The sequence below is a fragment of the Seriola aureovittata genome, chromosome 24 (assembly GCF_021018895.1).
Source record: "Seriola aureovittata isolate HTS-2021-v1 ecotype China chromosome 24, ASM2101889v1, whole genome shotgun sequence".
Taxonomy (NCBI): domain Eukaryota; kingdom Metazoa; phylum Chordata; class Actinopteri; order Carangiformes; family Carangidae; genus Seriola; species Seriola aureovittata.
Window position 1 is genome coordinate 8,147,424 of NC_079387.1, and position 288,358 is coordinate 8,435,781.

The 288,358-nt window shown below is 41.1% G+C and overlaps 7 protein-coding genes and 2 long non-coding RNA genes across 15 annotated transcripts in view; 5 read left to right on the forward strand and 4 right to left on the reverse strand.

The window, feature by feature from the left end:
* Positions 1 to 15,435: 15,435 nt before the first annotated feature.
* LOC130165662 (uncharacterized) lies at positions 15,436 to 148,888 on the forward strand. Its single transcript, XR_008826880.1, has 4 exons — positions 15,436 to 15,545; positions 15,699 to 15,944; positions 145,048 to 145,168; positions 147,210 to 148,888. It is a non-coding gene; the product is annotated as an uncharacterized LOC130165662 (long non-coding RNA).
* spry2 (sprouty RTK signaling antagonist 2) lies at positions 96,792 to 102,576 on the forward strand. The gene is made up of 2 exons (XM_056371109.1): positions 96,792 to 97,756; positions 100,518 to 102,576. Exon 2 carries the CDS (start codon positions 100,566 to 100,568, stop codon positions 101,625 to 101,627), a length of 1,062 nt encoding a protein of 353 aa, XP_056227084.1. The 5' UTR covers positions 96,792 to 97,756; positions 100,518 to 100,565; the 3' UTR covers positions 101,628 to 102,576.
* On the reverse strand, positions 126,257 to 135,916 carry ndfip2 (Nedd4 family interacting protein 2). The gene is made up of 8 exons (XM_056371111.1): positions 135,673 to 135,916; positions 131,740 to 131,968; positions 131,322 to 131,452; positions 130,732 to 130,819; positions 130,410 to 130,534; positions 129,446 to 129,512; positions 129,241 to 129,347; positions 126,257 to 129,157 (listed from the first exon to the last, which is right to left on the reverse strand). The coding sequence occupies exons 1-7, from the start codon at positions 135,697 to 135,699 to the stop codon at positions 129,244 to 129,246; spliced, it is 771 nt and encodes a 256-aa protein (XP_056227086.1). The 5' UTR covers positions 135,700 to 135,916; the 3' UTR covers positions 126,257 to 129,157; positions 129,241 to 129,243.
* An 8,950-nt stretch (positions 148,889 to 157,838) lies between the features above and the next one.
* Positions 157,839 to 174,115, reverse strand: LOC130165660 (ATP-binding cassette sub-family C member 4-like). Of its 2 annotated transcripts, none has more exons than XM_056371112.1 (10): positions 173,897 to 174,114; positions 172,531 to 172,661; positions 168,129 to 168,192; positions 166,564 to 166,833; positions 166,266 to 166,355; positions 165,982 to 166,154; positions 165,775 to 165,862; positions 165,207 to 165,240; positions 164,353 to 164,407; positions 157,839 to 157,919 (listed from the first exon to the last, which is right to left on the reverse strand). In XM_056371112.1, the coding sequence occupies exons 5-9, from the start codon at positions 166,329 to 166,331 to the stop codon at positions 164,367 to 164,369; spliced, it is 402 nt and encodes a 133-aa protein (XP_056227087.1). In that variant the 5' UTR covers positions 166,332 to 166,355; positions 166,564 to 166,833; positions 168,129 to 168,192; positions 172,531 to 172,661; positions 173,897 to 174,114; the 3' UTR covers positions 157,839 to 157,919; positions 164,353 to 164,366. The 2 variants fall into 2 exon arrangements, with proteins under 2 accessions (XP_056227087.1, XP_056227088.1); XM_056371113.1 differs by lacking the exon at positions 157,839 to 157,919 and adding an exon at positions 163,969 to 164,256 and having other exon boundaries at positions 173,897 to 174,115.
* On the forward strand, positions 161,007 to 163,741 carry LOC130165661 (uncharacterized). Its single transcript, XR_008826879.1, has 10 exons — positions 161,007 to 161,135; positions 161,382 to 161,456; positions 161,636 to 161,733; positions 162,316 to 162,555; positions 162,653 to 162,706; positions 162,806 to 162,846; positions 162,944 to 163,006; positions 163,143 to 163,183; positions 163,280 to 163,381; positions 163,493 to 163,741. It is a non-coding gene; the product is annotated as an uncharacterized LOC130165661 (long non-coding RNA).
* A 5,160-nt stretch (positions 174,116 to 179,275) lies between the features above and the next one.
* On the reverse strand, positions 179,276 to 236,251 carry LOC130165654 (gamma-aminobutyric acid receptor subunit beta-3-like). 3 transcript variants are annotated; one of them, XM_056371106.1, is made up of 11 exons: positions 235,653 to 236,251; positions 213,718 to 213,765; positions 211,967 to 212,058; positions 211,759 to 211,826; positions 200,075 to 200,295; positions 197,430 to 197,512; positions 196,130 to 196,267; positions 191,340 to 191,492; positions 185,460 to 185,707; positions 184,857 to 184,925; positions 179,276 to 182,923 (listed from the first exon to the last, which is right to left on the reverse strand). In XM_056371106.1, the coding sequence occupies exons 1-11, from the start codon at positions 235,802 to 235,804 to the stop codon at positions 182,558 to 182,560; spliced, it is 1,638 nt and encodes a 545-aa protein (XP_056227081.1). In that variant the 5' UTR covers positions 235,805 to 236,251; the 3' UTR covers positions 179,276 to 182,557. The 3 variants fall into 3 exon arrangements, with proteins under 3 accessions (XP_056227081.1, XP_056227079.1, XP_056227080.1); XM_056371104.1 differs by lacking the exons at positions 213,718 to 213,765; positions 235,653 to 236,251 and adding an exon at positions 212,153 to 212,706; XM_056371105.1 differs by lacking the exons at positions 184,857 to 184,925; positions 213,718 to 213,765; positions 235,653 to 236,251 and adding an exon at positions 212,153 to 212,709.
* LOC130165655 (gamma-aminobutyric acid receptor subunit alpha-5-like) lies at positions 214,011 to 243,010 on the forward strand. The gene is made up of 10 exons (XM_056371107.1): positions 214,011 to 215,251; positions 215,776 to 215,857; positions 216,696 to 216,820; positions 218,513 to 218,580; positions 219,784 to 220,004; positions 225,710 to 225,792; positions 230,952 to 231,095; positions 237,432 to 237,584; positions 237,819 to 238,030; positions 238,398 to 243,010. Exons 1-10 carry the CDS (start codon positions 215,236 to 215,238, stop codon positions 238,695 to 238,697), a joined length of 1,404 nt encoding a protein of 467 aa, XP_056227082.1. The 5' UTR covers positions 214,011 to 215,235; the 3' UTR covers positions 238,698 to 243,010.
* Positions 243,011 to 244,463: 1,453 nt separating this feature from the next.
* The window catches only part of LOC130165656 (gamma-aminobutyric acid receptor subunit gamma-3-like), a 77,539-nt gene continuing 33,644 nt past the window's right edge, over positions 244,464 to 288,358 (forward strand). The window contains exons 1-4 of the mRNA XM_056371108.1: positions 244,464 to 245,116; positions 245,496 to 245,650; positions 269,034 to 269,101; positions 288,028 to 288,119. Of these exons, the coding sequence (XP_056227083.1) occupies positions 245,061 to 245,116; positions 245,496 to 245,650; positions 269,034 to 269,101; positions 288,028 to 288,119 (371 nt within the window). The 5' untranslated portion in view covers positions 244,464 to 245,060. The remainder of the gene's footprint in view (positions 245,117 to 245,495; positions 245,651 to 269,033; positions 269,102 to 288,027; positions 288,120 to 288,358) is intronic.
* The window catches only part of cfap221 (cilia and flagella associated protein 221), a 130,185-nt gene continuing 90,172 nt past the window's right edge, over positions 248,346 to 288,358 (reverse strand). For 2 of the 4 annotated variants that reach the window (XR_008826878.1, XR_008826877.1), the window contains exons 26-27: positions 255,176 to 255,273; positions 248,346 to 248,655 (exon numbers count right to left, since the gene is read on the reverse strand). The gene's annotated coding sequence lies outside the window, so the exon portion shown is untranslated. Of the gene's footprint in view, positions 248,656 to 255,175; positions 255,274 to 276,364; positions 276,842 to 288,358 lie in introns of those variants that run through there. The other 2 variants (XM_056371101.1, XM_056371103.1) reach the window with 2 other exon arrangements.

A 288,358-nucleotide genomic window follows, 5' to 3' on the forward strand; every position in this document is an offset into this window, starting at 1 on the left:
TCCAGTTGCTTGTTTCCCCTTATGTTAACCCAATAAATCTGCTTCCTTGTCATGCAGAGCTAAGTTAGATTTAATTCTCATCATCTAATCAGGAACTGATGTACACCTGAGATTCAAGGTAAATGCATTGAACTGTAATTAATAAGGTGGCAGGTAGAAACAGCAACACGTTGGCTCCCGGGGATCAAATTGAAGGTCACTTCACTAAAAACGTCTCAAATCCACTCATTAAAATCTATTCAAGACTGCATCAAGTACAGGTTTTACCTGTATTCACCTTCTGTCTTTCATGAAAAAAGTAAGGACAGCTCCATTGCACTGTGTCCCTCCTGTTCCTTTCTGCATGCTGTGCTGTATGCCAGAATGATTCAAAAACCATAAGTGGAATGTCCTTGATTCCAAGGTTCTTGTGTACAGCTTTCCTTTTTGTATGCTACTACACTCCCACTCCTTATCTTGACTCTCAAACCACCAACTGCAGTCATGGGGTGCAGTCAGTTCCACATTAGCACATTGTCCTCCTTTGATGTCTTCCCTCCAGTGAGCCCCCTAGTCATGAAATTTGTTACGTCGAAGAAGTGAATCCTTCTGTTCCTCAGTGAGGGATCGGCTCAAGTTCACAATGAATGACCCTCACAAAAAAAAGGGTTGTTTAGGCCTCTCTGTCTCTGCAACCTCTTCATACTGCAGCGATGTAAGTAAAGAGATGATGGAAACATATCAACTTGAACTTCAGAGTTAAAGCTGCCCTTTGGTATACAAAGTTAAGTTTACGTTGAATATTACTCATCACAAAGTTGTGTGTGTATCCTTGAGGCCTGTAAAATGTGTTGATATTTTTAAAATGCTTTTGTTTACATCCATCGCTTGAAGTCTTCTTCATGGCCTTAATGGGTGCATTGCTGCATTTCTTTGTGCTTTTTCTGTCACCAACTGTTGATCAGTGTCACCTCTTAGCATGCACACAAAACATTGCTCCACAGCACTACTAGTGGCCTAAAACAGAACAAGGTACCTTTAAATTTAAATAGAAGCATCTTCTGATGCAATGACTGTCTCAGCAGGATGCCATAATTTGGCTTTGCTTTGAGAAGCCATTATATGTAACTGTTGACTATTAAATCCCTTTCATGATGTAACAATGCTACCGCTACCGAGAGAGGTCGCATCTTAGAAGAAAAGTTAGATATTCTTTGTTGTTATGGTAAATTTGAAAATAAACTTACATGAATTTGGTCATACTTTAAGAAAAATGTTTACTTTCAATATGAACAGCAGTCTCCAATGTTAAAATCCAATGTTTTGTGAAAGTGAAAGAGCCTCTCTACAGGATGGAACTTCACAAATATGTACCATTGCAGGTTTCCCCTTTTAACGCCCCTACCAACTCAATTTATATTGTCCTGAAGTGGTGCCTGCATTATTACCAAACAAAGGGAAGTTATCCACTTTACCCACGTGGAAATTTTGAAAGTGAAACCAAATGCAGGAATTCTCAGGATGTCACGAAACCAAAAGGATGGACTGATGACACACATATGAAAATACATATCCTTGACATTTGCTGTCAGTGCGTACAAAATCTCTACACTGTTTCTAAAGCATTATTATATGAACAGGATCTGTTGGCTGCCATGGTAATCTTCAGTGAGGATACTCCATGATGAAGTGCCGCATGTTAGTTTATTTGAGGAAAATAACCGCGTGACTCTGCTAATGAGCCACACGAGACCAGTTTAACAACACCAATGTTAAAGCAGAAGCCTGTCACAAGAGAGAGAGATTGCTGTGGCGTGCCTTTAACACGTGCCCTATCCAAACTGTCAGTCATGATCCACGTACGCCTGAAATCATCTCGTTATCTCAAGGAGTAACTGCAATATTCTCACTCTTCACACTTTTTTTCAGTTAGTTGTTTAGTTTAGCAGGTATTAGTCATGAACCTGGAAAACTTCATGACAATCCATTTAGTGGCTGTCGAGACATTTCACTCTAAGTCAATAATGTCAACCTGTTGGTGGCACTGGATGAAAAGTCAGATAATCAAAGTCATTAGGAAACATCTTCTTTGGGACTATGAATGTTTGTAAAAGAAAAAAAAAAGAAAGAAATAATGGCATTCTGTTGAATATTTATTTATTTATTTGTCCAACTATTTCACTCTGAACCAAAATGGTGGACTGACTAAAAAACTTACTAACCCCTTCAACCGCCATTACCATTCCCCCATTAGAGCCGTGCTGGTAGTGTGGCTAAGAACAGTAAACACCGGAGAGCAGGGTTCACATCCAGAATCTTGTCTGTGGTTTAGGCAGCAAAAGTTCTTTGGTTAAGGTTAGGGAAAGGTTTAAAAAAATACACATTTCCGTGTTGGAAATCTTATTGCACAGTGATCATCACAGAAGAAGAAGTATGATGGAATCTATCATGTTAACCCTAACCAACCCTCCTATCTGGTGGCATTCCTTTACCAAGAATCTCTAGAAGAGAACACAATGCCATGACAACAAGGTCAAGTCCAGACTGAGCTTGAGACTGTTGGGAGCATCAAGAATCTGACCCCAGAGGAGAGAAGGAAATGGAGACAGAACAAGAGAGGTTCAAGTGATAAAAATAGGAAAGAGATAAAGAAACTGGGAGATTGAAAAGGCTGAGAGAAAGAGCTAAGGAGGAGGCTGGAGGCCAAACAGAAGTGGAAGGAAACTAATCAAAAAGTCCTGGAGGAAGAAACAACCAAGGAGAAGAAGAAAGAGAGACTTAAGTGGGAAAAAGGTGGTGGTGGTAGCAGTCAAAGCCCAGATTTCACTCTGGCTGAGCTCTGCCGTGTGCGAAGAGTGGAAGACAGAGCCAGCTTAAAGTGCCAGGAGCGGAGGAAAAGAAAAACTCTGTTGAACAATTGGGATGGAGAGCAGAAAGAAAGACTGTGAGACTGTCGGAGAGCAGCGCCACCCAACAGACTCCACCCAGTGCATCTCTGCTGGAAAAACAAGCCTTGAGTCTGAAGGTGTGTACGTCCACTCTCTACTCTTTCTCTGGACACCCAGCCGAGGCAGAGCTCCGCCCAGGAGTTTTTGCTTTGCTAAGTGCCTGCTCACGGTGGGACTCACTGGGTCTCTGTGGAGAATATCACAAAGAGTACAGCTTGACTATAGGAAAAGTGCCCTGAGATACAACGAAGGCCAGAAGTATATGGACAGGCAGACATTTTTTCTCATCAGGCTTTGAGCTTCAGCGCATTCAATCTGACTTTAATTTGAGTAGGTTTCAATATAAATCTAATAACTGTCCACAACATCAAATGTTCTGACTTTATGAATAGCTTAATAATGTTTAGACTATTAGTCCAAACATCTAGCTAGTAGTATCAGATGATACCATGGGTACGATGAAGCCCCATTGGGAACATCCACTCTGAGGACAAGTTGCAGTGCAGACAGAGGTCAAGCTCATCTGATAGGCCAGGCTATGGAAACATAGCTAAGCAGGCTTTCATTTCCAGCAGGCACTGTGGAAGAAGCACAAGCTGTCCAAGTCTAATGGTCTAGTTTTGTAATGTTGCTCTGCTAAATAATGCATCCCAAACAAAGAAACCGTCAGAAGAGTGAAGGATGAATGAGAGGATGTTCGCTTGGGAGACAAAAATTGAATGTTACTCAATACATGAGTTAATGAAAACTTTGACTATTCCATTTTTATTGTCTCCTCCGCTTTAGTGATGATCAGATCTTCAAGCAGTTAAAAAGATATATATACTATGAATTTGAACCAGATTATGCAAACTGAAAATATTCTGTTTCCTCACTTGGAGAAAAAAATGTGACAGAGCACAACACCTACCTACAACTCCTTCTGCAATCTGCTGGACTCACACCTGATAGCAAGTCTTGAAGCCCGACCTTGATCTGTGCCTCCTGAAATAACTTGATCGCTCACAGTTACTGCTAGCTATCAAGCACCTCCATAAAAACACGGGAAGTGGAGACACAAATGAGATTCCGAGGGTGAATTCTCTGCAGCTTCATATTCTTCTCTCTCGCTTTTGAAATTGCGTTAACATGACATCCCAGTCTCAACAGTGCAGCACAATCAAAAGAGAGCAAAAGTGAGAAAAAGGAAGGAAAAAAATAAGTCAGGGAGAAAGAGAGAGAAAGAAAATGGAAAATAGATAAAGTGGAAAAGGAAAAGAGAGAGAGAGAGAGAGAGAGAAGGGGGGTAAGAGATGGTAGAGTGGCAAGAAAACTGCAGTCCCACTCCAGGGACTGTTTGGAGTCTGAAGTAGTTGAGTCTCTTTGAACACCAGCCAACAGGAATCTGTGCCGCAGAAGTGACTCCATTTTAAAGTGAAGGGGAGATTCCTTCTCACCTTTCTGGTCTCAGCCTTGTGTGGTTGTGGTTTATCTTATCCTTAAAAGCCTTCTTCTTTTTCTTTTTTTTTTTTTTTTCTCGTTTTAACAGAGGCGTGATCTCTCAGAGCGCCATTTAAGTTGGATTAATTGTAACAGTGTTTCAGGGGTGTCACAGGGGACTGCTGAGACACTCTGAATCGTTTAAAACCACTGTAATGATAAACACATGTACGCCATCGAGGTATCTTTTTTTTTTTTTTAAAGCTTTTATTAATCTAATAACTGCCTCTTTTATATTGACAGTACAGACAGCCACCTACAGATGCAAGGAAACTATGGGAGGGAATAAAACTTTTTATTTATGCAATGATACGACAACTGGGATCACACCAGAATGACTTCAACTACAATGACCCTCCTTTGAAAGACATATAAATCAGATTTAGCAGTGCTGTCGTCAAAACCTTCAAAAAAGAAAAAAAAGAAAAGTGCATTCACTAACACATCTCTGCCCTTAATGCCAGAAAAATCTCTGCAGGCATCCAGATATATTAGAAAACAGGGCAGTGGATGCAGCCTATAAATAGAGCAGTATGGGGCTTTGTGTTATAGCATCTTCTTTTGATTTGACACTAGCTGTGGTAGCTGTTTGATGTGAGCAGAGACGCTGTCTGTATCCTCACAAATTAGGACACATATACTGTATTTGCAGGAATGAATGTGTCATTACGCCACAGTGGCTCCGTTTGATTCGATCGGATTTAATTAGATGTGACGTGTGTTTGCCATATTCTGTGTCTTGGCCCTGTGAGTGAACATGCTGCAGTTAACTGCTTTTAAATATGCAAACAGGTCCTTTTCTGACATTTAGTGGTGTGGAAACCAATGGAAGAATGATTACTTTGTGGGTTTGCGATAAAGCAAGATGAATGAATTAATCTCTGAATTAATTGCATGACCAATTGAGTACTTCAGTCACAGAATTGATTGCTATTGAATCTGAATGGGAAAACAGAATAGGTGATGCTTTTTCCTCATGGAGGTGACAACTCCCTGCAGGAGTCTGGACGGTGGAGTCAATGGTTGTCAGAGAGGATCAGCCACAGACTGGTCAGCCTCGTTGCATTTGGTTTGCCATAAGTTCATTTGCTGCTTATATATCATCAAAGACGTACACGTGAGTTAAACTGAGTTTTAAGGTGATCGCAGGTAAGCTCTCCTCTGTCAGCAGATGAATATGAAATTACAGCATCCACTAGTTTTGTTTACAGTACAGCTAAGTACAGTCAAGTGCAGCTGTGGCTGATGGGAATGTCATTCATTTTGCATTTTTACTGTTGACGACAGCTCACAGTTACCAGCTGTCATAGCAAGGCAGCATGCTTCACAAGTTTTCCAGGTGCACAGCAGTCAGAAATAGTGACTGTCAGAGCAAACGCTGGAAACAGAAGAAATGCTGATACGCCTCAGCCCTGAGCGCAGTCTGAGAGGACTGAACCTGACTCGACCAAAAGTATCATGCTAAGCAGTGACTTAGGGCTTCGACTTTTGCCTCATCCGCAGCAAAATCTGAAATTGCAGTTGTAATTTCATTTTTTTTTCGGGGCAGAATTTAAAATCTAAAAGCATATTATGTCTTTTTCCAGTTCTATTTAGACTAGAGGTACTGTTGCACTTCAGCCTCTTGTGGCCAAAACGATTACTACAAAAACAAATACATTTTTTTAACCTGCCTCTCAGGGCTTCCATAGGTCTGTTATTTCACAGGAAATCATAGATTGTGCAGGATTTCTGTTGCACTAATCCAGTTAATCTTGTCACCCCCTATGATGTGGTGATATTTTAGTTCCACTTTGGTCCTTGTTGACTCACAGAGATAATTCTGAGACTATAATGTGTGTTCAAAAGACATGACACATGCTTCTAGTTTGAGTTTTTCTATTTATGTAAGAAATTTGACTTTTTGGGCAGACAATATCATGACAACAACCCTGGTGAGTCGGTGAGGGTAGAGGAAGATAGAGGTGAAGAGACACAGAATGGACATTGATTAGAGACTGATTATCTATTGTGCTTTCATGCAAATGTGTCTCGTCAACTCCAGTGGCTTTGCATTGGACTGGATTTCCTTTTAGTAATGACTGCCATTGCTCAGCAGTCATTGTACTTTCCCCATTAGCCCTCTTTCTTTCTCTTATTACTTTGTTGCTGTAGCTTTGATTCAGTATCACAAGTCAACATGACTACAAGCAAGTCATTCTGCCCAAGGATTACCAATGTAAGCTGTCATGCTCAGCTGCACCGCAGATGTGCTTTTGCTTTGCTAAACCTTTTATAATTGCATTTTTTATTTACAGAATTTCTGACTTGTGCTGAAGAGTAAATGGATCATGGTAGAAGCTCGGTATATACCCTGTGTGTGCACGCAATGAAATTATATGTTGTGATTACTCTGAATCAGTTTTGCTTGTTTGATTTATTGTGGGGAAGAAATGAGGCATACCTTGGCTAAGTATCTCCTATACTATTAGAATTGTAAAAACCTTAGCTCGGCTTTCTTTACTGCACAGACCTGATCATTGAATCAAACTGGACCTAATGTTGATAATGCTTCTGATTTGACAGTAGCCTGTAAACAGCACTGTACAAATATTACTGTTTGGAAAACTACAGAACCTTAAAATTACTCACTTTAATCACTTTTCATCCATTTGAAGTAGCAAAAAAACACTTTGGTAACACTGAATTAAGATTTTAGAATAATTTGACTCTGTCCTAATTCAATCCACTGTTGCACACCCAGGCAGCAGTTGTCTGCAGAACTAATGTAATAAATGTAAGAAGTGAGATGAACGTCTGTCCCACTGCCTCCTTTTCAATGATGTATGTGACACGTATTGATTTTGCAGTGATGTACATCTGATCTTTCCTAGTTTGTAAAGTAGTGTGGAAAAGCGAGGCATAACTGGCCACTGCATGTCCTGCATGTTCTCAAAACGTTCAGGTCATTAGGTTCCTATAGTGGAAAAATAGCTATATGTAGCCTGAGAGGCGATCATCAGGGTAAAGCTCACACAGCAATTGGCGCACCACTTGTTTGTTGTTTTGAGTGCACTTTAATAGCTGAGGGCAACTCAGAGGAGGGTATCAGCGTTTTTATCAACCTGTGTTTTTCAAGTGTCAGAGAAAGGTTTGATTGGTGAGACACTCTTATTTTGTGTGGGCAAAACTCTGCCAGCTGTTACCCTAGTTACCATTCTCCTTTTGTGCTTGATGATATGTTATTTCAGTTGCGATGACAAACCCCCTTCTATCCACTAATCTTGCGTGATTACTCCTTTTTGGATCCACCCCTCGCTGATTCTCAAAGCCAAGAGGTTCAAGTTCTCTAATAACAGTTTTCTGTGAGTGTCACCCCCACCCCCCCTTTTTTTCCTTCTTGTGCAAGAATTCTCAACAACCAGCTTTACTTAGTAGTTGTTTGTGCCTCTCTATGCAGATTGAGTCTACCATAAAAGCTTCACTATTTCACAGGAAGTGACAGGTTTCTAGGAGGTTGAAGTGCCAATTATTGGTATTTTAAGAAGGACGAAATCACTTAGCATCTCAGTCTGCTTTTAGCCAATTTCAGCTTATTGATCACTCCCCACCGATTTGCCATTATATCGACCAAGAAAAGCTGTCGCTGGTCCAACCTTACACAAGCTAATTGTACATTACCTGTTAAGCACAAAAGGGTTTAACATTCCATGCAAACAACTATTGAGTAGTTCTCTGTGCAAGTGGTGCAACAAACCCAGGCTGACCTGTCTGAATATTGGAATACATGTTCCAGTGGTAACCTCCAACAGTGTAGTCTGGAAGTACACAATTGTCAGCCTCACCATTAGCTTCAAAAAGTCCAAAACCGGTAAATGAACATAAAGGTTCAATAGCTTCAAGTTTGTGTTGGATTCTTTCTTTCCCCAGTGGTTACAAATAGAAGCACAATAAATATAAATGTGTATATATTCACCATCCTTCTGTGAATCTTTGGTGTGTTTTCAGTGTTGCATACTACAGGTGTAGCCCCAGCATAGCTTACCACACTTACAAACAAAAGCACCAATGGAGACTGCCATTTCTACTGCAGAGTCTCCCGCTGTGGATCTAAGCTTCTTAACAGCAGCCTGCCCTGCAGGTCAGCTTGATGAGCAAACATTAGTGAGCTATTCAAGAGTGCACCATGTCGTAGTCAGATATAATGAGCTACATTGCCCGCAGAGCTTTGTCTCTCCGTCATGGCATGCGGATATATTTAGCATATTAATAAGTTACGGATAACAGACACATTTAGCATGTTAATAGGATGCTGATAACATTTGTCTGTGAGCTTAAAGGACTAGCTTAACATACAGGCAGGTTTTTTTCTTTCTTTTTTTTTAGTTATGAAGCACCTAATGAAATTAGCCAAATTGACATATGTTGTTCAGCAGGCTGCAGGTGGTCCACAAGAGGGTGCAGGTTGACCATTGCCGGACAAGGTGCTCACATGCCAACCTGCATATAAGCAGTGGAGGGTAAAAGAGAACCGAAGTGAAACCAGAACTTACAGGTTCTATTCCAGAAGCAATAAATCCTCCTTTAAACTCACACTGACATGTGTAACTAAGCAGATAACAAAAAATCCAGTCTTGGAACAAAGCCTTCCTTCAGTGTTGAGTGGTTTGCTTTTTATGTCCAGAAGGACGACAGCTTTAAAAAATAAAATAAAATAAAACACTCAAAAATACAAGCACTGATTTGACTGTAACTACAGGTCTCTTGGCTTGTTTCCAGTGTTTCACATTAATTAAGTGCTTCACTATTTATTCTAAGATCAAGTGTCATGGTGGCCATGGAGCGCCTTCTTTATCAGTTGAATGGAAACAAATCAAAAGCACGGTGAATGTTTATAGTACGGCATGAAGAATTACACACATATCTTTCAAAGAGTTTATTATCTTCATTTTTTCTTTAACTCAAACACATTTTATAATGATTATACATGCAATAGACTCTCAAATAACAAAAAAAAAAAGACCTCGAAATAATAAGAAAATATAATTCATTACTTACAATCGTGGCTTTAGCGAGAGGTGCAAGAAAGGTTGGCATGTATCTGCTCCTAAGCTGCTCAGCGAAGCCACAGTCTGGCACTTCTGAGCAGCTGAGTCCTCACCTGCTGCGTTCTGATGGTGGTTAAAGTGATGTTTCACTTGAGCAGAGCATTGCGGTTTTTCAGCAGGTGCGTCGTGTTCTTAGCAGTTACATGATCGAGCCTTGGAATTCACTGTCACCACCCACATTCATGATTTCTTTTTTTTTTTTTTTTTTTTACTTCCCTCCTGCCAATACTGAAAAGAGAAAATTGGTACTACTTCTTCCCGAGTCTTTGCACAGGATATATTGTTTCATCTGCCATGACTAAGAGCTCTGAATATGTTAGGTGAACATGGCGGCTTTCATAATGTGGGCCCAAGCTGTTCAATAAAAAAGCACATTCTCAGCCATTTTCTACAGTAACCGTACAACATATAAAAACGAGGCAAAGCTAATTTATTTGTATACTACAACATCACGCATAGTGGTCATTCAGTGTGCTTATAGGAAATAAGAGAAGCATATAAATAGAAGTAAAAAAGCATAATAAGAAAACAGTGTAAAAACACAGATTATAGAATAGGCAGTAACTAATTAAAGTGCAAAACTAAAAGATTAAATGAAAGCAGTGGAGAATAGAGCAGTTTTTAGCTTCTTTTTAAAGCCAGTTACAGTTAGGGAAGATTTGATCTCCACTGGTTCCAGCCATTTCACCCTGCTTAGTTTCAACTCACTAACGGACCAACTCCTGCAGATCTTACAGACCCATTAGGCTCATATACATTAAACATTTCAAAAATGTCTAGGGCCAAGACCATTTAGTGCCTTGTAGACAATAAGTAAAACTTTGAATTCAGCTCTGTATCTGACTGGAAGCTGGTGCCAAGACTTGAGAACTGGAGTAATATACTAAGCCAGCGAGGAGAGCGTTGCAATAATTGACTCTGGAGGATATAAAGGCATGGATACGTTTCTTTAAGTCTTGATTAGACACACGGCCTCTGACCCTAGCTATGTAATAATTAAAGTCGCCCTCTGCTCAAAAATGTGATTTTCATACTGTTACTTTTGTTGGATATGTGAGCAGTGATGTGTGTGTTGGAGAAATGTTCCTGTGTGCTCACCTTAAATCTGAGTTTAAGACGTGTATGTGCGAGCAGGATTTTGTGACATCACAAATCGTGGTCTGCGGCGCTCATACACTGAAGCTGGGGAGACATCTTGTGCCCATGCAATCCCCTTAAGTAACTGGCCGAGTTACAAGAAACCAATAAAATATCAATTTATTTAAAAGTGGATGTTCAAATATTTTCTAGCTTCTGTGTTACATTAAGGTAGACATTAGGTTCTACAGTATTGTACTTCAGAATCTATAGTGGCAGGGTGATAATATAGCTAAAAGGAAAAAAGAGAGAAAAGCATAATGTATGGAAAGGGAGAAGCACAGTGTGAGAGAGCATGACGACACCGGCATTTCGACAGTTCCTTCACTCTGGAAATTAACTTGACATTTCTCATACAGCACAAATTGAAACATCAGCGGCGTGTGGCCTCCTGCAGCACAAAGAACAGGCTGCAGCATCGCCGGAGCAATGTCATTTGTTTATACAGAGACTCTCAGCAAGCTAAAGGTCATGTGTTTTTGAATCAACAGATTTACGGGCTTGGGTGTAGTTATCCACACCGGGCCATGGTCTTTCACATCAGTAGAACACTGGAGTCAGGTCTTAGTGACAATAAAAGCCTGGAGAAGTCACTTAAGGGGCAAGCAAACACACAAACACCATCAATTCCTATTTATATGTGTTTGTTTGTTTGTTTTTCCTGCTACCATGACATTTATATTTCTGCTGCACGCAGCGCCACATCTTTTCAAGATGTGTGCCGCATGTCAAAGATTTTCCTGCTGCGTTCTCACACTGATTGATATTCATATATTGCATGTTGTGTTTTGAGGTTAAACGCACACACACGTGCACACACACGCACACAAGCACACACACTTTGGCACTTTGGATGAGTCTCCTTTGGCTGTTTATGAGAGAAGATACTGTATAACCATGACCTGAACACTGCCATGATTTGTCATATTTTTTGTGTCCATATTTATGTATTTATTTATTTCTTTATCTGTGTGATTGGTTGTTTGCTTGATGACTGATTTTTTTTTTTTTTCTCCCCGACGTCACTGGTGATAAAAATGTAGCGGACCATGTGGCTGCTGCTGCTGTTGTCAGAGTCTTTTTTTTTCTTCTTAGACGCATTCATACAGAGCATTTTTTATTTATAGTTACATAAATGTATTTATACGTATCATGTTGCGACAAAGTGAGAAAACCAGGTGACAAAACAAGATATTAATGAGAAACAAGACCTGAGCAACGTCCTGTAATTGATGGTAGAATCGTCATATATGGTGCGATCAATGCGTCCGTATTAATTAATTAATTTGTTTACTTTTCTGTTTGGTTGCTTGGTGACAGATCATTTTTCCCTCGTTACACCGGTGACAAAAGTGTTGGGGACCCTGTGAGGTCTTTCTCTATTCATACACTCATGTTTTATTTACAGTGACATAACTTCTTTATTTATATCATGAAGCAACAATGCAATAAATCCAGTTGGAAGTGATGATGCGGGGCATTCACACATCATCTCACATATGTCTACAGACCATAAAAAATGTTCATGCAGCTCATGAAAACATGAATTATTAATATTTTAAATGATTTACATGCATTCAAAGACATACAATGAAAAAATATGAGTTGGGATACAGTCAGTACAAACAGGCAGGTTAGACCTACAGCTGAGTTTGTGCTTTAAAAAGAGAGGAAAAGAAAATTAACTATATTCAACTTGTACTTTCTCTTTTTCATTTGTCTCTGAAGAAAAGAAGAGACTGCATCGAGCCCAGCACACTGAGTCACGTGAAACTGCAAGCTTTTTTCTTGTTTTTTGACAGTTTCAGTTTGTACACACTTGCAGTTTACTACTCTAAAGACAGGATAAGCAGACCTGCGGCCACAAGGTCAACAGTTCAAATCCAGAGAGCAGCTGTAAAAAAAAAAAAAAAAAATCTGCAGAGAGAAAGTGAGTTAGTGAGTGAGTAATTCTCACCTCCCCACCGGTCTCACTAAGTGCTTTCTGTCAGGGCTTAAGCCCCGAATGTTTTGAGATTAGCCCCAGAAACAGCTTTTGATCAGGGAGTTTAAATAAGTTTTACATAATTCTCACAATTTCACCTCTCACTGTCCCTGTCCCTTTATGCCTGCAAGGGGTTCCACTGCACAGAATTGCAGGTGAAGTTACAATCAGCAGCCTCGTTATGGCGGCTCTATAATCAGCTTTGAGTGCGTCAGACGGTCCATGTGTCAGTGTGTGTATGTTGTAGAGTCATATTTCTCTATATCTGGAGGAAGATGATCTATATGATTTTAATTAGACAGCGATATATCCAGGTTAGAGGAAGCAAGATAAAGTCAGTTTCCAGGCTACGGTAGCTTTGCAGAAACACTGGAAGCAGTGGGAAACACCAGGCTTCATCCATCTGAAGTGATTTAACACACCAAAAGTAGTCAACAACAGCAATGCTAATTGGAGTATTCTTTTATAATAATAACCACTACCCCAGTCATGTGTAAATATGACTAAAAGCTTTCATATCTTTTAATTTCTCAACGTACTCTAAGCAACAAGGTCCGTACTGTAGGTGAGACAGTCCATGTAATAAGCAGGTCACAGCAGATGTTTGGACTTTCATGCAGCAGATTCACAGCAGGGGTTCTTATGTGAAATAGGTTCCTATTGATAGTCACATACCAATGGGCAAAACAATGTTATACAGCACTATTTTGATAGTGTTGTTTGTGTTTTGTCCACAGTCTAAGAACCTCAAGCCCTGTGGAGAAATCATTAGCCTATAATATACCAGCGGTTTTCACATTATTGGCTATGCCTGTCACACAGCCTCAAAATCTCTTTGGACCAGTTAGGAATTCATTTGATTCTGGTCAATAACCATCTTTATAATTGAATTTACAACATTAAAACCCTGCAGTAGTCTGTTTTGAACTCACTGGCAGCTATGTAGTCCTAAAACCCTGCGGCCTCACACGCTGCACAATGAAACAGTGGAACAAATATGAACAGAAATCATGCCATACAGCCTGAAGCTCTCTAGTTACAGTATTACAGAGTATATCTAAAGTTATCTACATGTCTGACATGTAAAATCAAATTGGGTTGGGCATGTAAAAAACATGTGTTGATGTGAAACTAGAAATTAGACAACGCTGTACTGTACTAATGCTAAGCCAGTGACTTTTGGATCGGAAGCCATCTTGGCATTAAAATGAAGCTCTTAAGAAAAGACGAGAGTGGTGTTTGTGTGTGTGTGTGTGTGTGTGTGTGTGTGTGTGTGTGTGTGTGTGTGTGTGTGGTTAAATCTCTTTCTGAGAACGCTCAGTGGGAAGCATTAACCCAGATAAGGACCAAGTAAAGGTAATTTCAAGGTTAAAAATGTTTATCTTGATAATAAGATCACATCACTCACCCACATGTACATCGCTCCATGAGATGCTACCAGGACCCGTGCAGTTTAACGTGAACCCTATCTCATATGTATTCATTAGTTCACTCAATCTCACGGACACCCCGAGATATTATCTTGATTCTGCACATTAAGCATATGTCAGAGCTGGGTAAAGTGTAATTTCAGACATGACATATCGATTCTTATCCCTTTCAGACGTTTGATGATTTATTGCATGCCATTTCTGTCAGTCGAGCGGGAGAACATTCATCAATATTTTGTGCTTACATTTTTTAAGACAGAGGGCAGGGCAGGACCAAGATTATTCAAAGTCATGAAACATTCATGTCATATGCTTATTTTTTAATAAGATTCATTACTGTGTGGAGTACATGATATTCGCTCATGTGCTTTTCGACTTCATTTAGACGGGAAAACTTTCAGGACAGATGTCATGTATAATTTTTCTACTAGAATATGCCTTGAAGCTCATGTATGTGTGATGGTGTTATATTTGATTAGTCAAACATATATGAATGTAGAAGTTAGACTTTGCTTTAGAGGACGAATCAAGGTTGAAGATGACGCAGGACTATCTTCATATTAGTATTTCCTTACCAGCCCTGGAATACAACTTCAAAGACGAGATTATTATTTGGGGTTTATTTGGTTTTATTTAAACCCACAGATATTATGACACAGCGCGCTCGCAGGCATATTCTGTTTGTAACATCCCCAAAAAGACGTTCCTGTCACTGAATTATATAACAAATCTTTGTTGTCATCATCTTCATCATCATGGCAGGCCGCCGCTGCCCCAGAGAAAACTTTGAAACCTCTGAAATTTACTCAGACATATTCTGGGTTAGAGCTCCACAAATAGAGCTTTTTTTGCATAGGCTGGAGGAGAGGGCTATGGGCAAATTGCTTAGGTTAATGACTTTGTGAATTATTCATGTTCAGGTCTAAGTGAAATGGGGGAGTCTGAGTAATCTGGCCGACAGTGGTAGTCATGGTACATTTTTTGCACTTGCGACTAAAAAACGGATTTCCTACCTGATGTGAAGCGGGAACAGGTCTTCTTTTGATCCTACATAGTATTCCAGTTTTCTCCTTTTCCTCTTTAGAAGTCTTCAGGTTTTAATTGTTTCACAGTGTTGAATCAAAGGGGATTGAATTTGGCTTTTGACACCAATCAACAGAAAAAGTGAAAGCAGACTTCTACAAAATGATCCAAATTATAGTTAATAGTTTAATACACATGTAGGGACTTACAAAATACAGCTAAATAAAAGAGTGTTTTATTTCATATATCTAAAGATAACTACATTTACCATAATCTTTTGTTTGTTGTTACTTGCAGTGTTCTGTTTATTCAGCCAATATGCTTTCGGTTTGTTTTGAGTCATGTGATGTAAACCAATCTGTTTTCAGGAAGCGTTTAACTCTTAGCCAATCAGAGATCAGCTTGGAGGAAAATAGGGAAGGAGAAGGAGGAGCAAGTGAAGAAGAAGGGGTGTGTGCAACACATGGAGCAGTGACAGGTAAGTTTATTATGACTAATATTTATATATATAAAATAAATATAAAATACTAAAGTATCGGCGCAAGTATTCTCTTGCATTTAAAAGTCAGTTACTCAGTTTTCCGGAAGTTGAAAGTGGAAATCCGGTCTGATAAACTGCATGTGTTTTCAGTCCCTGTGTGAAAAGTGTAACTCGGACTGTAAAACGTGGACGTTGAAGCCAGCACCGTCTGGAGTGACAGTCAGCTGTGATCGCCAGCCACACGTTTCACAGAGGACTGGAAGGAAAGGAGGACGTCGCTGGAGCGCCGTTATCTGGCATCTGTTGCTTCTGCCTGTGAGGACAGACTCAGCCACTGGACCTGCTACATCATCTACCTGCTCCTGGACTCTTCTGACCTGCATGCGTCCTGGTCGCGTGAGTACCTGACTGTGTCAGTAGCCTTAAGTATCTAAGGATTGGTTTGTTTTTTTCATATGTGCACCAGCTCATGGGCCCCAACAGTTAGAAATCCAGGCGCTTGATAATAATTCAAACTGTTCCAAAGGTTGAACTGAATAACCACTCATTCTTGGATTGAGAGTTTTCTATTGTGTTTGATAAATAAGCTCATTCAGTTTCTCTATCTGATCTCTTATTTGTCCTGCGCTATTCCCTCTCACTGCATTTTCCACACAAACACACACACACACACACATAGACACCGATAAACACACACATAGGTTTTTGGTTTGTCGTATGTTCTTTTGGTTAATTGCACTGGTATTGAATTTGTGTTTATTTAATATTGTGAAGCAACAGAAAAGCGGTTTGTTTTGAGCATAATTAAGACTTGAGAGAATACCAGTGAAAGAAGAATATTTCTGAAAGGTTTATTTACATTAAAGACACTCACCATTGTTTCTGGGGGAATACAGACATTACTGGCAGTGTATGAGTGACGTAGTCCCACAGTGGATGCACCGCGCTATTATTTATTGAGAATTATTTTGTGGTTACACATGTTTATTTGTTACATTGTAGCCTGTAATAATAACAACTACTGGTACAGGGAGGTTTAGCAAATTCAGCAACAAACGCTGAGTATTCTGAACCTGTGCATAAAAACTTTGAAATAGTAGCTCAGCTTAATATTTTACATCCAGTGGGAAGGAGGGGTTACACACCCCTAAATCATATTGGTTAGACATCACATAATTAGTTAAATGGAGATTACCTGTGTGGGGTCGATGGATTTAAATTTACTGTAATATAGATGCACCTGCATCTCGTGAGCTGCCAAAGCTGCATATAATGAATATTGACTTGGCCGGGTGGATATTTATGCAGATAACAGTTTGTATTTTATATTTGTATGTTGGTCCTATAAAAATATGCTTACCATATCCATTTTTATTTAATTAGTGTTGAATATTATCCAGTTTATTTTCCACTCAGAACATATTTGAGTGGTGCCGATGAAGGGATACTTGAGCTCAGCTGACAGGGCTGTGAGCGTCCATCAGACATCAAAGCTCGGGAGCCACGGCTACAAAGCACCGTTACACTGTGTAACTTCAAAAATGAGCCAGACAATATTGGTTCTCAGTGAAAGTTTTGGTTTTATCTGACTGACTGTGAAGTGGTTTTAATAGCTAATTTCCGTCGGAGTTCCCCATTTCTTAGAATGCCTGATTCCGCGAGAACAAGAGGAGTCAATTTCTTGAAATATGAATAGAATTAGTTTTGCGGAGGTCTTCGGTTTCAGTTGAATGTAGAGCAGGATTCATACTGTATTTATTCATCACACACAGCGCTTCAACGCTGGAAAAAAGAACGTTTCACTTAGAACAGTTCTAATACTGATTTCCATCCAAAATAAAACAGGCTAGTGTGGCATAGAAGTTGCATCATTTTATGATTTTTTTTTTTCCTTTGAACCTTCCAAAGATCAAACATATACATCCCATTATTTGTGGATTTACCTCAACGGGAGTCTTTTGCGTCATTTTTGAGTGTGCCCCCCCCCAACCCTCACAAAACCAACCACCCACGCCATACACACACACACACACACACACACACACACACACTTGATCATCCGCTCTGGCACAAATCACCTTTTCCGAAGAGATTGCCTCCTCCCTTGTGCAGTTTTAACTTCAATGGGGTTAGAAACACAATAACCTCATCTTCCCTTGAAATATAATCTGGGACTGTAAAGAAAAATGGAAAGAGAGAGAGAGAGGGAGAGAGAGATGGTGGTGGTGGTGGTGGTGATGGTGGAGGGGAGCAAGCAGAAATGAGGGCAGGTGTAAGGGAGATAAGGAACGTTAGCTGTGCTCATAAGATGATGATTCAGAAAAGGAAGGGTAGGGAACAGAGTTCAAATGGGCTGAGCTTTCAAACGGCGCCTTAATCATTCCCACCGTGTACAGCCTCTTAAGGTTTGCCAAAACCTCTGCAGGAGGAAAGGATGATTCCTGCATATAAAACTGGGGAATAGAGATCAGAATGGAGTTATATCACTGCAGGAGGACCTCATGCAGACATGACCATACGACACATGGAAACATTTCACTGTAGAAGACGTAGCAGATATGTCTGTGTGCAGGTTCAGTCGACAAAGGAATCATTTGGCGTCACAGATGCAAAGCTGTGCCTGAATAAAAACACAATATCAGCTATTACACAGAATTAATAAAACCTGTCGAAAAACCACCGATGCCTTTCTCAAATTAGATTGGATTCAAAACTGCAGAGCTTTCTTTTAAAGCTTTAATTGCGTAGGACGATGCTTTAAAACGTTCAACTTATCAAATATCTGTCAGTTTCCTATTTAAATGTAAAAAAGAAAAAAGGAAGAAAGAGAGAAAGAAAAAGAGAAAACAGCTTGTACAAGACCACACACTGTATTCACTGTACTGTGTGATTTATGTCACAGATCAAACACACATAATACTGAAGAGTAACCATATCCTAGTTATTAAAATGTGCTTATTTTAACATCAATTCATCTGTCCTATTACTGGCTGCTCACCTGCGACTGAGTCATCCTTCCGAGTTCACCTGACTCTTTCTTCCCAGCTCACATTAGCTTCCCTGTACTGAGTCCAATTTGGCTTTTTGTCAAGGACGCTCCTCCATTTACAAAGAGCAGAGAGGAGAAATGTTTTGGAGAAAGAAAATGCTTTCATTCAAAGGTTTCAATTTTGCATGTGATTGAGGTAAAGACCTGATTTGAACGCTTTGAAACATTAGCTACACACATCCAAGCTCTGTAACCAATACAGACTATTGGCGCTTTTTGTTTCATATAATGATCCGTATATGGAGAATAAGTGTTTGGATTTGATTATTTTTCCTGCAATCATGCAAAGTGACATCACCTCCTCCTTCAGTTGGGAGTGGGGCTTGTTCATTGGTAGCGATATGGGGATATGGGGATGGGGGGAGAGGGCTGCTGAGCCTGAAGCTGCTTCTGTTGGGTCTGATTTAGTATGAATAACTTACTAAAAGTTTGCCTGTATTGATTAAGCGTCAGCTAAAAGAGGAGCGACATGCTCTGAATTGTCTGTGAAGACATTAAGTAACTGATGTGAGTGGAGCAATAGTAGCCTGTTTCACTGTGGACTGAGCTGACAGTTTAACTAACACCACTCAGAGACTACACCCACCTTCATCTGAGAAATATTGGTGCCATGCTGTCGCTTTTTCCCTTTCTCTCTCCTGTCTTTCTTTCCTTTTCTTCCAATTTCGGAAGAACAATTCTGTTTAGGAGGGTGAGACATGATGCTCTCATCAACTTCAATGCAGTGCTAGCTTTGTACCGTTTCAGTTGGTTTGGGACCGGACCAAACCATTTCATGTACCAAAGGGGGTGGGGGATGGATAAGGATATACAAGCATTACTCACCTTGTTGTTTTTGTGTGATAGTATGGGCAGAGATTGTTTCTGACACTCTGAGATATTTCCACCAGCTTTTAACAAGTGGATGTACTGTACTTTCTCTCTCCCTGTCGAGAGCGTAGACGGGTGGTTGAAGCATATCTTCCTTTATTAATTGACCAGAACTCTGTTGCTGTTTTCTTTTGAGAGATGATGTTTACAAGAGTTGCAGAAACAGAAAAAAAAGTTATCTCCCTCAGCATGTAGTAGTAGAAAGTTGAACCTAATATCATTCTGACCTACAAGCTAAAAAAAAAAAAAAGCAGAAGATACGTTTATGTCTAAAGTTAAGCAGTGAAAATGTTCTCTGCCTCATATTTGTATCTCCACTGCAGTTCACACTCTCCTGACAGCATCTTCTCCCAAGCTGCAAAGCTTTGCTGCTCTGAGCTTTCTGCCCAAGCACAGTTCTTATCTGCCAAGAGACATTCACCCAGTTTAGTGAAGGACTTACAGACGTACAGACGGCTCAGCCCAGTTGACTTTACATGTTTAACTAGCCGCCCTGATTTCATACAACCTGAAGATATTAAATTGCAGCTTAGTGCCTAAGGATGGACTTGAAAACAACACTAGTGTTTGCAGAGAGCTAAGTGGATTAAAACCAACATATAGACTTTCTTTACATCTCTCACGTGCATCAGATAGTTGGCTGAGAGCGAAATAAATGAACCGCAGTGATGGGAAAAGCTGTAAAGCGTGTCCCGCTCGACATACTTTAGAACACGAGATCAAGGCTCGCTCAATTAAGAATAATTTTCCATGGAGCTTTATGCTAATCCAGTGCAGCATTGCGAGCTACACTGATGTACATATATAATACATGTTTGTCTATAGGAGAGAACATCTTCACGGCCTCATGGGTGTCACCGGCGACGTGTTGCAATCCCATCTCCTCTACTGTCTACCAGTGGTCTTCTCGACTCTGTTTCAGAATGACTCACACAGCTGGGGACTAAAAATAGCTCATAAGTCTCCCTCCTTGGCTCACAATCTCTCCCTCTTATCTCTTTACCCCCTCTCTGCTTCTGTTTCTCTATCTGTTCTCCTCCTCTTATTTGTCTCGCACTATTCCCTCTCTCTGCATTTTCCACACATATACCCCAAACTGGTGAATTAGAGAATGAATCATCAGTGTCCTCTGGAAAAGCAAAAAATAACACAGGAGAGGGGAGAAAAAAAAAAGGAGGGGAAAGATGATGTAGCACAGCTGGGAAACGATGAACTCGGAATATAGGTCATGGCGAGATGATATTATCAAAGCTTTAGACAAAGGCAAATGATATGGCTTCGTTCCACGTTTATTATTATGCAAACGTAACCTACTTTGCCACCCGAATGTGCCCTGATATGATGCTGTATTTTTATTATCTATTAAAAAAAATAGCTAAGTCAAATTAATCCAAATGAAAATTGTTCAGCAAATTTGCTCTCCATACTGAAAAACTCAGTCTACTCGCACTCACTTGCACAGACTTTCACTTGGAAGCTGCAGAGTACAACTCTGGGCTTGTGCTGATGGTCACTGAGCTGGTCCACTGGAGCAGTTTGGGGGGGGGTTAAGTGACAAACTCAAAGGCACCTTGGAAGTAGTTGCTGATGGAGGACAGAGTTTCCACTGCACAAGACTTTATGTCATCCCACCAGGCTGATCTCAGCTTGAGATATGTGCAAGTCAATTGTCTTTTCTTTCATTCTTCATTTAAAGGTCCATGGTGTCCTGGAGTTTAGTTACACACCTGTCGATTATCAAACTTTATATGTATTTTTAAAAGTAGCAGTGGGAACAAAGAAGGGTTTAATCATGTCTTATTAAACTTCATAACATGATTAGTGACAGAATTTGTAATTAGTTTAAATAGCAAACCATTTTTCTGCATGTATTAGTCCTGTTTTGTGTGGCCTGGGAGCAGTGTTGGTAGGGGTGCAGTGATGTAGCCCTTTGTGTGACCATGTCAATAATGTATTACTGGAAACTGACCTTAACGCTTCCATTAATGATCCAATCATTTGACTGCTGACTCACAATCTCTGTATTTCACAAGTTTGTGGTCAAATCACCATTTGGTATGGATATCCTCAAATTTAATGTGGCACGGTTTATGGTACAATCCTGTTACCTGTTAACTTACCTGCCACGATGCATATTGCACCCTGTAGCCCATCTGATTAATGCTGCTCCAGACTCAGAGCTCATTGCAGTCAATTTGTTCACCTGTGGATGTACTTTGAACCATAGCACTGACCTTCAGGCGACCCTCTCCCAACCATTCACATGTTTAAAAAACATTTTCAGCACTCCACAGTTTGCATTTTCAATGTTTGATAGTTCCATGAAATGCAGTAAATCTGTTTTTACAATTATTTGTTTTTTTTGCCATCCGGCAATGTTGGTATGGAGTGGAGACGGTCAGTGAGCCACAAGACGATTTTATGAGTTTGTATTAAAAAATATTGAAGTGGGTCCTTTTCCAAAATGACGTTTGTGGTCAGTTGCCTTGAGCTATTTTCCCTTGTTATTATCTGATATTTTTGAGGGAAATTTGAAAGTGATGTACAGATACTGATAAATAGTTATGTGTAGCTGATAGTATAAATAAACCTTTAGTGCAGGGATCCTTAAATGTGGTTTGCAAAATCTCATTAACTCTCTGTCATGTTAGCATTAATGTTCATTAAGGATGTGTAGTTGTATTTTGGATTCAGGAGTTTGGCTTACTACAACTCTATTAGGTTGTTTCTTTCATACTTATTGTTTATTGATTTGAAAATGTTTGCTTCAATTATATAATGAACAGTACAGAAATATAAACCTTAATTCATGTACATGAATTACCTGATTTTATGTACATTTTATACCTGATATTTCAGTATTGCCTGCAGGTGGTTTGAGATCTGCCATGTATTCCATTATTCAACAACATATCAGCTGTATAATGGTCAGAATCTCACCTGCAGTCCTCTTCCTCGCCAACTAACTTTCCCTTTACCCACTGCTAGTAAGGAGCATTCATTCATCACTAAAACTAACAGACTTTCATCTGTGCATTTTCAAAAGCATCACCGAGTGGGCGCTTGGCAAGAAGAGCGAGTGGGAATTCCGTCCAGTGAACCTTGTGTACTTTCACTGGTTGCATACTAGCGGTGTTGATTTTGAGAGCTTTAGCTGCTAATAACAGGCACAGCTCCATATGACTCAATGCTGGCACCTGTACCACTTATGTGTTAACACAGAAACTGCACCGTGATATTAAACCCACCCACTCGGCTGTATAGAGGAGCAGTTTGTCCCTCAATTTAGGCAGATTGTAATCACTAATTAGATAAAGAGCAACTGAACCCCCCGTTTTAGCTTGAACCCGCCTTCATGAATTCAGAAAATGCACTTGATCTCCTTTCCTCTGCCTCTCCTGCCATCTATCAGACACATTTCAGAGATATAACATCTGACAGTCAAGAATTCAACTGTAGCTACATATGCAACTCTCGTTTTAATGTCCATACTGTCCGGGAACGACTCATTTTTCATTTCATTTCATTAAATTGAAAGCAGGGACTTCAGTCCCCAGTATTTACATGTCGGGGTGGGGGTGGCAGTTGAACATGAGGTTGCCTTAAGCGCACAGCGTCTGATGTTACCTTGTAGATGTTTCGCACATTGGATGCAGTTTAGATGAAAGATTTGCTCAGTTTTCTCTGGAAAAGGAAAAAAATAATGGTGCAATAAACATTACAGAATAAAAATAAATGTCACTTTATTAAACTAACACTGGAAAGTGAATTTAAAGCTATGTTACTCTTTTAGAATAAATAATTGTAGCAAAGGTGGTCGATTCTGCTTTGGATTCCTTAATATTCATGCTATTTGCTAGGGTCAGGACTTCCTCTGACAGACAATCATCCATGTAAGCGTCAGGGACAAAAAGCAAAAGAAGAGTTATTTCACAGACCAAAAAAAGCAGCTTATTGGAAACCAAAACCGAAATGAACATTATATGATATTTCACGTATTTGTTATTTGATGCCAGTGACATAGAAAGTTTGCTTTGTCTGACTCATCTCTCTTCTCCTGCAGTTTCACCTGTTGCAGTTGCTCATTTTCTTTTCACTATAGCCAAGCTTTTCTTCAGCGTCTCCCAGTATATTGTGTTATAGATTTATCTTTTTTCCTCAGGCAGAGTTGAATTGCAGCCATGTGAAATGTTTTACAATCTACTTACTTACTGTATTTCAGCATCACTGAATTTTCTTTTCTTTCCTGAGCTTGTTAATAGCTAAACCCTTGAGAAATTTCTACCACAGTGTGCATTAGGCGCTCCTTCACTCACAAAATACGATTAGTAGGCAGTCCCAGTCGCTGACTGCGTAATTACAGTAGCTGCTGCCTTAGTAAATCAGACATTAATTTCACACAGATTGCAAGTGCACGTTGCATGAAAGACACTGCAAAATATCCACGGCAACCTTCATTTACTGTATGCAAACCTGGTCCTGAATGATGTTGTTATCACAGTATGATGATTGTTTCTTTATGAAGTTTGACTGGTAGCTGTGTTTGGCTTCTGTAAATGTGCGGCTTCATTGTGAAACTCACAATGATAAAGGTTACGGTGGTAACTTTCTTTTGTGTCGTGTTTTATGAGCGAAAGGTTGACGCACTTCTTTGCTAATGAGACCAATTTAAGTTTTTGCTTTGTACACCACTTACACAGCCAAACAGCGCTCCCTTCAAAGTAATACACGGGAATTGGAGAGAGTCAGAAAGCTCACTAACTAGCTCCCTTGTTGCTGCAACAGTTGGTGTAGCAATCAATAAAGCATGGACAGCTCTGCTCGGTGAATTATCAGCAGGGCTGAGGTGCATCTTTGACCAATCAGATGGCTTGGATGACAGTTCCTGTTGCGGAAATTATCAAAAGGACGGCTGAGTCCAGCTCCATATGTTAGATGGGTAGATGTGGATGGTGGATTTGTGTGGGAATTGTTACCGCCTCCACCTCATATCTAAACCCATGACTGCCTCACAGGGTACAGCGCCTGTTCTTCATTGAGGTACAGACTCCGAGCCACTTCCTATCCATTTTTGATTGCTGCTGCGCCTGTCAGTCATAAGGTTTGGAGTGAAACCGTCACAGGCGTGTTATCCATCCTGGAGACAGTTTGACTTGACAGATTCACTTTGAGAGCCTGCAGGAGCAGCTCAGCACATCGAAGCAGTGAAATCATCAGGGTTTGTCAGGTGAAGGTAAAGACTAAGAGTTTTACACCACCTCAATGGTCTCGAGCGAAATTTTATTACACTTCTTTTGTGAAATTAACTTGTACCAGTTTTTTGCCATGTTAGCACAATGGCTCTAGAGTCAGCCAGCGTGGTGATCCACAACTTTGGTCCAGGCAGACGTTGATGTGGTCCCCATCGTTGGCTCTCAGAAACTATTAGCCTTATTGGTTTTAAATATGGCACACACATTCATGCTCCCCAGATGATGAATCCCAATGACCTTGGTGATCCAACGACTTGTATTCCATGTAGTTTCATGCATCATTTATAAATATCTTAACAGAGCAGATGGATAGGTACCAAAAACAGTCTGTTAGTAAGTCGGTCGGTCAGCTGACTGACTGAAATATGAAATATAAAATGTATGACATCATGTTTTCCAGTTGTTGAATCGCAGCGGCTTTTGTAATCCAGCTGCCGGTGTGTCCACAGACACTTAAACCAAGTCTTTCACAAAAGAATTCATTCATGCTTTTCATTTGAAGCAGCAGCCAGTGACGTGTGCATCTGTCAAAGCAAGAGCGTGGTTTTCCTCTCTTTTCACCAGACAGGAGCGGGTTCATTTTAAATGGACGTGTATCAGTGTCTTATGGGTAATAGGGCTTTGGGAAAGCACAGGATGAAGCCCACACCAACCAGACAGCGTGCACGGTACACTTAAAGTCTGTCTATCACCGCCCACCTACACACAAACACACACACACACATACACACACAGACACACACAGTGTTGCTGTGTTACCATTTCTCATTCCTTTTATATCTCTCTGTTCTCTCTTTTCAGCTTCCAAGAGCAGGGTGCGGGGAGTCATTTGCTAATTGGTTTTGCAGAGGAAACATATTCGCTCGCCTCTTTCTCCTCAATACCCCAGGGCTCTCTTCCTCTTAGATGATTCCCATGTCTCTTGCTCCTGCCAACTCAGCTGAGCGTTCACCAGGGCTTGTTATTCTTCTGTGCAGCGTAAAGCTGTGGTGCTGCAGGGGCTTCGAAAACACTTCTCCCAGACCAGGTTTCCATAAAGTGTTTCAGGGAGGGTCTGTTGCCTTGCACTTGTCTTACACCAGGAGTAAATTACGTGACTTTGACCAACTTTTGCCACTAAAATGTACTGTCACAATCACTTAAGAAGAGCGGGGCGTTAAAACTCCACATCGCTGTTTTTCCACAGAGGATTACTGCAAGTTTCCTGCAATCCTCCCCATGTCGTCAAGCTCGTGTTTGGTTTTCTAATTAATTAGTTCAGGAGTTCTTGTAGCAGGCATGAGCATGTGCAGTCGGAACACAAGAGTAGCAAACTCTCAAATCCAACAGTTTATATTTGTGCACGGCATATATGTTCCAGTTTTTAGATTTTTATTAGATTCTAATTTAAAGAAGAAGAATACAAGAAAGGCAGACTTTTGTTCTGCACTTTCAAGAAAACCAATTATATGGTGCAGATCAGGGGTTGTACTTTGAGGGTGTTGTCACAAGGACCAGCTAAAAGTGCTCTTTCTTGCCTTATAGTGAAATTACAAAATCTCCAGTTTGATTGTTGTGTGTTGTTCCCTGTATTTCTCACCGCTCTTTACAGTTGTCTATCAAAGAAAAGGCAGAAATGCCAGAAAGAAATTGCCAGGTCATGCGTTGTCATGGTGAATCCAAGCACACCTGGTGTTTTTGTTCATAGAGGTGCAGTGCACCAGACTGTAAGGGATGTTTAAAAATGGAATATAAATCAGGCGTTGTCATCTCAACCTGTCATAACATTCATATAGTAGATGTTAAAGGATTAGTGGCACATGCTGTGTAATAAATCAGCAGCCAGAGGACACTGTTTAAACTTGGGTGGCTTGGATAACGATGTAAAGCGTAAATGCAACTGTTGTTTGGGTTGTAGCCTATAAATACAATTCATTCATGGCTGGTTGTTAGCTAGCTGCTAAATTGTTATTGTTGTAACTAAATTGCCAGAGCTTATATGTTATTGTTCCTCTGGGGCTTCCGTCAGACACCAAAAGGCGTATAGCCAACCTGGATTTCCATGTAACCTGGGAAAACCCAGATTTATGATCTGTCAAACGGACACATGCTGCTAGGTGTGAATGAAGTGTCTAAAATCTCGTCGGGATTTATCCTGATATTTGACACTCGAAAGTGTAAATGAGGACAAAGGTAGATGTGATGCCTTTTTAAAGGTGGATCCACATTTGTATGTTCCATGTATAAAACACAACAATAAGACCTGACTCTTGAGATTTAGAAACGCAAAGGGACAGCGGATGTGTAAATGCTTCTACTTCATCAAGTAAAGATAGATATTTATCTTACTCTTGCTATAGTTTAAAAGTATGACATTCTCACAGCTTACACAACCTTTCAATTTAACTGTGTTAACATGCTGTCTGTGCTGAGGATATGACTTGAGCCTCAGCAAGCTGTTTTCCCCTCTTTCATCATGTAAGAAATGAAACAAACCACAGATGGGCACATCTGCTCAGGGGTATTTAGGAGTTTGTAAAAAAAAAAAAAAAAAAAAACAGTGCGAAAGTCGTGAAAACTTCAAAAACATCCCTCCTTTGCATGAGGGGATTGAGGTGCATTAAGGATGTGAAAATGCCTGAAAAGTGTTTGTTCTTACTTCTCTCTTCCCTTTGGTTAAGCCTCAAGCATTTCTTAGAGTCAGAGGTTGCGAGTCTAGATACAAGCCCTCGGGTGTTAATGAGAGGATTGTGGGTCAATTAGCGAACCTAGTGACCAGTCATGCCTTGAAATAAATCAGATAATTAGCCTGCCTGAAAGTCATTCAATCAATCAGTGAGCCAATTATTTCTTCATTCTGCGTTTCTAAACTTAGCTGTACTTTTTAGTGTCTTTATACCCCAAAAACGTGAGCGATTTAAATTATGAGCTTCACAAAGAGAGTAGAGGATAACATGCAGCAAATGTTCTGGCTGGCCGAGAATCGAACTGGGGACTCGCTGCTCGGGGCATTTGAGTCCATGTGGTAACGATTCGGCCGTCAGGTCAAGCCTGTATTCAATTTCACTGTTTGATATCAGTAAATACTGAGCTTCAGTGCTGATGGGACAAGCAAAACATGCATTTTTTCTTCGATAATTAGTCCAAGTATAGATTTAAACCAACCCACCAAAAATATTGCCTCTGTCAGAAATGAAAAAAAAGCAGACTTGACACACTGACTGTCACTGCCTTGACAAGTTCACAGATAAACTCTCAAGTTTCACCCATGTGACTGCCACTGTCTAGTTGGTCCCAGGGTGACAGAGAAGAAGTCGTGTCCTCAGGGCTGTGTGTGCATCTTAGAGCAGAGATGAAACTCCATCGGCAATGTTTTGTCTGCTGTCATGCTGAGCTTTATTTACACCCTAAGCTCCTTTGACTTTTGGGACTTTGCTGCTGTCTCACTACTCATCACATCTCTCTTATACTGAGAGAAGCTATGCAAGGGAAATTCTGACTTCATTGTGAAATATGTAGAAAAATGGTACCAAAAATTGACTATATCTGTAGAATAAATGCAGCACGAGTTGTGCATTTAATGTAAATACTGAATAAAACATACCGTTATGGATTTAAAGACAGTAGGTGATATAAAAGAAATTAAACAACCCTAAAACACAAAATTGATTGTCTATAATACAAGAGGAGGATTATATGTTATGTTATTATTATTATTATTATTATAGCTCTATAGGAGGAGCTCCTTAACAGGGCTCTGTAGGTTTAACCTATGATCCCAAAGTGAGATGAGCCCACAAAAAAACACTTTTAATGAAGTATATTTGCACCTTAAAGCAGCTATTTGTAATTTTCTCTGCCGCTGAACATGGTTTCTTGCCAGAAGTGGGTGGTGGTGATTGTTGTTTGACAAGCGCTTCAGCCATTGTTGTGTTTACAAGACAAGGGGTTATAATACGCCCTCTGAGCAGCGCTATGTCATCAGGGCAGATAGTAATTCGCTGTAGGAAAGTGCTGAGATGGGCCAGGGATAGCTGGTTAGTGTGCTAACATCAGAGGAAGAAAAAAACATTATACAGACACAGTTAGCACTGCCATTCTCCCAATGTTTCTTGTAGCCTGGTACCTAAACAGCTCTTAATGCTGACACTGGCTATGTGGCAATAGCAAAACTTACAAATAACTCCTTTAAGCCATCAAAGCCAGCACACGCGTTCACAGGGCATCCAGTTTTTCCTCCTTGTCACTGCTACGAGGTGGAGGACAGAAGCGTCCTTTGTGGCCCCGAAATAATCCTCAGTTCTCATAGATATTAAAGTCAGGTGTTGCCTGATTATAACAGCACTTCAGTCTCCTCTGGTGACCATGCACCTGGATCAGACAGAGCATAGTGCACGTTAACACACGGCGACTTGAGAGGGACTGGTGGTTGATGGGTTTTATATCTTCAGATGTTCTTTCATTTCCTCGTCTCTGGTCTGTAGAAGGTTTCGTTTTCTGAATCCCACTGAGGACAAAGATTCATGGTCTACCCTCTCAGCTAATCAGAACCCCTGACATGGAGGCCTTATTCACTTGATGCAGTGTGGCAACTTGCAGACCATGTGCATCAATAAACTTCCAGACCATGATTGGAACGATGTACATTGGTTTTGCTGTCATACCACCTTTGCAAGCCCCTCGGAGCTGCCAGCATGGTGAAGCAGAATGTCTCTGCAGCAACCATCATGAAGTCAGCTTACAACGACGATGGGGATATCACCGCTGTCAGATGAAGACAAGATCCTGTTACCTCCCTCATCCATCACTGTATTCTCTCCCTTTTCTTCAGATGGGGTTGGGCAAAGACAGACATGAACAGATGGTCCAGCCTCACCAGAACGGTAGGCCAGTCCTTGGCTAACTGTCTCTCAGGCAGACCTCACACAGAATGAATGAGTTCTGACCAGCACTAGCAATGACGTACACCGCCTTGTTGCAGAAGGCACAATAACCAAAGCGCAGCAAGTTTAAACCACCAAGGTTTAAAGATGCTGTTTGAATTTGTAGAATAGAAATGGATGCAATGGTTAGAGCACGCCTCATTTCTTCAGAGAACCATACCCGTGGATTCATCCGGGGTCGGCTGGCTGAGGGTGTGTTATGCAAATTTTCTGTGTATCCAAAGGAATGAGAGGTTAAGCTCAAAGCGCTTTAGACGGCACATGAAACTGTAGCTTCAAAGAGATCAAACATTTGCTGATAGTTGAGTTGAATATGAATGTATTTGATATGCAACTTCGATATTGAGGTCTATTTTATATTTTCATAATTTCGGATTTGCTCTCAAGCTATTTTATCAGGTATGCTGAACAGAAACATTTTGGATTTAAGTGCCAAAAGATGTACATTGAAAATGCTTTTTTCCCCGTTTTATAAATACTTGATGACAGCCCATAAATGTTACAGAGCAGTAGTTACTTAAACAGTAGTGTCACTCGGCACACATTTGTGTTAGCAGTATTTTAGTGTTTTAGAAGCTGAGGATGTGAGTCCAGAGTCGGGTCTAGTCCTCATGATTTAATGGTAATTATGACAGACACATCATAGTAGATACGTGTCATCTGGATGATAATATGCATCTGCACCTAAGTTAGTAACTCTCAATAGCATCAGCCTTGAAATAGGCGCATTGTTTTTCGTAGTGACAGCTTTGCTCCGGAGGCTGAAATGATTAAAACATTATGTAGTAATCATATAAATACAACATAGTTAGCTCACTTAAAAGTTCTGTACAGCGTTTCACTTTAGTAGAGCCGGATAACACCTTTGATTACGTTCGGCTTTGTCAAAATGGACGTGCCGGTTACCAGACACGGCAGCCCAGATGTCACACAGTCTATACAATGAAAACAACAAGATACACTGCTGTGTGCACGATGGAAGCAGCTGCGCATTTAATTCACTGCATTGTCTCAGGATCAAAATTTTATTCCCTCGCTATCTCAATGTACCAAATGTATTTTCTTTTTCTATCCATGCCTAGTGAGACTGACAATATGTATATAAAGAAAAGTATAGATAAATATAAAGTGGAGATATGTGCATTTAATCAGGGTATTAAAGGAAGAAATTGTCGCTACTTATTCTAAAAATGAACAATTCTACTTATCTAGTATGAAGAGGATGAATGATCACAAGTAAACAAAGTTGACGACGTGACTTTGTCAGATCATGCGAGTATACAATATGAGCAGCCACTGTTCATTTGTTATGAATTAATTAATAAATAATCAATTAATCTGATTTAGAACTATGCACATGTTGTAAGTAAAGTGTTCCCTTGAGACAAATTCTACCCATGAATGAAATATTTATATATGTATTTATATTATAATACGTTCTACTTAATAATCCCATCCAGGCTTGTTTAAGACTAGTTAACTAATAATAATAATTGTAGCTAATAATGATAAAATAATAATATTTGGTATTTCTTTTTTCACAATAAAGGTTAAATCAACTTGTTAAAGAAATCTTAAAATTGCAGCCTTCTTCCTCATTGAAAAATCATTCAAAAGTTTACCAGACACATAATGTTTACTAAGAAGTAAATTCTGTGTGTTTGTGCGCTGGAGGCTACGAGTTTTCACATCACACTTTTATATTTTACACACTGGACCATGACTGGCTTCAAATAGACTCTCGTTAAAATGTAAATGACTCTATATGATTGGCAACAAATGTCAGCCTGCTGGATAATCATATGTGTAGTCTGAATCTAGAGGGTTCAGACTTACTATAGCATATTTACATCCTACACCCTATCAGGGAGGATTACACATTGTGTATGTCTACGTGTATTAGTCACTAATAAAGCCTTTAAGGCTATATGATTTTTTTCTCTCATTGTAAATTTTTGTAATAACAGTGGAATTGGTTTCGGTTCACTTCTGAATCAAACCACTTAACATGAACTGACTCATTCTTAATGACTTCTGACTTCTTTTCAAATGATTATGAAAGCTCATACTTCAGGGGGCTGAGACTGCAACAGAAATGAGTCATTAAATCCATTAGTATGTCCACTGTTTTTATTTTGTTACTCAGTTCTCTTTTGAGATTTCAGTCTGACTCTTTCAGAGTGTTGTAGTGGCCAAACAGTCTGATCGTTTCCTGTTAGAGGAAAGAATAAGTTCCCTGTCTCTAAGACAGTCCCAGTGTTAGTGTTACTGGGTTAGCATTGTGGATAAACAGATTGATTTGAGTAACCCAAGCTGTCTCTCCCTCCTTATGTGTGTCCCGGGGCCCCGACCAACTGCTGCCTGACTCATTATTTAATAAAAAAGACTCTGTGTTTTCAGCACACTTACCGTCTCAGTCTGTGCCTCTGCCACAAAGCAAGAAGAGAGCATAGCAGGCAGCATGCCAAAACAACTCCTTTTCCTGGATTAAACTGATGATCAGCAGTTACCTTAAAGCAGCTGATGTGAAGCTGTGCCACGATTCTCTCATTTGTAATTTATTCATGAACGAAAAGGCTACGCTGGAAACACTTTGCTATTAGTGTCATGTTTTGTGTTGTTTCTTTTGGCATTTAGAAATGAAAAAGCGTATTGGAAACCAGTCATAGTATTGATTAAAGGTAAACATTCATGTGGCACTTGTATCTTCAACAAACTGTTTGCAGCAGAACAGTTTGCCTTAGTTTGCATTGTCCACGACCTTCCATTACTTGTTGTTGCTGTTACGTTTTAGTAATCATGTTATTCTTTATTTTTAAATAAACATGTTTACAACCTGGTACAAAAAAACAGTTTTGGCCTCTATAGCTAATTTCTACCTTCATGGATTAGCTGGGAGTTAGGGGCGGAGTCAGGCACTGCCAAGACGTCAACGGCGGAGCAGCTCACTCTGAGCTACAAAACCACTGTTCAGAAACCGATGGGTGATGTCATGAAGGCTATCTCCATCTTTTGGCTGGGAGGCATGTGACTTCTTGCTGCAAGATTAGTCGATCACCCCCCAGGCCTTCATGTTAGGGTCACATTAATCTGTGGGGGAGTGGTCTCAAGACTGCACCGAGTGGCTGATAAAACCATCCGTTTTCTCTGATGGTTTAAAAGAGGAGTAAAAGAAGCCATCTATGTCAAACTGCAACCACCATCACAAAACAGAGGAGGTGGTCTACGACGCCACTTATCTGCCATGTACAATGGAGTCTTGAGCGTAACACCCTCAACAACTCTTAAGATCTTAACGACCCCACAAGAAGTTAAATGCCTGGAACTTCCCATTAACGTCTTCAAGAACCTCCAGCAAGGCTAGCTGCCTTTGTATAGCTTTTAGAAATTCTCTGTTTTCCCCAGTCCAGCTTTAACTGTTGACCCCAGTCAGACATTGAGAGTATTAAGGCAGTAAAAAACTCAAGCTTATGGAGTGAATAAATATGGCTTTTACTGTTCATTCTCTTTGTGCAGTAGAGGCATTGCAGCGTGAACATGTCAGGACTTTTGACCCTTCGCTTGGCCTCAAACTGAGAATTTGTCTGCACTCGTATGCTCATGCGCCCAAACCTGTATGCACTATGCATGTAATCGCAGCCAGTCTCTTCCAGCCAATTTAACTCACACAAAGCTGAATTAACTAGTAATCCTTGTTTTCTCCCTGGGGCTGTCTTCACTTTACACTTGTCTCAGTGAATCATTGGAAGTGCTGGCCTTCTCTTTCCAGTCCTCCATTTACATCAGAGTGCAGGGTGCCCATTCAGCTGCTGCTGACACATTTGTATTTTTTATTATTTGAAGCCTCAATTGCAGTAAATGTACGTCACCCTCATTTCCCCAAACCATTTCATGAAACTGTTTGATGCAACATGTAACGCATTCCCTAAACCTAGACAGCAATTTTGCAACCATGGCAACAGACATAAGTGGCTATGCTTGAAGATAAGCTCAAGGGAACTATGGCTAATTTCTGCTTGTAAAGAGGTTCATAAATTGTCAACTTACATGAGTGTGAATAAGAGAGAGGGCTTTTCCCCTGTCCAGTAATTGTAACCTGACAAATACAGAATATGTATATAATAGAATCAAAGTAGAATGAGCAATTTCACGTGGAACTCAAGTGTCCATATTGCATGAAGGATGAGAGGACAGACAGGCAGGCTTATTATCAATCTGAGTCATCTTCTCATACATTATGTCAAGTTTTCTTTCAGTTCAATGACTCTCCAGTCAATCAGTGGGCGAGGGAGCGTGAGCCGTGCCCGGAGGCTGTGCTGTGTCTGTGCATCCACACACTTCAAAACTGCACAGGCCACAGCTCGCATGCTGTCGCACTGGGGGACTGTTTACAGCCTTATCTCCATCTTGTGTTTGGATTTTTTGCTGCCATCCTGCTATTAATCACAACCTCATCCTGAATATGCTGAAGCAATGTAAGCAATTTGTAGATTGAGTTGAAAATTAATGCAGCCATCTGCATTAACTTTGCATGTAAAAGCCCTGGAATACATTGTGCTTAGTCAGAGCTTTTGTGTTATAGGGACCTCCAGGGAACTTTTAGGTTTCAGGGCAGTGCTAATTATGGAATTTCAATTTTTGTCTTAGTTATTTACAGAATCACTGAAATTAAGTAAAAGAATAGATTTATCCTTTAGTAAACATTCATTTTAAGAGTTTTTCTGTCCTTTCTAATTAAGTTGGATGGCATGACTGAAACGTGTGGGCCTAAAGCTTCTGACATATAACTGAAGTCTGGCAACAGGAAGTCGACCTGTCTAAAAGCTATTTATTGAGACTTGTGTTGAAGAAGGTGCAGAAAATCACTCAAACGTCGCTTGGCATAATTAAATTAATTCTACCACACCTATACCATTCAAACTGGCAAATTAATATCTAAAAAGCTTTGTGCCTCTGTTATAGCAATGTTTCTTTAGCGGCGTCCAATTCGATGAGGATGGATCTCAAACATTGGTGACAAATTCAAAGGAAAACCAACATAAAGTGACTCAGATAGCTGGTGGCTTGAAAAAAGATTCTCCAAGTTTCTGAATTCTGTCGGAGGGATGAACACACTATTCCTCTAAAGTACACTCCCTCATGTGGTGTATTGATGATGATGGTGGGGAGCGCTAATTAACACATTGCTCCCATAGGTTTTTAATTAGGTTTAGATCTTGTGCCTTTAAAAGATACATATACACATCAGGAATTCTTCTTTTTTTCTCTTTTGAAATAATCTAAAAATGAAAAAAGTAAATGTCATTGTCACACACCGTATGAAAGCTGGGAGCCAACAGTGAAGCAGTGGCTTTCAGAAATGCCCAATCGCTTACCCCTGTGAAAACATGTGAAGACATGATTTGACAAAGAAACTTGGAAGTAATGGATTCAATATAGTATAATTTCTTGTCTTATCTGGAAAGAAAATATTTTTTTTTCTTTCCCTTCTTGTAGTTGGTATATATCTTGTGAAACATGTTACAGTACACGTAACAACTCAACATCTCTGTACACCAATGCTGAGCTGAGCTCAGTGAGCTCTCAATGTGCAGTCGCCTTTGTAATTAGTCAATTACCTCTTTTTTTCCTCTCTCTTCATCCAAAATGAGGGTCAGCCAGCCTTGCTAAGCATTTTAAAGGTCCAATATTGTAAGTGAGATGTGAGATATTAATACCGTGAAAGTATCAAAGAGCTCAGTCTACAGAGTGCACTCAGCCTGTATTCAGAAACTGAGACTTAAAATGAGCCGTCAGTACTTCTGTAATCTTGTGATGTCACAACAAAGGACTCACAGCCCTCGGACATGCCCCAAGCCCCGCCCACCTGGACCCGCCGTCCAACCTTGCAGGATTTGGTTTCTCTGAGTGTTTACCTGAAATCTGCTATATTTGTAATCGATCACTCAGAAAACAGTCAGCCGATGGTTTGTGGTTCTTAAAACCACAAATATATCTTCTTATGAATCAACACTTCAAGTAAAACACAGATAAAGTGTAAAATATGTGACCCTTAATACATCTCACAGAGCAGGACCACAGTATCATGCAGTAAAGCTATGGAAGCATCTGGAGTTGTCTTTTATCAGGTTTTTCTTTTAATTTTTCACCCATTTGTATTTCAGATGTCTGTTAGATGAGTGCTCAGATAAGTGCAGATAGTGCAGATAATGAAAAGGTGGAGGGTAAATGTAGTACACTTTATAGCATAGAGGGAGTGATTTCAGCTTGTTTATAACCCTACCCCACACACCGGCTGCCTGCACTATGACATTAGCATGACACCATGATGTTACATGATGAGTTCCACCTCTCTGGGGTCATATTTGAAAACATATTGAACGGTTGCCACTTCAGTGCTGTTCTATACTATTTATTGTGTTTTAATATGGTTGAAAAAACAATGGACGATATTGGGGGGGGGGCAACAAAACTCAAGATTGAAACAAAAACACACAGACAATCACATTATTTGTTCCCTGGGCAGATTTTAATTTGACTACATTTCAGCCAACAAATTGTATAAACAATTAATTCACTATTTCTGAATGTGGATTTTTAAGACTTTGAATCAGGCTTGAAAATAATACAATTTACAGAAAATATAGCAGAATAAATAAAATATGACATATTCAAATAAATAAAACATTTCAGATACTTAAAGAAGTGCTGGAGGGGGTTGGACCTATGACCTCAGTATTTCATTTGGTTGGAGCTGTAAACACATCTCATTTATTTATTTATTATCCAGCAGTAAGACTGTTGTAATTGTGATGTTATCGTCATGGTAACAGACCCACAGTTTAGTGATAAATAATGTATTGTCATTAACACACAAGAATATAACCCTACTGATTAAAAAGTCAGAATGTGAATATGATTCGCACTTATATATTTACCTTACATTTAAGAATAACAATACTAATTCACATTATTGTAGGAACTGATGTCAGTGCAGTCTAACGTGTGGGAGGATCCCTGACTTCGGGAGTGATCTAAGAGCATCAGACTCTTAACAGTTGTGTCTCCATGTCTGCGAGGACGGACACAGCCGCAGCTCCGTCGATGAAGCCTGCCTGCAAAACGTAATTAGACTGAACGAGATCTCATTCGCGGTGGCAAGGGTCGACCCCTTTGCACGACTGATCAGATTTTCTGGCCTGCTGGGAATTCTCACCACACACGCACACAAATCGTATCGGGTTGTTTGCAGTCTGGTTGTCTGCGTTGACAGTGCTGTCACATCAGAAGAAATCCTTCCACATTTAAACAGAAAACAGTAGTTGGAACCATTTTTTGTTGTTTTTGTTTATGGAGCATTTGTGTTCACATTGAAAATGTTTTGACACATAAAAATAAAAGCTTGCAATATAAATTCAAAACAACAACAATAAAAGTGGCTTTTCGTGTTAGGATATTGTCTGTAAACGACAACGTTTTTTTTTCTTCTTCCTCTATTCAATGGAAAATATTTGCGACTGCTGACAAGTCTCAGTGTGTGGGCTCTGCTTCTCATAGTGTTCACCATGGAAACCACAGATGGAGGAATTAGAATGACAATGGCTGATATTATAATCCAAATGGTGCTTGTTGTTGCATGATGATGATGTGCATTACTGCATGATGATGTTGCTTGCGCCGACGAAACCCATATGAACCACTTGACTCCGTGGCCTGCTTGAATTTCCACCTTAATTTGCCTTTTTTTTTCTTCTTTTTTTTTTTTTTTTACCAAGCAGTCTATTCCTGCCTCAGGAGGAGCTGCAGCTGAGGCAGTTAACATTTCAAGAAGTGGGTTTGTGATTAAAATGTCACCCGGTCAAACCTGGTTTGGAAAATCCAGCTGAGGGTTAGTAAAGGAGACACACTCTGCCCCTCTGCTCAACAGTTACTGTCAGGGTCTGACCCATAGAACAAGACTGTGGCAGTACTACAGTAGGTACATCCCAAATATGAATCTGTCTATGTGTTAACACTCTCTGCCCACACAATTGCTCCCACCAGGTTATTGCTGTCACTATAAATACTGGAAAATCCTAAGAGAATCAGAGATGTGTGTGATTCAGTTAGGATCACACACAGTCTGTGTTTTTGTTTCTTTTCTTTCTTTTTTTTTTGTCTAATTCAGTGTTCTTGTAAAACATCATTAGAGAGAGCAGGGAAAATAACAGTCATCACCAAATTGTAGAATAAAATATAGTTTTATCATTTTTATTTATTATTCTGTAATATAATGTAGTTCTGGGCCCCTGTCTTTCTTGATTAAGACACTAAGTATTTATACTGCAACTTGTATCTTATATCGCTCTGACCTCACCTGTCTGTAAACTCAAAATTTCATTGGCTATTGGCTGTCTGCGCCTTATCTATAGCAGTATCAGGTCACAAATACAGTGCTCTCCAGACTTCTTGGAACCCTTTGCAAAAATGTGCAAAAACTTTGCTTTGAAAATATCAGTGTACTGTATGTTTGATCTCACTAATAAAATATTAAATAAATTTCAACTTTGAGGTGAATTTGCAGAAGTCAAGTCAAGCCTCTCTTTCCCGAGTACATCCGTTTGCCATGAAAAAAAACCTTTTCTTACTTTTGAAAACTTCTGAGTCTTCTGCAACTGGTCATAACCGGTCATCCATGACTTCTGAGTGACACGTGGGCCAAACCGGTTAAGAATCTGTTACCACTGGGATGTAAAGATGTGTGATGAACCCGACAGGAGAAGATGTGTTGTGGTTCCTTTGATAAGGCAGACAGTTATAGAAACTTCCACGCCTATGCACAGGAAGTTGCAGTGGTTTATTGTATTTTGGGGTCACCAAGTCCTGAAATGTGGCTAGACGCAGTAAAGCCTGGGCTTTTGTCAAACCACATATGTGAGCAAGTTTGTTAAACCGAGTTCAAATGTCAGATAGAAATTGTTGCCACAAACACAAGGGGTTGGTTTGGTGATGCTGGTGACTCTGGGATCATTGTTAAGATGCGTAGCAGTATACAGTAGAATCCAAAAACATAGAGGCTTTAGACCAAAATCTGGCTGCTTCTGACAGGTGGCTTTTTGCAATGGACATCCCAGTTCCCTGATCTAAACCTCATGTGAGCGCCGCGAGCTCTGACGGATCTGTGAAGATCCTCTACAAAGCAATGATCTCTCGCCTTGCCAAAGAAGCCTCAGTGCTGTTGTTTTTGGTGTTTATCCCCCCAGACTAATGGCATCACATACAAAACCTACATTTGTGCTGCCACTTGAGCCAGAAGCTTTACATCCACCAAAGAGCATTCGGTCGCTGTTTGTAGTTTATAAAGCAAGTATAACGAACAGAGCATGTCAACAAGGCAAGATCCTCAAAGCGGATTATAGGACGACCAGACGATTAAGATCATCAAAAAGCTTTTCCTCATATTTTCTGTCCACGCTCTAAAGGGAAAGCGGCGCCTTCGTATCGCATCCCTTTGGAAATAATTTCTTTACAGAGGTGGGAGGTTTCGATCCAAAACATAAGGCCAGGGTGCATTTTCAAATGCATCTACGTCAGTCTTGCTTTCACACTGTAGCTGTGTTGACCGAAAACCTCTGACCAGCATGACTTTTTCTTCCTGTAGCCCTTTGCCATTGTCATGACCTGCCATGCTGTGCCGTGCCATGCCGGGAAATGTACTGACAGTAAAGTGCGGGTTGTAATTATTGCAAATAGTGAGTTGAAAGAGAGTTCCAATAATTTCCTTTATTTCTTTAGCTACATACTGGATCACTTCGGCTCTCGGGGTTCACGCTGTGCACTATCGGACTTTTTCATTTTCATTTATTTTCTTGCACAGCATGTTCATATTCATTTTTAATTCTTCTTTTATTCTCTTTCAACTGTGGACACCATTTAGGACTAGTGGACAAAACTCTAGAATATTATCAGATTTATCATACTGACAACATCTTGTAACCAGGAAACTTTGTATTCCATGGCAGTATTCAGTTTTGAACAAGTTGAAGTTAGTAACTTTTAGGAACTTTCGCAGAGTGGTGATTTACATATCCACAGCAGGGCCACAGAAGATCAAGCAAGTTGGTCTGCCGACATAACAACGCAAGACAGTTGCCTTTTCATACCAGTTGTTGCTGCAGGTAAAGGAAACGTATCAGCCGTAAAATCTTGTGATCTGCTCCATCCTGTTTACTGTCGTCCGCTATGTACGGCTGTGTGTTTTTAAAAATGGCGAGTGTAAAACAATCATGCAGAAAACGTTAGCGAATCAGTGACTGTCAAAGCGGCCAGTACCACGTGGACTATTCCGGTCCTCCCCTTTTTGGAGTGGTACGTTCCGTCTCCCCAGCAGAGTGCATGAAGATCCCTTCAGGAGAGTTTTTGTGAATTCCAGCAGAAATGAATTAAGTTCCAAAATAGGTGTCCTGCCTTTGTTTCGTCTGTTGTGTCCGCTGAATTTTAAGTACTTTCAGTCACATATTCATATAGTTTCATGAACATTCATTCTCTTTTAAGATAATTCTTGCTGCTGCTGCTGCTGCTGCTGCTGGCCATGCTAATTAAGCTAATGCTAATTGTGTAGTGACATTAAAGCCTGTGCTTTCATCTGCCATGTTCCATTTGAAAGCCTGTTGTTGTTTATCTGTAAGTGTATTAGATGGTACAAGCCGTCACTGCCTGCATATCAATATTAGTAGTATTCACAGTCATTTCTGATCATACACACAGTAGCACTGTATCGGTTTTTCATTATAAGGGTGGATTTGTTTTGCTCTAAATGGGATTTGACCAGACGCTTCAGTGCTGGGCTTTGATTTTCCAGAAGCCAAGTGTATGAGAGAAGCCACTGTCAGCCTTTCTCTTTCTTTTGGGGTTTTTTTGTTGTTGTAAAGTTCAGTGCTGCAAGCCCCATCCCATAATATCCTGAACCTTCAAAAGGAAAAAACTTTCTCCCCGGAACTTAATATAGACCCCAGTTTCCTCCGGAGGAAACGCAGGTAGGGGAACTGGGACCCTCCAAAGGTTCCTGTTCCCCCGGCAACGTTCCTGCAGTAAACACTGTACTTTCTGGCTACCTTTGTAAATCACACCATAAATACGCCACATGCTAAGACCGAATCCACATCAGAGGGTCTGGATCTGAAAACCACAGTACACCCTCAGGATTTTCTTTTTTTTCTTTTGGACCTAAAGTAGTTTGCAACCTTAGTCTGTACTGACATCAGATTACAGGCTCTATTTCACACAGTTTAACCTGTAATAATGTAATAATGCAAGTTTAATATCATTTTAATGGATGACAAAGAATTATATGAGGCAATAATTAGCAGTAATTGTTATGTGTTTGTAATAAAAGGTGCTCCTCACGGCTGTTTCAAATATCTGATATGCACAGCTGTAGACATCATTTTGAAAAATAATCCTATATGTCTAAAAACAATATTTTGTCCCTTGAGGCTGTGAAGACGTTCAGTGTTATAACAGGTCGCTGAGCAAAAGAGCACACCTCACAGTCGAGCACCCACTCCAGCTTGAATAGATTTGGGACAAAGGATTTAAGCAGCCGCTGCTATCTTCAAACCTCCTCAAGGTTGTGCCACATACCCTGTCAGGGCCACATACTGGTTCTTTACACAACATGACCCACTGCGCCACTGCTGCATAATACATCACCTCCTTGACACCAAACGGGAGAGACACCATTGCGGCTTACATCTTCCGACTCGTGAAAGACACGTCTTTGAAGCTCCACTGCGTGTTAACTCCACAGAGTGTCAGGAGCATCGCGACCTGACATTGCCTCTGAAATAAGAAAGAAAGGATATAGGACTTTGAATGCACAGCAGCACTTGGAGAGCCAGACTGTCTGTCTACAGATAAGATTTGCTGCTGGGACGGAGCGAGAAAGAAAGAAAAAAAAAAAGAGTTTATCTAAAACGGAGTGTTGTACGCTATGACAGGTAAATAATGATGCCTCGTTATCAGGACGAGGCCAAAAAGGGCCCCTGTTTTCTCTCAACTTGACAATTTAGTGTCCTTGTCATGTGCTACACAGAGTGGAGTTACAAAATCAGGCTGCTCTCATTTCTGTGGCTGCTGTCACTGAGGAGCAAGCAGGATGCCTCTCCTACAGGGGGGGACATGATGCTGCATGATGAAGTGTGTTATAGTATTGTTAAACCCTTTTCGTGCAACAGACTAATTTGCTAAAATAATCTTGAAAGGTACGACAAGTAATGATTTCAGTGTGCCTGATTAAGATTAAATATTTGTATTTAAATGTCTCACTCTCAATCAGCCACTGCTTGCTAAGCTAACTGCTTCTGTCGTCTCCGTCTCAGTGAAATGCTTGAGTAAACGTGACAGCAATTATGTGCTCATTAGACAAAAACTTTTAATCAAATATGCTATTGATTTGAGGTCAGCCCTAAATTAGGGGCAGGATTAAACAAACAAAGTTTGTTTCCAGAGCCATAGGCTTCAAATTGCAATTAGGCCAGATTTACACACGCACACACACGCACACACAAGACATTTGCAGCATTTCAGCAGCATATGCACCTTTACGATCAATAATGAAGTAGTTATTTTTGTGTGAAGCAATCTAGGTTGAATTGTGGGAGAACATGTAATTAAACTACTGCCTAAATCTTGTCCGATATTCGGCAGCAAAAGCTCTCACTAAATGACAGTATAAAAGAAAATAGAGGTTGTGTTGCACAGAACGTTGCTATTAAGGCTTCTAAGTGTCTGCTCCCTTTAGTGACAGATTAATACCCTTCTCAAAAAAAAGTGGCAGCAAATTAAATGTTCAGGCAAAAAGAATAGAATAGAATCAGTGACTTAACATCAATACCTTCCCAGCAGCCGTTTGGCATACTAAAGTCTGTGATTTCTATAAATGGGTGCTCACGGCTAAGTGTGCCCTGTGCTTCTGTATTTACAATGTCAAAGAATGTTTGAACTGTGATAAATAAGGCCACTTAGTGCTCTGCTGTTTTTCAGCAGTCTGCACTTTGACACAATAAACTGAGTGATTTTTTTTTTTTTTTTTTAAGAGAAAGTTATTAGTTTTGGGGAAAACAAATTAAATGTAGACTTTTAATTAAAAGTTAAAACAATAACATGACATACAAAACATTTACTTTAATCCATCTTTAATGTCCAAATTAATTCACAAAGAAATGCTAGAAATGGCCCTTTAATGGGCGATCACATCCAATACACCTTTGTGTTAAAACTCCAGGTTACAAGGGAGAACTAGTCCTTTTTTATTTTTTAATGATTGAGGCTTTAGGCTACATTTGCTGCGTAATAATTGAACTATTCGTGGTGGAGTTGCATTGTGGGTACAGTAGGGGCACCAGATTTTGACATGGATTCTGACAGTATTAAAGGATTGCAGTGCTAATTTGTGGTCAAGTCAACGATCAGTTCATCTCAGTGGGATCACTCTCAGCACTGAATAAACCTGCTCCAGTCATTTGCGACGAGTTTGACTTTGGTGAATTTTGAACGACGACAAATCTTTTTGACAGTTCTCTCCTTTGAGGGAATAAAGAGTCCAATATGGAGGAAGCTATCATGAACTTCTCCACTGCTCTTTTTAAGTAACTATGAGAGTATTTGTCCCATTAGAGACCTAGTTAATGAGCTAACGGTTAGCAACCTAGCTATTTGGGAAACCTATTTCAGACATGATTGTGGCTGACTAGTGTTAGCCTGTTCCTGGCTGTCTAGTGTGTTTTCTGTTGTTTAATGTCGTTCACCAACTCGACCTGTGAGCAGTCAGTTCGTCGCAAAGCTTCAACTTTGCTGTGTCCGTCGCTGGTGTGACCTCAGACACTCGTGAGTGGGTGGGTCACTGTATGCATTTTACTGTCGGAAGATGTTTGTTGGTAGCTCAGTTAGCAGCCCATGATTTATTTTGTGGAATGGCTGACCTTTATTGTACCAGGATGGTACATCTCTTTGAGTCCTGACTACGTTAAGTTGTTGTATGTCTTATTTTGAAGCTTATTTTGCCCGTAAAACACAGACTGCTCGGGACAGGTTGTGCATAGTTTGCTCACTGGATGTGACTTGAAGTCAAGTTTCAAGTAATATCAGACTTGATGCTCGCCTTACGCACTTCTCCACCGCCACAACAGTGTTGGCAGCTCGCCTTGCGCCTCCTTCAGTGCTGTTTTTCCTGCAGTCAAAACTTGACTCACCAAAACTATGAGTTGGACAAGGAAGAACAACAGCACTAATCTGAACAGATTTCCTGTCGAGTGCTGCTTGGCATGTGTGCTTCAAGTGCAGGGGATTTCAAGAGCAGTCAGGCAACAAAGCGACCAGCCGACAGGCCCGCCATTAGCTCGCTCTCTCACACACACACACACACACACACACACACACACACACTCACACAAAGAAATCAATTACCTGCTGTTCCCTAAAACAGAGCTTGAGTAAGCAGAAGTGTAAAAATGTAAAGGGTAATTAGCAAAAGGTGTTGAGTCGATTTTGGGCCTGGTGGGAGTGTTTTGTGCGTATTTGTGTGTGAGTGTCTGCACATTAGCTCTTGCAAACCACAACCAAGGGTAACATTGTCTCATTCTCTGCCCCCATCAAATGTTATTGCCTGCCCCCCCACCCACCCACCCAATGCACCTATACAGCAGTGAAGACCTAGAGAATAGCCGATGAGGGAGCAGAAACGCTTTCTATGTTCATAACATGGCCAAAAGTATGTGGACATGGAACATTCATTCCTACCTGATTGTTGGATATTTTATTCCTTAAGGCTGCTGGCACTCGGCCCCAGGAGCATCATGACGTGACGGATGCTGATGTTTTTTTTTAAATGGTGGTGTTTCAAAAGTGCTTTTATTTTGTTGTTCCCGAACATGGCATTAGGATGTTATTAACATTACACTGAAATGCAGAAAACACAAAATGATTCACCATTATTGAATATCTATCTATCTGTCTATCTATCTATCTGTCTATCTATCTATCTATCTATCTATCTATCTATCTATCTATCTATCTATCTATCTATCTATCTATCTGTCTATCTATCTATCTGTCTATCTATGTATCTATCTATATCTATCTATATATCTATATATAGGTAGCTTGTTATATGTTTGTCTGCTTGTCTGTCTCTCTCAGTCTTTCCCTCTCGCTCTCGATGCTCAAGGTGAGTTCAGCCCTTCACAGCCCAGTGGGCTGGTAACATTTCCTTCCCATTAGGATGGCTAGCTATGCACACACCTTCTCACAAACACAGACACACACACACACACATATATATATATATATATATATGCACACAATCACAATCCATGGAGAAGAAAAAGGGAATGGGAGGCAAGCGCCAGGCGAAATGCAGGCAGGCCAACCAAGGTTTTCCGGTACACAGGTCTCATCCCGCCACATGTCACCCTCAATTGTAGTTAACGCCGAGGTGATCAGAGGCTCCCCGACACTCCTCTGTTGCTTCGGCACCTAAATGCGAACGAGAGGCAAGTAGATGGCACAAAAACCCAAGTAGGAGGAGGAAGGAGAGGAAAAAGGACAGAGGAGAATGCGGGGTCAGGGGCTAGCTACATCAAAGGAGAGGAGGCAACAGGAGAGAGAGAGGTTGAGGGAGGAAATGAGGAGAAGAACAAAAAGTGGCATCAGCTGAGGAGGAGGAGGAGGAGTGACGGAGGCAACAAGAAGGCTGTGGGTGAATAAGGAAGGAGGCGGGAATGTGTGTGTTGTGTGGGGATTGAGAAAATGAGGGAACGGGGAAGGTGAAAAGAAATTGGTGGAAGAGCGCGTGTGTGTGTGTGTGTGTGTGTGTGTGTGTGTGTGTGTGTGTGTAACAGGGGAGAGGTGTGTTTGACAGAGCGGAGATACGTTGAAGGGAACATCAGCTCTGGTGCCCAATCCACTGTTATTTCTGCTCCACTCTCCTGTCATTAGCCAGCATCACTGCTGCAGCAATTATCCTCACAAAAGTGTGTGTGTGTGTGTGTGTGTGTGTGTGTGTGTGTGTGTGTGTGTGTGCGTGTGTGTGTGTGTGTGTACACATGTGTGTGTAAATTAATTAGAAGTGAGAGGGGGGGGGGGCAGGGAAGAGTGATCATGCTCCTCATCAAGCGCTGACAAAATACAGGCGACACACACACACACACAACCCCTGTGGAGATGGTGTGTGTGTGTGTTTGTATATGTTATGTTCAGTTCAGTCAAGCTGCTAATTATTTGTGTCCATTTCCATGTTTCTCTATTTTGTGTGTGTGAGATTCTCTGCAGCTCCATGCCTCATGCTGGAATCAGTCACGCAATCATATGTGTGAGTAGGTGTGTTTCTCACTTCGTATGTGACTTTTTGTGACTCATTCTGAATGTGTGTGTGTGTGTGTGTGTGTGTGTGTGGTGTGTGTGTGTGTGTGTGTGTGTGTGTGCGTGTGTGTGTGTGTGTGTACACATGTGTGTGTAAATTAATTAGAAGTGAGATGGGGGGGGGGCAGGGAAGAGTGATCATGCTCCTCATCAAGCGCTGACAAAATACAGGCGACACACACACACACACAACCCCTGTGGAGATGGTGTGTGTGTGTGTTTGTATATGTTATGTTCAGTTCAGTCAAGCTGCTAATTATTTGTGTCCATTTCCATGTTTCTCTATTTTGTGTGTGTGAGATTCTCTGCAGCTCCATGCCTCATGCTGGAATCAGTCACGCAATCATATGTGTGAGTAGGTGTGTTTCTCACTTCGTATGTGACTTTTTGTGACTCATTCTGAATGTGTGTGTGTGTGTGTGTGTGTGTGTGTGTGTGTGTGTGTGTGTGTGTTGCCAGACCCAGTCATGTCACCTCCCTCAGTCTGTACTCATTCCCTTTACTCTCCCTTCAAGTATGTGCGTGGTTACTCCTCTCCTTCCCCCTTTCTTTTTTTTCTTCTTCTATGCATTAACAGTGTGTGTGTCTGCGAGTGTGTTCCCATCAGTGTATGTATGTGTTTAGGTAATGCTAGACTAAGCCGAGCAGTTTTGTTGCCCCAGTGTAGCCTGGTGATTCACCTTTTCTCCTCCAGGTTTCCACCTGGTCACTGGAGCGATGCACTGATACGACCTGACACCTGTCTGCTTGGATGGCCAGCAACAGGCCTCACAAACACACACACACACACACACACACACACACACACACACTCATACACATACACATACACCTACACATGCGCACAATGCATCCATGCATAAACACACATTCACGCTAGAGCCCTCAATCGCACACATACAGATGAAGGTGCATTCATGCTTTTGCACAAGTTTGAAGATAGAGGAAGATAGATATACACACACAAGGACATATTCACACACACATTCCTTTTCTTCCTTTCTCATCCCTAACTTCACAACACTGCACAAAATCCTGACGTTATCGTGCTAACAGTGCCTCGAAAGCTGACAAAACCCTCATGTGTTCTGTAAAAGAGTCGCACCATGATGTGTGTAAATATGTCAGAGTTCATCTAGTGCTGTTTTCATAAGGCAACAAGGCACAGTGATTCACAGCCAGCCGGCTGCATCCATGCTACGCCGCACTGCGTGCATTAAAAAAGTGTTTGCATTGTGTATATGCAGATATCTCTGCCAAGCCAAACTATGGATTTTTCTTGCTGAACTTTATGGTGTTTTAAATACTTTGGGGTTCTGAGTCATAAATACTCATAACTACTACTACCAAATTTTCCGGACTAAATATTGCTATGAAATACACTGATGAGGAGGAGCTTTGATTGCATATGATTTCATTTCAGCAGTTAAAGTGGGAGAAGGGTGAAGACGACTTTAAAGTATTCAAAGTGTGTTTAAAGGGTGTATTTGTAGGTTGTCTCTGCTGCCGAACCTGGTTTCTTACCCAGAGCAGTTGGTGGTGATTGTATCTTGACAATCGCTTCAGCCGTTGTTGTCTTGGCAATAGAAAAGGTTTTAATACTGCTTTGTCTTCAGGACAGATTGGAGCACTAAGAATGTCATTGATCTTGCAGGTATAGGTTGTTGTGACATTTCACTAACAGACAGAAAGTCCTACCTCATGGTGGCGCTACAGGAGAAGCCCTCCTCCGGTTACTACAAACCTCCATAGCAATCCCTCAATAAATGTTGAGATTTTTCAGTCTGGGCCAAAGTGGACCAACAAACCAACATTGCTACCCCTAGAGCCATGCCGCTAGCATGGCTAAAAAAAAAAAAAGCTATTGCAATTAAAACATCTCCTCCAACCTTAATAGCTTGTGTCTTTCACTAAGAGTTAGTACAGCGGGGAGAAATGCACATGAGCAATAAAGCTAATGCAGGCTGCGCCTTTTAAAGCTGGCGTTATTATCATCACTGAGGACAATAGCATCAAGTGCAATCACAAATGAGTCATTGCTGTGATACTTAAAATAGCACTGTCAAAGTGAATTTGTTGGCGTTAGTCAATTCAGAATGTAGGCCATGTCAATATGACTCTGTGTTCTCCGCTTTTATCATTTTCACTGGCTCTGTCGGATAAATTGTGGCATTTTTTTTTTTTTAAAAAGCTGGATCAAATAAAAAAAACACCTTATATAAAACAAGAGCAGTGTGATCTCCCTTGCACCTGGTGTCTGTCTGAAGTCATTCCACAGAGCTCGACTTCCTCTTCAAAGCATGTGGGTGTTTGGGAATGTGTAAAAGGCCAGGCTGCAGAGCACAGGCTCCACGTTTGACGCCTGAACGTGCGTGCTCTGGCATATTGTTAACCACCCATATGTAACATCAACCTTGATGTTCTATACAATGTTCTAAGTGAGAAGGTCATCAACGATTCGAGACACAACGCTGTGTGTGAATGCAAGAGTGCAAGGGGTTAATTAACAGCATGAGTGCTATTTCCTTAGCAAAGTAGAGACGACATTAAGCTCACTTTTTTACACGTCTCCTATAAGGTGTGTTTATGTTCGAATAAATAGTGGAGGAAGCACATTTGCAGCTTGGATTATTCTTTTCAACCTAGACAGTGTGAAGGAGGTTTGACTTTTGGAACTTTCAAGCAAGAGCACAACTTTTGCCCAAGCTGAACCAGGAGGGCAAACTGTACGGAAATGAATGGAAACACAGTGATAGTGAACAGTGCAGATATGTTCAAGATAAAGTTTCCTTTTTACATTTCTCACAAGGCATATTTGCTGCTCCAAATGAGTCCTAAATTAATGTTATTTTCAGGAGCCGGAGTCGCAAGACAAGAGTGTGAAAGAGTCAATAAAAATGTGATTACTTGTCAAAGGATTTGTCACAAAGAAGTTTCATTTAGCTGTAAATGTGATATTTTGAGTAAACGAGCATTAGCAAGTGACATTCTCTGGTGTGTTGATAGTATTAGATTATTGTTTAAAGTGTCAATTGCGTTGTTTTTATCCTGTTATAGGCTATGTCACATTTATTTCTTTGCATTTGTTTGTTGCACGTCTGTGGAGTCGGCTTCAGCGACTGTAGTTTTCTGGATGCAGTTGTTGGAGAGAGCTGCATCAGTGCTTATACTTTTTGTCCTCAAGCCTTCATGTATTAACACAGGATGTTCCTTGTTTGGGTTAAACAGTGTAACAGTAGATGTCTTGGTCTATCCCCATCAATTCTTACCCTCATATATTCCCAATTGCCATGCGATGTCTCCAATTGTATGATTCAAAGATCTGGCAGTGGTTTGTGGCACTTTGAGCACACAGGCATCAAACGCTGTGAATAGACCGGCTTATTTGTGATCTGGACGCCGTTTGTGCTGCGTTCACATGTGGCCATAAGCGAAGTAGCTCTGACAGAGCGATGGCTCACAAACCGTCCTGCCACCAGTGCAGATGACAGTGAGCTGAGGGAGGCAGCCCCAAAGACAAATTCAAATGATAATGTGGTTAATGAGCGGATGGGAAGATTCCCCAAAATGAGGGTTTCACAGGGCTGGATGCAGGCTATTGGAACAACACAGCAAGAATGTTGAAGTGAATGAAGTTATGCCTCCAAAAATGTGTGTGTGTGTGTGTGTGTGTGTGTGTGTGTGTGTGTGTGTGTGTGTGTGTGTGTGTGTGTGTGTGTGTGTGTGTGTGTGCTCTTCCTGCATCCTGAACTGAGTCTTACCTTCCATCCTTGTTTGTGTTTGCTTTAGCGTGCCCACAGTGCCAAATCAGGGGCCAAAAAAGTCATTTTTATTTCACCATCTCCTGCAGATGTAACAACTGTAGATGTACTACTTTTAACAACACGGGCACCATGGCAACAGCAAACTAATGATGCACTGTTGCTCCATCCCCTGATTCACATTGTTTGGGTTGTCATTGCGAGGTCCTTTCAGTCTGGGAAAGGAATGATGAGGCACTCATCAGTAACTCAGGAAACACAAGCACATCCTATCTTGGCCTTTTTTTTTTTAAAAAACATTTTTCAAAAGATAAGCTGTAACAGTCCAGAGCACAAGTGTAATATGGTGTTTCTCTGTCTTCCACAGTCTTGTTAGTTTTTTTGTCGGTCAGTAAAGACACTCTCTGTCAGAAAGTCCCTCCCCATCATAAAAGGCCCTTAAGCAACTCTCTGAGACGTGGGCCACTCCAGTGTCAGAGGTGGACTGGCCATCTGGAGCTGTAGTCCACCTGTCCACCAAGGGTCCCGTCCAACATCACCTCGAAATGTCCCATGACGTTTGGAAGTGCTGATGTAAACTGGAACCTGCTTCAGGTGTGTCAGTGAGGAGGGGGTCACATCTAATGAGTCCACCCCCCCCTGCCATCTTTACTTTCATTCATTCCAACGCCCACACCGAGCTGACAGCGAGTGGCTGAATTTGGAGCACAAGCTGCAGACGAGTTGACCTAACGTCGGAGCACAGAGAACCAGCAGGTTAAAAATGTAAAAATGAGGCTGAGAAATGAAATCACAGCTGTCCCTTTTGGGCAAATGTGATCAGATGTCATAAATTAAATTATGCGGTTGCAGTGAAGCTGACAGATCAATGTAAATGTTGCACGTCAACATGTGGCAGCATAATGTTTTCTCATAGGGTAACTGGCATTCTCCTGTGTTGTCCTGCCTTCAGGTATCAGGCCTGTGAGTTGAATGCACATGAACGATGTAAGCTGTGATCTTCAGTTTGTTTACATATTAACCTATGCAGCCCAGCTTTGGGCCTTATATAATCATGTAATGCTAATATGTTCCATATGTGTTTAGATGGAGGTCTTGCATACAGATATTGCTGTATGAGCGACAACAAGAGGCATATTTGCATGTACGGTCGGTAGCAGCTAAATAATTTAAATTGATATCTATGATTTGAAGCTATGCAGCAAACACACGCATTTCTTCATAGAAAACATGAATGTATATAATTCATATACCATTCAATTTGCATACATTGCATACATACTTTCTTGAAAAACCCATTTTTTATTTTACTTGCTCATTTTTCTGGTGAACGGTGAGCTGAATGTATCCCTTTGCATCTAGTAAATGTGAACGTGAGGGTCGTTACTGCTGGCGAGACTTACTGTGCATGCTAAAGCCAGCTCATATATGCACATTTACAAACAAGTCAGTGCAGATTCCAACAGAAAAGAATCTCACATTTTTATGAAAATTGTGTCGATCGCCACATCTGCAAAAAAATTGAAAGGAGGCATTGAGTTGAAGCATCTGACCAGGTGTTTTGAAATGCGTACGAGTGAACGATGATCACAAGAAACCCTAAAGAAAGGGTCAGACCATGAGCCAGAGTTCACACTCACTGCATATACACCTGCTATTCCATTTAGATGGGTGCTATGACTTTTCCCACTGATGTTGTATTGTCTTATTTAGTCATTTTTAACAGTTAAAGTTACATTAACAGTGACTGTAAAACTGTACAAGAGCTAATTATGATTTGAAATGTACGGTTTATGAGTTGGTATGGGTTACATAATACAGTGAAGTATGTGGAGGCCCATCCAGTCATACAGTATTTATAAGTCACGTGTGCAGACTGCATTCATATTTGAAAATGCACAGCACTGCACCGATAAACAGTGAGCATGCTCATTATAGGGACATGTGCAGTTTATGAGGAATACTTCTAATGTTTTAAAGCCCAGATCTTTACCTCCCACTGCACCTGTCAGTGGTTTTCATATGATTCTAAAATCAACCAGAAATACAGCCAATGAGCATCAGTGTGCAGCAATCACACACATTTCCTTCAGGAAATGCTTCTCTACACAAACCAGCAACTGCAATTGTATCCAACCTGTGCCTGGCTGCCAGTCCCTGTTGACTGATCCCTCTCATTAAGTGTCTCGCTCAGACACACAGCGATGGATTGCAGCGGCTGCTGCCAGGGCTAATCAGACGCATGAAGGAGGAGGATAGCAAATTTTAATGCCAGCATCTAAAAATATTGGAAATGTTTCCTGTTGCTTAAAGTTTCAAATGCCAAAATGGCTGAATAATAATCTCTAACAGCAAATGTACCTTCTCCTATACAGCGTCTCTTTCTTTGCCAGGTATTTAGAATATAAAAAAGACATTTCTAGTCACTGCTTATGGACAAAAATGACTTTGCTTCACAGTCACTGTAAAAAGCATTTAATGTTATATAACATTTGTATACCACACATTATTAAAGCAACCTTGGATATGTGTGAAATAACTTCATATCATGTCTCTATTTTTTAAATCAGCAATTCACAACCTACAGGCCGGGACCCTCTATAGGATCCCAACATATTATAGTGTATATAATTAAAGTGTATCTAAAACATAGACATTATTTTTTCTAACTTTTACTTCCTTTGGGAAATACTGGATAAATTTACCTACTCGTGTCAAAAAAACAAACACAAAAAAAAAGCATGACGGTTTTGTGAGTACACAGGGAATAAAAGACATTTCTTTCCTTGCAAATATGCATAACTTTGCTGTGAGAACTGTCTGTGGCGCCTGCTCGTGGCAGCTCATGCATGTAAGCCCTGAGTTTACCGTGCATCAGCCTTTAGAGAGCAATCATAATTCTTACATTCCCCAAATCATAATACATCCATCAATCCATCATTCTAACTGAATCCATTCCTGGTAGCAATCTGACCCCAATCTGATGCCAGATCTGCAGAGGATTGCAGTTTCCCTTCTCCATTCCACTGGCCTCTGTGGTGCCAGGCGGGATCAATCAAGCCCTGCTGAGGCATTTGGGAGGAAGTAAAGTTGTATTTGACCCTGTAGGTTTGCTGCCAGACAATGATAGTAAGCAGAGCGGACAGGTTCAGCCTGCCCTCACTCTCCAGACGACCAACCTGGACTAGACTGGACAGCCAGGGGAAGGGAGATGAGCAGTGGGATGATAACCGTATGTGAGTGTGTGTGTGTAGATATGTATGTGAGTGCACTCTATGGTGAGAGTATGCACTTGTATTTGCATGTGTGCATGTGTTTTGCTGGCAAAGTGGCTGCTGTGTGTGTGAGTGGGGTTATGAACTCGGTTGAGTGACGGGTTGCCGGCTGTGGCTCGGAGAGATGGTGTGTCTTTCTGTGTGTGAGTGTGTGGCTGGTGGAGTGGTTGTGAATACTTGTCAGTGTGCTGCAGTATCTATGTATTTTTAAGTTTGTGAAGTCAGGCCACCAGTGAAGTGTTCACTTATGAATTCAATATCCAAGACTTCAAAGGGGAAAGTGTCATTTTAAGGTTAGATTTAGACTTTAAAAAAACCAAAACACTTCAGTTGTGTCTTGCTTTTTGTTTTTAACGTCCTCTGATTGATGCATGTGACTGAGCTGCTCGTATAGATACAGATAGATTATGAAACCAGACTGCACTTTTGTGAGGTGAAAAAAAAAAGCTATTAACACAGGTTAGAAAAGAGCCACGAGGATAAAAGAGAAAAGACCTTCAGAGGAGGCCAACATCTGATGACATGATGTCTGTGCCTTAATGGGAGCGACTTTTTACCTTGATTTTTTTTTTTTTTCTAGTTGTGACAAATCGACTCGTCTGTTGTCCTGAATTCATTGAAAAAATGTTAATGAAGATAAAATAAAATGATGGGAAAAGGTGAAACTTTGACCCGTGTGTTGTATAGCTACTTGTATGTGTTAAGAGAATAGCAAACAGAAATATGAAAAGAAAGTATGAAAACTAAATTGGATGAATAAATACATTTTTGTGTTGAACCATTAAAATGGTCCACCCACATGGAAATACAGGGCACACAATGATACAGAATATAAATAAAAGACTACTGGCAGTTGACATTTATGTTCCCGAGAAAAAGCAAACATTGCTGCATATCACATGCTGTACATGATTTATGTATTTGTTCCGGAAAGGATTTCGTAGTATTTGACTTTTTCCATTTCTATAGCTTTCTACTTCTTACTAGTTACTTTTGGACCCATTCCAATACCCGGAAAATAAAGCATTACAAATTTTACTTATAAAATGTATGTTAAATCATTTGTATTGTTAAAGATTAAACTCGTAGTTCCCAACTTTTTGGCCTTATCGTGTCTCAGATAATGAGGCGTTGGGAGGACCTGGCCCCACTTCACCTTCCTTTATCACGCTGGTTTATTCTGGACGTCTTCATACACATAATGAGTTTGCTTCTTGTATACAGTAGGAGTTGAAATGCCACAATGTGCCGCCTTTGTTATAGCAGGGAAATAAAAGACTCTTCTCATGCAGGTGGAAACTGCCATCCTGAACAAACACAGCATTGATTTCCAGTCGTCGTTCCTGTACACAATCGCCATTCGTTGTAAGGAGGAAGAGCGGTGGGTGGAAAGGGTGGGTCTCCATGGAATTACATTATTGAAAAGCAGTAATTGGCTAGGTATTACAGAATTTGTCCCATTCATTTCCTGTGAGTCAACGGTGTGATACAATAAGTGAGATATGAGTTTAATCTCTGGCATTATTGTGGTGGAACAGATGGAATTAATTACAGAAGGTTCATGGTCCTGTGATGTCACAGTCAGTGTTAATATCAACTAAAGTAGATTTGACCCCCTCCACTCCCCCTAACAACTGGATGTTGGAGTGGATGATGCCATCATGTAGCTGCTCCTGGATCCTGGACTGCCGAACTGAACAGCGCTGTGAGCCCAGTGTTGAGCAGTCCCGCAGCAACACAGGGGACTGTCTCGTCACACTTTGGATTTCAGGCAGGACACGTAGATGTGCCACCTACAGAAGCTCTCCGCTGGCTCTGCAGCTGTTGGATGCATTAGTGGGGAGGGTGTGTCAGATTACGAGAGGGTGATGGACAGTTCAATCAGGAGGGACTAATCAGAGGAACAAGGGAGTATGAGAATTTAAGTAAAGTGAAATTTATTGTGAGCAGAAGGAACAGACTTTGGCACTTAGACCCCGGCAGAAAGTGGATCACCATGGAAACGATCCATAGGTGTAATGTCCTTCAAATTAGAGGAACCTTCCCCCAGAGCCGAGACACTGGTGGTGGTGATGAGGAATGGAGCTCGAGGCTGGGACATCTTCATGAGGGGAAACTTGTGATCGGATGGTTTGATTGGAGCTGGTCTGGCGTCCATGGTGGAGGTGGAGAAGTGGTGGGTGGAGGTGGGTTGCAGATTCTTCACGGTGTTGAAATGACAGCACACAGAGAGAGCAAGTTTGACAGCTTACAGGTGATTGGCTGAAGGCCGCCGTGAAAGGTTGTGATTGGGTGAAGACAGAGATTCTCACACTGATGATGATGCTGAAATACACTCAATGTGTCTTTAAATGCAACGTAATCTCACATATCTGCACTCTGATTTTTTAATCCCTAAAATCCCCCAAAAATTGTCCTCTTCCTCTCTTGCTACAGCTTTGACATTAGCTGTTAAAGTTTATAGGCAAGGGTCCTATAAAACCAGCCGCACCTGAGCCCTCACCCAGCTCAGCCAGGGGCCCCTCTGTAGTGAAGTTTATAGGACAGAGGCTGTAAAGCCCTGCCATCCAAAATGAGATACCCACCACTTTAAAAATATTGACACCTACTCCTTAGAAAATGATTGCTGACATGAAAGCTCAGGATGTAGTGCCATTGAGGGTATCCAATTGAGGGTGTGTGTGTGTGTGTGTGTGTGTGTGTGTCCGCAGATTACAAGCCCTGACTGCGGCCAACATCACAGTGCAAATTAGCATTAATAACACTATTTGATTCCAAATAAGAGGAGCAAACAAATGTGTACAAGCACACCTGGCTTCACAAATTCACTCAACAGATGGGTACACTGCAGGCCAGTTATTGTGGAGGGAAAAATGCTAATGAGCATTCACTGTAGGGCACAATCACAGAAAAACAAGGGGAATGGGCTCAAATTTCTGGCCAGCGTGTTGTCCAAGGTGATGGCGATGGCCAGAAATGGGGAAGCAGTAAGCGAAACACATCCATATTTGAGTCTTGATGTTTGCTTGTCGGCCAGCTCCTGGCTGGACCGCCGCTCTGCTCTGCCATGAATAAATCTCCTGGCTAACATGTGCAAATATGGAAAATTTTCACTTTATAGCCTGTTCCTTTTGAGGGCCAATTAAAGGACTAAATGCCATAACATGATCTTAATCCCAAACTTGCAGTCTGGTGAAAAATTTCCCAGCCAATTCACTGCAACTCATTTTTTGATAGGGTAAAGCAAGGACAGGGCGTACCGTGCCAGAATAAAAATAAAAAAAATGGAGCGGGGAAAAGTTGAGACCCTTGCAATTTCACGCAAATAAGGAAACGGCAATTTGCAAAATGTCATTCAGCATTTAGAATTTTTGGGGGAGTGGTGAGGTTGCAGTGAACTGATTCAACAGGAGAGTGAAATAGTCTCGATAGCAGGCAGGACAGAGGAGGTTTTAAGGTAGTTTTTTCTCAGGCCCGAGCCCCTGGACGCACACATGTCCCTTAGAGCCAAATGAGAAATATGCACTCAGCATGTTGCCTGCACTTGCTTCGGGAAAAAAGGGCCTATCAAATGGCATATGTAACAGCTTCCATTCACTGTGACATTTTTTAGTCACGGTTTTTTTCTCCCTCCCTGTGGTCACCTCTGTATTTGAGCCCTTTTTTGTGTTGCATTAATGGAATGGGACTGACATACACACATTTTACTTCTCTAAAAGTGTTGGGTTTTTTTAGTTTTTTTTTTTTTTAGGGCGACTGACCTTTTAAATGCGTGAAAATCCTTGCCAGATGGAAATTAAAGCGTGTGTGTGAGTGTGCATGTGCAGGATGTGTGAAAAGCCTAAATTTATCTTACAGCCACTGTTACGCTTCCACCATTGAGCTCAGATTTAGGCTTTTAGGTGTACGCTGTTTAATGGATCACACATCATAACAATCATGTATAATACATCATATTCTCTGGATTCTCTGGGCAGAAAAGGAGATGGGTTGTGAGTTGGGGGCTTATTTTATTTAATTATTTGTTTAGGTTTTTGGCAGGGGAGGTTACTTTTTCTCACCTCATATTTAGATTTTATTTCATTTATCACTTGTGAGATTTGTTGTAGACAGCTACACAACACATTGCCATTTTGCACTTGTTTGTTATCATGCGGAATCATTTCCATACAGTCCGTAAGTTTTTATGAATATACTTTTTTTTTTTAATCAAGAAACATAACACAGTTGCTCTTCTTTTGCACTGATGAGTCAATGAGGAATGAATTAAATTTAACATGACCTTGCATTATCTACTCTACTGTAAATGAACCAGACTTTTATTTTACGCTCCCCGGATGCTCAAAATAACTCAAAATCAGGATTGGTTACATCACATACTCCCCGTACACTTGCTCTGATAGCTGAAATAAATTGAGAGTGATAAACACATTACATTAACCCTGAATTTATATGGCTCTGACATTGTGGAGAGATACCATTATTAAAAAGTGCCACCTGAGAAATAATTTAAAGCACTGAATTAAAACAAATTATGGCACCTCTTAAGATTATATTAAATCATTAAAATGCATGGCGGAGATAATAATGATACATCTGCAAAGTGCAACCCTTGTGAATATACTTCAGTGCATTTAGCAGTAATAACCCTGATGATCATGCCGCATCTTACGGGACCGGTACTATGCAGAAAACACCACTGTCCATTCAGAAGGAGTGAGCAGCAAGTCATGACCTCAGGTGATTTGGGAAGATCAGCTCAGCGGAGCCACTTTCAGATTGGATTGGCAGTGTTATGGCAGGGTGATAATGCTGCTGGATCAGACTCGCTCACTCTGTTTGAGGATGCTGGTGCTCTCTGTGTTAATTAGGCCTCTCTCTGCTGCTCTGTCTCTGACAGCAGCATTCACCAGCAAGGTCTGTAAATCTGAAAACAACTCTCTGTCTCATCCTGTCATGCCCACACATCACTCTCTCCCTCACTCTTTTGTTCTCGATTTGATTGCTTTTTTTTAATTGTTTTATTTATTAATGTGATTTCCAAGCAGTACTTGTACCCCAGGGGGTATTTCAAAGTTACCAGGGGGTACATGGGAGAGTTGCAGAGTAGCTCAGCTGAATTAAAAACATAGAAATAAACCCTTCATGCTGTGATTGAAAGTGCATGAAATCTTATTAGCAAGCTCACAGAGAAGTCTAAACAATTAGCTAAAGGTAATGGCACCGGCTAAAATTGTTAGCTAAGAGTAATCAATAATCAGTTTATATAGTTAGCTAAAAGCAATGGATACACAGTAAAGATTACTAATTAATGGATATAAACAGTTGGAACAGTTAGCTAAAAGTAAGGGATAAATAGTTGAAATAGCTAGCGTTCAATATATTGGATAAATAAGTGAAAATCGTTGAAATGTTCAGCTTCTACCAAACCAAGCGGTAACAGTACAAATGCAACTGACCAACCTGACCTTCCCGTTTGAAGGGGACACTTGGAACATGACAGGTGGTGATTATGAGGCGGTACCTGAGTTCATCTGACAAAGCTGTGGGGCAAAAAAGCTTGTGAATAACCCGCTATTTATGCTCCCTTACCGCTGACATTTTAGATTGTCGACCTATTTATGAAGAGACCATATAGAGATATATTGAGATTCCGCAGCCGTCCAGTGATCACTGCACACTTATGACCATCTTTGTCTTTACACGCTCACTTGCAGGTGAAGTAATATTGATGACTTGGGAACATTTCCACCTTTTCTTTACATCTCCCCCTCCTATCGTGATTCAAAGATTCAATTGAAGAAATCCACATGAGATCATAGCTTTTCACTTGGATTTACGCTTGTCAGTGTCTTTTACCAAAAGCATAAAGGCTCTTTTTAGGATACTCAGAGGATTTAGCACCTTGGTTTTCATATGCTGCCATCTTGGCTCGGTCTTACCTTGAAAAAGAGATTGTCATCTTCTCTAAGGAACTGGTTGAATAAATGGCTTAACTGACTTCTAACTCTGTCGCCTTCACACCCTTTCATTTTTCTGTCTCTATCTCTCCCTCCTGCACTTTCTCTCCGTCAGCAGAAATTGATGCGGGTTTCAAATTGCAGAGCAATAACATTCTTATAGCACTTTGGTCAGACCCGCAGTTATTAGAAAAATCAGGAGAGCAGAATCCTTAAGCTTATAGAAGCTGCACACTCACTACAGACCTGCACTTTACACACAAACATCCTTAAATACATCCTCACAGATACTCATACTGTACATGTATGGGCTGCACTTGTGCTGGTGAATGCATTTACTCGAGAGAGACGCAAAACAAATTAGATGAATAATGAATCGTTAATAATAAAAATGCAGCTCTATTTGCAAGTAGACCCCGCCAGGACCTCTGACTGGCTGCTTTTGAATTATAGATGTCTGAGTGACAGATGAATACTGGGAGGAAATTAATGTCTGTCACTATCCTTGTGTGTGTGTAACGACACACACAGCCATGCATAAATATGATTTCAAACTCTTGCTGTAATCGCGAAAAAGTACTGCGTAGATATGGCTGCTCGGCTTTAAGCGAGACTACACACCACTTCCACAAATGTACACACACACACAGGGGCATCCTCACATGCTAGTGTCAACAGAAGGTTTCAGTGACTCCTTGAACCACGCGAGGTATTCACTGTTGTGGTGGAGAATAATGATTGACTGGTTGCAGCCTGATCTGCGTCAGACAGAGTAGGAGACTCTGAACTGTGCTGCAGGCAATTACTTTGTTTTAGAGGAAAAAGAAGGAGGGAGGGAAAGAGAGAGGGAGAGAGAGGAAGAGAGGCATAGACAGAGTGCAGGGGGGAGAGGGGAGAGGGTTTGCAAGGCTGGGGGAAGGGCTGCTGTGAGTTCACAGTGGCACCTGGTGGTGAAGCACAATACTGTGAATAGAATCATATTCACCAAAAACAATAGGCGATTTTTACTTTCTCTCTCCTGTGTATCTGTCATACTGTAATCATCCTTTTTTTCTCCTTTTCTTTTCTTCCTCCTATTCTGTCGTTCATGCTCTGTGCGTGACACATATTTCTGTCTACACCCTGGAGGAGTTTACATCGATCATATTGATTTCTAACCGCTAAGCTTTAACCTTAAAGGTGCTACATGTAATGTTTGATAGATCAATATCTTACTCTCTCATTAATTACATCATACACTATATTTTTATTTATTTACTGCTGAGTCGTGGGCCTGTGTTTCCACACTGCTCATAAGCTCAGTCATGATAGAGCAAAGACACAGTTGAGCTTATTAAAGACTGACTTCATTTATCCTAACCAATTACATTATTGTGACTGTTAAGACCAGTGTTATTTGAAATTCATAATTATTTAAGAATGACATTCTTAACCAGTACAGGTGAAGACATATAGAGTACCTTTGTTTTCTTAAATGCTGAACCTAATGAAGGATAGAGGTGCGATTTTACTTAGAAAGACAATCACCATCAAAACACATATCATAGCTGACTTCGTCTGTCTCGTGAAGTAAAGGTTTTCTGTCAGTCATACATTGGTGCAAATGTTCATCATGGTTCATTCAGACATGACAGAACTGCAATACTCAGGGAATACAATATTTGGCACCTGGTTTGTGAGACATCGATTATAGATTATCCCAAATTCTGCTGCCTATTCTATGAAGTCTGAATGTGGCCAAGCATAGAGTAGCACAATGTTGATACTCCTTTTGAATTGAAAAATTGAAAATATAGGGACAGAGTACAGGTCTGATTAATATTGTGACTATTATTTTTTTGTCACCTCTTTTTCCTGGCACCGCAAACCAGTCGCACCTCTGTGTGTATTTCACCTCGTGCTGCCGCCGCCGTTACTTTTAATCTGACAGAATTCAACACAGGCTCGTGAAAGTGTTTCAGAAATGTTACTAGGTCTGACCTCATAAGATTGCCTTCATAACTTTTATGTAAAGGTGACTCAGGCACTTACTCGGACAATTGCCATCATGGTTTTGTAACCAAATGCGTGTCTGAGAGGAGCTTTAAATTCGCAAAACCAGAACTGTCAAGTGCAAGAATACGTTATTACTGGCTTAGAAGTTTTATAGTATCTCTGTAAAATAAACTACTGTAATCCAAAGAGTAAACTTGAAAAGAAAGTGGCATATCAAGGTTTTTCATCTGGGCGCTATGACAAAAGACAGAAAGTGAATTAAAGCATGGTGCATTTTGTGGAAACATCTCACCATTTATTATTATATTTAATAGTTTTCAATGTTAAATATGGTTTCTAAGCTTTGATAGATCTGCAAACAACATCTCTCTCCCTCCATATATATCCTGGCTGCTCGAATGGAAGGGAACTTTGGCTCCTGCCTCCAAAAATTTGTTATGTTAAATAAATTATCCCTCCAGGCCTCCGGACCTCAAGACAGACTTTGGTTTTAAGATTTTGAGACAGAATACAAGATGAATGATGAGGCCAGTTCCAATGTAAGTCCTGTCCGTGTGTCTTTTAGACCTTAAATATACTTGAAAATGCTTTCAATCATTAATGAACTGCCTTAGATTTGGTATTTGATACAGCACCAGCTCTGTCTCTCTTTTCCATTCATAGTTACATTCACACCGTGCCCAACACAGGTGTAGCTTTGTGCTGGTGGCTATTCATGTCTGTCATGTTAAAGGGCACCCCACACAGAGGTTCTTAAAAGAGAGGAGTGCATAACTCATTCAGTTTCTTTGCCTGCATTTGTCCAAATAGTCTGGCTGAGGATTTGAAGTTACAGTCCAGCACTCAGCAGCCTGCATCTCCACACCGCACAGTCGCGCCTGATGCATTTTATCAGACAGTTACCAGCTTCTACGCTGTGGACACGCCACTTTAAAGACAAATATTCAGAGAATGTATTCAATTACTAAATCACCTTGGTCCGGTTGCCAGGCAACATTAGTGCAAGAACTGCTGCTTCCATTTTCTTTCAGCATCTCTTGTGATTTGTCTTGAGTTGTTTATGTACATTAGTCGGAGAGAAAAGGAGGGAAAGAGAGGAGAAAAAACATGTTAGAATGGATTTACAATGGGACAGGCACGATGGTAAAGACACAAACACACTGCTCTGCCGTAATGCATGCAGCCGCCCACATAGCAGCGCACGCACAGACACACTTTGACTCGAGATGTTCGATTTTTGTGTGTTGTCGTTGTTGTTTTTCCACTTCTCCTGCTTGTTAATTACGTTCGCAGTGTCCTTAGCTTCCCTGCTGAGCACTTTGTGACGCTCTGCAAAATGTTCCTCATGAATAAATTCGACATTCTCTCCTTTACAAACACACACAAACATTCTGCGTACGTGATGGAGTGTATACACAAGCTACTTTATGGTAAATGTTAGTGTCAAATGCATTTAGACACAGATGGAAGATAGGAATCTGCTCGCTGCTGCCATTGATCTGTTGTCCAGCGTGTGAGTGCATGTGTGTTGTGTTTGTGTGTGTGTGTGTGTGCATGCATGCATGCAAGCATTTGACTTACATTTACATTTAACCACCAGCAACGATACTGGTACATGTCAGCATAATAGTTGAAGTTTCTCTTTGTGCAAGTATCCAGAGATGTGTATCTCAGTGTGTATGTTCAGCTATTGTGTGTGTGTGTGTGTGTGTGTGTGTGTGTGTGTGTGTGTGCACGATCAAGAGGGAGACAGGCACACTCTATCATCCTCAGCTTCATCTGTCACCGCAGGACAGGCGACAAACACACGCACAGATACCAGCACAAAGGTTAACGAGCACACTACGCTTATGTGTGTTTTGCTACGTGCAGCGGCGTCGCGTGATGTATGTGCTGCTCCCTGTGCCAGGCTCCATCACGTTCTCGTCACGGTTGAACTGGTAAATGAGTGAATTGTTGTTGTTCCAGACAAGTGGGAATTTGTCTATCCTCCCAGATTTGGAATAAGTTTATTTGCGCAGGAAGACATAAACGGGCTGGGGTTTGTCTTGGGGACACTGATGCAGCAACATTTCCACAGATAAGATTACAGTGACAGTTTGCTGTTGTTACACATGGTGGCAGGCCCTCGGCACATGGTTCTGAGAGCACTTCTTTGACAGCTTGGATGCATTTTGTGTTTATTTTAATTCCGTTTTGTCTTGGTCTCAAGCCCTTTTTGGAACTTATCCCTAAGATTTGCTTGTCTCCATGTGGACCACTTTTGTTTGTGTCCTCAATAGCAATACAGTTATCATGCCTCCACGCAGGCGACAGCCAATTATGTTTTTGAGTTGTCCATCCGTCTGTTCCATTCTCGTGAACGTGATATCTCAACGAAGGGAATTTCTACAAATTTGGCACAAATGCTCAATTTTCGTTACTCATGGATGAACTGATTAGATTTTGTTGGTCAGAGGTCAAGGGTCAAGGTCACTGTGACCTCCCTACACAAGCTTTTGGCCATAACTCAAGAATTAATACACCAATTATAACAAAAGACACTTTTTAGTAAATCCCTTCAAAGTCGTCACTACATATATTATATAAGTCGTGGATGTGAACCGAAACTTGAGCGGATAGCGGAGGCATATAACCAAGTAATTCTAGTTATAGTAAGTAATGGACCTCAAATATCTTGTTTATGTTGAAGGATACAAAGGAGACTAATCTCTTGTACGTCTCTTGTGAAACTTTAAACTCCCCAAAGCACTGAGTCTGCACTGGTATGTACTTTTTTCCGGGGAACAGCCACAGGCATTGTGTTTGTGGATATGGATTGTCCAGAATAACAATGGCACTGTTTCTGGAAAGTGATGTTGCTGATTAATTGTCTAAATGTCCATTTCTTTTAAAGCTGTTCCACAAACTAAACTTTTTTCACCTCCATTGTAAGACAGTGAAATTGGTAAAATTTCAGAGATCGATGTCTCAGATTGAATCTAATCTAAATGACTTGATACCACGAGGGAGAAGTGAGAACAATTTCAGTTTCATTGCGTTTATTCATTGGCAATTTGAGTGAAGCAAACCTTTACATGAATTTAAATGAACGAAACACTGAAGTCCCAGTAGACACTAATACAACACCCCAAATATATAGACATATACCCAAAGACCATGCCAGTGGCAGATGCTTTTTTTGTTTTGTTTTGTTTTTGAATTTAATTTATGTTTCATAAAACACTGAAATTCCTATTCTCCTATGTAAAAATAGACGCATCTTTGCACTGAGTCAACTACAGTGTCTACAGTCTTTGCACAATAAATTGTGTTTTCATTACTAGGCCAACTATCTGCTTCCTTATCTTTTATTTACTTAAGTGATTGGATAAGTTCCCTGCTTGCAGAATGACACTTCTGCAAATATCATTGCATTTAAGCAGTCAAACTGAAAACTGTAATAATCCACTTGACTCGCCAGAGAAATAATATTATGGTTCTCCATAGGAAAAGATATTTGGACTATAGCTGATGTTACCGCTGCTCTGCCATGAGAGTGCATTGCACACAGCTCTGCTCAGTTTGTTTCAAGCCACATGTGAGAGTTCAGCTCCGATGGGCTCTGGCCAAACTTAACCCATAGTTACAACCTAAGGGGCAGTTAAAGGGGCTGTTTTTTCGGTCAGCAAAGGAATGAAGGTTGCGCTCTGTCTGAGAGATGGATGAGATTCTGTTGGGTAAATATGATGCTACCACCAGCACAAGATGTTAAAATGATACTTCCATCCATTTTTCCACGTTTGCTGTAAAAATAAATCTGGCTGTGGCGTTGAGGTCTTCATACCAAAGTGCATGACATCACCCATGAACTTCCACAATCACTTTGTCTTTGTTTGTAAAAAATGATGGCCCATGATATGAACCCCATCAACAGTGGAGCATACAGTTCAATTAGAAAAAGGTTACAGCCGAGCTGAAGATTCTCTAACAGCATAATTATTACAGAAGGGGACAAATGTCAAAGCCCTCATTAAGTCCCTTTGGTGCCAGTGTGTCCAGTGTATAAAGCCAAATGGTCTCTGTTCTCAGTGGGAGGGCACTGATGTCACCCCCTCTATGGCAGCACTTAACCTATTCATAGCCATAAAATCTGACTGAGGTCTTCAAGTGTGAAGAGCACTTGCACAGACACAGTGATAAGGGGACTAGACATTACATACAGTGCAAGAAAGCTGGCACCTTCTGTCACCAGTAAGGGAGCTCAGCAGTTTGCCCCCCAACATTTGATCTTCAACACAAACATCAGTCTTAGCTCTTCTGCAGGGCTCAGTCTGCCCAAGGTCTTGTCAGAGACCACCCAAAGTGGTTTGAAGATCTGTCATCCACAGACAGGAGAGAAGCTTCGCTGCATTTCACTTCACTAAGGTGGAGTGTTGTCATTTCTGTCTAAGAAACAAACTGCATACAGGGAGTAGCACATACTTTTAGTTATGTGAACATACAGTATATAAAGACTCATCCTTTCAGTAATGAAACCCTGCACCCTACACATAGGAAAAATAAAGCTACAAAGCACAGCACTTAAATAATAACAAATATGTGTACGTATTATTGCACTGACATGACAAACATCCAGGTTTTTGCAGTAATATGCAGTCTAAACCACATCGACCCACTTCCGCTATTTCATCCAAATACATGTACAAATACAAAGAGGACAAATACTTTTGTGATATTGAAATAGACACAGAAGGTAGCTTTACATTCCAACTTGTAATTTTCAAAAGGCTATAGAACTTCCTAACAATTTGTACAAGTGGTTGCAAATTGCAGTCTGCCAATAGCTTCTCTGTGTGGTGTTTAGCTCCAACAGTCTCTCCTTTCCTCCCAAGAATCCTGTGCTGAATGAAGCAGCATGTGCCGTGCAAGCACCTTCACTTCCTGCTAAACGAGCTAAAAGGTAGTTGTTATGAGTTATGGAAAAATTTACAAAGATGCAGTTTAGCTTTTGACTCTGGACTGCTCACAACCTGGCAAACCTATCATTGGTTGTGTAGCATTGTGTCACTGTGCGTACCGCTGTGTACTTTTCTTTTTAGCGTTTCACCGCTGACGAGCTGAACTCTGCTCAGAGCTCGATGCTGTTTCCTGAGCTGAGCCTTTTGAGTTGCCACTTAAGTCCCTCTCCGCTTTAAACAGTGGGAAGACTTTCAAGTTTTTTTTTTTTTGTATGTTGTGTTTAGACTGCTGACTTATGAATGAGGCGTGTGGATTGAGATATGAAATTCATGTTTTTTTGATCACTGTTCTTCACTCAAGATGTGCTTTTTTTATCAGATGACAATGTTTTGTAGGAGATGTTGCTGTGGTTTCGAGCCTTACATAACCTGTGTTTGGATTTAATATTTGACATTGCTGCATTAGTGTATCCTGTGTGTCTTCACTGGTGTCTTATCTAAAAATCACAGCTTATGTGCTAAATAACACACTCGTGATTTATTTCCTCACAGCATTTTGTGAATTGTGTAGTTTTTTGTTAGTTTTTTTTTTCCTGTAGAGATAACAATGTTCTGTTAGTTGGTCCGCTACTTTGGTCCAGGCTGAAATATCTCAACAACTTGAGATGGATGGATTGCCATGGAATTTGCTTCAGACCTCCATGTTCCACACAGGATAAATTATACCGACCTTGCTAATTAGGAGCAATGTCCCGAGCCAGTCCTTTGGATCAGTATCTGAGCCAATCTGGGCCTGGATCAGTCCCGGCTACAATAAAGCCAGTCAAATTTCAATCCTTTCTTTAGTGTCCTCTGGTGTGTTTTGTCTAGTGTAGCGGAGCTGCTCTCCTTAATGACAGCTGGGCTCTACACTTGGAGCATTTCACTGCATATGTGAGTTAAAGTGCTCTCTACAGCCGACGTCGGTACTTAGCCAAAGCTCATTTGTAGCATAACTGTACAATCGGAAGTGGGCCGAGTGTTCTGTGGTGCCTACAAATCCAACAGAGTGATACGTCTGTCGACCCAGTTTAACTTTAACTCATATAGTTAAACCTTTGGGTCATTCCGATTAGTTAGCAAATGTTAGCATGCTAAACTAAGATAGTGAACATGGGACACACTTTTTATAAAACTCACCTGTTTGAATTTGATTCTAAAACGTAATAATTGGGGGCTTTCCGCTTTGAGTGACAGATGGGCTTGAGCTTCAAAACCACTCTTCAGAAACCTATGAGTGACGTCACGGAGGCGACATCCATCTTTCTTTACAGTCCATGAGAACAACCTCATGCCTCGAGACTGTTTTCAGCTTTGTATGAGTCATTCGTCTTACACATTTGACGGAACAGATGCAGTTATTACAAATCAATCCAGCTGTTTCCACAGGAGGCGTGACAGCTTGCATTTTCTTCATGCTGTAAAACACGTCAGAGTGACTCCATTTCTATTTTCCTGCATTTTACATAGTCAGTGAATGTGACTTCGAGCGCAGTACTGTGCTTGAACACTGCTACACCTACTCGCTCCTTTGTTAAACATAATCTCACAGTCTCACAGTCGGAGGGAAAGTGGTTCATATTGAGTTTAAAACACAATATAACTTTTCATTTAAAATTGCTGTTATCCACAGATACACACATTAAAAATAATACACTGGGGTTCAGTCATAATGCAATACTACACAACGTGCCTGAGCGTGACTTCATGTATACATACGGGTACATAGAGCTTTAAGTGGACAGTTTTCACACAGTATCATCACTACATGTTTTCAGTGGTTTCCCCCAGACAGCAACAATGATAAGCAACAATCAATAAGACTTTAGTCCTTATGTAACTGTGACGGGTCGCAGTGTTTGTTAGGTCACGTTTCTTGTGAAAACTTGTGAACAGTAGAAAGAAATCCTGCTTCAGATCTCGGTTCACTTTTGGAAAAAGAAATATGCTCCAGCATCAGGTTCTGATCCCGCAGACGGATTCCAGTTCCTCATGGGTTCAGATTTGGAGAGGCTAAAGTATATTGAATTTTTAGCCAACAATACAGCTTGGGAAAATCTGCTTTTGCATGGCAATCAATATAGATAGGCCTTGCATTTCCAGACAGGAGCACAATAACGAAGGAGAGAGTGGTAGTGGTACTTTTTTTTTTTAAAAGAGACTGAGTCAAGATCACTGTGCCATTCCATTTGTGAGACCAGGCTTCTAATTTCACTATGTTTTGCTTGGTGGATTAAATATTCTATTATAGAAACCTTTTTTTTTAAGCCTTCCCGATCGAATTGCTCAAGGAGAAAGAGAGAAAATGGGTAGATAGCGAGCGAGCCGGAAGGACGGAGGGTGAGAGAGGAGAGAAAGATGAAAAAAATTAATTCCTGGGGTTTATTTAACTCATATCACTCCACCCTATCTTGGCTTATACTTGGGCTTCAGAAAGGAAGTGGAAGGAGTGAGAGGAGGCAGACAAAGGACAAGGATGAAGATGGGATCAAATGGAGGTGAGGAGGGAGGTAGGCGGCAAGTGGCTGAATTGGGGGAAGCTTATCGGCGTGACACACACCTGGGCCGCCGTCCTCTACCTCTTCTCATGTGTCCGAGATGAAAGCTCTTATGGGCCAACAGCTCTGCAGAGGTTAGCGATCCCGTCTCACTCGAACTCGTCCTTTGCCTCATCCAAACCTCCTCTCAGGCTTGACTCTCTTCAGGTTCTGAGCTGATTTTCTCTTGTATCCACTCGAGCACACTAACAGATGCGTGTAAAGCAGATGTTATCATTTCATCGCTGTCTGGTTTTAAAATGAAGGAGTCATAGTTTAAAGAAATCACATACAAACACAGCATTCAATTTTACTCTCATTAGAGTTTCTGCTTTTATTGATTCATTTCTTAACTGGTTCAGATATCTAGATAAACTGCAGCTGTCCACAAGATGATGGAAAAAGCACAAGTTTTGAAAATATTGGAATCACTCATCCCAAGTACCATGAAAATCTAATCAATGATGACTGTAAGGCCCTTTTCACTAATGTTATTAGGTTAAATCATTATTTTCTGCCCAGTTACTGGATAAATTACAGCATGTCAACTTTAAAGGCACATTTAGATCAGAAGATTAATACCACTCATGTGTCTGTAGGCTAAATATGTGGTTAAAACCAGCAGAGAAGTTAGCTTAGCTTAGCATGAAGTCTCAAAACTTACAAATCTTACTAATTTATGCTATGCTAAGCAACTGTACAGCATATTGAAGCATAAAGACTGGAAGCAGGCATAGACAGCTAGCCGAACAAAAGCTGCTCCAAAAATACCAAATATGTCAGATTGAATTTACTGAAACTTTGTACAAAAGACAATAAATCTAGAATATTTAGACTTGGATGAATGGTGCTGCATTAAAAAAAAAAGAAAAAAAGAAGAAGAAATATTTCAGCAAGTGAAAACACCATGTAGTTTCAAAAAAAGGAACAAGCTGATACAGACAGAAGGTCTGAAATACTGTGGTTTTTCCAACCCTATAGCTAATAGTGTGTCAAAAAAGAACAGCCTGTTTCAATTAAGTTTGTCGTGTTCATGATTACAAACTTTGTCAGACCCTCTTTGGTCAACACATCTTTCAAACCTCGTACCCCCTGTTCGTAACCCAGGCTTTCTGTTTTAAAAAAAAAAAAGAACTTTCAAGCCACAATAATCCTTCTGGCATTGCTTGACTTCAATTTTCAGACTATACAAAGGTAGTAAGATAAAAACTTCACCTCTTTTTCGGCTGTTGCATTGCTCGCTGTCCCGAGTGAAGTCTTCCAGTACAAAATAATACCCTGAACTACAGAGACAACAGTGACAAAAGTGTAACAGCTCCACACAGTCGCTTAACAATAAAACACGCTTCGGAAATTTGTGCGATTGTTAAGGTTTATGGTTTTATATAAGTTAAGTTTTATTATCTCTGCATGAGAAGTGTTGGGGAATTTGTCTGCTGCTCGGGGTTTGGAGACAACTACCAACATTACAGTCAAACTCACAAATATTGCAGTGTTTACAGGCACAACACCACATCTGAAGGCAGAACACATGCATCCCCTGCCCCCCGGCTCATAGTTTCTGCAGCCTTCCATGATCAAAGACCTCAATGTGGATGGCAGGGATGGAGAAAGGGAGGAAGGGATGGAGGGAAACAACAGATGGAGAGATAGATGTGAGCTTGAATTAAGCACACAATTGGACTTTTGAATTGTGGATAGTGGATGCATGAGAGAATATTTTTAGCTTCTACTGAAGCATGAATATTGAGTGAAATGATTAATATTCATACCAATTCTTTGGCTGCACAAGCACAGACATATAATAAAAGAGATGCCACAGTCCTTTGCTGTTCATTTTCTGTGCTTTGCTAAAGGGCATTGTTACAGTGGCTATGGTAAAGAAGAACTCCAGTTTGCTACTGTTTTTACTATTGGATGGATTGACATGAAATCTGGTACATACATTCAAGTTCCCAAAAGCGTGACTTGTGTTAACTTTGGTGATCCCTTAACTTTTAATCTGTCAGCAAAATTTCAAATCTTTCTTTTCCAATACTTTGGTCGATGGCCAAATGCACATAAGGAAGTTGTCGATTTCCTGAACAATATGTTTCAGCATTAGTTCAAAGTTGAGTCAGGTTCAAGAAGTCTGGAAATTTCCCTGTAAGGGACAGTAATGACATTTTTAACTTTTGAACTTTGCAGTGAACTCCCTTATATTTTGCTCACTGGATTGCCAGACTGCCCTCATTCAAAGGAATGAAGAGGCTGAGGTTTCTTGCACAGGACTAATGTCGGACTCAGCGTGGGCTAACAACAGTAGCTGTTAACAGCTGTGCGTCAGTTTCCCTGAGGCATGTCAGAGGAAATCTGCATGAAATTCAACCTTTGAGTTTCAATTCACATTGAATGAATGATTGCTAGTCGGTTACTGAAAGTAGTAACAAATTCATTAAATTATTGTTCAAGGTCAGTAAAAATAAATGCATTGCCACAGCAGTGGGTGGCTTTCCTTTTTCACTGGCTAACCACCATAACAAAATGTGCCTTATCACCACTGCACTGAGGCACTCAAGGGATGTTGGGCAATAGAAATGTGTTGTGTGACTGCTCGTTTTCTGCAATATAAATAGAAATCATCCTCAAAGGAAGGGTTGGGGAGGTGAGCTCTATTGTATCTTGCTAAGAGAGAAAGTGTTCTGCCTCGATGGACTGACTTAGTGTGCAGGACAATACCAAAAGTGTCAAGACAGCCTGTACGGTGCCAGGCAGAGACTTGCCAAAGAATGACCCGTATTCTACCCTTAAAAAGCAATTAGAGGAGTTTGATGTACCTTGGTGACTAATTTCTCTCCCTTAAAGGCACAGAAAGGCCTGAGGGTGAGGTGATGGTACAGTCATGCTGCTGCACAATAAGATGGACAAGAAGGAGAACTCATTGGGGATGGAGAGGACGGGAGAAACGAGGATATGGGGAGGAGAAACGAGAGGCCTGGACATGCCGAGCATTAATATTTCCTGCCCTCAGCCTCCATTTGTCTCTATCACTGCGTTTTTCTTCAATCTAATAAGACAGAAGTTGAAAAGGGAATGTGGTGGTGGTGGTTCGGAGATGTTTTTCATGCATGTATGCTTCCCATGGTGCACCATCATTCCTACATTAAGAGCAAGAAGAAGTGAGGCTCTGAAATGGGCATTTTACCAAGCTGAAAGATTTGAAATTACATTCGGAATAACACTTTATTTTCAAGGTTGTTCTCTTTTCACATGGCAAGCATTTTTACCTTTGCACTATAAAAAGTTATTAAGCAAGGCAGCAACATTAGTTGAGTGAATGTAGCATCCTATGAATAACACAACTGAGACATGATTTCCCATGAGCCATGGTGGGAAGACAACAAGTGCAAAGGAAATGTGTCTAGGCACAGGTCAGACACATCATGGGTGTTTCTGCCACAGCTGCCCCTGCAAACTAATCTACTGCACATTATTACACACATCAGTTTTAAAGAGACTGATAATCGCTGAAACGAGTTGGCAGGGTAGACGACCGGGCCTTGTGTAGGAGTGCTGGTGAGTGGGAGCACAAATATATTTGATAACTCAACTAGATTCATCCTATAAAATCACATAATATAATAAAAAAATTTCAGGCCTGCTTCACGGAGCTGTGGATTCATATTTGACTCAAAGTAATATGCTAAAATATGCTAAAAAAGTGCATGCAATACAATGGCTTAAAGCTGCTACAATCAGTATTTTCATGTTAATAATGGGTCACATGATTATTCGTATTTGAAAGGCAAACCCACAGAATTATCACCAACTCTGCTTTTCCCTTCAGCTCTGTGGAGCTTTAAAGAACCTTTCAGTCCATTGTTTTGGTTTGACATCCACAAATGTACTGTGCTGGTTTACCTACCGTTCTCAGAGTTGTTTTCACAAGCAGCAGGCAGCTTTTTCCAGCGAGAGAGCTTTGATAAACTCACAGCGTGCTTCTTTCCCAGCAGACCGACAAAGTTAGTGATTAGCTGGCGAACATAATGGAGCATTTCAAAGCTAAAAAGCCAGCTAGCTAAAGAGCTAAAGAATGAATGTTGGACTTGTATTCATTAAGTGGACACAAACGCGGCTCAGTGGAATGCTAATGTTGCTCTGTATCTGCTTGATTTGTAAATAAGCAAGTTTGCTAACATGCCCACCATATTAACTCATATGATGTTTGTTTACAATTTAAATGTTTTGCTAAACAGCAGCCACTGCAGCTGCAAATGAAATGACAGTTATGTCAGCAATGTCAGTTATACAGCAGTATTTACCCAGTTTGCTTTTGCTCACATATGTGAACAATAGCCACCAGGTAAGATTCTAGCAGCAAAACCCTTCCGTGTATTGAAATGAGCAACAGAGCAACCCCAACGTTTATGTATAAGTTGAACTGTGTTATTTTTTCTTTCAAAAGTTACATATTACCACTCAAACCAAAAACAGGCTGGATAACTCTGCGAACTGCTGCTGCATAAAAGAGATCAAAATCTGAGAGAAATATGTCGTTCTAATTAAACTTATGAATTAAAAGAAAAAGAGGGTTGTCTTTTTATATCTAATATGTTCTCAAAAGACATATTCTGTGAGAACATTTGGCAAATGAATCTGAACTCCATTGCGCACCATCCCAACTTATGATTTCTCCTCCTCCTCATTCCCAATCTCACCCCTGGTCAATACCCTGAATAAATGTTCTCACAGAGCTGGAGTCGGCTGCTAATATAATGAGCCTGATTCCCACAGAAAGGTAAAATTAGTTCACTCTAGGTCCACGCTGAAGGGGAAAAACAAATGAAAGAAACTTCATTTACATGAAGACCAGGGCAGGTGAATAAATGAATTGATCCCATTAGATGGTTAAGATGTTAGGCCTTTGGCCTAATGGAAATCTTGATTATCACTAATTGCCCCAAAGGAGGGCCTGCACAGGTTGTGACAAGCAGAATTAACAAGCGGCAGCAGAATCCAATGTGGAAAAGGACAAAAACCACAGTCTCACAGAGAAAAGTCTGAAATAAAGGCTTTTATTCTGACCTCCAGGGGGTTCATTTGCCTCAGGCTGCAGGAGAGACATCAGTGGCAGGTTAGAGGTGTCCACTGGGTTCCTAAGTTCAGAGTGCAGAGGAATAATTTAAAGTCCTGGCGCACTTCATTTCTACCTTGCTGTGGTATTTAACCAGTGCTGCTCCCCTCTGAACTCTGTGTGCACTAAGCTGATAAATTCAGATGTTACATTTTTTGCCCTTGAATAACCTCGTAATTGTGCATCACCATGAATTTCAGGCCTATTCGGGAAATGTTCTAATTAATTTGAAATTGCATAAAGTAAAAAACATCACATAGAGGACAGAAAGAAAAAAAGAGGGAGAGGAAGGGGGAAAGACGTAGAGGCTGGCTTCACTTCTTTGCCAGACGGTTAAAAGGTTCAAAAGCAGACATCATTTAGGGAATTAAAGAAAGTACCCTCCATCAAACAAGCAAATGTTTGTGTGTCGGTAGATGTACTAAATGCCCGCAAACAATCACACACCATTTATGGGCCGGACAGGACATCCTCTGCATGCACTATTTTGAGCAATTAACATAAAAACCTTAATTAACGAACATAGCTCTACTAATGAAGCAGTGTGCATCATTTTTGGGAGAACTGAGTCTGCAACAGATTATGTTTTCCTCTGGGCATTAAATAACACCCTGGCATCTGTCAATCATCTGGAGGATCCTGAAAAGACTTTCAAGAGTTATGACTTCCTCCGCTAATACTCGATTTGAAAATGTCAACAGCATGAAGGGGGGGGGGGGTAACGTGGTAAATTCTGTAAACCACAGCAGTGACACCGTTCAGTCTATATAAAGTTAAAAGGGCTTTTCTTTTTGCTCAGAAAACAAAGCAGATGCATTTACAGTAGCTTCATCTTTCATCTAGATGACTTTCAGGAGCTGTTTTAAAGTCTAATTATAATTTTTCTGCTAGTTAAGTGGCAGCGAAATTAAAGCCGCAGAAAATATTTAGCATTCACTATTCATGACTGAAAAAAGCCACAAGCAGTGGAAGGATTAAGAATGTAAAAATAAGCTTTGTTAGGTAACGTTTATTAAGAGTTTAACACTCAAACTTACTTGTATTTAAATCTTACCGAGGTACATGATGTCACCCTTTCTAAACCCTGACTCATACACCTCAAACCTCAGAGATGAAACAATACAGACAGAAATCTCTCATGTGAAATAACCAAAACTGTTCAAACTTTGTAAGAAAATATTGTGTTCATGTAGGACCACGCTGCTCACAGTAAGACGCTAATTGAAAAATATGTTGTGGGGGCTTTTAAAAGTCATTTCTCTACATGTTGTTCTACATCGCAGTGTAGACTGACAATATCTCAACCAGCCGTAGCCTGTAGACGTTGATTTGAATCATCAGTTGAGTCATGTAGTTGCTCTTTGTGTACTGTGAGTTGCTACAATCCTCCTATTTTGTGAGTTCAGTCACCAAGTAGCCTCATTGCTGTTTTTCTCTCTCTCTCTCTCTCTCTCTCTCTCTCTCTTTGTACCTCGCTTTTCTTTCTTTTTTTTAAACTAGTTGGAAAGCCAACGACATGGCCTTGCTTTTGTTTTCAGTGGCACTAAACACAGAGAAATGTTCACCTCCTGTAATGATGTTAATGCTAGCGGCGCCCAGTACGTCCTGATTTTGTGAAAGAGGCTATTCACAAGTGGTAGTTGCTGTGGGATCGTTGTTTGACCAATCGGCCTGATAGTTCCTAAACCATCTGAAAGTATTACACCAGGAATTAGATTGATTCCCTGGACTAACCTCAAGTAAAGCTGCTGATTAGGCTGACAGCACAATCACAATGATGCAGCGCAGTGCATAACAATTTTATTACTTAACTATGGCAACAACACACGCCTTCGTATCTGTTTGACTGTGTGGAAATCTGTTTTTACATTGCAGAAGACCATCATGTTAAATCAGGTTAAATGCAGGTAAATGCACTAAAATGTAAGTGTTATAAATAGCATTGTTCCAAAAGTGGCAAATGTGATTCGCACTTGGAAAATATGCAGAAGTACTGACTGACTGAATCATAATGTGGCAGTGGTAAAATCTTTAAAAGTGTCAGCCCCCTTGCTAACGGTGAATTCAGTTTACGCTCACGTGATTTCTGCTCATGCTAACAGAGATATATGAGCCTGATCCTTGGGCCCTTCAGTGAAGAAAACCCAGGTCTTCTTCAGTGTTGACAGATGAAACTTTAGTTGTGGTTTGTTTTAGTTTCAGTGATGAATGTCTAGATTTCATTCGTTATCACACCTTACTCTACTCCAGCTCTCTGTCCTTTCTGCTGCATCTCGGGTGAAGACATTCACCTCCATTTCTGGGACAAGACTGATGTTGGGTTGTTGCCCTGCTAATAAAACTTCTATTGCTTCTGGGAAGGGAAATTTAACTGAGGAATCATGTTCATTAGCGCAAACAGGGAGACGAGCTGTTTGTGAAATAAATGCAGCTGATTAGACGGCAGAGAAAAATGAGAGACAGAGACGGGACAAAGTGAAAGAGGAGGGGCGGAGTGGATGGAGGGGAGTGAAGTAGAGTGAATCAATAAAGATAACCATATCAAAACTGAGCACGAGAAAGAAACAGAAATAGAGGAGACAAATAAATGGTAAGAGAACTAATGCAGCATAAAAAGCCAATTTCCTAAACCTCTGAAACCCCCTCCTGGGTGGAAACAATTATTGTGTACGGGGAGACAGTTCTGATTAAACAAGCGTGCGCGTTGACAGTGGAGATAAACTTTAGAGGGGATGGGCTGACAGAGAGTCGTGTTTGCTGCAGAATATGATAGCTAATTCGCCGTTGTTGATCAGCGCCTGCAGTGAGAGCGGCAACGTGGTAAATGACAGTTCAGAGTCAGATGCGGTGAAACATAACCCACACTCAGGAAAACACGTCTACATCTGCTGCGGGGTTGTGGTTCCAAGAAGTCAAGACTGAACTTCACATGACTCTCCCTCTCACTGAGGATCACGTTGATTGCCAGTTTCTCCAAGAAACAAAAATGGCGATAATTGTATTTATTTGAGAGCTATGAAAGGCAGCGTGGAATATCTTACGTAAAACCCGTTTCAAGAATAGGATGAGTCTTAAATTGTACCAGATGGCGTCAGAATGCTGAGCCTCTGCTGAATGGCATCATTAGATTGGAAAATAAGGGACAGATATGACAGACTTTCAGAGATCGTCAGCTGAATTAATGAATTAAAAGTGAATAAATTCTTGTGAGACCGAGAGGAAAATGGCCAACAACAAACTGCGACGTCAAGCTAACAGCAGGGGGCCACTTTGGCATCAGCTGAAAGCCGTGGATTGTCATTAAATAAATAATGTTTGGCTGGACTGCTTTACTCTTTGAAAAAACGCTGCTGTGAAATTGGTACGTTTCTCCAAGGGAAACATAAGCAGATAATTGCAACAAAACCATGGAGGAGTGTCAACTTTCTACAAAAAGTAGTCATTCGCGTTTCGAGTTCGGCCAGTTCAGCGTGACCCCCCCCCCCCCCCCCAAAGTTCAAACGTCTTTTACAGCTCACCTGATGAGTGAGTAATCTGCTGACAGTGTTAGAGGACAGTGCAGTTCCTAAAGGGAAATTAATATGCAAGAAATAAAGATTTTATTACCCATTATTCTAACAAGCACTGTAAATTCTTTATGTTTTGTTCATGCTTTATGCGTCTGGTCACCTGACCGATACTTCCAGTATTCATTTTCTTTAGCTCAGTTTTACTCTCCACCAACTCCTGGGGGACTTAGCTCGCTCGTTAGCAGCTAAATGCTCCACTATGTTCGACTGGCTGGTTGCTAACTTTGTCTGTCAGGTGCTCGGTGCTGGAAAAGAAGCATAATACAGTGAATTTAAAGCTTTTTCACTCAAAAAGTTGCAGCTAAATATGTCACAAATGAGAGCCACTAAAGACAACAGTATAGTTGTGGACCATTAAAAAAAAATCAGTGAAAGGACACTACAACGCTCATAAAGCTGATGATTCTCTGTTAATTAATCATTACGAACGACCCCTTTCACTTTAAACCTCATCATTCTGTCCGTTTGCAAATATTCATTAGAGCAGCTTTAAGGTGCTGGAGCCAAATTTGCATTTTAAAGTCGCAAAAAAATCTTGGACAACAGCATGTGTTTAATTCTAACCGCAGGCTGTACCAGTCCGCGTAAATAAAAGATTGTGTGAACCCTCGCATCCAAATATCCTGCAATTAAGCAACAAAGAGTAGAACTGAGCAAGTCTAAGTTGACCTTGTTATTTATGTTGAATCATGTTGTGAATTCAACAAAATAAGAGGAAGATAAACTGAGTTTATCATGTGAGAAACATTGCTGTGTACCACAGTAACACAGCATAATGAGATCTATGATCATGTACTTTGAGGAACATTATTAGCATCAACATAACATGTAGCCTGAAGCAAGGTGGTGACACCGGTTGCTATGATACACATCCTTTTTTTTCTTCCTTCTATCAAAGCTGGTCTTGCACTATCTCGCTCTCTCGTCTTCCTCGGCCTCTCTCACTCCATAGATAGATTCAGTCTCTGTCTTGGTCCTTTTCCAAATCATCATTCTGTTTCCAATGTAGCCTATTCACCCTGCTTGTTTACAGATATAAAATGACAAGTGTGGAGGATGGCGAAGAAGCGAGCAGATGCTGGCATTTCAGTCCTGTAAATGGCAGTTTATGAGGAACAACAGAGGGCGGGGGGGGGGGGGGGGGGGGGGGAAGCAAACATTTCTGGAGCAGGATCAGAGCCTTTGGCTGTGAACTCATTACAACTCAAATCAAAAGATCGTGTGGAAGGAGCATGCCGCTGTCACTGGAATCTCCTCCTGCTCCCCTTGCAAAACAGAACTTTTTGCTTTCCGCCACGTCATTTGCCCGCCAACCACACCGCCGCCGCCACCTTCCTCCCCTTCCCGTCCTCCTCTGAAGATGACAGGCAGCGAGACTTCACACGGCCGCTGCAAACTGGGTCAATAACAAACTGAGACTGAGAGGAGTGAGAGGGGAGAGAGCAGCTCGTTGCTGCTCTAGTTTTAAGACGTGAATAATAAGACGTAACAAAAGGGTAATCTATCATATGTCGTTTGTTTTAATGGTTGCTCCCTCTCTCTTGCAGTGTGTGGGTGGACACACATTAGGCCTACACTGAAAATATGGTCTTTAGCTTGTGCAGACGAGCAGTCATGACGTGGCTCCCTCTGCTGTCTGCTAAGCTAACGTCTCTTTACATTGTCATTAATTGGCAGCAGTGCATTAAAGACAGAATTAGCATGTTCATTTGAATGGTCGTCATGGCAAAGTATGTCTGAATAGAATAAGATTAGCCAGTGAACAGCAGCTGAGAGCAGTTAAGGGATAAGTGTCGTCAAGTGCATTCCAGCTGCATCAGCGGAGAACATGGATGCAACAAACCACAGGTGTGGCTTTGGTTTCCGAGTGGGGGTCAGTGTCTTCAGGGGTTCCTGATTACTATGTAAATTCCTGTATTATTAGCATGCTAACTCTATAATCATATTCAGTTTATTTAACAGAAACCACTTTAAGTGATTTCCAACAGGGGTACTTGTGCCCCAGGGGGTACTTCTGCACTCTGTTACCTTCGCCAAGCTTATGTTTTCATCCGAGTCCGTGTTTGTCGGTTCGTTTGTTTGTTTGATTACGCAAAAAGTACTGAGCCGATTCGCCCTGAACTTGGTGGAAGGATGGGGCATGAGCCAGGGAAGGGCTCAGCAAATTTTAGGCAGATCCGGATCATTTACTATGAATTTTTTCTCTGAAGTCTGGTGTATGTTGTTTGAAATTGGCTTTGGCTTTGGCCTGCGCTCTCCGAGTCCCCTTCTACTTGTGACTGTGATTTGATTATAAAATCTATATATGCAGATACGGAGTCAGACGTAACATCGAAATTGAGAGTAGCTTCCAAGAAAACTAGTACGGCAAACAAGCAGACAAGGTGTTAAAATAACAAGAAGTAACAGATAAACAGTTCGCTAAAAGAAATGAGTAAATGAAATGGTAGTGGATTTATTTCTGATTGATGTTCATTTCTATTGCAGTGCCTGTAGCACTTCTTTCAGGCTACATGCAAACCTAACCACTCCCACCGACACCCGAGGACACGGGGCAAAAAGGCCACAAAGGCCCGTACTACCACTTGGTAACACTAATTCACCTTTTTGAGTTAGTAAATTACATGTACAGTAACTTTACTGTGCTATCTGTTGATCCTGGTCCCATGTTACAGTGTGTATTGCAACAGAAGTCATTTTTCCTTTCGCTAGAGAAAATCCAGTAGTTCCACCCTCTTGATCCCCAAAAATCAATTTTCAAATCCAGTTTGTGAATGTGTGAACGGTTGTGTGTTTAAGCCAAAAAGTGGTGATTAGTGGTTCTTTGAATTCATTTGCAGTGATCGCTCTGCAGCACTTGAAGGCAACTCAGATAAGCAGTATCAACATGTTGATCAACTCCTCTCTTCTCTCATCTGCACCTTGGCAGCTGTACAGTAAGAGAGCACTGTTAGAATATAACCTGCTGCAGGGATGATGCTCTGCATCAGTCTCGCAGACGATTTGCAGTTGCACGTCTTCTGACACACTTGAACCTTGAATAATTCCATTACAAGAACTTCTTGATTTTACCCCACGACATTTCAAACACTGGGTCCTTCTTTTTTTCTGTTGAAAGCCAGAATGCTACACTTAACTGTGTGCATGACAACAGAGAGGACTTTGTCATTTGAGTCATTTCAGATGTGCGTGTGAAGACATTGTGTTTTTTTGATGTTTACTCTTGTCTGGTCGCCTTTCAGTCTTCAAGTACCTGCAAAGAAAATCCTATTTCCAGGTGCACAGCAGATTTCAGCTTTCAGTTAGAGTCATTGCAGCGAGTGACTCTGCACAAAAAGTTCACACTTTAGAAATCATGACATCATTTGTGCCAAAAAATAAAAAACACACAAAGAGTTCATTCAAGTCTGGAATACATCATGGCGGACAACAAACATTAATCAATCACTGGGCGAAATGTGGTTGAAAAGTGGAAGTTTATTGTACGTCTACTTAAGGTATGAAATGTCATCTAATAATAAGTTATTATGTTTTTAAATGAATGTATTTCTACAGTCATATATGCTCATTTGAATGCTGTTAAAATAATGCTTAGACGTCTAATGAACTTTCACTTGTCAACACTCACACAGCAAAAGAGGTGTGTGTGTGTGTGTGTGTGTGTGTGTGTTGAGCGCAGCTTTCCTAAGGCCAGGTTCTTGCACACCGACAACTCGCATCTCATCTCCAGAGCGGGAAACTCTGGAGATAAAGTGAATGTTTTTTCTCATCTCCTTTCATGAAGCACTCGCAGCAAGGTCAGGCATCCACAATAGCTTCTAATTCATCCATCAGGGAGCAGTCTCTCGTGACCTTTGACCGGCTTTAGCCTCTTGTGCTTGTGCCACATGGACGACAGGTGTTCATGAGAGGGTGCAGAGCCATGATGGCGTCCGTTTTCCAGCTGTTAGAGTTTCTTCACCTTCACTTTTTCTCCGGAATGAAAGTTAAATGGATTTCAGGTCACTTCATCCACCTCCAGCTGTCTGGAGAAATAAACTCACAGTGCAACATGTAGCACACAGGATGTCAACAAAATGTGACGAGTTGTCACAACAAAAGCGAAGATTTCTCTCACTGCTGCTGTTTTTTTAATCAGGCAAAATTATTTTGGCTCCATCTTTTTCCTACAAACGCCACTGATTTCTAAAACATGTTTCCCTGTGTTTTTTTTGTTTTGTTTTGTTTTGGAAATCATACAAAAAAGAAAAGATGTTCCTGCAAATCCTGCCTCAAATTTAGACAGTCTTTGGTGTTAAAAGTAATCCGGCGGATTGCTGTGGATACACATTTAAACATGAGAATAAAACAAAAACTGTATCACAAAGCCTGATCAGTGACCTAACAAGCACTTTCCTGATTGTTTTTGTTCTGTTTTTTTTGCTATCACTAAGGTGGTTTTTGTCAAATTTATTATAGATACTGACTCTGTAGAGTGGTGTAACCCTTTTAAAGGAAAGTGTTTATCTATATATATATAAAACACACAGGAGTCAACAACTACACACTTCCTCTTATTTCTTTTGGAAGGAGAAACACTTCCTTTCAGTAAAATATTAAGGAAAATTAGAGACATAAAATGTATGTAAACACAATTAGTATTACCCGGGTAATTGAAAACAAAGTAACACAACTGTTCACAATAATAATAATAATAATAATAACTTTATTTATAAAGCACCTTTCAAAAACAAAGTTACAAAGTGCTTTACAATAAAAAACAGAAATGCAAATAATAAAAAAAATTAAATAAAGTATACAATAAAAACAACAGTGTATAGACGCTGATGATGCTTCCTGACTGGCTGACTGATCGAGCCTCTTTTACACTGGCTCGTCTGTTACATGTACATTTATACTGAAAATGTTATTTGTTCATATTATTTTCTGCACATTCTCTTTATTACTTGTTGATGAATAGATTTCTTTAAAGTTTTAAATGCAGATTATTTAACCTGGGTTACAATGTGCCAACTGCATTTAAAGGGCCTACATAGTAATGGTACTTTTTAATGTTGGCATGTTATTTCTCATGTTTGAACCGCTTCTTATTCTTTTCTAGTTGTGTGATTATGTTGTATATCTCACTCTGCTGCCACAAGAACATAATCGCCTTCTATCTCATGTCAATACATACTCCACTCACGCTTCTGTTGATGGTGCATGTGATTGGCTTCTAATTATGAACTTGCTTTGTGATGCGGGCCCCTGATGCGACTCAGTTTGCTCCATAGGATAATACTTTGTTTACATCAACAAAACCATGTTGGAAATCTCTTTCAGAAATGTATTCACCGCCAGAAAAACAATTAGTTTGTTGGAGATGAACAACGCCTTGTGTTGATTGATTGTCGACAGGATTGGTACCTTATTAAAATGACATATCCATATTACAAAATCATTTTTCATAAAGACGTGCCACATAAATGGATTGCACCGTTCACCTCAAACTCATTAACATCCCGCAATAAAGAAATTCATAACATGAATCAATGGTAAACATACACAGAGAATCTGAGCAATAAAATAAAAGTCTCTCTGATTGAACAGAAGATGAAGGGATTTTATCAAACAATGAAAAACTGATCTATATGTGTATAAAAAAACCTCTGCACATGTAGGGGAAAAGTCCTAGAAGATGTCTTGCACTACTGACATGCCAAATAATGGCATTCCTGAGTAACATAACAAACAGCCTGGAGTTCAAAGGGTTAAAGCCAGCATGCATATATAATCAAAAACTTGTACTTTTCACTGTTTTAATAAGAACTCAGTGTTTCTGAGAATTCAGCTGTGCTGTTATCCAGCAGGACAGACTATTACAATATTAATCCATAACCAGAGGGACTTGTCTCACAGTCCCGACTGACTCTGAACTCTGCAGCCAAGCTCGGCCATTAAACACTATTCCAGACCGCTGCTCACAAGTCTGCTCACGTTGAGCCCAACAGCAGATTGCCCTGCCTGCTCTAACGCAGCACCACTATTGGCTCATGGCACATTGGGTATGGCTGAGGCATCATGGGCTTCCTGAAAACATTAAAGTCTTTTCTACTGCAGACGGCCCGCTATAGAAGCCTTTTGCCACGAAGAAAGAGAATGGGGAAGGATTTAAAAGGAGGGAGAGAGACTGACACATCAACGGAGGAAGAACTGGTGCTCACATAATACTCGCTGATAGACATATAGTCTGAGCCAGAGGGCTTTTTTTAGGGGACTTTGGGATTCATATGCACCAGGCGACTTAGGTTTTATTCACACCCAGGAACAGAAAATCACATCTTTAACCTCATATGACCCAAAACTAATAGTTTTTTGAGACAGAATAGATACGATCAAGGATGCATTAGGCTAAAAATCAACTTGTATTTTCCTGTACACACGCAGCCTTAGAACAGGATCTTGTTCCTGCTGTGACCTAAAATCCTATTTCATTGCTGCACAGCTTTGGCAACAACTTAATCTTTTCTAAACTCAGACATATTGGGACTCTATTCAACAAAGAGCCAGCACTCCAGAACTGATGGCTTGTGATTTAAGTGTTGAATCGTGACCGGTTTCAAAATAAAGCTACAAAACAACAGTGTATGCCATCAGTTTGCTGATACACTCTGTTTAAAAGTTAACATTGATATATATGGGTTTAAACTTTTGTGTTTAAATCTATGAAGTTGTGAGATTTTTTTTTTCTTATTTTTTAATGTTCATGACTCTGAATTATCTGGAAGAGTTGTTGGGTTGCTTGGCAGAGCAGGAGCGATGTACCTTACTTGCTATTACCCCATCCTGCCAAAATCCAGACGTGTTGGCTCTGAGCTGCTAGATACTTCCTCCAGCTCATCCATCACCAGCGTGGTTGAAACACGCTTAACCATATTTTACACAGAGAATAAATTGAGGATAATAAATTTCCCTGTTTTTCCTTTTGCTATCAGCCCATTAACTTCATGCCGAGCTCAATATGAGAGTCTCTGTTTTCTAATTTAGCGAACACAGTTAATCAAAACGCTTATTATCTCAGGTACCATTGCTCAGCCTAAACAAAGTACCTTGAAACATCTCTGTCCTTTTTGTGTAGAAGTAATTTCCTATTTCTATTCAATCACGCGCATTGAAAAGCCTTTTTTATTCCTATTTCATAATTACCTGCTGGAACCAGTATTGAAAGTGTTGCTTAAAAAATAATTATGTAATTCTAAATCACAGCTGATAGCAACACTATTGATAATTTGCATTAGTGAATTGGCAGCATAACGCTTGCTGGGCTTCACTTGCCATGCTGCCCTTGTTTCACCCCATTTAGAATGAGCAGCGGTAATGAAACCAAAAGTGTGACTGTGGATCAGCAACGGAGCAGCTACTATTACAAAGAGCCCGAGAGTATCTCAATGTGAGTCCCACTTTAATTTTCACTTTTATTCTGCTGAAGGTCATGGGTGGTTGAGCAGAATAAAAAATAAAAAAAAACTCTGGCTGTGCTTTCTTTTTTTCAAAAGGCACCATGAGCATTAAAGCGTTGAATTTTACATCTTAATATCTTTAACAAATCAGAATTTAAAATATATATATATATTTTATTGTATGTGTATTGTGTGAAGCGCAGGCAACAGCATATTTTCATCATCAGTAAAGTTTTATGATTGTGATCATGATCCCTCAGCCAGGGGAGTCTCTGGTGACTGAAAACATATACATACAAAACATATAGTGATGATCAATCTTTGACGTAACCTGACTGAATCATGAATCAGTCCTTCCAGTAATTTCCACCTCTGCAAGAGCAGATGTAAGAAATGCTCAATTTGATGCACACTCAGGAGAGTGAAAAAATACAGTACAGCCTTAAGGTATGGATTTTCTGATAACTCATCCATAATCAGCGTCTCTGCAGTAATATAACACTTTGAAGCGCTGCACATTAAGGAACCTGAATGGGATCCTGGTGCAACGGCTGCATCGTGAAAAGGTTCAAATCCCCCAGACCGGCTTTGAAAATCATGCTGGGGGGAAAAGGCCAACAGTCACTCACCAATACCCACCATAAGAACGTGGCATGAGAAAAGCCTTTAGCCCCTCCAGCTCCGTCAGAGCAGGATGTGTTGATGCAGGTGAATATCTACAAAGCTGTGACTCAACGGCGATGCCTTCCTGAGGCATGGTCTCTACTTCTTTTTTCCTTTATCAAACCAATTGTTGCAGTCAGCTTTGTCTAGATGTATTTAGTTTGTGAAGCCGTCGTAATCTTCCCATTTCAAGGCCAATATGGCTTATCTCCCTCTTATTGTTGGTTATGTTGCTTATTCAGGAATCCCAGATTATCCTGTTGTGGTAGATTTTATCTGCAAATGTCTTTCTTTTTTTTTCTTCATTTATTCTCCATAGATCGCAGCAGTGAGGGAAGGATACACTGAGATCATATCCAACTTGCTCAGAGTTGAGAATGAAGAGTGAATAATTATTATGAAATATGAATTTGAAAGCAGGAATTTGCCATGAATCAGTCTAAAAACATTAAATCATTAATTATTAAAAGATCTGCAAGTATTGTCAGGAAAAGTGCTTATAGCATTTAACCCCTTCAGTGCTGAGGTGGGGCCATGAAGTGCTTTAAAGGGAAATAAGTAAATTATTCAATTCAATTCTTAAACATTAAAAGGAAAGTAATATGATCTGTCTTTGTTACGGGTCTACTTTCCACATTTTGTACAATTTGGAGTCTGTGAATTCTTCTCTGATTCATGCCAATTAGCAGACCATTACAGTAAACTAAATGTGAGGAAGTGAGAGTGTGTGAAGTGGTTTCAGTGCCTCCAAGAGATGATCATTAATGGGAGCAAAGAAACAAAGTTCTGATAGAGAAATTTGTTTTTATTTTTCAGCCGGTTCTCTAATCTTTGCTTCTTTTTGTGAAATTTGCCCTTGAGTTGTTTCATTTCTGTGAAACTATTGTCTCTTTGGTGGAAGCGCTCACAACTCAGAGGCAGCTGAAACCCAACAAGGGCCCACAACTTGCTTTTATCAGAAGGGGCCACCAGCATCAAAGAGAAATTAAATGCAATATTATGAAATCTCTTCTATATCATTGCTTCACATAATGTATAGTTAGTTATATTATATGTATAAAAAAGAGATTAGAAAAGCATGTACAAGTGTCTCAGAAACAAAGAGAGAAAACAAGCTCTTTGATTCAGAGATCTACCAAGACCAGCACAGCGAGCCCCAAGACGCCGGGATGTTTGATACTCTCTCTAAGGTTGTGTAAAAGATTTACTGAAAGAGCATAATTCAAAGCCCACACATTATACTCACACACACACACACACACAGACACACACACACACACACACACACACACACACACACACACACACACACACACACACACAGAGAAAGACTTGGCAAATGTCCTGCTCTCCTCGGATGTGGCAAAAAAAAATAAAAAGAATGAAGTTCTGTGACGGGCACCCGGCGGAAGGATTATTCTGATTCTCCGTCCGTCCGTCTCCATTTCCTCTAAACATTTCTTTACCACCTGGCGTCGATCCAAATGGCTCAGTGACGCCGCTGAGGTGTCCGTGGCTCTGCCCGAGGGAAAATATCTATTATCCCCCCCTCCTTGTTTTTCTTGCCTGGCAGAGGAATAACCGTTCAACGATCCAGGGCTTTCACCTCTACTCTGATAAAGGTTATCTTGGCAATTTAGTGCTGGCGATATCGCATTATGGAGAGAGTTATGAGGCGGAAATCAAATTTTGCTTCCAGTGACTCTGAGGAGAGGGAGGATGAAAGGTGCAAGGGACTGCACAGTAATGATACGGTAGAAATTGTTGTGTGAGAGTGTGTACGTGTGTGCGCGTCTCCGCCTGCTTGCATGTATGCTATTCTATACAGTCTCTCAGAGATGTGAAACCTGGGCTTTCACTATAGTGGAAGGTGCTTTATACAAAATTGCTTCATCCCACAGCAGCTTACATTATAGATGAGGGTTTGCTCAATGGGTAGTTTTAGCCAAGCTGTTTGATGGACATGTTGAATCCTGTTAATAAGTCTCAGAACTGCTAGCTGGGCTTTGCAGGTTGCTCTTTGCCAACTGTTGAGGCACCTCGACTGCAGTGGAGGTCAGTTTGTTTTTCCTGACTGCTTTATTTTGGAAGTATAAACCTTAATGCAGAGGTTTGCAAACTGTGAGCAAGCTCTTAGGCGTTTGCAGAAAACAAAATCAGAGTTATAACTGTGTCAAATCTGAACACACGGACATGATACATATATTTCAAGATTCAATGTGACTTACACTTCCCGGGATATTATTGTCTCCGATGTTCATTATGAATTAATGATAAAAAATCTGTTTAAAACTCATAAGCCTTGTCCCAATTCCCCTTCGTAGACTATGTAGGCCGAACGGAAATGAGACAACCTGGCCCACGGAGGATTGTCACTTTGCGTCACCGGTCACAAAGTGCAAACCTTGACAACACTTAACTTTTTTCACAAAAACTCAATGTTTGAAGGGCCTTGGTTTTAACAGTTGTACCGTTACTTGATGAACGGAGCTAAAACCCTCTGAAGGATGCAGCACCTGAACTTACAACTCCAGAACTTCCCTCAAAAATCATTACTGTACATCCGTGGGCACAATACAAACAGAAACTGACAAATCTGCTAAAATGCAATATTATAATAAATGTCAAACACTGACACTCGCGGCTCTGTGGGATGAAAAAGAAAAAAATATGAACTCCATTCTCAGTATGCTGTTGTGAAACTGCAGCACTGTCCAGATAGCATTCACATAGTAAAGCCGATAGCTCGGTGCGCGGAGTGACACCTCCCTCCCTTGTAAAAGAACAGGAAATTAGAGAAACACATTACTATCAGGGCAAACGAGAGAACCTACAAAGCGCACCATCGCATCACACCTCCTGTATTTGTCAGATGCATTATCACATTATTATATTCACAGTTTACCCTACTCCCTGGAGAGCAAAGAAAACATGCCGTTCTGCCAAAAAGGTTGCCATGACAATGAGACTCCTTTTCCTTTGGTTTCAGTACGTTCGACTCCACTCCTTCATGTACAGTTATTAAAATATTACTGTTGTAACATTTTGGCCAAAGGAAATATTTTCATCTGCGGCTGTACATGTTGTGGAGCTGTTTTCCAGCGTGTAAAACAGAATTATAGAGAAAGAGTTCAGCCTTTTGCACCTCTAAGGTAGTCGCTGGAGACTTGGTTTACCACAGCAAATTGGTTGTGGAATGGTGTTGCTCTTACTGTTAGGGACACAAATGTATTTTTAACAAAGCTGGGGGAGCATTTTTATATCTGAACTCAGACAGTCTGAGGAAACTGGTTCCACTGTCTCATTGTCTCAAACACATTCAGGTCACACAAATGAATGAAATGAAATGTTCTTTTCTGTGCGTTGTCAGAAGAGATTGACGCCCCTTTGATGTCAGCTCATTGCACCGACTTCCAAGTGCCGCAACAAACAGGAAACAAACTGTAACACAAAGTGCTCCAGTGATTTTACAAAAGACCCTTATTTCTAGTCTTTAGTGTGTGAGTCACTTTCCAAAAACAAAACAACAAAGATTCACAAAATGCGTCTTAAACTTAACGAACGTCTCGGGTGACTGTACACACTTGTTGCTGTGGTGTTAAAGTAAAAAAAAAAAACGTAATTCACACCTCCGTTTGCGTCATCCCATTGAGTTTGTATGTAACTCTGCTACCTCTATAATTGGCCCTGTGTTCTGTCACACACACTTAACCTTTACAAATGTGCTGCAGAGCTATATAAGACATCATACAACTCTTTTTCACAGGCTGGGTAATAAACCGTCTTTCATGTGTAAAATTGATAGAGCGTCTCTTTAAATATTGGGTATGAACCCTTGGAAATGTAAAACTGTCATTTTCAAATAAACAATTAAACGCATCCCTACCACTGATTATAAGGATTTCCACTTTTTAATTACCTTAAACAGTTAACAGTTTGAGACGATATAAAACTAAATGAAAAGAAAAATACACCACCTACATATCAGCCTTAATTACTTAAAAATGACATGTATCTGAAGATGTAATGACTTCACACAACTGGTTCTTTTTTAGCTACACTAGCAGCTATACTTAAGTGCTAATTAGCAAATGTTAGCATGCTAATTTGTGAAACTATAGATATTGAACATGGTAAAACTTTACACCTGAACATCAGCATGTGAGCATTGTCATTACCAGCATGTTAGCATGCTGATGTTAGCGTTAGCTCACTGCTGCGGCGAGGTGCAGCTTCACAGTCGCCAGCGTGGCGGTAGACTTTAGTAATAAAACGACTTGCTGTTTGAGCTCATGGCCAACATCATATGTAACAGTCACACACACACCAGCTTCTCAAAGACTCCCAACATCAGCACACGCATGTTCCAAGTGCTCCAGCTTCCTCCCGTGCATTTAACCTGCTAGTTTATTTGTGACAGATGACTAGAAGCACACATGTACACAAGACTCCATTCAACGTATCACAACAGTGACCCCAGCTGGACAGACAAAACCCTGAGATCTGACACCATGTCTGGATTTGTTTGGCTTCCTGACGCTCTCTGCACCTCCCACAGCGGTCACACCTTTATCCCTTTTCATCACTTCACCGAGAGAGGGAGAGAAAAAAAGCTTAAGTTAAACCCCGTCCAGAGGCTTTTAGCTCTGGCCCTACACCACGGAATCACTGGATGAAGGGTTGGATAGAGTATTTCAGTGTCAGAGAGCATCTGCACTGTCTGTGGCTGGTTTTATTCTTACTCTGGCGGTTAGTTTGCTCTTTTCTCCAGTACAGCTGGTCCTGTTGGGTTTGTTCCATTTGAATCATTCATATGAATAATATCCTCAGTCCTCAGACGTGTTGGATAAATGCAGTGTGTCTCTCCCCCTCTTAATCTTACCATTACTGTTTCAAACAAAGATTTAAGCTCTTTCTTGTCCTATATCATTAATACATTTTAAAGCAAGCATTAAATAGTATGTACTCACTGACCCGGTGCTGGCACACACACACACTGAACGCAGCTGCGTCACTTGAACGCCCTTGAGGTTTCCACACCCTCCCTGCTCATGCTAATCAGTGACATTTCTTAGAGCGTGGAAGCCTCCTTTTAAAGCTGAATACATTATTGTAAACTCCAGTTTTTCCTGAAGCATGATATTGTTAGAAACCTGATGTGAGAGATTTATTTTTCTGAGGGGGGGGGGGGTACTATAGCTGACCTCTCGCCCACAGCAGCTTAATGAGCTCAATCCATATTGGTGTCAACAGTACGAGAAGTGAGCATTGCAGAGGTCAGACTCAACAAAAAAAATCGATGGGAGAGAAATGAAGCGTGTACGTTAATCAATATATGTGTGCTATCTGTTTTATTTAAAACCACAACATTACTCTTCCAAACAGGAAGCAAAAGTTTGAAAGGACTGCGTGGTTATTATTAGAGGGCAGGAGGTTTATGTGATTTCCTGTTTTTGCTGAAGGGCGGATCTTTCATTTTTTTTCTCTTGGCATATATTTCATTCAAAAAAACTAAACAGGATACAGGTGGATCTTCGTGATGACTGAGCATTATCTCACTAACCTACAGTGCCATCCACCAGAACATACAACTGCGGTGAAGTTAGACCATTAATCCCATTAAATTAGCCTGTATTATAATGGAGATCAGGCGTCGGACGTAGACAACGTTCTCTAATCATGTGTGAACACGTCGACAGCAGCTGTTAGGAACATTAACATGGTCAGTTTATAAATACATCACATGTTCTTCAGTCCAGCTGTTAGGACCATTAGTGCAGGGAGGGCTGTCAGTAGGTATCAAGTGGATACCTGCATACATGCCTCATTATCCGCAAAATATGATGCTGCAGTCTACATAAAGCAGGAAACTCTCTGTAGAACTTACTGTGACAATGCTGTGTTGATGCTACATGTGTAATGCGATATCTCAACAGTAAATAAACAAAACTCGTATGTGCAGTGATGTTGTATCACGTCAGTAGCAGAAACTAAAAATGACCCGGAGACGATAAAAGTATTTAAATCAAAATGCTAAACAGGAATTCACACTAACAGGCACCAAAAGTTGTCTGTCAACCACAGTGCAGCAGTGACTCTCACAAAGTGTGCAGACAGCCTGGGATAATATCCACAGGCTGACAAGCTAACACGCTAACAAGCACGGAGCTGCTGTGACTCTGGTATATGAAAGAATCATGGCGAGCTCTGAAGCTCTGCGGTCGCTCCTTCTGTATTCTTCAGTGTACGAGCTGCATGTTTCGCATTTGTTCCAGTAGTATGTATGAGAGGTGGTATCAGCACCACCGAGTCGAGGCTATCATACAGGTTTGTACTGAACAGTGTGTAAATACAGCGATGGTAAGCCTCAAGGAGAAAAACAGGATTCAGTCAGTCAAGTCACCACCTGCTTAAAACTAAACTTTTTGAGTTTGTAACTCAGTGTAATCCTGTAACGCTTTCATTTACATGGCTGATAGTTAGTTAGTGCAGAGTATGGAGAGTATAAAGATTAATAATGCTTTATAATTGCTTCTTCCACAGTTAACAGAACAATGTTGAAATTTACCGGAGCCAAGTGAAATCATTTCAACATACTGGAAATGCGTGTAATCTAAATAGGAAATGCACCACATTAAATTCCTTGTTGAGGTGGACATTTCTGCAGTGTTTTCAGCCAGTCAATAGCCAGGTTCTCACCACCCAGACAAAAGCAGAGCGAGCCGAGCCTCACTCAGTACCCATATCACGACTCGTGGCACCAACAGCAACTATTCTGTGATTCCCTTTTCTCCTCTCCAATTCAGCCCCGACCAGGCATGCTATGAGTTTCCACTGAGACGCTTCAGCATAGCCTCAGTGTACTGTGCGTATTCTCTGTATTGTAATGAAAAGCAGAGGCTGCAGAGAAGTCAACAAGAGTTGGAACAGAGTCAGTATTCAAAGCTGTGAACTCCACAGGGTCATGCTATTCACATTAGCACACAGAGCGGAATACAGAATAAACTAACTAATGGATATTCTGAATGATGTGTTTATGTTCAGAGGTTGGGAGTTGTTCAAGAGAGGGACTATATCATACTCTATGGATTAAGTGCTCAAAGTTACAAGTGGTGATGTCCTCAAATGTGACAATAAGATTTTAGTAGATTTTATTTCTGACATGTGGAGCAATAACAGTGAAAATCCAATTCATCATGAAGGTCATTTCTCTTCAACCAGCTACAACATAACACCCTCTTGGTCCGAGCCAATCAGACATTGTTCTGTGTCTGTTGGCAATAGCCACTTTAAAAATCAATCAGTCAGTTCTAACTTTAAATTAATCAATTGCCAAACAAATGTCAAATTAAGGCCCCAGACGAAGCAGAAAGCAAAAACAAGTTACACCATCCACTCAATGTGTGATCCTGCAGGCCGTCTTCATTACAGTATTTATTACGCCAAAGAAGAAGAATCATATACATTTCAACGTGCAAAAAATAAAAAATAAATAGCTTCCTCCCTTTTGGACTCGAATAACTTTCCTTTCAGAGGTCGACAAAGTCAAAGCAGCTCTGAGTCAATTCCAAAATGTGACCAGCACAGTGCTGGTTCGGGCACAGCAGGTGAGATTCCACACAAAGCAGATTTGAGGACTGCCAACCTTTTCGGCTTGTGAAGTCATGTCTACTTGCGACCCCTTCGACACTGGCTGCTTGAGTCCACTGGTTGCGGTGGGCATTCAACCTAATAGTATGATTTCTTTCTTTTTGCTTTCCTACTTTAAGAGATAAAATAATCACTGCTACAAGCCAACACAGGCTGGTTTACTGACTGTGGAAACTCCCTCAGGTCCTCAAATCTGCTTTGTGCTAATTTAATTGAAAAATTTGCCTGAGATGTGCAGTATCAACTGGCATGATGAGGACCTTAAGGTGGTTCTGCTTTATTACTGAATTTAAGCTCTATCTTGCTGGTTGGCTGGAAATGAGAAGCCTGCTTTTGTCAACCTGTGTCTGAAATCAAAGAGTCTTTGTCAAGGCTTCTCAGTGATAAATCTGCAGCTGTTAGCCATGTGAGAACGGAAAGCTTGACAGTAGCATGTGTGGTCTTAGCAAAGTCAATCAATCATCGATCGATAAAGACATTGTAAAATGAATGTCTTTGTTATATTTGTATAGACACGTTTCTGAATAAATGCAGAACAATGCTAAACCTGGCACCTGTAATGGCCCATTCATCAGGATCATATCACAACAATACAGCAGCCTGAGCTCAGTCTCGGCATGTGTGCCAGCGAGGGAGGAGAGGCGATGGACTTTGAGAGTCTGTCCTTTTACAAGGCTATTTCAAACAGTTTGCCGTGTCTGCTTGACAATCCAGACACAGTTCATCTCCCGCAGCAGCAGGGGTTTTAGGTTTCATTTCAATTTTCTCTTTTTTTATTCTGCCGGGCGCAGCGGGAGTGAGATTCACTGTTCAGGTATTCCGGGAGAAGAAAAGAAAGACCATTGCTTGTAGCGCAGGACAAAAACTTTTGGAATTGCTGTAACTCTGTGGTCATTAAATACTCAATTTTCAGACATGGCTGGCTCCATGGTCAATGGACTTTAAACATGTTTGATGCGGCAGCCTGAGAGATGGCTGAGCGAACGTACATGATGGATGTTAAAGCCTCCAACACTACTGGAATGCAAGCTAAATTCAACTAAGTGGTCTTTTATTGTCAAGGTGGATCAACAGATTTTCTGGGAACAAGATGGGCGAAGCAATGTTATTGCCTATCACCATGTTATTAATTTAGAGTGTGCTACAGGTATATTTATCTTTACTTTTCTTGCGCTGGAGTCCAGGAATCACACTTTCTAGTATTTATCTAGTGAATGCAAATGCTAAAGGTGCCTTAATTTAATGGTTTTTAGTTATTTCTAGCTTTGGGTGGAGCAGGCAAACAGCCTATAAAGGCCCTGAGTGTTGTACATCCACACTTGATTGCACCAAGTCCCTTAAGGAAACAGTTCTGATTGAAGGTGCATGGTGTGCCCTAAGTAAGGAGGGAAATGAGGGTTGTCTGTCCACTTGAGTGCTCGTTTCCCAGCGAAGAAAAAAACAAGTCACATGTTTACATAATCAGCAGGATGTTAGTGTGAATCTAAAATAAGAGGAAAATTAGTCATCAGCCTAATTCTTCACCCTTCACTCATACTTACGCCTGGCTGCATAGCTCATCAGCAGAAGTGCGTCTATTGAGGATACTTTTTCAAATTTGTTGCCGTTGCATCATAGCACAACAGATGTGAAAAGTAAGTAAATGAAACTTGTTGTTTATTCAGAAAATTGCTGAAATGAGAAGGAAGTGAATTTCGGCAAGAGAAAAACAAAAAGGGAAGATCATGTGCTCTTGCAGATAATACTCTTTATTCAGGTCTTATGTTCAGGGGTAATGCTGGGACATCTGTGTGCAGAAAACCAGCATAAATTTAAAGGTTGTACAAATAGGTCATTTTGTTTTTATGCTATGACATTTGCTCATCCATGTGAAGTAAATGGGGTCGAAAGCTTGGTAATATAGTGACAACTTGCAAGGCTAGTTGGTGAAGTGCTGAGGCCATAGACTGTGAATAAAGATGGACGTAGCCTCTGTGACGTCGCTCACAGGTTTCTGAAGAGCGGTCTCGAAGCTCAGAGAAGACGTCTGCCATCTTGGCAGTGCCTGACTCCGCCGAACTCCCGGCTAATCGAGAAATGGGCAAAGAGTTGCACATGTGTGGAGCTGGGACTTCGGTCAGTGCCAGCAAATATACGTTAATATCTGCTGAGCTTACCATCAAGATTACTTGTTTTTTGTTTTGTTTTTTATATTTCTGCCTCTACGTGCAAGAAATCTCCAACAAAACCTTTTCCCATAACATGCTCCTGCTGTAAGCATGTAACATTTTAATTATTGCAACACTATGAACAAGAATAAAAAGCTTTGCAGGTAAATGAACAACAACCAGGGAGACAGGAATAACAAAGGAAGACAAATTGTTAAAAGAAATAGGGAAGTCTGAAAGCCTCCTGATCTGGATCCAAGTTAATTTGCCAAGTCATACTCTGAGTTGATTAAAGTGACCTCTCCCAGTGGTGTGGTTCTCCCAACTTCATAATTATTCTGTCTGGAATTGCTCACACACTCTATTACTAAAATAGAGGAAAGAGGGTGAGAGATGTCTCAGCTCACATTGTTTTCAGTGAAGCTCTGTGTTTGGATCCTGACATGCTATTGTTTCATGTTCCCTCACTGGTGTTTTTATTTATGTATTTATTTATTACATTGCTTTATAACAGGCCAAACTGTATGTGGGAGTGAATTGCTGTATAACAAAAATAGAGCCTCAGATAATCAAAATTGATTATAAGAATAATTAATAAACTTCCCAGATGGTTGTCATCGACATTTAAGCTGCTCTGATCATTTATTTAGACTTCTTTTTTTTTAAATCTTTTTAAGTGTCAAATCCTATTATCCTGTATTGATTGTAAGCTGCAGTGTTTGGGAGCGTCCACATGGGAGTGCTGCTCCACAATTATTCACAACAGCTGAGAGTAAACAGAGTATTGGTTTGCTAATTAGTTGTATCACTTCCCGTGGATTGCATTTAACTTCAGATCTATATCAGCCTGGCAAAGAGCCTCTAATGGTTCAGAATGAACAGTGTCCAGGGATGCTCAGTATGATTAACTAGCTTCTCTCTAAGTCAAAGGCGAGTCAATATGCAAAAAAACTACTCCTGTGTCTCCTGTGTGACTCTAGTGCACTTCATTTTGATAGAAGTTATCTGACGCTGCAGTCCTTGCACTAACACCACTCACTTTGTTTTGAACTTATCTGCTCCAATTGTATGTATCCAGATCTTAATTAAAGTTATATGAAATATAAAAATGAAGAAAAGTAAACAAAGTTCATAGTTTTCTATGAAATGTTAGAAATAAAAAATAAAAAAGAAGATTTTCTTCTATCATATGTGGGCAAAATTAAAGTACAAATTCTATAATTCCTATTAAAATATCTGTGGTTGTATTGATGTACTTTGTTATTTCTATTTAATGTTTAATACTTTACTAGTAGTATTGGGAAATAATGGTCTGTTTGCAAGTATTTTCATCCTTCACTTAAGTCAGAGTAGCAATACTGCAATGTACAAATACTCCGATACAATTTTAATAAAAATCCTCTATAAGTAAAAGTCCTTCAAAGTAAAAGTACATAAGTATGACTGGCAAAATATACTAAAAATATATTGAGTATATGATGATGATGAGTTATCATCCACATTATATGACTGGATTATTATAATCATTTAAATATTGTATTTTATCAAGCTGCAGCTAATATGAGCTACTTCCTGTGTTATTGGGCAGTTTGATCTATAGGATTATCACATATTTTGTGTTAAGTCAGATAAATGTAGTGGAGTAAAAAGTACAATAGGTCCCTCTGAAGTTTTGTGGAAGTATAAAGTTACATGAAATGGAAAAACTAAAGTTAAATACAATACAAAAATACAACCACAGATATTTGAGTTAGATTTTTGTCTTTTCTCGTGACACTTAGTTTGTTTTTTTATATGATGTATTCCATGAATTTAGATGAAGAAGATGTTGCAAAAGTCTTGTAGTGAGTAATTGTTTCCATTAGTGATCTGGTGACAACCTGCTCATTTTCAGCCTGTGTGAAACTTGAACTATCCACCATCTCCACCAGCATGACCTGCTGTAACAGATCATTTCAGAGCAGTGGTAATGTAGGAAGAAAAAAATGGGTCAGCTCTGATAAGAAACTAAAGACTTCAGGAGGGCAGCAGTTGACCAGCAGTGCTTGGCTGCTGCTGTAGAATTGATCAGACTGGGTGTGAATGGCTGCTCTCTAGCAGCCAATGGCTGAGCACCGGATGCGAGATATCCGCTGCAACAACAAGCGCTCTGTTCCCCCCTTCAGCTTGACGCCATTTACAGCCCAAATCCCGACCTCCTCTCCGGAAAGAGCAGAAAAAAACACTCACACACGAGGAAAAGTACTTGCAACCTCTCAGAGCCTTGCGGATAAAACACGCCAAATTAAAACTTTCGGAGCTGGAGTTTTTTGTCGCTCGCTTCTCTTTCTTTCTTTCTTTTTTTTTCTTCTTCTTCTTCTTCTTCTTCTTCTCCTTGTTGCAGGAAAAGTGGAGTCAAGCTAAGTTTACCCTCCGGCGGTGACTGACTGAAAGTTTTTGCCTCGTGCTCTTGCGCAAAACACGGGATTTACGTCTTAGCGCTGCTTTTAATGAAAATGCGCTCCACTCGGAAACTTTCTCAATGGATTTTAACGACGGCTTCCCCGACTGAACTGCTGATGTAGGGAATAAACTCTCGCCCAAATTGGATATATTTCACCTAAACGGGGGCTGAAGTGTCGGAAGCACGGTAAGTGTCGCCTTTTGTAAACTACAAACAGTTGAAGACTCATTTTCAAAACAACACTTGTTTCTTGACTCACGTGTTATTGTACTTTTTGTTTGTTATCATGTGTAACCTGTTCCCATCTCCCCCCCGCTTCCTTTAGCTCACTATAGGCTTTACATATGTTATGGTTTTACTAGAAAGGGCTGTCGTAACTTTGACAAGTTTGAACTTCTTATCCGTGGCCATTTTTGACTTAGTGCATTTTTCCGCTAAGGAAGACAGGTGTTTTTCGCACTATCTAATATTCAGCCTGTGTCTTTCCCTGGACTGAGTCTAATGTCTAACTTAATTGTTGATAACGCTGCCGCTGTCTGCTTTATTAGGTAAGTAGTGTCTAAGCTGGAACATGTGTTTGCTCATATGTGCGTCCACAGAAAGTGTAGTCTTGCGTTTCCTCCCCCTGAGCACACTGTGTATCTGCTGAGCTTTTATGACTCTAACACTAGTGGAAAACACTTAACTCATCAGTTGTGTGTATCAGGAACAATATTACTCACAGGATTTCTATATTTAGCCCAGCATATTGTGTTAATATTTGGCTGCAGCCTTGTCATTTGTCAGTTTTCCCCATGCAGAACTTTAGTCTTGAACTGTCATTTTTAAGAGCGGATGCCATCAGCTTGCTCCAGTTTACTCCCATCAGCCCTCACACCTCAGCCACCCACTCACTGTGGCCAACATGGCTTGCACACAGGTCCTATAAGGAGATGAGGGGCTGTGCACCCCCACCCCTTCCATCTAGATTAAAATTTGAGTGTGCCTTGCAAGCCCTTCATGTGGAGCAGAAAGCTCATAAATCCCAAAGAACCCTCATGCATGCTCACAGAGCAGTGCTTCACTCCCACCATCACCACCCTTGAGCACATCACTCACGGTTTACATGGGCTCTTTCATGCTCCAAACTTTTTAATCTTGTCACTCATCTTCTTTTCAAGAGTGTCACAATGTAAATGTGTTAGAATGGGGTAAGGTTGCCGCAGGCCATTTGTCATGCAACAAACAAAAGCCCTTCCTGTATTGTCATTGAAAGGGGGGCCTCACCCCCCCACCCCCTACCCCCCCTCCAAAGAAGGCATTTGAAAGCTAATTAGCGCAAGGAAGGAGAATTAAGGCCACCACTGTCAGTTTCTTTACTTTGGTGTGATATGTTAGTGAAAACAAGGCTGTGCATTTGAATATGTTAGCTTAATGCAGAGTGACAGTGCAATATGCTAATCCTTACCCTCTCCATACAATGAATCTGTGAGGTAATAACTGATCTGGGGCATGTGAGTCCCTATAGACGAGGGGTCAGCATTGTTGTTCAGGGTTAGAAACTTAAATGTACACATGGTATTGAAGTCTTGCATCAGACGGCTGCCCAGTAATTAACAAAAAGCAATTTAGTGCCCTCCTTTAAGCCATGTAGTTCCCTCTTACAAGTGCTTTATCTTTTCCCATGTCTGTGTTTGACCCGCATCAGTCTTCAGTAAAGTGCCCTGCTTTCTTAAATCCTCGATAAACCCACAGAAATGAACTTAACTTTGAACATCGGCATACACACCCTCTCCTCCAAGATATAAGGAAATTGTAAATTGAAGACATATATTTGCTGTTGTTCGACACGCTGTAATAAATTATAAGTATAAGCACGTGTCCATTAAGGCTGCAACTAACAATTATTTCCATTATCGATTAATCTGCTCATTATTTTATTGATTAGTCCTTTCGTCTATAATATGTCAGAAAAATGTCTGTTATAATGTCCCCCAGTCTTCAGGTGTCTTGTGTTATCTGACCAACAATCCAAAACCCAATAATATTCACATTACTATTATGTATGACAAAAAAGTATGACATCCTCACCGGCTTGATTATTAGATTAAGAAGATAGCGGCTGATTTATTTGGCTCTAATCTGATTGTTTCCTCGATTAATCGTTTGGTCCATAGAATGACAGAAAATAATAAAAAAGAAAAAAAGTCCATCATAGTTTATTAAAGCACAAAATCTAACAATATTAAGTTTGGTATAAAAAACAAAACAGGATATATTAATTTAAGAAGTGTGGCAGTCAGACAGTATTTACGAAAATATTTTCTTTCTGTATTTATTTATTTTGAAGTATTTTAGGGTATTTACGCCTTTGCTACAGACGGTGGACAGATGACAGGAAATGAGGGCGAGAGTTGCAGCAAAGGTTCCAGACTAAACTTGAACCAGGGACGTTGCAGTTCACGGCCGCCATCTTAACTTTTGAGGCCGCTACGCAGATTGATTTTCTGTTCATCAACTAATTAATACTTTTTAGCTCTGAGGTCCAAACCAACGTCTTTATTTATGGAGGGTTTTTGTCAATCAATCAATATTAGTCTGGTTAGTCATTGAGTCACACAGTATGTGTGGCAAAACAGGAACTTAACAGTTCTTAAACATTAAGTTTGGATCTGGAACTTGCAACAGCTTTGTGCAATCAAATTTTGTTCATAGTGGACACAAAAAGCCTGTTGCCATAGTTACATTGACTGTTTCTTGAGTGAAAGGCCCAACCACCCCTCAACTACTGGCTTAAAATGTTATGTGAACTACGTAATCAAACGCACCCATCTCTGTCCCCAACAATGTGTGTGTTTGTTGGGCCTTATTTCCATAGTGGTGCTTGTACAGATATCAGTTATGATTTGCATGGCATCATTTGCATGGCTGGTAACAGACGGATATAAAATGTGTGTTTCTTTTACAGGACTTCAGATGTGTCCCATGCCAGTCAGAGTGGCCCTTCAGTCCCGAGATGGATTCCAGAAGTCAGAACGACAGCGACGGGGGAGGAGGACACCACGGACGGTCACCGTCATCGACCAGCTTGTCGGGCACGCCGCATGACGAAGGGACACCGCAACCATGGCCTCCTCAAACCCACAATGGTCCGCTAGATACTGGGCTGAACAACGGGCAGCCGCCCCATACTCTAGCAGTGCTATCTCTGGATCAGATTAGGATAACTGGGAGTAGTAATGAATATTCAGAAGGGCCCACAGTCGCCCAAAGGTCTCCGGCCACTCAGCAAAGGCAACAGAAGAACGACTTGTTGTCGTCACCTGGTTCAAGGACAAGTGGGCAGCAGGAGACTCGGGAAGAGAGGCCTAATAACCTCCGCAACCTGCAGTCATTGACTCAGCATGGAAACACAAATACATCCATTTCTTCCAGGGAGGGTGTGTTGCGGTCCTCCAGTGTAGAGGACTCCCAGAGTAGTATCAGGACCAGCGTGGGGAGCACTTCTTCGGGCCAGAGGCTCCTCAGCAGCCCAGCAGGGGGCGACCAGATCATCAGGACCCAGCCCAAACGAGCAGAGCTGAATTCAGAAGAGTTGAAACCCCTGAACGATGAGTCCATGGCGGTGGTGGCAGTGCCAGGCAGCGGAGGCCATAAAAATCTCGGGAAACACTCAAACAAGTGTGAGGACTGTGGTCGGTGCCAGTGTTTGGAGTGCAGTCGCCCGCGGGTGCTTCCCTCCTGCTGGATGTGCGGCCGGAGGTGCGTGTGCTCGGCGCAGAACGCGGTGGAGTACGGGACGTGCGTCTGCTGCGTCAAGGGGCTGTTCTACCACTGCTCCAGCGACGACGAGGACACGTGCGCTGACAAGCCCTTCTCGTGCACGCAGTCTCACTGCTGCGTCCGCTGGACCACCGTGTCCCTCCTCTCCCTGCTCTTCCCCTGTATCCTGTGCTACCTCCCGGCTAAAGGATGTGTCACCGCGTGCCAGAGCTGCTATGACCGAGTCACACGACCCGGCTGTCGGTGCAAGAACACAAAACCAATCCACTGTGAGGATGACGGCAAGCAAACGTAGACGAGATGGTTAATGTGTGCTGAAATGCAGAAGGATGGAAAGACTCCATGTCGACTGAACTGATAGACGTCTTGGCCCTGTAGCTGTGTAGTGGGAAGGTTCGATTAAGAAGCTAATGATGCTGTTGTGCTTGAGTTAGTGTTTTCCATCATTCATGCCCACCAGGTCCACGCTGGAGGTGCATTCACTCATCTTAGCGTTATAAGTTTCACTTGAAAGGTAAACCAAAATAAGCGCTCCACATGTTTAAAGGTATGAAGACACATTCAACTACTGTTTTGTCCTGAAGAATAATTTGCCCAGATAGAGCTCAGATATGGTGTTGTTGCTACGAGAGTCCAAATGGATAGCCTTTTTTTTTTTTTTAACATTTAATACAACTTATATTCTAAGAACAGACTCCTGTTACTAACTATATGTAAAGTAGTAAATGCAAAGGCTATGTACATTAGAAAATGAGTTTGACAGATGTTTTATTTTTGTACATATAATAATACTTCAACTGTGAAAAGTTTTCTGCCATACCAGAGGCACCTCGATAAATTCACATTTATATGAATCAGTAAACGTCATTCATACAATGTTTTTTTTTTTTTACATTCACTGGAATGTATATCAATCATTTTTATGTAATTTACAAAGGAAAAATCTTATCCCTTCTACTTGTAAATTGTACAGTGACCTTTTATGGAAAAAAATATTTTCTAATTCCAACATTGCTTAGTGTAAAGTTAAAAAATATATATTTATTTGAAGGTTTATTATTTTATAATGAAAAATATTTATTTTGAGAACGCATTGTTAAATGTGTCACCTCTTTTTGGGGCTATTCTGTAGTCACTGCAGATTAGAGGTGACCTGTAGGACTGTCAAAGCTGGATGAATAGTTCACTATGAATTAGAAGACAAATATATTAACGTTTGAAATTAAACCTTGAAGTCTGACGGATTATTTTTTCTGCTCTGTTATTGTCTCTTTTAAATCAATGTATGGTTTCATTTAAGCGTCTGCATGGACAGTTTTAATTGAACATCTGCACGAGAGCTGTCATCGACCTTCCTCTGCCACTTTGTCTGTGCCGCAGAATCACTCCACGATGTTTAGACAGATCAAACGAGGATGCGTTCATGTTCACCTTTGGGCCCTCTTTAACAGAGACATCTGGCTCTGGTAAAGCTGTGTGTATAGGAATGTGCTCGTGCACTCCAGAAAATGACTTACTTTACCTCCAAAATTTGGTTCTGTGGCTTCTTTTTCATCGTATAAATCAAACACTCCACCTGCATTGTTGCAGATATGCATTCATGTAAACCTACTATTACAATCTGGCTTGACTCCCAGTTCATTTCATACACGTTCCTCATGATCCTGCAGATCTTAGCCTTTTTTTTCTCCATGCATTTTTTTTTTTTTTATCAAAGTTTTGTTCAGGAATTCCTTGGTTTTGAATATCCCTGCAGGCGAAACATAAGCCTGAAACATAAGCCCCTGACACTTGTTGACAGCATACGGACATGTTTGCGACACAGTATGCATTCAGAGCTGTGATTGACACGCCGAGGCCCAACCTGCACTCACTTGTTTGTTATTCATCCCCCAGCGTTTGACTGACGGAGAGGATAGGGGTGGGGGGGTTCTTTCCATAATTATCAACTTTCACCTATTTTACAGCGGTGAGGAGGAGAGGAGATGGAAACATAACGGGCAGAATCCCATTAGAGACAGAAAAGGGAGAGTTGATCTTGTGTTTAGTCTTTATCTTTCCAGTCGCAGGCCTCCTCTCTCCCGCATTGTCTCAGCTGTGAATGAAGAGGGAAAGGGTGGGTGTGGAGGAGGAGGGGGGGGTTGTTAGGAAGAGGGACCGCAAAGGGTTAAAAGCATCACTTTGAATGACAAAGACCTAACAGTTTACCCCTGTATTCAGCCCGGCATGCATTCATCCTGTTTTCAATAGTCGGGGGGTTATTTTGGCTCCCCAACGCTCCTCTCAGCTACCTGCTCCTACTTGGTATTCCCATAGGGAGATGGTTGTCTTGTTGGGGTTGGGTAGGGCGATCAGATGGATGTGTCGAAGAAAAAATAGTAATCTGTTGGAATATGCAGCTTAAAAGTAAAAGTACGTGAGTTTTCCAGTCGTGCTAATGAGGAAAAAGTTATGTCACAAAGTATATGAGAACGCTTGAAAAGAAAATGGCTCACTTGGATTTTCTCAGGTCATTTCAGTTTTTTTTGTTTTTTCTTTATGTGGAAGAGTTTGTTGGCAACATGTTATAAGTAAAAATTAGTGCAGAAAATGATTAAAAGAAAAAAAAAAGAAAAGAAAAACAAGCAAAGAGCAAGAATTGGTGCATAAAAGGATAAAAAACAAGAAACACAAGAGTGCAGAGAGATTGTTTATCCGCCCGGCAGTCCCAGTGATTTGGCAGCAGAGACTAGGAGGAGGAGGAGGAGGAGGAGGAGGAGGAGGAGGGGATGTGAATTGGGGAAAAAAAAAGGCCCCAGAACGGCTCTCTTTGTTGGTTTTAGCCGCCGTGGCCCCTGCGGTTCATGGCGGCTGTGGGGCAGAGCGGCCTATTCACCCTGCTCACCAAGGCAGAATGCAGCACAGGAAGACAGGAAGGAAGCGAGGCTATTCTTCATGGACGCATTGTCTGTCTGTCTGACGGCCAGGCTTAAGCAATCAAACAGCACTGTGAGAGAGAGGGAGAGGGTGGCGAGAGAGGTCTGCGCCACCCTATGAAAACATATAAAGAGAATAAAATGGATTTCCAAAAGGCCCCTGGACGGAAGGAAACAGGTCATTGCTGCAGAAATATCACACAGCGAGGCAAAATATATGCAATATAAAGTAAAGATAAAGAAGTATCAAAGTAATCACAGTAAGACACATTAAAGTACATGTAATTAAAAGTTCTCACGGGTAAATGTGGTTACTTCCACTGTTACTTCATGCCTCCAGAATAGTTTGAGGCAGCAGAAGGTGGTTTAAACCTGGACAGTGCATCATATGTTACGAGGGGAACTGGTATAGTTCTGTAGTTCTGTGCTGCATGTTTAGTTTTCCTCAATCTCTGCATGTTAAACACATTGTGTGGCTCAGAAATACGAAACATTATAGACGGATTACCAAATAACAAATTTACAAACAGTATCAATTAATGCAAATTCAAATCACTGTTGCATTTAAATGCATTACATTTGGTGTCAAGCATTTACACACCGGTTTGACTGATCTGAGCGCAGTAAAAATACAGGAAGGAAGGAAAGGAGAGGACGTCTCGTTTCTGTAAAATCAGGTTTAACCTCTGATCAAACTTTTTTTTCTGTGTTTTGTGGTAAATCATCTTCCTGTAAGCGTGTGGACTTTGTCCCTGTGGTTTATTGTGTGACAGTGACAAAGGCATAAACTCCTTTCTTCGAGTTACACTGTTATTATTGCTAAACTGAGATAGGGTTTTTAAGAAGTGTCTGGAGAAGTCCACGCCCCCAAATCACCTGCTTTCTAAACCAAACCTTTTAATAGGTCGAATTAAGATCAAGTTTCGTACTGGTATAATTCACACTGATCCGTGCTTGTTGCAGAAAAGTCCGTTTGACGTGTATGGAAAGAGGCCATGGTGTTAAAACCCCCACAAAACGTACTGTAGGTGCAAAAGAAAAAAAAAAAGTCACCACCACACCTTTCTCTTCTCTACCAGAGAGAGCGTTTTCTCAGAAGCTGAACTTCACTTTCTTGTTTTCCGATGTGGGCGGCTGAGAAAGAGAGACTCACATCTCGAGCTCTGAGCTGAAGCGCATCACCCCACCTGAATGCGGTTTAACTTTCCACTGAGCTTGTCCTCTGCTACTGTCACACTTCACTATGCGTTCAGCCCAATTACATAAAGACAACTGCAGCTTTTTTGGGGTTTTTTTTTTTAAGTAAATGAAATCAGTGACAAGCAAAACTCCACCTCATCGTCTTTTTACCTTTAATGACTAAACATAACATCTGGAATTTCTCTTTTTATTTTACGATTTTTGGCTTTTTTCATATTCAGGTTTTAGAGACATGTTAGGAGACACGTCCACCTCCTCACCTTTGGGTGAGAGTACAGCTCTGCAAGGTGAATTACGGGGCGCGCCTACAGTTGGAAATCGAAATCTTATGCAACGCAGGTCTCGCTCTGTGACAGCTGAACTACTGTTATGCCTTGAGGAGGAAGATTAGAGCGGCAAGGACGCAGGGAGCAAGAGAGACACCAGAGAGTACCTGTCATAAACAGTGGGTGTGAAGGAGATGGAGGGTGTGTGTGTGTGTGTGTGTGTGTGTGTGTGTGTGTGTGTGTGTGTGTGTGTGTGTGGTGTGTGTGTGTGTGTGTGTGTGTGTGTGTGTGTGTGTGTGTGTGTGTGTGTGTGTGTGCAGGACGAAGGGCCGCAGACAGGTCTTTGCACATGTTGAACATTAACACCTGTGTGCGTGCATGTGTGCTAACGTTCATACATGCATGTGTATTCTTGCACACGTGTGTGTTTCTGTTAGCATAATCGAGTCTTTGGCCCAGACAATAAAGCCCGACTGGAGGCCTAAGTCTAATAGCAGCACTTAACTTCAATCTAGCACAGGAAGTTGGCTCATCTGCACACACACACACACACACACACACACTCAAAGTTGGTCCGTTGCTGACAGCCAGTGGATATTTGTTGGCGACACCGTGGCTGCAAGGCTCTTTACAGCTTAGCGGCCAATTGTTGTTCACCCAGATACACACACATACACACACACACACACACACACACACACTAAGAGCTTAGAGCTTCAGTTGTTATCCTGAAAGGCAATCCTGATCCCTGTGCTACACAGTAGGACAGACACACATAAAAAGAGGAATTAGTGCGGTCTGACAGCTCACTATACCACATCGCATTTAGTGTGTGGATGTGTGTGATGGTGGCAATTATGTGTATGTGGGTGTGTGTGTGTTTTGGGAGGGTGCTTACACATGTGGATGCATGTGTGTAATCAGTAACTGACTTTGAATTATATAGTAAGACTGTACGTTCTATGAAGAGAATAGCAGACGTTAGTGTATATATATATAGTATACCTTCAGCCGCCACTGTTGGCAGACATCACAGATAAAACTAGGTCACTTACACTAGTGAAAACCAGATAGCGTCTCCCAAGAAATAAAAAAAAAAAAACCTTGAGGGACCTATTTTTCCCACATGTCTGTAAATAAAAAGTGAAATGATTAATTGACATTGTCAAATGACTAATTTCTAAGTTGCTTCACCATAATGTGTTAATGCTATGAAACGAATCTATTTTTTTCTTCTCTTTTATCTTGATGTGGAACTTCTTGTTGACGTGTGGGAGCTTTAACAGCACACGCATGTGATATCGTATACTTTTATGATAAGGGTAGATTCAGAGGACAAGGTAACTGACTCTGACATATTACCACCGCAAAGTTGATTTAGCGAACATATTAGCAAACACATGCATGTTTACACATCTAACAGGCATGGAGTAATGTTAGCAGTCACTAGCGTTAGCATTTGCATAGTTTCTGGCCACGTGATGAATTGAAATTTGGTGCCGGTCATAATTAGCAGTCGGGTGATCTTTTTGTCTGGGTGTGTCGCCATGAGCGACATCTTTCACATTTACACATTACTAATTTCATACATTTTTTATTAAAAAGATATGGATGAGTTCAGCTTTTAAAATTTCATTTTAATACAGTGATTTCAAACATGGGGGTGAGGACCCACCAATGACCCACCAAAGATTAAGCAGCACAGATTGGTACAAATCTTTGCTTTTTCCCTGTGAAATAGTGTATGTGCTAGATTTCATGTATTTCATGCATGCTAAGAGGTTCCTTTAATACAATGGGGAAGCTACATACAATGGGCTTTAGGCTAATACATTTCCATGTTTGAGTCAGTTTTTTTTTTTTCAGTTTAACTGGCCAGAATTTGCAAACCAACGTTTCCTTTTTCAGGAGCAGTGACATCATGTAACCCTCTACCTGAATAGTGTCATTGAGAGTCGGCTCACATTATTCAAATGACATCGTGAGGAAGGAAGGTGAGGACATTTACAAGTCAAATCTACATAGATGTAGATGGTGTTATGAAAAATGATGATATGGTAGAGTACAGCACACACACACTAACTTTAAATCGAAGCTTTGAAGAAGCGGAAGATATAAAACCTGTTCTGCTAATGTCCTTCCTCCTAACCACTGCTAACCATTACATTAGTGTGTGCATCTTACGAGGCAGCAGTGTAGAGTTCAGAGGCGATGCCAGCGCGATATTACGATATATGTCTCCATTGTCATCCTTCTGTTGCAAGCTGGGGATTGGGGTGAGGGGAGGGAGTGAGATCATGTGGAACAAAGCTGTTGAAGAAAAAGATATGATCAACCTGTCTGCCATTCAGCTCCATTAAAAACAGATTTCCCCTTTCTATGGCTCAAACCTAACGATGCGTCAGGTATGTCATAAGAAGTTAAGAGACTGTAACTAAGACAGGCTGCACTGAACTGAAATGTGCCATTACGTGTGAAACACTGAAATACACAAGACTTCCAGGCATGTATTTAATTGGATTTTGCCTTTTGTAAATTTTTAGACAGGCGCTGGCACACGTGGAGCATCGCATCTTAGAATTGATTTCTTTTGACAGCGAAGTCTGAGGGGAAGCCAGTTGCCTCTTTCAGCTTTAGAAAACAATGATATGGTGCTCATATTTTTATTTTGGCCCGGATATGACCTGCTACTCACTGTCGTGTACACTTTTCCTTGGAGATCTGGCAAAACCTTTGCTAGCATGACCCTTACACTGTCAACACAGAAGATGTAGCTGTAGCAGCATGCTAGCCGAGCAGCAACAGCTGAGCTATTATGTGGCCTGTGTGATTGAAATATGAGTGAATCTTTTCCATCGCATGTCAGTGAGACAGACAAACTAGAAGACGCTTTGTGTAGACACGCCGTTAATCTTGTCTCGACCTCAGTGATACTTGATTCTTTTAACATAGTCGAGGCCTGTAAACACATTACAACATCTAGCACTCCTGTAGTTTTTAGGTCAGTGTTAGAATCAGAGCGTGGGTGAGTGTGTGCGAACTCACACCATTTACTACCCTTAAGTGCAATGTGGCGTCAGACTGCTGCTTTTTGACAATTCCAAATAACTCACTGTTTACAGGTGTTAACCACTGAATGTGTGCATGTACACGTTTGCAGAGGAAATGGGGGGTTGCTTTACAAAAACCTCAAACAACCTCCGTCCCATAGTAGACCAACTGCTAAACACTTCTAGTTGTTGTGTGCACTGATATCATTTTTGAATGTTGTGTTGAAGCTGATTGTTTTTCAAGTAAACGTAAAGATATGTTATAGTTTGCTTCTCTCTGAAGCTCTGTTCTCGATGCTCCCTGCTGGAGGAAATTGATCTCTTGAGTCTGTCAGGCAGCTATGAGAGCGCTGCGAGCCACGGGGTCTTGTTACCACTCACAGGTGCGGTACGCTGACAAGCTGATGATGACAGCCGAGCCAAGCCAAGGTGTGTGTGTGTGTGTGTGTGTGTGTGTGTGTGTGTGTGTTGTGTGTGTGTGTGTGTGTGTGTGTGTGTGTGTGTGTGTGTGTGTGTGTGTGTATGTGTATGTACGCACGCGTGTGTCCATTATGTGCACTTGAGAGCATTTATGTGTGTGCGCTTCCCCAGCCTGAAGACAGAAATTTGTCAATGGCTGTAGAGATTGTCGGCATACCTGAGATTCCTTCGGATTCCAAACAACCAGCGACAAGACAAGAGAGAGAGAGAGAGGCATATGAGAGAGAGAGAGAGAGAGAGGAGAGAGAGAGAGAGAGAGAGGCTTTCTGCCAAATCTGTCCACTCTGCAACGAGCACAGGTGCAATATTTCATGAGATAAAGGCTTCTCTGTTCAGAGCAACAAGCTGCTTTACAGCCATGATATACAGAGAATATGAAGAGGCAGCAGGGGCACGTAGCTTTGGGATGCCAGTGTGCAAAAAGGCTAAAATTATCATGGAAATCATTAGAGAAAACACCACTAGATGATCACATTGCCTTAAAATATTGCAAAAATGATGTCAGAAATATGTTTATTTAGGAGGAGCTATCAACAGAAATCAGAGAATGTGTATATGACAGGCTTATACAATATTCAGTGCAATGTATTGATTTGGCCAAAATAGGTGTTAGAATAATATTTACAACAAATAATGTCTACTAGGAATAACATAACATTAGCAAGTTAGGCTAACTAGCTTCAGAGCGGAAGCTAGTTAGCCTAACTTGCTAGCTTCCATTTATACAAACTGACTTCAACATTCCCAACATGCTCCAGCGTGCTGATAGTGAGTCTTTTCACAAAAATGGCCCTCAGTCTAGATAGCAAAATGAAACTTCTGACCCAACATATGCCTGGATCCTCGGCCCGAGTCTGGCCCATATACTGCTACATCTTGGCAGAGTCTGGCTGTTATCCTTCGCCTTTGACAGACAGGCAGAGGATTTCCTGTGTGTGCCAGAATAGGTCCAGATGTAGAAGTAGCATCTTACAACCATGCTGTATATGGGCCAGATTCGGCCCGTGGAACAGGGTGTATACTGGGCCAGAAGAAAGCAAGCACTTGGCCCAAGTATGGGCCGGATTTATTTTGCAGTCAGCTGCTGCCATGGGAAATGCCCACCAAGCAGCTTAGCTTACATGCTATTACCACTAATATGTCTTGTAATATTTTCAAAATTTGAATATGAAAAATATGCATAATATCTGTGGTATCATTACAGTTTATATTTCCTTACGAAAGAAATTTGGATTATTCAAATTTCTGTTTTTTTTCATGTGTAATGGCCACTAGAAATGTATAGTAAATAAAATATCCCACAATATCCCTCAATCTTTAAGTCCAGAATATATAAGGACGGTTTAAAACAAGTCAAAACAGATGTATCAATTGCAAAATGTAAGTATGTCTTCATAGAACTTACCGTATGTTTCATCTCCGATTCGCCGTAGGCCACTAGACAGAGATTGCCTCATTGCTGGGACCCCAAAGTTAGAGAAAACAAGCCGCACACTTAACATGTCATTTCACTGCGAGGCGTCTTAAGAAGCAGCACTGCAGCTGGCCCAGAGCCAAAAGCAACAGAATTCCTTCAGCTTGGAATGCCTGCTTGATTAATATAGAAAACAGAGTCTCGCTTGAGCTCATTTGGTGTAGAAGTGTGGCACTTTCCTGCAAGTTAAGTTGCCTATCAAAATAACGAGGCATGTCTGCAATGACGGGGGGAGGACTGACCATTTAAGGCTGGGGCACAACAATCAGCTTTTTTAGGTTTTTCTAAAAACAAGAGTCAAAACACAGAATTGAGGATGGAGGATTTTTTGGCACAAAACTCTCATCAAGAGCAATAGACTTCCTGTGATGTCTCGACTGCCCACACAAAAATCGACTTTTTGTCATATAATAGTTAAAGCAAAAGTCAAAATCAATGCTAAAGTCTCCAGGGGCTCATGAACGCACCGCATTAACATTGATTTTCCTCCACGCACACTGACACCAACACTGGATGAATAACTCACATGGGAGCGCTTGTCCCTTTAGGAATTTTGTGTGTGTCCAGGTGAGTGTGTATCCGTGTATGTGTTTGTGTGTGTGTTTGCCCAAAGAGGAAGTTCCTGTGGTGAGACAGTCCTAAGCTGAACACACACACACAAACACACACACCACTGGAAAAGCTCTGGAAAACAACTTCCTGTGGTCACCTGCGCTCAATGACCCTGAAGAAAGAGACCCTTACAAACCAAAACTCACTGTCTCTCACACACACACACACACACACTGTACTACCCAGGCTGTCGACATGCTTGTAGCCAGGCCTTGGCTGTGGCACACAGGCAAAGAAGGATGAATGGAGCCCTCAGAAAAACCTTCAGTGCAACCGGGAAGAGAGGGAGGGAACGCTGTAAAAAAAAAAAAGAAAAAAAAAGATTCAACCCAGCAATCCTTTAAATCTTGCTGACATCTTCAAACAAGCATTTATTTTTCACTTCTGAAAACGATAAAAAAAAAATACCCGGGGGTTTGGTGAGATAATTTCACTCCCTCTACAAGTGACAGTGGAGGTAATTCATGAAACTCAACAAATCTGCATGACTTTTCTACGCACAGTCAAACGCCGCGTCAGATTACATAAGTTTCCCTTTCAGGTGCGGGGGACAGCCAATGAAATCATCATGCCTACTTGAGTTTTGCTTATTTAACACCGTTGGCTGGACTATTAGGTGTCCGCGCCTGTGGGCAGGTTCAGTGGCTGCATTCAAGACAGAAAGCAAGAGAGGTTGTGTGATGAATATTGTGTTTTATAGGAGGGGGAGTCGGGACATTTTCACATTCCTAGAGAAATATACACACTTGTAAGCTTAAGGCTTTTTTAGTATGCAGCCCAAACTGTAGATGAAGTTAGAATGAATTGACTTGTAGATGAGTTGTTTATTTTTAATCTGACAGTTTATATTCATATTGGATTATTGTTAATTAAAACCACCAAATGCAGTAATGTGCCTGATAAAAGAAACACTTTACATAACACATCAGTCAATTCAGGTCAGTTTCTTGTCTCAGTTACTCATTTTTACCAAAGGTCACTATAATCACGGTCCTCCTACCACACCTGCGCTACCTGCACAGGTGTGCTGATGATGCAGATGAAACCATGTTTGGCTTGTGTTACACAATTAATGAAACTGTGGTAAAGTTTTGGGATTTATTAGAAGTTTTTGAACTTGGTTTCTGTCAATAAGTTATATCTGTTTAACATGAAAATTGGCACTGGAGTTGAACTTTGTGAGAAATAGATGTTAGTTGATTTAATTAGATTTTGGTTGGTTTGGGGGAGGGGCTTAGCAGTTATAAGCTTCTGGCCTACAAGGCTCTCGAGAAGTGCAAGACTCTCTGACTCTCAGCTTTTTCTTCTTTACTAAAGTTCAGTCACTACCTCCGACATAAAAGCAGTCAAACACCATTTGTTTTGGAGTCCTTTCAGGGAGCTGCACTGTCCTCCTCCAGCCCGAGAGATAAACAAAGATATAACCTTTTATTGGTCTTAAAACAGCTGCGAGGTGCTGTTCTACAAGAGAAGCCATCAAACCTTTCTGAGTTATGACAGACCTGTACAACTTGACTAATTTTATGTGGGGTCACGGTCAGGATTCTGCTCCTTAAGGGAACAAGATCGTTTTCCACTGCAAACGAATTTGCAAAACCTGAACCGAGTCAACAGAGTGTCTCTGTTAATCACATTTTTAATTTGCCAAACTTGATGATGTAATCATAGTTAGAAAACGTTACACAAGCTCTTACAAACAAGTAGAAAGTAGTTTGAAAGATGGGGGCTCTTAACAGGCAAGGGAGGTCTAAAAAAAGATGCCATTGAGTTGCATTATGGGAAATGTAGGATGCTTCATTTTTGAACATTGACACATACTAGGGGCTAATACTCAGCATTTCTCCTCCTCTGCTGCACAGATTTTTACCATTATTATCTCTCACAAGATCTTCAACTTTATTGACGTGTACATTGATGGAGGGCACCTTCAATATTCAGTAATACTAAAATAAAATGTTCAGTATTGGCTTTAAAACCCAGTATCACCTGAGCTATACTGTGAACCTGTACGCCTATAAAACACTTGTCAAAGAGATCACCTTAACCTCGATCGCTGTGATGCAACGTCTTGATGAGCTTTGTTTTGCAGTGTATTTCACATGTGAACGTGCACGGCTGATGGTTTAAATGATTTCACACTATTCCACTGATCGGCAGGTGGTGGTCACGCCCAACAAAAGTAGCAACACATTCGCAGAAAAGCAGGAAAGGTTTTTAATAATTAAAAAAGAAGTATGTTTTTTAGTGTTTTCTGAGGAAGAAATTAAACACATTTGTTCGGATTCACTCCATGTGTTTATGTGATTAAAACTGTAATCAAGCAAACACAATGCTAAATGCATCTGGTAGCATCACAGGCTATATAAAAAGCTACGTCCAGTATTTTGGCACGGTCTTCAGAATATGATCTGTGAATGATGGCCGTTAACCAAAGAGTCACTTCATGTCTTATTCTTTATAGCCGGAGAAATACTGTCTATAATCTTATTTTTGTTGGCCTCCCCATAATCCCCTCTGTGCAAAAGAGGAAGTTACTTATCAAGGATCTGGTCTACCTGTGCCAAGCTAAGCTTCATGTTACGGCCTCTTTAACCAACCCAATATCCTGCGAGTGTGTGGACGTGTGTGTTTTCCATGTGTTTCTTGGAAGGAGGTGGACTACAGCTCCTTCATGTTTAGACTCAAACAGACACACATGCGGGTGTAGACACACTCTGTGCACACACACACACACACACACACACACACACACACACAAACTCCCCGCACAAACAGACTGCTGCTCTTTGAGGCCACAGAGTGAGCGCAGCAAATGATCGCCGTAAAGTTTGCTGTTGCTATCGACAAAGCAGCCTCTGTTCTTCATTTTGTGCCCCCCCCTCCCCACCAACTCCCCCCACCACAGACGCCCCCTCCTCCCAACCCTCCCCCTTCTCCTCCCACACATTTCATGCTATATATCCCTCTCTCGCCTCTCTGTTCCCCCTGCCTCTCTTTTCTGTCTCTATGTCAACCCCCTCCATCCTCTCTCTCTCTCCCTCTCTCTCTCTCTCTCTCCTCCCAGCCTCCCCCCTTTCTCCCTCAGCTCTCGTCCTCTTAATTCAGCTCACTTCTCTCCTCGCATTTCGGATGTAGGGCAGGAAAAAGGAAACAGCGCCAAGCTCTGTTTGACAGGGGGAGAGCAGGGGCTGAGACTGCGGCAAAGGGACCATTTTGAAGTGTGTGTGTGTGTGTCTAACCCATAGTGAGCAGAGTGAGGTCTCGAGGGAGGAGAGGGATGGGACTTGTACCCACACAGACAAAAAAATAATGAAGATCTGATGTACAGATCGCTGTGGGCTTTCCAGATACCTGCAGGGTGCAACTCGTGCAGGTGTTGCTAGGGTTGCAAACATAACAAAAGTTGCTCAGTTTTAACCTTTTACAGACTGTAAACTGGAAAAAAAATAAGTTGCTGTAGTTTAAAAAAGTTGTAAAATAGGATTTTTACTTCAATCAACTTCAAAAATAAAAGCTATAATTGCACCATCAATATCTTGGAACAAGAAAAATCAAGATATGTGGAAATAATGCTCATCTTTTGGTACTTACTCATTTCTATAGATCTATAAATAAGTGTGATTGTGTGTAAACATCAGAAACCTGACGTATGGTTTGATCACTTTCTGTCACGTGGGCAGATGCTTCCTCAGTTCACGATACATGTAGTATTTAAAACAGAAAATAAGTTGATAAACCAGCAAATGCTCTGATAAATGAATTACATATAACTCATACCAGGTTTTCTTTTGAGGATCAACACTAGCTATAATATGCCCACACCATGGTGTTATTTTCAGTTTGAGTTTTGCATCCAGTTAAACCAAGTCTCTGTGTCAATTAAAAGGTGTCCTGTTGCCTTTTCAGTCATCACTGTTTGTGTCTGTTTTGATGGAGACCGTTGGCCTGTCGCTGATATTGTGACATTCACACTGTTAAAAAACTGCTGGATCTTTTGTTGTTGTTGTTTTTGTTATTATCACAGTGCAGCAGCAGCAGCACTGGAGTTTTCAGCACATTTTCTTTTTTGTTATCTGGGACATAAATGGTAAATGTCAGCCTTTGATGTCAGTCTCACAGAACCAAAGAGAAAAGACTAGACTTTCTTTTCTTTTCTTTTTTACACCATAATTCAAAAAGTATACAAAAGAGAAAATCCATTTTGGAAGAAAGAGGGAGGCACATTCATATCCAAGTAGAAGCAATCAGATGAAGAAAAGAGGAATGACTACATGTGCTTTCAATGCCAAAAGTGAGATTTATTTAACTGATTGACATGAATGGTTAGTGTCTGGAGCAGCCTCAGTGAGCCTAAAATAAAATGTGCCTGTACAGTTTAATTCTGTAGGGGGGGATTTAGGTGGGAATTTACTCACACACGGCAGGTTGGTGGAGGCGGGGCTGAAAAATAACACTTTTTAACACTTTTTTTTTGTGAAATTTAAAGCTGCACAAATCAGTATTTTTATTATCAACAATGGCTCACGTACACTGTGTAATGTGAAAGGTGTTCCTCGTAGTGATGTACGAGTCAGCAGTTTCCCTGAGCTTTACAGAGCATTTTCACATCTTTAAGTTCATTGTTTTTCAATCCCTGCAACTTTAATTTTCCAGCAACATTCCTAAAAAAAATGTAAATAAACCTCAGAAACCCACTGTGCAATACGTGTGACCGGTGAACATTAGCATCACATTTAGCACCTGAAGAGTCGGAGTCAGCAGTTGGTGGAGAACAGAACCAGAGCGAAAAGAAGAGTGGATATTGGATTTACAATAATTAGGTGGCCAGGAAAACACAATTTCAAATGAATGTCAAAGTTGCTCCGTTCCTGCTGGATGTGTGAACACACAATTGTTTTAGTACATTCGCAGAGGAGACAGAGGAAGGACATGTGGTTCGTGGGCGCAGTGAACTGGCATTTTCAACAGAAAAGGAGGGAAGTGAAGGAGATGAAGACAGAGGGTGAAGTCATCTGGCTGGATGGATTAATTGATGGATCTGGGGGGGGGGGGGGGAATGGGATGAGCAGGGGGGAGATTGTAGGTCAGAATGTAAAGTTGGAATTAATTAGGGCCCATCGCAGGGCAAATGAATGGCTCATTGTTATCACGGACAGACAGCAAGGAGAAACAATCTGGCCTTTGTGCTCTGAGTTCACCTCTCCGTCCCCCGCTCTCTCTCTCTTTCTCACTGAGCGCATACATGGATGATAATGCTTCAGCATTCAATGTAAAGAAGACAATATTTACATGATGAAAACAAGATATGATGACAAGTCGCAGAAGATGTTGTTTATTCCAGTAAAAATACATTTCTTTAAGGGGAGCAAAAACAGCATTATAGATACTTATACAAAATATTTCTTAACTTGACAAGTAATATTTACATCCCAAAATGATTTAAATTGATAACACATATGCACGTGATTAATTTGTCCGGTATATGGGTTGTAGTAAAGCTGAGGGCTCTGTTTGAACTCAGCAGAGGGGAGAATGGGACAGGCAGGTGGCTCTTATCTCTGGCAGACCACAGCATGGGGACACTTGCTGCATTGTATTCTCTCTCTCTTTCTCTTGCTCTCTCTCTCACACACAAACACACACACACACACACACACACACACTCGAGCGCAGGCTAGCTGGCTCGGTACCAACCATCTGCTGTGGAGGACAGGAGCCTTCCACTCTTCAGCGGTGATATATGGTGTCTGGCTGCTACTTGCCACCTCACCCTGCAGTCGCAAGTTCAACACTTCATCATATAGAGCCAGAAGTGGGTCAAACTCCAGCTATAATTGCCTTGAATGTTTTGAGTGTGTGAGTGTATTACTTTGTCTGCTCACTGAGGACTGTTAGACTTTGCTTTCCATGTTGGAATTGAACTTGAATCAATTTAAAAAGCAAATCAATATTTAAAATGCTGAGTCTTATGGCAGTGGCTATTGACTCATCGTGTCTTTGACTTGGTTTTTGAACACGCCATTGGCCTGGATCTATACAGATAGCGATGTCGGTCCACCAGTTCGGTCCATACTGAAATCTCTCAACCAATATTAAATGGATTGCTATTTAATGTTGTAAAGACATTGATGATCCAGCCACATTGTTTTGCTGGAGCCTCCTACCTCCTCCTAGTACTCCTGCTCAAGTTGGTCTGAATGCTGCTTTACCCTTCCTGTAGTTCAGCAGCATCGCTTCATGTCAAGAGGAAACACTCACCTTAGCGTTATCATCCTGACAAATTTGAAAGACTACCCCTCTCCAAGTTCTCTGATGGGACCAGTCCCAGCTGTATTTTGTCTTGGTCTTAAAAGATTGCTCCTATTGACTCCAGTCCCGCATTCAATCTCAGCCGTCTGCTGGGGAATCGGAGAGCATTTGCCAGTAAGTGCTGTTTATTCCTTTCTACTAATGGGGATCTATGCATCAGAGAGAATGTTAGACAACCTCTCCTCCCCATTGACATCTTGATAAGTGGAAAATTGGGCCTGGAAATGGAGCTGGAGAAGGTTTACGGAGTCTCTCCACCCTGCATAATTGCAGCCTCGAAGCTGGCCGTAATTAATCTTTGAGAAAACTTGTCAAATTATTAATAGGGCCCTTAAGTAATGGCCCTGAAAGGAGGCCACTGTTCAGAGATGAAGGAGAGGGAGCAAGAGTTTTTGGTGGGTTACTGTTTACTGTGAAAATATGAAGAGGTCGCTCTCCAGGAGTTCCACGACTCCACGTGTCAGGGCTCTCCACACATGAAGGAGTTAAAGGGAATGTAGGTCTCTCTGGAAACCAGAGAGCTCAGACTCCAGACTTGAAATGTCATCAGATAGAAAGTGAGCTGCTCTGTAGACACTAAACGGAAGAGTGGTTTTTGTCGACGCACCAACCTGTCTATGGTTTGAGGAGAGATAAAGTTCATGTTCGGACATACATCGGAATTCTTAAAATGTCTATTTTCCAGCACATAGGCTACACTCGTTACCCTCTCTGCCGCTCACCCACCCCCTTCTGCTGGTGAACACAACAACCATTGTGTTCACCAGCTGGCCACCTCACACCATCCCATTTACACGTTTGCGTCTTTACAAGCCTCTATAGCCGTGTGCAAGAGGGATAACTCCATTCACACCTACTGAATATGTCAGAGGCTACACGCTAGTAAAAGCTAACATCACCAAGCCGACACACTAACAGTGACAATGTGCTAATGTTTAAGAGATATAATGTGTAAAATGTTCATCATCTTAATTTCCTAAGTAGGTGTTTGATCAGAAACCAAAGTATTGGACAAATAAAAGTTTTGACCTAGTGTTTGCATAGGATGAAAATTTAGGGGATCACCAAAGTATTAATAGATCCTGAGGGGATGATGAATGTCTGTGGCAAAAGTAGCCGTTGAGACGTCTCACTAACAAACAAAAATGGCAGCCTAATGGCAGCGTTAGAGGAAAAGCCAAGGGATCACTCGAGTTCAAATTCACAGCAACATTCATTTTAGTTTTAAACACGAAAAACAATCAGGAAGGAACTGCACCAGGCCGGCTCTCTGTGAGCAGAACCCATTATATTATTGTCAGTATAACTGAACAACTCGCACTCCTGGTACAGTTAGCTGATAATGTACTCTAGTTCATTTCATATCACTCTCCATTGTTGTTGGGATGGAGCTAATTACATGCTTGAACACAGTTGAACACTTCTGTTTTCATAAAGAAACAAAAAAGAGGAAGAACATTCAAAGGGGGAAACCAGCTGCATGCTGAAAATAAGAAATAAGATTAAATGCTCTGTGATGACGGATGTTATGATCCATAGTCAGTTCCTCAGGCATGAAACTCCAGAACATAGATGAGGTTTGCTGAATACTAAAGGCAGAAAAATGCATGTGTCTATACGTTTACAGCTAATGAAGCTGTAATTGGCAGAATCTGTGATGCTATAGGCCATTTTTGTTGGATTTATCTGTGAGGCGACTTTGACCTTCTGTACTCTTTGACATACACTCTGGGTGCTGTTCGGAAACAAGACTCAAGATGGACATGTATTTATAAAAAATGTGCATCACCAAATCTACCCACATTCACAGCCGCCCTCCTGCAGAGACATCCTCATGCTGCTGGATGCGGCGCCCTGTGACTTCTGCTGAGTAATAGGCGGCTGTGTCGCTGGTATATTATTCCCAGGTGACATCCACAGTAGGATGTCAATATTTGCCGACACTGAGCTTGTACCTGTGTGCGCACGTGTGTATAAGTGCTGTTCCAGAAAAACACTGCTGCATGGGAACAAGGGATAAATGGTGCAGAAGACAAACAAGGCTTATAAAAAAAAGACAGCTTTTCTGTTTGTTGCACAGTCTGGTCTAACAGCTGTCTTTGAGATGTGACACCGTGAGGTGTAGGATGTTGCTGCTGCTGCTTTCATTAGCAATGTTAGCCGCTAAAATCATTGTAGCTAGATATGTTGCATATGGACTAGAATAGCCTCTAGTTAGTTAAAGTTAAATACAGTTTTAAACAGTGGGCGGGTTAGCTGGTAGCTTCACATTATGTATGTGATTGGCTAAATGTTTCAAGTTTAAGATGAGTCATCAAAAATATTTTAATATTCTTCATTTTATTTTTAGGAACGTGTTTTGTTTTTTCTTTCTTTTATTTTGTGATAGTCCGTTGTATCTTTAAAGACATGAGTCAGATCCTTTTTTTAGTCACTTTTTGAGTCTACTTTGGTACCAGGAGGGTGTGGTGAACTGCACAGGATAAAAATAAAAAAGTTTAGACAATTCCAGGAAAGAAGTGAAGTAAACTTTCTTTTCCACCAGAAATGTGCCAATGCAGGACAACCCACCCTCCAAGAGTTACCCCCACACATTCGTTACACAATAGACTTTGTAAAAAATCTCATCCCATTGACAAATTCCTTGTTCTTTTTAAAGAGGTTCCACAGGTGCATGGTCTCCCCATGTAAGTGCATGTGTGTGCTGTGAGGGTTTGTGCTGTGTGTACGTGCAGTCTTGTGAAATGCCGCAGTTCCATGCTTGACACTCGACAACAGACAGGTATGTGTCCTGGAAGCCACTCCGAACCCATTCTTCCTGTTCGTATGAAAGTCGCCCCAAGGCTCTGCTGTTTTGTCGTGACTCCTGAATGAAGGAGGCGTGTGTGTACATGTGAATGCCAAAAGCGGAAAACACAGCTGTTCTGTTCTTCCTCAACACTGTGTTTCATGCCCACTTGAAAGCCACGCTGCCTTGTGCCAAAGAGATTACATATTTCCTCACCTAGTGCCACAGGGTTAAGAAGCTTTGCTGCTGTGGGTGAATGAATGGTTTCGGTAACAGTTACACATATACACCAACACATACAAAAACATGGCTGTTGATTTTTTTTTTCTTCTTGAACTCATATAATAATCAAAAACACCTTAATCAAGTTCTCTGCAACCGGTTTATCAGAATCATGAAATAAATAATATCTCTACATCTGTTTGCCTTTTCTTTCATCACAGTATCTCAGAGAGTAAATGTTAGATTACATTTGCAGCTAGCGTGCACGGTGTGTGTGTGTACATGGTAGAGAGTTAACATCTCGTCTTGATTGTGGTTTTGCGAGGGCAAAGCACTGACACGTGGTAAACATCCGTACATGATTGGATCATTGGATTTCAATCATGATTTTATCTTAAGCCAACAACCTGCCATCAGACCACAGACCTTTACTTTCCATGAAATCTTTGCACACAGACGCTGGTTGCCAAGCAATAGTTCTAACACATTACCTCGTAAAAACCGCAATGTGGCATTACTACATTTTGGATTATGTACAGATTAAACAGACAAGAGCGCACATTTGGAGAGGTTTAAAGAGAGCTATGCTAGCTGTTTCCCCTGCTCCCAGTCTTTATGCTAAGCTAATCGACATCTGCTGCTTACTCCATAGTTAATCTGCTAACTCTTGTCAAGAAAGCGAGTAAGTCTGTTTTCTAAAGAGTTAGATAATTGTTTTAATGCCAGGTGGAAATATGTAAAATGACATGCAAATTATAAAATTCAAAAAAGCCAACAAATAGTTGGATAAAAAGTGTTACTTTGACCCATGTAGGTGAGTTCTGCTGCATGTAAATGGTGTTTCAACTCATTTCATGTGATCAATCAATATACTGTCTTGTTGGCTAAGTCAAGTTGTTGCCTACCAGCAGAGGCACCTACACACCTTAAAGCCACTGAGAGAGCACAGTGAAGCACACACACACTTCATCCGTTGGTTTTAAGTGTGCACACACACACACACACACACACACACACACACACACACTCGGCAGTAGCCAGGCAGCCAAGGCCCTCAGATATGCTGTTGACAGAGATTGTCAGCACAGTTCTCCGGCTGCCTTTCTCTCTCTGCATGTGACAGAGTTTACTTTGGGCCCTGACCGGCCTCCACCTGGGCAGAGTGAGTGCGAGAGACTTTCAGATACAGAAACGGGGAGCAAGAAAAGATGAAGAGAATGAGTTCAGAGGGAGGAGAGGGCCTCATAAAGGGAAACATTTGCAAACCGGAAGGGAGTTATGTAAATGGGTTAGTCATTAAGGCCTTCTGAAAGAGAGGAGGCCAGATTGGGGCCAGGGGCAGGCGGGTAGGCGAGTAGGGAACATAAACCCATTATGTGAATAGGCTTCTCTGTTGTACGTGAGCTACTCTTTCTCCTTTTTAACGTTCAGATTTTGTTTTCTGTATACAGTCTGCACTAAAAGCCCCCCCCCCCCCCGGTGGACACTGATTGTTATTCAGTGTGCTTCTGTGTTACTACATCAACGCTGCAGGCCCTCATAGATAATTCAAAAAAAAAAAAAGACACAGAAGAGATGTTTTTAAATGATAATTCACAACTGTTACAAGATGAATCACATATTCGACATATTTGAAAACAATGTTGAAAAAACAAATGTCTATTTCTATGAAACTGAGCTGAGGCATCTTTTCCACACTTACCAATCAAATCAAAGTATGGTTCTCTTCTTATATCAAGTGCCCGAGGTATATTACATTTACTTATTGCAATACTTTATACCAAATATCAACAAACAAACTGCAAATGAAAAGACAAAAAAGTTTTTATTAATAGTGTGTAGGAAGTGTAATGGGATGGATGAAAATAACACACAAAAAGTAGCATGTTAGCCAGAAAAGCTAACAGGCTTTGTTCTGATTGGGAGCTATAGGTAGTCCGGCTAGCTAGCATCCACATTCCAAGTGAAATACAAACTTGAACATGATGGATTCCCAGCAGATGTTAACTATTGATAAGGACAGATGTTTTAAATTGCTAAGAAAAGAATCGTGGAAGAAAGTGTTGTATCAGTGTCTTCTGTTGCCGTAGATGTTGTTTCTACTAATATGTTCAAAAGAGGTTTTAAAATAAAAAAAAAAGTGTCAAACTACTTTGTTCACACACACTGAACAAAATCACAGCATGTCACAAAAAACAGATTTCTCTTGAGATCTTCAAAGTTCTGTTAAATCACCACAATCTTTTAAAAAAGAACATTTTCCTCAAGAAAAATGGCTTCATGGCATTTTAAGCTGCTGTCGTGGAGCCAGCTCTGGCAGCTGTAGCTCACACAGCTGTTGTCAGCGACACGAAAAAGAGAAGAGGAAGTGAGAGACAGAGGGAGAACAACATCCTGTGTCTAATGTGACACTTATCAAAACCTGGTGTATAATTTACACAGGAAGGGAAGAGCAACACCTGAGCCCTGTCTGTCAGGAGGCAGGAGGCAGCTTGTAGCTGGAACGATTTCACAGTGAACGGGTAAATGTGGTCTGGCATACTGAGGCTCTTCCTCGCAGTGTGGGCAGTGCTCGAGTCGAGTCCTGGCCTTGAGGAAGGTCATGAGTCCAGATTTTGTACTGGAGTCGTGGTCATTTTTTGCTAATGCAGGAAAATATGAATCACTGGCTAAAAAAACCATCAACCTGCAGGAACGTATTACAGGAAGCTGCCATAAGATGTCATTGTTGTCAAGTACTCCGAGGTTCAGGGGGCAACAAGGTGAATTCGATCTTGATTACCGAGCTTTTTGCTTTGTTGTGTTCGGTCTTGGAACTGGAGGCTGCAGTGACATTAAATTTCACATGCTACTCCTCCTGCAAGTCACTTAACCTGTAACTGCTCCACTGAAGCCAAACCTCTGAAGTCTGTGGTTGTACTCTCAGGGTCACGTATGGCTGAGGGGAATGTGTGTAGACAGTGCCACCTTGTGGTAAAAACAGGCAACGCCTTTAAATAATGACCACATCATTGCAATCAGCATGTCCCTGAGCTGCTTGGGAAAATGTGATTGTGAAACTGTAGTAAAAGGTCAACAGACGTGTTAAAGGTGAAGGTTCCTCTTCCATTCATTCTTTTTTTTTTTAAATAGAATAAATGGTAAATGGCAGAATATTAGAATAAAAAATACATGAGAATTATCTCAGGGGAGATTGATGGTAGCTTGAGTAGTACAACTTGTATGATTGCAGTTTCACAGAATGGCATATACATTTATTTTATTTTATTAATTTATTCTAAAGACGTATTTGATGAAGACTCATTTTGTTCATTTAACACTTTGTGCTAGGATTTAATTAATCCCAAATTTACAGGCTTGTAATTTTGCAGCAGTTAAACAGTTATTAATCTTATCCCAAAACACTAATTAAAGATCAATGATAAAATACCAGGTATGAGAGAGGTCAAGTTAAAAATATTGACCCACCAATAACATCCAGCATCAGAAAAAGCACGGGAAATTATATTGGGTTTGAAATCCCTGTGGAGATCTGGGGCCATTCTATCTCTGCAAGTAATTATTGAATCCTACTTTAACCTGTATGATTGATTTGAAGGCATTATGTAGACTTCATTAAGCCAATGACTGGATCACTTAAATGTCACTTCCTGTGATTGCTTTACATCCCAGAAGTTTAGAAGAACTTTTGACCTTTTGATTTGATTCTTTCACATAATGTATATGATAAAAAAAAAAAATTAAACAGAGTGATAACAACTCATGAATTCACACAGAAATATTGAGTCTTTCCTTGGACACTTTAGGAGAACAAACTAGGCTATATATATATATATATATATATATATATATTTGACACGGTGTTAAAAAACATGGTGTTCCTGTCTTTTCGAATGAAGTTTCCACTTTGACCTTTTTATCACATCATCAGTTTATTTCGCGCTGTAACCTAAATGTTATTTGAGCACAGTTTGTCAAGATTGGTGCAATCTGGAGTTGACAGTCAGCCACTTAATGACCTGCTGATTTTTCCACCTCCTGACCAGTGGTGTCTTCTCACATAAAGCCAAGCTTTTAGATGTTAACATGGGCAGCGGTGTAAGGAGAGAGGGAGCTGGTTAATAGCCTGAGGCACTGGGGTGTGAGGACACATTGATCTAGCTGAGAGCAGAAAGCACTCCCAGAGCAGTGCTAAAGAGCCTCTGGCTTATATTTATCAAGCCTCTCTGAGCGGGACGGCTGAACTCAGATCAGTGGTCGGGTCATGCCGCCATTTAAACTTCAATAAAGCTACAAGAGTAAAATGGCTCACAAATCATCCATGTAGCATAGAGAAACTAGACCATAAAAATAAGATATCAAATCATCAATGAAACAGGAGACATTTAATAAAACGGCAAAAGAGGTGTTAAATAAATATTTTAGAATGCTGACTTTTAGATTTTATAGATAATAAAGATGTCTGCTCATCAAAGCCATAAGAACCATTCAACTTTCATGGTCCCACGCTGGTCCTGCTGTTCTCCCATACTTTAATAACTAATAATATTACACTGTCTCCCGCATGGGTAGAGTTGGGGAGTCCCTTCACCCCAAGACTCATGAAACTTAAATTGAACATAAAAGATTTCAGATTCCAGATGAAGAAAGTGAATTCTTCACCCCCCCCCAAAAAAAAAAAAAAACGAAGATCTTTTTGGTGAGAGACCCATAAAGATGACCCACGAGTGTCCTTAAGCGTTGTCAAAAAAGGCGAAAGATAAGCAGTGAAGTTAACAGGAATCCAGAGACATAATAACGAAGGACATGCTTGAGTTGGAGTCAGGCTTTCTCAAGAGTTTTGACACTGATAAGAGCTTTGACCCACATAAGGAAAGTGTGCTGAGCTGTTAATAAAGATGAAAGATTTTTCAAGCAGTATTTGGCTCCATCTAGTGGATCCAATGATACAAACTGTCTTCTGGTGATATATGAGAATTAAAATCAGTTAATAGTACTCCCACCATGTTAGAGAATATGTTTATGGTCATTATCTTAGTGGAGGATGAACTCCCTGACCAACCAGTCTGTTGCTTTGTTACATGACATTTCCTCACCATGGAAACATGCAGCATTACTGCTACAACAAGTTCAGCACTTCATCTGCATGACTTTCCCTGTCGGTGAACTTCTTTGTTACCCAGAGAAGCACAAGTCTAGTAATGCACGGGCTTAGCTGGATATTCAGGACATTTCTCTCTTCGAGTAGTTATTATATCTTCAGTTCATTTCTTCTTTATTGAAGTGAGATGTGAAGGCCGGGGGGGTTACAACAGAGAATGGCAAGTGAAGCTGGTTGAAGGGCAGTTGTCTGGATGACTACTACATCTTAATAAGGAATAAATATGGACTTTAGATGATGCAGAATAATCAGTTTTGGATCATGATTGCTTTAAAAAAGGCAAACCGCCTAATTGTTTTTATTTTGTAGTGCAATTTTGATAATCCTAGTTTCTTCCGTAATATATTTCCCTAATTCACACTGTTGAATGTGTGCAAATGATAGCAAGCTGTATGATTTAAAACACTGAGGTTTAAAGTGCAGTAAAAACACAACCCAACATAAAACTTAACTGGCAGGCTTTTGAAGTTTATTGGCATTTTGGCAAGACAACGTCTGTCAATTAAATTCCAGTTACAATTTACAATAAATGCATAACAACTGTTACATGGATTATTTTTGACCAAAAAGAATTGCCTGGCTGCCGTCTCTCTTTTTTTCTTCTTCAATTATTTACAAAGAAATGTATTTGCAGTAGATTAATCCTAATAGTAACCCACGCGTTCGGGTGGATAAATCATGCAGCAGAGCTTGAATTCATTGAAAGATCTTGATATTGCTGAAAGAGGCTTTTAGTGGGATATGACCAGAGTCTCAAAAAAGAAAAAGAAAGAAAAAGTTTGGCAATACTCAAGCTGTCACAGTTTAGGCTAAAAGCGATGAAACAAGACACACAATAACAATATTATCATTTTTGAAAAAATAAAAAGTGCAAAAGGCAAATAATCCATTTGGGATGATTAGGAATTCCAGTTGAAAAACTTGGATGGCTAATATAACTTTTTTTTTTTTCTTTTTCTACCCCCGCATCAAGTTAAGCAGATTCATAAATCATACTGTACAGAAGTTCTTCAAAGTGCAAATATTATGAATTGGCATAAGCTGGTATATACATTTCATTTTCTGGATGGCAAAAATAATCACAAAGCAAGGTTCTTTTTCTTTGTCCAGTCAGGCTCCATTTTCATGACGTACACGCTGGACATCATCCCCTGACTTTATCGCTGTTACACACACACACACACACACAGTCACAGAAATGGCAACACCTGCTTTGATATTGTTCTCAGTTCATCACATAATAAAAAGTTTGTTTTGTCCACACAGAAGCCGCCTTCTCATTAGGAGCTATGTTACATCACCAAAAGCTTCTCACTCCGTGAAAAGAAAAAGGAAGAAAATTCAAATCTAACCTTATCATAAACGTCGAAATCCCAGAGAGAGATCCATGTGCTGGTTTTCTCTACATCATGCAACACATGCACAACCAGTCATGTTATTAATTGGTTTTATTGCACTGCATTTCCTCTGATTTACTAGTAATTAAAATCGTTTTGTTGGCGAGTGTGCACGGTACACACTTAACTTCAGTCAGCACCTCAGCTTTACCTAAAAATAACAACCACTTCACTCTGGACCAAACCTGACGTCCTCTTTAGATCTCTGAAGACTAAACTATTCAACTACATCTATTCCATTATCACAGGACTTTACAGCCACATGTATATTATTGTAGGCCATTACAAACAACTAAATTGCATAAGACTCTTTTACTCTAGAGAGTTTTTACTCAAGCCTGGCACGTTAACAGTTACTGCATTGTGCTGGATGTAAAATGCTTATTCCACTTCCACAGCAGTGAAGCAGGAGGTGCATACGAGGCCGTCCTCCTGCCTTTGGGCCACTTTCCACAGATCCGACCGGAGCAGCCTGTGTGGCCTAAAAACACTGATTTATCCAAGGAGCTTTCACTGATTAGCCGTGGCCCTCGGTGCCTTACAGATTCTGTTTTGCCAGACGTATTTGGCAATCAGCGTGGAGAAGAAAAGAGATTGGTTGCGGTGAAGGAGTTTTTTAGCCGACGCTGTAAAATACGGTCAAGAACAGATGATTGAGGTTTGGTTTCAGTCAAGCAGGCATTTTGGGAGCATTCCTTTCATTTTTCTTTGATTCAAACAGAGAGAATGCCAACCAGTGCAGAGGTAAATGTAGCCCTCCTCTACAAATGTCATGATGGAAAAAATATTTCTACTGCATAGGTCAGGTCAGCGTGACAGTTGTCATTAGAAGACCTGGAAATCTCTTTGTGCACATTCCACATTAGGTTTACAGTCTTTTTTTTTTTCCAATTTACTTTCTTTGACTGACAAACTGGCTTCTTCAGACAAAGCTTCTGGTTTTTTATTTCAAACTTATGTTGTAAAACAACATATTGTTTCCTGTTTCAGTAAGTTCAGCCAAAGTCCAAAGGTCAGAGCTTATTTAGACTTAGAAATTGGAGATTATGAAACAAATTCTAATCTGTTTTCTGCCCTGTGTTATATTGTCAGCCACTTTTCATCACAGTAAGACAGAGAGTTACTTTTGGCTTCTGCTTATTCATTTCATTTAACAGGCCGTAATAATGCTACATCACAGTTAAAGTAAGACTTCTTCGAGACACCCTGAAATTAAAAAATGTGGAATGGTAAAACCAGTACTTAAAACTGCTGCAGATGTGCTGTAATGTGCAGAAGTCTTTTACTGCAGTAGGTGAATTCCTTACTTGATCTCAGTCGCAAAATTCGGAGACAAACGAAGCAAAGTTGGAGGGAAAATCTGAATATCAAAGTCTCAGAATAGGTTTCCACCTCCTACACTTTTTCTGTTTTGAAATTGCAAATGTCACTTTATAGACACAGTTATACGCTGGTAACACTGCTGTCACTGCGTTTACACAGAAAAAGCAATGTCGTCAAATGAGCTGACTTAACAAATGTTGCAACTACCAAGATTATGCGAACACATTTCCAACATTTAAGACATTTATTCATTGTGCTTTCATTCAGTGTTAGTTTAAAATCCGATTTCTTCTTCTGTCTTTATACCAGGTGTCGGCTGAGGTCATGTTTGTCAACCGCACTGCTGCTCTTAAGAGACATGACACACGCGTTGGCTCGGCGTCATCGAGCTTTGAATCAAAGGAAAATGAAAATCAAAGATGGAGGGTTGTTTTCTCCTCGGTTCAGAAGTAGTGACTTCAGAGTGAGCTTTGTTATGCTTTTAATGAGACTGGTAACACTTTCTCCCTACTTTCTTTCCTTCATTCCTTCCCCGCCTCCTCTCTTCACTGCAAGGCTCCTCAGTCAGGTCATTCGAGGGGGAGGGAGGGAACTTCACATTGAAAAGGAATGGCGATGGCGTGGAGACCTGTGGGAAATGAAATCTCATCATTAGGGCTGCAGTGTAGTGATTTTTTCTCTTTCAGGTTTTCAGAGCAGATCTTACACTACCTTTTAGTAGAGGAAGAAGAGGCGTGTTCTATGAGAGGTGGCCATGTTCTCTGACATGTTGCGGACTTTTAGATAGTTAACGAAACCTCTGAAGAAGAGCAGGAGACCTGTGGAGGGAGGATAACTCTTTAATCACCTCACAGCAGAAACTTCCACATTTTTCCACTTCGCAGAAACATTCTGTAGAATTTAACAAGAAACTCACCGAGCAGCAGGAAGATCCACCAGAGCCAGTACTGACCATTGAAGTAGCCAGTGAAGTAGTCAGAGAACTGCAAACAGGAAAAGACATTTGTCTCTTTAAGCATTTTTACTTACAATTAAATCTACTCAGGGTTTTATGACCATTATTATCGGACTCTTTAAAGATACACAGCACTTCTCCTGAGATATAACAGCCCAAAGATATTTTCATCCTTAAAGCTCTTTTCTTGTATAAAGTGAAACATGAAATACCTCTGTTAAAGTGGAAAGTAAATCCCACATTTGTGTAGCTTGTCAGTCACACACACTCACATCTTTCAGACTGTGTTTTTGTCTCTCAGGGTTTCTCAGTATAACATCTGTGACACTGGTCATTCTTGGCTGTTCAATAACTCCACTGGAGCATAACATGTTACATGAGCAGGCATGGGTTACTTACATCATAGACAGTCGCCCTCCCTCTCCTGACTTGTGTAACTTGTGGTCTCTTTGCCACTGCATTTGGACTCTATGATAATTCTACTCTTTCAACTTGCTGCTCATTGTTAGCTTCACTCTGCAGAATGATCCATGTGTTTTGGCACAAGGAGGCTGTTGAACTGATGTTTCTCGATGCTCACCTTAATTCTGAGTTAAATATGTGGATGGACGAACTGATTTTGCAACATCAAAAGAGAATGGACTATTCTCAATTTAGCTGGTGACCTGCTGTGTGGAGTATTTAAACTTTTGAATCATAGATTAGGGATTTCAGCGAGGTAGATGTGAGAAGCGTTTTTGACAAGGTTACTGAACTTTTTTGTAAAAAGAAAAAAGATTATTTTTATATGGTTTAACACATGTCAGGAGGGAGGTCTAGTCTTTGACAGTAACTTTTTCAAAGGTTATCTCCAGAATAAAACTGTATTAAGTGTTACCCCGCTGCTGGTGAAAATTCAGCGCAGCACAAATATAAAAATACAAACCCTGACGATGAGAATCCACTTGATGAGGGACAGGCCGAAGCCACAGATGGCTCCGTAGCGTCCTGCGATGGTGTTGGTCAAACAGAAGGACAAACAGAACCCGATCCAGTTGAACAGGAAGGCCACTAGAGGGACAAACATTAAGACATCTGGTCATTTTTCTTTATAATAATAACACAAAGTAAGAGAAAATATGATACATTCAGGAAACACTTGTTTAGTTGTTTAAGTATAATAGGATTCAAGAGTGTGTCATTGGCTTGGTAAAAACAAACACTGTTTTGACAGATGCATCAAAGATGTTGACATGAGACAGACTTACTGAAAAAGGCCAGCATGAAGATCCCATCGTTCCCAACTCGCAGCTGATCGGCGTCACTGAAATCATCTCTGGGGGGGAATTCATCATCCTAACAGACAGACACACACACACACACACACACACACACACAAACAAACAACCCCCAGCAGATAAACATATGAGACTGGTTTAAAGCAAACATGCCATGACACAAAGTCAACAGATGAGTTGCAACACATGTTTGACCTGAGAGCCGTGTCATTCATGGACCTTCCCCCTTGGCATTTTCATAAATGCTCAGTCTGTTCTTGAAGTGACTCATGGCGTACAACAGTGGATGTCATGAACTCAAACTTCATAAAGCTGGTCAACAATTATATAGGGCTTAATACATCTGAGACGTTTGGTACAGAAGTTCAAAATCTGCCTTCAGCAAATTTACACAGTCAGACTGTGAGATAAAAAAATATATGACGTGTGAAAACAAAAAAAGATTCTTACGTGTCAAATATTTCATGAGGGTGGGGCAGTTCTGAACGTTAACCATAATCTGTGTGGCATGCATTGAGGTGAACTCTATCTGTATAGTGTATAAGAGTGTAATTCCTCACCCGTGGCATCACCTCCACAGCGGAGGCAGCCATGGCGGCAGCTTTGGCCTTCTCCGCTTCGTCATATGTGGGCAGTGACGTGGCGACGCTGTAGGGTGGGGGCACTGGGAAGTCACCTTGGAAACTAGTTTCTGTGGGAGGGACGGAGAGGGAAGAAGGCGCATTTACAAAAAGGAAAGAAATGGAACCGCATTCTGTATTTAGCTAAGTAGCTGCCAGTAATGTGGTAATGCTGTCATGGAAATCAGCAGTGACTCATGAGTAAAGTCAGTCCAATAATTGGCACAAAATTGCAGAGATGTAATCCTGTTGCTGCTGTAGGAAGCATGCAGCCACACTTTGGAGAAATGAAGTTGCAGCTAAGAGAATGTACATTTAAGGCTGAAATTTTTATTTTTTTTTATTTTTTTAAACACACCGGGTGCAGCTGCAGTTGCCCCAAGGTCAATGGATGCGTATGGAGGTGGAGGGGCCTCCGCTTCTCCCTGAGACCTCGATCCCGATGATTCCCCTGCTGATGAGGCACAGGCCGAGCTGGCCTGGGCCTGGCTGTGGTCCTGGCTGGACGTGCTGGCCTGAGCCGCTGCAGAGGTGCACGGCTGCTGCTCACTGGTGGAGGCTTCTGAAGAGTCATCCTCATTGTGCAACTGTTGGGGGAATCAGCACAAGCGGGTCAGCTGATTAGCCAGCCAAAAAAAGTGTGGCTGCTCGAGGGGATGCTCACACTGTTCCACATTTCTAAAACTGGCACCAATCATGTGCATTCTTCTACGCAGACACTTTCTAAAGCTGAGAGAAGTATGACTGTGAAAACCACACTTTTTGTGAGCTCACACATCAGATTGTGTAACAATAGTTGTGACTTGACTAAAATAACAACCAGAGAGTAAAAGAGGAAAGCAACAGTCATAAACTCAGTTGTCATTAGCTGCAATTTTGGGGATTTTGGTGACGTATTTTGTGGTTGCACATCACAAATGTTTGCTTACAGCAGCAGCAACATCAGTTAGGCAACACAATATTTGCACAGGAACAAGTTTCAGTGACCTACAGTGTGTTCTTGGTTACATCTTATAGGCTCATATACAATACATGGTGATTTTTCCCCAGTATTTTACATATTGTCTACATCATAGACTTTACATGAAGGTCAATTTTCCATAAAAGTTTATTTGACTTACAGTTGCAGTCTTGTTGTTGTCTTTGTTTGCTTTTAGAGAGATATTTATTTTGTGTCAAGTTTTTTTGGGGGGTTTTTAAACATCACTGTCATTCCCATCATCCTTTGCAATTGACAGTAGTTTCTGGAGTTTTGTATTCTGTTTAGCAGCGCACAAAAATGCTACATTGTGTTGAGGAAATGTCATGAAATCAATCAGCCAGGTATCATAAGCCATCATCAGTAATAAATCAAATTAATAAAAGGTCTATTCATTAATGTTTAATTTAGTTACACGCTCGCAGATTCTCATGAAATCAAATCCAGTCTTTGATGCTTTCAGCATTTTGCTGCGATCAGCGTAGGTGCAGTCAGTAATTACCATCCTGTAGAGCAGGTTTTACTGGCAGTGGTGGGGCCAGCCATTCCACATTGCCAGCATAACCATGAGGGATGCATGTATGTCATCCAGTGCACTTTTATCTAATTGATAACAGCCTGACTGTTTACTCCTCATCCGCCTACAGCCATGTCAGACCTGTACTAAGACACTGCTAATCTGAATCCAACATTTCCTACTGCTGCTGCTTCACATTATAAGCGCTCAGCTAGCAAAACACTAAGTGGCTCTTTTGTTGCGAGGCAGTCATAAGATTACAACTTTAACTGCTAAGATAAAGCATGTGCTGGAATAAAATTACTGGTGGTGGTGGTGCTGGGTAAGAGCAGTACCATATGCCCTCAACAGAATGTTTGACACTGTATGAACAGAGGTGGCAAACTACACTGGTATGCCAACAGAGGAAGGTCTCTGGGAAAGCGATACACATGTAATCAGTTAATGAGAGTCCCCTCTACGGCCGAGGGAGTTCTTTACAGGATCAAGTACATTCATTTTCGCCAGACGAAAGGTCCAAACCCCTTCTGAAATTACAGAGGGGTGAGGGGAACATGATGGTTACAGAGCGGCTGACGGGAAATCCGGGTTGGCAAAGTTAGGGAGAGCGATCCTGTCTCACCTCCGCTGTGACTTCTATCAGTGTGTCCTTGAGAAAGTTAACTTGAACAAAAACAGATCCACAACAATTTGTTGTGCAATCCTTGTCCTTGATAAAAATTTGACTTTTTTTTTTGTTTAAACATCACATTGTTTTTTTATGATTTATTCACTGGTACAAAACCCAGCTTTAACAGATAACAAACACAGACTAATCAATCATGCGTAATGCTTCTGATAAAAACAAATGATTCACCAAAGCTGTCTTTAAACAATGTGGATAAGCGAGTTAAACTTGTTCTTTGCCCTGAGACAAATTTCTGAACAACACAACTCAAAGAAATGAGCGGCTGATAGTTTGTGTTGATATGCCAAACATCATAACTCTTCTGCTTTTAACATTTTTGTCCAATAGCTTCATTAAGTTTGCAGTTTGCAAGATAAGGACAGGAAATGTTGATGCGGTGGTACCTAAATGCTGAGGGCAATTTTAGTTTTGGTTTTAAACTTCCTTTGGTTTTGGCTACAAGTAGGTTGAAACCTATATTTTTCATGGTATTTCTGAGTCCTAATCATCAGGATCATAATTATGTGTTTAAAAGGGAAATTTGTCAACATTTTCCATGAAGTAATGGCAATTTTCTTGCAGTGGTATTACACCACTACAAACAGGGAAAACACCATCTGACTAATAACAGAAGAGCTCAATTAACTAGTGGACATTTTTTAAAGACACAGTCAAAATTACAAGGAAACTTGTTCATCACCACGCAGATAAACTTCTGGAAAAATCTTGGGAATTCAAACCACCCTGTAAACCTCCACCAGCGCAGGGTCGGTGTACAAGGCAGGGAGTGAATGAGTGCCTGACGACTGGCTCAGAATCAAGGACAAAGCATAACGCACCCCCGCGCACAGGGGATTACATAAGATCTTAACAACATAGCCCAAAGCCTCCTTGTGTGTCCAAATATACCCGAAACTCATGCAGGCCGGCTCAGAGCAGCAGTGCCCCATACTTGAAGAAATCTGAGTATTATTTAAAAAAGAAAACAATAGATCGAGGGTAAAACGTGTGGGTGTAATGAGATGAAGATGGGGCTGTCTGCACAACACAACATCTGTTAACTTTTATCAGTTTGGCCTGAAGGTGTTGAACTGTACAGAGTTATTGCGTATTACTTCTTACAGAAAACTTTATTATTGTTGAAATGTCTGCTCTGTTCAAGGTTGAACAGTTAGAACACAACACTGATTTTCTTTGGCTCGTTCTGACCCCTGTGGGATTAACACTCACATACCCAGAACCACAGGCATCCAAGCACAAAGCGGACTTTATCCCAAAGTGGTCATAAATGTCTCCAATATTTCTCAGCTGCTATTGTTATTATACATGTGTGGTAATATGTAAAAGAAATAGTCTCCACATGTTTAGGCCAGTTAACACAAGTATTTACCATTTTATGAGGTAGACACTTTTTTCGTTTCAGCTAGGACTGGGAACACAAATTGTACTGCCATTAAATTTTGTGCCAGGAAATAAAGTAAGTGGTACTATGGAAAAGTTAGCTATTAAGTTATTAATTACCAAGTTATTAGTGACAATCCTTTCACATTACTCTTAATTCCTTTGGACTTGAGAACTTAAACGAGGAGTTTGCTAATCTTGGAAATGATAAAAACATTTAACTAAGTGACTGAAGAATGTCCCATAAAGCCGTAATAGACATTAGCCAGCTAATAGATTCCCCTGCTAACACTAACTTACAGCTTAGCTTGTTAACTGGTGTTAGCCGTGTGACTGACACAGGCTTTGTAATTACCACGCAAATAAACCTTAGAGAGGGTTTATAAGTGTGTAATACAGTTTATTCGGGTGTTAACTTTCAAGGGCCTACGTGACTGATCTGAGCTAACGCTAGCCTAGCCAATGCGGAAGTGTCTGATGGAAGGCTAGGTGTCAAAACAAAACAATTTGTGGAAAAACACATGTCGAAAATATAACAGAGGTAAAGTATCAGAGGTCAGTTAACCGGTATTGATCTCGAGTCTGCGTAATACAACTTCTTTTAATAGTTTTTTTTTTTTTTTTTTCTTTTCTTTTTGGAAAGCCTTAATTTAAGCAAGGCCTTGTTTCCTGTGTCAGGCAGGCCGAGCTATCAAACGGTGTTTTGATCCCCTCTGTCCACACTCACCACTTGGTATCGGCTTGCTGGGTCCATCCCGACGAGAATCAGCTGGCGAGGAAGCCAGCCGAGAAAACCAGAGGAAAATCTGACTTGTGTTTACCCCCGAATTTTGTGTTACGGGCAGGAGATACTTCCCCCAAACAACGCTGAATATCAGGATACAAGTCGATGAAAGCAATGGCTGCAATCCACAGTGCAACTGCTTAGAAAAATACCGTTGTTGGTGAAACGTTGATCAACAGAGTCAAGCTGCAACGGAAACGTACAACTTCCGGTCAAATATTTCAAAATAAAATTTTGTAAACGTAATGCGTCTCATAACATTGGGCGAGCATGTCTCCGATACAATGGTGTGATACATGATTTGGATGTATTCCTTTTTGTTGAATGTATTTGAGGTGTAATTTTTTTGGACATCCAATCTGTGTGAAAATGATTGACTAATAACTGCCACACATATATATATATATATTTTTTTTTTTTTGGCTCTTGGTGTAGGTTTATTTTGAAGGCGGATTCCCTTTATTTCTGATTTTAGCCCAACTCTGGCTAACTTGATGGCGGGGGCCAAACATGGATTTCCACAGATTGAGGAAGTGTGATGACGCAAATTCTCACGAAGTGGTAAATATACCTGTAACCAGTAGGTGGAGCCAAAGCCAACTTTTGTCGGTAAACCACCACCCGCAGCTTTTTAATGACGTTTGAGATCATGAAAAGATTGTTACATGGTGTACTCAGGTGTATGTACTTTTAATATGTAGTGTAATTAATAATAATAAAAAATAAAGAATTATGATAAAAAATGCCTCAGGTGTATGGGTTGTATTTAACAAAAGTGTAAATAATCTCTTCACCCTATAGGCTAATGTTTGTCATTCTTTTGTCTTTTTCTCTGTTCACAAATTTCACTGTATTTATGCTTTCACATAGCTTCACAGGAATACCACCAAGTTTCTGGTGCCATGTTTAATTTTTAATCTTTAATTTATCCATAACCCAAGAATATTTACAATATAAAGGCTATATTTTGTACCTTCCCAAGGTAATTCCACCTCTGGAGCAGATTGCATCACTATCTGAGATGTTTAGAACAACATTCAACACAAATTTGACACAACAATCCCAAATCAAGGCCGACTTACTAGCTTTTCCAGAGCTTTCAACAGTATCACAAAGTCTTTATCAGGTTTTACGTGGTCTTAATTTATTAGCCAACAATAAAGAAATGTCAACTGAGTGACAAACTCCAGATGCTGATGCAGTCTGTTTCTGGTAAGAGGACCTTGAAATATGTTTTTTTGTTTGTTTTATTTAGTCAAGCCATTACTTCTACTAATATTCATGAAGTTAAAGTTCTGCAAAACACCTCTTCATTGTTTTATCAACTCTTTTTGCAACATGGATTCATTTTTATGCAACAGCTTTTGGAAATCATAGTTTGTAGGTTTCTCTTGAAAACTTTGTGAACTTTAGCATTGCAGATGTAGAGGTAGTGTATCTCTTTTTTTTTTTATACCTTTGACACATTAGCTTCTCTTACCAGAAACAGTACAGTAAAGCCCCTCGGTGATCCCACCTTCAGCTACAAAGAGATCTGTCCTTGTGCATGTATAACACCTATAGAAACAAGCAGGTCCTGAACCTCCTGAGCCCTCTCCCACAGAGAATAACCTCAGATGGATTTCATGGTCTTTGCTCTCGGCTGCGAGCGTACCGGGGGGATTGCACTTTGCAATATCTGGCCAATATTAACAGCTCACTGTCAAAAAGAAATAACACTGACCTATTTCACAGGATGCACAGAGATAGTTGACCGTGTGTATTTGTTTTTCTGTGCCAAATATTGCGTAATTTCAAACAGATTTCCAACAGTCATGTCGTTAAGCAAAAGGCTGACCCAAAACCATCATGTTAAAAGTAAATTGCTGAAAATAAATGGCAATGTTTCAAGTTTTTCTCATCAATAAGCAAAATGATAAACAGTATTAAATTCCCTTGCCCTAGTGCATAATAAATACACCATGCGTTTGTTTATATCAGGAGAGTGAGGCAGGTTTGTGTCATTCTCAAGTTTACTCTGTCATGTGTTCTTGCTTCTGTGCTAATCCTGGATCAGCATTGCAGTTGAGTGGCGTATAATAGGTTCTTGGTACCGTTATGAATGCGAGTACTGGAGTTTCAAGGATAAAGCACAAAGAGGTTCGGAAACCATTACACATCGACTTTAAAGGAATAGTTCAGGGTTTTCAGAAGCCTATCTGACAAAAAAGGAGCTGTAGGAGTGCAATGAATATAGGGCAATTTGAAGACAAATACTCCTGTGGTGTATTGCAAATAGGATAGTTTTAGCTGCAAAGCTATTAGTGTTTTTCCCAAACTTCATTTCAACCCCACTAGCATTTCCAACATGCTGCTGATAAATGCTCCTTCTAAAACCTCCAAAAACTTAGTGCAGATACTTTTGTAAAAGAACTCCAGTGATGTTCTTTCTCTCCTATCTGCCCAGTCTATCTCTGTAATACACTTACCATTCCTCCAATTTGCCCAAAGCTGGCTAAAGCCACCCTAAACAGAGTGAACAATGAATGCACAGCGAGGTATTGATAAAAGGCTCTTCTTGAATTAAATATTAATCCCATTCGCTAAGAAGGGGATTACTGTAGTACATGTATCAGTTAAGCAGCTCATGCTGAGAAGGAGAGGGAAGGAGAGGGTTGAAAAATGTGAGAAAGACATGAGGTGAGATGCAGAAAAAGGTATTTGCCACATCCTGAATCATTCCATCGTAAAGTGTTTTGCCCTTTGCAAGGCAGCAGGCATTAGCAGCATTAAGGATTAATGTGTAGTAGTGATATATGAGTTTCTGCCTGCACCTTTCTACAGCAGCAGGCCTGCAGGAGAGTAAAGAGGACTTGAAGTCATTTGCCCAGCTGCTGTTACAACCCCACTTTTAGAGCCTATAATAGTTCTTTAGAGCATCCATCACTGACACACACACACACCTGCAAGCAGATGTATGCACACCCACACATGCACACACTCACACACACCACACAATCAGGATGCTGTTACTTGGCAACATCATTTCAAGGTAAATAGGTGCTATAAAAAGGTGTTATATAAAGAAACAGTGGGTGTCTCTGTCACATGCTGCAGCTTTTCAGAGGTGGCAGACTCATTCTTATGCTGTGAAAGCTTTCGCTATTTGACTGGAGGTGAGTGTTTTGTTCGAGGCTGATGGACTTGGTGTATTACAGCAGAAGACATCTGTTGGTTTTGAATGGATACAAGCTGCAATTTAATTGCCTGACTGTAGTGTCTTTTGGGTGGATTTACATTTTATGTGTGGAAATGTGGGGAAAATTGCATTAGAGGAAGGATGTGTGGAGGGCTCCAATGTATTTCTTAAATGTTATAAATAAATTCTGACAAAAAATGATCATTACTCAGTCTGTAGAGCATAAACAGTGAAATATTTTATGTGAGGGACTGCATGAAAATTGGTGGGAGGGGGGTTTGAAAAGGGGTCAGACAGGGGGAGGGTTATATATTTGGTTCATATATTTGCAAAGTTAGACCATCCATTATTCCCACCTTGACAAAAAGAGAAAAATATGAAATGTGTCATATAGATGTATAGGTTGCAAAGTGGTTAAATTGTCAGAACAAAACATGAACAACTGCATTAGAAAAGTCAAAGAAAATATTCATAACTGTGGAAAGGCTCGGCCCCACCTCAGTAATTTGTTACTTTTCTTAAACAGCGTATGAGATATGTACAGTATCTTTCTCTGGAACAGAATACATCATCATGTTGTATCCTGGGGTTCGATAAAGACTATAACACATGCTGCGCAAAAGATTGTAAAGTAATAAAGAGGTTTTGTAGTTTTCTGACTGTCAAATATATTAAATAATTGAAAAGCCTAGAGCAGAGCTTTGATAACCACTAGATACAATGAGGACTTTGAATGCATTAATGATGAATGCATGCACTTGATCACAACATACATAATGCAAGCAAATGTTATGAAACATGTTCAAATTTTGCAGATTACTGAAGAAAGATTTGAATTCAGTTTCCATCCAGCCCACCTCTTCACGCTGTAAGAACAGAGCAGTAATTGAAAAGTTAAATAAGCAGAAACTCTTTCCATTAAATTAGCCCCTGTACAGTACAAACTCCAAACATGGGGTAATTAAACGTGTAATTATGGTGTCTATGGCTCTATCGACACAGGCTAAGTAAAATGTCTTTTATATAGCCGTCGGTATGGGCTACAAGCAGCTGCTAATTAGCAAGAAATGTGAAATCAGAGAGCATTAATCACACGAACACGCCTCTCTGTGTCTGCTGATGAGTGTGTAGGCGTGTGAATGTGTGTGGGGGGGTGCAGTGGAGCATACAGTGCATGCATGTATACTGTGTGTACTTAAAGTGTCCAGCAGAGGGCAGAAAACACAAGGTTATACTCTACATCCTGTGGAATCACACTGTGTGTCATGTTTCCTTTTAAAATAATGCACATTTTATGTTTCACTCACACTTAGGAAATCCAAGTATGTTAAAGCCTACTGGCGTTATTATTACAATTGTGTTTAATGGGATCACAGTGATTGTTCAGCCTTTGTCTTGTGCAGAGCGACTGCGATAAAACCAGAATGCCACCACTCATTTAGCTCTGACCATACAGAACGGCTAATGAGTGGACATAATGTCTGCAGGGAATGTGAATGCACACTCCAAAAAATGTCCATGTAACAAGTCATTTCATTTTGTATTCTGACTTAAAAGTGAGGAAAAAAAAAATACAGTCCGACCATTTCATCCATCATGAAACATGTAACATTATTTTGAAGTGAGATCTTCCATGAAACACTGATGAATCCGGAGAAAGTGCAGTGGGAAGATTTGAATTATTCCACGGCATCTGGCAGAGCTGAATATGAGACTGAAAGACCTTTTTAAGATAATCATTTTTGGTCATGCTAGAATTTTGTGTAATGACAAGTGCAAGTGGATGAAACTTAAGAAACAGTGTTAAATTAATCTACATACTGTACCTGCTCTTCATAAGTCATCAGCCTCATATTGTCCCGGCTTGGTCTGCCTCTCTACTCTACTCTACCTGCCTTACCCACATTTGTTTTGTCAGTCTAACCATTGTGTTTTGATCAAGTTAACAAGCTTTTGATGAAATGAAAGTTCGATCGCTGCTGATAATTTCTTTTGCTGCTATTTGATGTTGGGTTGTCTGATGACCCCATCAGTTAAAGTTCACTAACAGCAGGCTACTGCACCAGATTTATTCATAACAACTGTGGTACATTTCCCCATACTAACATCTAACACACCCTGTACGCACAGCTAGGATCAAACAATCATTAAATATTTAGTAATGGGAAATATTCATCTAAATTAAGTTTTAAATCACTTACTTAAGTTTTATCCCATATCACATGATTGGTTAATATAAAGAGTATAGCAGCTCTAAAGTGTATTTTGAAACTAACTTGAACAGTCAGTCAAGCAGGGGAAGTAAAGGACAAAGGTCTCACAGCATGGAGAACAACTTTATTAGTAAAAACTGTGATAATTGTACATATTTAAGTATATGTACACTTTTGGGGGACATATAAAAGTTGAATCAGAGCGCGCAGACCTCCACCAAGGCCGTATCAAACACCATGACCCAGACTTAAGAGAGAAAAATAATCAAATTCATCATAAATGATCCAGTTCTGCCCCAAAATTGAGAGAGGTCTTCCCTGACCCACGCCTCGTCCCTCCACCAAGCTCAGTGTAAATCCTTGGTAGCAATGCAAAACACAAACCAAGATAGAAACATGATGATCAGATTGGGCCCAGTGACATTTAAAAATGTGGTTTTCACATGGGTATTTATGAGATAAGTAGATAAGTGTTTGGCCTCCTGACAATAACAACATGTCAGTTTATCACGTTTATGTATATCATGCCTGACAGACAGCTGCTGTTGTGCTTAGATGGTATTTTAGGAGATACGCTCAATTTTCATGGGATAATGTTGTGTACTAAATCATGTAGCTCAACACTGCTGTATTCACCGAAGACGCGGCGACAGCTGGGTGATATGGATGCAAAGAGCTAATCACATTCAATCAAACATAACATTAATCATGTGAACTTGGCCTGTATAAAACTTTCCTCCGCAGTTTGACAAAGCAAAACAGTGGTCAGTATTCTCTTTTATGTCTCTTCAAAAAGCCTGTTTTTTCTCAATAATTATTGCAGTGAGCAGATGTGAGTCAAGATACAAGTGAGTTGTTTCTGGGTCATACATAATAGGACATGTTATTCTCAGTAGTATTGAACACTTGGGGAATAGCCCTTTAAATGTTTAATGATTAAGGGATCATTTGCTTCTGCAAGAAAAGTTCAGCGTCTGGGATCATCCCCTCTCAGTGGGCTGTCAAGATATTGTCTGGTAGAGTTCTTCTTCTTCGCCTGCAGGTCGGTTCCAGACTGAATGTTTTACAAAATAAAAGACAGGTTTTAACATGTGACGAGAGAGAAAGTGAGATGCATGCAAGAGAGGGAGTAATGAACGACAGAGTGTATTAAGATGAGTGAAAGAGAGCAAGCGAGACAGAGGGAAAGAACAGTAAAGGGAGAAGTAGGCTAATACACTGCTACTGCTGTTGCATATCATTGAGTTCATAAAACAGAAAGGCATCATCAAAAAGCACATCGCAGAGTCAGTGTATTCCCTCTAGTCTCCGAGACTGTCTTTTGATGCTGAAAAAGACTTTCTTTCTCTCTCCATCCATCCCTTCTCCCTCCTACTCTCTCCCACGCTCCCTCCATTGCTCGCCGCTCTGCTGATGAATTAAAAGAAAGTATGTCAGTTGGCAGGCAGGGAGAGGAAGAAAAAAAAAAAGAGACATCAGAAAGAATTCATTCATTGAGTTTCTCAAGAAGAAAGTGAGTCTCCACCACCTCGTGAGGTTTTCGGGGCTCGGAGGAGGTTATTTGGGTCGGCCATTAGGGTTAAGAATCCACCTCAGTCTGTCCTCTCGGCACTTTGAGCTCGGGTCAACATAAACACAACAAGAACAGGACAAATGTATTAATAAGCTGCTGCACATTCCCACCAGAACTACTCGGCTTCAGTTTCCACGGAGTGCCGAGCAACACTAAACACATCTACTGTATGTAGGAAGCTCTGGCTGCTGTTGCTATGCGACTGTTGAAGGCCTGCTTGGAGTACTGTACATCACTGCTGTGCTAAAAGTTGCAATGCGTTTATTTATCCAATTTATTTCAAATTCTTGATAAGAAATAATAATTAAATATTCTTTACGCTGCTTTTATGAAAGCAATAAATCACTCACCACAGTGCTTGAGAGCATCTCATGTATAGATGTCCACTATGAAAGCTTTTGAGGCATATTGCCTAAATGAAGTATGAACTAAGGTGTATAGTTTAGTTTTAACAACATTCAACAACGCATTCCCCCGAATATCTGAGTTTCATCATAGTTCTTTGAGCAATTATACAGATCCAGCTCCTTGGCATTGCCAGCTAATGGTGCCAAGCCCAAAGGGTACGCCTTTATCTATCTTTTTAATTTCCATATGTGAAGAGCTTGTTCATCTTTAAGGCTTCAGTATCAGGATCGAGACCGAATCAATATGATCAAGAGCAGGTGCCGCTTGTGAAAAATACTGTTTTCTTTTGTTCCGATAACCTTTGGTTGACTTTTAGTTTACGGCCCCCTCGAGTGCTTTTTATTAGTGACTTGGCATCTGGTTTGCCCGAGGTCATCTATCACAATATCTCTGTCGGGCTTTCAACGACCACCTCGCTCCTGAGCAACACCAGGCAGAGACTGGAAGCTCTGATGTAAGATGAAATCCTTTATCTGTTTTCTAAAATAAGGTCTGGGGGACAGTTGTTTCCTGCGCTGCAAAAAAAAAACAAAAACCTGAGAAAGTTGAAGAGTGGGAAAGAGTAGGAGTATGTTTTTGCCTCTCCAAACAGCAGAAACGATCTGGGGACCTGAGCTGTGCTAGAAACAGTTTGACAGCAAAAGAACTCTCTTGCAAATCTCTACTTTGGTTTCTTTGAATGTGATGGTTCAGAGGGGAAAAAGTGTGTGTACTGTGAGTAGGAAGTTATGCAGGTAGGTACTGGTGGATAAACAAACATATTGAGTGGATATGCTATATTAAACCTTAACCAAAGCTTCTGCAACATAGTTAGAAGCTTTTCTGAGCCGTCATGATGATCTGAAACTCCAGCGAGGACTGATTATCCACCCTCATGATTGGCCAGGCCTCATTACAACATATTCCAACCTCCGAAAGAGTAGGAGCCTGTCCTAGAGACAAATACTGTGTGTGCCTTGTTATCAACAACAGCCTCCTTCAAACTGCTGAACAATGAAATTCTTTAATGATTAGTTTAATGATAAATTGTGCAATATATACCTTGGGGTTAGAACCCTTATATACATTATAAAGGCTCCAAAGGAAAGAGATTAAAAATCTATCACATGTACCCCAAGGGACTCATATACTGTGGCGAGGCAGGGGGAATTGGAAAGCCAAGCTCAGCATTTCCTCAAGCCATTATGCATAAATAATATGTGATAGAGCCAATATATATTTTCCCTACCTGAGACGGAGGGGAGGTCATCACACACCTAGAGGGTTTCCATCCAGCAGCTTTCTCCCTCTTCTCGCTGGAAGTGTATTTCATTGAACTACATCCTTTCCCTTCCTGAAACTGACAAGTTTGTCATGTGTGGCTCATTCAGATGAAACTGCTGCGCTCTGTCGCAGGCTGTTCTTCCACAATTTGTGAAAGGTGCTTGAGTCTCTACACCTGTAAACGGCCCCTGCAGCTATTTAGCACTTTTGTCGAGAGTGTCTTTGTTAAAGCTTTTCACTCTGTCCTTTGTGTGTCGGTCCTGAAAAGTAGTAAGATCAACAACAGAGCAGCCCTCTAACCCCTGAGGCCACTCGGTCAGAGGTGAAAAGAACCATCTTTCTCAACACTTGTCAGTGTTTCTTGTAGGATTTTTTTCAGCAGTGGGGGCATGCTATGGGGGGGGGGGGGGGGGGGGGGAGTCAGTGGCAAAGTGGGGGGGGGGGGTAGAGTCAGTGGCAAAGTGGGGGGGGGGGGTAGAGTCAGTGGCAAAGTTTGCACCCAGGCTCATCTCTGGCCCGCCACTGCTAAATGAATGTAGAGGAAACACTGCTTGTAAGCGGCGTTTGATCTTAAATCTTAAGTCATTTCAGTCTTTGCTCTCAGTGTCCGCCCTCAAAGTTCATATGATTGGCTGACACTTCAACATACAACCAAACACCCCTCTGTTTTCTACCCCACTTAGTACAATCCGGGTTCCCCCTTCTATAAATCAAATTGGATTCAACTACCACCTGTTTGACAGTCGGACCTTTCACCTCGGCTTGGACGGAGCTCGGATGGGAGCACATGCTACAAACATTTGGGTAAGTTCAATTCAATGAAATATCACGAAACAAGTATGAAAATAAGCAGCATCAAATGCCTTTGTGTAGCTCTGCCATTAACTTCCAAATCATGTCAAAGGAAATCGTAGTAGTAGTAGTATTAATAATTGAAATTTAATTTCTCTGTTGACTTTCAAACATCTGAACTGGTGATATCATTGATAAAAAATGTAGGAAAAGGCAAAGAAAAATCAAAACAAAGAGGGGAAGACGGCCTGTGGTGCTTTAGTCAGAAAACTTTACACCACATTTGTGTCTGTGTGCACTTCTCTGTTCATTCAGCAGCCTGGACAGAAGACAGACTTATATAATGACAAAACATATAATATTTTCTGACAGTTAAGAGATAAGGCTTTGCAGAAAACAGTGTGTGTCTTTGCTTGTCAAATAGTTTGTTGCAGTGGCATGAGGAGGTTGACTGTTCAGACTGAGATGTGCCACATTCACCCACGTTGTAGTAAAGAGGAGCGTCTGTCCATAAGACCAAAAGGTGGCCACTGTTGGGTCTGAGCTCTACCTGGGCACCATTATGTTAACAGTACTCTACCTCATGAGCTGGACACCAAATATGTTAGATTTCGGTTGTTTATCAATTTATTGGCTATCAAAAATTAAGAAAATATTAATATTAAAAATATTAATATTAAATAATAACTTTAAAATGAATTAAAGTTCACGGTGCACCAGCCTAAACTAATAGGCAAAATAGCCAATATGGTTTTAGTCTCAATTTATTACCATTAGTCTGGAACTCTGATTAATCATTAGCTTACTAACTATAACCAAATTACCAAATCAATAGTAAGTTACAGTTGAAGGATTGGAATTCTACCGAGTAGAGGTTGGCAATATTCACGCTTGTGCAACATTAAACACACCAGTAGTTATACTTAGTTATTTATTTACAATGGAGCAGAGTAAAATACAATGTCTAATCTAGCATATACAGGTGTTTGTGTCTGTGGGGACACAGACAAAGGCAAGATGGCCGACTCAAAGTGGTCACTGTGACCACATGACCTGAACAAAGAAGACTACAAAGATGGCGGTAAACAAAGAAACTACTAAAATGGCCACTGAGACCACTTAGTGTGTGTGAGAGGGAAGGTGTGAGTTTCTTTGTTAGCCTAGCTCATGTAATCTAAAGGTACCAGGTTAGAGGGGGGAGGTTAGCTTCATGCAGGTTCTAGGACTGAGACGTACTGCTATGTGTGTGAACATACGAGTACTCGATTAACTGTATGACTGACCACAACCTAAGCAAACATCACAACAACAAGACATCAATCAACAAGTACATTAACAAGTTAAGACTTCTGCTGCTTATCTATGCTGTGCTGTGCTGTTTTTGTTTGGTGACACCCTTGGGGGTCACATGTCACACGCTGACCATGGCTGGCCAGTAAGGTCCGTGGGGGGAAGGGTCATCCCCAGGTGTGAACCGTGAGGAACTGTGGGGTGTGAATTCCTTTGTCCAGTGAAGCAAAGAAACATTTGGTCTATTGAATGATTGAGTCCCGACACCACTAATGATAAAAGGTACCTGGACCACAGGTCGGACCAACCAACCACCACTGCTTATTATATATAGCTGACATGTATTGTAGTGGGGAAGAGGAAAAACAATACAACTGATCTTTATTGTGCTAGATGCCACAAAGCTCAATGACTTACATTAGCCAAAATAACACAGTCACAGTCACGTGCTACAATAAGAAGCCCATTAGCCTGTTCCCCTCTTTCTTAGCAAGGGCCATGCCATGGTCTTTGTGTCATTTATCCATTACTTTAATCTTTTATTCATTTATCTTTAACATTACAAATATTCACTTATTCCTCTCTGGGCTGCAGCCGTCTTTAAATTTCTGTATATTGTTATCTTATCACCACCAATGACCTCAACCACTTCAATATTTAGTAATGAAACACGATGAAAGTGTCATGTTTTATGTATATCACTGCAGCGCAAGCATTTTCTACCATGTCAAAACACTTAGATTTGGTTTATTTCTTCTTACAGGCGGAGACGGCTGTTTCTCAATATCACACTCAACTGCGTGAGGACCGTGACCGTCTGCAGAGCGGTGAGAGGGTTTCTTTTATCTTCACATGTTTTATTCTTACACAAAATGCTCACTTTTCAATCCTGTGGCTTTCACTCTTACAACAGAGAGATTTAATTTATCCAGAAAATTCAATCAAATACATGCATTTTCATCTCAATTTAGTCTTCCCTCAACATAGGTACAAGCCACCACCTGTAATTTCACATCATAGACATCAGTTGTTCTTGTCAATAAAACTCACACTTCCCCAAATCTAGGAGAACTGTTGTAATACAAATTTCACTTGGCTTTTCTATGATTCAATGAAAAAATGACATAGTAGAATAAGACATAAAAACATTCAAATAGTTATAGTATAGTAAGATATGGAGACGTCATAGTATAGTAAGGCCTTAAAAGTGAAAAGATGACATTCTATGGTATTGCAAAAAAATGTGAAAAAACAACATAGTATAGTGAGGAATAAAAACATCCAAAAAGGTCATAGTATATTAAGGTATAAAGACGTCATAGTAAAGTAAGGCCAGAAAAGTCGTAAGATGTGTGTGTGTGTGTGTGTGCGCGCGGTGCGGTCTGTCGGTCGGTCGCTGGCTGGCTGGCTGGCTGGCTGGCTGGCTGGCTGGCTGGCTGGCTGGCTCTGTTTTGTCTTCCGGAGCCTCAGGGAAAGGTTTACGTTGATGGTATGCTGACGTCAGATATTGGCCTCTGTGACCTCCGATGTCCATCATTCCTCAGGTGAAAGCTTTTATTGGTCACAAGCGGCTGAGCACCAGGAAATGAGTCAACTTAAACCACACTGGTGTGTTTGGATCTTTTAAACAGACATGGGTCTTTACTTTGTTTTGAATTCTTTCATTGTGCTTTCTTCATTGACTTTGCCTTTATCAACTACAGGAATAAATGAAGCAACTGTCATCTTAACTTTGAACTCTTTATATAACTTAAGTGATTAGTTTTGGAAATGTCTTGTATTTGGACTAGATGTGTAATCAGTAGTGACCTTTCAGGACCCAGTGCTGTTTACCGGCTCCATGAGGAACAACCTGGATCCTTTCAACCAACACATGGATTAGGAACTGTAGAATGCTCTGCACACACACACACACAACCCTAACCCTAGTAGGAGCTGCATGTAGCATTTGTCATAAGTCATAATCAGGTGTATTTGTACATATTGTCTGCGAAATATTGTGGTGTCCCCTGGGTGAAGGGCATATTTGGGCCTTTATTGTGGGAATGAGAACTTTGATTGTGTTTGAAATGCAAAAGTCACAGCGGCCAACAGAATGAGAAATGTAGCAAGTGATGTGGTTGTCCTACAGTCTAGCTTTTGAATTAGTCATGAACAAGTCTTTACTCTGTCAAGAAGACAATCATGTGGTATTTGGATTGACTTTTTTTGTGTCGGGATGGGGAAAGGCAAGGAGCGCCTTGTGACGGGTAGGTTATGCACACATGGCCAAAGGGGCTTTTCATTGTGGTGGATTGTGTGGAGTTGTGTTTTTATCTGCAAATGTGCTCGGCGGTTTACTTTGACTTTTGTGTTGGGATGGGGAAAGGCAAGGGTAGGATTGTTTTTTTTAATCTGCAAATGTGCTCGGCGGTGTAGAGGCTGTGTGTTTGTTAAGAGTGTAGAAGGTGATTTTGTAGGTTTTTATCTCAACACAATTGAGTACAAATGCGGTTTGTACTTGACTCCAATAAAACCGGTGAGGTAAGCAGTTGACCAACAGACACATTGTTTTTTCAAAATAAAAGCAAAATGCAGTTTATTATTTGGTGTTGCAGAACGAGTCCCCGGATTTGTCCAGACAGTCGCCTGCAAGAAGACACGACAGGGAAAGCGTTAGCAGTGATATGAGAGATACTTAGGTAAAGTTTGACTTAGGCTGTCCTACACAGCTATGAGCAATGGAGCACATGGCAGAGAGAGAGAGAGACACAGAGAGAGAGAGACAGACACAGAGAGAGAGAGAGCGAGAGACAGAGAGAGAGACAGACACAGAGAGAAAGAGACAGACAGAGAGAGAGAGATAGAGAGACAGATACAGAGAGAGACAGACACAGAGATAGAGAGACAGAGAGAGAGAGACAGACAGACAGACACAGAGAGAGCGAGATAGAGAGAGACAGACAGAGAGAGAGCGAGATAGAGAGAGAGACAGACAGAGACACACACAGAGATAGAGAGACAGAGAGAGAGAGAGCGAGATAGAGAGAGAGACCGAGACACAGAGAGCGAGATAGAGACAGACAGACATACAGACAGAGAGAGAGCGAGAGACAGAGAGAGACAGACAGACAGAGAGACAGACAGACACAGAGAGAGCGAGATAGAGAGACAGACAGAGAGACAGACAGAGAGAGATAGAGAGAGAGACAGACAGATAGACAGAGAGAGAGACACAGAGAGACAGACAGATAGAGACAGAGAGAGACAGACAGAGAGACAGACAGAGACCGAGAGAGATAGAGAGACAGAGAGAGACACAGAGACAGAGAGACAGACAGAGAGAGAGCGAGAGAGACAGACAGACAGAGACCGACAGACAGAGAGAGCGAGAGATAGAGAGAGACAGAGAGACAGAGAGAGACAGAGACAGAGAGAGACAGACAGAGAGACAGACAGAGAGAGAGAGATAGAGAGACAGAGAGACAGAGACAGAGAGACAGACAGAGAGAGAGCGAGAGAGACAGACAGACAGAGACCGACAGACAGAGAGAGCGAGAGACAGATAGACAGAGACCGAGAGAGATAGAGAGAGACAGAGACAGATAGACAGAGAGAGACAGACAGAGACAGACACAGAGATAGAGAGACAGAGAGAGCGAGATAGAGAGAGAGACAGACAGACAGAGAGAGACACAGAGACAGAGAGACAGACAGAGAGAGAGCGAGAGAGACAGACAGACAGAGACCGACAGACAGAGAGAGCGAGAGACAGATAGACAGAGACCGAGAGAGATAGAGAGAGACAGAGACAGATAGACAGAGAGAGACAGACAGAGACAGACACAGAGATAGAGAGACAGAGAGAGCGAGAGAGAGAGAGAGAGAGACAGACAGAGAGAGAGAGAGAGACAGAGAAACAGAGAGAGATAGAGACAGACAGACACACACAGAGATAGAGAGATACAGACAGAGAGAGCGAGAGATAGAGAGAGACAGAGACAGACAGACAGAGAGAGATGAGTGGGGATGGGTAGCATTACCTTGAAGTTTGTACCCAGTTATGGATCCCAGTGTAGGATTTCCTGGCCTCTGCTCCTCCAAAAGATTCCAATGGGTCCTCTGCATTTAGACGCTTAGGCGTCCATTAGTTTGAAGTGTTGTTTTGGATGTGTATTGTAGTTAATTCAAAGTTTGAGGTAATAATAGTTGTACTTTGTGTGAAATGCAAAAGTCACAGCGGCCAACAGAATGAGGCAAGTGATGTGGTTGTCCTACAGTCTAGCTTTTGAATCAGTCATGGAAAAAAGTCTTTACTTTATCTAGAAGACAATCATGTGGTATTTGCATTGACTTTTGTGTTGGGATGGGGAAAGGCAAGGGTAGGATTGTTTTTTTTAATCTGCAAATGTGCTCGGCGGTGTAGAGGCTGTGTGTTTGTTAAGAGTGTAGAAGGTGATTTTGTAGGTTTTTATCTCAACACAATTGAGTACAAATGCGGTTTGTACTTGACTCCAATAAAACCGGTGAGGTAAGCAGTTGACCAACAGACACATTGTTTTTTCAAAATAAAAGCAAAATGCAGTTTATTATTTGGTGTTGCAGAAAGAGTCCCCGGATTTGTCCAGACAGTCACCTGCAAGAAGACACGACAGGGAAAGCGTTAGCAGTGATATGAGAGATACTTAGGTAAAGTTTGACTTAGGCTGTCCTACACAGCTATGAGCAATGGAGCACATGGCAGAGAGAGAGAGACACAGAGAGAGAGAGACAGACACAGAGAGATAGAGAGAGACAGGGAGACAGACAAACAGAGAGAGAGAGAGAGACAGAGACACAGAGAGCGAGATAGAGACAGACAGACAGAGAGAGACTTTTGACTTTTAACACAACTTTATTTGGGACCATATCAATAACGTCCTTAAACTTTTCCACTAGGTCAAATAATCAAAATGTTACTGCAAACAGAAAGAAAATAATAATAAATAAATAAATAAATAAATAAATAAACAAAAAAAAAAAACAAAACAAAAACAAAACAAAACAAGAAAACTCCCATTCACACACTCTCTCACACACTAAGGGGTAAAACTAGCTAAGCTAAGCTAAGCTAAGCTAAGCTAAGTTAAAAGTCCTCCCCCAGTGAGGTCAGGAGCTGCCCAAAGCCCCACTCAGCCCTGAACCCGTTCATGTTCCCGGTCAGTGTGAAAAACGCTCGCTCTACTTTCAAACGAGCTGCCACCAAACCTTTCAAACAGCGGACCGGGTCAGTCCAGCCTTCCCCCCTCATCTGGTTTTTTCTTGTCCTCCAGATCGCCAACTTGGCCGCTGCAAAAATAAAATTAATTAAAACCAGGGACTGTCTCTTCCTGGGAGTGTACTTTGGTCCGTACACAAAGACGGACAGGGAGAAGGTCTCTCCCAGCCGCTCCACCCACTCCTGCAGCAGCTGGAACAGCCCTGTCAGGCGGGGGCAGGACACCACCAGATGTTGGAGGGTTTCTGGTTCAGGGCAGAAGGGGCAGTTCTCCTCAGTGCTGGGGTTCAAGTGAGCTACGTGTCTGTTCGTAGCTATAGCTCCATGTACGATCCTCCACTGGAGGTCGGCCATCCGTTTCTCAACAGGAGGCCTGTACAGGAGACGCCAGCTGCCTTTAGGGGAAGAGTCTGAGCCAAACACCTCTGTCCACCTGGACTCCCGGACTCCATCCAGAGAGCGGAGGTTCAGCACCTTGATGCAGCTGAGGTACAGCTGCTTCTTGGTGCAGGAGCTGAAGCTGCCCAGCACTGGAGTCTTCAGGGAGAGGAGCAGGCCTCTGTCCTCGCTCCACTCCCCCACATCAGGACTCACACTCAGTGAGGGAAAGACGTAGTCCTGTCCCTCACACCATTGGTCGGCCATAGTCCTGTTCTGAGCAAACGCCCTCAGAGGAGCGGGCAGCGAGAGCCACACCTTCTCTATCAGGCTCTGCAGCATCCTGTACGACCTGACGCCCAACATCTCAGCCAGCTCGTCCAGAGTTCTCCTGGTGAGGTGACCCAGCTTCACAACGCCAGCCTCGATGAGCTTCGCTCTCAGTGTGGGCGAGGAGAGCCCAGCAACTGGCAGGAAAGCGCTGTGAAACAAAGGCTCCTCAAAGAGCCACTTCCCCGGCCGAGGGTCAGGAGGTCGGGCGACGGTCAGTGTCCTCCAGGCGTTTAAAACCGATTTGTAGAAGGGTGTGAGCCCTTCCAGGTCACATCCAGCTGGCTTTAAAAGAAAGAGGTGTTTGTCCAGTCCGAGCCGTCCGGCTCTCTGGAGTAGCAGGCGGGCCAACGCCGACCAGCAGGGGGAGTGTCCATACAGCAGCCGCTGAGCGGCTTGCAGTCTGAAGGCTGCAGTTCTGGACCTGATGTCAATCAGGCCCTGCCCCCCCTCTGCCACAGGGAGGTACAGGACCGACGCTCTCACCCAATGACATCCCGTCCAAAAGAAGTCCACCAGGAGCCGCTGCAGTTGTTCCACGAGGTCAGGCGGAGACAACTTAGCTTGCACTTTCCCCAGCACTCCCTCCCAGTTCTGCCTTTCCCTGTCCTCACTGCCTAAGTGAACCCCCAGGACCTTCATCCCTGTATTTCCCCACTGCAGGTTCCCAGGAAGGCCTGGAGTGTTCCCTCTGCTCCACTCCCCCACCAGACATGCCTCGCTCTTCCCCCAGTTTACCCTTGCTGAAGAGGCCTTCTCGTACAGAGCTAGGCTGCCCTCAAGCTCTTTGATGTCCCTCTGGTCCTTGACAAAGATGTTAATGTCCTCTGCATAAGCCGATACGACCACAGGTTGGCCGAGAGCCGGCCCAGGCAGACGCAGACCCCTCAGCCGCTTCCTGAGCCTGCACAGGAGCGGTTCGATGGCCACACTGTACAGCTGTCCTGAGATAGGGCAACCCTGCCTGATCCCCCTTCCCACCTCTACAGGACGGCTCAGCCCCCCCCCCCCCACCTTCACCACACAACACGCACTCCTGTACAATAATTTCACCCAGGACAAAAAGTGCTCCCCGACACCAAACGCCTGCAATGTGGCAAACAAGAAAGCGTGATCTACACGATCAAAAGCTTTCTCTTGGTCTATTGATAAAATGCCAACATCTAAATCATACAATTTGCAGACGTCAAAAATGTCTCTCATTAAAAACAAATTATCCCTTATGGATCTGTCTGGGACACAGTAAGACTGATGGGGACCAATTAATTGTCCAATAAAAACTTTCAGTCTGCTGGATAAAACCTTAGATAAAATTTTATAGTCTGTGCATAAGAGAGCCACAGGTCTCCAGTTTTTAAGGAGCGTTAAATCTCCCTTCTTGGGCAGCAGGGAAATCGCTGCACGGCGACAGGAAGCAGGAAGACTCCCTTTGTTAAAAGACTCTTTAAAAACATCCAACAGGTCGTGTCCCAGTAAGTTCCAAAAATGTTTAAAAAAGTCTGCCGGCAGGCCGTCCATCCCTGGAGCTTTCCCAGAGGCCATGTGGGTGACGGCCGTGGTCAGCTCCTGCAGAGACAGGTCCAAGCTGAGGGTGTCGCGGTCCTCCGGCCTCAGCCGAGGAAGGTCGTCCAGCAGCTCCTCAGTAGCGTCCATGTCGCAGCTCTCCGCCCTGAACAGGTCAGAGTAATACTCCACCGTGTGTCTCCTCATTTCCGCCGGGTCAGAGGTCAACTTCCCGTCCGGGAGGCGGAGACACACCATCTGCTTCCTCTGGGCCTCGGACCTCTCCAGGCTGAAGAAGAAGCTGGTCGGAGCGTCCATATCCTTCAGTGAAATGAAGCGAGCTCGGACCAGAGCTCCTTTGGCTCTCTCATGGAGGACAGAGCTCAGCTGCTGTCTTCTGGAGGCCAGAGTCTCTGTGTCGGCTGAGGACACACTCTCCAGCTCTCTGATCTCTGTCTCCAGCTGTTCCACAGCCCTCCTGATGTTAGCCGTGGAGTATGCTGAGTACTGCCGGCAGAAGACCCTAATCTGACCCTTGCCCACCTCCCACCACTGACTAAGGGAGGGAAAAGACCCCTTCCTGGATTTCCAATAAAACCAAAAGTACTTAAAATTTTCACAAAACGTAGAGTCACGTAAAAGCTTAACATTAAAATGCCAGAACGATGAGGATTTCTGGGTGGGAGATAAAAACAGCTCTGCTGACACTAGATGGTGGTCTGTGAAACCAACAGGGAGGATGTTGCTGTTAGTGACACGAGCTGTAAAAGCAGCAGAGATGTAAAGTCTGTCCAGCCTGGCTGCACTGACCCTGCCGTCCGAGACTTTGACCCAGGAGTACTGCCTGACTGACGGATGCTTCATCCTCCAAACATCCACCAGATCAGCTTCTCTCAGCAGCTGGGCCAGAGAGGAGGAGGACTGAGGGTGGGGCTCCTGTCCTGTCCTGTCCACCCTGTCAGTACAACAGTTCCAGTCCCCCCCCAGAATAACACACTCACCCCTATTACACTGGCTGAGTCTGTCCTTCAGCAGCTGGAAGAGAACGAGGCGTTCAGGGCCGTGGTTAGGAGCATATATGTTTATAAAGTTAAAAACAACAGAGTCTATTTCTGCTCTGACCATGAGCCCCCTGCCCCTCTCTATCTCAGTGCTGGATAAAATGTTTACTGCTAAACTGGGGGAAAATAAAACAGCGACTCCAGCACTTAAATTGGAGCCGTGACTGAGCACATGCTGCCCCCCCCCCCACCATAAGCCCCAGTCTGCTTCATTCAGAGGGTCACTGTGGGTTTCTTGCAGGAAAATTACATCCAGCCTTTTGTCCCGGACGACCTCTGTGACCAAAGCTCTTCTCTGAGCATTTCTACCCCCGTTAATGTTTAAGGAAGCCGCCCTGAAGCCCGGCATCAGAGGAGAGGAGAGACAGAGCAGGAGGGAGACAGACAGACAGACACAGCAAAAAGAAAACACCCTGTGTTGTGTGTTCATTATTTGCTTACCTGGATAATTTCATTTTTTTTACTTTTTTGGTGCTTTTCAAACTTTTCCTTAAGGCGGTGACATGTTTTTTTAGTCTGTATCGTTTCTTGTCATCCAGCAGGTCCACCCCCACCACCTTCTGCAGAGTGGACACTGACTGGATGAACTTTCCTACATCAGGAAAGAAATCTTTCACATTGACTTGTCTGCCAAATGTTTCGTCCAGAAACTCATTGATGTCTCTCAGAGAGTACAGGTCTGTACTCTGAGAGACACTTTCAGCGACAGACAGACAGTCGGAGTCTGACTCCACCTCCATTCCAGTCACATGACTTTCCTGACTGGCCTGTAACAGCTCAGCCTGCTGTGCACCACACTCCTGTCCCTGCTCTGCCCCGCCCACTTTACCTACCTGACCACACTCCTGTCCCTGCTCTGCCCCGCCCACTTTACCTACCTGACCACACTCCTGTCCCTGCTCTATCCCGCCCATATCAGTGTTTCCATGACTCGCAGTTACCATGGTTACACGGTCTGCCCTCACCTCAGTACCTGTCATTATCTCTTCTTCGTCAGTAGCCACCTGTTCTTTAGATACAGGGCCGACGGATGTAGCTAAAACTCCGTCCTCGCCACCCGCAGCCCCGGCGCCGACGGCCGCGGAACCGGGAGCCGCGGAGACGGCAGCCCCGGCGCCGACGGCCGCGGAACCGGGAGCCGCGGAGACGGCAGGCCGGCCCCACACCGTGGGAGCGCCCCCGCCGCTCCCCTCTCCGCCGGCGGCCCCAGCGGCTGCAGGAGCCGCCGCCGGGAGCTGTCTGTGCGGACATGCGACCCGCTTGTGCCCCACATCTCCACACTCGAAGCACTTCATGTTACCTGAGCTGGCGTACACCAGGTAGAAACTTTCCTCAGCCTTCACCCGGAAAGACACCTCCAGCGTTTGAGCGGGAGAGTCGAGGAACATGTAAACCTGTCTCCTCAAAGACTGAACATGTTTCAGCTTGGCGTCCTTGCAACCCAGACCCACCGACCGGAACCCGCTCGCGAACCTCCCGAAGCGCTTCAGCTCTTTCTCCAGAGCTTCATTCGGGATGAACGGAGGGACTCCGGACACGGTGATCCGGGTTGAAGGCACCGCCAGCGGGGAAACCTGAATGAATTCCTCCCCCAGGTTTAGACCGCTCTCGATCAGCTGAGTGACACAGGCCTGATCCTTTAAAAACACCACCACGGCTTTGTTCATACGGGAGGCGTACGAGATGTTGCCGTGGCCCACCTGCTCTCCCACCGCCAGCAGCACCTGCTCCACGGTGGAGCTGGGCCGCGGCACCAGCCTCACTCCATGTCTCAACGACAGGGACGGCGTCTCAGAGGACGCCATCCCCGCCACGAAACACGGAAAAACACCCAACAAACACCACCAACAGTCACCAAACACTAACTAAACACCATACAATTAAACCAGTAACCAAACAATAACACACAGTAAGAAAAAAAGAAAGAGAAAACCGACTTTTTACCCGGAAAACTCACACACTCTCACCGTCCTCCACTCCCAGCACACACTCAGAGAGAGAGACAGAGAGAGACAGACAGAGAGAGAGAGATAGAGAGACAGAGAGAGACAGACACAGAGATACAGAGACAGACAGACACAGAGAGACATAGAGAGAGACAGACAGACAGACAGAGAGAGAGAGACAGACAGACAGAGAGACAGACAGAGACAGAGAGAGACAGACAGAGAGTGAGAGAGAGACAGAGCGAGAGACAGACAGACACAGAGAGAGACAGACAGACAGAGAGAGAGAGACAGACACAGAGAGAGCGAGAGAGACAGAGAAACAGAGAGAGAGAGACAGACAGACAGAGACCGACAGACAGAGAGAGCGAGAGATAGAGAGAGACAGATAGACAGAGAGAGATGAGTGGGGATGGGTAGCATTACCTTGAAGTTTGTACCCAGTTATGGATCCCAGTGTAGGATTTCCTGGCCTCTGCTCCTCCAAAAGATTCCAATGGGTCCTCTGCATTTAGACGCTTAGGCGTCCATTAGTTTGAAGTGTTGTTTTGGATGTGTATTGTAGTTAATTCAAAGTTTGAGGTAGTAATAGTTGTACTTTGTGTGAAATGCAAAAGTCACAGCGGCCAACAGAATGAGGCAAGTGATGTGGTTGTCCTACAGTCTAGCTTTTGAATCAGTCATGGAAAAAAGTCTTTACTTTATCTAGAAGACAATCATGTGGTATTTGGATTGACTTTTGTGTTGGGATGGGGAAAGGCAAGGGTAGGATTGTTTTTTTTAATCTGCAAATGTGCTCGGCGGTGTAGAGGCTGTGTGTTTGTTAAGAGTGTAGAAGGTGATTTTGTAGGTTTTTATCTCAACACAATTGAGAACAAATGCGGTTTGTACTTGACTCCAATAAAACCGGTGAGGTAAGCAGTTGACCAACAGACACATTGTTTTTTCAAAATAAAAGCAAAATGCAGTTTATTATTTGGTGTTGCAGAAAGAGTCCCCGGATTTGTCCAGACAGTCGCCTGCAAGAAGACACGACAGGGAAAGCGTTAGCAGTGATATGAGAGATACTTAGGTAAAGTTTGACTTAGGCTGTCCTACACAGCTATGAGCAATGGAGCACATGGCAGAGAGAGACAGACAGACACAGAGAGAAAGAGACAGACAGAGAGAGAGACAGAGACAGACAGAGAAAGAGAGACAGACAGACAGAGAGAGAAAGAGACAGAGAGATAGAGAGACAGATACAGAGATACAGAGACAGAGAGAGACAGACAGAGAAAGAGAGACAGAGAGATAGACAGACAGACAGACAGACAGACAGACAGACAGAGAGAGAGACAGCGAGAGACAGACAGAGACACAGACAGAGGGAGATAGACAGACAGACAGACAGAGAAACAGAGAGAGAAAGACACAGAGAGAGCGAGATAGAGAGAAAGAGAGAGAGACAGAGAAACAAAGAGAGACAGAGAGAGAGAGAGACAGACACAGAGAGAGAGAGACAGAGACAGACAGACAGAGATTTGAATTTTTAAACCAACATTTATTAACTGTACATAAACAGATTACATTATATTAAACCTCCACAGACGTTACAATGAATTGAACACTAGCTGTCCATCAGCCACAGAGCAGAGCAGCTCCTCATGACCCCAGACCAGCTGGAACCTCTGCAGGTCCTGAGCTGCTCTGTAGAAGCTGAACTCTACCGGCAGTCTGGACTTCACCAGGTTCTTAAAAACAGGAAGCACATCAACCTGTGACTCCTCCTTCACCTTCCTCTTGCGGCTCACATACACCGCCATCTTTGCCAGTCCCAAGACAAAGTTTAAAAGGTGACATTTGTCCTTGTGTTGGCGAGTGTATTTAAAACCCAAAATAAAAACCTGCTTCGAGGAGGACGGCGTCCTGATGTCAGAGATCGGCCTCCACGACCTGCGTCAGAGGATGTCCGTCATTCCCCAGGTAGAGATGACGCGTGGGTATTTAATTTTTTGAACATGCTTGTTAGAATTGAGCAATGTTATTATCGAACAGGGGATGAAGCTGCGATTGAGTTTGTGTATTTATTTCTGTTTGGACTCCTGCGTGTTTTTAACAGCTGTAATGAAGTGAAGAAATAAGCAGAAACCCGGTCAGTTTTGTTTCCTGTTAGTGTTGGAAAACTCCCAAGTTTTGATGTTTCTTTAGACAGCAGTACTGTGTTAAATTAAATAAAACATGGCAGTGATAGAAAATAGACTGAGTGCACAATAGCTACATTCAAATGCTGAATAAAAGCGATGGTGATTAGAGGGGACAAAACCAAGCAAACATAGAAACTGACCATGAGGAGTCTGATTATTAAGAATGTGTATATTTATCATACTGTCTCACAATCAAGCAGTATGCATTATTTACACTATGTTTTTATGGCATTATAATAAGGCAAAAAAATATGATATTATAGTTAGTAAGTAAGTAAGTAAGTAAGTAAGTAAGCCGAAGAGCAGGAGAAGCCCCACATGCTCAAGCTTGCCAGTTTTATTAAACATTTTGGAATTTTACTATATTAGATTATTACATATGAATATATTTCATTAGCTGCTGTCAAGTAAATGTCAGTAGGCAGGAAATGTATTCATTTAGTGATCCAATTTCTGTAATAATCTAATATAGTAAGACTCTTACGTTACGAAAAGTAGTAAGCTGAGATTTCAACATACAACCAAACACCCCACTTAGTACAATCCGGGTTCCCCCTTGTATAAATCAAATCGGATTCAATCACCACCTGTTTGACAGTCTGACCTTACACCTCGGCTTGGACGGAGCTCGGACGCGAGCACACGCTACAAACATTTGGGTGAGTTCAATTCAATGAAATATCACGAAACAACTTTGTGTAGCTTTGCCATTAACTTCCAAGTCATGTCAAAGGAAATCGTAGTAGTAGTAGTATTAATAATTGAAATGTAATTTCTCTGTTGACTTTCAAGCATCTGAACTGGTGATATCATTGATAGAAAATGTAGGAAAAGGCAAAGGAAAATCAAAACAAAGAGGGGAAGACGGCCTGCGGTGCTTTAGTCAGAAAGCGCTTCTCTGTTCATTCGGCAGCCTGGACAGAAGACATTGACAAAACATATTATATTTTCTGACAGTTAAGTGTGTCTTTGCTTGTGCAGTAGTTTGTTGCGGTGGCATGAGGAGGATTACATGGTCTTTGCTTCATTTATCCATTACCGCTTCTTCTTTCTTCATTTTATTCATGTATCTTAACATTCCAAATATTCACTTATTCCTCTCTGGGCTGCAACCTTTTCTGTATCTTGTTATCTTATCAGCACCAATGACCTCAATCACTTCCAGGAACTCAGTCAGTTTTTCGTTGGCGCAGCGGTTAGCGCTGTCGCCTCTCATCGAGAGGGTTCCCGGTTCGAGGCTCGGCCGTGCGATCTTTTTGCGTGGAGTTCGCATGTTCTCCCCGGGTACTCCGGCTTCCTCCCACGTCAAAACATTTACATTTGGTTTATTTCTTCTTACAGGCGTTTCTTCAACTGCGTGAGGACCGTGACCGTCTGCAGAGCGGTGAGAGGGTTTCTTTTATCTTCACGTTTTATTCTTACACAAAATGCTCACTTTTCAATCCTGTGGCTTTCACTCTTATACTAGGAGAGAGAGAGAGAGAGAGAGAGAGAGAGAGGAGAGAGAGAGAGAGAGAGAGAGGAGAGAGAGAGAGGAGAGAGAGAGAGAGTGAGAGTGAGAGTGTGTTGGTCCCAGAAAAGAAGGCTACTCTATAGACTCAGAGGTTGAGAGTTAAAATATGGTTTGATCTTACTACTTTTCGGGACCAACACACAGAGGAAAGCTTGCGTGAACAAGGCGGCGGTCTGGACACTTTGAATAATTGGATTAGCAGCGAGAAGCAGATAAGGTGATGGAGTTTATTCCGCTCTGTGAACCCACCTGGACTGCAATCTTGTCACTCTGCTTTTATATTAGGAGGGAGGGGGGGGGGGGGGGGGGGGTCCTCAGTATAATATGTTTTAAAAATGTCATAGTGTAGTAAGGTACAGAACTTGGACAATCTTATATTATTATTGTTGTTGTTGTTATTTATATATATATATATATATTTTTTTTTTTTTTTTTGAACAAGGCCTGTTGGTTTTGTCTTGTTTCTTCTACAGGAGTCCTTGTAAGATGGTGGTGCTGATACCGGAGCCGCCCAGTTAAGTGTTACCTGATGTCAGGTGAGATAGAAGTCATTCAGTATATTGCATGTACAACTTCATGTGTTACATGAACTCTGTAGCTCTTAGTTTATTCACCATCTTACACTCGATGTCCTTACTGTGTCAGCTCACACTGAGATGTGTCCATTGGTTCTTTTGAACAGAGTGGAAATAGTTTTTTTTTTTTTTTTTACTCTGCAGTAGGTGATGTAACAACATAGCCCCTGTCTTGTTTGTTTTTACTGCTAGAAGAAGAAGAAGAAGAAGAAGAAGAAGAAGAAGAAGCATGACTATTTGAGATCAACAACCAAAGTCTACAGTCCTTGGCTTGTGTGAAACGTATGTATGTATCTTTGACTTGTGTGTGTGCTGTATTTGAGCTGTCTAGCAGTAGAAGTGACATGGATGAGAGGCAGTAAAGGTGCACACTGTGAAATGTCCAGTTCAGTGTATGTAGTGGCACCATTGGTTTGCTGATGTTTGTTTGTTTGTTTGTTTGTTTTGTTGTGGTGTGGTAGGTCCAGCTGCTCATCAACTGTGAGATGGGGGAAGAGAAGTTTTGATGTATGAATACAGAGGGTCCAATTGGAGATGTCTTACCTCGAAGGACTATTTGGTGAGAAGCGTCTCACACACTTACACGTGCATCATGTAGTATGAAGTGTGTGAGGGAACCAAAGATGTGAGCATGTTTGTGGTGTGATCTTTATGTGTCTGTGAGATAACGGAAGAGGAATCATTGTATTGAACATTGACAGTGGATGTAACAAGTGCTTGAATCTCATTTGGCTTGTGGTGTGGATGGAGTGATGCTGTTTGTTCAGGGCTCATACAGAGTTCAGGAGGCAGATAACTGATACGCAAGACTAAAGTCATGCTCCGAGAGGATTGTAGCTGTGGTGTCAAGGTGTTTGTGTTATTTTGTTCAGGTCATCTATATCACCCCCCCCCCCCCCCCCCCCCATATGTAAGTGACTTACTTTGTACTTTTATGTGAGAAAATTTTGACAGTTTCCTTCTACTGTAGTATAATGGAGATGTTGCTTAAAAGTTCACGGTGTCTGCTGTCATTGTACAGAATGTGTAGTGGGTGAATGTAGTTCCAGAGGTAAAGTGACTTTTTCAGCTTTGTGCAAATTATCAAGTGTTTACATACTTTCTCTGTTGCAAGAGGTTGACTTTGTTTGTATCGATGCAGGAGGATCCAATTAGGAGCGTCAACGAGGCGCAGCCCTGGGTGCTGTGTGCAATTAGGAGTGTCACAGAGGCACCGCCCAGTGAGGAGATGCGATTGGCCGTTCACAGGTGTGAGCAATCAGCAGTGTGCTACTTGAGCAGCAGTGCCGGTGTGTCAGTCCTTGTGTGAAGACTGACGTGTGCTGTGTGTTTCATGGCTCACAGCAAACACTGAGGACCTGCTAGCTAACTCCTTTCTGTGGTAAGTGTTTTACCCTCATTGTCTCTGCCGTGTGTTTCATCGCTCACAGCAAACACCGAGGCCCTGCTAACTTCTTTCTCTGCTTCCTTCCTCACAGCAAAAACCGAAGGCACGGGTGAAGATGTGCAGGTCCACCGAGCTTCTTTTTCCGGTAAGTCTTTTACCCTCATTGTCTCTGCCGTGTGTTTCATGGCTCACAGCAAACACCGAGGCCCTGCTAACCTCATTGTCTCTGCTTCCTTTCTCACAGCAAAAACCGAAGACACGGGTGAAGGCTAACTTCTTTCTCCGGTAAGTCTTTTACCCTCATTGTCTGTACTGTGTGTTTCATTGCTCACAGCAAACACCGAGGCCCTGCTAACTTCTTTCTCTGCTTCCTTCCTCACAGCAAACGATGGCTTGGACAGCAAAAACTGAAGGCATGGGTGAAGACCTGCCCTGCTCCTTTCCTGTAAGTGTTTCTAACATTTGTTCACTCTGTCTACAGCAGGCGGCAGCCATTGCACTCATTGTCTCTGCCGTGTGTTTCATGCTCACAGCAAACACTGAGGCCCTGCTAACTTCTTTCTCTGCTTCCTTCCTCACAGCAAAAACTGAAGACATGGCTGAAGGCTAACTTCTTTCTCCGGTAAGTCTTTTACCCTCATTGCTCACAGCAAACACTGAGGACCTGCCCTGCTCCTTTCCTGTAAGTGATTCTAACATTTGTTCACTCTGTCTACAGCAGGCGGCAGCCATTGCACTCATTGTCTCTGCCGTGTGCTTCATTGCTCACAGCTGTGTAGGATGAAGCAAAGACTGAAGGGTGCTCTCTGCAAACACTCTGGTAAGTCACTTCACATGTCGGCAAATACAACTGCTTTTATTTATGTATTGTTTGCAGGTGTGTTAAACCCAAATCATCTAATTACTATTTTTTTTTTTATTTTATTTTTAGGAGCTGTGGTGTCACCAACAATGAAAGGTAAGTGTTGAAAAGCTGTAGGTAACACTATCACAAGCATTTACCTTCTGCCTTTTCCTCCACCAGCACCAAGAGCCCCTTGCTGATGACACCAAGCCCATTCCTGCTCAAACCATGGGGGAAAGAGAAGAAGGAACCAACCAACTGCTAATTGTGGTATGGAGATGTGTTACTAAGTCAAAAACAGCAACACTGCTAGATGCAACAACAGAGTATCTGACATCTACTTAAACGTAAGACTTTGGTTGCTGATTCCTAAGTATATCTTATGGGCAAAAGATATACTTAGGAATCAGCAACCAAAGTCTTATGTTTAAGTAGATGTCAGATACTCTGTTGTTGCATCTAGCAGTGTTGCTGTTTTTGACTTAGTATATTTAATAAAAATGTTTTCTTCAATAAAGTTCTTTTTTTTTTTATATATATTTATTATAATATACAATGAGACAGAGACAGAGACAGAGACAGAGACAGAGACAGAGACAGAGACAGAGACAGAGACAGAGACAGAGACAGAGACAGAGACAGAGACAGAGACAGAGACAGAGACAGAGACAGAGACAGAGACAGAGACAGAGACAGAGACAGAGACAGAGACAGAGACAGAGACAGAGACAGAGACAGAGACAGAGACAGAGACAGAGACAGAGACAGAGACAGAGACAGAGACAGAGACAGAGACAGAGACAGAGACAGAGACAGAGACAGAGACAGACTAGTTCTTTCACCGCCACTCACTGAAAACACAAAGTAAGAGGTCATGTAAATAAAACACAACATACATTAAATATTTTATTAACACTTATATATGTATATATGTAAAGTTTACTCACCACAGGCTCAACCATCATATATACACACACCCTCTGGTGCAGACCCAGATTTCACCTTAATCAATCCACAGCAAGGAAAAAAAAAGATGAATATGAAACACCCTTTTTGACAGATATTAATTAAATCATCTGCCACATGAATTTATTTATTTCACTAATAACTGGGAACAGCAAAACCAGACAAATTTATCTTTAAGTGTGAAAGTCCAACACATAAATCTCTTCTACACTGTCCAAACCCTGACAAGATTGTCACAATTACGAGGGACTAATAAACCAAACAGGGAACCAATGACAGTAGGCGAGCAGTGGAGCAATACCATCGTACGACTCCACCGCAGCAACATTTCATACACGCTAAAGACAGCAGAGGGAGGCCTGTCTGATACCCGAACCGACCCAGAATAAATAAACACATCTAACCTTTTGTAGCTCAGTGATTGATGAAAATGATCTCATTTTAATGCCTACCCATGTTCCTACACCATGTAGAAGGGTACTCTGCGTCCAAGTCAGCGGCCGACAATAAGTCATTTGTAACCTTAACACTACTACGGTGAGCTCTAAAATGTCAAACAAACTGAATGGAAAACCCACAAAAACGGTTTGAAATATCAGTCCTAACATTACTATTATAGCAGTATTTTCAAACTTTACACAACAATATATCTAAATCATAACTCAATGATTGCAACCTAGGAGGTCATGATGTAACATTTGGATCAGTGTTTGTTTGTCTTTTTACAGAGACGGGAACATATCCAAAAATAAATACAAGTGCTTTACATAGAAAATAGCTGTTTGCTGCTGTGTTAAGTTTCAAATCTGGTGTAAAGCCACTTTACTACATATACCTCCATCCGGGCGACAGCAGCTGACCGACGACACCTGGAAAACACAACAACAAAGACACAAAACTCAGCACTAGAGTCGTGCTTTAAAACATTAAGACGTACCAACTTATTATTTGCAGTATTAATGTGACTTGAATAAACCGGAACCACAATCTGCTATACCACCACATACATTTATTTGCGAGGGAGTTTTGCTACAAGGACACAATGTCGGTCTCACTGAAGGAGTGAATCCGCTCAAACATGAACAAACGAGCCAAAAAAATACAAAATTAATTCACCCACGTGGAGCTACGCTGCAACATAAGGAAGCCTAAAGTATAGAGTTAGAAATAAAACAAGCTCATTCATCATATGAGCTGATTCCTCTTAGCTAAAGCGTAAGCCTCGCTACACTAAACCTTTTTCACGCCATCTAAAAGCAAAACATTAGATGACTTTCTACCACTTACCAAATTAGAGATACCACATGTGTATTTCTACTAATGTCACACACTGACTGCAGTTGTGGACATTAAATCTCAACCACATGAGCTCCAAACTACAATCTGCAGAGGAAAGGACTCACCAGTATCTGCTCACTGTCTATGATGGTGTTGAGGCCATGGTGAGCACCATGCATTCTCCAAACTTGTCTCAGATTTGTCTCTTGTCTCCTGTTCACAGACAGTCACAACACAGACAGTCATCCAGTGGAAACAAAAGGAAATTAAACCTTTACCACAATCAAATCTTGTGTGTGTGTGTGTGTGTGTGTGTGTAGCATGTCTCATACCAGGGGTCCACATTGGCCGTGGCCTCGTCAATGATGAGGATGCAGTTCTTCCTCAGGATGGCTCCAGCCAGACACACCAGCTGCCTCTGACCCATGCTCAAGTTAGAGCCCGACTCGGCCAGAACCGTCTCCAACTTCCTGGGCAGCTCCTCCACGACCGACTTCAGCTGCTCCTGCACATATACACACACAGACGGGGGGGGGGGGGGGGGTCATTTACCATAAAGACACACAGATTATTGTACATCTGTGCCATGGTGTGTGTGTGTGTGTTTGTTACCAACCTCTTGCAGAGCGTTCCACAGTTCCTCATCCGTGTGTTGGTTGAAAGGATCCAGGTTCTTCCTCATGGAGCCGGTAAACAGCACTGGGTCCTGAAAGGTCACTACTGATTACACATCTAGTCCAAATACCAGACATTTCCAAAACTAATCACTTAAGTCATATAAAGAGTTCAAAGTTAAGGTGACAGTTGCTTCATTTATTCCTGTAGTTGATTAAGACAATGTCAGCTAAGAAAGCACAATGAAAGAATTCAAAACAAAGTAAAGACCCATGTCTGTTTAAAAGATCCAAACACACCGGCTTGTTTTCGGTCGACTCGTTTCCTGGCGCTCGGCCGCTGAATCGAGCCGCTCATCACCGATAAAAGCTTTAATTTTAAAAGGGTTCGCTGTCCTCCTGACACACAGGAACCTGAGGAATGATGGACATCCTCTGGCGGAGGTCACAGAGGCCAATCTCTGAGGTCAGGATACCGTCCAAGTAGATCTTTCCCTGAGGCTCCAACAGGCGGAACAGAGCTGAGACCGAGGAGCTTTTCCCTGCACCGGTTCTCCCCGTGAGCCCGACCTGACACACCAGAACAAACAACATCAGCTTCCCTTTAAACATCACATGAAACACCTCTGACCTTTTCTTTGGGTCCAAACGTGGCTTGCAGAACACAGAGGAAAGACTGAAAAGCTTTGAAAAAGAGCTGCTCTTTGTCTCTGACAGAGTGGCTTCAGGGGTTAGAGGGCTACTATATAGACTCAGAAGTTGAGACTTCAAAACCTGGTTTGATCTTACTACTTTTTGGGGACCAACACACAGAGGAAAGACCAAAAAACTTTAAGACAGATCTTGACTTTGTCTCAAACCAAGTGGCTTCAGGGATTAAAGGGCTAACTGTACAGACTGAGAGGTTGAGAGTTTAAATCTGGTTTCATCTTACTACTTTTCTGGACGAACACACAGAGGAAAGACTGAAAAGCTTTGAAAATGAGCTGCTCTTTGTCTCTGACAGAGTGGCTAGAGGGGTTAGAATCAGAAGTTGAGAGTTCAAACTTGGTTTGATCTTCCGACTTTTCTGGCCTTACTTTACTATGACGCCTTTATACCTAAATATACTATGACCTTTTTGGATGTTTTTATGCCTCACTATAACATTTTGTTTTTTCACCTTAAGACCTTACTATACTATTTGATCTTTATACCTTACTATACTATGACTTCTTCATGTTTTTATGCCTTATTATACTGTCATTTTTTCACTTTTAAGGCCTTACTATACTATGACGTCTCCATACCTTACTATACTATAACTTTTTGGATGTTTTTATGTCTTATTAAACTATGTTGTTTTTTCGCTTTTTTTTTGTCATAGTATACTATGTTGTTTTTTTCACTTCACCCAAAACCGCTCACTCTGTAGAGTAGCCCTCTGACTCCTGAAGCCGCTCGGTCAGAGATACATACAGTATCTTTTTCCCAAAAAGTAGTAAGATCAAACCAGATACAAACCCACAACCTCTGAGTCTGTAGAGTAGCCGTCTGACTCCTGAAGCCACTCTGCCAGAGATGAAGAGCACATCTTTCTCAAACCTTTTCAGTCTTTCCTCTGTGTGTTGGTCCCAAAAAGTAGTAAGATCAAACCATATTTTAACTCTCAACCCCTGAGTCTCTAACTGAGTAGCTTAAGGGGTTAGAGGGCTACTCTACAGACTGAGAGATTGAGAGTTCAAATATGGTTTGATCTTACTTCTTTTCTGGGACCAACACACTCTCTGTCTCTCTCTCCTGGTATAAGAGTGAAAGCCACAGGATTAAAAAGTGAGCATTTTGTGTAAGAATAAAACATGTGAAGATAAAAGAAACCCTCTCACCGCTCTGCAGACGGTCACAGTCCTCACGCAGTTGAGTGTGATATTGAGAAACAGCCGTCTCCGCCTGTAAGAAGAAATAAACCAAATGTAAGTGTTTTGACGTGGTAGAAAATGTTTGAGCTGCAGTGATATATGTTCATTTTTTTCATTTTCTACTGCTTATCCTTGCGGGCGAGAGGCGGGGTACACCCTGGACAGGTCGCCAGTCCATCGCAGAGCAAACACAGAGAAAGACAATCATTCAAACTCACAGCCACACCTATGGTCAATTTAGAGTATCCAATTAGCCTAGTCCCCATTTAAATGTCTTTGGACTGTGGGAGGAAGCCGGAGCACCCGGAGAGAACCCACACTGGCACAGGGAGAACATGCAAACTCCACACAAAGAGATCGCACGGCCGAGCCAGGACTGGAACCCGGAACCTTCTCGCTGAGAGGCGACAGGGCTAACCACTGCACCAACGAAAAACTGACTGAGTTCCTGGAAGTGATTGAGGTCATTGGTGGTGATAAGATAACAAGATACAGAAAAGCCCAGAGAGGAATAAGTGAATATTTGGAATGTTAAGATACATGAATAACAGAAAGAAAAAAGAAGTAATGGATAAATGAAGCAAAGACCATGTAATCCTCCTCATGCCACTGCAACAAACTACTGCACAAGCAAAGATACACACTGTTTTCTGCAAAGCCTTATCTCTTAACTGTCAGAAAATATAATATGTTTTGTCAATGTCATTTATATAAGTCTGTCTTCTGTCCAGGCTGCTGAATGAACAGAGAAGTGCTTTCTGACTAAAGCACCACAGGCTGTCTTCCCCTCTTTGTTTTGATTTTTCTTTGCCTTTTCCTACATTTCCTATCAATGATATCACCAGTTCAGATGTTTGAAAGTCAACAGAGAAATTAAATTTCAATTAATATGACTTCCGGTTCGGGTCTAGAGGGGATGGCAGCTTAGCGAGAGAGCTCTCGACAAGAGTTAATAAAACTGCCCCAAAGTGAATTAACTATCTAGCGAATTGTACGAAAAGAAAGGAAAGGGGCACAGATGGCGTCCAAAAAGAACAGGAAAGGAAAAAAAGTCATTTATCGAACGAGTTGGAGACGACGAGATGCAGCTAACAGAAGAAGCTAACGTTAGCTCTCCCGGGGCTAGCCGGGGTGCTTCCCCCGCTCCTAGCTACGACGGCGCTGATACAGAAGAGGAGGAGGAGGAACCGGTGAACTTGATGAAGATCCTGAAAGTGCTAAGAGGCGTTGGGAATGAGGTGAAAGAATTCCGAAAGGACATGAAAATACAACTACAAGACATCAGAGGTGAGCTGGACAAAACAAACACAAGGCTTAACGAAGTGGAAGCCGGGATCGCTGGGCATGAAGATAAGCTCCAAAGCATAGACGAGATACTAGCCGAGATGATAACAACACAGGAAAAACTTCAACTGAAATTGACAGCGATGGAGGCCTACTCGAGGAGGGAGACACTCAGACTATACGGGGTTCCGGAGGGAGCGGAGTCGGGATCACAGTCTATGATCCAGTTTGTGGAGAAGCTACTCCGGGAGAATTTAAACATCCCCCCGTCAACGGCACTACAGATCCAGAGGGCGCATAGAGCGTTATCCCCCCCCCAGCCCAGATCGATCCTGGTAAAGTTTCTGTGCTTCACTGTAAAAGAAGAAGAAGTGCTCAGATTGGCCTGGCAGAAGAAAGGTTTCACATGGAACAACAACAACAACAAGATAAACGTCGACCACGACTACCCTCCGGAGATCATGGCCATGAGGAAGGAGTATGCTGAGGCGCGGAGGATCCTAAAAGAGAAGAACCTGCGGTTCCGAACCCTCTACCCTGCCCGCCTGAAAGTGTTTTTTGAGGAAGGAGTGAAAATCTACAACTCGGTGGAGGAGGCGACGGCAGACCTGGCGAGTCGGGGGCTCCCGGTGAGAGTGATTAAACCACCGGCAACCCCCAGAGAGAAACTACAGAGATGGTCTTCGTGGCGGGGGACGTGGGACCGGCGCCCGCGGCGGAACAGGGGAGCTGAAGGATACAAGGAGAGACTGCAAGTATACAGAAGGGAAGAGAACTAATATCAAGATATGTTTGGGATTTGGACGATATGATAAAAATTTAAGTAATGTCGAGCCAATACGGGTGAGGATTCTCCTTTCTGAGGGCGTCATCACAACGGAAGGCCCCCTATCTCAGGGAGCAAGTAGGGGTATTCCTTCAAAGACTAAGGGAAGCAGTGGAAGTGATTCACTGCTGGAAGTTTGGTTAGGAGCCTTTTTGCTTCAGTTACACACCATACACTTCTGTTCGTTCTGCACTTATTCCGTTCGTTGTTGTTTTCTGCCTTTGCTTTTGTTTTGTTTTTCTTTGGGAGGGGGCTGGCCTGCTGCTGTGAGGGAATGCTTTGCTGTCAGCTAATACAAATACATGCAAATTGATCCAGTGAAAATTATTTCCTTTAACGTAAATGGGGTTCTGAATATGATCAAGATGAATATGATTTTATCTAAATTAAAGAAAGAAAGAAAGAGCCCAGATTGCCCTACTTCAGGAGACACACATGAACCAAACAGATCATTTGAGGTTAAAGAGAAAGGGTTTTAAATATGTATTTTCTTCATCTGTCAAATCCAAACATAAGAGGGGAGTGGCAATACTTATTTCTGGTACACTTAACTATGAACATATCTCAGAAATCAGCGATGAGGAAGGCAGATTTGTCAGGGTAATAGGAAAGATAGAGGGCTCTGAAATTACAATACTAAATGTGTACGCTCCACCTGGGAGTGACTGGGTATTTTATAGGAATATTTTTGATTTAATGGTGGACTCTCAGGGCACGGTTGTCCGTGGGGGGGACTTTAATTTTAGACTGGATCCCAAACTAGACTCATCCAACCCGACGAATCATACAAATCCACTTATAAGGAAAATCAACTCCTATATAGTAGAAATGGGGATTATGGATGTGTGGAGAGATCTGTACCCGTCTGCCAAAGATTACACTCACTACTCTGGTTCATTCAAAGTCTATGCTAGGCTGGATTATTTTTTTATGTTCAAGGTGGATAGGTTCAAGATTAAAGATTGCGATATACTAACGAGGGATCTATCGGATCATAGTCCTATTTCTATATCTCTGCAGGTGGCTAGGAAAAAACGAAACACCCTCTGGAAATTCAATTCATACATATTCAATGACCCTGCCATAATTTGTAATATAAAGGAAGAAATAAAAGGATTTTTAGAAATCAATGACACGGGTGAGATATCAGCAATTATTATTTTACCACATTCTGAAAAGGGCTATGACCATGATCCCTTCTAAATCAATCTCAAAGCTATACATAGCTCTCTCCAACGCCAACAATAATAACACTCAGTACATTAAAGATAAATGGGAAGTGGAATCTGGGATTGAGATTTCTGAGGAGGCTTGGGATAATATCTGGTCCTTCCAGTGGACAACAACCACTTCTATGGACTGGAGAGAACATTGCTGGAAGAATATTATTAGATTTTTCAGAACACCATATCAGGAGATGTACAAAGGGACAGCTATGCCGTGCTGGAGGCAATGTGGCTCGGCTGCTGCAAACCACTACCATATCTTCTGGGATTGCCCCAAGTTAAAAGCTTTCTGGAGGGATATCAGGGTTTCTTTAAGCAAAATCTTTACCAATCAAATACCTCTGAGTTTTGATGTCCTGTACCTGAGTTATGTCCCCTCTTTTCAATGTAAGAGAGAGATAAAACTGCTGCAAATTCTTTTGATGGCAAGTAAGAAATCAGTTACGAGAAGATGGTTAAGCCCGGTTCCGCCTACTCTAGATGACTGGATTGGAATTATTCTGGAGATATATAGGATGGAAAAACTGACCTATCAACTAAGACTTCAAAAGGACAAATTTTACCAAATCTGGAACAACTGGATTTCATTCATTGCCCCCACGAGAGCAGACTTTATATGATCTCACTGGTAATATTGCTTTGTAATTTACTCATTTAATTTATGACTTGTTTTCGAGGATTATTTCTATGACAGCGGCGGCAGGCCCCCCCCCCCCCCCATGGGTTCTGTACATAGTTAACTGATCTACCTTTTACTAAGATGTATCAGAATTTTTCCTAAGCGATCTAATCTGGGCAACCTGGAATGGCATTTACTGCCGCTGTATTGTTGATACCATGTAGATGTACTCTCTGTCCATTCCAAATAAAGACATAATTAAAAAAAAAAAAAAATTTCAATTAATACTACTACTACTACTTCCTTCTGATTTCCTTTGACATGACTTGGAAGTTAATGGCAGAGCTACACAAAGACATTAAATGTTACTTATTTTCATAGTTGTTTCGTGATATTTCATTGAATTGAACTTACCCAAATGTTTGTAGCATGTGCTCCCATCCGAGCTCCGTCCAAGCCAAGCCAAGCCAAGGTGAAAGGTCCGACTGTCAAACAGGTGGTAGTTGAATCCAATTTGATTTATAGAAGGGGGAACCCGGATTGTACTAAGTGGGGTAGAAAACAGAGGGGTGTTTGGTTGTATGTTGAAATCGCAGCTTATTACTTTTCCGGACCAACACACGCTTTGAGAAAGACGTAGTATTTCTGTCTGGCTTGGTAGCTCAATGGGTTAAACACCCACACAGGTACAAGCCCAGGTCAGTCCATGACTTTTCAAGTCCAACACTCAAAGTGTAATGTCAAAAGCAACTTTCAATGCGAGCGGGGTTGGTGGCGTGGTGGAATTGTTTGTGGCAATAAGGTAGAAAATGTCCGGTTTGAATCCAGTCATTGGCAGTTTTGACAGCAGCACAGCGATGGGAAAGGAGGGCGGCCTTGTCCCCCTCCAAATTTCTGGAGAATCACAAGTGGGGGGGGGGGTATGAAACCGAACATAAGATTCTTACTATATTAGATTATTACAGAAATTGGATCACTAAATGAATACATTTCCTGCCTACTGACATTTACTTGACAGCAGCTAATGAAATATATTCATATAGTAATCCAATTTCTGTAATAATCTAATATAGTAATATAGTAAAATTCCAAAATGTTTAATAAAACTGGCAAGCTTGAGCATGTGGGGCTTCTCCTGCTCTTCGGCTTACTTACTTACTATTCTATGAAATTTTATGCCTTACTATATCCTATTTTTTTGCCTTATTATAATGCCATAAAAACATAGTGTAAATAATGCATACTGCTTGATTGTGAGACAGTATGATAAATATACACATTCTTAATAATCACTCGTCTCTTGGCCCTTTTATTCTGCACAGCTCCTCATGGTCAGTTTCTATGTTTGCTTGGTTTTGTCCCCTCTAATCACCATCACTTTTATTCAGCATTTGAATGTAGCTATTGTGCACTCAGTCTATTCTCTATCACTGCCATGTTTTATTTAATTTAACACAGTACTGCCGTCAAATGCGCACTTTGACTTGATGCAAATCACTTGCTGTCTAAAGAAACATCAAAACTCGGGAGTTTTCCAACACTAACATGAAACAAACTCATTTCATGTTAAAACTGACTGAGTTTCTGCTTATTTCTTCACTTCATCACAGCTGTTAAATACATGTAGGAGTCCAAACAGAAATAAATACAGAAACTCAATCACACCTCAGTAAAACAGCTGATTACAGAGTCACTTCAACTTCATCCCCTGTTCGATAATAACATTGCTCAATTCTAACAAGCATGTTCAAAAAATTAAATACCCACGCGTCATCTCTACCTGGGGAATGATGGACATCCTCTGACGCAGGTCGTGGAGGCCGATCTCTGACGTCAGGACGCCGTGTGTGTGGATCTCTCCCTGCGGCTCCCGACCTGACGCAGCGGGAACACACGGACATGAAACCGGCGGCTCCGTCCTCACCGTGTTCTCCACACGGTCCACTGGACGTTTCCTATCAGCGTCACGGCGTAGGTCAGCACGAGACCCACCCCTCCGGCCTCAAGTCCTCTCTCTCACACACACACGCGCGCACACACACACACACACACACACACACACACACACACACACACACACACACACACACACACACACTCTTTTTAAAACATTGATGTTTTAGTAAACAAACAAACAAACAAACAAACAATGTAGTGCCCTTAAACTTCCACCGGATGTCTGAAGAAACACAGAGAGGCTCCAAAAATAAAACAACCAATAACTACACAAACACTGATCTCTAACAACAACAACAACATAGTATACTGTCTCGTCATCACTTTTGGTAAATAAGCACTATTGTGAATTGTGTAATGTAGTTACCCGTCATGCCTCCTTAGATATACTTTTTACAGTCTATGAAAATGTTTGTTGTCTGAGGGCTGCTACAGGTGTTCAATGTCAAGTCCAGTAAGATACTTTAATAGATGCTGACAAAGTAAATCATTTTGATTTTATTCATTTTTATCCGTGTTTTGAGCAGATGCTCATCATGACATCTTCCTTTATGTAGTCAATTTATTTTGTGCATTACAATAAAAGCTGTAAATCAGCATAATCATGTCTGTCAGCAACATTATCTTTAGTTAGAGACTGAACTGTGCAGTTTTCTACACTACACTGTTGTCAAGCTCCACATTATATGCAATAAGTGACATGTTTGATATGTAGCCAAGCTTACTTCTTACCCACCTTAGCTCCACTGTCAGTTTTTGAATTTCATAAGCTTTATATTCTGGTCAACGTTTCCATTTTTCTCTATATTTTGGACAGGTGCCCCTGCGGAAACTGTGCAACCGTGCCCGCAGACACTGAGAACATCTGATACCACAGGTAGCATTCTCACTAGACACACTAATCAGTCATTTCTTTTCATTACATTACATTTATAATAAACCATAGCATTTGCCATTTGTAATTCACTGTAGGTTACCAGACGGCTTTGGGAGATCGAGGAAGAATTACCATGTATGGTCGGCCGTCCTGGGTTGGAGCCGCTCTGCCTCAATGTGTTCTGCCTGCACCATGTACCGCGCTGACTGCGGTACTTTACGGTTGAGAGGAATACACCAGTACGTTTTGCTTCTTTGTAAAAACATATAGTTTCAATCTAAATAAAATGGAGTAACATACCCTCAAATAAATTAGTTTAACTGCTCTTTCATTTGTAAACTTCTTCTATCAGCAGATAGTGTGCATATAATATATGAATTCAGAGTCATTTCTTTAGTAACCATCAAGCATTTATTTACATCAAATGAGGCACTTATAATCAGTGATAATAAAAAACTGTAGAAACGCCACAAACCAGTACGTGGGTTTTAGACTGGCCCATGATAGAACCGGGACACAGAGCTGGATATGACCTCCTTCCTTCTCAGGCCGCTCAAACTGTGCAATGAGGTCCTCTGCTGTGTATGGTCCCGGGTCAACAAAGACTTTTTCAAATATGAGCTCCACCACATTCCCTGTTTGATAACACACAAAAGATTTTGTTTACATTTTTATTTATTTTTTAATTTTTTTAACCCTTATGCCCTCCTCGGGCATTTTTGTACATTTTTCTCAACTTTTTTTTTTGATTTGATGATCATTTTGGCTGTGTTACAGCTTGTGGCATCAATTTTTGCAGGAACTTTTCTTTTTAGTACAATTTTTGAAATCCAATGTCTTTTACTCAGACATGTCTTTTATACTCTATTGATGCATTTTGCACCCTCTGGACACCCTCGTGGCCAAAAATGTACACGCACAAAAAACTGCTTTTAAATCATCATACATCAATATTTTTTTTTAATTTTTTTTCATAAATCAAATAAACAACTTCAAACGTGCTCAAAACTACCAAACATTCTATCATTTTAAGGATTTTAACCCTTTAAATGCCAGTTTAATTCTTTGCATTATTTGATTATTTATTACAAACAAACACATAAAACTAATTATTTTCCATATAATAAATAGTAGGGGGATGAGGCTTTGGTGGTGATTAGAGTCTTGGATATGTCAAAGATTAGCAACAAAATTGATTTGATTGCATTAGTATTTTTTACGTAGTGTCAGATTTAAAATTTACTACCCTCTGGACACCTTCGTGGCCAAAAATGTACACGCACAAAATCTGCAATAAAATCCTCATACATCAATATTTTTTTCTGCTTTTTTTTCATAAATCACTTGAACAACTTCAAACTTGTTCAAAACTACCAAACATTCAATCATTTTCAGGATTTTAACCCTTTAAATGCCAGTTTAATTCTTTGAATTATTAATTATTTATAAAAAAACCCACCAAAAAGTAATTATTTTCCATATAATAAATAGTAGGGGGATGAGGCTTTGGTGGTGATTAGAGTCTTGGATATATCAAAGATTAACAAAAAAATTGATTTGATTGCATTAGTATTTTTTATGTAGTGCCAGATACTCCCTCTGGACACCTTCGTGGCCAAAAATGCCCCATTGACTTCCATTAAAACCACATTTTTTAATCTCACTGCCCTTACAGTATAAAACCATGCATTCCATTATGTCAGTGTTTCATTTTGAAGAAAAGTAGTGATATTTGACATTTTTACTGTTTTGCACCATATTCAACCATTTTCCCATTGTAGGCCAATGCATGAAATTCTTGTATTTTTACCTGTTATATTATGGAGCCATGTGACTACCAGGGGGCCCCAAGAGTTACTTCTGTGTGTGTGTGTGTGTGTGTGTGTGTGTGTGTGTGTGTGTGTGTGTGTGCAAATCTGCAAGCACGCACTGATCATTTCAGGGGTGAAAAAAGGGCGTCTTTTGAGGGATGTGTTTCATGTGTCTTTGAAGAGGTGCTTGAGTAAAAACATGGCCTCCTTCCTTAGTACTCAAAAACAAAAACAACTGTTAGTGTGTATATGAAGAAGACACAAGCTTCGAGGGGGAGTCCGACACAGAATGACCACTGGAGTCCTCCACTTCTGTTAGTGCCTCTGATCCTTCCTCTGAAAGTGGAGAGGACACTGAGGATCCTGCCCATCCTAACACTGAGTTACAACGAAGAACAGGCAAGTCTGGTTTTCATCTCATGCCTAGATGCTGCGTTACATTCAGGCACCCACCCACATCAAGAGAAAATCTCCACTTGGCCTGTGTGAGCACACATTTTCTGATAGGTGGAGCGAGCAAATGAAGGAGAGGATGGACTTTTCTCATGTTTGGGGGGTTTGTAGACGGACACATATTACTGATAGAAAACCATGGAAAAGTGCATTTTGTATAATATGTCAAGTTAATATGTTAAGTTTGATGATAATTGGAATTTATTTTATGTCAGTCCGTTGAATCTAATCTCTTCTAATTTCCCCTCTTTTGGTACTTGGATGATTTGTGTTCATTATTATGTAGTGACCCTGTTGTCGGGTTACAGGTGTGACACTGTGCAGCTGTGAGAACGAGCTCCAGGTGTGAGTGTGAATACTCGAGGCCGGTGAGCCTCGGCTTACCTCGGCCACGACACTGAGCAGCACGATAACCGGTAATCCGGGATAAATGTGACCGGCGATGATCCTCTGCCGCGGTGCAAACTGTTTCAACCTGCAAAAAACAGGCTGTTAACGACCCACGTCTTCACCACAGTTCAGCTTAAAACAAGCAGAATGGAAATCCGCACAAAAACAGACACTGTGCAATTGAAATGGTGGTTAGTTACTTTTGCAAACTAAACTTAAACCCCCCCCATTTTATTTTGAAAATGTACTCACAGGAAGCTGGTGTGTGCAGTTGCTCTCGCTGCTGTGGGAACAGAGCTGTGTAACGACAGTATGTCCGGGCATAGACGCCGTGTCCGGATCGGAGGAGCACAGCTCGCTGTAGGAACCCTGAGCCGTCACGTGACCCTGAGACACACACACACACACACACAGGAATAAAACATGTAAAGTGTAGAATTAAAGAAAACAAACTTGCACACTTTCATCCTCTTTAGAAGAGCAAGCTGAAAGCGCCGTCTGAAGTGCAACAAGCGGCGGCAGGTGTCTGTGAATGTGTTGCACAAACCTCCTTCATGACCAGGATCTGGTCGGCGGCCCTGAGGTGCTGCAGCTGGTGGACCGACCAGGACGCCACACTTGTTCTTCAGCCGGCCGCAGATGCACCTGCTCGTGAACACACAGACACATTTCGTCCGACACTTTCTACACACTAAACTTTTAAGTTCAGCTGTGCGGCACAAGGCGACAGGTGATCACTCACTGCTCAAAAAGATGTTTCCCGACCTCAGCGTCCACTGCGCTTAAAGGATCGTCCAGGAGGTAGATGTGTGCGTCCTGATAGACGGCCCTGAAACACACAAACACACACACACAGTTTAGTGTATGAAGATTAACAATCTAGTAGAGACGGAAATTTAATGAAATGTAACAACAGGCCCCAGACTATTACTAACCGTGCTCCTCTGGATTCAGACAAACCTGACCTTGTGCACACCTGCACAAATCAACCCAGCGTGTTGCTACATGTTCCCTCCCCCAGAACCCCGGGGGGAGCAGCCCCACAGACAGACACAGTGATGCCTGACCTGCTGCTTCACTTCCTGGTCTTCATACTTTACTATACTATGACTTCTTTGATGTTTTTATGCCTTATTAGACTATGTCGTTTTTCCAGATTTTTGGTCACACCATAAACCGTTGTTTTTTATCACTTTTAAGGCCTTACTATACTAGCACCTCTTTCTTCTTCCTGGTGTTTGAAAAAGGAGACAAGGATCAAAAATAAAGCATTGCTATCACTACATGCTGTTAACCGAGACTTCTTATTGAAACAGCTCTATGAAAATCTGTGTGTACATTGTCTTCCTCTGTCTTTGGAAGGCTGTTGAATTAAGATGTCAGGTCGATCAGGTCCAAGCTGTTTGACTCAACTTCACCTGCAGTGGTCTCCACTCGAAAGGCAGTGTTTTAAATGAGCACCTGAGTGGTTGAAGATGAGATGATTCCCAACAACTCCTGGCGTTTGAACAGTCAACCGTTTAACAGCATTTCAAACTTTATCAAAATATGTTTTCTGATTTATTGGGTGTTTGAAAGTGCAATTCATTATACTATCTGGCTATACATGTGTGTATGTGCAGATTGTTTGAGGAGTGTCATGCATGCATGCTTGCAACATTGAATACACAGGTACAATGTATATCCTTTATTTGATGGTTTAACATGATAATCTATTGAAAAAGGAAGAGAAACATACAGAGATATACAGTAGAAATCTAAGCCTAAATACATTTTGTGGCAGCACAGAACATTTCACATTCCATTATGGGACCAAGGCCATACAACACCTGAAGTCTTTGATGATTTTTTTTGTGACATTTTTTTCTTTTTAATGTAGGCTCACATGGCATAATGTCATCTCTAACATGAGCAGTTGTCAGTTCTTGTAAGTGACTTTGCAAAAAAATCTTTTTTTTTTTCTTAAATCCTCCCAAGTTATGAATTGTAGTCGCATGCATGATAAACAAGTATCTAGAGCTTGTAATAGTTGCCTTCTCTTTCACTTTTCAACTGCACTATGTAGTTTGGTAATAAAAAAGAAAAAGACTCATACAACTGCAAGAAGTTGTTTTAAATCTCACCACATGAACCAAACATAATACTTTAAATCAAAGTGAACCAGTCAGCCAGGAAGATCTTGCGACTTGCACCACAAAACAGTCATTTTTTAGCTTTAGTGTTTAAGAAATCTGTCCTTTTATATCTTATTTACACAACACTGCAGCTTCATCCACTGCTTTGCATTTTATAGGTGCGAATTTTCACCTCCAAAGCAGCTCGAAACATCTTTGGACAAACTGGTTCAAAGACTTTAACATCACTCCACCTTGAATGCAGGAGATCACGAAACATTTCTTTGTGCCCAAAACCAAAGCTAAGAGTGTCCAGGCAGAAGTGTAAGAGAATTTTAGAGGTTGCGTTTGCATACAGAGTCAATGGAGAGAATAGATGACGAGGGGAAAGAAAGAGCGACTGTTGCCAGCTAGCTTACAGCTAACATACATTTGGTACATTGCCAGTTTGAGGTGAATTCACTTGTAACTTGTGTTAAAATTCACTTCACTTTCTGGCTGAACACATTTAGACTCATTATATATGTTGTTTGATTTGTACCTTGAGGTGTTCGGCTTTGTTGGTCCCGGGTCATTTTTGCAGTTCACCCCATCTACACAGTAGAAAACAGGACAAGAAACCAGCAAAGCAGAGACTTGGCATCACTTGAATGTGGAATCAACTAGAGCCCTATATTAATCAGGGTTGAGGTCAATCCTGCTTCCAGAAAGTAAATTGCTTTTGTGCAGCAACAATCCAAGTACAATACATTCAGTTCTTAGTCATATATCAGACTGTACACATAAAACTTTACAATTTCTCATTTCAAAGTTAAATTGATCCCAACTCTGACTGCAAGTGACTCTTCTCTCAATCACAACAGAACTCACCGTTATCAGGTAGCAATATTTTTTCTTGTACATGCACAAAGTAGTGGATGTATTCATGTATCTGTGACAGGAATGCTTCAGATGTACATCATTGTCCATGATTTGTAACCGGCTGATTGCTCTGCAACCTGAGGTGGAATGGCACAGGTTATCGAGAGTCAAAGAGGAGAGCTATTTTTATCCACAAAACTATTATACGTTGACATTTGTCCATAGTCGAGCAAGCGGCACAGAAAATAAATGTTCTACCCACGCCCTTCCTCTCCCGAGCTCTCCTTATCCATTCCCCGTCTCTCTCTCACACACACACATGCACATGCACACACTCGTGTAACGTCGTCGCCTCCCTCTCTTTCCTCGTCACTCGCAATGTAAAGAATGGGCGTGTTACATTCTGATGGAGAAATGATGACCATGGCTCATTATCCTCTCCCTGAAGAATGGATCTGATACATTCAATGCTAGTATGTGCTTTTAAGTCAGCGGGCCGGTTCTTGTGGTCCGTCTGCGGAGTCAATGAAATCCATTTGCATGACTTGCTGCTGAATGGCAGAGCGTACAAGAGCTCTAAAATGCAGAATTGAACATACATCGTGTCTAGAGTGGAACCTCAACATGGTCAGATGCTTGAGAAGAAATGTGTTCAGTAAAATGCTCAGAGACTAAACTGATATTTGAAACTGACCCATTGGTTCATTTGTTTTTTTTTGTTTTTTTTTTGCACTAAATAATCTGACAGTTAATAGCCAGAATGACAATCACAAAATGCTCAATATTTGATCATTTTCATTTTGGGTTGTACACACAGTATATATATATACATTTATGTACACACACACACACACCTATGTACTTATGTACAAAAAATGGGTTTCATCCCTCCACGCTATCACTACAACAGAGTGAGTGTTGAGCAAAAGAGAGAGAACAAGACAGGTTAGGAAATCAAATGAATACCTGAAGACACAGAGTACAAAAATATTATAATATTTCATGGGTTGAGGAACCGTGTCGCCCAAAAGGCCCTTGGCAGTTGTTTTAAATTAAAGTAAGACAGTTTTTAGAAGAAGTTTGAGAAAATTTGAGTGCAATTCTGTCATGCTATCACTTGAAGCGTGGTTTGCAAGAAGCTATAAGTGAAAAAAAATGGCAGTTTTACTCATATTTGTGCTTTTTTTCCATATCAAATGACCAAAGAGGATATTTCACTGACACTTTTCTTTGTCTAGAAAAGATGCCGAATAGCAAAAAATTCAGAACCTGAGTCACAGTCACAGACAAAGTCCTCAACTTTAAGTTATTGTGTTTGGGTAAAGGTTTACCAGATCAAGTATACTGTATATTATCGACACTAGAAACAAATACACATCAGCAGAGTTTTTCTTTTGTAAAGTTGTGCCATAACCCAAGGCGAAAAAGGAGTCATTACTTTCCCACTATGGCTGATCATTACATGCATTAATAGTGCATAGGGTACCAGTCAAACATACATCTGTTTGTCTAATGGATTTTTAGAAATTGCCTGCATTTATCTGACCTCCTGTGTAGTATAAAGTTTTCTAAATTATTTTTTTGAATAGAAAAATCTTTGCATCAACTGCTCTTGTGTTTTGTGTTTTTTGCAAATAATGTATTATTATTCAATTGCTGGCTTCGTATCTCTCTATTTACACATTACCGAGAGGGAAAATGTTGGGAAATGTCACAAGTCCCAATTACAGTACATACTTCAGAAAATAAAAAGACCTCAATACTAAGGATTCAATGACCTCAAATATAAAAACAATTTATACGAGAACTTGGTCCAAACCTCAGTAGTCCTCCTCAGTCTTTTTTTTGTCTTGTGTTGTTGCAGTCTTTGACTTGACATATTCCATCATGTATAAAAGCAACAGAAAAAGGAAGAAAAAGAAACAAAATGAAAAAAAAAAAAATCAAACAACATCACACACCTGAACAAAACAGTCCAATCAGACATAGTAGAGCCAGTAGACGAGGTTGAACAGTGAGAAAACGGAGGGGAAGATGATCCGTGACCAGCGGTCGATGGCGTTCACATCCGTCAGGTCGGGGATTTTGATTTTGAGCTGCGAGGACCGCCTCCGCAGGCGGCTGCGTTTCATCTGTGCGGCCCGGTCCAGAGAATGGCGGCTGGCGGAGCGCGGGCCGATCCCGCCGCTCTGCTTGCGGTACTGGATGTGCGACGAGGCCGTGCTGTCCAACTGCACCATGGACTGAGAGTTCCTAATGTCCGCCACGCTGGTGGTGATCTCGCCTCCTGCCACTTCGTTATGGATCTCCAGGGTGGTGAGCAGGATGTTCCCGTGCGGTTCCGCCTGAGTGGATAAAGAAATGACTAACTAATTAGCAAGGTTATGAGCAAATAAAAGGAAAAGCTAAAGAGGAGACTACCTGACGTTTTAAGGCACTCTCCCTCAAGCATTCCAGATAATGAAATGTGGATGTTATCCTGCCCTGCTGGGCACAGGGGCCCAAGGGGTCACTGGGGCCAAAGCCTCTGTTTGAGGTGACTGTTAACATTTCCTCTTGCAACGGCAATCAAACAGGCACAAAAAGACTCAAAACGACAACAAAGACACAAAGAACAAACAACATTTTGTCTATTTCAGTCTGGGGGTCTACGAGTTTTATCGCAGGAGGCAAGCCTGTGTCTCATAATACGACCACGGATCCATGGACGTCATGCTTTTGCTTTTAATTGTGAATCTTATGTCCTTTGTAATTCCTCCAGAAATTCCAACAATGCATTTTGTCAGACATTTAAATTACAGTTATATGACACTTGTCCTTACATGACTATTTCAGACAGATTTCCAAAACACTTAAAATCCTATTGCATCACCTTTCTGAGTGATTCTCCTGCACTGAAAAGTTCAAGTCTAGCAGTTTCTGTGAATTTCCACTGATAAATGATTCAAGAAATGTGAGAGATCTCTTTTTCTTCTGAATGATTAAACTAATCCAAAATGTCAGGGTGAGAGACACAGAGTCACAGTGATGGCAGAGCTGTCAAAATGTCTACTGATTGGACTTGGGTGTCATGCCTCCTGTTACAACCTGTGGACCCCCCCCCCCACCTCTGAAGCGAGTGAGTAATGTTTTTCCCCGGCTGAATCAATATAAGCCCACATCATCACTTTCAACAATTTAATCAAACCCACAGGAGATATATCATACTCCATGCCTATGATGTGAGCGCCACACAACAAATCAACAGTCATGGTCAATGGCGATCATTCATGCAAATGGAGCAGCTGAGGAGGTCCCACACTTCCCTTTTTAAAGTAGCAGGTTTTACCGAAGTCAAAAAGCAATCTTACGATGGGGGTGTCGAGACAAGTCTGTGTGTAGACGGCCCCAAAATGCCGATGTATCAGCAGACATCAGCTGTACACTAGCTAGCAGCCAACCATATGTGTGGTGGGTGCTCAGGCTCTGGCTGATCTCAGAACTCCTCAGGAACTACAGTTCAGTTATTTCCTCTGAAGGTTAAAATGTTTTCAACAGTCCTCAGTTTGCGCCTCCACTGGGTGAATGTGTTCCAATGTTTCCATTGACTTTAATTTACAGATTGCAAAGTCCACTGAGGCAAATTTGTGATATTGGACACATTTAGAAGGAAGATCACCTTCATGTGGTTCAGAGAAGGTTTTCGACATGCTAATCCAACCGTGTCAAAATACTACAATATATACACATTTCTGAGGAACTGTTATTTGACCAAGATGATAAACACTTTTCAAATCAAAATGTCCATTTAAAAAGAATTGTGGGGGACCTCTGCAGTGACTGCCCACTCAAAGTCGAACTGATTTACAGCATCCTGACATGCGCAATGTCACTTTATGAAAGCTGTGTGAGAAATGTGGCTTTTAATGATGATTTGAATGAGAAAAGATCCACAGACAGCATGCATTCAGGATGAGCTCTGAAAGGAGAAACAAGTTCATATCTGCAACACCAGTTTTGCAGTGTAAGACCGAGCATGAGCATCATTTCAATGCAGCGGAAACTGCAGTGAAAAAGTCATTGAATGAATACATGCCATGGTCGTCATTTCTCCAATGTCATGGAAATGTCTGTTGCCGCTTGATTCATTGCATGGATGGAGAAATATTTTTGCATTAAGGCAAAAGAAAGTAATAAAAGAAAGTAATAAAAAAAAAAAAAGAAACATCCATGTCAGCGGATGGCAATGGCAGAGTTGACTCAAGGATATTGAAGAGTCTCATTGAACGAACAACTCACCGAGCGTGAGTGGCGAAGACCTTTAACCTGATTGGACCGCTTTAGGGACGCGGTCCTACTACCTGCCTCCTGAGGAGATGAAAATATTCAGCCACATGTTGGGAACAAATACCTGAAGATTTATTATTATAATTTGTTTTTAAACCAACATATTTTGCCTGCTGAAGCCTCCACTGGGCAAACAGATGCCTATGAATAATGTCATACAGTTCAATTATGCAGAACTTTTTCCTGTTGCTGCCTCTGCTGTCAAGAGCAGACGAAAAAGTCCATTTTAAAAATAATTGCAATGTCAAGGTTGTTTTATCATTGGTTTCCCGTTGGGAAGAAGAAAAATTAAGGAATTTGAACTTTGTCCACTCAGAGAGTCCCTTCTAAAGCGCTGTGCTGCAGCATGTTCACACCAGAGTCATTCTTGTTTCATCATGGATCCCACAGACCACTGACAAAGATTATCTCTACAAAAATCCACATTCTCACCTTGAACCTACCACTTATTTAATGATTCACTTAGACTTCTTAATTCAATCTTCAAGCATTGATAATAAGTCACCTGCACACCAAGGTCCAGAAATCACATCCAGCCTCCAAACCCCAACTCACCCTTGCAGCGTCATACTTGGCTGCCCTCTCGTTGTTGGCCTTCTCCGCCTTCTCCGCGAGCTTCTTTTGCATCTGGGGGCCCCGCCCGAAGAAGATGTAGTTGACAAAGGCGTACTCGAGCAGGGCCAGGAAGACCATGACGAAGCAGCCCATCAGGTACATGTCAATGGCCTTGACGTAGGGGATCTTGGGCAGCGTCTCCCTCAGGTGGGTGTTGATGGTTGTCATGGTCAGCACCGTGGTGATCCCTTTGAGGAGGAAAGATATTGGTGCTGTTAATTGTATGTATAATTATGACTACTGATTTTGTAGTCTGGAAATAATATAAATCAGTTAATCCATAAAAATAGGAAATCAATGAATGCAGCTGCTGCTGGATGTGACATGTAGCCAAAAAATATCCTTTAATGAAGGTTTAAGAAAAAGCACTGAACATACTGAACGTTGGTTGTGGTTTTTCTCCATTTTAATTGCAATTAATTGAATACAGTTGGGTTTCGATTGGTTGCCAGACACAATAAGACAATAAGAGTTTGTCGTTATTTCTCCACATTTTACAATCAATTAATCATCGCTCATAGTAAAAGGCTGCTTGTGGAAATAGAGCAGTGATGGTAGCTGTGATAAATATTAGTATGAGAATCACAGTTAGTATAAGTAGTTGTACTGTCTTCCTACTAGCTAGTTGTAAGCTGTATTCATGTTTTAGTTTGTTACATACGTTTTGCGATTTACATTTTAAAAGATAAGCTCAGAATTAAATGACAAACTCTTGCGTCCTGCTCAGGTCTTTCATCTGTCTCTCAAGTGATGCTTGTGAGCAAAAGTGTGGTAAATTCTGCCCTGTTTAGATCATTCAGCCTCATTTAAAGGATAAAATGTGAAACTAAAGTTGTTTTTTTCTGCGAGGATCCCTCATCAGCATTCTTGGCAGTCTGTCTCAGACGGTAAATTTGATGCTTAATTAGTTCAAACCTGTCATAGCATACGCTCTTAAAGGAGTGCCCCACCGCTCGAAGCAGATGGTGCAATCTTGTCAGTAACCTTACGGTCACGTTGGAGAAAACTCCAAAAGATGTCTTAGGTGTTACTATAGAAACGAGGATTTTTTTTTTCTATATATAGAAAAATATGGTTCTACTGTGGTTATTTCCTCCGCTTGTTAAATATAGAGTGGAAATAGAGCGACCACTATATGTATTTTTGCTTGAGCATGCTTATAAAACAATTTTCCTATCGCTTTCATGTTTGAGCTTATTTTACTTGCATGAACACACATACTAGTATGTTAGTCTGTAACCTCTGCTTCATTGAAATTCAAAGGTCTGCCTTGAAACCTCCAACTGCCCCTCGGTCATCAAGCAGAAATAACTCATTAGAATAGAGCTGCATGTCTCTAGCCCCCAGCTCTTAGTAACCTTAACCACTAGGGGAACAGAGTGCTGTAGTTATTTGCTATCAGCCAGTAAAGGCACCTTCACACCTTGTGTGCTTCAGCATCACAGGAGGAGAAAGAGACTTTGAAAACTCAATTCACTTAAAAAAAACACATGCAAATGGGACAAACATCTTCACCAAATTGACAAGTGAATACTGAAGAAGAAAAAAAAAATTAAGTAAAATGCACTGTAAAAAGCAGGCACACAATCAAATACAAAAAAATAAAAAAAATAATGATCAAATACAGGAAGATGACAAGAATTTTTTTGTAAGCTTCCACCGACCAATCAGGTTTCAGTTGACATCCACGTCTGTCCAGACAATACATGCAGTGATGACTTTGAAGGGATTTGCTAAAGTGCTCAGTATTAAGTGTCTTTTATCATAATTAACTTTTTAATTCTGTGAATTATGGTCAACCACATGTTTTGTGAGCTGTCAGTGACCTTTGAGCTTTGACTACCAAATTCTTATCAGTTCATCCTTGAGGTTGAGTGAATGTTTGTTTCAGATTTGAAGAGAATGGGACGGACAGATGGACGGTTACACAACAAATCAAGTTCCCAGGAAACACTGAAAACATGTCTGGACTAAACTCCCGTTTTATAACTCGCAGCTCTAACGCCCTGTTATTCAGGGCCACTGTGCATTTCAAATGTTGCAGCAAATAAATAACAAAACGCCTCAGCCGTATTCATGCAAACCCTGACCTGCAACGCAATAACGCCATATCTTATGTCATTACAGACATATCGCAGATACACCTCTACTACTTTATCTGACTGTATCAGTAGCTGGGCTGCTCACAGCACACACATGTGCAAGGCTTTCGGAGTGTGTGCGCACATGTGTGTGTATGTATGTGTGTGTGTGTGTGTGTGTGTGTGTCATACGGCACAGTGAGGAGACAGGGGGCAGTCAGGGGCTTGGGGAGGAAGGAGAGGGATAGCTAAGGTCAATCTCGCCCTTACTGTGATTTATTGGCACATTGCAAGGCTAACACCGCTCGTGTGTGAATGTATGTGCGTTGTCAGGAAAAGGTGTGAGAAGCGAGTGTGAATGTGCTCGAGCTTGGCTGCATGTGCACATGCTCAGTGTCACTGCCCCTATTGGATGGTGCAATCTCTGGGTTCTTTCCTTAACGACAGCCTTGTTCTTTATAGGTGTTCTCTCGGCTGTGCCATTACTCTCTGTCCTTTACTCCCTCCCTCCCTCTAGTCCTCCTTCACTCCCTCTCTTTTGCTCCCTTTTCGGACAATTTAATCAAGGGGCTGTGCACACATGGGCCTCCCTCCTTTTCCATCACGATGTTACACTCTCCAGGGAGAAATATAGTTTTATAGGGTTTCTCTCACTCTATGTCTTTTGCTGTCTCTCACCCTCTCTGGCTGTCTCATCCTATTGTTCTCTTCTTCCTCCCTTCTTCTACTTCTGCTTCAATCTCTCCTCCTCTCCCTGTTCATTTATCCTTGAGCGCCCCCCCCCCCCCCCCCCCCCATCTCACCATCATTTAGTGGTGGTTTCCCTCCTTGCTCGCCCTGCACCTCTTTCTGTCCCCTCCCCCCTCCTTCCTCTTGTTATATGTCCCCGAGTCTCTTTTCCACCTTAACAGCTGGAACAAAGGCACACAGCAATCAAATCTCCTCTAATCACAATAGGCCATTAGCAACACAGCTCAACATTACAAAAAGGAAAAGGTATCATGTAGGAAGCAACAAAGCACATAAAACGGCAATGAATGTTGACTGTAGGAACACGGGCACGGGAGGTAAATCAAAGCGCTGTTAATTGAATACTTCCATTCATCACTTGCAGACAGCATAAATTGTCAGCTATCTAATTAGCATGCACAATGTTTCAGCACCTGTCATTTTGGGAGTCTGTGATTGAGAAAAAGGAGGTTTCCAATGTCTGGAAGAACGTACAGTGAGCTCCGACTTGTGTGTCTGCCATTAGACTAAAAGTGCTCCTGTAACAATTACAACAAATGCCCACACCTCGACTCCTCATATAATTTGGTTATGAACGAAGGGCATGACTGTGGGAAATGGTTTGCAACCAGATTAGGGTACGAGCAGGTCATTTATAACTTTGCAATCCTTCGAAATTGCTCAGGAAAATGAGATTCTCCTTCAAACAATTCAATTGTTTGCCTGCTGCCTCCTTGAATTGATTTCTCCCTGATCATTACACTGCTCTTACTGGCAGGTTTGCGCACACAAAGAGGCCGACACGCACACGCACACGCACGCACACACACACACACACACACACACACACACACACACACACACCTGCTCTTCCGCCATCAGCTTGTAATGATCCATCAGGAGAAGTGAATGGACCTCCGGTAGCCTCTCAGCTGAGGAGGCACACACCGGATATTGCAGTTAGCAGGCTTTCACATGTATACGTCCACTTGCAAACACACACACCCACACACACACATAAGCAGACACTCAATCACGTACAGTAATGAGAAATACACGCCTTAATGAAAGAAAGACAACCAGTTCGTGCAGGGAAATAAAGGTGGATATAAAACAAATGTATGTGCACACACATGCACACATACACACTGATCCACTCCAGTCTCTAATTGGCTTTATGCGCCCGTGGATAACAGGGCAGAAATGGATGGTGCAGAAAGGTAATGGATCAAAGCATGTTTTCCAAAAAGCATTATGACGTGTTAAGGTCCATTATCTATCCATATAAAGATGATCAACGCAGCAATCAATTGGCATGGCCAGATTGAAGTGTTAGAAGGCCCCGGGGCAAAGATTTGCTGCCAGGCCCCCATTGGCCCCCAGTCTCCACCACGTAACATATCCACACCTGTGCACGACACACGGCAGCTTCATTATATACCCGCCTTCAAATCACCACAAACGAACAGACACACTCTGGACCCCAGGACTTCTGGTATGTTAAAGTAGACTGATTCCAAAATGAACATTCAGCATGCAAAGCTGTGTTTCAAGCATTCATTTACTTGGCATCAATAATTTGGTGCAACATGGAACATGGTGTTTTGGAGAAGTTTGCCTGTTGCGGGGGCTTCGCTGCATGAATGACTGGACTGTTGCCAGTTCAGAAACAGCGTTCTCCTTTCAGTGCAAACCTAAACTACTCTGAAGGAACTCCTACACTATGCACAAGTCTCAACATGCTACTTGGCTTAGCTTGTAGTGGAGCTCAGCACTGAAAAACCAGATACTTCATACAATATATTTATCAGTATCATATCATTTAATATAATTATTTTGTATAATTTATTTAATTATACGTGACTTCTAAGCCCCACCGCCCCAAACTGCTATACCTGTCCATGTCCGTTCTCCCTATAGGCACTTGTGCCATTTACAATGATGGTGACACATTTAATTCTCAAAATTCAAAATCAATAAAAAATAAAACTTTTGGTACAACAGGTCCTTGATTTCAGTCTGAGGTAAAAACTGCTCATTTCTAGCAGGTGACCATCAATTGTGTTGACTGAAAAGTCAACTCTCTCTCTAGCTCACTAGGTTCTTCCTGGACTGCAAATCCTCTCGTGTTTTGAGACTTTCCAAACAACTGCAGTTACAGTCGCTAAACTATAATTGAACCATTGCTGATCAGAGGAGAGGTTTGGCGAACGGTCAATTACCAATTTGAAAACAGTTTTAATTATGACTGCTGAGGAAAGTATATTGTCTAAATTGCAATTATGGCTACTGTCTTAACAACCTTCATATTATGACTATTACTCCTGCCTGATATGTCATTGAGGACTGGCCAATTCAATATTCAACAAAGACAAAACAGTGTTGCGGGCTCCTGTGAGGCATCACAATTATTATCAGAGTGACCTGCTGCCTCCATCTCCGCATTGTTTATTGCTCGCAGGAGCTCCACAGTGAGTGGGCCTCTGCACCCACACAAGCACTCCTCAATAAGAAGGGAAATTATGCTCATTAGAGTTGTGATGTATTTACAGCTCCTCCAGGCCTGTCCATGACAACAACTCCAAACACGTGGTGTGACCCAGTTTCGTCCGAATCAAGGTCGTGCGTTCATGCTTTTGCCCTTCGGAGAGGTGCAATGGTCAAAAAAATGTTTACTTTGCTTGTTGTAATATCTCTGCAACAATATTTCCATACTTTAGGTAAAACTAGCCTGTGTCCATAGCAGACAGTAACCTAGTTTCTTTCTTTCCTTCTACAGCAAACAGAATAGAAATGTTCTTCAACTCTATTTCCATTTGCTCCACAAATTTCCCAGTTGTTCCCTAAAGCTCCCACTAATCCCACGACAGTACGAGGAGCTCAGCCTCTCGCTGTGTTTATGAAGACACATCGCTTTTGGGAATCCAACAGGGAGTTTGTGGCTCATGCCGGTCCCCGACCTCATCTGTGAAAACCAAATACCTGCTCCCTAACAGGCACTGGCTCTTACCTAGAGCCACTCTGGCTGCAGATGCATCGTAGTTTATCCAGAAGGAGACCCAGGAGAGGATGGTAATCAGGATCGATGGCATGTACGTCTGCAGGATGAAGTAGCCGATGTTCCTCTTCAGCTTGAAGCTCAGAGACAGTCGAGGGTAGGCACCTAAGAAAAGAAGCAGTGCGTTTTAAATCTCCTGGTTGGGAAATGAGTTTTTTAAGGTAGTATTAATGATCACAAAAAACAAAAAGTATATCTCTTCTAGCTAATTAAAAAATATGTAAAATATATTTATATTATTCCAAGTAGCACACAGGGACACCTTATGTTTTTGTTTCAGTTTCCATGACAACTCAGACAGCATGGGTTGGATTTATTGCCATGGTAACAAGTACCCCATTCACTTGCTTAATCAAACACTAACTCTCTCTCTCTCTCTCTTACACACACACAAAACTGTAACCTTGTTTTATGATGATATGACACAATATTCAGCTTAGTGATCAAATTTCTAGCACATTGTGATTTATCAATTCTCCACATCTACTCCACCTCCATAATTCATACGATGATTCTGAGGGATTCAGCATTACTGCGGGAATAATAGCTTTATAAATGCATGTAGCGACGCCTCTGATGCTTCATAACTCAGGAACTAGAAGTGACATTCCTCAACATGATTTGCTATGAGAAAGCTTTTCTGCCAATACTTTCCCATGACCTGGAATATATAAACGGTATGTGTGTGCATGTGTGTGCATGAAACTCCGATATAAGGGCGTTGTGGGGTTTCTCATCAGTCTCCCAGTGTATCCCTCTTTATGGATTGAATCTATGGTTCGTTACTCCCACTATTCTTAGCTATTTTTCCATTTTGAAGGAGTAGTGGGGCCATTACACTGTAATTTCCAATCCGTGGGTTTCAGCCAAAGCTACTTGTGGCGAGCGTGGGTCCAATTGACTGCACTCATGTGCAGGGTTGGATAGAAAGTCATTCTGAAATAACACACAGTCTCATTAAGATTCAGTGCCTGCTGTATGTTAGATTGCAATAAAAGAATCACAACACGTTACTTTAAAGCTCCAATCGTTATCAAATGACATTATCTACTGTAACTGCTGTGGCCTGATACTGACACTGCTCACATTTAAAGAGATTATGCAGCCACACATAACATTTAGTACAGTATGTGTTTCACATTTCCTGCAGCAGCATGAGTTTGTTTGGAATAAACAGATGAAGAGCGGTTGAACAAAGACAGTGGCGCTCATAGGAAGTAAAAAAAATGGACTGTAAAATATTAAGGCATTTTAATGGATTATCTGGACCTTAAAACTGACCAAATAATATGAAAGCCATCCCTAAATTAAATTTAAGTAAAAATTCAGGGATGACTTTCAAGCTATTTGGTAAGGAACTTAATATATTATAATCCAATAATTTTCCCTTCCCTTGCACCTTAATAGAAAGATAAAAGTATAACAGTGGAAAGATAAGCTCAACGTCAAGTATATTATAATGATGTTCGGTAGAAAAGCTCATATAAATACACAAACTATGCCTTATTTATCGGACTTGATGATCCTTCTATATTTGGCTCATGGTTGGTAGTCCTGGCAGCCCGGAACAAGCTCACCACATGCTGAAAATACACAGCGAATATGGGAACAGACTGTCACAGGTCTTAAAATATCCCATTAACTTCTTTTGATGCATCCTTAAACGGCAGCTCCTCCAGCCTGAATCCAAACTGAGTATCTTTGCAGTAACAGATGCGGTAAGTGGTTTAAGGAAAAGGCTGAGGTTCACATGCGTGTGGGTGTAGAACTGTACTGGCTGTAACTGCTACACCAAACAACATCCGCGAGTGGGTGGAACACCATGTGTGAGGCCGAGGAGGAGAGGGAGGAAGAAGAGGAGACGGGATGCGGGGATGATTAAAAAAATAATAAAAGTTGAGTTGATAGAGACAGAGTGCAATAACTGGGAGTCTGGGAGGGCAGCTGGGTAGACGGAGCAGGAGGTCCGCTGTTTCTTTTTTGTCAACCTCACAGCAGGAGTGTTGTAGAGAGCTCTACCTGCAATAAGAGACTGCGCTGTAACCACCAGCTGCTTTGATCTGGCAACAGAGACACTGACCCCATGTGTGTTTATTCTGAGGCGCTCTGGTTCAGCTGCTCAGGGTTTTAGATTTTAAGGAAGAGATTTAACAGCTTTATTCCGCTCCGATGCGGCTGCAATAACTACAGTATGTACGTAGCCATCAGGTGCATATTTAAGATCTGTTTTAAAATGTTGGAAACATTAAAAAAATTAGCCCCACACTGTTTTTTCTCAATCATGAAGTAGAGGAGTCGACAGAGGGTGCTAAGGCATATTAATGAATTTCAGCGTTATAGTAATTAAAGCACTTGGAGGGCTATTTTCAAAAGCTGTTAATGACGCATTTTCATTTTTCTAAAACCCACAAACTTGAAGGAAATTCAAGGCGTTTACTGTCAAATTACTGCAAAAACATGATATATAGATGTTGGTGAATATTTAAAACTGTTACTGTTGCATCTATCTTGACACCACGAAGACGTCAGGGAGGATGAAAACAATAAAAGGTGATGAATGTGCACGATGCGCAAACAACACACACTTAAATGTCAACTAACACAACAATGTTGTCTGGTCATGCGTGCATTTGCATATGTACTTGCATACTGTGTGCACACACACACAAACAGACAGTGTTTGCATGTGTGCTTAGAGAAGAATAATTGATGTTGTGGGCCTCGTACCACATGAATATATAATGCTTTGAATCCTGGACTGTTTTTCTGTCAGAGAGCAGGATAATTGGCATTCAACCACACCTCTTATAAGAGAGGAAAAGAAGGTTGTGGAGGAAAGTAAAACAAGCGATAGGGGGTGAAAGCGATACCAAGACAGGGCAGAAAGAGAGAGGAAAAGAAGGAGGGAATTAAAGCTGGCTAGTGGCCCATGTATGGGGGGAAACCTGGTCATTAGCCAGCCTTGCGGGGAATCTTTGATGTGCTTCACACATCCTGCCAAGAACACGGGAGCACACCACTGGACGCTAAACTTTAATAGTCGCCACCCACAAGGGACACGCCGCTCCCTGCAAACAAGTGCACTCTGGCACGTTCGCCACGGCACATATATATATATATATATATACTCTACACAGCAAGGAATGATGGTAAACAAAGTGCAAGACACACACTCACAGAGAAAATGAGGGTGAAAGAATGAGAAATCTGAACCACCTGCTACATTTTGCCTGGAAATGTAAAAAAAAAAAGCAAACAAAAGCATGATTTACTGTTCGTGCCCTTTTCCGCCTGTGGTTTTCCCTCATGAGCATAACTTCTATGAGAAACTGTGTTATTACTAAATGTCACACAGCTTTTATTTCCCCCACTACGGCTGTGGAGAAGCTGCCTCTCTTGAATGCGCCTCCATTGACTAGATTATACTGCAGGCGGTTAGGGAGCGTCAATAAAGTTCTGTATCTCGGCCTAAATGTGCACATAAAACTCTGATTAATTTAGGACCTTGGCGTAAAAAAACAAAGTTCACAGAAAGTATTAGAATACCCCTGTGGGCGATGAGGATTGTTGAATTACTCTTCAACGCTTCTCCACATTAGAAACACGGATTAATTACAACATGAAATATGATACCGCAAATGTTTTTCTTGTACAGTAACTTGACAAATTGCCGAAAGGTGTTGTCCTGTCTTCTAATTAATTGCCATGAGAGATGAAATACTCTAAAGAAATCAGCCATTGTGAACCTATAAATAACACTTGATTGATGTCTTTCGCAACACCAGTTAATGACGACGCCAACGTCTCAAGATTTACAAGCCGTGTACACCTCTTTCTGTTGTTTGCTTTTATTTTTCCTGAGTATTTATTTTTCATTTTTGATCAATGAAAGGGTTTGAATGACTTTGCTGCAGGCCACTGGAACTCCAGCACTGGCTTCTTTTCATCTGAGCTTTGCTACAAGGACTAAAAGTTTGTGACATCTAAACATAACATTTACATCCTGTCAAGCCCATCAGAATACAGACTGTGTGGTTGTTTGTTTGACTTGCCAGCACTGTCAAATCTGATCGAACCACACTCACAGACTCCTGATGAAGCAGCTTAGCTAACTGCTAGCTGACTGTTACAATCCATAGAAATAATAAACGATGCTTTTTTTCCCTCTTACACATATTTAGCTGCAACTGTTAAATCTTATAAAGAAAACCACCTTGTCAGCGTCTTTAAGATCAACTTGCTGCTGTCCAACTGATTGATTATATTGACTGATTGGATTGATTGGGGTCATCGGCTACGTTTTGTCAACGTCAACCAAAAATAATAACCGTTAATTCCAGCGTCACCTCCCAGGGTCAAGAGGCGCCTCACATGGACATTGTTTTCTCGGTAAATCACAGCGTTCACAGCGTGTTTTTGGTCAAGTACTGTTCCGGCATCCTTGCATCAGCTGCTGCTGCTTGAGGGACACTTCAAAGGCGGCGCGTTTCCTCACTTCAACCCAATTAGAAGCACTGACAAACACGAGTTCGGCTCTGAGGATTTAAGATCAACAGATCAAACTTTGGCACAGATATGTTTGCAAAGCTTGAAAACAGGCCAACGCTTGATATGAACAATATCATCTAAAATGGAACACGTAACTTGTCAGCCTGTCATGTATTATTCCCCAAAGGAAATTTAATGTGTGGAGGCTAAAGGCCGGAAAACACGTACACAACAAATCACCGTGCAGCATTTACCTGTGGAAAAGACGACGTTTCTGGACACCAACTTGTAATCGACAATGGAGAACTGAGGCAACTCGATCCGCGTCACCCCGGTTACAGCCGTATCGCCTCCTTTCCAGTAGAACTCGATGTCGTCCGTGGTGTAGCCATCTGCACGAGAAGAAACACACGCACACACACACACCAAGGTGTAAACCATCTGTCTAACCATCACTGGAGACCAAGATATTCAGTGTTGCTGATCATCCAACCGGGCTGTCATTTGGCAAGAGGAAGAAGAAGAAAAAAAAAACATGTTTGAAGTTGTTTCCAAGAACCAGACGTTGCTTTGAAAAGCAAGTCAGTTAATAAGTTCATCTGAGTTCACAAAAATGTGGAAAGAATCAAAAAATAGCTATTTCCTCTGTCCTTGGTAGCTCTGGCTTCACTTTTTGGATTTCTTACTTTTATTTTTACTGTTCTAATATTCAAAACTATTTAAAAAAGCAAAGCAAACACCACAGGATTCATGTGTCCCCGTTAATCTTTATCCTTGTTTTCAATCCTTCCATGTAGTTGCCACGTCAGGTGTAAACAGGTGCCGATTAAAAGGCTAAAAACTCTGGAGTCGTCTTGACGACACAGTAGGTGTGTCAGGTGACAGTAGGGCATTAGCATTACCCAAACTTAAAGGAGAGCTCTAACGTTATGATGGTAAACGCTCACAAGAGGACAAAAAAATAATTAATATCTAATGTAATAATATTTCCTTAGGCCCTAGCTTTATTTCTTAGTGAAAGAAATACAAAAAGTGTTATTTTTGTATTATTCTGTATAACTTTAACCTTAACGTCGGGCGATGCTAGGTGCCTTTGCGATACCGCTCTCACTCAGTACAGTAGATGCTACACGACTAGCAGTGAGAACCAGATCTATCATGTGTATGATGGCTGTAAATTTATGAATGAGTCTCCCATAGACTTGCACAGAAGACAGTTGTATAATGTCTTCTGAGGCTTTGGAGGGAGGTTTCTAAAGTCGGACAAAAAAACCCTTGTGATGTCATCAGGGTTATCTCTGCAAGTCCCCAACCTTTATGCAAGTGCCATATTAAATCCACAGAATGCCCCAGGTGAGCCGATGATTTATGTGCTTGTGGTACAGATTTAAAAGAAACGCTACAACACTCGAAAGAAGAAAAATGAAGCAGGTTTTGATGCTGTTTCACTCAAACTGTAACATTTCACTTATGAGACCGTGTTGGTTTTTTCCTCTCAGCCTGTGCAGTGGACTGAAAGTCAGCCCCCGAAGGTGTGCGGCCTTTTCTACTCACAGCTCTCTATCTCCAGAGTGCAGTTCTGTTCATCCAGGGGATACCTCCTGAGATCCATCATGCACGCCGCTGTTGTAGTTATCCTACAGAAGACGACAGATATGAGGGGAAGCAAGAGAGAATACATTTTAGATGCTGTATGTGATTTATACAAATTGTACTGAAGAGAAGATGGATAGGATGGGAGTAAGGAAGGAGGGGTAACTATCGCTCTTTCTGGCCTATTTCAATTGTTATTATAAAAACAACAATGCAGTAAGTAGCTGCTTAACAGACGCATAAGGGAATGTGGGGATACAATTAGATTAAAGCATTAAGGTGATAGCATTTGACTTGGTCTTATCATCTTTAAAGGAAACTAAATGTCCATTTTATCCTTTCTTAGGTTCCTCAGTTAGCTTCATATTACTGGAGACTATTGGCATTGTCGTGTTAAAATAAGATTACGGCATCACCTCCGAGCTAAAATGCTGACTGTGTAACTGTATATATAATTATACACTAGATCCCTGACAGACAAGCAGTCATTACTCTTGTTTTGGATTCAGTTCATGCCCCCTTCACCAAAACTGGCAACCCTCCATCCTCAAATTTGCAAAAATAAAAATACTAAGGCAACACATCTTGGCAGAGTTGAGTGTCTGCTCATCTGAACTAGGTCATGACGAGGTATCCCTTTGTTTATCAGATGTATGAGCTCAAATGGCTGATAATCAGACTGTTGAAATAAGCAGCAAAGTGAAATGCAAATTCAAAATGATTTAGGCTAAGTCTGGCCTGATTAAAAGCCGGCTGCTTGGCAGTTAGCCACTGCCTGTCTTCATTCGGTTAAGACTCAGATGAGGCTGTGGAAACCCATTAGATGATATAATTATACAGCTAAGTTTATAATAACATCACATCAGGTCTTTAAAATGTAAATAACACCTTTCAAAATAATGTTAGAAATGATTAAAACTCAACTAATTATAATGAAATGTTTCATAATTCTTCTTATAACAGCGCACTGGAGTTCATTTTCTGTCTGTTCATCTCCAACGACATGTCGCAGTTTGTTTTATCTTGTCAGTTTTCACACTTTTCATCTTTTATTTCCTAGTGCCATTTTTTATTCCATGGTGTCACTTTTCATGGCAGTGGTATTGTCAGCAGTTGACTCCTTTAATAGCAAGCAAACTAGCTGGGCTGGGTTTCGAGCTTGGATTATTGCCTGTGCTAACAACAGCATCTAACGTTAGCTCATAGAGTCAAAGGTCAGTTTAACAAAGGTGTAGAAAAGACAGTCTTCCTCTGTGGTTGCTACATAGAGCTAGCTGCTTGTGTGCAGAAAGCAGCTAGGTGATAGTTACACTGTGATTAAAAGTGACATTATGAAATATGATGTGACATGAAATAAAAGTGTCACTGGAAAAGTCTGCCATAAAAAAAATTGTTCTGAATTTATAGAATAAATTATTGACAAAAAATAAATAGTTGCTGCCCTAATAAACACACATAAATCTAAAGAATGCATTCTCTGATACGATGATAGGAATCAGTATTCATCATGTTACTCAGTCTTACCTGACATACATTTATGTAACAGCTCATATCACACAACACCACGTCACACATCTCCCTCTCCCTTTGATCTCTTGAAAGCATTGAGAGGTCTATAAGTAGCCCACAAGGCTAAGTGCTATGAACTCCACTTGCATAATCAAGCATGGCTGTATGACTGTAAAGTATGAACACTGACAGATACAAACACAAGCATGCGAGCACACATGCAAACACACACACACTTTTTTGCTTTGCACTCTAATAATTCAAAGCATGCATCCATATTCATAGGTCACACCAACTCTTCTGAACCTGCCTGTCGAAAAGATCAATGGAAATTCAAAACAAGGGCTTTATGAAACAAATATCAAACAACAGCTGCAAGCTCAACATTGCATTAATGCCCCTTCTAACCTGTTCATACTTCTTTCTCCTGAACGATCTCTGACTGCACCCTGCCTCCCTTAAAAATCGAGTGCTGGGGTGCCCCTGAGCAAGTCACATAATCCTCTGGCTGCTCATAGGCCAGTAGCAGAGATCTGCAAAGTTCTCAGCTCGGGCAACTGGCGGGCGCTGTGATAGCGCTTTAAACACCGGGAAACATCTGAGAACATTTTTTGACCCTGAGATTCATTTTGTTTCCTGTTGTTGGGGCCGGGAAATTGCAGGTTAGCACTCTACCAACATAAATAAACAGAAAGGTATCAAATAATTACATTTAGAGTGAATTTAGAGACATATTTTAAAGGATAAGACTGGTGTTATTCTGTATTATTCTTAATGTCAACAATTCCTGTGTGCAGTTAACCCCAAGCTGATTTTTCTTTTTAAATGTGTCACAATTATAAAGTTTCATTTCATGAGACCGCTGGGCACTGCAGAAAAATATTCAATATCTCCAGATTTATCCTTCAACAAACATAAAAGATTAAGCTGAAACACACACGTAGTCTCAGGCATGTCACCTCAAGACCTTTCCAATTTTCGGGGGCTAAATTTACGATACTGATTTCTGAATTGTAGCAAACAAACTAATGGTAAAAAACAGTGGAAGGAATGAAACCTACTGAGAAGCACCACTGAAAAGAGCAAATAGACTTTACCTGAGGCCATAGAGAACGGTTCCGTCAGGATGTAGGCGGATCATGCGGTTTTTCACGGTGACTCCGTGGACGAAAGACTTCTTGTCGTTGAGGAAGTAGGTGTCGGGGACCCAGAGCTGGTCGGCGACCCTGTTATCCAGGGTCAAGTTGAGGGGGATTCCTAGGTAGGCCAGACGCTTGTCCCTCCAGTACTGCTGGAAATACATGGTCAACGTGTAATCCTGTGGATACAAACAGAGGAAAAAGACTCAATGAGATTTAAGTCACATTTGATAAATCTTTCATCCTAATTACTTTAATGAAACAGACGAGCTTGAACGAGCTGCAAAAGCAAACATTAACAGATTTGAAATATTTGCTCTGCCCATTCCCCACTGTTGCTGCTCCTAATATTGATATGACATGACACAGCATCCTACAAGCTGGAGGGAGAGTGGGCCAACTGGTTCACAGGCCGCAGCCAAATTCTCAGAAGTGCCTCTGCCCTCCATTTAGGAATACAGTAACCCATACAGTTATGTGCCATTGTACAGCAACGTGTGGGCAGTCTGACTCATGTAGCTGCAGCTTTAGTGGAAAATTCCATGCAAAATTTCCCTTAGTATAATCAACAAAATTCTCTCACTTAGTAGTATATTCCCAGTACAGGCACAGCGATTCGTAAAGTCCCAGAGATGAACTGTAAAAGTGCCCAAAAGCTTTTTAAACATATGTTACCTTTCATTTAATTCAAACAGGCTGTCTCTTGGGCTTAGACACTTTGTTCCTCTCAAATTACAGGAGTTTATTGTCACCTCTATTCCGATGGCTGTGTTTATTTGTTGTTGCAGTTTTGTTGCACACCGAGCTGCTGTTGTTTGAACTGTGCTGTTATTTTCTCTGCAGTGGGGACCGAAACGGAAATATGTGCTTTAAGTAACTTTATTGTGCCATCCTCTGAGATCACGCCCCAATCTGTTAGTCTAATAGGTATTTCCCCATTTCCCAGACGCAATCAAAATCAAAAAGACTGAATCTCACAGGCTGCACTGCAGAATACAGGAGCTCAGCCGTTCTTTTCCTTCCTCCTGTAAACACAGTCCTAGTGGCATTAGCTCGTAAAAACTAGTCTGTGTAACATTTGAAAGAAAAATATAATTTTCTTCTTTTTACAATGAAAAACAATTAAATACTGCCAGAGAAATACTTGGCCTGGATCATTTCCATTATTGATTAATCTAATCTAATGATTTTGAGCCACACTATAGCGGCAGGGCTCTAAGGCAAGTTTGGTCTGTCTCTTTGTTCCTGGATAACTTATGACATTCCCTTCACCCTCAGCTGAACTACGAGTCTGAGGGCTAATTAGGAAATGTTAGCATTGTCATTATGAGCATGGCTGTAGACTGTAGCCATGTTTGGATGAGATTATTGTGTATCAGTATCAGTGCATAAAATTATCTTACAGAAACAGAAAAAACAAGAAACTCCAATAAACTGTAAGATCTAGTGAACGATTCATCTTCTCAGCACCATTCATGTTGCAGCCTACGACTATTCTCTGAATAAAAAGTCACGTTCGGCTAGTAGCTGAGTTAATTATTGGTTTTCTTTTGAATAACTGAAATGTTTGCAAATATGAATCTGTACTCTGATATTCCTTGTAGCCAACCCTCGCCATCTGGCACCTAAGCCAAATAAGCATTGGCAAGAAGTGCTTAAAGTCCAGCCATGAGGATGCTACTAATTCTGTAAAATCAAAAATTTTTAGGACAGTTGTGTAAAAAAATAGGACGCAACTCATGTTTTTTTTTTGCCTTGATTCAAGTAGTATCTGACCAGAGCATGAACAGCAGTGGAGGGAGAGGACAGAGCCTCTCCCTCCTTCCTCCACAGCACATAATCCACTTACCCAAGCTAACATTCTCCCTCCTCTATTTCTGTTTTTCTCTCAGTCAGTCTGCACCATTCTCTCTCTCTCTCTCTCTCTCTCTCTCTCTCTCTCTCATTCTCTCCCTTCCTCTTTCTCGGGGCAATGCCATGATCTCCCCTCCGCCCGCTGTGGCGTTGAAATGAAACCAGCCCGCACCAAGCTGGCACCGGCGGAGGCACACATGTCCGCTGGTGCTGCAGCTTTCAGGTGCTCACCCAACAGGAATAAAAATGAAGATTAAAACAGCCGCCGCAATAAGCGTGGCTTTCCAAAAAGACTCGTGTGTGTTATGTAACTGAAATAGTTATTTGTTTCTCAGCACGCCCATTCATGGTCTATCTCAACACTGTTACTAATGCATCCAGAACCACTCGAGGTTTTGCATTTTCATGAGGTAACTAAAGAATAGAATGAAATAAAGCTATGCAAATTTAGGCGGTTGACTGAAAGTTAATTATTCCTTTATTTTCTTTTACTAATACTTAATTCTCAATTATGGTTTCCAGGTTTGGTTAGCACACAGAGACGGGGACAGGCAGGATCTTAGTCAGCACAGGATACAGATTGGTCACACAGCATGAGAAGGAAAGCTCACTGGCACTGAGCCATAAATGTATAGTGGTAAAGCCACGGCCTGGTTGGTGTCTGCAGCCTCCAAGCAAAGGACAGTTCTGGTTGTGCAGCTCAGAATTCATCCTAATAATGTGGGAGGGAAGGAAATATTTACAATTCTAGCTAATAATATAATCATTACCTATTGTGGCACTGATATCACCTCTTTATGTTTTCATCACCATGAGCTCAGGGACACTGTGATGGCTGTTTTTCACTATTTGCTATTTATTTAGAAAATAAATTAAACATATAATCAATAGATCAAAAAGTAATCAATATATTTAATCAATAATGAAAAAGATTGTTAGTTGCAGCCCTAGAGGTGTATGTGGCAGATGTCTTTCCTGAAAATAATGAGCTAATATCCCACTGGCCATTTAACCCAAGGGCAAGTACAACTACGTCAGAATAATCAATGAAATTAAATAAACTGCAATTAAAGGCACCTCAGGTTGAATTGTTACTTCACCCATTGGAGAGTCTCACGATTTGACAAAATTTACATTTTATAAATTTGAGTTCATATTGTGCTGATATTATTCTGTCTTAATTGACATACAGTTCTAATTGGCTCAGGCTGTCAGAAAAACACAATTAAGGTGGACTTGATGTATGTACTTTAAAGTCACAGGATGCACGTGGAGTGGAAGAGAGAGAGTTCCTCCTTTTAACTACTGGCACTTGCAGCCCTGAACCTGATCATCTACTAGCAGCAACACGGAGTTAACCTTTCCTCCGCTCCTTTAAGTCAGTTCCTGGGATTGTGTGACATAAAGGGCAATAAGCGTTATCAGTCATAGTCCCATTAAAGTGGTCAATGTGGATTGATCACAGCATGTGGTGGAAATTAAATCTGCTGTGTGAATGAATACTGTAGACTTGCCTTCCCCCTTCTCCTCCATTACCACTGTAACGTTGCCTCCCATCAATCCCCAGAAATGACTAATGTCTCTTTCGCACTGCCTTGATTTGACCCTTATCACGTCGCTTCTCGCCCTCCTCCCTCTCCCCCGAGAGGTATCACGCTTCAGGTATGTGTTTCCATCTCCCACCCGTGTGTCAGCAGGTGGGCAGCCCAGCGAGCGGTTACAGCACTCACCCACACACACACACACGAGACATAAATGATTAAAATGAACCATGTAGCCTGTACAAACATGCGGCCAAGGAATCCTCATCAATCTTGCATGGAGACAATCAAAATGAATTTCAGATGAGGATGAGTGCAGCTTTTCGCTACCTGCCCTGGAACTTTTTCTTTTTTTTTTTTTTCATAAGGAGGTGGGCTGAGATTCTCTATGAACTAGGACTATGGATTATGAATTATTGACAACCCTCCCTTTTCCCACAACACGTGAATTCCCAGTAGACACTGCTGTTTGGTTATTAGCATATGTTTTCAGCAGAGATAATGACAGTGACCGGCTGAAGTGATTTCCAACAAGCCTCAATTATTCAATTAGCTCGGCTGGATATTCACTTTCATTCAGGGTGTGTGAGAACTCAGATAAGCAGAGTTTTGGCTGTGAACTGACCCATATTCAATCTAATCTCTCTCTCATACTGACTGCTATGTCGTGATACCACCACAATCTAGGAAATGTCCTGCTAACAATGTTCGTCACATGGCATATGTTCCCCGCCTGCGACCAGTTTGTCTTCGTCCGCCGCAGCACAATAACACTGAGCAGGAAAACGTGTTAATAAACTGAAAAATAATGAATCATCATCACAAAGCCGCTCCGCTCAACGGCAACATGAAAAATAAATGAACGCAGCTCGGCAAGTTTTCCCCGACTTAACTTCACATTTCTGTGCGGGAAAGAAAAACGATGATATGGTATGTAATCACCGTGTACTCCATATGAACCCCACGTTCACTGAAGCAATTTGAGTCACTTTAATGTAATTTCGGAGTGTTCCCCCGGGACGGCCCTGAGGCATATATCACCGCAGTGCGGGGAATCCCTCGACAAGTCCCTATCCCCCCTCCTCCTGCTGCTGCTATAGAAAGGTAAAAATAGCTCTGCCCCTTATTGAGAGCAAACACAAGGAGGTGATTGAATTGGGCTTTTCCCTCTAAATGACAGTGTTGGCCTTCAATATATAGGATCATTTCCCCACTGTCTAATATTCATGATGTATTGCCTCATAACAAGGAAAGAGCGAGAGACAGAAAGGGGAACAAACCAATGGTAAATGTACAAACAGAAGATTTTTGTCTTACATGAGCAGAGCCACTGTAACACTGCAGAACACTCTGATAAACTGCTGTGTTCCACAGTATCTGCACCATTTTTTAAAGTTGGCTGACTGTCACTTTTGGGTTTGTTTTTTTTTTGTTTGTGCAAGTGCACAGTGTGAATGTAGGTTGTTTCTTATTGAATGAGGTCCCCAAACTGTGTCATATGCTTAAATAACAGCTGCCGTCAGAGAGGGCAGCACTCGAGGGTAAACAGGAAAACAGGTTTTCGGCAGCTAGAGATGAGGTATCGACTAATCCAGGACTCAAAAAAGTGTTGAAAAGTGATATTATCTTCACTATATTGTCATCATTGGCAGTTTATGAAGGAGGCTGACAACAGATTTGGACGTGGTAACCTACAGTTTGATACAGTAGCCTCAGGGTCTGTATGCAAGATGGTGACAAGGTGAACGCTCTGTTATAACACAGTGAAAACATCATCATCAAAGCTGTACGGTTAGTTTCAGAAGGGTTCAGAGACTGAAAATCAGCCCAGAACAATAAAAGTGATGGAGGGAAAATAGGATTTTGAGAAGTGAGAGAGACGAGTCGATTCCCAGTGGAGAGTCCAGCCTAAACTGTTATTCATACTATAAAATATTCTCTTTTCCATCACATCAGTTTGGCTGTCTGCTATCTTTGGCAAATTATCTTTAGCAAGACGTTTTTCTAGCATGTAACTCCATGTCCCATTCTCCTCTGTCAGAGCACAGTGCTGCTCTGACGATTTCCCTCACACCACTACTGCCTTGCTAAATTTGTTAGCTTTTGCACGCTGATGTCCGACAGCCGGACGTGAAGCTCCGACCTTCTTTTTACTCGTCTTGCGAATGAACGGAGCAGAACAGGGGGAACTTTCTGTGGCAAATTAGGAACATCATTTACGCTAATTATAAAATCTCACAATCGCACACCTCCTCCTTCCTCCCGTGAACAGGTGGTGTTCATTAAGTTAAAAACAATGATAGTTTCGTGCAGTAATGAGCGTTGGATGAATCTGACTTGGAGGCAAACCTCGCATGTGAGCGAGATTTAGAGTAAGGGCATGAAAATGTTCTCGTATAATTACGACCCTTTGGGGGGGGTCAAGACCCCACTGCTCCTTTACACTGCAATTCCAATTTCTAAGCCATTATATTATTCATAGCAATTATATGAGGATCCTGAATACGACAGTGACTATTACTATTTTGACTCAGGGGGACACTGGTGGCCTGGGGGTTTAAGGCCCCTTCTCTCTACCCCACTTCTTTACATCTCTGCTGATAAGTCTGCAACAAAGGCACTAAATACTGGAAGAAAACAGCACACTAAAAGTACCGTCATCATATGTGAGGCTTGATTTCTATTGACCTTTACATTCCCCAAATCAATAAAAAAAAAAAAACATGTAGTGTTTCTCCATTCCATTTCTGCGAGGGTCTTTACTCTCACTCATGAACCCCATATATCTGCTCTATCTATTACAGCAGGTAGAATCAGACTGTCAGACCGTTGACTGATGACCTTTGCAATAACTCCCATCATAAATCTAGCTCATAGTTTACCTGCCCTTTTTTATTTGCTGAAGCATAACGCCTGCTTGAGTGGCAGCGAGAAACGAAATGAGGCTGGCGCCCGTCAATTTCTAAAATCCCCAGGCCGATACATGCAGTGTCTTAAAGGTGTATGCAACACATGCAGCGCCGGGCTAATGTCATGACGGGGTTGTAGAGATAGAAGCAGTAGAGAGGGAAATCCCCCCCCTTCCTTAAATGAAGCTTTCTTTCAGTGGGTTGGCACTCCGAACCAGGAAGTGCCCACTCTGCTTCTTCTAAATCTCAGTGATCATCACTTCATCCTACAGCGTGCTCTCTCCTGAGGCCAATTACATTCCATCAGGCAGGAAGCCGGATGCTGGATAAAAGACATGGGGGTATATTAAGCCACACTCTGAGCGCAGAGAAAAGATATTCTCTTTTTGCATAGCTGGAAGACCTATATAAGATAATTAGGGTGACATAGTTAGTGCATTGGCAATTTCTGATTCCAAGATTCATTTGATGCAGGATGTTGTTGGCGATTACGGCACAACTGGGTTCAGATCAAGTTGCGTATTTGAAATTTGACACCTAATAAAATCATCCTCATGTCATTCAGCAGAAATCTGCATGTGAATTACCTGAGACACGGAAACACACAGGTCAAGGCAAAGGAAAGCTAACAACTAGCTATAATCTGAAAAAACAAACAAACCAGGCAGCAGGAACATTTGGAGAAAGAGAGATGGAGAGAGAGATCTTTTCACCTCTCCATAATGACAGATTTTTCTTTTCTTTTTAACACCCACACACAGCTGTGGGTGTACGGATGACTAGCTTGTTCAACCTGTTACACTGACAGTACAGGCTCTGACCATTTCCCCTTGTGAGAGTAGCTCTACCTTCATTGTGCCGTAATCTAATTTTCAAAAATGATGACGACCTTCACGAGGCACTGATAATGGGCTGGGATAAAGGCTCTTACTGCAACAGAGAATCATGCCTGTTTGTCCATTTCAAGAGAAGGCCGTGGTAATGAAAACACACCTACACATGGTGCCCTTGTTTTGCACTTACTTTCTTAAAAAACAGTATTTCAAAACATTTTGAAGGCAGGCAAGCACTACGCTCACTTCCACCTCCGAACCTTACATTAAATTACATTTTTCTAATATCAAAACATCTTTTAAAAAACTCCTTTCTCTGATTAGCATTCCAAAACAGCACTAACAAGTGACACATTTCCAGGCGATCCATTCATTCTGAAGTCTACAACTACTTTCCAAGTAAGTAAGTAATCTATTTTGCCTTGTTCTGATCTTGTCCTAGTATGTGTCTCTCATCAGCGGAGGCCCCCGGCACACTACAAACAAACCTCAGAGGTAATTAGTGCGCCTTCCTCAGACGCTTTAGCATCTGCTCGTGCAGGAGCTCGCGCCCTGCGAAGGCGTCAGAGTGGCAGAAACCGACTTAGTCGACCTGCCCTGCCAGGTGGGTTCTAGGACAAGACAGATGCTCTATTCACTTGCTGTCTCGAAAGCTCGTGGGGTGTTTGGAGCAGTAACCACCTCCTCTCCCTGACCTTTTCTTTTCCCTGGATTTCTCTCTCTCACTTTCTCTGCTCTTTTCTGTTTGGTTCTGGTTCAATAAATCTTTAGACCTTATCTTCCTTCTCTCCACTTTATTTCCTAAGTCTCTTGATCTGCCCGAGTGTTATGTCCAGTGAAATTCCCAGAGATAATAGAGCTGCAAAGACCACCTTCAGCTCTGGCACCATGGATTGGTGAAAATGAACTCCTACTCCACACTGAAATAAAATCAGCTGGAGGTGAGAATAAGAGTCAGGAGTGTGAGGCAGAACAGGTCCACATCTGAAGTTTCCATAGGTTTTCAGGGAGTGTACACAAAGTGTTGAGGTATTTCACTTTTTACAAAACAACACGCAGCATTATTATTTCTTTTGACCCCCACTGTAGTATCTCAAAATCTAGTCAATAATTACCATTAATAATTTACAATCAGAATCTGGAGTCTTGCAGACTGCTAAAGTGCAGGTTTTGATGAAGAAGAAGAGTGTGTGGAATTAATCAATTTTTTTTTTTTTTTTTTAAACATCATGAGTGGGAGTGAAATGCACTCTTTACATGGAATAATACTTTGAACATTATCCACCACATTAGCCATTACAGGTTAAATTAGCACTTTCCAAATTAGCCAGCATAATGAAATGATGAACATCCCTGCAACTCTCTCGTCTTAATACAGAAATACACAATAAATGTTGAATTTTAACTCTAAAGACAGTCATCTATAGTTATAGGAAAAATAAATACCCTAATGACTTTACATGGAGACAGGATTGTTGTCTTCTGCATATGGAAAAGAGTCATCATTGGCAGCTCTTCATTTCATTTTATTAATCCCACAAAGGAATCCTAAAATATTTGTGTACAGTCCCCAATAAACCCTAATTAACCTCAAAAAGCATCTAAAGATGTTTCTTTCAAGAAATCAGCCAGTCGGTCTTTTATATTCTCTCTAATACAGATTTGCACATTCCCATGCAGATATTAACAGTCAAGAGTCAATGACTAACCGTAACCTTTTGCACTAATTATCTGCATTCTCTTGGATGTTAACATTAAATCCCAATCCAACCTCTGGATGGAAATGACCCATTTCTTAACAAGGTGCATCAGCTGCTCGTGAGAAGGAGAGGAAGTGACCTCAAGTCTAAAATTTGGTGTTACTAATTCTTTCTTCACCTGCAGAGTAAGATCCAGTCCAGGCCTCAGTTCAGTATAACAAGCGCTCCTTGTCTCAATAAACCCTCAACTTTTAAGACTAGTTTCTCAACTATGCCTGTGGGTTGTTCTACTAGGCTTTCGGGTGGATTTAGTAGCTGAAATGTTTGAAAGGGATGCAGAATGGTGCCTGACAACTTGGAAATTGTGTTCTTTGAAAAAAGAAACAGAGAGAGCAGCATTTATCTGGGCTGTGCTGTTTAGTGTTGCTGAATGGATGAAGCATGGCACTGTCACTGTCAGGACAAAAGCACTCATTATCCAGTTCCCTCTGGAGCAACCCCCATGCTAAAAAAAACGCAGATGGTTCCCAGTATTGGATGAAAAGGATCCACTAAATGTCAAACACTGGTGCATAAACAAACAGCTTGACCAGTCTTGTTTTGGCTCCGGCGCTGACACCCAGGAATTGTCCATCTAACAAGTGCAGATGCACAGACGCACATGTGCAGTCCCTCAGTGCACTGGTGGCAATGAGAAACAGACCTAATTAATTATCGGTTCGACTGTGATCTCCGCTGTCTGACTCCCTTGTTCTTCATCTGCCTTCATCTGCTCTGCGGAGACTAGACCGCTCGGCTTGCTAGCTAATGTTAGCGGCTGAGCTGACGAACAAAGCTTTGAGCGTGGACCATGAAGGGTCAGCTAGAGCAATAGATGTTGTATTATTCCTCACATATGTCCGCTTTACTACGCTTTACTCTTTAACCTTGTATCACTGCATGACAGCAGTCCATGCAAACTAAACCTAATGTGTTATCCAATGGATTTCTAGAAAAATAATTCTGTGAACCTTCACAACTAAGGTTTCTATCCCCATACTGATACAACTCCCACAAACAAGTTTCTACATTGGAAAGATGAATATGGAGGAAACGTTTGTTAGAAACAGTACATGTTATTTTTTGCACTCATTTGCTTCTTTATATATTCGTTTAAGCTTTTCACGTGTAATTCCCCCAATCAAGGTCTTCTTCTATAAGTGTGTCCTGTTTTATAGACTAAACCGTTCATGAGTAAATAGAAAAAATAATGGATGGATTAATTGATAATGACAATATAATATACCATAACAAAAGTCAGAAAGCTCAAGCTGATGTTGTTCATTAGCAAAAATCTTGTCCCATCATCAGTCCTAAACATCATTAATCATTATTAATCATCATTAATTCACTGTCACATAAGACAAGCAAATCCTCACATTTGAGAAGCTGGAATTTGGAAATGTTTGGTCTTTTTTTGAAAAATGACATCAATGATTAATTAATCAATTATCAAAAAACGGTTGCAAATTATGTACGCAAGGAAAGGTAGCACTTTTCTCAAATCAAACGTTGCTACGAAACATCATCTAGGCAGCAACAGCATTTGCCTCAAAGCACCCGTTGGCAAGTCAGTTTTCAAAGCCAGGAGTCACCTGGTGAAGTAATCATTGAGTCATTAGTATTGATCAACACCCGCCCACACACCACCCACCGGACACATAATAAGGACCAGACATTATACGTGTGAAATGATGTTCTATGCGCTGTGATGATGCCTGAGTGGATGGTCGAGGTGTAAACTGCTGCATCCCCGACTGACCTGAATCTGACTCCTCATAGTGACTTTCAGCAGCCAGCGTGTCTAATAAAAGTCATAATGGTTACACCTACTCAATCAATGGGCCCGTGAAAGAGCAGAGGTGTTGATCTGGACTCAGCCATTTTTGGCTTGTGGGTTTCAAAGCCTGGATCCAGACCAATTGCAAGCGATGTCCAGCAGTCAGTCTGGAGCTGGAGCCTTAAAAATCCTATTTTTCTGCTAAAGAACTGAAAACGTAGCCAATGGGGGCGAGACAGTGTCACTTGTTTCCAGTGCAATTTGGGTCATCGTCGACTGATATTTTAAGATAGAATAGCCTGGAGTTACTTTCCTGCATGTGCGTCCACGTGTCAACAGCATCCGGCTCACGAATTAGCAAATCCAATCAGAGTTCCCTGAGAGCTGTCTGCTCAGAGGGCCGCCTGGGTGGACACTCCTGAAGCACTGTTCACTGCGGCTCCAGAGGTTAACAAGCAGAGCAAATTGAGAGCTAAGGTTTCTCCTGGCTGTCGATTTGGAGAGTCCAGCATTAACAGCGTACGTTTTCCTTTAGTCTGTGTAGTGCATATGCGTCGTATGCGGACTGTATTGATCGTGAAACCACTGTTCCAGCTTTAATTGTGGTGTAAGTGAGTCGTTGCTGCTGTCTGAGGATCAGCATTGTTGGAAACAGGAGCTGGAGGCTGTATTCTGTTTATTTTTCACACCCGGGCTGAGCGTTGGGTGTATGTATGGTAACCCTGTGATGGTATTGTGAGTCAGATAAAGATGTTTTATTGCTTACAGGAAACCCAGCCCATCCATCTCAGCATCACATAATGGCTTCAGAGGGAAAAACTGGATTTTACATCAGCACTTCCTACCAGCAAGTAAGCAATGAAATCATGTTGTATGAGTGCCACACATTTGTGTACATCAGCACAGAGACAGAGACAGGACTGCATGCATTATACACTCAAGTAAACACAGAGAAACAAGCATTTATGTGATGGAAATTCACTCACCATGTTGACTTCTGACACCATGTCTATGCTCGCCACGTCTATGCTCATCCCGACTGCAACAGGGGCCCCTGGAAGAGGTTAAACAGCAGATTATGTATATAGGCCTACACCTCTACACCTGACCACAACACTGTGAATGGCGCCAAAAATAAAGCTGCCTGCCTACGGCGTGAAGGAGGATTAAATGGGGGGTAAATACGGCACATACCTCCAAAGTCTGGTCGCAGTCGGATATCATAACCTTTCAGCAGTTTATCCACAGTCTCCTTCACGAAAGACATGTTGCCCGGTTCATTGACGCTGAAATGGAAAAAGAGGGAAACATCACCTTGACTCGTGCATCAATCAGCCCGGGCAATAACCTTGACTTCTCAAAAACGACAAAAGCACTCACCTTTTCGCGCAACACACAATTGAACCGACAACCAGCGCGGACAAGACGCGGAATTGACGAACCCTTTGCAAACCAAACATCACCTTTTCTTTTTCTTTTTCTTGTTCCTTTTCTCTTTTATTTTCGTTGTTTACAGCCACAACAACAGCAAAGAGCTTCCCCCCCCCAATCAACAGACGTTTCCGGACGCTCTTCAGATCAGAGTAAATCCACTGATTGCCCAAAAGGAGAAAGTCGAGTGAAGGGCTGGAAAAAAGTCAGCGGCTTGATGTGGATGGAGTCAGATATTAAATATGGGCTGACATCGCCTCCCTGGCATGAACACTGGCTCCGCTTTTATTTGCCGTCTCTCACTGTGCAAGAGGCTCTTACATTGAGGAGCTGAAGCGCATATTGATGAGCAGGGCGTTCAGGGGGAAGCTGCTGCTGGTGGCGGTGAAGGCACTCGGTTTGTTCAAATGAGCGACGAAGCCCAACACTTACACACTGTAAAAAATACCCACCAGTAGCTGCAGCATAGTCTGTGCATGCAGGGTTTTTTTGCAGTATTTTTTTTTCTTATTTTGAATGTGGCTAAAGATCAGTTTCAGATTCTTTCTAATGCAAATTAACTTTGAGCTGTTCATGAATTTGTTTTTTAATTGCGCTGCTAATAAATCATCTGTCTGTTTATTAATGAGTAGAGTATGGGTGTTTAAAGGGTCACTGCAGCAATTTTATCAATGCATTTTCAATAAGTTGTGGAACTCACAAAAACAGATTGAACTCAGTGCAACTCAGTCTCAAGCATTTCAAAAAGATGTCTGATGACATCATCAGGGTCCTTTTTTTTTATGGACATCATCAGGATCATTTCCTCAGATTGTAAAAAGTTCCCTTCAGAGCCACAGAGTACAATATAGGCTAAACTGTTTTCACAGGCTGAGTAGAATTAATCATTGCTAATTATTTAATTAATAATTTCACTTCCCTCTAGCTCTTATTTTCATAGTATTTTTGTTTTAATTGAAATGATTTAATCAATAATTAAGCAATGTGACCTTCTCCACTTTGCTTTATTTCTTATGGCAGAAATTCTTGAAAGAGGCATGATAGTTAGAATTGAGCTTAATCAAATATTTTTTAAGCCTTAACACTAAAACATATTGCCGTATTAAAATGGACATTTTTTTACAGTGCTCCTCACACCATCTGCGCCAATCCCCTTCCCCTGCGTTTCCTATAAAAATGGCGGGACCTGAACAATATAGCTCTAGGAACAGGCTGCATTTATTAGCCCGTTAATCGATGATTGTGATTGATTAGCCAGTTAATCGTCTATAATGGGTTCTTTTCCTTATCTAAAATGAATGGCTCCACTATCAATTATTTAGGTTGAGAAATATTGGAGTCGATGTCAGAAATTCCGTGGATAATTGGGACCGCGTGCGTGTGCGTGTGACACACACACACATATACACGTACGTATACACACACACACACACACACACACACACACACACACACACACAGAGTTGGAGAAGCTCCTTAATGAATAATGTGTGTGTTGTTGTGACAATTCCTACCTCGTGTCATAGATGGCGAACAGCTTCTTGTTTCCGTCAACAGCATTCCTGAAAGAAAAGGAGGATGACATCAGTAATGATAAAACAGCTTTTAGCCAATGAAAACACTGAAGGTAAATCAAAAGGCGCGGATTATTCATTAACATAAACAAACATATATCATCGGGGAAGATACTCCACTCAAGTTTCGTGTTTCCACGTAATTGAACGGACTTTTATTTGTTCAAACATGCCTGATTTGTTATGTGGGGTTATTGATCGGTGTGGTGTGTGTCGTTTGTGTTTCTACCCAGTTTAGTGGCCTGCAGTGAAACAGGGATCTAAAACAGTGGGATGCCTGCAGGGCAAGTATTGAAAGGCACTCTATTTCCTCTGGGACACCCCCACCTTCTCATCCATACACCCCTCTGGATCTATTTTTCTGCTTCACTTATTCTCCTGTCCAGCCGACCATCACTCCACGGGAGCTCTCCGCACCAGGCGTGGTGCTGAAATCAGGCAAATCCTGACGGGGCAGACCAGTGTTTTCCTACATTTCCTGGCTGAAGCTCCCGTCCACAGACTGCATCTCCACATGGGTTGAAGAAAGTGGAAGGAGGTTAAATATCAGACACTAAATACCATCTACGAAACATGGAGCTCGGCTACCCTCTTATGGCAACCTTCAGGATGATAACGACTTTGGTTTGACACAGTTGTTCTCACAGTACCTACAGTATGCAAAATCATGCCAAGATAAAAACAATGACTGCACGTGTTGTATCATCACTAACTCACTAAGTCTCAAATAGCTTCTCGGCCTCATTACATCATACACCACACAGGCTATACAAATGTATTAGTAACATAACAGGAGGAGCAAAACTTATTGACTCCTGCACACTAATGTTTTTAATTTTTAATTTTTTTTCAATTTATTGATTCAATAATCAACAACCAACAATGCTGCTATTTTATATCCCCCCCGCCCCCAGTTATACTGCAAGCGCGCCTCCTCCTCTCAACCCACCAATGGGAAGCACCTATTCTAAAATTATTAGCCTCCGTTGCAGCATTTCAGTCTCTCGGACCGGCAGAAGGCGGTGTAGCAAAAGAGACGGAAAAAATGTGGAGTGAATTCACTCTCCTCGGAGGCTGGCGGACAAGACCGAGGAGGCAGCCCGTGTAATGCTGCTGCTGCAACACCTCTGGAGGCGATGCAGGAGACGCGGTGCAGCAGGCACTGAAGGAGGAAGGCGGTGTAGCCTATAGGAGGAGAAGACCAGACAGACTACTACAACACCGCCTGATGGGGGACCGCTGATTGAGAGAGAGAGGGAGAGAGAGAGAAAGAGAGAGAGAGCAGCAGTAGCCCATGGTGGAGAAGCTAAAGGGGAGACAACCGACAAGCACCGGGATTAGGTGACTGAACCCGTGATCATCCAGCTTCAACACCACCGACGGAGACCCCCCAGCCCCCGGTCGCTGTTTGGGGGAAAAAAGGCCAAAAATAAATAAATAAAAAAAACCTTGGTGGTGATGGATCTGCATTCAGGTAGCCCCCCTTTTCCTACTCTGTTTTTTTACATTATTAGACACAGCATGGCTAATAGGAATGGGGATGAGAATGAGTTTCATGTTTTTGGTGATGGAGAGAGTGGAAAAAGGTGATGATGGAGGAGAGGATAGAGGAGAGGAGATGGGGAAGGGGGGTTGGCCCGTATGAATTGTAATGCGCTTGACACAATGGGGATCATACTGCAGAAAACAATTTCCTATTTTAGCCATATGCCTTTTCTTTCTGATATAAGCTACCAGCCTTTATAATGTCTGTGAAGCCTGTGATGTAGATGTTTTGGATGTTAAACAGTTGCAGCCTCACTGAGCAGAGATTGTCCCACCGCTTGATTTAGTGATTCCTGTGATAGTCTACCTCTGTATGCAGCGGGGTGAAGAGTTTCTTTGTGTGAGTTGAGGTGCCTGGTTAGGCTCCTTAGACCCTTTTTGCAGGAGCTATGATATTTTGTGATGCAAAATTAATTTTTTTTGTCTTTGTCTGTATGTGGACGTGTGTGACAGCTCTAAACAACAAAGTGAGCAGAATTTCAGTCATGGCAAGGCTCGTCATTTCCCTTCTGCTCCTGTGTGGGTGCCAAAATAGGTAAATTAATCTTGTAATGTGAAACAGTTAATGCAAACATTTTGAACCCTAGTAGTTACAGGATTTCAAGAGTAATGCTATTTATCTCACAAAATAAAGCTATTTTAACTACATTGGTAGTCTTGTTATAAAAGTAAAATGTATTAAAGTTGTCAAAGATTTAATAGTATTAAATCATAATTTTCATTTTCATTTGCACTCAGCAGTATTGTCACAGTTTTTGATTGCTCCATCTGCAATTTAATAAATGAAACTTGAATATTCGTATATTTTTTGCTGAGGATTCGTGCCAACTCTGCCCTCCTTGTTGTGATTGATCGCATATCCAAGCTGCACTCTGCTACAGCACTGCTTAAGTGGCTGTCCTGCACTCAAGAAAAGCAAAAAAAGATCTCTGGCAATGCTGTCAGTAAATCACTGGAATAGTCCACTCTCATCAGACTAGATCAATGGCCTTTAGATCCCATGTTCAAATCTAAGCTTGTAACCTTTGTGCATGTCTTGCTCTCTGGTATATCTGCACGAACACAGTGTTCTTGTGTAATTTTCACTCATTTTCTAGCCACAAAGGATGTGCTCATCCTCAAAACACAATGCCTTGCTTGTTGACACATTTAGAGGGGAACTCATTTGTTTATATTTGGATCACATGACAAAATCTTAATTATCTCTACTGGTAGTTGTAAGCAGCACTTATGTTCAATAATTAATCACAACAAGACTGTCCTTAATGCGGCAAGCTAATTAATTACAATAACCATGTCATGTGTGACGTCCTGCTGTTTAACTAATGCTAGGATGTTGTTTCTCCTCATTTCCTTCCTCTCTTCTCTCCTAGCCTCTGCCTATCCTCCTCAGAGGCTCAGAAGGAGGCGGCCGCCAACGACAACAGCACAGTTTTCACCAGGATTCTGGATGGGCTCCTCGATGGTTATGACAACAGGCTCCGGCCGGGGCTCGGAGGTTCGCTTCAGACACTTTTTCGTTTCCTATTCCTCATTTTAGCCTCGGAAATGCAACAGTCAGACCCTCTTATTTGAAAACAAGGGAGTCATTTTACATTCTAATATCATAATGCCACAGTAAAGCCTCCCAGCGTGCTAACATAACCTGCTAACCTGAGCTCTTACTATGAGAGGCCCCATTTCCTGCTGCGATTTCATGCACTGATTCATGGAGAAATTGCTGGGAGACTGGCAGATACAGGGGTAGAAACTGTGCGAGCAGATGTGAAAGTTGCGCTAACGTCAGCTAAGGTGAACGCACACACATGTTGTTGTCAGATGCTGTGCTTCGCTCTGAAGGACCATGAATGTGTGCGGTCTTGCCTTGTACGCCGCCATGTTACTGAGAGAGTAAATCAATCAAGCCATCTCCAACAACTCTAGCCTAAATTCACTCTGCTGTGGTGTTTTATTCACGCTCCTCACCCTGGCAACAGGAGATAACCTTGAGCTCCGACAAACTGCCATTCAAAGATGGAGATTTTTTTCTAAGGGGCTATTGAAATGAAAGGTTTTCTTCTTCTTTTTTTCGCCATTGGTGACTCCTCTACCTCTTTCATCAATGGCAAAGTGCTTAGTGCATTTATGCCACTGATTTCTTTTATTTCATCCTCATGACACTTCACTTTGTTTTCCACGTATGTACAGCACTTGTCCCATAATAGGTAGAAACAAGGCTTTTTCATTCCCCTGATGTGTCATGGCAAAAGCCTGCTCTCACATCCTAGTAACGGTTGCTACCCTTGTCAAGAGGGCCTATAAATACATATCAGAAAAACATTCAGGCCTTTATAGAGCATTCAACAAGCTGCTCTCCACAGCACAACCAATCCCAGCTCGCCAGAACCAAATTTAATATGCATAGAGGAGATTTTGTTAGCTTCACTGGTACAAATGACAGAAATAAGGTGCTAGCTATTTTCTAAACATCTTCGGAGGAAATGCGTCATGAGAGAAATTCATGGAAATGTGCAGAATGCTGAGCGAGAGCTGGTTTGTTCTGTAGCAGAAAACACAATGTGGGTTTTTTTAAATGCCAGTATTGATACTGAACACTGGCTTTATTGATCAAAATATTCTCAATAGCTTTGAATTTGATTGTTTCCATGCCACAAAGTTATAAAGAACCAGCATTTTGTCTTTCTTCAGATTGTCATATTTGTCAAGGTGTAAAAGCCTCTGAAACTAGAGTCGACTAATTGTTGCTGCTTTCCGCTGTCTTATATCATTGTAAACTAAATATCTTTGGGTTTTAGATTGTTGGTTGGATAAAACAAGACATTTGAAGATGTTTCCTTGGGCACTGGAAAATAGCTGTGGACATTTTACACTATTTTCTGATATATTATAGACTAAACAACTGATCGATGAGGAAAATAATTGAGTTTCAGCCCTAGGAAAAACACCACTAAGCATTTCAAATAAACAATCTACAAAGAAAACTGTTTTTTTTTGTTGTGTAGCTGTGTCATCAAAGAATGTCCCAATTATCTGGGGAAGACATAAACTTGCAGATGGCTAAAGTTTCATAAAATACCCAATATCAGTAATATATTGGTCCAATTAAAATGCACTGAGATTAAAATGCGTTTCATTGCCTTTCTTTGACCTCCCCTCACCTCATACATGTCCACCTGTGCTTTCTCAACAGAGAATGTCACAGAGATCAAGACAAATATTTTTGTCACCAGCTTTGGCCCGGTGTCTGACACAGAGATGGTGAGTTCATCTGCAGCAAACATCATAGATACACATACAGAGTTTGACTAAGCTGGACAAACACACACATCTCCAAAGCCCATCCAGACTACTGTTGGTATTTTTAGATTGAAAACATATATTTACATTTCATGAGACTGGTGCTGCTGCTCCTGCTGTTCCCTGGAAGTTCATTCATGTCCTAGTTTTGTCTTTGAAAATTGGCTCTTTTTGGTTACTTGTAAATGAAATGAGTGTGGATGACTTAAACTTTTAAGATTTAATGCAATGTGGCGGGGCCCTTCCAACTTGTTCCAAACGATTCGTCTCTCTATTAATTCATTCTCTTATGAACTATACGGTTCCACCTGGATAGCAAAATGCATTAACTCCCCTCTTGCATTAAATCTTCTATTAAACCCTGTCATATCCCTGGCACACTTTGACTCAGCAGTGATCAAACTTGCCACTTTCCTATAATTGACTTGAAAAAAGGTATTGACAGAGGGGCACGATTGATTGATGAAATGTGCCAAGAGATTTGAATGGTTCTGCGGTTCATAAAAGCGTATATGTCACTCTGCTAACAGCATCATTATTCTGTGGGATGGAGTATTGTATTTGTTTCTTGGTCATTCTTTTTTTAAGTCGATATTTCACAAATGAGCAAATTTATGATGGATTTGATCATCATATCTTTAAAATCGTCTTATAAAGGCATAAAGAAGAAACTACTGTAATACAAAGCACGTGGTTTGACCATTTTGTGCTGACTGGCAGTCAATTGTAAAGAAGATAAATTAGCTTTTCTTTCTCAATGCACATATTCTCTCTGTAACACTAAATAAGCCTTTAAAGCTCCATTAGGAGAGAAATTTACATAAAAGTACATCAAACTTATAAATCTAAGACTGAAAATGATGCTGCAACAGAGTCAAGAAAAAGAAACTGAGACCCTATGTAACTTTAAATTCTTATTTGGGGGAAATAAACAGCACAGGAAGTGATGTTCTGAAGCTTAGGAGTGAAAATGATAACCATCTCTTAAAACGCAGTGAACACCACAGCCAGAGGAGGATCTTTCGCCTTCACCATCTTTTGGTATTAACTGATCACAGGGCAGCCAGATTGGTCAACATGAGAACAGTGTGAAGTTTACTGACATCACATTATATGGCTTCTGCTTCCAAAAAGTAAATCTGTCTTTTGCTGTTTGCCTGTCAGGAATACACCATAGACGTCTTCTTCCGTCAGAGCTGGAAGGACGAGCGTCTGTGCTTCAAAGGGCCTATGGAGATGCTGCCGTTAAACAACCTGCTGGCCAGCAACATCTGGACCCCAGATACCTTTTTCCTTAACGGCAAGAAGTCTATTGCTCACAACATGACCACGCCCAACAAGCTGCTGAGGCTGAAGGATGACGGCACTTTGCTTTACACTATGAGGTAGGTGATAACGCAGATGTTGTTCATCCTCTGCATGATATATTTACAGAAACAGGTGTATTCTTTTGCCCTGAATAATGAACTATGGGTAAGTGGTTTGCTTCACATGAAACTTAATTACAGATCCTGTGTTGACCAAGGTTGGTAGCACTTGATGATTTAGAAATCTCATTAATGTTGCATACTGCTAGTCATAGACAAGGTACACTTGTCTGCACAATCCTGGGGTTCAAGGTGCAGTGTTTCCATACTAATGCTAAACTGAGGACACCTCCCATTTAGAAGATTGTTAAGGAAAGGTTTGTTAGAGTACACAAAAATTAAGAAAGCAGGCAGCAAGGCCAGTACTACACACTATACAGCTTTGAAAAATACAGTGATAGGAACCCTCAGTATGTGAGTCCGACTGCAGGGAAATGGTGACACCCAGTGGCCAATCAGGGGCATTTGATTTCTACTACAAAAAGTCCACTTAAAGGTAAAAGCAAGGGAAATAGTAAATATAGCAAGTGTTTCTTGAAATTCTTGCATTTCCTTCATTTCTTCTAATACTTTTCAATTGTTCATTGCTTCATCGTTTCAAATATAAATACGAGTGACATGTCTCTTTGAATGTAGGAGTTTGACAAACATTGCAGAGGGAGATCATCCATTATGAAAGGCAGCCTCATTGTGAACTCTAGTTTTTGGCAGTAATGTAGTGGTAAATTAAAAAAAAGACAGAAATAGGCCAACAATGGACTCCAGATGGCGATCGCTATAAATGAACCACCAGTATTTAAACTAAAATACTGAACATTCTCTGCTTGAAATTGAGGACACAGTAATAGAAAGTTGAGAAATGAGCCCTTAAAGACCCTTAAAAATATAGTTTTTTTAGTTGAATGTGTGTGTAAGCACCAGGACTCTGTGACCTTTGGACCAGAGAATTAGAATAATTCTATGCTTATCCTCAGGAGTTACTGTAGCTGCAGGACTTAAGAGTGACTGTATCACGGATGAGAGCACTCTATCTGATACCAGTCCCACCCAGAGGGAGAATGATGCCGGATCGAGGGCAGATTATCCGTCCTGACATATATACATATCCAAAGAAGAGTGTATTTATAGTCACCTCTTTGTCACAAGCACAAAACGCACACATGAACACACACACACCGCGGGTGTCAAGCATGTTAATCAGTTGTAGTGACACTGAACTTCGACCTCAAGGCTTAACAAGCGAGGGATTGCGTGAACGTGTGTGTTAATTTCCATATGTGTAATTTTATGGAAATCTATGCATACATGTGTTAATATCAGAATGCAAAGATGTACTGTATATACATGTACGTATGTGTGTGTTTGTGTGTGAGAGAGGGAGAGAGAGAGAGAGAGAGAACAATAGATAGAGAGAGAGAGCTTGTGTGTCCACAATCTAAAAATGGCATCAGATTTCCTGCCACAGTAGAAATGAAGCAGTAGTAGGTTGCTTTTAATCGTCTGATTGTTACAGCACTGTGCTTGTCATTATCAGCACAGCTTAACCACGGGCAGCGCTGATGTTATTTGCTACATAAACACACACTGACACACACATACACAGGCCATCTGGGTACTTGCAAGTTACAGCTAACTCAACAGCAGAGGTTTCTCTTTATGCCCACTACATGCACTACATGTTAATTATTCTTCATACTAAAACACTTGTCATGGGGAAAAGGCAAATATGTGCACTACAGACAATTGTTTAGCCATCTATCTCTTCCTAATGACGCTCTTATCTCTTGTGTTTTCTTGACCTTTACTTCTTCATTGTTTGACACCCAACAGACCACACTAAATCAAACAATGTGTCCTTTCTTAAAGCCCAGCACACAGAGAAGTATTTAAATGGTAACCCTTAAACAAAGTTGAAAAAATATGTAAATGATCATAAATCTTTTGAGGTACACAAAATCAGTAAAAATGTAATGTCTAAGAAGTATACAGTATGTTATCCTACATAGTATCATTACTTTTGTTTGACTGACCCCAGAGGATTCTCTAATATAACTATAGTTATATCAGTTTTACATGATTTACTATGGTACAGTAGAGATTCATTTTAGTCTATAAAGATGAAGCACTCTACGGAAGAAGTATTCAGGTCCTGTACTGAAGTAAAAGTAAACAATACCACACTATAAAGAAATCTTAATTACAGGTAAAAGTCATGCATCAGAAATGTTACTAAAGCAATACTGTACCTAATGTATTAAAAGTAAAAGTAGTCAACATACAGTTGGAATATTATGACATTATTGATGCATTTTATTGTTGTAGTTGGTCGAGCTGGAGCAAATTTGAACAATTTTATATACTTTTCGGTAGTTTATTCTGTAACAATAGACATATTTTGTAAAATCATATGTTTTGTATGTGAACTCTCAATCTGGAACGTAACTACTGACTATAGCTTTTAGATAAATATAGCAGAGTCAGCATATTGCCATCCTAATTATACTGGAGTGGGAGTATAAAGTAGCAAAAGAAATACTCGAGTAAAGTACAAATACTTAGTTTCTTTCCGCCACTGGTACTGCAAAAATAAAACAGTGGGCTTACACATACAGTAGAATAGAAGCACTCATCGGCATGCACATATACGTTTTCTCCTATCTTACATCACCTATATACTGTATAGTACGTGGAGCTAAAACACCACATGTTCACATCCCCATGGGATCCATGCAGACAAAGCATAAGTACACTTTCAGTGTGTTCAATATGCAGCACCACACACACACACACGCAAACACAACACATTCAGCACCTTCTTATGTACAGTACACACTAGTAAACAGACATACTGCCGAATGAGACACACCTCGGTGCACATTACAAACATTACATCCACTATCACACACTCACACACTCCCTCACATCATGTATGGGTGTCAATGAAAGTTCCTCTCTCTTCTCTGTTAACTAAATGGGATTGTGGCGCCGGCACATTTGAAAACCATTACTCTGCGGAGGAGAGGTCGGTTTTTATAGAGCCGATTTTTATGCATTTGTCTCCATGGATAAATAATAAAATGCCCCTTTTCACAACACTATGCAATCTTAATGCATACAGTCTTGATGGCGGCCCATTATAGCCAGATACCAGCGACTTACACAGCTTTATCATCTGGCTGGAACCTCTATATTACCATGCAGTGAGAGCATTACACACCATTATCATTAGGCACAGTTGGGTTGCCATTCTCATTCATGTTCCTAGTGTTGCCTCTAGACTGGTGGGCTTCTACCCAGGCGGTTGAACATGTTACCATACTATGAATTATAGCAGAATAGCTGCAGGTCATGGAAAACCATTGAATTCCAAAATTTGATTTGGTGATTACTGCAGAAACCCTGTATCATCTTATTTAACCTTATTTTTTGCATTTAACACTAACAGTTAAGTTTTTTTCCACACCTTGTATATACTATACAACTCCTGGACTCAGTACTCAGCCCTTTGTGTTTGGTCATGTGCAAGTTCTCGACTTTTCTGCAAGGTGAGGTGAATTAGAAACTTTAGATTTCGTGGATTTTCCATAGCTGTGATGGTCTGTATGCAGGTCTTTCAGGCGCTTTTACCCCAGTGATTTACTGCTTTCCACTCAGTGTATATTGGCCACAGGCGAACAAAATCATGGGAATTTACCCCAATATGTAAATTAGACTTAAACTTTAAAGGGACTGATTTAGGTTTCTCGCCCAAATCACTATACACCCAAAATTAACAGCAACTATCTTTACAGGCATTATTCCTAATGGGGCAAGGCCACATGAATAATTAGAACATGTTATAACAGCCAACAGCCATGTTCTCATTTATTTATCCCAAAGACACTCTTTCCTGTCCTCCGTACAAACTCCTTCAGCTGTTTTCGACACAATAATGCAATTGAATAATCTTGCACTGATGTGGAAAGCAAGCTGAGCCCCAAAACAGTCATCTCCATAGGGTCTTATCCCACTTTGTTATGCTTTATGCACCTTCACGATATAATTGGGAAACCTCTTGCCGTAGATACATAATGTATGTGCAGAAGGTTTTGGAGCATAAAAATATGTCCCAAGAGGATTTTGTCCCATTACGATTATAATACAAACAATCATTTACCTTACTCTGTAACTAATGTCAGGATTGCTCACGTGCCTTGGTGGTTAAAGCAGAAAACAAAAACCTCTGCAGGAGAAACCTGTAATGTAATAAATGTGTGTTTTTTCGTGCTCTAGTTTCCACATCACTTAATTTTCCTTAATGCAGTCCATTAAGTTCAGTGAATCCACATCATCATATCACTGTACTACTATTTATCATCATGCAAGGAGCAAGAATACCCAGAGGGAGTTGATTCAATCTAGGGCAGATAGCTCAAAAAAAGAACAATTATGATGTGTGTATGCCTGATTTGTGTGCCTGAGTTACTTAATACTGCGGTTCTTTTAGGGCGCTGAGAGGAGGTATCATGAAAGATAGAATGATAACAGCATGTCTTAGATGATTGTGAATGACTGACAGAGAAATAGATTGTGTTTGTGAATGATTTACACAGGCTCACATGTGATTAAATCAATACAAATAAAGCAAAAGATAGATTAAATCTAAGGTTCTTACCAATCCAAATGAGGTTCATTAGGAGACAGAGGTTTAAGATTATGACTGGGCAGAACAAAATGAAAAAGGACTTGCATGAGAGTTTGTCCCAAGGTTCCATCTGTTTCATGGAAAGATGATTTACACAGTAACTCTGTGACCACCAGGTGGCAGTATTGTCACTGTAATACTAGAGTTGCTGATAGAGAGAAACAAAGCACTTGCAAGTGTTAAACATTAAACTGTACCATGATTTTACTGTAATGAGAAAAAAATATCAAATATCAAATATCAATAGCTCTCTATGCCATGGCGCCATTTATAAAGGGTTTATAAGGTTTAATTTATGCCTTATAAATGCCTGGTTAATAAATCATTCACTAATGCTTCAGTTATAAGAACAGCTTTTGGGTTGGAAAAGGGCTGCAGGACATTTGGACCAAAATCAATTTATAAACTTTTTTATTTAGAACTGCAAGTGACTTTCTTTATCAGAAATTGAGAACCTGTGACCATTTATTACTTTACTCTAACATTTATTTCTGCATTATTAGAAACAAAAAGTCAAATGATTACAAAAACATTAGATTAAAATTGATAAAATTGATGCAATAGAGTCTTTAATTTAGATTTTTGGGAACTTCTTCAATTAAAAATAGAATGAAAACAGCTCTTACCATTCACATTTGGTTCATTCATTTATCACAAAGTGGTATCAATATGAATAAAGTAATAATCTGGACTCTAATGTATTTTTTCTGAACATCTCTCTTTCTTCTTTATACTCTTTTCATAGAGGATTGTTTAATAGTAATTATTATGAAAACAGTCAAGTCACAACCTTCCTTCTAATTGTTTTTGGTACCCTGTAATTTTAGTGATCCAGCAATTGTAGCTGTTCCTGTAATTATACCGTGCCCTGAATAAGAGGTCTACATGCTCACTTCAATGTGTAAAGGTTAAATAGGAAAGTGAAAAAGACACTAAATTCAAAATAAGATACTAATATAAATTGTCTCACAATGTGTTAATTATGACATCAAAGAGCAAGACCAGATAGTTAATGAATATATTGTTTGTTTTGTCTTAGATTGACCATATCAGCAGAGTGCCCCATGCAGCTGGAGGATTTCCCCATGGACGCACACGCCTGCCCTCTTAAGTTTGGCAGCTGTAAGTAAAATCATGTCTATTTTTATATGTGTGTTGTTCTTTACTATACTCTAATCCTAGCTATTATGATACACTGTGCAGTAGTAGTTTTCACTTCAGTGCAGCAAGTCATACAAAAGTTTAATCTAGATTTAGAGAACAATGGCAGATTATTTTGGGCAGTATTGGGTAATTAATGCATCGCTTCTTTGGCAGAGTCATTATCTGGATTGCTGAGTTTGCTTCCATTACATTTAATTCATGATTGTCAAGTTCACTTTTAAAGTAAGACTGTGCAACTTTTACTGAACAGCGGCCGCCTCTCAAAAGCTACGTAGTCTCGTTTTAACTTGTTTTCAGTCGCCAAACTATTCCAATACATAACATAGAAGTGACATTTGATGGTGCATGTGGCTTGTAGCGCATTTGGTTAATCAATCAAAGCCACAAATACACAGTACGAGTTCAAGAGAATACACATGTGCAATGACAGGGATCCACATGCAGTGAGAAGTTAGCCTGAGGATTTTGCTCAAGGAAGATCTAAACTGTACCCAGACTGTAAATGTATGTGTTACTTCATGGTCTTCCCTTGCAGCAACTATTAAAAACTTAGGAAGAGGTAGAGAGAAAAGAGGAGAAGATTACTGCAAGAACCCCAGCACTTAATTAGGCCAGTGATCGGAAGGGTTTTCCCCCAATGCCTTCTTAACGGGATGGCTGTGTGTCCTACCAGTGAGGACATGTATAGAAACTTGAGTGACCCTGTGGGTATTTAAAGACAGATCTGGCAAAATGCCACACCTTGGGAGCCTCTCCGGCTAAAAGGATGAGGCTCTTATCCCCAGATTTCTGTGAGACGCAGTCCACCCACACTCACTATATAAGAGAAGCACACTTGACTGCAATCCAATTACAGCGTAAGGAGCTGCTGGGCCTTCCCATGGCAAACTCTAACTTAATCGCCCCGGTGCAGTGCCCTGCAGGTGAGAGGTGTAAGTGTATAATAGGAGTAATGTGTTGAGGGCAACACTGCATTTTTAAGGTGAAGCATCCTTGTGTGTGGAAGATCTTTGCTTTCATTGTTTAATTCCAGAAGCTCTGAGACTAGCTGACCTCTTTGTCTGACCACCTCCTGATTTAGCCTTTGTCCTCAGGGGGCCTAACGCGGTACATACTAAACCTCTATGACAGTGCTGTACCTTCACTTTCATTGAAAGTATACGACACCTGGTGTAATGAAAAATGGGCAAATTTAATCCCCCATGTAAAAAAAATAAGCCACCAAATCTCTCTGCTCTTGGCTTTACTGGACAGAATGAGTTGCTTCAATTTAAATCAATATTTTGCCATTAGATTAAAATAGCATGATGCACAGAATATGCACTCATACCCATCTTCTGTAACTAATTGTATCCACCCATTGGTGACAGAATAGTTATTTATTGTGCAATTAAAGCATGAAGGTCTGCTCTAAAGTTGCTCCAGGTAAAGGGCAACTAATCCCTTATTCTGCCCTACAGTACCTGTGTCCTAATTTAGTTGCTGGTCTTCAGCCATACAATTCTCAAACACACGCTGAGGAGTAATACTCTACAGTATTTAGTTAATGTGATATGTAGCATTTAATTTAAGATGTAATTATTTTTCTTGAAAGACACCAAATGGCAGCATTCTTTTCTTTTACCACATCTTGTAGTTGGAAACATTAGAAACTAGCTGAGCTGAATTGAACTGCAACGTGCAGTGACTAACAAATTTGCAGAAGCACAGTAGTGAACATTGGAATTGTTGGTGCATCAGACACAAAGGCTGCACAACTCACAGATGAACAGTCTGGCAAACCGGGACAACTGTGACAATCAAATAAAATCTGCATCGTTAAAAGGCCACAGGTTGAAACCAACTCGGGAGAAGAGTCTCTAAAGAAAACTACTTTCTCGGAAATTACCACGTGATTATCATAATCGACAGCTTGTGTTCACAGCGAGGTGGGTGTGTAGAAAATTGCTTGTTCCACCAAATTAGCACATAAAGATGCAGGTGATGGTGTGAGGTGCACAAAACCCTGAGAAACAGAAAAACAAACTATGGTCCAGTGAGTCATCTCTCAGCCTTCAACCCACATTGATCTGGTGAACATACTGTATGCAGTGAATCACCTAACAGTTACTCTCCTTCTTGGAGCCTTTCATATTTTCAGATATGAATATCTGAATTACATGAATGAACCTTCAGGATAAGGACATTTCCTCTTTAACAACAGTCTAGCATCAGTTCAGGACTTAGGGGATCAAACAGAGGACTGAAGCAGCTCTAAAACCAAAGGATCAACCTAAGTCTCGTTGAATACTTCATATACACATACTCTGAATTTGTCTCCTGTCTGCAGATGAAGTTGGCTTTTACAGGAAAGAACAGAAAAATTACAGCACTGGTTCAACAACCTATGTTTATTCTTTTCTGAGAAGTGACCTTTTCCAGTCGTGAGAGTAACTGACCATTTGTTAAATCCAGCCTCCTTAGTTACTGTTGCTACACCACGTTTCCCAGTCTTGTATGGCACATATACAGTTTATAGTGATGATGGTGGAAGAATTACTGTAAAAAAATTCAAGAAAGCAGATTTTATCAACTGTAGCTAGGTAGCTATTGTTAGCCCCATGAGTTGCTTGAAAGTACTGTCTCCAGCTGACTTTTTAATGTTTGCCGTGGATTCATTTTAAAACGAGAATCCTGTAAAAGGGGTTTTGAATGTGCACTTGATGGCAACATACAGCACAATGAGGCCAAAGCTAAATGTCAAAGGCAAAAAGTCAGCATCCTCACCAGTTAAGGATCCATATAGAAGACAGGGAAATATAGACATGTTCATGTATAGCAGCGTAGAGCTAGTTAGTGGGAATATTGACTTGTAGTTTTCCACACATTGAGAAAATGTGATTCGGCACCAACAGTGTGGTAACACTGGGTTTGTAAAGGCATGTATGTCATACTGAAGATTAATACAAAACACATTTTGTGAATTCATCTGCATTCCTTTAAAATTTGAGACAGCTGCACCCAGAGTGCAAAGAGCTACTGTTCAGTAAGTGCTGAGTATGGCTGAGTTGTGACTCCCTTTGCTTCATACACAAGGCGGGAGCAGCAAAGTATTAAGTGTGAACTGTTGAAAAGTTGGCACAGGTGCACTGCCATGCCTGCCAAAGTCTTTAGCTCCTCCTTTGCGTAATGAAATTCACCAATAATCCCTTATTCCAATCTAACTACCCTCCAATTAAGGTTCTGGGCTTTGGCTCGACAGTGCCCAAATTTAAAGACTACATATATTGTACAGCAGTGTCCAGCTGCCAAGTGAGCACCCAGAATGAAAATACTCAAGTTAAGATGTTATCTGCTGGCCAGAAATAGGCAATGCCAACCCTGTTACACAAGGCCAAGTCAAGGGTTTAATTAGTGTTTGTGACAGTCAGCAAAATAAGTAGTAAACATTTAAAATTTTGAATGCATTTGTCTCCTCTCCTGTGTTCTATTCATAGATATTTAATGTACATAATCGTCTTCTTCACAATTTCCAGCTGAGGAAACAACACTTTGCCATGCCAATTTCACTGTGCATCCCATTAAGTGTTTTCTTTCTAAAACTCCTAAAAGCAGTGCTTGTCATTGTGGAAGAAATTATAGCCACTTTATATCCCCAGTATTAAATTGTAGCCTTTAGAGAACATCAAAATAAAAAATGAATATCAAATGAAATTGAACATCTACCCTAAGTGGGTTGATGCAGCCCTCCTCTCTTTTTCCTCTCAGCAGTTAATTTCTTTTCCAATTTTCCCCTGCAGCCTGTCTGTTTTTCGAATTCTGATATATTTTTAAGATCTTGATCAGTATTTTTCCAAATCTAATATAAGTTGACATGATCACAAATAGCTTTCCAGTGCCTGCTTCCTCCTTGTTCTTATCTTTAAAAGGTTGTGCCAATTCTACTTGAAAATATGTCAAAATGCATGTGACAAACATCATAATCAACAGTGAATAAATTACAGAAATGATCATCTCTTCTAATAAATAGTGCACATGGCAATCAAGATGTAAAAGATTCATAATCGTTTTCATCTTTTCATATTTCAGCCCTAACAGAGCTGACGATGGATCGGTGTCTAGTCTCTGTGCACAATTCAACATGAATAAATGAAATAGTAGGAGAGGCCTCAGAGTTTGTGCTCAGATTTTCATCACAAGTGTGATGCAACACATTATGGTTAATCTGACTCAGTCTCCTGCTGACTGTGGAGCTCACCTCTGACCCAGAAGTGTGGTTTAAACAAAAATACACTCAAATATCCGCCCCACCCTCTCCACACACATACACAGGCCTGCAAGTAAAAATCTGTTTTTGGCCCTAAGCCTGCGGTCTAATCAAAAAGTGCTAGAAAGACTGTGCATCAGCACTCACTCAAATACACACACCAGCAAATGGGTAGCTACACGTAATATGATTGATGACGGGGCTGAAGCTACCCGTAATATGTTAATTAAGCAATATCACACTCGAGGTTGTGATGTTGTACTGAATATCAGCACGGCTGTGATTTGGTCATAGGTAAGAGGCCGCAGGCCGAGTGATATTGCTTTTAACAGTTTTACAAGCGCCATATTAATTAAATAAGCAACAACTGATTATGATTTGTTTGTTTATTTCATAATTTATTTGGCTACACCAACACAAATAGTTCTGCAACCGGACTGATACTGGACTGTTGCTAAGCAACACAAACATTTTCCTGACCTGCACAGTGCACACTAGCTTGCTACTTTGTCTGCTAATTATCTCAGGTGTGTGCTGAAGTATCCAGACTTCTTTCCTTTATCCTCTTCTGACGACCACACATCATTTAATTCAAATGTTATTTCTGGAAATATTTTCATCTTTGCAAATTTTGTTGCAATCTAAGAGAGATAACGACAGTTAATGTGACACCAGTAAAGCGGATTGATACATGTAGTTAAAAGTGCCAGTGCTGTTATAGTCTATATCAGCACTCATGGAATGACCCTCATCCAATCAAATTACTTGGTCGGAACTACCTGTTGTATAATATGCATTATATTAGAAATGAACATGCTAAATTCCCAAATCAATTTCAACTAATCCTTCTCTGTCCCTCTCTCTCTCTCAGATGCCTATCCAGTGTCAGAGGTGGTCTATACTTGGACTCAGGGAGCTGCAAAGTCAGTGGTGGTGGCAGAGGACGGCTCCAGACTCAACCAGTACCATCTTATTGGGCAAACCGCTGGCACAGAGGACATACACACAAGCAGAGGTATGCAGGTTTATGAGTGTATCTTTATACACAGGTAAAGAACATACCAAATCCTACTGTAATAATGGAATTGAAATAGTCCTAATAGTAATGTAGACATTGTGATAGTAGTAGTAGTAGTAGTACAGAAAGAGTTGGAGGATTAATGAAACAATAGCAAAAATAGAAGTACCAGGAGTTCAACTTAATCCCAAAGCACAAAAATCTTTTGATAATTTCAAAAAGCACAAGTGATGCAAGAAAAATAAAGAATAGGTAATGTGCGTGTGAAAGAATCAGAATTCCAACACACAGCTACTGTATAAAATAAACTGGAGCAGCATACACAGTAGAGTAAAATAGGATAACTTGGGTTGTATCAAATTATACTTGTGTGAAAGACTAAACTACGCCAGTATTTTCTGATCCAAACATTATTAGCTTTCAGCGAGCTAATAGTGTTTTGGTCAACAAAATGCCCTTACATCATCCATTATTAAGTTATTTTATTTTGAAATCATAGGGAAAAAAACATGTGGAACATCTCCCTATGCAGTGAGATAATTTGACTTGAGGCTGGCCATATGCTACTGTATATTTATGTTATTGTTAACACCAACAATTAACTTAAGCTAAGTTATGATTGTGCTAAGTTTGAATTTAGCTGGTCAGGTGCAGTCAGCCTCTGTAGTTTATTTTGAGTCTCTCCCTCATTCAAAAAACTTAGTGCTGGAAGTACTCATTGGTGCAAATTAATCCACAGCTGAAAATAATTCCTAACAAATGCACTGTAGTCGTCCGTCTGAGTGACACGTGCTAAAAACTATAGCACACAGCTGATTTAGGAAATGACTAAGCCTTTTTTAAAGATGAAACTGTACATTTGTGGCCTGTTTTGAGAATCTCTTTTTATGTTTTAAAGCTGCTTTTGCATCTTTAGGAACTAATGCGCTTGTCCCACAGACAAGGTAGAGAAGTAGAAAAGTAATGAGAAACTGCAAGCATTATTAGTTTTGACCTTTTAAGGGATTTTGTTGACATCAGAAAATATATAGAACAATGCCTTACCTTTTAATCTTTTTTAAATATAATATAATTCACATTATATAATGTAAAACGTTAACAATAATTCTAGAGTACTAGGATCACACTGCATTTTAAAACATCTACTTCACTGACTCACTCGTCAGATCACTTTTCATGTATCATCTCTCAGTCATCTCACTGACAACATTTTCAGATCGCAGCAAGTGACGGCTTTATCAGGCAAAGATGGAGTCACAACAGATTGTTGTTTATTTGGAAGAGGCTGACTCAGCTGTTGCACAACCTATCTTTTTTTTTATTAACTAAAGAAGCCTTTTCTACCACCAAACTTATTCTTCACTTTTCCTGTATACCTTTTCCATGAGTAATTTCATACTTTATTTGATGCATGATAAGTGTAATACCAAATAATGTGATGTAACTAATTCTAGATTAGAAAAGATAAACGCTGTGAGGAGAGATGGGCGTGCAAGGCACAGAGTAAATGTGGGAAACATTATCAGGAGATCAGAGTCAATGAGTGGAGGCTAGTGGAGGAGAGTAGCCTATCCCTCACACAACCAGCTGTCTACAGGCCTGGACAGCCCTGTCAAACAACACTTATCCCTGCATGAGCCCATGCGCAGACACACACACATACACAAGCACATGCACGAACACACACACACACATAGAGCTAGAGAGAGACCTGAGACCTAGGGTTAATCCCCCCATCCAACCACCCATCAGCTTTTGCATAAGAAGATGACATCACAGATCAGTGAGGGATTGGTTGGTTGGCTGTCGCTGAGTATATGTGTGTGTGTGTGTGTGTGTGTGTGTGTGTGTGTGTGTGTGTGCTCTTGTACATTTATCTCTGTGAGTACACCTATCCTCACAATGATGGCAAAGTGCAGACTCTTTTATGGTGCAAACAATGACCTGGTTAATTCAGGGTTATTTCTGGGCTGTGAGTTTACTTTAAAGCTGTTATTAATGTGGGACATTAAATAAGGATGAGGCTTCATTTTATATGATAAGATAGGATCCTAATTAAAAAACAAGAGTTTAACATTATGGCGTTTTGCTTAAATTTTAATTTAGGTCCTCACAAAGATAGACGAAGAAATGTGTGTGCATCTGTTTGTCTGTTGGAATTGGACAGCCTCGCTCTGACACGTGGGGGTGGTGGGGGCGGGGGCGTTGAAAGGCATCTGCTTAATACTCTTATGTAAAGCGGAAACTGTATTACACTTCCCTCCAGTTTCTAGTAGAATCATTATTAAAAGTGTGGATTTCCCCTCTTTTCTATTCACGCAGCACAACACAAACCTTCCCTTTGCTGGCTGACTCAGTGGTTTAAGAGGAGGGTTAAATGGGTTTGTTGGTTGAGGGACTATATGGCTGCTCAGCTGAACTGCAGGTTCACTTGCTGGATGGTTGATCAGGCAGTTTGTTGACCAGTTTGCTTCTTAGTTGACCGGTTGATAAAAGGCTGGCTAAAAGTCTACTTCAATCTTGACATACTGTATCATATTTTAACTATTGTCTGCTGCAGTCTCTGGTAACTAGGAATAAAATTAACAATACTAGGGACAGGGAATATCCAACCCACAATCCCAGCGGAAAAATCTAAACCTACTCTGTGAACTGTAAATGAAAACTTATTTAAAGATGAAGAAAGTGACAAAAATGTTGAATTAAATCAGACTTTTTTGCAGCCTTTCTTCAAATAAAAACTATAAAATGCAATTCTTGAATCAAGTAGTTTTGCATGAAATTCATTAAGACTATGCATATTACCGTCACCAACTGTTTGTTAACAGACTAGCTGACCAGTGAAGCTGGTGGCAGGTGCACAATAAAAACAAAATGGGGACTTGCTCATAAAAACATTGCTTCATAGCGCTAGTAGTGACCAAAACTGCACAGGGTGCCTTTTAAGCTGTGCTGTTTTCTATTCATTTCTTTGGCATCTTTTTATGTTTCTCTTGTCCAGTATCAGCAAGTAACCGCATCATTCTACTATTTCTGGTTCCTTCTACATTTAATGACGCCAACTATTACTTCCTTCTCGTATGGGTGGTCAGGCAAAGACCAGACATATAAAATATTTTATCCTCTCTTGAAAACCGTTTCATATTTCTGTACAGAAATAAGTCATTTACTGGGATTTGTTTCAACGTTTAATCAACTTCCAAGGTCAGTTACTCCGTATTTCTGTCTGACAGTTTACTTGACATCACCTTGTTTGTCCTAACTTATCAAACCGCCATCTGGTGTTCTGACTTATCACAACAAAATGCTGAACATTATCTGAGAATTCCATTTAGCCGAAGGACTAAAGGCAGTAAATCATCATTCATGCAGCTCAAAGCTTCTGTCTGGAAACCATCCAAATCAGTGGTGGAGATTGCTGATGAGTTTGGGCTCATGGGGTCACATCCAGTCCAGTAGGTTAATTTACATTTTGTATGTCTTTGACTCTCTTGCTGATAACTTTCACACACCAAATATGACACTTTCAGATGTGCCAGAGCAGCATTTAGCAGTGTGACACATTAACATGCTTTAAATTTTACAGGAGGTTTAATCATGGATGTGAAAACAGATTCCACCTTTGTCTTTTCGCACCTATGGATAAATCACAACCTGAAGCAGTTTTTTACAACTTAAGCAACACCTTCTGATAGCTGTTGTGGTTGCATGTCCCTGCAACATGACTGTCTGCCTGTAGCTCTCTCATTCACCTAGAAGTTGACCATGGATGGGCTTTCCAAAAATAAAAAAACATTTTATATTAAGGACAATAAATGCAACCAAAATTGGTGCATTTGGAGTGAAGGCCAGAGATTTATCATTGCTCTGATAAAAGGCGAGACAGAAGTGCACTGTCACCTGGAGTTAACTGCTGCTTCTCTGCTTGATTAAAAGAAGTCTGACAGTCGCCTGCTGTTCTATTGAGTCTAGACAAAGTAATGAAGCACTTGTAAACCTGAGATTCAAAACATCAGTCAATTAATGATTGTCTGGCCTTTCTTGTGTTGTTACCCGCAGCAGTAACAACTCGTCTCCTTGCTCTGGATGCAGGGCCTCAACAAAAACAGTGGACATCCTTTGGGGCTGAACTATTGGATGGATCAAATCCTGAAACCTATTGTACAGAGGTCCATGGCCCGAAATACTGAGAGGCTTTAATTAGCACATATAATCTTTGACAACACTCCCATTATAGAACATGAAGGAGGAGATTAGTCTCCAAGTTTTTCTTTTAAGGACACGACATCTTTAAGGACATGACTCCTGTCTCAGGGAGATATTTTTGGAAAGATACCGCTGTCTGTCTCTAAAAGTAGGTAAGACGTTTTATAGCAACAGTGATAGCTACTGTTTGTAGGGACTTATAGGACGAGTATAGAATGGTATGCTTTGGACTATTGCTTTTCTGTCATCTTTGCAAATCATCAGAAACACCTTAATCAGTCATTTGGACTTAAACTTCATGCCAATAATTGAGACAGACAAAGGCAAAAAAATATTTTTCCTACTCACCAGTTGACCAGCATGGCAGCATTGTTCTCTGACATAAACGGAAGTTCCCCTTGGACGTTGCGAAATACAAATCCTTGGGAGAAAAGCAGTAAGATCCACCAGGGGAACATGTTCCTCCTTATTCCTCTGCCCCCAGTCCTGTCGGGATCCATGCATCAAGGGCAAAGGTGACCCTGGGGTGTCCCAGGTCGGCAGCGCCTGGATGTGTCCGGATGTTTCCGACAGCAGTAGAAGTCGACGGGGTAGCTGTGAGCCAGACGGCCTGGAGTCATGAGGGCGTCAGAGGGCCCAGGTGATGGGGGCGCAGTGAGAACTAATGCTGTTGGGGATCTCCTGATTGAGGCATGGCAGTGGCTGACGTTGATAGGTCTTGTATGTAGTGGTTGCCCTCAGCAGAAGAAGTGGTTCACCTCACTTTCAGGCTGCCGTCAGTTGATGCATTTCCTTCTTCCCTTCGTACGCCAGCCAGTCCCATCAAGAATCTGTGATCATTATTCCACAAACAGCTGCCAAAGAACAGAAAAACAACATAAAAAGGAAGTGATAGAAAATGTCCACACGGTCACCCCCCCTCCATCCCACCAGTGAGTAGCAGCAGTGGCGGGAGTGTCCCTGTCTGTGGCTTAGAGTGTGTGCTGAAGTATGTGTGTATGTGGTGGCCGTGAGCAGTTAGAGATCATGCTTCATGTGTGTATGTGTGCGTATGTGTGCGTGTCGGTGCTTGGATTGGCAGGGCGGAGTAGGCGTGGCTTAGAGCTCTGCGAGGATCCCAGGACAGGAAGCCTCACCCCCCCCCCCCTCTCCTCCCCTCCCTTTACTCCCTCTCTTTCTCTCACTGATGGCAGGATGCAGATTGTAACCAGGGATTAGGGAGGTTCAAAAATCCGATTTTGCCTGGAGAAAGCCTTGTGTATTACTCTGTGTGTATGTGTGTGTGTGTGTGTGTGTGTGTGTGTGTGTGTGTGTGTGTGTGAGGAGAGAGAGAGAAGAGAGAGCTTGTGTACATGTGCTCTAGTGTGTGGAATATAGTCATTGGATTTTTCATAGTTTACCAGCGCCTGCAGTCGCACACTGCTGCTGGCGAGGGGATTTTTTAAAGCCTCAAATGCAATCTTCGCTTGTTTAACTGAATATTGTGTCCCCTCTCTTTCTATCTCTCTGTCCCTACACTTTGCCTGTCTCTGGATTTACCTCCAACTGCCATCGCTGCATTGTTGAATAGCAGACATTAACTGCATAATAATCTATTGTCATATTCTCGAAATAATTAATACAGCTTTGCGCTCATTTTTCAGTTTAATAATGGAGTTCGTCGTCATGTTCAACTGAATATGAAATGCTCTCTTTATCCCAGCTTCATTTTTTAACTGTTCCACCTCCGCTGCTTTCAATTCTGCAGTTTCCAACATCTCTGATTATTTCATTACTGAAATAGCAGAAATGAAGAGAGGTACATTAGCTGCGTGAGAAGAGTTTATGGCCACTTTTGTGCCTGTTTCATTCAGTGATTGAGCAAATTTTATTGAACGATTTTAGACCATTTTAGTTTTTGGTCATAAAAAGTAAGGCTGTAATGTTTGTGTTGTTCTATGTGGTAAAACAAATATCCTTTGTGCCTTCAAATCACACATTAATAATCACTCTTTGTCCACACAGTATTAACCCGGTGTGGTTCAGCTTAAAGCAGATATCTCTATCATTAGGAGACATCTAACCACTCGCCTTGTGTATTGGCCCTGTCTAACTTCATATCCTTTTTATTTCCTTGTCTCCCCTCAGGACAGTATACAGTGATGATGGCCCACTTCTACCTGAAGAGGAAGATTGGATATTTTGTCATCCAGACATATATGCCCTGTTTCATGACTGTAATCCTGTCTCAGGTGTCATTTTGGCTAAACAGAGAATCAGTTCCTGCAAGGACTGTCTTTGGTGAGTGAAGCTGCTTATTTACTTATTTCTACTTTTTATTTGTCTGTGTAATATTCCTGTTCATGCTCATTCACACCAGGGAGAATAATAACAGTTGTCCACTGAGCAGCAGCACTGCAGTAGCTGGCAGTTAAGAGTTATTATAGCGCAGAGTGAGGGGAGACTGTTGCTTGTTTGCAGGCAGCTTGTAAAAAAACTCTATTTAAACTTGCCACGGCCTTTGTTTGCACCCAGGGGTGACCACGGTGCTGACTATGACCACCCTCAGCATCAGCGCCAGGAACTCACTCCCTAAAGTGGCCTACGCTACAGCCATGGACTGGTTCATTGCCGTCTGCTATGCGTTCGTCTTTTCTGCCCTCATCGAGTTCGCCACAGTGAACTACTTCACCAAGAGGAGCTGGGCCTGGGATGGCAAGAAGGCTCTGGAAGCACAGCACCCTAAGGTACAGCTACAGCACAAAACACCTTCAAATACTCGATTATCATACATGTTTCTTGCTTTAGTATAACCAGAGATGCCCACAAAATCTGTCTGTTAGCAGCTGCTCTTAAACATATACCTGCATATTGAAATCATCATAAATAAAATCTCAAACTGCCAGACCACCAGTGGGAATCATGGTGGGGGAAATTCAATTACCCATCAGTCCACAGAAATGTTTTACTGCTGTAAAATCATTAATCCTTCCAGACAGAATGAAACACATTGATTATCTCAGGGCAGAAATACTGGGAGCAACACTGGTGCAAGCGGCATCTGTAGAGGGCTTAAGACTAATTCACCGCTCAATGTAATCTGTCCCACTGTAGAAACGAGACCCTATGGTGCTGTCGAAAAAACCCAACAACGTCTGCTCGGCGGGCGTCAACTACACTCCCAACCTCACCAAGGACGTGTCCATCTCCACCATCTCCAACACGACGTCGGTGCAGCTCCGAACCGCTGAGACCAAGATGGTGGATCCCAAGAAGACCTACAACAGCGTCAGCAAGATCGACAAGATGTCGCGGATAGTGTTCCCCGTCCTCTTTGGAACCTTCAACCTCGTCTACTGGGCCACGTACCTTAACAGAGAACCGGTGGTGAAAGGAGTTGTCACCTCAACGTAATCTCTCTTCTTTCTTTTTTTTTCTTTTTTCTTTTCGGAGACAGAGAGTTTGTGTAAGGGAGGAAGTTTAAGCCTAATTGGAGAGTGGGTGGACTAAAAGGAAAGGGGTTGTTGTAAGGTCTCTGCCCTAGACAAAAAAATATTAAAAACAAATATCTGCGCTTGAAGAACAAAAACAAACTATACTTAACTATCTAATTCAAGCACTTTGAATGGATGGAAGGCTACAACAGAATCCCTTTCCTGTTCTTCATGGCCTAACAAAACGCTTGATCACAAAGGAACTGCTTTTAAAACTCTGTCGACGAGAGAGTGGGTGCTTTGCTTCTTTCTCATCTATCCTTCTGCAGTTTGCATGATGCTCTCCTCAAACCATGGACTCCTCTTTGTCTTGAATACTGACCAAGTATGTCAATCACTGTTTAAAGTACGAGAGCACACTTCATCGCTGCTACTCGAGGAAGGGTTTTAACTTGAACTAATGTAGACGTTTTGAGCAAATTTAAACACTTCATATTCTTATAATGGAGGCTTGAAATGCACTGAGCTTATACTATGAAAAAAAAAAAACTGCAATACAACATGCATTTGAATTTGAAAAATGGATTTAAAAAAATGTATCTAATTCTACTCTGTGTGGAAGAAACGTCTCTCGAGATTAATGCTGCAAGTGCATTAATAATTTAGTTTTACGTCTCTTTTTTCTTTTTTTTTTTTTAAAAACCTTTGCGATTTTTTTTGTCCTATTGCAGTGAGTGCTTGTGTGTCTCTTTGTACATCTTTACTTGAAGATTCAAAGCCTACTGCTGCAGGCCTGGTTTCCCAAATCTAAAATGCTACCTGAAGGTGAAAAAAATGAGATGTATTTGGAAGATTATCATTGCTGGGGTTTCTGAATTTCTTAATGAAGAGGCTCTTCTTCATTCATAAAATATTTAAAAGTTGTCATTAAGGGAAGCACGCTAACAAGAATATTCAAAAACTGTCTGTGGCCCACTTACAGTGCGTGACTGGACAGCTGTGGATGGTGGACTCAGACAAATTTGGGATTGGATATATGTACTATACCTGAATTTTGAGTCTGGGTCACTCAGCTAGGAAACTAATATTCACAGTTGAGAGACCAGTGCCTGAGTGTGCCACATACAAATCAGCTGAGAGTTTGGAAACTGTCATTTAGTGAGACGACTGGGTTTCAAGCCACTATTTAGGAAAGCATCTATGCTGCTAATGTGTCATTGGGCAAGACTAACAGCTCCAGTTTCACAAAGACAAACTTTGCGCAGATCAAACTGAAATTCAACAGAGAGCAACAACACAAAAAACCTCCAGTATCAGAAAATCAGAAACACAGACAAAAATTCCCCAAGAGAGTGAACACAAGAAAAGCCCTGGTCACACCAGGAAGTGGCACAGTGCATTTAATCCACGGCTCTGCTAAATATTTGGTTCTCGAAGCTGCTACACATGGGTAAATGAAGAGGGAGAGCTAGTAGCTAGCTAGCTTTTTAGGTCAGTCGTTAATGAGTTCGTACTGTTTATGCGAGCTTCTTCCATTTCAGAATCTCTGCCTCCCCGATCCTTGAAAGGTTAGCACTGTCAAGATGGCTTAGTGTAAATTTGTGGGGTAAAGTTCACCAAAATTTAACATGAAACAAAAAAAAATTGCACATATTTACTTTGCCTACGCAAGTGAATCCACTTTCATTGGAATGTGTTGACATTTTAAACGTTAGTGTGACCAGGCCTTTGATTTGAAAAGATTTGGGGAAATTAAGCTGAGTTTCAGAATCATGTAAATAGACTTTTTATTTTCAACTTAAGTATTTGTTTTGATGCAAAAAAGACGATATTGAAATTCTGACATTTGCGTTTTAAGCCCTTAGAAGAAAAAAAAAAAAAAAAAAGCCAAAGTCTAACGTTGACTTTCAATTTATTAAGAGTATGTTTTTGTCTCTTTTCTTAATGTTTTTGTGTACGTGTGTGAGATTCTTTTCGTCTTGTTGCTTGTAGAAGAGCTTACATCTAACCAAACTCGGCTTTTGATGTTTGAATTGAATCAGATTTTTATGTACTTATTTCTACATTGACTTAATTAAACTGGAAGCAATGAGCACACGTTATGGCATTATGGCTCGAGCCCACCATAGAACAGCACGTGTGACTTGTTGGACTATGGTGAGACATACTCAGGAACAAAAGGACCCATGCTTCCAGCAGAAGAGTTGCCTCTGAGTCACTACGTCTTTAATCACATGGATTTGAAACAGTGTAGTTCACTCAGTCACCTGCTGCTGGGAGCAGTGTCCCTCATAACTTTTTGGCGCTGAATGGCTTGGTGAAAAACCATGTAAATAAAGACGACATCAGCTGCTACTGCACCTGCTTTGCGAAATAGGGATCTTTAAAGTATGAGTTTGAATTCTTTCCCAAGCGATTTTATTTTGAATTTTTGTGCCATAATATACTGTGGGATTTTTGTGCTGGGTTGGGTTGATGTTGAATCTGCCATTTATGTAAATCTAAGGTGTTGCTCTCTGTCAAATGCTTGGTTGGTGTCTATGAGCAAAGCTAAGACTACTGTATGTTTCGGTGCTTGTTAGAAGCACAGCATCAGTGTAAAAGGAAGTCCAATGAAATGCCGTCGAGAGGCGATCCATACGTCTGTCTGGCAGCCCGGTGCAGCTGAACAGACCAGACATACCTTTCTAACCTCTGTATCTGTTTGTTTCCGACTCTGCTGCTTATACACATTGTCAAGTAAGAGTGATGATTTCCTTTTGTTTCTGATTATGCCTGCAGAGTCCTCTCACAAAGTTTGGGATCATTTGTTTGTTGTGTCAGAGCTGAACTGCTCCAGTGCTGCTTTATTTGAGCTGACTAAGCCTTATTCTGAGTTATGCTACCAAAGGAAATGAAACTGTAATAAGTATTTTGGTCCCTAATAATGTAAGTGTATGTAGCCTCCATTATTTTATCTAGGAAAGGCAATGTCTGTTTGTCAGTCAGTCAGTCCACTACTGAAATATCTCAACAACTACTGGATGGATTGCCATGAAATTTGGCACAAACATTCATGTTCCCCTGAGGATAAATTATAATCACATTTGACTTGTTCAATACTTTGCAAAGCTAATTAAACATGACAATGTTAGAAAGAGTTACACAAGGATTAATTGCAGTGGCCAGTTCAGCGCTAGCAGACAATAACCAACACCACGAAGAAGAAACATATTATGTCTGGAAATGTCTAAAAAATGTAAAGATGTAGGGGTACTGTATTTCCTGTAACATTCCCATCTCTTTTAATGGAGCACTGTAACTCTCTTACCCCAAACTAACTAGTTTTATAAATCTGTTTTATTCTTAAATGGTTCAAAAGAAAACATATAGCCTTATAAAAGCCTTAGTGGAGATAGAAAGGGAAAATAAAACGGAGTTAAAGTTTTCACTAGTGTGTACCAAACATTTTCCAGCCACAGACAAGAGAAGGCTGCTAATATGCTAAGATCACAACCATCATTTCATCGCATGTCAGAAGATCTCTATTGTGCAACCCATCCTCTCTATACATACATCTGTCTTGCCATCCAAAAAAAAATGAGTGCCCCCATTCATTCATCCATCCATCCATCCATCCACCCACCCATCTAACATCCCTCCCTTCTCTATTGCCAGCCAAGAAACGATTGCCCACCCCTCCCTCCTTCCTTCAGCCACTGTGACAGACTCATCTGCCATACATCTGTTAGAAAAGGGATTTAGTTCCGCTTAAGTTGCTTTCACCCGTTCAGGGGGGCCCCTTACAGCAAACTCCAATTTAAGCCCCGACTGGCCCAGCCGATGACAAATGCTTGTTTTTCTCTGTGTAGTGTCTGGACAGATGTGGCTGCTGAGTGTTAGGGACAAATTTAGGATTCATTATATGTACTTTATCCACAGCTAGCTCTTGGGCAGTGAAGCAGACTGAAGTTTTGAACTTGGGTCTCTCAACTAGGGAACGTAATACACATGCAGCAGTCAGCTTACTGCAGGGCTGTGATAGCAACAGTTGTCTTTCCCAGGAGGGCTTTAGGCAGCCATACACATGCATGAGATCTTTATTGTTTCTTAGCATCAATAAAGTGCTTTTTAAATTTTGTTTTGGAGGAAACATTAAACTGAAACCTTTGCTTACATTTTGCAAAAATGCAGCAAAGCCATTGTAGCTATAGCTGGGCTTGACAAAGTATTTGTGTTATTCATTCTTTGTTTTATGTACTGTATTTGTTTTATGTATTATACTTAAATTAATCAAATAAAAGGTTGAACGAAGACAGTTTTCAGGAATTATTTTGAAACATAAATCAGGATTATAGCTTCTAATTGTATCGATATGATTCCCAATTGACATTAATAGAAAAATAGCTCAATACATAGATTGAATGTAGGAGCTACTTCTCGCTTGTCTCTTTTTCTACCTACTTTTGCTTTTGCGAATGCAGCACTGTCATTACTTTGCCCAGAAAAGATGAATGTAATAAATGAACTTCAGTTACAGGCTGCCAATCTTTATTTTCCATGTCATTTAGACTGAAATTATCTAAAGCCGTTATTGAGTTCACCATGATTTGATGAGCAAGATGCCGGGTTGCTAAGATGACAGTATGTTCACTTTGTGGATTTTATTGAGCATGAGACATCTAATTATTCATAAGAGAGGGAGCTTATAATTTCACCTTTTTTTTTTTCAAAAGGTAAGTCATCAGTTTTATGACAGTAGTTATTACTCCACTACATTTATTCCACAGCTATACTTACTATAGTTAAGATTGTACATAAAAATCCTATTAATATGACAAGACATGAAACCAGGGGTTCCTAAGCTTTTCAACTTCTGACATCTTACAAAAAGCTAGTTGTGGCTCCTTGTCACATTTCAGATGCCTATGAGCTGTTAGTAGTTCCTCCAAAGAGACATTTCCCCCTTAAAACTTCTCAGATTGTCTCATTAACATAATAATTTGAAGGCCAAAGGGGTGAAATTATCAAATATACTTCACATAAAAATACAGAAATTTGAGAATAGTCAAAAAGGTGAATGTAAATTTGTATTGTGGGGGTTTTAATGCTTATAATAAAGTATTTTTTACCATTTTTTCCATCACTGTATATCAGTAATATAACTAACAGTGTCATAAATGACATCTGCATGTTTTTTTTTTGTAGTTTGTTTAGTTTAGGTCAGTGCTGGTCAAGATTGTCCAGCACTGCCATGACAATCTAACATTGCTGCGTTTGTCCTCTGCTGCATCTTCGGCCACCAGGGGGCAGTGAAGCCTCTCGACCTGCACGCAGTGTGTCGCTGTGTGGATTCAGACGCCTCACAGGTCTGTGGGCTGAGCACTGGGCTGCCCCACTGAGTTGTGCGCCTATACAGAAATTACTTATTTCGAGTGTCGGGCAGAGCTCGCTGTGACTCTGTGGTACGTAAACGGGGTGTGTACCGCCTGAATATGACTTCCAGTGGCGATCATCATCAGACGAACAGCAAATATAAACAAAAAATCAAGTACACATTCAATTCAACTGATATCCTACTGTTCTATTTATGACTTATTGATCATATTTGATACTTTTCTTTAAGATGTGCAAAGTAGAGCACTCAAAAATTGAAAACGTGGATAAAGTATTATGAGTTTGAGTTTAGCGATGTTTGATTAACTGGAATAAATTTAAAAGCACATGCAGATGTTTAAATATGCAGCAATTGTAATGAAATAAATAATTGTTGCTCATGACGTAGCATGAAAGTAAAAAAAAAAAAAAAATTAAAAAAAAATGTTTGCTTATGTTTTTCATCCAGATAATGCAATGCAGTTGTGATCCAGGTATTGTATGTAACCTGTGAATGCATGAGTCACGCAAGATGCTCATCTTCTAAGGTTCACCACCACCACCACCACCAGCAGCAGCACCAGCAGCAGACAGCGTCACCCCAACCACTCTGTTGCCCACACAGGCGTTAGAGAGGGAGGAGGGCGCTGCTGGATCCGGTCGATTAGACTCCCCTCCGCTGGGCTGATCACATTGATTGATCGTCGGGTGCGTCCCGGAGGAACCCCCCCTACCCAATCCCACCCACACCCCCATTCCCCCACCCCCTTTTGCGAGGAGTAGGGAGGATCGAGGGGGGAGAGACCGCTGTTGTGTGGCCGCAGATGACACGCAGAAGAAAGTGTGTGGGCGGATGAGGAAGTTCAGAGCTCGGATTGATGGTTACACACCTACTGTACTGGCACTTTTATCGCGGCAGCGGCAGCAGCACACACCGGGATCTCTATCCACCAGTTCCTGTGATCAGAGGTGATCCGCGCATGGGAAAATGACAATCAAGTTTGTGGTCATCCTCTTTATACTTCTGCTCGTTCAAGGTGCTCGGTGAGTCTGATTCGCACCTTTTATTTTTATCGCATGATCAACAGCTGGAAGATGTTTTCGATTCTTTTAAAGCTTTAAAAGTTAAGGATGTAGAGGCAACTGCGCATTTTATGTGAATGAGTCTGGCTGATAACGCATGTTTTTTCTAAGGGCTTTCCCCGCACATCTCCGCAAACACACACTCACACTGACACACACACAAAAAAAAAAAATGACACTGCCGTGCCCAAACACAGTATGAGGTCTGACAATCGTTCACGGCAATGCTGCTGCGACAAAGTTTTCATAATTGTGTTTATAAAAGGGGAGCTAACATGATTAACGACCCCCTCCTTCCTTCTTTTCACTCCCCCCCACCCTCACACCCCCTCACCTTCAGTTCTGATCCACTGGAATATGGCGACGACGATGAAGATCACCATGATACCACTGTCAATCAAATGCTGGTTCCCAGGTCGCACCAGGAGGATGCCACTCTGATACTGAACAATCTGCTGAAGGAATATGACAAGACGCTTCGGCCAGACATTGGAGGTAGGGTTAGGTCATATTAATAAGTTTAAAACTTGTGTCATGAATTAAACGATTCAGTTTATAAGAGTTCAGCTTTACGTGGCGCTGTCCGTGGTGCTGGACGTTACTGGTTTGGAGTGGAGCTGTCCATGGTGCTGAAACTAGACGCGCTGCAGCACTGCGTGTCTCCCACCTCTACCCTACCCCACATCAGTAGCTTTAAGGCAGTAGAAAAGTACCATACCTCTAACACTCTGTATCAGCTTGTTACAGATCTCCATTCAAGCTTTATGATGTTAACACTGAAGTAAAAAGATTCAAACCCCACCTCCATTTCTTTATGGCTGCACCATTCCATCACATGAAAGTGTTTTAGGTAAGATTTTCCTTAAGGTACAACCTGACACACAGTATTTGGTGACTTTGACATGACTGATTATTTTCATTACCTTAATTTCTCAGTTAGTCATTTTATTGTTCTGTTTATAAAATGTCAGAAAATAGTGAAAAATCCCCCCTTATTATTATTGATAAATAATCATTAACAGCTGTTTACTTACCAGTCCAGAAGAAACGTTGTGAGTTCGGCATCAAACTTCATTCCTTTACTCTCCAAGAACTATTTCCAGCTGTGCAAAGAAACACACATGCAAACTCATGTTTTGCTTCTATTTCAATCATTTTTTTTCTTGTACTAAAGTTAGCATGCTAATCAGCTAGCCCTGGCATGATCATCACCTTCTGATACTGAGTCGTCCAGTCTGTCCTGCTCAGCTGTAAATGTTAATGCTGGCTATTTAGCAACAGCAAAACTTACAAATAGCTTCATTAATAAATGAAATATAAAATCTCATTATATTATGTGACAGATGTATAGTCAAAAAGCTGAAAACAGGGATGTCTTTCTTCACAAAAAGCAGACATTCTGGCGGCACATGGTTTTCATAGGATTGATCGGATGATGTAATGTCTGTCAGAGATCATACTCATGTCTTTTATTCATTGTTACACATCAACAAAAATCAGACTACAAAGAAAGATGTAGGGGGAAAGATGAGGGGCATGTTCCCTCAGATCTGGCTTTTTCATGTTTTTACCATTATTAGAAAAATCGATTCTCTAAAGAACAAAAGATCCAAACTAATGACAAGTCCTCTACATGTGTCTTTGTATTGGATTACTAAAATATCTATTGTCAAGTTTCCATCAAAAGATAATACAAATTTTAACCAAACTCCCAGAAAATCAGCAAAAGAAAAAAAAGCATATTAATGTGCTTTTCTATCCACTCCTGTTATGTCATGTCAATATTAGGAGTTGGGCACATCCAGATAAATGGTGGCGCTAATTCTGCAGTCTGGCGCCATTAAACAGTTGCAGAAGAAGAGGGAGCAACAAGATGATGTAATTAAAAGAGCGGCAGTCAAACCTCAAATGAACAAAAGTGATGAGGAGAAGTTTTTAAGCGCAAGTTGAAAATGGAAGCTGAGTTACATGTCTCGCTCCATCTTATATATCATACATACAAAGTGTGTGTGGTGTGTGTGTATGTGTGTGTGAGGTGGAGGGTGGTACCTTGAGTCCAAATTCTTCTCTGATTGCAGCCACATTATTTCCGCGATGCTTATGGTGCAATCAAAACTGGGAGCTTGTTGCAGTTGTAGGGGAATATTCTTCTTCAGAGAGTCAGGGAGGCTGGCTGCTAATCAAATGGTTACTGGTTTGATCCCCAGAGTGCTCTCACTGGTGGGCTGCTGACTGGAAAAGTTCCCTGTGCTAAGTGTGTAGTCATTACAGTCCCATTTATTGTTACCGCCACATTTCAAGAGTCATTTGGAGAAATCAAGGCAGTCTGTCTTTGATCTGAGTGTAGAGTTTGAGGTGTGGTGACTGGTAAAGTCACAATCACTTCATTTTAGTATAATAGTGGTGAGAGGTGTGTATTATGGCTCTATAGCTGATCGAATGCACAAAATCAGACTTCTGTACTCATGAATGAAGCTCTGAATGCTAACCTCTGATTTCTGTGATTAAATGGCACACGGCGATGCTTTTACATGTCAGTGAGAAAATACAATGTCTAACACTGAGACATTAGCTGCTATTATTCTTAATGTAAATGCAGGCACAAAAATTGCACTCCTTCAAATCTGAACACAAAGATATGATGCACACATTTTTACATGCAGTGGTATTAACATTTTCCAAAGATATCATTTTCTTTGGTTTCCATGGTGATTAAATGTCCATGAATCCACATAGAAATCATAGAGAAAAGATGATCTTTATAACTCCAGAACTTGCTAGAGAATCATCCTTTTTTTAAAATATATTTTGGTACCAAAGTAATCAACCAACAAAGGCTGACTTAAGAGCTCTATAGGATCTATTGTGCTTGTATCTTTCTTATATTCCAATTTACTTCTGCTTTGGTAAAGTTTTTACTGTATTTCTTTCCTCTGGATGCAGATTTTGCATTTACAGTCAGCAATGTGCTGATGAAATCAGAGGAATAATTGATCGTCTGAAATGTGGAAATCATTTGGGAACCGCTCTACTCTAACTTCTGGAATAAACAATTTTTTTAATATAACATTTTAGATGCTGTTTTGTTTCCTGCTGCTCACTGTGACATTTTCTTCCCCTCTCTCCTCACCTACATCCTGACACATATGTACATCAATACATGCTGAAGAAAAGTTCAACTATTCCAGACTAGTTCCAAAGGTAATTTACCCACAAAATATTCTGTGTTTTATTTTAAGTTTGGCTCCTCACACAGGAGGAGGAAATATATTGAACTCCAACTAAACTAAAAAATGACAGACATCTCACTCACTCAGAAGCACTCCACTAGATCCTCAAGAACTCCAGTGATTTTACAAGTCACAGTCTGAGTCCAGGTGTTGGGGAGTACTGCTGCATGTGATGAAAAGGTTGTATAAAGCCTGCTGTGTCTCCAGGGGGAGCTGTAAGAAGTGATACATCTCCTCGAGTGATGTCACCTGAGGCAGCGTTGGTTGGGGCTGAAAAACACAAATCAGAAAATGAAAACAATTTGGGGGCATAGACTGAGAGAGCCGGCTCTGTAGCCTGCTCCTGATCTCTGCTTGAGGCTAGAGCTAGGTTAGCTGCTACTAGCATAACACACATTGCATTGTGGGTAATGTAGGCTTCAGGTTTTGATCTCTGGTTCTACTATATCCATTTCTGCACCTTTTTTAAAAAACAAATCCATTGGGAGTCTGACAGTGATATAGGAGTGCATTGATAAATTGGTGGGCAACTCTTAGTCCAAGTAAAAGTACCAGTACAATAATGTAGAAATATTCTATTTCAAGTAAAAGATCCATGCTAATGCATCCACCCTACTGAAGTAAAAGTACAGAACTATTATTAACAAAAGGCACATAAGGTATCAGTTCTGGAGAAAAATGGCTGATATCGAGCTTTTGTCAGCATTGGAAAACGCAGGCCGCGATATATATATATATTATATATATATTCTATATATGGCTTTTTTTATGAGGTCACAAGCTGAAAAGGTTGGAAATCGCTGATTTAATCTTTAATAATGCATTGATTTTTAAAAAAATATATCATTATAAATCTTTTTCAAGTGAAATCTTAATCAGAAAAGTAACTTGTAAGTACAGCTGTGAGATTAAATGCAGTGAATTCAACCATTGCAAATAATATTATAAATCTCTAAACAATAGGACTGGGTCTGTTTGCTGCTGATCCGTCTCTCAGCTGCAGGACTCGTTGAAGTCATTTTAATATTTATTCGAGACTTAGTCAGAGACACAGTCTGCACCTTGAAGTTGCTAGCGCCAAGCCTGAAAGACTTTCAGTTGTAAAGGTTTCAGTCGGGGGTTTTAGCAGCTTCAGCTGAAGTTTCAATAGACTTTGTGCAAAGACTCTGGTGGGAACACTTATCTCCAGATCATTAAGAGTGTTTATTTGTGTTCCTGGGTGATTTAAAATGACCAAGCACCCAGCTTTCACCGGCAATAACCTGGTGGGAATTGATTTCTTTTTTTTTTTGGCCCCTGCAGGTAGTTCACCTTGCGGAGTGGGGAATCTCCCTCCAGCACTGATTCAGTAATTAAGGATGAAATTTTGATGAGATCCAGTTGACAAACCTCGGTATCATCCATGAAATGTTAATGTCTTCGCAGGATAATGTGAGGCAGTGGAAACACGTGTGTGTGTGTGTGTGTGTGTGTGTGTGTGTGTGTGTGTGTAAAACCACACGCAGAAACGAACACACTCGGATATGACGCTGAGTCAAAGACAGATCTGGGACATTTAAGTCGTTGTAAAAAAAAAAAAGAAAAAAGAAAAAAGAGAAGTGGGTTCAGTTGAGAGATGCTGCAATGAATCTCTGAGAAACACACACACACACACACAATGACAAGTACACTCACATAGACAGCCACTGAAGTCAGAACAGTCTGGCTCATTTGTGAGATACACCTGGATTTTGTCTGTACACACACACACACACACGCACACACACAGAGACAGAGACAGACACACACACACACACACACACACAGACAGAGACACACACACACACAGACACACACACACACACACACACACACACACACACACACACACACACACACACACACACACACACACACACACACACACACACACACACACACACACACACACACACACACACACACACACACACACACACTGAACAATGCTCTTCAGGTTGCCTCCCTTTTAAATGTGAGCTCCTCTCTACTTGTGCTTGTTTATATGCTGCCGGCTGTGGAACCAGAATACGTACTGTTGTTTTAAGCATTTTTGAGATGTCGGTTTTAATTGGCCATTAATTTAGAACTTGGAAGTGTGTTTGTATCTCACAGTGAAGCTTATTTCTTTGGTAAAACAACCTCTTTAAGCTAAACTCATGTAGGCGAGGCTGGGGATGGTTGTACATTCTCTCTTCTCCTCTTTTGTGTCAGATTTTTATGTAAAACTCAAACATATATGGAAAAGAAACCCCTGTACAACAATTCATGATTATAACTACATAACTATGATTCCCAACCTTTTCCAACTCGTGTCCCGCTTCAGATCTCAAAAATGTTGGTCTAAATTATGCTTTCTTTTAATTTTGACTCTTTCCTTTTAACTTTTCCTGTTGCTATGTTTTTAAAGATCATTTTGTTGTAAAACACATCTTATATAAACATTATTTATATACAGTATATGCACTGTTTTTCGGCCCACTTGAATTACCTTCATGGCCCACCAGTGGGCCCCGGCCCATAGGTTGGGAACCACTGGTCTAAACACTGTTTTGGATCATATTCTCTGGTTATTTTAGGGCTGGAGGTTGGAGGACGCTGAGTTGTGGAGGAATATGTAGACAACAGCTAAAGAGGGAATATCAACCATACTGTTAGTATTTTAGCGCGATCAGTCGTCCATTCGCTGTCTGACATCAGTGTCACCTTATTGTTAAAATTTGAATGTTGAGTCGCTTAAACTGGCAAAAAGTGCAACTGCAAAATCTGAAAAAACCAGCAGCAGAAATCCGAGCTACAACATAACAGGGTATTATCTTAGTGTGTGTTTGTTTCCTCCCTGTCTCTTCCAGTCTTGTGAAGTCAGCAGTGAGCCTAATCTTCATATAAAGTGGGTGACTGGTCCACTTGCGAAAAAAGCGACCCAGATTTCCCCCGAGCAGAACAAGTGTTGAGTCTCACCTTAACTGATAAGAAGCAGTTCGCCTTGGATGAAGATGAGATGCTTTTGTGTCCCTATTGTGTCACTTTCCTTTTGGATTCAGAGTGTGATCACTGTGTACGATCTGCGTGATCCTTGTACACTTGTGTGGAGATGCTCACGTGTGTGTGTGTGTGTGTGCGTGTGTGTGTGTGTGCTCACCAGGGAATCGAGGACAGAGCGGGGCTGGAGTGTGGGGCTTTGTGTGCAGCGAGGGCTCAGCAGCCACGCACATTCAGAGTTTGGAAGCTGAGATGATTCAAGGAGTTTGATTAAACTTATATTTGAGCCTCATTCTAAAAATACACCGGTTCTCAAATTAAAAAGGTCCTTTTAAGACAGAATCGAGTCTCTGTGCGCACGAGAATTCATTCGACAGACTCAAACCTACAGACTGAGGCTTTAAAAACTAAGAAACAAACATCAACAAGCCACTCTGTTGCACTGCAACTGCTCCTTCATTAGCATAAACACACACTGTACTTTATTTTGAGTCAGTGCCACATCACCGTCCTGCTGCTGTAAATACTCACAACAGCACCAAAATGTGTATTCATCCGCCATAGAAAACAGTTCCAAACAAACGCACTATTTCCTCCTGCTTGATTGACATTTGCCAAAAAAAAAACTACAGTGCCCAGCTGTTTTAGGGAACTACCGAGCCTCTTTTAAAAATAACACTAAACGTTTGTGAGGTGCTTACACCCTCAGTGGGAACCAGTGGAGAGCCACAGACCGGGTGGGGAAGTCAGAAAGTTAAGGTAAACAAAAGACGGACTCAGACGTTATTTGTTTTGGTCTTTTCATGTGACAATAACAAAACATAGATCATCTCCCGCCTGCTCCAACTGCTGACCGCGTTGATCCTCAGATATATTTGCCACATGCTACAATGCCACTTTCCAGGAAAAAAAGCCCTTGTCACACAAGGAATGGTGCAATCCAACAGCAACAGCCATGTATTTTGCAAAAGACAAAAGAAGCGACAAGTAGATACAAGCAACAAAAGCCACTTTGTTGATAGATGCAGACGCTGCATTGACAGAAAAACAACAGAAAATCCACAGAAGTCACAGATCTCATCTCAAGAGAAATTACTGCTCAGCAGCTCAAAACATCTGATGAAGCTATTACCCTTTTAAGAAAATGTTCTTATTTTAAATCCCTGGACTTTTTAGAAACTACTGAAACATGTGAGAGTAAAAGAACTCAACCTTATCAGATTTAAACTCAAGAGAAATCCCTCTGATTAGGTGCGGTTCAGTTTCAGCGTGCATGCAAATACAGTCAGCCTGACAGCTTTTCAATGTAGCCAGGTAGCTAATCCAGTTGTATCTATGTGTGATCACAGCCGGCGACTGTGACTGAAAGCTGTAATTGTCCATAGCTAACAAGCTATTGATCTATACTGACTGACCAGGTCGCTGCAATCATATCCGCCATTATTGCCTCACTGAATGTGTCTGGCGCTTACAATTAAGTCTGTGGGTGGTGTGAAAAGGGAAAGACTGCGTGTGCATTTCAATAGGAGGCGTGTGTGTTTGACTCTGACCAGCAGGCAGGTACTATCCATCCATATTTATTCACCTGCTTCAATAAGACTTTGCTGATTCGGCTTTCTTTATATAATCTACACACAAATTAGAGCTGCAAGAGCTAAATGTGTGTGTGTGTGTGTGTGTGTGTGTGTGTCACTAAAGAGACAGACTTTGATTCAGATAAAAGCCAGGTGTGTGTCAGAAATAGAAACCAAAGCAGCTCAGACATCATTGGTTTACAGCTGTTTCCTGTCTCTCTCTTCCCATCTGTTTCTCTCTCCCCTCCCTTTTCTTCCTCCATTCCTTCATGATCCTCCCTTTACTTCCCCTTTACCCCCCCCTCCTCTATTTACTATCAATTACTGTAAATTGCTGCATCCTTCATGTCCATATTTGCCGTCCAGATATGAGAGTTTTTGAAATCCAAGTCAAAGTTTGACCCACTTTGCATCGCATATTAAAATGTCATAGATCCAATTCAGGAGTCATGTCAGATTCAATCACTCCGGAGGCGACACATGAGAGCGGAGGATGGGATGTAGACGCTGCAACATTTGGTCTCATTGAATTTTACTCATCTCCTTGTACAGTAAACGTCAGCAGTCTACATTTCCCTTGTTTAATAAAAGATTTAAATGAATCCTTTGTTTTATTAAAGCATAAAACCAGCGGAAATCAGATTTGAGGAGTCTTAACATTATTTGCCAAGAAAGTTCAGACTGGGTTTATGTTCTCGTCTGTCCCTCATAGCCTGAAGTAAACACAGAGATCGCAGATGTAACTAAAAGATGAACAGGAGTAGATGGAGGGTGAAGGGACACTTTTCAGTTCAGAAATGATAAAAACAGCATGCTAACGCTACTTAGCCAGTCGGCTAGGTCCTCAAGTAACAAGAATTTGCATGACAGTGGCTTCACATCAGGGCTGGGAGTGTTAGTCGGTTGGTCCAGACTGAAATATCTCAACAAATATCGAATGGTTTGGCAAGAAATTCGGTAAAAAAAAAACATCCAAGGTTCCCCTGGGAAGATTCCTTCTAACTTTAGTAACTTTCCCTCTGGCGTCATCGTAAGGCTCACACTTTTAGTTTGGATGTAGTGACATTAAATTAGGTGCAGACACTCATCTACCCCCCCTCCCAGAATGAACTGTAATAGCTTTGCTGATGCCCTAACTTTTCATCTATATTGCCACAATCAGGTTGAAATTTCAATTGTCATAAACATTAATTTGTGGTCAAAAACCTACAAAACTAATGACTTTTTTTATTTTTTTATTTAAATCAGCTTCAGGCATACTCTGTGTTTAGTTCTAATTAGTGGTGATGGGTGAATCCCAACGCTTTCAACATTTCATCCCTGTAAAGCGCACTAACTTTTGTCAAGTGATTTTGAGTTTGACAGGGTTGCAGCTAAACTATATGTTTAATTAGCATGCTAACATTTACTTCTTTGTACAGAAGCCTTCTGAAGTGTCTGAGCTCTCTTCCCTTTAGATAGATAGTATATGTCTTTAACCTGACCATGTGTGGTCCCATGATCGGGTAATTTATGGTGTGCATATAATCGTATTGATTTAGTTTCTACTCTCTGCATTTCAAACTCACTGCGCTTTTATTTAGTTTGTACTCCGCATTTGAATTTCTAACAGTGACACAATCAACAATCTGGAAAACGCACATTCAAAATAACAATTTAAGGCGATTGAAAATGTAAAAACATGCAGGCTCACTCTGAAAAATCTGTGTGTGGTCCTCTTCGATAATTGTCAGTTTGCTGATTGTAAGCAAAATCTTCAAATCATTAGAAACAGTTAATGAATTGCCATAATATTTTCTTAACAGGGCATCGTTTTCCTCATTTAACTACTCAGCTGGATCAAAATCAGTTAGAGAATATGGGAGGTTTTAAGATAAACAAATATATGTTATAATTTTAATTCAATGAAATGGGGAGGGGGGGCATTCACGGTGCGATACCCTACAGGATTTCTGTAGGGTGATAATAGCTTGGCCTGGTATGAGTTATAAACAGGAGATAAATTGTCAATATTTCACTTTTGAATTTTGATTCACCACTTCCTGCTCAGAGGGAGGAGTTCACACCCAGTGCAAATAGGGCATCGCTGCAATTCCACCTTATAGGCCGCTGAGATCTAATCGTACATAACATTTAGCGTGCTGCTGCTTTAAGGAAGGATCACCCAACATTACAGCATTTCCTGCTGTAGTTAAATAGCCACTCTTTCCACTTACAGATCTTTGGTGGCTTTGAGGCTGACTTGGTCCTGGCAGGCCCCTTCTCCTTGATCCTCACAGAGCTGACATTTGGCACAGCGCTGACACCTCCCCAGCTGAAAGGACAATTCTCAGATGAGCCTCCTCAATATTTCAAGTCCAGTGACATTTTATTAGATGAAGAGGAGTTTAGAGTCCTGGCAAATGCTTCTCCTCACATCTTAGGTAGCAAGGTTAGCTGAGCTGGCAGTCACCTGGGGGGAGGAGATGCAGAAGCTCCACACACACACACACACACACACACACACACACACACACACACACACACACACACACACACACACACACACACACACACACACACACACACACACACACGGACGGAGTAACCTTTTATGAGCTGTATGATGCAAATGTCTCTCCCTCTCGGTTTGTGTTTGTTCTTAATGTCTCAGGATTAATGTTTTTCCTGCGTTTTACACTCCCGGGTGTTTAAAATCAAACTTTAGGAAAAGTTTTATTTAAAAAAAAGGTCTGTTTTTGGCCAGCATTATTTTGTCTTCTGGATAAACCATCTACTTTTCATTAAATTCCAACTTCTAATGACTGGGGAGGACAAGCTGCAATTTAAATACTGGATGCGTTTTTTCATATTGGTGGCCGCAGCGTGTCATGTATTGTCATTTGCCAGCGGGGTACACTGCATGTGGGACATTAAGTTACCATGGTGATGTCTGCCTGTGTGTTGACAGGCATTGTGATCTCATAATATCTTGTACTTACAGATAAGATGATCTCATTATATTTTGGAGCACCTTACTGCATAAATTAGCCGGTTAATTTGAATCTCTATACCTCCTTGGTGCCGAAAACTGTGGCGCTTCCTGCCAAGTGCTCACAAGTATGTTGACAGAAATACTTGCAAATTAATGCAGTTTCCTGTGCTATTTTTTTATTTATTTTTTTAGAAAAGCACACACACCGTCTGAGGAGGCAAACAGGGGGCCTTGACCAGAAATTTAGGTCCTGTTAAAATGTTTAATTCATCTCCAAAGAGAGGTTGTGGAGCTCAGTAAAAGCTGGCCTTTCATTCCTCAGCGTTCCCGGGTTAATGAGAAACCACAATGGAATGGCCAAAGCAATCATGTAGAGCTTTAAAGGGAGGGGGACTGATACCAAAGTGAAGTGCATTAGGCGGTAATAAGACCAACCTGGGCTGGATCATAGCTGACACATTTCCCATCCCTGTGAGCTCTAACCATTTAATCGATTTCCATCTGCGGCTCCCATGTCCCCTCCAGCCAAAGAACCGGTGGTTAGCCAGGGATTTGGAGGAGTTGGATAGACTTTGAAAATGTAGAAAGGGAAAGGGGGGGGTTGACGGCTTGCACCTGTGTGGTTTGTATTTCCAGTTAAGCCTAGTCATTTAGTCGAGGAAAATGAGAAAGGCCATTTTGTTAGAGCAGTTTTTTGTCTTCGAAGCTTCTCTGGTGATATGTTGTCTGTCTGATTGTACTCGACCTAATGGAAGATTTAAAACAGCTAAATAAATAAAAAACAGCACAGACTTTTATCCCCATTTGCACAAGGCTAACTCCAATTTAGTGTAATCAAAGAAATATTATCACCAGCATGAGGCACAGAAATACTTCTCTGACAAAACTAAAAGACTATACTTTTTTTTCTGCAGTTTTCCAGCTGTGATTAGACACTTGATTTTTGAATTTGGTTTCCCCTAAATACTTACATAAAAGGGAAATACATATAACAATACAGTATTGTATTTGATTGTTTTATAAATGTGTTTTTATTTAGACATTTGAAATCTTCCATTAGATTTGAATTAACCTCGCACAACCATATTTTTGCCACCCCAGGTGACACGAAGCCTCACAGACAGATGTGGCATCTTTTCTGAGAGTCTAAAGCTGCTGAACTGCTTGTTGGGCATGAGGCATCTTCCACTGTTGCGATGGCACCAGGGGAGCAAAAAATAATGCATAATTCATTGTTTACCTGATGGACACAAAGTCTAATTAAATCTCGAGATTATCTCCAGCTGTGACGGGTGTCTAATTTTTGTTTCCTCGTGTTAAAGTGACAAAGTTGCTTGTGGAAAATTCACAAATATTAGTCACTGAGGACTTCCCTCCTTTAACAATCTTATGTCAGTTTAACAAAATGGTTTGGGTGTCTGTGACTAAAGCAACTAATATTGCCCCCTCCCCCCACTTTCAAAGAGATTATAGCATTAACCTCTGTCGTGGCAGACGTCCAAGCCCTATTAGCATTATTATAAATAGATTCCGTTGTGATTCTTAACACAGTATCCTGGGATTAGCTTGAGCTGAGCCAAAAGCTTCCATTTGCATCTATTTGCACCATAATCTTCAACAGTGTGTGAACAAAGTCTTAAAAGTCAGTTTTTAATGTCCGTGTAGTGGCATGTGAGTCACATTCACTTAAAATGCAGCCACTTCACAGAGTAATTAATACAATAAATGGATGACACGCCAGTGTTAGCAGGTATAAGAGGTTGTTGCGATTATTTCATTGTTATTTAAGTAACGGAAATTGAATTAAGAGATAATTTATTGCGTGCATAAATGTGCGTGGTTGTGTTTAACGAGCATCCCCTGCCCCATCCCCTGTTTTGCTGTGAGATTGCCTGGTGGCCATTCATAAGCAGTGAGACCTTTCCCTCTGCCTGGTTCTCATTAAACCTCCTAGGGAAGAGAAATACCTTCCTTTCCCAGATCTATTATATTTGATTCAGGGAGCTGAATGCAATCTGGTACAGTACAGTATGTGCTCGCTCAGTCCCCCACACACCTACATACTCAAACCACAAACACACAGGCATTGTACTCACACCTACACAGCAGGTCAATATCTGTCTGATGGGAAAGTATTTTCATTAAGACTTACATGACTATGCGTTCATAAAAGGAATATATGAGCTTCTTTTTTTTCTTTTTTTTTTCACCAAATCCTTGGAAACACCTGATGTTATCCTTTATCTGTGTCCAATGAAATGAACAAGATGAGTATTCCTATGACATGTGTGTAATAAAACACACCCTGGAGGGTCACCCGGTGAAGCCGCACTCTTCAATTTAAATAATATTGCTTTATACAGGGAAATTTGCTGAGCAAATGTGAGACAATAATATTCTGCCTTAAATGCATTCAAGTAGATACACAGGATCCACAGCTAGGAGCCGAGTGTAGCTGCAGCTGGATATTGAACATCCCTGTTCAAAGGCAGCAGATCAATGCAAATGAGAAGGGAAAGTGTAACTGCTTTGTTTTCTACTTAAAACAATAATAGCAATGTACCAAATGAAAATGTAAAAACAACGTGCAAGCTACAGAGTGTTACCATCTGGATCTGTAGCTCAGAGCTGTGTAGCAAGTTTCATCTCATTGACAGCTGTCGGGGTCAGCAGCTTTACTATTTAGCTTCAGTCTTTGGTTTTCAAGCGCCAGCCGTACACTACCTGCTCAGCACCAAACAGCAGACAGACACATTAGCCACAACAAACAACAAAATGAAGCATTTAGCAACTGAAGAGCCAGAAATGTCCCTTAACAGGAGAGTAAATAGAGTTAAACTAGAGGGAATATTGGACTGACAGTCATCTCAAGGCCAGACATGTGATTCCAAATGAATGATAATGTTGCTCTGTATCTGCCGGATGTGTAAATAAGCAATCGTTTGCGAACAAGATAGCCATAGCCACCACTTTGAGTTGCTGATTTGTCAGGGTTGTGTACGCACCTTGTTTCCAGTTTGGGGGAAATACACTTTTTTACAGACAATAGAGTGCCTCTTTCACAACCTCTCTCCTGGTTTCTCTCTGCTGAGTAGCAGTGAATTAATCAAACTAGGCAGTTTTCACATCCCGTGTGTTTTCAGGATTATAGTTAGCTTCACTGCTTCTACTGCCAGATCTATTGTATCTGCCACATGTGAGGCTGTGAAATGATACAGCTCGTGCTGGGCAGTAGAGTTCACCTGTGTTTGAAGGGCAACAGTTCCCCGGTAGTCGGGTGTTTGCAGCTGCAGTCGCTCTCAGCGGTGCAGATGGCTCGCTGCAGCTTGTCCTTGGAGTGAGGAACTGCTGAAATGTACAGATGTGGGTCAAATAGCATTTGCAAATAATTTTTAGCTCGTGCTGCTTCCTGCTTTGTAGAACCAGATGGCAGCTGTTCACCATATGCAGATATTTAAACATTTCTTAGAGGCAGAAATAGTCTCATTGGTTGAGTTTAATCCCAGTGGGATGAACCAAAAAACTACATTTTGTGGCATTAGACTGAAGCCAAGTGAAAATGGCAGAGAGGAAAAACATTACTAGTTCTATTCGTTTTCCTTATTTTTTTACTTTACTCACAACTTTCAATGCTAATGAACACTCACTCTAAAATTGAGACACTTTAATCTCTGGCTGTTAATCTTAAATTGAGGTTGTTGATTTGTTTTTTTCTTTAACAAGTCATATGGATTAAGTTTTTATACCTTGTGGGGATTGGATGTAAGTGTCGAGCAACAATAAATGTCCATGAATCTATTCAGAAAATCAATGAAAAAAGTGATTCTGCCTTTTTCTGCAGTATCAGAGTAATCCAGGTGATTGTTGTCCGTTTCCATGGTTACACCGTGAGCAGGAATAGCCAAAGCAGCATGATTTTCCATGATGCAGATTTGCCTTAATGTAAACAAAGAAGATATAGACTGAAAACACTGAGGTGTAGCCTGATAGTTTCCTTATAAGGTTCAATATTCCGACGTTCTGCCAGGTTCATCCACCTTTTCATCAGTTTTGATCTCATCTGTTGTTGTGCAGTGTGAGGCAGATTTTAACTGATGTTCATAGGTGTTATTTTTACCTCAGGATCTGATACTGAAGCCTGGAAACTGCTGAAGAATGAAGTTAGGGCCCGTCTCAAAAGCGCGAGAGCTTTTGTTTTTCCAGTATCACAACCTACTTACCAACAGCTTCCTTTCTATAAACTATACAATATGTTCCACTGATTCATTAATAGCATTCTGTTTATTTTAATTATAGATAAACAATATTGTAACTGTTGAAATATCCTTTATTACTTTCACATATTTCACAATTACACCACTTCTATTTGGGCTCAATTTAATTAAGCTTAATTTTCTTATGATTGTGGTACCACTTTATTATGCACACCTGCACAGTCTATTGCGATTCACTACCACTCTGCCATAAATTCAAGTTTGTAATGTTGTGTTTTTGTTTACATATTACATGTTTATGACTGAGGTCATGGTGTTGCACTGGACTACAGGAGTTTTTGTCCGTCCTATTTACAGGCATGATGATATAAAATACCATTCCCACATGCTTACAAATCATTAACTACAGAGGCATCTACATTTCAGTAAGTCTTCAAATGCATTGTGTGAATGGAAAAACAAAACCTGTCCACCTGCTTTTTCCACCTCTGTATCTCTATTTAATTGTCTTGTGGTTCTCAAGCGTTGTGAGATGAACCTTTGTGAAATGGTGCGAGCTGAAGTGTGCCCTGACATTTTGCTGAAATGTTAAGTAAATAAATCCATTATCTAACAAATTTATTGGATCATTAAAACTTGGTTTAGAGAGCTTCTTATCTAAATCAGTCAAGTCCTTCAGCTCTGTTTGTGTTTTCTGGCGCTCCTCAACAGTTTTGACATTTCAACATTTCTGTAATCAACTATTTGTGTATGTGCGTGTGTGTGCGTGTGTGTGTGCGTGCCTAGGGAATTTGTTGTTTTGCCAACGTGTGGTGCAGCGCCATGGCGGCTGAGAAGTGCTGGAACAGACAGCAAAGAGAGGTTTCTTCCCAAGTGGTGCTGCTGCAGTCACATCCATAAAGATTAGGTGCCACTGTGCAGACCTGTGACACTTATGACAACTCAACTTTAGCACCATGCCGATTACATGTTGTTTAATGTTATATTCAAATTAGAGGTAAATAAAATATACATAGCATAGCATGTTCTTGCTCTTTGGAAGCGTCCACTTGTTTAATTTGAATGCCCACATCAGTTATTGGACTCCTCTACTTATTGTATTTCATTTTGTAATCAACCAGTAATGATCTCTTCCCTTTAAAGACTTTGAAGAGAGAAGGAAACCAACTCACTGCCAAGTTTGCTCTTGTGTTGACACGCTTCAATCAATCTATAATGCCAAAAGGGAGTTTTGGGAGCCTACAAAAAAGGGCTGCATGGCCTACTTGTGATTACCACTAGGGGGCTGACACTAGAGGGCTGACACAAATATTCCCGTTGTCAGCTCATATTTACATGAGTTCTATTATGGCAAACTTGGCTATAATTACAGCACTAACTGATGACTACAGGCCTGCAGCAGCTGCATAATGTTGCACCTTAACGAGGTAAAGTCGACAAAAAAATGAACACATTTTTAACTCGGCAGCCTGAGCTCAACATGAACTGAACTTAAGTGAGTCAAGGAAGAACTGATTGAAATGTCAGTGGCAGGTCTGGGTTGCATTGCTGGCAAAGTTGCATCCCGTTTGGCCCAGCTGAACACAATTGGCAGTGCTCAGTGGTGGGAAGCCGGTGAGGGATCTGGTCCATGTTCTAGGGAGTCCTATGGTTGTTGTGACTATATTATCTCCTGTCTGCAGCCTTCTCACGTCAACAGGGATTCACACAGTATTGCCCAAGGATTACACCGTTGTTTAAAGGAACAGTTTGCTTATTAGCTTAGCTTGCTTGCTTCTAGCTAAGGGTTAGATGGGAACATTGATACCATTTTCACGTCCGTACCTTAAACATGAAGCTACAGCCAGCAGACGGCTAGCTTAGCTTACATGTGGTCACCACAACTTGTCATTTTCCCTCTCTTGTTTTAGTACCGACTAAACAAATGAGATTTAATTCATTCAGATTAGTTCATTAGTGAGCTCAAGAGGTACTGGTAGGCTCATTTTATATATATTTTTTCAGCCTTCTTTGCAATAATAGCACCATAGTTTGTTTTACCTTTCATGATTAGTTGTATTTTTCTTTCATCGTAAAATTTAATCCCTCAAGTTCTGCAGCTCTATAAGGAACAATGTTTTTCCATATGAATGAAAGTCTAACTAGCTCTCGTTTCATCCTTATAATGAAATCTGTTTGAGGGAATTTGTTTAAGCTTGTTAGATAAGAACAGTTGGGTTTTTTTCCCCCCTTTAGTGTCAGTACAGTCAGTTAATCATTATTGTGTGTTGACTGAAATCTGTATTTATCCAGAAGCATTACCTTTGGTCATGCATGACCTGATGTGTGATCACTGTGGATGACATGGGCTGTAGGAGAGTATGGAGTGGTGGATTATAGTGCGTTGCAGACTACACTCCCAGGGATCCATAACTGGCTTGAACTGTATGACCAATAGCTATGACTAAAAGGGGATCATGTACAGAGGCTGAAGCCCACTGGACTAATCCAGGTGAATTTTATATTTTTTAATATTTCAATATCTATTCCAAGGAGGCAGACAGAAGTTAGTTTATGTGGCAGAAATTTTCCCATTGGAGGGTTGACACAAAGATATGAAGCCCCTTTCCTTTGGAACTTCATTTTCTCAACCGTTGAGCCATTGTTTTCCTACGCACAAGCACAGGGCTGTTTGACGTTTGATGTCGTGCGAAGATAAAGCGATGACAATATTCTAAATATAGCGTGCACTTCAACTGATATTGGACTTTTTTGATGGGATTTGATGGCTACATCATGTTTTTGTGGACGGTCCCCTAAACAGTAGCACATCATTCAGCTTCTGTGCCGGTGCTTCTCCTAACTGAGAGAGCACCGAACCAGAATCTGTGGCAGGTAAATACACTGACTATCATGAACTATGAACTATCACTTTAATTTAATTTTGACCAAACATACTGACTAGTAGGTGCATTTTATTGTTAAATAATTGTAGGCATTTGTGTTTTCTGATGGAATCACTTCAGGCAAACGAGTCCTAAAGTCCTGTCGATTACTTTTAGTAAATGATGAATTATTTTACAGCACATTTATTTTGAAAGCGGGACTGAAGATGTGAGGCTAACCCTTGGGATAGCATTTGACAGCCCGCTGAGGCCTGCAGTACTCCCAGTACAGTACTTCTTGGTCACGGAACATATGGGAGTTGAATGGTCAGCTGGGATATGTGCGTCCGCATGTACGTGTGTGTTTTGCAGGGGCTGACAATGCGTGATGCGTTTGTCATCCCAGCCGGGCCGAGCAGGCATAAAAGCCATTTCTTCTTAATCAAGACCCACTGGGTAATTTGGTAATACACATGGGGTCTGTCATGCTTTTCTGAAAAGCAAGACGAGGAGGATGAGCAACATGAGGAGGAGGAAGACGAATTCATCTGGCCTCAGTGGATCATAGTCTGGCCGTTAGATGTGGAAAATTGGGTTAACACATGGATAGATAGGGAGATAGGTAGATAGATGTTTAGTTTATTTTCACGCTGATTAGAAGTTGGCTTTATTTTTCCTCTCTGAGAGATGAAAGAGCAAAACAAGCTCTCAAAAAAGTATAAAAAGAAATCAACAATACAGAGGGAAATATGTCCTGAATATTCTCTTTTGCAGCAGCGTCATCATTACCTATGCACCATCACACATGAATCCGCCATGTGTTATTTGGACATATGTCAGGTTGACTCAGCTTTTGTGATGATTATGTTTGTTCAAACACTGAGCTGCACTTCCAAGGGAGAACAAAATAAAAGAGTGAAGGAGGGCCACAAACACTGGACTGTAGTTGTTCCTGTCTGAGCTGCACGGGTAAAGAAATCTACTGATGTCTTTGCAAAACATATCTCAGGGAGATGCAGAGCGTCATCGTCCACCGTGATTATCCACTGTGGTGTAAATTAAGGACAATTCCCCTCAGGTTGTCCCAGTTTCTCAACACTGCAGACCTGCTTAGCTGTAACAGATCAGCTTCCCACCCGGTGCCTCCACTTCTGTGGTCTCACAATTTCCCACTGTAAATAGTTCCCACAGGAGGGACAGTAGCTCGCACTGCCACCGAGGTTTCCTCCAGGTGTTTCTCCCACATAATCCAAAGAAATGCAGATGAGTTCGACTAATCTACATTGCCTAAATGTGTGAATAATGTTTATCTCTGTCTGTCTTTGTGTGGTGTTGAGACTGGCAGTGTGTCCTGGGGTTTCCCAGTGCATGCTGGAATACACTGCAGCCCCTGGTTACGCTGAATGAACAATGAATGCAGCATGTATTTCTCTATAATTTGTACATTGTGAGTATGTATTGTTCTGTTCGCGCTCAATGCCAGATTTTCCCAAATGGACAATAAAGATTTGATTGTGAGCCAAATGAAGCCAAGAGGAGATCCTGCAGTGACTGAAAATTATTAAAAGCAACCGAAATATTTCTCCTCCGGGCAGAAGGGTAGTGTAGGTAGTGGTGCTTCCTATTCTGTCATAATTTTAAATTGAACCGGAGTTGAGCTAGAAGCTCCTTTAAGCACTCCAGCCTCCATGGCAGGTGAAAAAGAATGGCTCGTAGGGCTGGACAAAAAATAAAATTAAAAAGAAGATTTTAATTTGAATGATCCAATGTTGGTTCTCAAAATCCCAAGATTGATCTTTACATTTGCGCATTTCCTCAGTAAACATGTACATCTGTGTGTAGGCAGTGGCTCCTTGCTTGCACGACATCTCTGTGATTTATTACAACATGCACAAAAGGGTTATTTTAAGTTGAAGAGTAACGCAGATGATAGCTGCTTTATGAGGCACCTTGAGTCACAACAGGCCTGTAAACCGTGTCATGAATGGTTAGAGTCTACGTGGACCTGATGCAGTGAACAGGACTGTCGTGACGTGGGGTCGCTAGTGGAGTCTGGCTATTCTGGAGCAACTAAAGATCCCATCTATGAGAGGGGAAGACTGAAAAAAGACTGCACACTGATCTGTCTATTAGTTGAGGACATCTTATCTCTGGCTACTAGATATGAAGCCGTGGAAGTCGAGTGAGCAGCGTGTGGGATTCAGTCTGTCTTCATTCAGTCTGTCCCTGTCGGGAAGCTAACGCTGGCTAGCAGCTGTCTGCATATATCAGGTTGATGTCCTGTCAACACAAACAGATGAATTAGTGAGCAGACTTTCAGTTTCTGTCTTGTCTGTGCTCAAAGTCATCATTAAAGTGGATGTCTGTACTTTGTTGAAGCATCTGCTACTGACAGTTCACTGTAGCTGTGTGGGACAGCACTGACTTTTTTGATGACGCCCTCGTAAGTGGTGCAGATTCTTTATTATTCTTGCACTGTTTTGTGCATGTAGGCCTAAAATAATACAGAAGTATCATGTTTTAGTTTAGCTTCATCCTCTGCGAACCTTTAATGTCTTAGACTTTAGACTCCGCCCCCCTGTACACCATGAGTTTCTATGCAAAATTTCATGGCCTTCCATCCAATAATTGTCAAGATAATTCACTAAAAACACAACTGTCAAGCTGATGGTGGATCACAAAAGTAGTACGTGGGATGTATGGGCACCAGTGCCTGGACAATCAGCTTCACGCTGTTCAAACCGGATGCTCAAGTGCTGCATTCACTTTAAAAATCACAGAGAACATACAGTATCTGTGGGCACAGTTCAAGCTGAAATACAGATTTAAAAAAATTTTTTTTTCCAAAAAACTAATTTCAAGAGTACAACTGCATTGTTGTCCCTCATTGTCCAGTTGGTGGAGCAGAACATGCTGTTGGAACTGAGTCAACGCCTCCCAGCAGGCCTTCACCAACCAAAACTGCTTGCATCAGTGGCCCAGCACAGCAGGTCCCCGGGGACATAACTGGCAGATATGCACACATGAACACACCCACGTGCACTTCAGCACTCTTATTCATACTTACACCACAGAGCACTCGAAAATCACATGACTGTGAAGATGCTGACAATTTCGCAATACAGTCTTCAATGTCAGTGAACCATAAAGACCAATTGAAATGAACGTAATATGGGTCATGGATTCATTAAGTAGCTCTTTCCCCTGACATGTGACAACAACATTATTAGATTACATGCAAACTGTCATCTGTTTAGTCCTCTTAATTGACAGTGCTCCTGTCTATAGACATCCAAATAGCAACAGTAATAGTCAATTTCAAGTGTTGTTTCTTCTATTTTCACCTTTCTATTAACCTCAATTTGTGCTCAAAAGATTTATTTTGAAACATTTTTTCTTTCACAACATCAACTCGCATCTTATTCATTCTGGCACAGACGTTCACCTGGAAGCTGCTCTGTAAAACAACAGACTCTTCTTGTTCGGATAGTGAACACACTGATCAAGGTTGGGGGGTTAAGCTTGCTGCTACAGGCACCTTTTCTCCAGGAAAGAACATGCAAAGTTGATCATAATTGTTTGGGCTTTGAAGTTTTTGTAATCTGAGTCTGCAGTGAGGCTGATATCTAATAAGGGCAAGGCAGCAACAACGCTGCAGTGTGACACTGTGGAAACCTTAATAATTTAATTATGCAGTGCAGATAAAAGAGGAAACAAGATCTTCCCTGCCTTTAAACACTCACTAAAGTGCTGCGAGTGGATCTCTGAAATACAGACTGTGTGCACACAATGCAGCCAACACCCTTGAGTTAACTTCTTTGTGGTCTTTTTCACAAAGACTCTAGTTCCCACAGAGAATTTTTTGACAATACACCGCTTTGCAGAACTTCTAACCTTTGGCAAACAAAACTACAATCAATAGCTACTTGCCCTCCTCGCTTCACCCATCATGTAACAGCCAGGCAGCAGATTCCACACACGTCCGATAAGCTGGCCGATAACACAAACCAACTCTTACACCATCTCACAGCGGCTAGACGTACAAGAGCTCTCACAAATGCTCAGCGCTTAACCTCATAATATGTGCTGTAACCAACGCAGATCAACCTGCATTTACACTATTGTCTGGAAGAGGCTCTGCAGTCGTTCCGTATTCAATTGCACTCAAAATGGAGACAAACGTGTGTGTGTGTGTGTGTGTGTGTGTGAATGTCAGCATTTCAGCATCCTGTGGTGTCAACAGTGAGACAGAAAGGGTGCGTGGTAAATATTTTTAATCTTGATTCAGGGGATTGAATGTCACGAAACAGATTAACCCTTGTTTGGTATTTACTTCTTCCGTTGCTTCTGTGTTATCTGTCTCCCACTACAAACGCACATTAGTGCTTCCCTTGCATTCCTGCTCCGCCCAGAGACTTTACACTCTGATGAATAAGACTGACTTTTCTAGGCTCGGGACACGTTTACAAATATAAAACAATTAAAAATTCATAATAGAGAGAAAGATAACTGACCATGTTTACAGGTCGAGGTTGTCAACAGTTTTACAAATGTCTCATTTATATTGCAGGTTATACGGAAAATGCTTTTTGGTGACAAGACATTAAGTGGGGTGGGGATGTGCCGAACGCTTACATTTGTTGAACTTTTACCCGAGCTGCAGTGACCTTTGCGGGCACAGACAGTCATGAACGCTGGATGAACTGAGGATTTTACCTAAGGTGGTGCCATTTTGGACAGTGGCACCAGGAGTTAAGGAGTGGTAAATACTGAGCTGAACAATGCAGAGCGCTCAGCGCAAGACATTTGTTTTTCTGCTGTGATATGCTGTCAGAGCCTGCAGCTCTCTGTGAGGCGGCGTGTGAAGCTAAATGCTTACATGCAACATACATGTCAGCGTGCTAACATTTGCTTATTTTCAATAAACACAAAGCACAGCTGACACTAGCTCTGATGGTAAAAGCTGTTACAATCGAACATGAATGTGTGAAAGTGGTGGAGCCACCGGCACACTGACACCCACTGTGATCACAAGTGATGTTGTGGCCATGCAGCCCTGATGTCATGTTAAACACCACCTATCAGGTGTGCGCGCATGTGTGCATACATGCGTGTGTGTGTGTGTGTTTCCTATAGATTTTAGGAGAGGTAGTGAGAAGAAAACCCACCAGTTCTCTGTGCGGTAATAAAAAATAGAAAACTGAAGGACGTTCAGTTCATTTGTGGAGGTGGTGTATGTGTGTATTCTGAGAAAACAAGTTGTTTATAGGGAAAAAGAAAACAAGGATATGGAGTTTCATGATGAAAAAGCAACACATTTTCTTTTAGTAAAATCCAGATCACCACATAAGTGTTAAACACAAACACAAAAAAAACACATGCAGCCAGAATAATGCATGAAACTCATGATATAAATTTTTGATGAAATGTTTGTTCACTAACAGCAAACATTCTCTGCCTCTTCCTACAAGCATCTTCACATTTAGTGTTGTTAGACATCATTGTTTTCTGTTCAGCAGTCATGAAACTAAACAAAGAAACTTAGCTGGATCCTTTAGGGCTGGTTCCATTCCACATATCTGATTCCACATATTAATTTTTGATTCCTAGAACCAACTCAAATATCATTGCCAAACAAAATTAGCCAAGATCCTACAGACTCACTGGAAATGCTATTAATTGCCATGGTAACACAGTAACTGCTCCAGGAAGCACGATGGAGCGTTTGTGATTTCAAAAGCGAAGGATGGATGAATGGCTCTGCCTTCATCGGAAAGGAAATAGATTCATTTTTTGTGTCAAGGTGACACCGTGAATGATGACAATCATTGTTTTAAACTAGATTACCGGTTTGATTCTTCGTCACGGACACACTGCAGGCTCAGTCACACATAACTGCAGGATGAAAACACTGACAGATGACAAACAAAACAGAGAGATTGCATGTATAAATCTCACATGTGTCCCACCTACAATATGTGCAGCTGCCATCACTCACTCGTCTTCCTTCTGGCTCTTGCAGTGAAACCAACAGTCATCGATGTGGGCATATATGTCAACAGCATCGGGCCTGTGTCATCCATCGATATGGTGAGTTAAAGCATTCTCTCTCACCTGCTGTCCTTCCCCAGTCACACACACACACTCACACACATTTGTCCATTGTCTCACATTAGCATCATCATACATGAGTGCTGCCATTTCTCACGCTGTATTTGGAGGTCATGCGGGCCTCACCAGCTGTTTCGGTGGCAGAGGAAAGACAGGAAAAACAGGTGTGGACTCTTTGTTCACATCCTGTGGATCAGCTTGGATTAAGCAAATGAGCGAGTTTAAAAAACTCAGATGAGCCATAGAAATTCTGCTCGGAAAGCTCCCTGCAATCAAATCAGACAGCGGCTTGTGTCTCTGTGGAGAGGAGAAGACCTCTCACAGTATTTCTTATTTGGAAATTTCTGGAAAATTCCCAGAACAAGTTCGATTACAGGGCGAAAATGGTTTTGGAAGGAGACCAGGATATAAATCAATGTATATTTTGTTATACAAGGCCTGATCAGATGCCATAAAATATAGCTATAAGCTGAAACTGAAAGAGTGGTGATGAGAAAACAGCTACTTTTCAGACATGTGAGAGAAGAAGCAGTCTGTCGTGAGGCTTTGAGTGAAGTGCATTACACTAAATGAATGCAGTCTTTCATTATGTATAATGCTAAGAGCCTGTACAATTGCTCTCTATAGGCTCTGATATTGTATTTATTCCTATGCTTGAAAATTCTCCCCCAAAACATTATAAATGTATTGCTTTGCCAATATTAACTGAGCTAGACACGTTAATTAAAGCGCTTTATCTCTGAACTTACCAGATCACCAGATGCCAAGTTGCGACTGTTGCCAGGCAACATCAAATATTTCCAGATATAAAAGTAATTTAGCCTTTTTCTACTTTCTGCACAGGCCCGCAATGTACATTATTTAAGATTAGATCTGCACATTCAGAATTAAATGACAAAAAAACACTCAATTATTGCACGAACCACTGTGCTGCACTGATTCCTTCCTGTGCATTATGTGCAATGTCTCTGCAATCTGATGTTATTATTACAGTTATTTGCCAGAAATTATTATGTTTAGTTTGCAAAAATAATGCAATTTATTATCTAGTGGCAAGTAAGAAAAAGCAAGTCTGTTTCTCTTGTTATTGTTAGACACATGTTTGGCATAGTGGAACATATAACAACTGATCAGTTGTCATGAATTACTATGCAGTCATTTAGCAGAGGACATTCAGGGTTCCTCCCAAAGTGCAATTGGGCAAATTCAATTTGGGATGCCAAATGGTGTAGTTGAACTTATAGTTGTTTTCCTTCTGTGGACGTTGAGGAGCCAACGGGAGAAGCTTCTGTAAAGACTGTGGACTTTGTAGTAGCTGTAGACTGTGTGACTGGTTGTATTCTCCTGAACTATTATTAATTAATTCACATGAGGGAGAGAGACAGAAAAAGAGAGAGAGGGGAACAAATGGTGGAACATAACCAAGCACATTTACTCGAGTGCTGCACTTAAGTACAGTTTTAGGTACTTCTTGTACTGGAGTATTTCTATTTTATGCTCTTATATAAAGTAATTATCCAACTGCAGTTTTAATGTGAGGTAATCCAGTAACATAATATATATTATACTGGGCCGGAAATTAGTACTTTTACTTTTGGTACTTTAAGTTTATTTACTTACAGTAAAAGATCTCAATATTTCTTCCATCACAAGTTACAATCCTTAATATCTCAGTCCTGGCTGATGTGGCGATACCCACGGTTACCGTGGTAACAACAAATGCGGTTTTAATACCACAGGTCCCAGAACTGTGGAGGCGGGAAACAGTCACTGAGTAGCTACTGCGTCAGAAATACAGCAGAGCAGTGTTTCTGATTAAAGTGAAGTCAGTCAATAATTGACTGTCACTTCCAACTCTCCATCTAACTCGACCGTAACCGCTGTGACAAATCCACTGCGGTTATGCTTTTAATTCAGTGTATAGCAGTAACTTAATACAGCGCTGACACGGTGGAAAGACAGTGAACAGTAAACAGTAAGGCTGACAACAGTGTGATAATGTGTAAACTGAATTACATGAGGAATAATTTCCTGTAAACGAAATGGAAAAACGAGTCAATACTGAATGTAAATGTAACTTCTGTATAGGACTATAGGAATCTATTAAATAAAATCACAGTGGCAATCCTACACTCTGGGGGACCCCCCCCCCCCGAACGCCTCACATGTAGCCCATCAGTACATATCATCTGGGACTCCACTTAGAGGGAGTTTGGGGGCAGTTTGAGTTTGATTTTATGATAATCTGAAGGATTATAACTACACGAACATTACATTTGTTAATACAATAGACCATAAGTCTACGAAGGTCTGACAAAAGCAGAAGGCACACAGTAAATATCTCCACAACTGAACGTCATCTCTCTCCTGGGCGTTGTGATTTGCACAATGAAAGATTAATGTATAGCAAACCGGTCATTATTCCAGCTGAGATCCCTGCGGGGTGATTCAGCAATTAAAAGGGAGGCTCTTGATAACACTGAAGGGGCTTATTTAACATGATGACTTCCTTCCTGCAGGATCCTTATTACATGGGTGCTCGCTAAAGATATCAATCAGTTGAAGCTACAGATCAAACCAATAAAATGCTTCTGTTACGAACTACAGCTACAGAACTGAAGCTTACATTGAAAAGCAGGACTGTGTGCGCCACAGAGCAACATCGTTCTGGTGAAGTGAACTGATTTGAAGAGAAATCATCAAAACGCCCGTGGCTGAATATGAAAGAGACGTCTGAACAGACTTTAGACTGCTTTGTACTGGCCAATCAGATTGGCAAACTCAAAGAAGCTGTGTAACAATTAAGCACAGTGCCACAGTACCGCTGTGTGCAGCACTTGACAGAGGTGCAGCACAGGAACAAGGACACATTAGTTCCTCAAAAACAGCCCAATCTCAACGCAGCATTTTCACTCACCACCAATAATAAAGCCGTTTATAATTTGCACTTTAATTGAAACTTTTAAAGATAAGAATAATAAACTTGATTTGAAGCACAAGAACGCAGATTTTGTTTGGTTTGGCTCAAATTAAAGTGTGTAATCAAAAATAACACCCATGGTGAGGACTAAAGAAAGAAGTGGGGCCAGTCGGACCAGTTATCTTGATGCCAAAACATGTGCACCAGTCGGGGGTCACCACTTGTTGAATCCAAATCTTAAGGATCTGTGAACTTTTCGCCCCCCCAAACTTTTACTGCTGCTTTTTAGTTTTGGATATTCACCTTATTGCTAAGCCATACATATCCCTGCTACAACACCGAATTAAAACAAGGCCTAACAGATACTGCATCATTTACAACAACAGCAAAGTACCGACAGGACATAACTCTTGGAATTACATGCATTGGGATTAAGAAACTGTATCTTACCCCCTTAATTTCCCATTTCTAAATTCAGAACACTTTGAAACTGTTGGCAGAGATGAGCTTTTTCAGGATGTCCTTGTTTCTATTTCTAACTGAAACTAGCTATGTAAATGTTTATTCTAGCCTTTTTTTTTTTTTAAATTAGATAATTTTACATTGTACATTTGTACTGCAAATATTCATCTTTACAAATCATCTACTCTTCGCCTGTGTTCAAGTTTTTATTCTTAAGTTTAAATTGTAGAGGAAGTGAGTGCAGCTTCCAGAAAATAGGACAACTCCACACACAATCAGCAGTAATAGAGTTGCTGTGAATTAAAAACTCCTGCAGTGGGTCAGTGGGGCATGGCTGGGCTCGCCTCGCTGTAGGAGCCCTAACTTTGTTTCAGAGGAGAACGGGATCCCGCTGTGACATTCCAGTGATTTTCCTCTGTGTAAGCGCTGATTGGCTTCACCCTGTCAGGGACGATGGACGCTGGTCAGTGGATTGTGAATCTCCAGCCGCCTCCGGGGTTGACTGCTCTGGAATTAGTGCAAAGTCACAGCTCTTTTATCTCTGTCTCTCTATTCACCTCTGTGTTTCTTCTCTTTTTTTATTTATTTATTTTTATCCATTTCTCTGTGGAAATGTTGTCCGAGAGAAAACAACTGATTTCTTCAGCGTGGCCTGGCACGGCTCGGCCTGGCCTTCTTCTTTTAAAGCTCCGCGTTCACACTGCACTGCACTGCACTCCTCCTCTCACTCGAGTCCAATCCATCGTGTCCTGAGACCCACATTTAGCGTGTTCGCTCTCTCTGAACTTTGCGTGTGTGTGTGTGTGTGTGAATCATGGTGTCTGTGTGACTTCCCCATTAGAAAACCAGGTCAAATCCCCAGGGTGTATTAGATTCATGATCCATATTGATCACGCACACACACACACACCCACGCAAAGCGATTGTCTCCAGTGCTGCGACGAAGCCAAACTCCAGGAAGCTTCTCATCTGCCTTTGAACAAAACACATTATCTTTCTTCATTTGCACCGATGGTAATGGGCACTGGCTGAGATGATGCAATGCCAAATGAAGCTGATAGTAATTTAGGACATACTGTGATGAATGGTTGAGTGATTAAACAGCATTAGCGGCATTAAAGTCAAGCAAAAGTGCCGGGCTTTTATAGCTGGTGCTGCGAGACTCAGATAACACAGCCAGTAAATTAACTGACGGAGATGGACGCACTTTGACAACAACACTATGTTCTTGTCATCTTTGCTTGAGCCAGTGAGTGGGCGGCATCTTGAATTTGCCGCTCTACTATTGAGCATGCCAGTATCTATCAACCCAGTGTGCAAATTATTAGGACCATTTGTTGTTTTTTTATTGTCAAATTTAAATATATTGATCAAGAAATATCAAAATCAACCTTAAAAACTACTGCGTTATTCCTTGAACTGCAATTAATTATCATTATTTTTTTGAATACAGTGAAACGAGCGATACAAACACCGAAACATGCTTCCCAGAGCCCTAGGCGGCCTCTTCAAATGTCCTGTCTTTGCCAAGCAACTGTCAAAAACCCAAAGATGCTCAGTTTACAATGATATAAAGCAGAAAGCAGCAGCAAGTAAAAGAGATTGGAACTTCTGCTTCACAGAAAAAGCGGCCTCACCTCTGCTAATTTGTGCGTAATTATAGATTTAGATGTAAAACCATCTGAAGTTTTTAAATCTAAAGAGTGTGACGTAGCCATCCTGTTGCTAGGTTTGGTTGAAGTGAGGGAAAGATTATGGTTAGATATTGAAAAAGCAAAGGTTTCATGTCTTGTGTTTAAAGTCAGCATTGATTACAAGACATCCTATAAATACTGTAATATCCAAATCCTGATATGTCTCATTCCTCTGTGCTCCGAGCTCCACTGCTGAACTCAGCGACATGTTGCTTTATTACCATGAACACACACACTCACACACACACACACACACACAGACTGTAGTTTCTTTTGGGTCAGTGCCACACACACCGTCCTGCTACTGAATACTCACTACAGCACCAAATGTGGATTAATCCGCAGCTGAAAATAGTCCCCAATAAATGCACTACTTCCTGCAGTTTGAGTAACGTTTGCTAAAAACTACTTTTTAAGTACTTTTTAAATATGAAAGAAAATAGACTGCGCTCTACAGCGTTTTCATCACTGGACATGAGTTGCTGCTCTTAGCCAGAGGAGAAATACTTCCTTTAAACATCAGAGAGAGCTCTTCAGTGTTCACATCTAACTGAAGTGTCAAAGCAGATCATTTTCACCTTTGTGGAAGTGTTGGCCTGCCATTTGTGGCCGCCTGACAGCCGCGTCGCAGCTCTGCTACCTATCACACACACACAGAAAACGTACTACATCTTTTTATATAGATACTGGAAATCGCTCAAGGCTTGATTGGTCATCATGTCACTGTGTAGAACCCATGCAGATGCTTTATCTAGTGCTCCTCGCCGGCAGCAAATTAAGGGTTTAATGATGTAAAGATGTGCTGTGACCCCTTCTCTCAGAGGTGTGATGGCTGGCCATTGAAAGCCACGTTTGATGAAGTACATGAAGATCAGTGTTGGGAAATAGCGGACTGTATGCGTGGACACACACAGCAAAAAGCTCATCTAGATGCAAGGAGACAGTGTGTTCTGCAATGGGGTCACTGGGTGCACTGGAGAGGTTGCACTTCACATAGGTTTTCAATACGTCTTATAGATTTATTGTAAAGAAAGTTAACAGGCTTATAACATTGAAGTTTCTCTCAGAATCTACAGTTTATCTCCACAGGCACATTCAATTGATATACAGTATGTTGCTTATAATTTATGTGTAGCATGATGATGGTTTGTCTCCTCTCTCAGGCTTCTCTCTGGAGCTTTAGTAACAACAGGTCAGTGAACCAATCAGAAGAGAGGAGGCTCTGAGCCTCTCTTCTGATTGGCTCACTGTTTTCTGAGTGATCGTATATAAAAATATAACATTTCAGGTAAAAACACCCAGAGAAACCAAATCCTGTAAAGGTTTGGATGGTGGGTCCAGGTGGGCGGGGCTTGGTGACTGCTTTGTTGTGACATCACAAAGTTCCAGAAGTCCTGACGGCTGGTTTTAAGGCTCAGTTTCTGAATACAGGCTGTGTGCATTTCTCTGTGGACTGAGGCTTTGATCAGTATTAATATAGAACTTAGACCTGATCTATAATCAAACTACACATGGACAGAGACCTTTATAATATCTGGAACCTTGAAAGGATCACATCAGCTAAAATAAAGCCGATCAAATGCAGATCCTTTCTTTACTACACTTTGCTCTGTTTGTCCACTATAGGCTGCTTGTGGTGGGCTTCACATTTTGTAGCATATGTGAAAATTAGAGCATGTGGATGTGAAAATTTTCTGCACAATGGAGTGAGTCCTGACACAAAATGGACAGATTCACAAAGCGCTGATGCTCTTATCAAATCTTCAACCTCATCTCTCTTTCTCCATAGCAAAGAGTAGCGTTATAAAACACTCCGGTGGCAGCTGCTGGTTAAAATGACAACTCTCACTGGTGGCAATTCATATTAGCTTTCACTAATTAATCACCATACAGCTGATGGTAAATCTGTTATTTGTTATTATCAACAAATCCCATGAAAAGACAAAAGCTGAGTAATGCATTAGTCTGCCTGTCAGTAGTTTCTGTCTTCCCCAGCCTGTCTGTGGCTCTCTGCTGTAAAGCACTGGTCTAACCCTAACCCAGGCAGCCATCTACATTAGTCCTGACAAATGTGTTTACATGAATAATCTTTGAAGGGATGTCATCCCGAGCCAAGAGAAAACGTCCCTGTTTGACAAATGCAATATTTCAAAGCTGCTGTGTGTCTGTATCGTGTGTGTATGTGTGTGTGTGTGTCTGGGTTGTACGATTTTATAGTCAGTGTTTTTGGTCGGAGATAAAGGAGCAGTCTGTGCTTGCACACTCTGCCTGTGTGTGTGTGTGTGTGTGTGTGTGTGTGTGTGTGTGTGTGTGTGTGTGTGTGTGTGTGTGTGTGTGTGCACGCATTTGTACTTGTGTGAGTGTGAACAGCTTTCCTTTGTGCCTTTTATTGTTTGGACTGATAAACCCGCTGAAGTACAACTTCTGTGTGAGTGATTCCAAACACTGTTTTCTGCTTCTTTCCCCTCCTCTTTGATCACGTCTGCTTATTGAGTTTCTTTTTATTCATTCATTTATTTATTTATTTCCCCTACTCTCATTTTGTGCTGCTGGTGGAGGCTCGGCTGCCGAAGACAGAAACTCCTTTTCATTTATTATTTCCACAAATCCTTCCTCATCCAGGTTTGAGATCAAGGTCGTCCTCTGCAAAGACAAGCCAACCAAATTAGCCGATACTTGAGTCCCCGACATATCGACAATGAACACATTTATCATTCCATAATTAAATGAAAGAGAAAGACAAAGAGAAGGGACAGTGAGTCAGAGATGGAGGGGACAGATTATTATTCTCATTGGCACACCATCAATCTGGCAGTCTTCTTGGCACACAGATCCTGCATCTATTAGTCAGCACGCACATTTCCAAGATGTTTTTACTGACCCAAAACACATAGCAGGCCACGGTAATACATCACAGCCGTGCTTTTGATTTGCCGTGATCGAGCGCGGAGCATTTTTATTTTGTTTACAGTTTTTTCTCCAAACGAGGAGCGAGTTATCAACACTGTAATTATTGTGACACAGTCTCTTTTGTGGCTGTGTCGGGGACTTGGACAAGAGCAGCACGAGAACATGTTTTAAATTCTTCTTGTACTCTTTATTTAACTTTTTCTTGATAATGCTGCAACATGAAGCCGTCAGTATTGATCAGTATTGATCAGTATTGATCAGTATTGACCATTTTATTTTCAAGATGTTAAAAAAAAAAAAGCAGCTGTTTATGATTTTTTTTTCTCAAGTTTCAACTCTCCTGTAAGTACAGACGTTTCCTGCCGTCTCCATCAGTGGTGATGGGGTATCTATATCCTGCAGCGCCACTTGTGTGACTAAGGTTGATAAAACAGGTGTGTTTTCGCACGAACGGTTCCTTAATGGCTCTTTAAAATACATCTGAAAGCCCGTCAGTGCATGCTAAAGGTAAATCAGTTGAAAAACTTGAATTTGCTTTTGAATCATGGCTGTGAATATGAATGGGAGAGTCCTGAAGACAGGAGGGGAAATCAGTGCATGCTGGACCCTTGACTTGAGTCTCTATTCTTGTTTTATTTATCCCCTGTAATTTTTGGCTTCCCAACAAAACGACCCAACCTTTACGTGCACTTAAACCTCGTCAGTACAACAGCAACCGGGGACGGACTCACTGAATAATTGAGTCCATAGAGATTGAACAACGTCACGGCTCTACCTATGTCCCCAAAAGACAGAAGAAGCTATTTTTGCGCAGAGGACACTTACTTACAAGGAACACAAACAAGCACGCACACACACACACGGATTCACTAACACAGATACACACACACACACACACACACACTTGCAAGACTACCTATCTGTCTATGATGTGCAAATACACACACACACACACGAAGGCAAGACACATCAAAGGCTCCATCCCTCTTCAGAGGAGACTCTTAGACATGAAAAGGATCATTGTGTTTCCCTCCCTCTGCTTCTCCTTTCATTTCTGTCCAATATTCGCTGCTGATTTTTGCTTTATGCCCTGTTGATAATGTCTGGAAATCTGTTACGGGTTACTTAGCAGAGTCATGTTAAAGAATCGGTTTGATTCCAGGGTGGAGACACATTTAAGATCAGTGGTTTGGATTTAACCTTCATTCATCCAGGAAATCGCAGTAAGATCTTGTGTTTGTGTGTGAAAAACACACAAAAACAGAACAGATAAACAATGTACATTGATGAGGCTGTTACAATAAGGACTGGAGGGAAGGATACTGACTCTCTCACAAGCACCAATCTGAATCCCCTAAAAGCCAGATTGTTTAAATAATGTCTCCAACTCTTACCTTTAAGAAAATACACCTATATCTATAAATTTGCATGTTAATGTTAATGCACAGACTAAAAATGGCAGGTTGGTTACTTTCTAAATCCACAGTATTAAAATCAAATTGTGACAAATTGCGTAATCGGCAAACGAAGATCATTATCCTCACAACGCAAACGTCACATCCCCTCAAACATATATTGTTCACGTTCTCAGGCATCTGGCGTTGACATGATATCACAGGAATCTCGCAGGAAAAGTCATGCGATGTCAGACGCAGCCTCTAGGTGAAACTCCTCAACTGTCAGTTTTCACATTTACTAAGTTTTCCATCAGTTCCACATAATTTTCTAAATCCTTCCTAACTGACATGACTCTGTTGGGGGATTTGTTTTACTCTACTTTCAGATTACTGTTACTGACAATTAACCGGAAAGGTGAAGACCGCCAGTGAGAAACCTGTGAACAGAAGCAGCCCTCACATCTTGTACTTACAGCTACAGTGTGTAATGCCTTCTAATATTTTCTAGTTGGAATATGCTGCAAAGCACGTCTTAATTTGGAGAGGCGCTGTCAAGCCAGAATGTGAGCCAGACTCACTGAGCAGCCCGGCAGCAGAGATATTCCCCTCTAATGTGGTTGACGAGGCGTCGGCCAAAGTTGGGGGTGGGAACTCACGGCTGTCAATTAATACATGGTTTATAACACATCATGATGGGGTAAGCAAATATATCCATAAATGGAGGATGCTGCATGAACATATAATCAATGAAAACATTGAAAAGCCCTCATATCTGTTTACAACTACATTATAATGAGCGATAAACCATTTCGTATTATCTCATATTTGGTTAAGGTAGAGAAACTTTGAACTACTGGCAGTTTGTTCACAAGCTCCAACCTCATGGAGGCATTTCTGTGCATGATTATGTCCTAAAAACTGTCTTTCAAAAGAAAACAACCTTTGAAAACAGGTTGGAATATTCTTACTGCAATGTCAGACTGTTTCACTGAAAATAAGACTCAGTTACACATTAAATAAGAAGGAGATTATGTGCATTGAACAATGCATTATATTTTTAAAAAGCGGGTCAGATGTTTTGTGTGGAAAATCTTACATAACACAGCCTGAAATTAACAAGTGTAATTTACTGGTTCCCTCTGGTACTTAACCTAGTTGTTACTCCCTTGGTCCCTATTGTCTTGTTTTCTTCCACTTTACCTACAGTCAGTTATCAGTTGAAACCAGCAAGTGTTTTATTAATACTGCAACTGACCCAAACAGCAAACACTATCAGCAGATGCACAGTGACTTTGGATAAGTTCACGCAATGCAAACTAGCAGCTATAGCAGTCAAATAAATGTCGTGGAGTAAAAAGTGCAATATTGTTTATGTGCTTTAAAATGTAGTGAAGTGCAGAGTAGCATAAGTAGAGCTTGTTATGCAAATATCTAACACTTCCTTGAACTTAATGAGGCGGAGGTCTGTCTCTATACGATGAATTTAACAACAGATACAGTATGTTTATGCAGTATGTACTGGTCGCAGAAGGGGGTTGATTCAGGATGACACTGATTACTTGACACCTCATTCTGCCATATACTCTGATTCAATAAACATACATACATGTGAAGTGAGAAAGGGGCCGGCTCCGAACAAACCCAAACAAAAGCATAGACAGTTTCTTAATCAGTCCGCCTCAAGATCCCAGACACTGTAATCATTTCAACATCACTGCGAGCATAAATCAATTCAGGACACGGTGACAAGGAGTTTCAAGATGGGTAAACGTCCATGTATTTATGTGATGATACTCTATACACACAATAACTGATATCATGCACTTGGGACTCACTCGAGGGCCCTTCAATTATTATGCTTTGCGATATTTCTGAATATGATCCTGTTACTTGTTGCTTGGAAAATAAAGAACTTATTTATAAGATTTAACACCAATTTGGAGCCATTCAGGATAAATACTGCTTTGATTTCCACCAATCCACAAGCAGAGAAGACAGTGGCTACCCTCCTCAAGTGGAATCACTTCAGCAGCACTGAGTGTGCAGTTGATACGATTCAGATAAAAGAAAAATAACTGCTGAGGCAGAGAAGTCTTTGTCTCATACAGCAGAACAGAGGATTTGTGCTTTTTCCACATGTCAAACGCCACTTTAAAGTGCCTTTTAATGTAGTCTCAGTGCGTGGGGGCGCATGTGAAAGCGTGTATGTGTGCCGGCTTGTCTTTTCTCTTTTTTTTTTCCTTCCAGCTTTTCCATGCTTGACCTTCGTTGATGTGACTCATTTAGGTGCCGGGAGAGTGAGGCTGAAAATTCATAAGAAAAGGTTATCTGATTGCAGTGCAGAAGGTCGTTGTTCTTCGCCGCCTGCGCCAAGACGGCATTAAGACGGCGTCATGAGTTAATTCAGAAAAATGAAACGGCATTCACTGTGCTTAATTGCATTCTCTGAGGTGGATGAGAAACCTCGGTGGCTTGATAACATTTCTTTCTTACATAATTGTCACATGTGACCTTTGTAAAAGGGTGACACCTGTTCAAAACTAAAGTCAAACCTCCGCCAATATTCCTCCACTTGTTACACTTCTTTTGTTTTTTTGAGCTTGCAAACACAACTTTAGTCTCGTTCTACTGTATGCTTGCTTCACAGGTTTTGCCAAATTTACTTACTAAAAAACAGTGTGTGTGTGTGTGTGTGTGTGTGTGTGTGTGTGTGTGTGTGTGTGTGTGTGTCAGTACATGAGTGCTGGGATTTTCCTTGATCCATCAGTAGGTGAAAAAGAGTTCAAACAGAGGTGTGTTGAGATTTCAGTGTTGAGATTAGACAGTTTTACACAAGTAAAACTGTCTAATCATCACCTGTCAGTCAGCTTTTGGCTTGTTTGTAAAAAGTCAGTGTGAACTTGAATCAGATCAGAACTAGAGACAAGAAGGTGTTTTTTATGTCTCCGCCCCTGGCGACAGCCACTGTGTTTTCGGGTTGTCCGCCCATCCCATTCTTGTGAACACGATATCTCAGTTTCTTCAAAATTTTGCTCAAATGTCAACTTGGATTTAAGGATGAACTGATTAGATTTTGGTGGTCAAAGGTCAAAGGTCAAGGTCGTGGTGACCTCACAAAACACATTTTTGGCCATAACTCACAAATTCAAACACTAATTATGACAATTTATGTCTTTAATCTATTGTCTATTAATGTCTTTGAGAATAAAATGAAGTGATGACATTTCATATCCATAAAGGTGAAAGGTCAATAAAACACCTCTGACCATTATCCAATGCTGTAATTCCGGATTCCTGCAACTTGTCTGGTTGGCGGAGGGATACAACCACGAGGGGGTGATTCTAGTTTTCCTTGATCTTTGGTATTTGCCACAACCAATATCTTTCCCTGACGTTTTTTAGTAACCTTGGGGAGATATTATAGTGAAAGTGAGAATTTGAAAACACTGGCACTGGACGGTACAACAGAATCATCCAGTTTCAACATTCTTGTGTGAATATTTGCCCATCCCAACCAGGATGCTCCCCGACGAGGAGTGACACCCTCCGGGGTTGTACAGAACAGAACCTAACAAGATGCACGAACTGCAACGAGGCAAGAGATGCAATCACCAAGGACGGTAATAAGTATATGAATCATCAGAGCCTATACATGGCACGTAGCAGGTGGAACAAAGCACAACCAGCAGCTGCAGCATTGCGTGTGCATCTAATTATACGGACTGACTCACTGTGTTCATTAAATGTGACTGGTGAATATGATTTTGAGTCAGCTGATATCGATTAGCTGACATAGCAATAACTACATTATGACTAAATACTCTTCTGTCCGTCTGCTTCCTGCTCCAGCATGTCCCTCTTCACCGCTCATCACTTTGCTCTTATTAGTTTCCATTTCCTTCTCCCGTTTCCTCCCTAATTCAATCCCTCTTCTTCTTCCTCCTCATCCTCCTCCTCTTCCTCCGCTTGTTTTTCCCTCAGAATCAACGCACAGTGTTTGAAGTGAAACTCTTTTATCGGCCTGTAAATTAATTATGAGCTATTTGTGTTTGATGGACTATAAAAAAAACACCTTTTCAAACAGACTGAAAACAGCTGGCGGTATCAAAATAGGTTTAAGGACATGTTGCTTGTTGGAGATGGATACACTAGAGGAGCTGCATGTTGTGTGTTAAAGCAAAGAACTTTACAATCCTTTCACTGCTGTTGATATTAGTATTGTTTTACTCTTACTCCTAGGTTTGGCTTCAATATTGCATTTTATTTCATTAAGGCACATTTGAGACTGAAACTAATAAAGGCTCAACTGCCTTAAGCCATTTTCTAACCATCATGATGAAAGATGAAGTGGTTGCCAAGGTGACATTTTGGAAAATACAACAAAGACGGTGTTAACTTTTAACACATTTAAATGGTTGGTGCTAATAATGTGTGGGTTTTAGAACAGGCTGTATAAAGATGGACGTGGCCTCTGTGACCTCCTCACAGGTTTCTCTTCACTCGGGGAAAATGCGGTTTGCAGATTCATCAAACCAAAACTACTTCAGATATAGAGATAAATGAATAAAACTGATTTTCTGGCCATCAAAAACATATATATGAAACCTCATTTACAAATATATAAAATGGTCCGAGCCCCTCCATCTTCCACTGCTTGGATGCATTTTTGCAAACAACAATAAATCTTATATCAAAGTTTGAGCACACATTAGCTAAAACCTACTGCACCTCAAATTTAAATATTATATTGTACGCAGCGGGGAACAAAAGTCTGAGACCACTTTCCCATTCAAGCAAATGAGGTGAAAGTGACAGTGAAAGTGACAGTTTCGTCAAAAATCACACCCCTTCTCTCTCTCATAACTCAACATGATGGACATATTTTTGGATTGAGTGTGATTTACATTCTCCGACGGTTATTTATATCCTCGAGCACATTGCAAAAAGGAACTGCCAATAGCTAATTTGGAGGCTCAAATTGTACTCTACTGCAGTACACTACAGTCAGATGGATCAACACTACGGCTGCTACTGAGACACACAGGTGTTGATCGCACCTCAGGCCAGATGCTCAGTAAAGCAGAGCCGACAGTTTGCACCATTTTTCATTTTCTTCCTCACAGGCAGACTTCAAGTAAACAGCCAGGTATGCAAATGATTTCCTTTTGTTTCTTTCAAAGGTCTTTCTGTTTGATTCTGAGGAACGAACAAGACAAAAGCATGTTTATGAAATTAGCTACACACACACACCAAAGCAATCCTCGAAATGCCACTCATATCCGCAGGTGCCGCACTGTTTTGTTTATTACACATGTGACAGAAGTTCATCGCCACCCCTAAGCGCTGGTTGAATGGTCGTGTTTACCCTTATTCCTGCCCATCACACACAAGGAGCATCACTCAGAGGCTGCCTGGAGGACAAAGCAACAGCGAAGCATTCTGGGCGGATGTGTTTATTTGGGGAGGAGGGGAACGGCGGTGTGGATGAGAGGGATCTGAGAATAAAACTGAATATCTAAATATCTCTCACGATGATGAAGTATCAGCAGAGCCGGCACGAGAAGTGGACACATGACTTGGAGAAATCGAACGCTCGTCCTGTTTATCTTTTTTTTTTTTTTTTCCTCCTTCTTGCGGGATTAAAAATGTAGTCCAGCGACCAATTTGCGGGGAGATATAAATATTTAACTTATAAATATTTATATCAACTATGCTGCATCAGTTTTGCCTGAAGAAATACATTAGTCAGTGATCTGTGCTTAAGCTTGATATCCCCTTCACTGCAAAGCATAATATAATAAAGTGCATAAAGACAGTATTTTACAGCTCTCTGGATTTAAGTTGCTCAGAGATGAAGGAGAGTAGAGTCCAAATGAGGGAGTATAAGTGAATTGTAAGGGTGAAATTGTGGCAAGCTGGATTGACTGATTGACGGAAAACCACCACAAAAGAAGAAAGCCAGAGGAAGGAAGGAATACTCAAATCCTTCAGTAAAAGTACCACAGTGTAAAAATACTCCATTACAAGCACCAGCTCCTGCATTAAAGCAAATTATTGTATGCATTTAAACGTCATACTTGCCTTCTGCACATATTAAGTACAAATTTAAAAACACTGGCACTGAATGTTAAAAAAGGTGTGTTGCAAAATATCCGTGTTTATGTCTGGAGATAAAGTTTCCGCTGCGCTGCTGGAAAGCTTTTAATGTGAAAAACTGGGGACTTTCACTAACAGCAGCCTAAACTGGTTATTGAGCTTTGCATAAAATGCTAAATGTTTGTACTGTTAATCTGCTAATGCTAAATCATTGTTATTGTCCTTTACATATATATATATATACATCTTTTAGGAGAACTGTAAATAAAGCTGCTGCTTGTGATGTGTTATTGAGAGGAAGACCTTCAGGGCTAAAAGAGGACCTCACCTCCTCTGTGATGTTTTTCAGGTAAAAAGTAATCTGTAGTTTTATTTGCATTTGATATTCTCCTAAAAAAACATTAAAACAGAATGTTAAACAAAGTTAAGATGGTCCAAAAGAGACTAAAATGAAGCTCATTAGCTGTGTTGTGCCTTTAACTTCCTCTGTTGGAGAATAAACTAGAAAACGTACATACTTATATTTTGTGGACTTTTTTCTGCTTGTTTCTCTACATTGTCTCACATCAGGTATTGAATGGAGGAATCAGCGGCAAACAATGAATGACTAATTTTAATTACTGATTTGAAAATGTTGATACCTGGGAAACCTATCATTGCCAATCTAGACGTCTTTATAATATGTAGTTTGAAACTTTCAGGCAAACAATATTTCTGTCTCAGTGTGTGTTAAGGTTTTCAATCAAGCTCCCATTAAACACGGAGGTACAAAGATAGTTGGGAAACGTGTTTTTTGGTACATGGATGTGGAAAACGTAGCCGAGCAGTGACTGTAGTTGCTGAGGAGTGAGCGGCCTCCATGCAAAAATTATGAGGCTGGATAAGAAGGAAGCTATTTGTTCTGATGCTGTTCAAGTCAAGCTAATTAATTTCAGTCAGACGCGCTTTGCTGTCAACATCCTTTGGCTTTAATAATGGATTCCATATTATCAGATGCTGACTGGTATTTGCATTCCCAAAGAGAGGACGGCCACATTTGTTAATCTGTGCCCAGACCGGCAACAGCAAGTTTATTTACTGGTATTCACTGTGAGCTGAAAGAAAGTGAGCTCTTTTACAAGGTGATACTCTCATTCGATGTGTCAAAATATATGGTAATTGGTTAAATATGATATGTAGGAATGTCCTGCAAAGGTTTTGCATTGAGAACTACTATGAAAAATGATTAATTTTTCATCATGGGAGGGTTTCCTAACTCTTCCTGTACCTATAGCGTGCTGTGTAAAACTTAGGAGCAGTGGAGACATAGTTTATCACATTCTGAATATTTTAAAATCTATAATAAAATATTTATACCCTAAATAATGAACTTGCGACTTTTTACTCTGGATCTTCCCAGAAGACAATACAAGGATTATCTCACTTACAACCTTTGCTTCATTGTTTTTTGTCAATAGCCATGAGTAACCTTTAACACCTTCATTGTCTGACTCTGAAAATGTCCCCCAGGGGAATAATGCAAGCCTCCGTAGTTAATTTCGGCCAGGTATCTCCGAACACTCGGCGTCATTGTTTTGCAGAATGTCCATGAATAATGGACCTGCTTCAGTGCCTTGTCTTGTAGGTGTAGTCCCCAGAAGGACCCAGCTGAAGCAGAAAATCCCATTTGGGAATTGCCGTGAGAGTTCATCTCTGCCAGGCGTAACGTGTTGCGGTCTGCTGTGGCTGTCTGAATTATGGGTGTGTCACCGTCAGTGTGTGTCTCCCTATCATTATCCTCCAAAAGGTCGCACAGGCCGACAGTAACAATGGGTATTCTGGTGACAGATGTATTAAGAAGGTCAGGTCTCATCTGTCTGCTTTAAGAAAAAGGGCAGAAAAGCCAGGAAGTGAGTGAGACTGTGTGGATTTGTGATGTTTGAGGCGAGTTAGTGGATATGCTACGATTACCAGACCTAACTCTGTGAAGTGCCTTTAGATAATTTATGTTCTGATATCAACATCTGCGATATATTATTCTGCTCAGCCTACAAACAAACCAGGTTACCTGTAATTGCAAACTTTCCTCTTAAACCCGGATCAGCTTTTTTTTTACCAAACAGAATCACTCGAATCACATAACAGACTCTGGAATTCAAATATCTCACATCAGCTTCCAAAGACTTTTCACTGTCTGACCTTCTCACTGAAGTATCAGTCCACCTTGTTTTTCACCCTATAGGGGACTTCCAGCTGATGTTCTGACCTTCTGCTCGCCATGCTGGAGGTCCTCACCTCCAGAGCGATGAAAAGGTGTGAATAGCTGTTTGTAGGGTATTAAAATGTGCTTAATCTCCAGCCTGGTTCTGACTGATCGAACAGTATTCACTATTCAAACTAGTTTGTCTTCAGTTATCTTTATCTCTAAATAATAAACGGTATCCTGCAACCATTATACTTCCCTTTACTAATGAAGAAACAATTAAGTGTTAAAATCTGAATGTGTGAGCAAGGACGGTTGTGTACCAGGCTGCCCACATCTTTCCCAATTCAAGATAAATGCTGTTAATTAAAGAGTCAAAGACGGTGAAGATCAATGAATGACACTCTTTGTCAGCTATATTTTGCTCGGTTATATTTAGCCAGTTTTCTTTGGATGCAAGTTCTCTAGAGGAATGTGGAGACTCCAGTCGAGGTTGATTTGATATTTTGTGCTAAAACCAAAGCCTCTGAGTTGGGTGGTTACATTAGTAACTTGTCACATCATGCACTAAAATGCTCATTGGATTTTGGCTCTGATCAAAGCAGCAACTGCTGTATAACCCGATTAACCTCAGAGCGAACAAAGCCTCTTCTGCACAACAATGAAAAAAACCCTTTTTCTCATTACTTTAAGTGTATTTTCACCGATCTAACTAGAGCATGCTGGATTAAGAAAATGTACTCAACTTTGACACTGTGGGGAAACAAAGTGCATTCAAATCCTTTTTTTCTCAAGGATTTAAGTTATTGTGTGTTGAAAAGTTGTTCGCCACTAGACTCGGAGTTCTTGTAACAATACCAGCATGACTTTGACTTATTTTACTGCGAAGTAAAGAAAATCTTTTTCAATGTCCTCATGCTACGACTTCGCACAATTAGAAGAGGGGTCATTGCCGAGGTGATAAAAAAATATGCCAAAGTAAACAGTTTGTGAGATGGTGTAATTTAATTTCCATATCAAAAGCACAATGTGTATTTGAGTGTTTCCAGCGAGTCCTGTGCTGTTTTAGTATTTTCTTTGATGTGGACACATTTATGTTCAAACAAACACATTATCAGCTCCTCCAGAAGAACGAGGCTGAGACTGTAAGCACACAGACCTCACAGACCAGCTCTTTTCTGTCTCTATACTACTCTAAAAGGGGTTGTCAGATCATTATATTGACTCTATTTTTCTCTCCCCAGGAGTACCAGATCGATATTATCTTCGCCCAGACCTGGGTGGACACCCGTCTGCGGTATAACAGCAGCAGCATGCGGATTCTAACCCTCAACAGGTAAACTGGACTTACTGAGGATACAATACAAATACACTGACAGCTTTATTTCAGATTCCCAAGTATGTCAGCTTTGCGGCTGCAGCATTGATACCTATTCATTGATCATTTCAGCATTTTCTGTTTAAATACTTTTAACTGCTGTGAATGTCTTTCTTTCCACTGTTGCACCTATTGTGTTGCAACATTTTCATACAATGAATATCTCCTTCGAGAACGACGTTCTTCTCTCTCTCTCG

Excerpts from the sequence above, each read along its gene's own strand:
- spry2 (XM_056371109.1), top strand. The coding sequence starts at position 100,566 with ATGGATTCCAGAAGTCAGAACGACAGCGACGGGGGAGGAGGACACCAC.
- ndfip2 (XM_056371111.1), bottom strand. The coding sequence starts at position 135,699 with ATGGACCCAGCAAGCCGATACCAAGTG. Across the intron at positions 130,820-131,321 it reads CTGTGGAGGTGATGCCACGG|GATGATGAATTCCCCCCCAG; the intron begins GTGAGGAATTAC and ends TCTGTCTGTTAG. Across the intron at positions 129,513-130,409 it reads AGTGGATTCTCATCGTCAGG|TTCTCTGACTACTTCACTGG; the intron begins GTTTGTATTTTT and ends TCCTGTTTGCAG.
- LOC130165660 (XM_056371112.1), bottom strand. The coding sequence starts at position 166,331 with ATGAGGAAGAACCTGGATCCTTTCAACCAACACACGGATGAGGAACTG. Across the intron at positions 165,863-165,981 it reads ACGGCCAATGTGGACCCCTG|GAGACAAGAGACAAATCTGA; the intron begins GTATGAGACATG and ends GTCTGTGAACAG. Across the intron at positions 165,241-165,774 it reads TAGACAGTGAGCAGATACTG|GTGTCGTCGGTCAGCTGCTG; the intron begins GTGAGTCCTTTC and ends TGTGTTTTCCAG.
- LOC130165655 (XM_056371107.1), top strand. Across the intron at positions 218,581-219,783 it reads CGGTGTCTGACACAGAGATG|GAATACACCATAGACGTCTT; the intron begins GTGAGTTCATCT and ends TTTGCCTGTCAG. Across the intron at positions 225,793-230,951 it reads CCCTCTTAAGTTTGGCAGCT|ATGCCTATCCAGTGTCAGAG; the intron begins GTAAGTAAAATC and ends TCTCTCTCTCAG.
- LOC130165654 (XM_056371106.1), bottom strand. The coding sequence starts at position 235,804 with ATGGATCCCGACAGGACTGGGGGCAGAGGAATAAGGAGGAACATGTTC. Across the intron at positions 213,766-235,652 it reads GCTGCCATGCTGGTCAACTG|GAATGCTGTTGACGGAAACA; the intron begins GTGAGTAGGAAA and ends CTTTTCTTTCAG. Across the intron at positions 212,059-213,717 it reads TTCGCCATCTATGACACGAG|CGTCAATGAACCGGGCAACA; the intron begins GTAGGAATTGTC and ends TTTCCATTTCAG.